A 269906-nucleotide genomic window follows, 5' to 3' on the forward strand; every position below is an offset into this window, starting at 1 on the left:
TGTTATTTGTATTGATTCATGATAAACTGTAATTGTTACTTCATAAACGTTTATATGAAAACTATGCCCAGTTTCCCTCTGATGAAAGCAGTTCACGTACTTACACGACGTCAAACCCTGCAGCAGGGCAGGTATAGATTTTCTGTAGCGTGTAAAAATTTTGGACAAAAATTGGCAATTTTTACAATGATAACAGCCTATGGCGTTAAACAAGGGACGTATTATGCAATAATTATCATTGCAATGGTAACCGCACTGCCCACCTTCCACTTGCAAGCTGAAAACTATAGCGTTCCGTCTAAAAACTTGCAATTTTTGAATCTAATTATTGACACAGGGGGCGCTCTTCTATAATTCAATCCCAGCATTCTTTGCGTATGGCCCCGTTCATATGCACGACAGTTTTCTCCGTTTATCTATATCAACGATACTTTGTATCAGCGACAAGGTGTATAATAACATTTACTGGCTAATAAAAGAGGTATATTTTATAAAAGGCATGTTATATCATAGTAATTTGTTTCGTATTTGTTTATTTACGAGTACTCAAAAAAAAAACATGGCGGCGCCCATCATGAGAAAGAAGGGTACACTTCCGGTTACTCGCATAGTATATTATGAATAAGCGCATGCGTAGTCAGTAAGCCGCTGGCGCGACTATTAATACTATCCAATTATTATTAATTCAAATATGTATAAAAATATGAAAAATTAAATTTTAATATTTACTGGTGTCATATTTCAAAATCATGGCTGCAAATATACAATTTTTATATTCTTTTGAGAAAATATTAACTAAGGGAGTTATCCTGAAAATTTGAACTAAATATCTTGATTCTAACACTTGAAACTTGACATTAACTCTGAGAAAAGAATTGGTGCAAAAATAGCCTTTCCAACCACCTTAAGGAGTTGAGCAAGTTATAATATGTATTTTCCTTGTTTGATTTTTTTCCCTCCAGGTTGTCTCTCAAGATTTTATGGGTGACACTCATTCAAGTATCTTCGATGCTGGTGCTGGCATTGCCCTAAACAATAACTTTGTCAAGTTGGTCACCTGGTAAGCGTCTTTGTAATACACTCACCATGCGTACTACCATAAAGAGAAGAAGAATATTGATCCGTTTTGGGATATATTCAAATACAACAAACTCAACTTTAGTACTTCAAGTGATATTTTGAATATTAATTCTCAAAAGACCTCATGATGAGCAGAAAATAATTTAACGTTGTTGGTTCAATGGACCACATGTACTAAACAGATTTGCATGCCCCAACTTGAACTTCTTAACCCTATCACCAGCATGGTTTGGCCCAAACCCAATGTTATCAATGTTGAATGTGGACCTGTTTACAGGGAATAGGGGTGAACAGGTTAAACTTTGTAAATCTTACATTGTTCCCTTCCTTGTTTTTTCAGGTATGACAATGAATATGGATACAGTCACCGTGTGGTTGATCTGATCAATCATATGTACTCCAAGGACAATTAAACTGTTCAAAAAATAATTCAGATCGGCTCATTATGACCATTTTACCACAAGGAGAATAAATTTTGCAGGGTTGTTTCGTAGTGTTCTATTGTAGATAGTGAACGGTGCATGTCACAAAAATGTTACTTGAAGACCGCTTCCCTAAAATTTGCAGTACAACGTTATCGGTGTTGATGAGCAGACAGCAAGCAACCAGCAGAAAAAAACTGGCAAAAATCTAAATTTCCGATGGAATGTAAGTGGTTCAGCTGATATTGAATAATGGATAATGGTTGGAGATAATGCAATTCTGACAAATGTATACCTAGCTAACATGCTTGTAGAGTTCTGTTTTATAATATTGGTAAGGTTATCAAGAATACTTCCAACATGATGGTATGTGTCACCTCTCTATCCAAGGTTAGCTTTTGTGACCTTTGACCTGAATGTACCTGGTATGAGTTGCTCACTTTCATGACAAACAAAATCTCAGCCAAGATGAAGCTTACTGTAAGTTCTAGGGATGCCAAAAATTCAATTTCACAACACCATTATCGAATCGAAAGATCAATATGTTGTAGAGTCTGCAAACTGAAATAAAGGTGAGACATTTTACATTTGTCCTTGAAATATAGCTTTGAAAGATTGTCAATCTTGTACAATATCCTAAAAACAGTGTATGTGATCAGCCAATAATGTATATTGACACACAAACTAAACCTGTGAATAAGTGTTTCAGTTATGAGTACATAAGCGTGAACGTATAATAAAACCTGTTTTGATTTAGAATGTGATATGTGTCTCTAATTTCTTGAAATGTACTCACACGCACACACTGCCATAGAGAGTGGCATAGAGCACAGATGGAAAGTTATTGGATATATGCTTTACACACATGTGAAAACTTTATAGATCTGGATAAAATGATAGCAAAAGGGCTTATCAATAATTGGAGGGCCAGTAGATGTAACGTTGTAAAAATTTTCACACTCTTTATTTTCTTTGTAGGGCTATTGCAAGTTCTTGTTTTACTCCCCAAAGCGTGCTGAAACACCAATCCATAGCTTGTAAACTTGGGGTACATATATTTAAAATGCACGGGATTAGGACAAGAAACTGTAGTTGAAAGGTACAGGCTGTCAGAGTTGCCACTGTGTGTTAGAATCCCACACAACCAATTGAATACTGTGACAATAGTAGCAACATTTCATTTCACAAAAGTTTATATTAGGTATGAAATGTCTTGAAAGGTGTTCGCCTAGGTTTACTTATTGCTTTGCAAAAGCCTACAAGTAACTCCACGTTTTTCAAAAATGATAGATTGACTCAAAATTTCCAGCGAGTTGCAAGAGTGGTTTTTCCACGTTTTTATCAAAAGAAGGTCAACTTTGCCATAGGTCTAAATGCACTGACATTGGTAGAAACTGCTCGTGACCTATAGTAAAGGTACTACACACCTCTGAAGTGAAAGACTCAAACTTTTGCTCAAACTTCCCACATGAAACTTAACCATTTCCCTACCAAATCAAAATCAAAATCAGGGGTCATCGTGTAAAATTTGGTAGTGGAGAAACAAATAACCCAGTATCTGAACGACACTTGAAATATACTAATATCATGGCCATCATTCTGTGTTAACTCTATGGACAAAAATTAATTTCCGATGTTAGCAAAAATAAGCCGGTGAAAACTATTTACTCTTTGAGCTTCAAAATGACCCCCCCCCCCCCAAAGTGGTGGATTAAAAATCTATAGAAGTGTGAAAGTCCAAATATCCATCCCTGAGGTTCATTCAGATCCCACGCAAGAAATAGGTCATAGGTGGTCAAAGCACCATTGTTTTTTGAAAATCTTATCTTCCATTGGCTGCACGTTTTTTTATCATCGACTGTTGCTCCGAGTAGCTTGAAAACAATTGTATCACTTGAAGGTTTTTAGGTTATCTTCTTCGTCAAACTTCGATATCTACCTTTATAAGAAAGAATGTACTGCGGTGCAAGGCCGTATCACCGTGTGATGGATGCCAACTTTGTGAAGTACATGTTTACTGGACCCAACGTTATTAACAATGACATTACGATTTAGGCAACTTCTTTTACATTTCTATGTAACGTGATCTATTTTTCTACACTCTATGCAATGCTCCCTACCTACTTCGTTTTTGCATTTTCAAAAATCAACAAGCATCTACAATATTTCTAATTTTGGTCACAAAGAGTCACAAAATATGACAGAAAAGTGGAAAGTGTTCCCGACAGCCCGACTGCTATCCCGTTTTTTTCTGAGCCGTCTTACAGAAACTCGCATATTTTGTTTTAATTATTTTGGCCTTGCCTCATAATTATGTATTCTTTGATTTCTTGTCGTTAAAAGATATGCTTCTTCATTATATCTTATGAAAAACAAGACTGAAACCGAGTGGATTTCGACGCATCTAGCGAGAGATTGGGGGATGAGGACAGTATCTGTCCAGTCGTACCGCGATGTTATGTGAACTTCAGCAGCACGACGAGAAGATGAGATTAAATTGGGACATGCATGTTCATTTCAGCACAATCCCATCAACATTACATGATATGTCTTCACACAAAAGATTGAGTTGATACATGAATGGGTTCTTGAGTTTTTGAAGTGGACGTACATACATACATCTATGCATCCGTCCATACATACATCCATCCATCCATACATACAGACAGACAGACAGACAGACAGACAGACTGTTTAATTACCTTGAAAGTGAAGGTCTGCCAATGTGCTGCCCTTTGTTAAAATCATATTCCATGTGGACGCGCCAGAAAGACCCACGTCCACTCATTTGCAAAATATTTGAAACATCACGTAAAGTAAGGCTGCGTTCACAAATAAAAGTGAGTGGGCTGGAGGAATTACGATTGAAATATTTTTTTCAGATTCCCCCCTCAATACCCTCAAAAAATTTCAAGTCCCCCGAATTCCCCTTGAATTCCTCCAACCCCACCCCACCCCCGGTTTTTGTGAACGCAGCCTAAGCAGCATAGACATCGGGCTCTACATGCAGATGCTGACCTCAAATGTAGATTTACTCGATTACAGATTGTATGAGATAATTAACAGGTATTTGTTTGAATTTGGGATGACCTTCAAGCTCATTGGATCCACACGGTCCTCAGTCTCGTCCGCCATAGCAGAGTCATCAATCTCGGTGAGTATGTTGTCCGCAAAGAACATACACATTTTACGAAAATTTGGTGTATGGCTATAGAATGGATGTTAAGTTTCCTTGGTAGTTTAAGCTTCTTTACTTGCTGTACTAACCGAAAAAAATGCATAATAAATCGATATAACAGAGCAATTTTAGGGCTTCTAATCAACGTAGGTATTTACCTCGCTACGGAATAGTCCTATGTCTCTGTTGAAATAGCTGCTTGACCAGTCGAGTAACAACTCTTTTTTAGATCTGCTGTTCAAACACCAATAGGAGCCCGTCCATATGTTTTCGACTACAACATATTTATCAAATCTCCTTTAAAAAGGTATGTATCGAATGTGATAAAACAACTAACAAAACTGACAAAACAGGGTGCCAAATATTCCAGCACAATGACAACTTTGAACTGAAGCATACAGATCCCAACATGTTTCATCACAGAATCGATCCAGAACGATTCAGCTCCGACAAAGCCCTCCTGCAATGAAAATGAACTTCTGAATACGGAACATTAAAGACTAAGTAGCTGAAACTTTTGGTGATTTTTTTACTACATATTTTTGTTTTTACTGTCACCATAGACCCTCGAGGGTCTGTACTGTCACCTACAATTTCTTATTCAACCCCAATGCATGCCGAGATACATAGTATTCGATTTATTTAATCCTGTGTAAAATATAGTGCATTGCCATTATTGACAACTGATTTCTGATCCGGACTAGAATATAAATATGAACAATAACATGTATTATCCACATATAGACGCTGTGTGACGAGCTAAGTTGTTGGTGTTTCATCTTACTTCCGGGAGAAGGACAAGAACTTTAGTTACAAAAGTTACAGATACTGGTCCTGTCAGTCTTTCGATCTTGGGTTGCCCACTCGCCCAAGGTCCAAAAGACTTTTGTCTTGTACCACATTTAGATCCATGAAACTAAGACCCTCTGCTTGGCCTGCTGATCACTGAAGGTAGTGTGGCCAATGAACCAGAAATATCTGCAAATAATGGATACATATCACGTTAAGGTAGTATGCACCTCGAAAGTGAAAGACTTAAACTTTTTCTCTAACTTTGCTTAATGAATCTTTCAATCATTAGGGGGTCACCGTGCAAATTTTGGTACTAGAGAAACAAATTACCCAAGATTTACCGATATTAGAAATTCAAAATGGCCGCCATCCCTGTGTTAACTCTATGGAGAAAAATAAAAAAATTTCGAATTTCGAAAAACTAAGCCAGTGAAAAGTTTTCTTTCACCAAGAGCTTTAAAATGAACCCCCACATGTGGTATATCAGAAGAGAATTGTAAAAGTTTGAGAGTCCGAATGTCTGTCCCCGAGGTGCGTTCTAAATTCCAGGAATTTCGTTTAAGTGCAGAATTGAACAAGCCTTGCCAAAAGGTCTGTGTGTTTTCAGGCCTTCTATGGCCTCCTATTATGGCGTGAGGCCGTATGATCCCGGAAACATCCAGATCTACATCTAGAGGCGAAGTCAGTTTTATAACAGTTGTTTTTTTTAAGAGTAAGCCGGATTTGCCATTTCGAGATTTGCATTCAACGACACACACTGAAGGCAAAATCATGATGCATTTTCAAATCTGGCATGTCAAAAAAGCGTTAGATTTAGAAAGTAATTTTATTGTTATTCCAGACTACAATTTGAAATTTTACCCTACTGGCACTGAATTATCCCTAGTTGCTGAATTTGTAACTCTGGTACCCAAAATGTTATCCATTTATATTATAAAACGTGAAATTTTGTGAATTTCTACGTTTATGTAAGATTTTAAAAAATCTGCTATGAGAAGTACACGCTCAATTGTTTAAGTGGGATGAGCGAATCTATCTACAGGAAAATAGGTTGAGAATGTATTAAAGTGGCTTTTATAAAACTTCTGTACTGTCTGTCACTCACTCTTGTCCTGGGCCTAATTGCAAGTTTGTACGCCAACGCTGTTTTTTCGCCTGTATTAGATTGATCCTTGACTGTTGTACCTGTCAAAGTCACACACGACATGTCTAACAAACCAAAGATTGGAATCAATGGGTAAGTGTCTTTTACAAAATGTCAGCAGCTTAAGCCCTGATTTGTCAGCCAGTGCTACTCTATTAAAGGTATACAGTCACCTGTAATCTAAATATACCCATATATGGTCAAAGGGGCGTTCCTTGGTATTCAAAATGCCCATGTGATGGCGCTGTTTTTAAAAAGCGGCCACCCGCTTAAAATCTGTGATCGGTTAGATTTTCTCTGCCATGGTAACTGTGGCAAAATTGGAACAGGTGACATTATACCTTTAATCTTGCTGTTTGACTTTTTTACGATGTACTGATCTTATCATTGGTGCAAGAATTTCAAGCTTTTGTGCGTCAAATGGAACTCCACATAAATATTCGTCTAGACAGTTAGCTCATTATAGTATTGTTACTTTTGGGTATGAAATATTATTTTACGGCTTTGTTAATAGCAGTGAATTTTGTGACGTCATCCCCCGATTATTACTGATAATGTATCCGATTATCCAGTATTGTGGTCCTCATCTACAAACTCCTTGGTATTGCCAAACTACAGTAAAAGCAATAGTGTACTCTATCCTGGCCCTGGCCTCAAGCTAACTTTGCACTCGGCTTCGCCTCGTACAGTATCAGTGATTATGTTGTGTAAAGTTTGCTTACGTCCATTATAGTCCAGGAGGTGGTACATTATTGCGTAACTGTGGCCGGGAACTGTCAGTGAATTAATTGGAGAAATATTGGTCAGAAAGGACAGTAATAACAGTTTAGAATATTACATTTGGTTGTTTCCCCTTTATTATACAATCAATGGCAATGCTAAGAGAATTAGTTTTCACAACGTTGGAAAAAACTTTGCCGTAAAATGTCATAACATGTTTCAATCAAATGGTGCATTCTTCCCTAAAATTAAGTTACCAAGCTGTCACTTATGTCTTACTTTACTGTTCTAGATTTGGTCATACTGGGACTCTGCAGCTACGTGCTGCACTGGAAAAGGGTGCGGTTGTAAAGGCAATCAATGATCCCGTCATGGACCTCGAACACATGGCAAGTTTGCTTTGTTTGTTTTGTGATATCCCCGTACATTGTAACTGCCCTGCACCGTGCGGCGTCGTATGGGCGCGGGAAAATATTTGCCAATTTATGAAGACATGGAGACAATTGTGTGACAGTGAAAGATAACTGACTACTGCAATATCGGCCATGAGTAAAATTCTATCCTGAACACGATTGGAACTAATTTGAGATAATTGGATGGTGAAGTAATGTCGATTTAATCTACAAATGTTATCTCATCTGCTTTTCTTTTTATTACACACTTGTTTTTATGAGTATTTTGCGTTATTGCAATATTCAGCTATATGGCACCTAACACTTTTGAGAAATGTGCAAAATATGAAAATCCAATTATCCCAAATTAGTTCCAATCGTGTTCTGTATCAGTGGGAATATGTGTTAGTGTCTCAATTGAATATAATTATATTTATTAGGATATATATATATATATATATATATATATATATATATATATATATATATATATATATATATATATATATATATATATATCCTAAAATTTGAATCACTATTTTGTTTTGGAATGTTTTTCATGAAAACGTTCAGGACAAAGAGAAAAATTACTGAAAATTCTTACTGATTGAGGTTTTTCATAATTCTTTATTTAGGTGTACATGTTCAAGTATGACTCAACCCATGGCAGGTTCAAGGGAGATGTCAAAGCCGAGAATGGAAAACTTGTGGTCAACGGACACATCATTGACGTATTCCACGAGTAAGTTAAGGTCCTGTGTTAAGATCAAGTGATATCATACCTAACTAAACTTTATTGGCACTCACAAATTTGTCGATTTTGGACCAATTCCGACGGGTCTAGTACAGTAACAGAGTACGCTAACCCGTTCCGGACACCAGGCACTACCACTTACTATAAGTGGTTCAGGATGGTCCAACTCGCAGACCAAGTAATGCTCTACCTAGCTTGAACAGACATCAGTATAGACCAGTTTTGATGTAATGTTACTTGCGTTTCCAATGCCCTTATAACTTCAGTTATTGCAGAAAAGATTGGTCGTGAACAGTGTGCTCACTTATCCTAAATTTTAAGATAAGTGAATATTTTGAGTCGATTTTCATTTGGAATTTCTTCAAATTTCCGTAATTACTTATTCTGATAGTTACCAACCATCATCGATAACACAGTCCCTTCTAAGATGATTGCATAATCATGAAAGAGCACAGTTTCGAGGGTTTAGCACGTTATCTATCCAAGAATCTATCTATCTATTTATCTATCTATTATCTATCTATTATCTATCTATCTATCTATCTATCTATCTATCTATCTATCTATCTATCTATCTATCTAACATCCATCTTCTATCTATCTATCTATATCTATCTATCTATCTGTCTATCTTTCTATCTATCTATATATCCATCTACCTACCTATCTATCTATCAAGCAAAGTATACAGATGCCCATGTGGGAAATTACAGTGCTCAGTGCTAAAAGCAGCGCGTTATAAATAATAACACAAATTACTTCAAGTACAAAGTAATTATATCTGTCATTTACGTTTCATGCATGTAGCAATCTTCAGACTAGTTTTCCCAGTTGAGGTACGATACTGTCAGGTTTCATATCAAACTGGGATCCACATTGAGGAATATCATTGTAGGATTGTTGCAGTACAAGAGAATAACAACATTTCTATGGTTCTTTGCTTTACGTTTGTTACCTATTCAACACGAACCTTTCACTATGGCTACAAATACGTTGTGTGATCTACGTACATGTTATATTTAAGTTAGAAGTATATAAAATGTAGAAGGGACAATTACCATTAAGGCAGGTTTTTCCGAGAAAACTCCTTCATGGTACTTTGAAAACGTAAACCGAGATAGAGCTCGTTCAGAAGACAACAGTTTCTGATGAAATGGTACATCTCTATAATAAATTAGTGAATATCTATCGTAGAACGAAACCAAGCAACATCAAGTGGGCAGAAAGCGGAGCTGAGTACGTTGTTGACTGCACGGTTGTATTCACAACAGTTGACGAAGTCAAGGGTCATCTCGAAGGTGGGGCCAAGAAGGTGATCATCTCAGCCCCCTCAGCTGATGCCCCGATGTTTGTGATGGGTGCCAATGAAGACAAATATGAACCTTCTATGAATATTGTCAGGTAAGGTTAACAGACTCAGTGAACTGAAAATATGAATAGTCTATCTTTCTTCAACTTTCCCGATACTCGAAATTCAAAATGGCCGCCATCCGTGTGTTAACTCTTCTATAAATTAATGCAAGGATCCAGTTATCAAACATTAGCCAAACTAATATCTACTTTTTGAGATTAGACAAGAACTTTGAATTCAAGCTGCCCAAGTCGCACAAATAATTGCGAAATAGGCACATTGTATATACATGATGACAATACCAGGAAAATATCGTCAACCAAAAATGGAACTCTCAGTTTATGAAATTATTTTTGTTTTACTGGCGATATCATAAGCTTATGGACAGCATCAAGTTTAAAATTCTTCAGGTAGTATGCGCCTCGAAAGTGAAAGACTGAAAATTGTGCTCAAACTTTCCTCAATGAAACTTTGAACCGTTTTCTTACCAAAGGAAGAACAAAAACCGTGCAAAATTTGGTACTAGAGAAGAAAATTACCAAAATTTCCCGATATTTGAAATTCAAAATGGCCGCCATCTGTGTGTTAACTCTATGGAGAAAAATAAAATTTTCGATTTTCGAAAAACTAGGATGGTGAAAACTTTTCTTTTACCAAGAGCTTTAAAATGAATCCCCACAAGTGGTAGATCAGAAGAGAATTGATAAAATTTGAAATCCTGAATTTCTGTCCCCGAGGCGCGTTCCACCTTAATCGTGAAATCGTTAGGCCTAAATGCAGACTATGCATTGTTTCGTGCGACTGTCTCTGCTTTATCTCAAAAGTAAGTCCTTGCACGGTATTTTCTTAAATAGTAAGTCGTTGTAAGAGTGGCAAAAAACATTATGTAACCCCCGCTAGAGGTGAAGTAATCTTATAAACTTTGATTTTGCTGAAATCTTCCATGATTATAGAACTGAGGAATATTTCGGTTACTTCGATTATAAACATCATCTAATGCTTTCTCTCCTGAACAAATGTGCTTGCATGTGCAAAGTATACTGACGAACATTACATGAAAATGCATACTGAGTAATTATGGACAACACACATGCGCCTTAAATCGTCCACCGTCTATTGATAAGAGCCCCCGAAAAAACAGAGATTATCAAGTTTAATATGAATTTTGGAGGAGAGGTAAAAATCTATGATGTGGAATTGGCGAAAAGGTCTTATGAAGTGAAAAGTCAAACAACCATTCATTGCTGGCTGTACATAATAATTCGAAAGATTATGATTATAATTACTATACATGATAATATCATTCGGTGATAGTGATATCATAATCTCTAAAAGATGAGTACATTTCGTTAAAATCGATTTAATCTCTCCTTTCAGCAATTCTTCCTGCACATCAAACTGCTTGGCACCCCTCGCAAAAGTGATCAACGACAACTTTGGAATTGAGGAGGGTCTGATGACCACTATACATGCATACACTAGAACCCAGAAAGTAGTGGACGGTCCCAGTGCCAAGGTATTCTTGTATACCTAACTTGAGTTGATACGACTACATCTCAAGTTGATCGGAAGGACAACTTATAAAATTTCTGATTTGTTTTTTTTTTTCAATTCTTTGAATAGAAGGTATAAGGAGAAGACCGGACTCCATTCAGAATACTTTTTAATTTCAAGTGCACACTGCCCCATTTAGAATCGCGTCTACTTTGTATTTGCTACAGGTAACATTGCCGTAATTTGCCACACTGTTTAGGTAGTACACGCCTCGGAACTGAAAGACTTTCACTTCTGATTTTTGACCCATGGAGTTGGGTGGTGGCCAGGTTGAATTTGTCTCTAGTTCCTAACTTTGCACGGCGACCCGTTATTTTCACTTGATTTTGTAAGAGTACGATTGAAAGTTTTAGAATAAATCTTGATTTACATGAAACTAAAACGATGAAACCTTTACTCACTGCAAGAGCTATAAAATGAGCCCTTACAAGCAATGGACTAGAAAAGTATAATAAAAAATTGAGTCTTAACCTTTTGAGCGCTGTAATTTCTCCCGCCCAAATTTTAGTCAAACGTTTTACCAATTTGTGAGTTTTTCTGAATTTTTTCATAATTTTGGACTGAATGGACATCACATTTTATTGGCTAGAGATTTTCTTCAAAAATTTAGCAAAATTAGAAAAAAAATACTGATGTATATATGATAAAGGCGACAAATTGACTTTGGCGCTAAAAGGGTTAATATCAGTCCACGAGGCATATTCTACTTTTTGCAGTTTCTGTAATCCAATCCAATGTAACTTTCCTTCCTGGTGTTCTACATCTCAAAAAGGAAATCAGAACAACACCGCGTAACTTCCTCCACTCCCTGAGTTTGTGAAAATTCTTTTTGCATCACAGGAGTGGCGCTATGGCCGTGGTGCAGCCCAGAACATCATCCCGACGTCAACAGGTGCTGCAAAGGTTATTTGCGAAGTTATTCCAGAACTTAAAGGGTGAGTTCATTCAAAAGTGACCTTTGTTTGTAACTGTAGCAAATTTGCATGCAAGTGACTTGAGTTATCAAAAGACGGGAATGCACTTCATGGGAAGATATTAGGACTTATAGAATCTTACGATTCTCCGTGACCTGTTTTTGGAAACGCAAAGTGTTCGTCGCCTTATGCTGAATTACAACTGTACATTTTATATATTTAGTAAACATACATAGTTTTCGTGACGATGATGACGGTTTTACGAAACATTTTGGTAAAATGAGACTAACAAAAGCTTATAATTTGGTGACTTTCCATAATTTTTCAGTTTGCAATTAGCATACCACATTGTCGAGTGCATTTAGCACGTCAATGTGTGCGTAGCATCTTCTTTTACACACAAAATCTGCACTTATCAACAAAATATTTTGTACTTTTATCTAACCATTTTGTGCACTTGTGTCATTATATGATTTAATCGCTATCGTTTTACCGTTCAATGGTATCTTACTCATCGTTATGTGCAATTATCACATAATGACAATCACGGATTACATATGCAGCCATGAAAATGTGTGCATTTATCACCTTGTAATTTGTATCGACAGCATCATTGTCTGCATTTGTTAAATCCCTGAGTGCATTAGTTTACTTAAAATATTCCATTACTTTCGACGCGAAAAAATATTTACAAGTGTATGAGACGTCAATGAATATCTGCAAGATTTTTCAACAATTAAATATGGTTATAAACGTTCAGTGACTCTTAACCTATTATAGAACATTGTTGCCAATGGGAACAATGGCATTATCAAATTCAATCGGCGCTATCAAATTCACTTCTCAGCAATAGCAATACGTATGACGCATGTATTGGCCATGTTGAAAGGCTTAGTATTGGTACTGAGAGGAGAAGAAAGTTGACTAGATGCTCTAGCCAAAAACACGTGAAAACTGTGATGGTGCCAAGCTGTACATTATAAAATTTTATCCTTAGTTTTTGTTCTTTATATCAGATACATTTATAGCTAATTAACGATAGCATGTTGAAAGCCTTCAGGTGAAATTTTAATTGTTGACACTGACACTGTACTTTACGCATATACCTACATGCGAACGGAATAATTTGTTAACTGACAAATGATTTGACAAATGTACACTCTGATAAATATTTTTTACCACGTAGAATACCTTTTTTAGAATTAGAGATGTCAACTCGAAATATAAGCTTAGAATGGGTGATTCTTATGAGTTATAAAGAGAGAGACAATTGTTATGTGTGCCAATTTAGTTACGCATTATAGTCCTGAACATGGCTAAAAATAAGAGTGTACTTCAATCTTGTACGTTGATACTAGTTATGTGTGTCAACAACAGTGCACTTATTTGATATGATTGGTGGAATTCACACAAGATTGTTAATTGTTTAGGATGTTGACATGTACGGTGGTGAGCGTGTCACTACGGCTTGATGATATGCCCTCGAATTCTCTGGTAAAATACAGGTGTCAAAAGTTTGGTGCATGTTACAAACTTTCAGTTATGCTGACAAGTTGAAAAATGAACATTTCAACATATTGAAGACATTGGAATAAACTATTACTAGTAGTTTGTACAAAGAACTTAAACAGGATAAAATGTCGAGACTACACTTACTCCCCATTAATAAATGTTTTTGTGAACAATCATTGCTCGATCGATGTTGCCTTGCGGTTCCTGGACCATGCATCATGAACACAGGCGCCATTATTTGGCTTCCACAAAAGTGCTAAATATAAGCAATATTTTGTCCAAAGGCCCCCATGGATTAGCATATTCACGTTTGTTCAACTTAGCATGACATTGATCAAACATTCCTGGACGAAACTTCGAAGCTTCCTTCTTTGAAGAGGCTTGTCTGAAAGCTTTGAAATCCGTCTCTATTCTAGGTCCGCAAGGATGACCCCATCCAAGTTCAAATGATGATGAAATTCAAACATTTTTGAAATAAAATTGCATGGGAAATTGAGACAAATGCAAGAGCGAGAGACAAAGGAATCGATACACGGATTCTCCACCACGTGGAAAAATAAAACAATACACGAGGAATCAGACTTATGTATCTATTTGGTGGAATTACTGTGCTACTAACTCACTTAGACACCAAGATAAAAGGTTCAACCTAACATTTTAATACTAAGGGTGAGCCATCAAGATAGGTCTATCTTACACTAACTACACTAAAATAGGCAACGGATTTTTGTCCGTTAGTTCACTCCAGCATAGAGCCCCAAGGAATGCCCCTTCACCTAATTTCTGACCCTTTTTAACCGTTTTCTGAGAGTATTGTCATGTGTTAGAAGTCTTTGATTGTCGTTCTGAAACAAATATCAGACACCAGTCTTTGGAATATGTTCATATGGTCTATATTATACCGTTACATCATTTAACATCATTGGTAGCAACATTTTTCTGAAACTACACGTCAAAGGTATACTGATAACACTATAAGCTAAAGACAAATGTATGGTCAAAATATGTTAGGTGAAGTCCAAGAAGTACCACGACAAGCAGTTGAATTTGAAAGTATGAACATAGACCCTCCAGTTTTCGAGGGTCCACGGTATGAAACACAACCATAGGCATGGACACTTAATGGGTTTTAAAAGTGACAATACTAGAGAAGCAATTAAAGGGAATTTGATGTACTTCGTAATTATAATCTTTGTCGTATGTTCAGAAAAGTAAAACAATTAAAGTGAACCTGGTATACTTTATAATTATCAAACTTTGATGTAAATTCAGAACTTTGAGGTAGATATATAGCAGCATTAATTTCCAAAAGTAAAGTAGACGAAGGCCTAATGAACTCATATTGACAGTTATGCCATCTACTCCGGTATGAGCACACTACAGTGTTTCTACCTACTCTCATTAGAGCATGTCATCGGAACCTAAACTATTCTGTTTTCGTCTGCTCCATGTAATTTCAACCAAGTTTTGGTGGTTCCATTTACAGTAAACTGACAGGAATTGCTTTCCGTGTCCCTGTACCTGACGTGTCTGTTGTTGACCTGACCTGTCGTCTCAAGAACGGAGCCAAATACGACGACATCAAAGCCGTTGTCAAGAAGGCTGCAGAGGGAAATCTCAAGGGCATTCTTGCTTACACTGACGATCAGGTTTGTAGTAGTAGTAGTAGTAGTAGTAGTAGTAGTAGTAGTAGTAGTAGTAGTAGTAGTAGTAGTAGTAGTAGTAGAAATATTAACTTGTTCTCCCGTAAAAGCAAATACACAAAAGGGAACAAAATCAGCACATATGAAACCTTGTTTATTTTTATTGGGTGCAGTACAAGTACCAAAAATGTCGTCATGTTAATTGTATTTAAAATCCAAGGAATACAGATGTCTGCAATGCGAATTTCATCAGCTTGCTTCTATCACAGCCCTATACCATGCATTATTTTCATAGCGAAACAAGGTCCCAAGCACTTTCGGTAATATCGTTACTGTCATTGTCTTCGATGAACAATCCTAGGAGTGACAAATAGAATCTCACACACCAAGGACCTCGGATTAGATTTCTCACACTCGTTTGGGGATATTTTGTCTCACATGAGCCGCAGGCGAGTGTGAGACAAAAAATCCCCAACGAGTATGAGAAATCTGATCCCAGGTCCTTGGTGTGTGAGATTATTTTTCTCACATGACCACAAAATGCGTTAAATTCACACTGGAAACAATGAATGTTAATAACTGTATCGATGACTATCCTACTTCGTGGCCATCTGTAGTAAGCGTAAGCTTATTCGGTGTCACTAACGCAACTCCCTGGTGAGTTCCACTGCCGATACTTCAACTTCTGTTACAGACGAGATGGCCAACTAAAAAAAAATCTATATGTTCCAAGTGTCCTATGTTCACCAGTTATTGGAAAATTCGGCCTATTTGTGAGTCTGTCACCAATGACGTATTACATGATCTAAAATCTTAACATGCTGTCGTCTGCCTGAGTACTCTGACCTGCTTACTTTGTAGTTCCGGTACGTGTATTACTTACCGTGCCATTGGATAATATTTTGCGCGTTGAACGAAAGGTTGTTTATCATCCAATTAGAGCTCGTGTAATATATACTGCAGAGTGTGGGACGGTTTCTGAAAGTGTGGGATCGATTTTTCCCACACTTGCCCAACGGCAAGGAATATGAGAAAATTTGTTGACACTTTAATGATGTATGATTTCCATTTTGGACTTCAAGAAAGCCAGACAAATTAACAGTTTTACGGGCACTTGGGTGCGGAGGGGTTACACTTCCCGGGATCCACATTTCACATTAATTAAATCCACTTGTTCTCTCGCCTACAATGCGTACACTATAAATTGCTGGAACGAGCAACTTCTCTTGAAATTATCAAATATGTATCACGTCTAATGGTGCCACAAAAGTATTTCACAAAATGATGTTATAAAAACTATTGAATTTATTTTTTTGTTGTTGACATTTTAGTAAAAGAGTAAATTTCTCTTTTACACTTTTAAAAATCGTTTGCGCTTTCCCGTTGAAGGCAATGTCATTGCATAATTTCCAACATGTTTTCACGTTGCAAATCTTCACGTCGTAAACAGGAGAGCCTGAATTATTCAAATGAAAATCGGCTCACAATAATTCCCCTGATCAGTCCAGGAAGACCTGAAATTAAACCGACTGATAAGAGTTTTATATTTGGTAAGCGGCGATGTGATCTACGTGACATTTTCACGCTAGGCGACTGATGCCGTATGTTGTGGGTTCGAACCCGATGAAAACTAGCCGTATTTTCACGTATAAAGAAACGGCCGATGGTGTTCGTTAGCGTCATTTCTGTAAACTTAGATCGACCTTAAAAACTGGAATTTTGAATCAGAAAATTTGACATCAACTTTTGCAGGGCGGTTACATACAGTGTGGCAATTCAAATTTTAGTGTGTTTTTACAAGAGTAGAGGATTGTAGCTCAAAATCCAAAATAAAAAAAAGCAATTATGGTCAAACTAGCACTATACAATGAGACTACAGGCACAAGACTTTCAACATCCATACCTTTCCACTTCTATATATTTAAAATAAGGCGCAATTTGCTTCCATAGTCAAGGAACAATTTTGAAAATCTGCCGAAATCAAACATGTTTGTGTATTGTGATTTTGTTTCAATGTAAAATGCAGCTTCATCCATTTATTTCTGATAAGCACGAACAGCTACAACATGACCATTTTCAGAGGTAAATTTAAGCCAAATTTTCACAGTGGCCCACATAAATTCGATTAATAATAATAATATTGGGTTCTTATATAGGGCACATATCCACAAGTACATGTGATCAAGGCGCTTTTACAATTATTATTACCCCAGGTCACTGGACCTAATATGATACCACTCAACTCCCTGGGGAGCAAACAACAGCTCACATGTGCAGCCAATAAGCGCAGCAGAGCTAAACGCACACATTACAACCACTGTCCTACCAGGTACCCATCACTCCTGGATGGGGAGAAGCAATGAGGAATAAAGTGCCTTGCTCAAGGACACAACACCACTGCCATGCCGGGGCTCGAACTCGCCATCCTTTGATCGTGAGTCCACTGCTCTAACCACTGGCCCATGATGCCTCCTCAATTGAAATGACGACACTTAAAGGAGCTTTTCCACCAAATCCCTCCTCACCCCAGGCCCCAGCCAATACCTATGGCGGAGAGTTTGGATGTTTGGCGGGTTGTAATATGAGTTCTGTAATTCCAATTATTATTTCTCTAGGTTGTATCTCAAGATTTTATAGGTGACACTCACACAAGTATCTTTGATGCTAGTGCTGGCCTCGTCCTGAACAATAACTTTGTCAAGTTGGTCGCCTGGTAAGTGTCTTTGTAACTGAGTTTCCATTGCCGTAATTAGGTAATCTCTGCGTAAAATGTCTCACTGACTCCTAGAATAGGTACTGTGCATATGTCAAACTTTGTCCATTGACGTATCATCAAGGGGCAACCTTTTCTGATTTCTTTCCCTACATGGCAATGAAAAGTGTCAAGAGTAGAATTCAATGCGGCTATGTATGTATGTATGTATGTATGTATGTATGTATGTATGTATGTATGTATGTATGTATGTATGTATGTATGTATGTATGTATGTATGTATGTATGTATGTATGTATGTATCTATCTATCTATCTATCTATCTACCTATCTATGTCTCTACCTATGTATCTATGTATCTATGTCCATTACAGAGACCAAAATATCACTGTATGTATTACATTGATATTTATTAATAGAATGCATTATGGGTTGAAGAGCATATAGTTTTCATATGCAAATTCTTAAGATAGGCAAGTGACCTTTAAAAGTGAAAAAAGTAAAAAAATGTAATATTGAAAAGTTGAAAAAATTTCGTAATTTTTCGTATATCAACGTTGACCGAGATTGAAATAGGAGCACATAGTGCCATTGTTACATTTTTGTTGTACGTTTTTATATCCGAGGATAATTATAATTATAACAACTTAATTTATTTCTTTCAGAATTGGTGCAAGACAATATATGGCATGCTTTGAAAATAGACATAAATAGAGCGTTCGCGGACTGTGCGAGATATAATAAGATTTGTTGTGATTTAGAGGACACTGTTCCAGGACAGACAGCAAACTTTGAGTCGGCCAGATATTGGATATTTTGGCTAATATTTGTCCAAACTGTACAATTGCCTTACTTTTTTGTAAAACGTCATAGGACGTTCCACCGACATAACCATTATATCAAATATTTCTTTCTTGTTATGATTTTAAAGCGGCACATTAACGATGATATATCTTTCCTAACCTTGACCGCATGGTGAATCAATGTACTCACCGAAGTTGTCAATCATTCAACTTCATTAATGTAACATCATTATTGCCTTCCTTGTTTTTTCAGGTATGACAATGAATATGGATACAGTCACCGTGTGGTTGATCTGATCAATCCTATGTACTCCAAGGACAAGTACACAACATACATTTAATTCACTTGGACGACTCACTATGGCCATTTTACCACTAGGAGAATAAATTTTGCAGGGTCGTTGTCACCGTGTTCTTTTATAGATAATAACTTTTCTTGTCATAAAAAGTTATCAGAATGATTTAAAATACGTTTTCCCAAAACTTTGCAGTACCGAGTAAGCTTAATTAGTTGTGGTAAGCCGGCAGCACTACACCAGACAAGGTGTAAAATAGTTTACGACTCATTCTCCACCACGGCATGATTAAAACAGTATATCTTCTACTGGTATGTCACGTGACTGTCATTAGCCAACATTTGCCAAACTGCGTGCAACTTTAAAATGGCAAAACATATACTCAGCATTGGATGACTTTTAGAACAGCGCCTAGGCGCTGCATTACTACCGTCTACTCTGGACATTTCAGCTCCCTTTCCCTGTAGCGTATAGACTGATGACTTCCAGAACTTTACCATCCCTTTCACTTACATGCACTTTGATCGACTTTTATATGTACTACGCGTAATTGGCTTAATGAATGCTACAAACACAAACAAATATATTTGATTTAGACATCAGTACAATTTACACATATGTGCGCATTAAAAGGACTGAAGCTGACGTCGTCAAGGTGACTGTGTACGATTACTGACGTATATTAAATCCGAGCATGGGATCTTTTCTGAAACCTCTCAGAACGTTCGTAGGTTAAAGATTTCAGATATTAATTAAGGAGCTTCATTATTGTAAAATAATCAGCCACAGTTGCATTTTGTATTTGACATAGCTTCTGCCTTTTCCTGGCTTTCCCTTTTTTCCCGTTAAATGCACCAATTACAGTGCGGTAAACGATACCATAAATGTTCTTAGTTTACGTCATTTTGTGCAAAATGAGTTACTGTTATTTCCGTTACTTTGTCTTCGAAGATTTGTCGTGATTATTTGAACTTTATGAAAATCCATTTCAAAAATTAGGACTTCACTATATATGCAGACTGTGTTGATAAGCTGAATACTGAATATTTCAACATGATAAAATGTACAAAAAAGAGATTGGAGTTGATACAGAAGACAAAACTAGTGAAAAAATATCAAAATTTTCTTTGTAAAGTAAATTGAAATTGTTGTCACACTTTTGAATAAAAAGTTCATACCCTAAAGAAATAGTGTCGAACGTCTGCGCGCAGAACTGCAAAGCACGTGGCACGTTGATTTATTCTGCACATCAACTTGAAAATTGTTGATATCGCAAATATATCCTAAAGTGCGAGATTGTTCCTCAATAATTTACGGTGATCTTCTAACTTATTTATGTGTGCTCTAATTTATATTTCAAGATCAAGCGTCCACTAAACGATGTCAAATTCTCCATTGCAGAATTAGAATATTTTCGTTTACGCGCGTAAAGGATGTGTTATATGACATGTTTATTCTTGCCAGGCCAATTTCGTTACCATGTCAACGGGCCGTGGCCCAAATGGGTGAGCGTAGATAGCTGAATTCTAAACTTACCGGATTGATAGCAAACAAACAGGCCTTTAAAAATAATTTGGGTTTTGAAGTGATCCTTGGGTCCGTAGAGCGATGTCATATGTTGCCACCTACGAGTTCCGGCTGCCCAGAATAAATCTGAAAACGTATATTTGTCGTTTTCGCGTTTTGATTTAACTACTACAATGATATTATCTTTCTTCGTTTAATCACGTTAATCAGACAAACCTATCACATCTTCTTAAAACGCTGAAATCGAAATATAACTTTGAAACATTCATAAAAAATGAAAAGGTGATGAAATTGTGAGTTATTTACATAAAATCTCACGGCAGAACATAGACCATTTATGTTCGTTTGATAGATACAATCATTACAAACAGAGAAATGTTCTTTAAAAAACAAAAATTAACATTTTTATCTGCTTTTCTACGAGCACCCATACATTAAATTTCGCTGTTCTTGCCTCAAGAATGATCGTCATTCGAACATAATTATTTATGCACGTCATTCAAACAACTCAACGATCACTGGTCGCACCATGGCAACGTTCCTCGACTTTTCAAGGCAAGAATTTCAACATATTTCCCCACAACAAATTGGTCAGACCGACCGATGCCACTGGCCCTTCTGCTAAGAATAAATCACTCACAATTTATAGCATACTTAAAACTTGGGAATCTTCTATTGTTGATCTCTTTATTAAACGACATATCTGTGACAGTCTGCCTGAACTGTGCTAGGTGTTCAATCTTAGCTATCTTACCTACCGAGCCATGAAGCGTCGTGAACATGATCAAAACTAATTTGAGAGAATCGGATCTTTTAATTGTCCAAATTTATCAAAAGTGTTAGGTGCCCCATAGCCGAAAGCTACAATATTACAAATTATCCATATAAAAGTGTATTGCAAAAAATAGAAAAGCAGATGAGCTTACATTTGCAGATCAAATAATATCTACTACACTATCAAATTATCCCAAATTAGTTCCAATCGTGTACCTGGTACGAAATTGCGTCATGAAATTTTATAGTAAATTATTCTTTGAAATGATAAAACTCAATGAACACTGCAGAGACACTTTCTACGTTACAGTTTTCCATCATTCACATAGCCGGTAATGTGGTTAGTTTTAACGTACACGCGCCCTCAGAGAAACTCGTCGTAAATCTCGACAAATGTATGATAGTCGGCAAATTCTTTCCTCTTGTCAAAACGGGTCCTTCCAAGTCGACCGCACACTATTCATGTGAATTTTCTTGTTAATATCGTAAATATATGTTAGAAATCTTCGGTGACAAACTCTTGGTGACTAAAAGCTTTTGTTGGGGGAGGGGGAGACAGACAGAGACAAAGTCGGGCAAACAAACAGACAACAGAGACGGGGTAGTGCGCTAAAACAATTGGCATCATTTTCTGGTGGTTTAACCTTGACGACACCTGAATTTGCCAGCTATGTTCTTGTCATCAGAATACCATTATCAAAGATTTTGAAGTTCTTATATATTGTATTCTTTTTTTTCTTTTCTTTTTTTTTTTTTTTGCATTTAAGTATTTCTGAGGTATAAACTCTGTCGTGGAGATGTGCCGACAGGCATGCTGGCTTTGCACCCCCCCCCCCCCCCGTTTTATAGATCACAATGGAACGGAAAATTGCTCGTGCGTGTCATTATTCTCTCCCCTTTCAGTTGCGCCTCCGTTGCCCCGAAGCGTGCATGACTTCAATTTCCAAGAAATTATCAAACCTGTATTGATTGATTGATTGATTGATTGATTGATGGTTGGATGGATTGATAGATTGATTCAGACAGACAGACAGACAGACAGACACAGACACACACACATACAGACTGGTGAAAAAGAAATCAGTGATATTGTATCGTGTTTTCCGCAAGTCAGTGACATGTAGTTAAAATGACTTAACTGTCTCCGGGGGAACAAGGCAATCCTCCGGCACACAGAGGGGGAAGATTCCACGATGCTTTCAGCACAATTAGAGTACAACCCCCGGACGAGCACACATCCTACGGATTTTCCCTGCATCTCGTATAAATTGGCAAAACAGCGGTTAACGAACCATTTCTGTTTTGCGTCGACGACGGATAGAGGAGCGGCTCCACTTTGTTCGACGCGATTTCGAATTCCAGATCGACTTACGGCGACAAGTCTTCAATTTTTCCCACGGCGGTATTCAGCAATAAGGTAAGGTCCGAAACAATATGCGAAATTTTTTCAAGGATATCGAAATATCAATATATATAAATAGCTGTCATACTCCTGTACGACTGGCACTCAGTTGAAGGAAATTTTCTTTCTTTCCAGTAAAACTAATTATTTGTAAGTACTCGGTTCTTGCTTGACTCGTTCGCCATAAACGATGCGACGTCGAGGTGAACCGTTTCTTTGAAGTCAGTACAACTTTTTGCGGATTCCCTATTGGTGATTTAGAGTGAACTAGTAGATATTCAGAAATACTCGACCTTTCAAACTCCTAAAAACACCCCCTTTGACTTTTCTGTGACGTCGCGATAAATATCTCGGCAAGACATCAAAAAGTTTGAATTGTGTTTGTGAAGGAAGATATGAAAATTGCAATAACACGCCGTTGCTGTGTTGTTTAACTGAAACACGATTGGAACTAATTTGGAATAATTTGATAGCGAATTAATGTCGGTTTAATCTACAAATGTAAACTTATCTGTTTTCCTCTTTAAGCAATGCACTTGCTTTTATGAGTAATTTGTAATATTTCAACGTTCAGCTATAGGGGACCTAACACTTTTGAGAAATTTGAATAAAATGAAGATCCAATTCTCCCAAATTAGTTCCAATCGTGTTCTGAACAGAACGCCACACCTTTAACTTCATTTGAAATTTAAGCCCGGCCTACCTTTGTGCTAATATTCCTGGTGACGAAGTCTCTCACGCTTGTCCTACTTTCATACCATTCCTATACTGATTTTTTCCCAATGATATGAATGCATTAATGTTTCCATGCTTCAATTTGCTTTGCTAAAACCGATAATATTTTCATTCATTCTTCACTTTATGAAATTTCACATGACACCAGACGATAACATTTTCCCGCCGTTTTCTCGGTACGATTCTATCAGTTAATTCCGCGCTGTCAAATCGTCTTTTCACTTGCCGTCAACTCCAGGAGGTTTTTTTGCGGTTTTTTTGCTTGTGTGTCTGTGTTGTTATCGTTGAGTTCTTCACTTCGTTTATGTTTTGTCATTTATCAGGGATAGGGTGTTCTTTCGTAGACTGAAAGACTCAGCAAGCCGCAGTCCCTCTTGTGTCGAAGGACCGTGAACTAATAAGAACCCATGGATCTACACTGATACCTTTACGCAATTGCTGATCAAGAGAAAACTGTAAAAACATATCATTATTTTTGAAACATTTTTTACAATGACTGCATGCTTTAAATATTGAATGGTTTAATTAAAATATAAGTTCGAGACAATCAGCCCAATGATTTAAAGTAAGTGAGCCCGTGACCAATCCCCCAAAGAAAAGAACAACAGATTTACAAACTTGGATAAATCAACGCTGCAGAAAGTATAAATAGTTTGATATCCGTGCATTCAATTGTGTTTTAAGCTGAGTTTAGAAAAAGTTACATTCGAATTATGAAAGGATGAAAGAAAAAATCAGTTAAATTAGCAATTACTTTCATACGCCACTGAAACGACCTTTATGCTAATTTACAGATTTAGCAAAACCTTTTCTGTCGAGCACCTTGATAGCTATTGAAACTTGCACATGTAGGACAGCGGAAAAAATGTTGTTGTTTTTGCGAACCATCGAAATATTATTGGTGGCTTGGGGTCTAGATTTCACAAAGTGTCCACAAAAATAGAGGCATTACATATACAGGCATTATTGACAGAACAAATTCTGACCGTTTTCACATGCTCCTAGAAGAAAACAAAGCATTGTAAAAAAGCATGCACAACAATAATGCTCTAAAAGTGAATCAATTGCAGTGTTGTCTGTTTAAAGTCCTTAATGCAGGGTCTAACAATTGCGCTTTTTCATTTTTCTTTGACCCAATGTTTTGGCCTCTTTACCACTGTCCCGACATTTGCAACGCGAAAGTATATTTGCCAAAACTTCAAAAAACCCCCCCCCAAAAAAAAAACAAAACAAAAAAAACACTCCAAATTTTCTAAAGTATAAGAAGCGGCAATGATTTGTTCTTTTTGGACTTAGTTGGTATAAACTTCGATTTTGGTGCGTGTGCAAATTGCTTGACCAAAGTTACAAGTAGGACATTCTCAAAGAATCTGAAACTCTTTCAAGAGTTGATTTGAACGACAAACTTTATACATCCTTTCTACACGTGGGCAATACTAGAGTGTCAAACTTCCTGTAATGGCCGAGGCTGACAGGGCAAATGAATATAAGTAAAAGACTGATAACAGCTAGTTTAAACTGAGCCTTCAAACTACATACAGCTAAGATATTCTTTAAAGAATATACGCATTCATTTTAACTTTTCCATCAATGGTTTCCCACGATTATTTATGAACATCTTTCAACCCACTTCCTGTACCAGCAAAATACCTCCAAAGCCGTACAAGTACAGGATGTGCTTCGCGGATGACGTCAACTTTTGCCTTACGAGTGGGTCTTCTTGCTCTTCGGTAGCAGTCGTGATGACGTCAACTTGATTATTCTGAGCCAAAAATTACAGTGCCAGGTTTTAAAGGGAAACGCTAAAATAGGAAATCTGCATCATTCAGCGTATTTGCTTCATTTTGAGCTTGTGACTATGAACAAATAGACTGCATCATGTTCAGTCTAATTTGTCGGAGTGGTGAAAACCTAAGATTTCGGAAGCACGCAGAATTAAAGGCAAAATCGTATGCTAGATATTGACATTTTTGCTAAAAATGACGAAACTATAAACGCTTTGTTCGCCTGATTTGCTAATGTAGAGAGACTGTTTTACTACAAAAATATTTCTATATGATGATGACAAGCTAACACGTTCATAATGGCCGACGGTTGGCCGTTATATATCAATTTACGCACATGCTCTGTTTGCCATTTCGAAACACCATTACTCGTGTTCGTTTATACTAATGCCCAGCGTGTTCGTGTTCTACAGACTTGCACCAAACCACTGATGACTGTCTTCTGTAAATTTACAACCGAATCGGCCGTAATCGCAACATTATAAGCGTGGTGCTAATGAGAATAAATTAAAATTATAGTGTATCAATTAAGGTAGAACACGCCTCGGGGACAGATATTCGGACTCTCAAATTTCTACAATTCTATTCTGATCTATCACTAGTGGGGCTCATTTTGAAACCCTTAGAGAAAGAAAAACTTTCACCGTCTTAGTTTTCCTAAAATCCAAAATTTTCCCCATAGAGTTAACACAGGGATGGCGGCCATTTTGAATTTTAAAATATCGCAAAATGTTTGGTAGTTTGTTTCGCTAGTTTCAAAACTTTGCACGACCCCAAATTCTTATTGTTCATTTGGTAAGAAAATGGTTGAAAGTTTCATTTAGGAGATTTTGAGCAAAAGTTTAAGTGTTTCACTTTCGAGGCGCATACTACCTTAAATACCCAATACATCGGAGTTTGTGGGCGTGGCATTCAATTCTTTGATAAGAAATGCAAACGAAATAGAAAATGAACATTCAACCCTGCCTTACTCCGACAGGACAATCCAACTAACAAGAAAACTATGGGACCATAGTTGAAACATGATTTTTCATTTGAATATACACGTTTCTCAAGTTTTGAAACCTTTTTACACGACGCTCTAATAATCGAAAGTTTGTACTGTACAAGAGTCAAGAATAAGTGATTGTACCAGAAGATGAACCCTGGTCTGAAGGAAAGAATTACTACCATTATACATTGTATTATAATCAAAAGCTTTTGAAAAAATCCACAAAGCGATGGTTGAAGTTCCCTTCTTCACGATACAATATGTTCGTATAATGGCTTGCAGAGCAAAACATATTCTCGACGTTGGAATGGTTCTCCAAGAATCCTTCTTTCAAGTTGACAACCCGCCCCAAGCTCGTTCATTAAACTAACGTTGTCAAGCCTGATATAACAGAGTAGCGGAAAATGCATTTGAAAGAGAAAATCTTTATAATATTATTCACATCATTTAACATGTAACCTTTTTAGGAATTACAGAATAATATATGTAGCGATCTTGTGACTGCAGATTTTCGAAGGACGATACTTTAATCTGGAGGAAAAATTCTCTGTGAAGCTTTCCCGGGGCTAGCGACGAGCAAGAAAATCCTTGCCTATTGTTGTCTTATGACTCATGAGTTATTTAACTCAAAGTATTAATATCCAACAATGTAAGGTGTTGATGCGCACAGCGATGGATACGGTCACATTATCATGTGTGTCAATTTATAGTTTTGCGTGTAATGGAGTTATCATTTGTATGTGGGCTGAGCGCTTGTTTCCCTCCTACATATAGTACACATCTAATGCATCTCTGCGTGCAAGTTTGTGACATACAGAAATGCCGTCTGCACCTCTCGCCTTCGTCAAGCCTACAGTATAGCCAATAGGAAGCCTTGGTAGCCTTTTCCTTTTGGAGCAAGAACGCATGCAGACAAACGTAAATTTCTCAGAACGGTTGTCACGATTTCACGACTATAGTAAGGAGTTCTAAGTTCAGCAGAAATACACTGTACGCCAGGAACAAAACACTGATGTGCATAGATGTTAATAGTTCAATGACTTGTATACTTGTATCAGGAAGTGACAACTCCTTCAGCGTGTTTCAGGGAAGCGGTGACTTTATGCCTTTCATGAGTCTATACATATACACCATCATTGACCATTTATAAAATCATGAAGGCTTTGATTCTTTCCTCAAAACGAGACATGTCGTGGACTCGTCTCATAATTGCAGATCGATGTGGGCACAGGTGTCCGGAGTTGCCGGTGTACATGCATAGAGAGAATGGGCCCATTCTCTCTATGCATGTACACCGGCAACTCCGGACACCTGTGGATGTGGGGAGGAGGGGGGTCTTGGGTATAGGATAGAGATAATCTACTGACGTTCAAACGTTACCACGTGTAGGTATCGTTTCCCTTCGAGGCGATATTCCTGCCCAGACGGTTTCTTTTATTTGCGTGTCACCTACATATCGCGAATGGAATTTCTCTAGGGGGGGCCTAAATTGAATCGTTTTGCGTCGGTATTCATGTATATCGGTCTTTTATGATGGTGCAATTTTTTCACCCCCGCTGACTGGACTCAAATGAGTCTCTTATCTAAATGAGGGCGCTCTGTTGTTAGAGCTTTCACTTATAATTATGAAGGGGGTGGGATCCTGGAGTGGGCCTGAGGAACAGCCGTTATTTTTACAAACCTGCCCTTGGTGAAAGTAACATTTCACATCTGTATAGTCACACACTTTCACACAAAGTAGTATAAATAAAGGATTTACGCACACAAATGAAGTTAGCCACCATGCATAGCTAATTTTAAATGTCTGACTAGAGTAGTTGATTGAAAGTACATGTGTGTATGTATACAAGAAATTCGGTTGTGGAATTACACCCATCAATCGCTATACATGGCTGTCTATGGAACAAACAATCTTTCCGAGACGAAACTAGCTAAATCTGTGCACTCATATATGTTTGACAACTCAGGCTGATATAAAGGTACTTTACTAGCGTAGGGTGATTAGAGATTAGAAGTGCATGCATGGAATTCTATAGAACAAAACTTTATCTTAAAAAACTCAATATAGAACAAACTATATGGGTTACATGAATTTACGGCCAATCGTCTGCTTTTCTAGTACACATATAACAGTCAACTCAGTGCTGCTGTCATTCCTCTGTATGCCCATTGAAAGTAAAGGTTAGTGTTCTCAAGCACAAACAGTGGTCACATTGCCACATTGATCAATATAAAGAAGACAGAATTATTGACAGAATGTGGACTTCGCAAGACGCGTAGTGATATATTCACAAGACAGCGCAGTTGATACAGGAGTAATTACAAAGATCAATCGCAGAGACTAACCTGCAACTTGACAATTTTTACGACCAAGTTCAAAAATGATGTCGCCGATGAAGCCGATGATTTTACATGTGCCGACCTCACAGTCAAGATTGCTAAATCCACCAAACAAGATGTCCGACGATGCATTGAGACAGGTGAAAAAAAAATGCGACAAAAAACGAAGAGATATGTACAGATACATACACGTATCTCCAGGCTAGTGCCAAAGTAGTTCCGACCACTGTTTGTTTGTTTGTTTGTTTGTTTGTTTGTTTGATTTTTCATTGAATATAAAATTCACAACCAATACGATATTAACTTCTTCACCACCAGAGTGATAAGATCCTGTTGTTTTCAATAGGGTGAGTGAACCTACATTAAGTAATTCAGGAGTGAAAAGCATAAAGTGATACAGACTTTAAAATGTTACTCCCATCGCTAATCACTCCACACGGGGACCCACAGGAAACTCCGCGCATGTGCCAACGCTGGAAGTGTAGGGATTTTAAATTTATCTTACTTTTCATTGGATTCAATCGAATTGCGTCGAATTTGTTGTTATATAAACCTTGAAAAGCACAATCTCAACATTAAAGTCCGCAAGTTCAAGAAAACCCTACTGGCGAAATAGATCTTCGTCTTCACCGGCAAAAGCCATTTCTTTCCCTCATGAAAATTGCAGAAACCCTCTGCAGGGTATACGTTATAGCCCTCGATCTATTGAGGCGATTTTGACAAACTGAGTGTGTTTCATTGATATCGATACTCGTCAATTTAAGCCCATATCACTGAGTACTTCGATAATCTCTTCTTACACTGACAAGTTACCAGAGTTAAATTTCAGGAACTTTCGGTATATATTCCAATCTTACTGATCAAAGCAAATTAGAACGATCGTCACGACTGTGCAGCTATCGTCATTAACTATTGGCGGCGTGATATGTTATATTATGTGAGTAGGTCTGTGTGCCGTTATAAATGAGAAGATGCCTTGCAGTGACGCAGATGCTACAGTCAGGGACTGGTCGGTTTCTTCATCGGCGGGGGGGGGGGGGGCAGTGAACATATGAGAAATATTTGGACGCTTGCAAATTGAAAGACTCTTTTAGCAAAGTAGGTCATCCTTGTAAACTCTACAATTTATATAAAAAACACGACAAAATCCTGATTGATTTTTTATATTTGGAATTCTCTATGAGAAAGCAACACGATCTAATACTTCATAATACATTGATACAGTCATACATATCACAAAGGACAAATAGCAAGACATGTTTCATTTTCATCGATGCACCAGGAAGGGAAAGTCTTCCTTCTCGTGTAACGTTTTCAAGTGTTATTGTGTACTTCCATGAGTAAAATGATTAGTAACCAAAGTTGGTTCTTGTAATAGCGGTATTTAATGCTCTCAACGGTGAAATTTGGCAAAAATGTATAAAACTAGCTACCCTATCTAGGCTTCCTGGAAAATGTAATAGGAATCAAGCTAAAAACAAATTCTTTGCTTCTGTCCATGATTTTGCTAAGGGCATAATTCCAAGTTCTTTATCGTAGTGATGGTTTCCTTTATACAGCTTCTGAAATCTGTCACTGAAAAGGTAACCGAGGAAACAAGATAGGAAAATACATGTACAATAACTTGGAATCTAGTACTAGGAAAAGTTCAAAAGTGTGAATAGCACATAGTCACTTAAAATAAAACTTTATCATGAAAAGATAGATAATTAAACAAGTCTTGTTTTAGTTCTCCTTTGCAGGCAGAGAAGCTGTAATTTATGATACTACAACTTCTTCGTTATTTTTGTTTCGTATTATCAACCACATTGTTTTGTACACTCTTAACCTTTTCACCCTCATTTTCCTCTTTTGAAGTCCAACATGACGTTGGAAGGGTTGCAGGTACGTTGCAATGCCCAGTGTGCAGTTTGTTGAAATAGCCTGGACATATAGGCAGCAATTGAATTTTCAGTGAAGACAAGAACAGAGTCCGTGTATTTGCAATAACATAACACTTTATACATATGTATACTATGCTGAAAAAACTAAAGTCTGGGTGTTTCTGTTATGAATATAAAGAATATAAAAACCGTCAAAAGATACGGCTGTTGTCTTTTGTTGTATTAATCTTTACGCACAATTGAGGAAAACAGACTTTCAGTGAGCAACGCCTAACACTCAACTTGACCGCTGGCAAGAGTGTAATTACCCACTTCACCACTCTAATTACCACTGCTGCTCGCTCTGCATGAGCCACCGTGACTGACATCAACCTTTGTACAGCACTTATGGACATATACTTATGTACAGAATGTGTGACGTACATGTACATGAACAGCTCATTCGAAATACTGTATTCACACTTTTGCCCGTATGAAATTCCAACACCAACAAATGGCATGGAAAAATATTTCATCAAAGAGTATGTTTGAAATTTAACTTTAAAATATACATTGACAAATCACAAAATCACGCCACTTTTTGCATCTTCCATATGCCTGTGGTTTTATTTCAATGAAATACCCGAATACTCAAATATTCTACCGACCTTTGGCTCGTGTTTTCAACCATGAGGGCGGTCAGTCATTTTTTGATGTCCGCAAAAAGTTATCCCCACCCTAGGCCGAAAAAACTGACCAGTCCCTTACATAGACGCTATCCTCGAGGATGGAACAAAACGCTTCAAATCACCATTCGACTATCCTCGCGCAGTCGAAATCACAAGTAAATGCAATTAACGAGCGACTCGTATTTCACTCAATTAAGTAGCCAATCAAACATCGAACGCAGCAAATTGACTTCCCACGTACAAGTCAATTACAAAGTAATTTGTACTCTGCTGAAATGGTTCTTTCGGATTTTATGTCAAATTAGTTTGAGGTCTGAAAGACAGGGTTGTGTCCGTCCCCTCGGGGGTTCGGGCGATGTGTAGGATATCAATCATGGTTTGTTGATTTGTATACATCACTTTACACATGTGTTGTATTTATTTCTTTAGTTACTTAATTAAGTCAATATTTTCAGATTCCAATGCATGAAAGCATAGTTAAAAACAACACCACAAGCCACACTGAGGGGAGAGTTTTTTCTTTAAATCAAAGTAGCTTGATCACGTGACACACTAGTAAACGCATCAATCAAAGTAACAGCAGAGCGCAGTCGCACAAATCGTTGAAGCGTTTTAAAGGTTGCATACAGGGTAGAATGCGCCTTGGGGACAGATACTCGGATTCTCTGACTTTTACAATACATTTTAATCTACTAGTTGTTAGTGTTGTTTTCGAAGCTCAGGGGTGAAATTTATTTTCACCGGCTTATTTTGTGAAAATTGAAAATTGTCAGTTTTGCTCCTAGATTTCCCCTTAGGCGGCCATTTTGTGACTTCAAGTGACGCTTATTATAGGGTAGGGTAATTTGTGCCAATTTTTGGTGACCCCTGATTTTTATTTCTGATTTCGAAAGGGAGTGGTTTAAAGTTTCGTTTCGGTAAGTTTATATATATATATATATATATATATATATATATATATATATATATATATATATATATATATATATATATATATATATATATATATATATATATATATATATATATATATATATATATGTGTGTGTGTGTGTGTGTGTGTGTGTGTGTGTGTGTGTGTGTGTGTGTGTGTGTGTATAAATATATATGTATATATGTATAGGATAAAGCCCGAGTACGAGGGCTCTTCTGGTATATAAAGTCCAACCCAACGATAAAATGTCGAGGCCGCAGGCCGAGACATTTTATCGTAGGGTTGGACTTTATATACCAGAAGAGCCCGAGTATCCGACTTAAAAACTATCGCCCCTAACTGATATATTTTCGTTTTCAATGTGTTTACGTCAACCGTCCCCTTTGTCAATGTAACATGTTTAGGATATGAATTAAAACTTTTATTTGTGAAATAGCCTTCCAATGTAATGGAACATCCTATAAATGCCCTAGGGCACATTATATAAATGCCCTAGGGCACATTATAGAAATGCCCTAGGGCACAGCAGGTTTTGTGTTGCAGTTTGTTTCCGCTGTGTTACCAAATTTGAATATTAAAACGTACCAGATGTCTACAGAATATGACATGTTCACTTTTGATTGGACAGTACTTTACTACGGCGCTGTCATTCGTTTCTGGAATTTGGTGACCAAGGCTTTACGAGTAAATAAAACACCCTGAATTGAGCACTCTGATTGGTCAATCAACAGTAGATAGTTTTTAAATATATATATATATATATATATATATATATATATATATATATATATATATATATATATATATAAAGACTACACGTTATGTGGTCAGAGGTACTATCTTATAGTTTTTTATGATATAGCGGGTTAGTGTTACATAATGGATAATGTATTGCCACATAGCGGAGTTAATTATAACATGCTAAGGTATCCAACAAACCACCATAAATAAATTGCCATGCCAGCAGACATTTATAATTGAAATATAACATAGCTCCGTTAGACACCCAGTGCAATGGATTCCTGGGTAACATCCTACTAATCGTTTGTGATATCTAATACACAGCAAGCTTAGAAGCGAGAAGTTTCGCTTCTACTGTCTGTACTAATATTCTTTTCCTGTTGCAGGAGCTGAAAACCCGATCATGGGGAGTAAAAACGGAGAGAGGACATAGGTCCCTCGAGTTTCCAATCGTTCTACAAAATAAAAAATAATGAAAATAATAATCTTAAAATCACATATTGCTCACTTCTGTCTGTCTGTCGTTACAGAAACAAGACTCGGCTTTCATTTTTTGAAACAAAAAAAAAATGAGCATAACGCCATGTGTCGCCTGTTCGATCGGGTTGATGTTGGGAATAATGGTGTCATCAACGCTGTCGTCCACATTCAGTGTTAAGGACAACCGTGTCAACACACAAACCAAGTCATTAATCGGTGAGGTTCTCCAGAAGAAAGGCCGTGAAAGGCAACGGAGAGAGGACATGGGTCTTTCGAGTTCTGAAGAGGGAAAAGACAGGTTATCAGAGCTGTATAAGGTGAGGCGTCATTTCTTGAGGCATATAACCATGTTCTGTGGATTGCCTGGAAATTTTTGGGAAGAACCAGCTAACAGACTAACAGCGACAGACTCAACGAGCCAGTAGCCGTAAATTTTGATGATTTTTCACTATTTTTGTTTTACTGTCAACTACAGTTTCTTGCCTTCTACTCCCCAAAACAGCATTCAGCTTGTCAACTCAGCGTGCACATGTGTAGACCAAATTGTTATTGTTGACAAGTGAATTTCAGTCCGGACTAGAACTCAAATGCAAACAATAAGAGTAGATTTTACACGTATAGAAGCTGTGTTAACAGGCTAAATTCTGGGCGTTTCAACATGCTTTAGGAGTAGAACAAGAGCTTCCAATTGACAAAACAAAAAATGGCGAAAACAATTCATTATAAGTTGAAGCTACTGGTCCTTAAACGGAGTGGGTCGTCGGACAGCTGGTCAAAGGTTGTACGGGAACCATACGACCAATGTGAACACTGTATGCAAGGTAAGTTGGCGATTCATGAAAGTTGAAACAAATTTGTCATAAATGACGTGATGCGTCTAGATATCGTGCATGCATTGTTCGTCACAAGGGCGCAGTTCCGACAATCTGCTCCCTTTACATGTAAATGGAAGAGCTATGTACATGAACTGTTGAAAGATATACCTAGCCAAGGAAGCAATTACAGCTGAAAATGAGAGATTTGAAATGAAAAGAAGAATGAGGCAACAGATATTACCTGATGCCTCAACTTTCAATTGTACCATGTGCGACATGAGCGAGATATTTATCAAGAATTGGACTCAACTGCCACAAAAGACACCGTTTAATAAATCATCTCTACATTACATATGGGAGTAATCAGTTTTATGTCCGGGTTGTCGGAAGAATTGCCTTGAGTAATCTATTCAGAAATTTTGAGCGCCCCCCCCCCCTCACGTGCCAGCTGTAAAGCAGTAGTAAAGACATTGAGGAGATCTAGAGGCGGTCTCTCCTCCTGACTCAGAAAATTGTGAAAATTTGCCTTGTAAAATAACGCCATTTTTTTCGATAATTACAAAAATTGTCACAGGTAAAAAGTTATGCGTAATCCCCTGTACTTTTATCATTTTTGAGTACCTCCTCTTACTGATCATTATTTTTGGAATATCTCACATTCTTCTGCCTCCCCCTTACGGGTTGTAAATAATGGCGGCTCCCAAAGTTCGTACAAGACTTGTCGGCAAAATCCTAAACTTCATCACTAAACATTTCGACACGATTTTGCGGTCAGAACACGAAACTTTATTTTACAAACACAGCATATATCGACAGCTACACCTAATAGGGCTTCAGTTTACAATTTGATTTGTTTTCTTTTGAAATTGTCGAAATATTCGATCTTTATTACACCTGAAGTGCACAAGTCATACGCCCCCTTAAAGCCTTATGTCCGCTGAAACACCGAAAAACACTTTTTCGGAGAGGGGGCGACCTCCTGACCTGCGGCTGAATGAAGTTTGCGTAGGCTTAGTGAACACTGAACGAATACAATGTTGGACGTTTAACAAAAAAAAAGCTCGACCGTCTCAAGTGTCTCATCAAAGTGGAAGTTCCGAGGAGCTCGCAATCAAAGAGAACTTACCATTTGCCTCCGACTTCACGCTCGAATTTGCACGCTCCCTTTTCAAGTATGGCGATACAACATACACAGAAAAGGAGAGACTAATGTACCGTACAGGAGCGTGGGTGGCGAGAACTTCAGTCTGGAGAAGCCTCTCGACACGACCGAGGGCAATTACAGTTGTTTACAGAATCGTTCGGTTTACAATACTCACCTAATTATCGAAATTAGAGAAGTGCACTTACGGCGGAGAATGCCGATGGGTTCTCATCGAAAGAGATAGCTTTTCCATCGCCTTTGATTTCTCTATTTTTCGAAAAGTTCAAACGAAACGGCGTAAACGCGATGACATTTTACACAGTAGCGACACGAGCTCTGAAAGGTGGGGACTGTAATTCTATCACACATAACTTTTCACAATAAGACTCAAAGGTCTGACGAGCGTCGTGTGCCTTTAATGAGTGGTCAGATATCAGCCAAAGTGACTCCGTGCAATGTGTATGGGGAGTTTTGCACCCACGTACTTCCAAACAAACATCATGATACCTGTAACACTCGGTAATGAAACACCTTGACGTACGCCCACCGCCTGGAAGATAACGGAAACAGCGAAAACACTCATACAAAACTAAAAAATTACGTCGATCCACGAGGGGAAGTAATGTGAGCATATTGATTTTTATTAATTAGCGGAAGGCCAATTAATAGAGGGGAGTTGAAAAGGGGAAGGCAGTGTCGTGAAATGAGTATTTCTAGATATATTTCACACAGACGTTGACTAAGAAAGATCAAGGAAACGCCATGGGACCGAAGAAATGTTAAAGTACAATTTTCATTGACTGTACGTTTTTCGTTTCCTTTGTACAACATCTGTTCTTTTATCAAAATCATATCGAAATACGCAGTCTTCAGCCTATCAGCGCAGCCTATATGTGTGTGTGTCATGCCGAATGTTGCTATTGACAACCGAGTTTCAGGGACTGGTCAGTTTATTCGGCTTGGGGGCGGTAGATTTGTGAGGTGTCACCCTGATTTTGATTTCAGTGATAAGGGGTCTCCGTGTTTCGGAAATGCTCAAGGGGGTGGGGTAAGTGTGTTTGTGATCGTAAGAAGCCGGCCCATAATCTCATAAAATGCATCATACTAGCCACGATTCAGTTGCGGTTTTCGGCGTCTTCGGGCGCCTTACGTTAACACATCAGAAATTTATATGAGATATCCAGATGTTTGAAAATTGGAAGTCTGTTTTGCAAAGTGTACTCACCATGGTGAAATCTGCAATATATATACAAAACATGAAAAAAACATGATCCTTGACTTTTTTCTATATCTGTGTATGAGAAACCTGTAAGCAACAGGAACTAATATTTCACAGTACATTGATACGGTCACATATATTACGAACAAGAAAAAGAAAGACTGTTCATATTTCATTGATGAACCTGAAAGGGGAAATTGTCTTTCTCCCTGAGTCAGCCTTCCAAGTGAAATGTGTTTTTTTTTCACGAGTAAAATGATGACTTACCAAAGGCGTTTCTTCTCATAGCTATGGTCTCAACGATGTAAGTAAGGCAGAGTTCTTTCAGTCATTTTGCACATCATATTCGGCTAAAACCCATGTAACACAAAATCCTTCACCGCTTTTTGCATCTTCCATCTGCCTATAATGCCATTTTAGTGAAATCCCCAAATATTCAATCTCATTGCAGTTGATCCAGTGTTTTTGTATCATCCATTGCAGATATTACCCACAGTAACATAACCTTGTATCAAATCTTACGAGGGTGAATTTGATGTTCTTGATTATTTTACATTTTTGCATGATTTTTTTGTGTGCTAAAACCTACATGATCCATATGACCTCATTTATCTACATGAGATAAATGTGTGTTTCATTTCTTTGTTACAACAGTGTGTGTATGTGTCTCTCTGTGTGTGTATATATATGTTTATTATATATACATATACATATACATATATATTACATATATATATATACATATACATACACACACACACACATATATATATATATATATATAGATATATATATATGTATGTATGTATGTATGTATGTATGTATGTATGTATGTATGTATGTATGTATGTATGTATGTATGTATGTATGTATGTATGTATGTATAACAACTTTTTTGTTGCCTTCTGCTCATTGGGGGTCACCCTATTTTCGAAAGCCGGTATAGGGACATTTTTTCCTTTGTTCGAACGGTCAGCAACGTTTTGTTTAGGAGAACTTATGCAGTGGTAAAGGAAGGGTTATATGTACTCAACGTCACTGGCTCACGTTGTTGAGCATGTATCTCTGGATTTACTGCTATATTGTACACTTTTTAACCTGTGTTGCCACCGTCAGATTAATCTAATAACTTGATTTTTTTTTTTGCCCGTACAGAGTTGTTTTATAAAAGAGCAGGGAAGGACATTTCTTTGTTTACTAAAGCTGCGGTATGGATGGGATCAGCATACTGTCAAGAGAGGACCAATCTCCCCGCTGGTGGATGACACCGTAGTTCCGTTCTTTCCATCCTACCAGGATAACGTTCTGTCTCACGCTGCTCATGAAAGATCGTCTTGCTCGGGTTCGAAACAACTGATCTACGACACGTTGTTCAATCCGCCCGAGAACACACCGCCGAGTTTGGACGCCATGCAGGATATCCCGTTCGGAATTCTGACTCCGCCGCCGTCTATCAACGGGCACATCTTCGGTGACGACATCATCGACGGCGAAGACCCCGGGATGGAACCAAGCAGATTACAGTCACCCGATGGTAAAGAGGGTCTCTTCCGTGACAAATTGTCAAAGTCCCATCCGTATCTTCCTCCAGGATTGCATCAGGATTTCAAACCGAGCGGACTTCTACCATTGGTAAGTGTTCTTTAGCTGTAGGGCATTTGTATGAGAGGTGAGACAGAACGATCTTGGAAGGTCTGCCATCACTTTTCCAATGGGGAGAATAACCGAATGGGGATATAGAATATATCTTTCCCAACTTCAAGAATCTGCGTACTTGTTTCGGAGAGCATGCGCACTTTCTTTCAAGACCTCCACGACTTGTTCATTTTCACTTTCTGCCTTTTGTATAGGTAACGACAAACTTTATTCCGCGTCCCACAGATCGCTCCATCTCCCCTTTTGACCATACCGTACAAAAGACGTTTTCGCGTTGCCTTTTTGACCGCTAAAATCAGAGAGTGATAGCATATTTCACAGTGATATTTGGCGGGACGATTCCGAACCGACAAGGCGCCCTTTTCCGATAAAAGTTACGCTCCTGGCCAATCAGCTCTAAGAAAGTATTAAAGTTAGAGAGCTTACGTCATACCCCTCAAAATTACGAGAGAGAGAGAGAGAGAGAGAGAGAGAGAGAGAGAGAGAGAGAGAGAGAGAGAGAGAGAGAGAGAGAGAGAGAGAGAGAGAATCAGACGGCACACAAATTGTTCAATGAGAGAAGCCTTTCATGGGTATGTACTGCTGATTAAATGACTTGTTTCTCACTCCTCCGTCCAGCAAACGGTCACGATAGAAGGCTACAACCCCAAAGAAACAAACCAACCTTTCTTCTTCGAAAGAATACACGTATCCCCCATGGTAGATGTCTACACAATCCTGACGGAAGCTAACTTCATCTGGATGGCGGAGCACGCCCCTGACTCTTTAGAGGAAATCAGGAGGGTTGTTGACAAAGAGAAAGATTGTGTCAAACTGGAAGAATTCGCCGGGATAAGCGCTGACGAAGATTTCGAGTGGAATATAGTGGTATTGGACCAGCATGGACGGGTGAGTTTCAAACTGGCTCGAAGCTCCATTCTATTATCATAGCTGTTGGTTGCAGTGAACCTCTGTCTATCTCTTGAACCGTGAATTGTGTGTGTGTCCATGACGACAGGCAATGACCTTGTCGTGAGTGTAATGTATACAAAGTGCATCTGCAGAAAGAAATTGTCTCAGTAATGAATAGGGCGTCGACGACGATGATGACGACACTGATGATGGTGGTGATAATAATCAAGTTCAAAAACAAAGAAAAGACAACTATTTGCCATTTATTGCGGTGATAACATATGATCGAAACTGCACTTAGCTGTGTTATTTTAGTTTCAAACGGAAAGTCTAGGTTCTATCCGTCATTTCGTATCCAAAAAAGATCATAATTTTTACAAGAAACGACAGATAGATCCTAGTAAGCTTCAAGTACCAAACTATCCTGGACGTGAACAGAATAAAACCTTGACTAAAACGAACATATATCACCATGTTTCATACTCTTTATACAATGCAAGATATATAAGAGGTACTTGAATATTCCATACTGGTTAAAAATCAGTAAAGCATAAAATTTGAATACCGAAAAAATGCTCATTAATGTAATTTGCATGTATGAATATTAATTCACCTCGCATGCATGTTGCTTAAGTTTACTAATACTAGTATGATCGGGGGACTTTACGTATAAACATATGTAAAGAATAAACAATCTGAGAATGTAAAAGCGACAAAATGACGTATTGCTCTTTTCTCGTCCACTAGGAGCTGCAGAACGATGCATGTTTACCACCTATTGGCGAACACGTGCTGCCTGGTTACACTATAAAAGTGATCTACCAACCCAAGTGATTACCAGACTTATCTGTCGGCTGAGGAGCCACGATAAAAAACAACAACACAACAACCCTTCTGTATTGATATTTGCTTTCATTGTATCGGTGAATGACTTCTTTTCTAACTTTCAGTCTTGTTTTCTTCACTCAAAAACGAAAAACTATCTCATCGAAAACTGTATGCAGTTGTTCAGTCGATGTGTACATTATTTTCGAAACACTTGGCATCGCTTCTTGCCTTGAACGTAAATGTATCTATCGTTTGGAGATTTGGTAAAGTTTTATGTCTTTACTTCCACTTGTCCGTTGTATGTTTGTAGACCAGAGATTACCCTAGCAAAGTCCGTCACTCTCTAGCTCTGCTTCATCTTATAAACGTTACCTGGCCAGTGAGGGCGAACTTCAGCTTGTCCGACATACACCTACATGGCGGTCAATACGCACATCTCATAGGGGTCTCCACGGATAAAAAGATGTCTACCTGAGCTTTCTGAAAGGCCAGTGGTGGTCTTGGGTGCATCCATTGGAAAGTGGTTTCAATCAAAGAAATGAGAACGTGTTACACCATGAAAATCGCAACTTACAGTTATTTAGTCCAAACTTGGAGATCGATAGATGTACATGTGATCGAAGACTTTATACCGCCCCCTCACAATGCTCGTACGTACTTAACAAACGACAGGTGATTTGTTCAACTTCACGGTTCGTTTCAGATTGATATGTGAGTCTTCAGCTCTCACAACTATTTGTACTCTGCTGTGTTTACTGCCAACATATCGTTTGACAAATTATTTGGTATATGCTTCAAAATGGGTTTGTTATGCGTTCACGATACTAGTAAGTTACTTCAGTGTTCGATCCCGCCAACTCCCATAAATACCTTCACTTTGGACGAAAATTGCCAACAAATTTCTCGGGCGAAAATACTGCCGAGTTAAACTTCCCTACATTTTGTTATGTCACTAAAAAGTAGTCAGGACAGATTCTGATTTCGTTGAGCTCAAAAGTTACTGATACATATACTCTCAATAGAAATCGCTTAGGGGGGATACTAGTTATAGCCTGTTCCGATGGGTGCACTCTCTGGGAAAATGGACACCCATGCGTGTTACCGAAATCACGGAAAAGGGGGAGTTTTTTGTTCATCATGTAGGACGTGTAAACACAAAAAGGGGTACATTTTGCAAAAGCTTAACCATTAAAGGATTAGAATACCACTTTAAAATCTGGTAAATGATTTCCTTAGATGTACAGCCATGTAAGCGCCGAACTGAAAATTAGATTTTTAACGATGACGTCATCAGGAACACTCTCTTCCAAAACGTTATCAGTTGCTCAAGACAGTAATGGAGGTAAGCTGGTACAGACAACAACAGTAGACTACATTGATGTATCAAGACAATCTCATTGCTCTATTCAACATCGACATGGTTGTAACTGTATCTGCAATTATCTTACCCACTCCTAGATTTCATAAATTAGGGGGTATTTTCTGGTTTATTTTTTCCTTTTGTTTAGTTTAGTACAAGAGAATAAATTTACCAATATTTGACATTGAAAATGGATGGCATATCTGTGTTAACTCAGTGGGGAAAAATGAAATTTTCCGATTTTCACAAAAAGAAGACGGTGAAGATTTCATTTACTTCAAGAGTTATTGTGCATATTTGAGAGTCCCATCCCACGATCCTACCATAAATGGGCATCCACACTATTTTTCTCGCATGAGAAATGTGCTCACAACAGAACGTCTCAGATCTGATTTAATTCCCTGAATTTGTAGTCACTGATCACTGCACAGACGTTTAACATTTGTATCAGTTTTAAAAACAAAACAAAACAGAAAGACTTAGAGGGGCAGGGTTTTAATAAGCTCCACCTCTAACAAAATTGATTAATGGGACTCAATTTCCAAAGAAGAACAAAGAACTGACATTACCTAACTAGTCGATGTCAACAAGCTTTATCGTGAGAGCAAAAGACCGGATTTTTCAGTTCATGTATATTTACTATGCTGATACAACCTGTACAACACACAAACAAATATAAAACGAAATGTAATAAAAGACAGACAAAAATAGTAATAGGTAGTTTTCAACTCATGAATTATCTGACCAAACCCAAAACAGCTAAAGTGCTAGTAGCTATGCCTTTTGATGATTTTATTTCGTTCTATTTAATTTCAACTACAGTTTCTTGTTCTATTTCCAAAGCATACTGAGGTGTACTGTACATGGTCATTGTTGATGAATTCTGGTTCAGACCAGAATTCAAATGTAAACAATAACAGTGCATTCACACAACATTATAGAAACTTCAACTCTGTTCAAAGTAACTGTAAACCACTGTCTTTCAAAATCAAAATAAAACCCACTGATCACCATGCAAATGTTTGTACCCAAGACAAGAATGACCTGAAATTTATTGATACTTCAAAATGGATGTTATTCCTATTTTAAGTCTATTTAGGGAAATTAAACTTTCAATTTTCACAGAGACACTCAAAGAAAACTTCACTTCACAAGCTTCAGAATTTCTCAGAAACATAAATACCAGCAAAAAATTGTAAAATATTTGAGAGGCCAAATATCTGTCCTACGGGAGCACCCTATGCCCTGAAAAGGCCAGTAGCTGTAATTTCTAATTTTTTCACAAATTTTGTTCTTCATGTCAACTGCAGTTCCTTGTTCTACTTCCCAAAGCATGTTGAGATACACGGTATTCAGCTTGTCAACTCAGCCTGTGAATGTGTAGACATCGTTATTGTTGATAAGTGAATTCTGGTCCGGACTGGAATTCAAATGTAAACAATAACGGTGCATTTTATACCCATAAACTGTGTTGACAAGCTAAATAGTCGGCGTTTCAATGTGCTCCGGGGAGTAGAAAAGGAAAACATACTTCAAAATAAAATAAAAATAGTGAAACATTCACCAAAAGTTTCAGTTTCTGGCCCTACAAAGTTAAACGGAAGTTCATGAAAATATCCGAGAATCCAACACTTCCTGTGTTTGAATTTTTGACTATAAACAATATTCATTTGTAATATTCCCTCTTGTGAGTTTATAATCAGTTGTTTTCACTCACAAACTGAAAATTTTTGTGGAAGCTGCACAGAATCAAATAAAAGACACCGTGAACATACGAAAAGATATATCTCTTCAGATTTCATCTTTAATATCAATGTTTTGTAAAATGAAATACCAAAGTATACACGTGATTGTATGAGACTCATGTCTTGTGCATGCTCAAATGATTTAAAGCACTTTATGTTCAAGCTGTAGCCAGCGAAGCTTTTCTATAGGACAGTTACATATACATACCACACGATGAGTTGTGTAACTCCAAGGTCCTGAAAATGACCTTCCTTCTCAGGATTCCGGGAGATGCTATTTCCTGTTGATTCCTGTGATTTCCTGTACCAGGAAATACAAATGCCCTTGTGTAGGTTACCATTCCAGACCTACGTTTCTAAGGAATATTTTCATCCATCTGGCGGGTGTTGCTATACTGCTGCGTGACTGGGCTTGGAATGCAAGGTAGAAGGACTAACACCACGTCAGCATCTATTACCAGCTGAAAGGGACTACTCCAGGCTTCGTTAAGCAAGTATAGAAACTTCATTTTCCATAAGTTGCGTTAAGTTGATCCATAAGTTTAGCGGTGAATATATAAGGAATGCCTTTGTGACATTCTGTCTGGAAAAACTAGGCGCCTTAAACAAAATTATTTATATGTCGTCTGCAGATGGGTAGGATTTCTCACAAAATGATGAATAAACAAACACTGTGTTTAAGGTATTACGAATCAAAAATAGCTATTTTCTTTACCCAAAAATTAGGGTGTATTTTCATTGTGCTTGATTTCTGTGTTTGTATTTTTACCTGGCAGGATGGCAGGTTGCATGAAAATTCAAGGACAGCAAACAAAAATTTTCATTAAAGGTGCCTTAGGGTGTTATCAATGCCCTACATTTGTATTGAGTGATATTGGTGGTGTATTATGAAAAGTTTGATTTTTGATGACCTTAAGTGAACTCTAAATGACCCCTATCTTCTGCTACACCAACAAATGACACACAAGTTTTTTTTTCTTTCTTTGGCATTATTTGTTGATGCATGTGGCAATTGGAACTCAAATAATGGCAAGCTCAATTCCTGGAACTATGAACTTTGCACATTATCAATCGCCGGTACATTTCTTGGATTACAAAACTAGTTCTCACATATAGAATCAGACAGACAGGACAAATTTGAAACAGAAATGTTTATTGAAAGATATGTTTGATTAAAATTGCAAAAAATAAATAAACAAGTAAAAATGCTTCCTCTCTTCTGATATCTCAGTGACTTGATGGCACAACTTTTGACCAATTTCAAAGTCATGTTCACAACACAACCTGTCTGTGTTGATATTACGGTAGTACGCACCTTGACTGAAAGATTTAAACTTTTGCTCAAACTTTCTGTAAAGAAACTTTAATTGCTTCCTTTTAAAATCGAGAATTATTTTGGAAGTAGAGAAACAAATTACGTTATCTTCAAAGACATTTGAAATTCAAAATGGCAGCCATCCTTGTGTTAACTCTATGGGGAACACTAAATTTTGGATTTTCACAAAAATAAGCTGGTGAAAACTTTATTTACTCTATTATCTTCAAAACGACCCCCATAACTGCTAGACAATGAAATCACTATAAAAGTTTAGAGTCAAAATGTCTGTCCTTGAGGTGCATTCTAAGCTGAAGAGGCATGATGAAAAAAACAATTTGTCTGTGTTGATACTGGACCAGAACAATCTTTTTCACCAATTTTCCCTGTACACATAATAAATAACTCTTTTGAAAGCAATGACACTTTACCAATAGTGGTAACTGGGTAGTTTTTAATTGTCAAACTTGTGCAAGACTTTGTACAATGGCTGGTCTGACAATGCAAATGATTTGATCAAGGCTACATCATTTCACATATAGAACAACTGAGTCTGGTATGAACTACTGACAGTGCTCCATCTAACCTTTGACCCAGTGAAACATTTTTTAGTTTGGTGCCTTCTTGCTTTAACAATTGAAGGGGAGGCTGTATACTGAGTGAAGGAATGATGGAACAGGTGAACTGGGCCCATGTGATAAATCTTTTTCCGACGGCATTTCCCCTAGCAAATATTCCATTTCACTTGGTATATCTAGAGGTACATCTTCGCCAACTACATCTGTTATACACAGAAAATCTCCATCAAATTCTTCTTAATTTCACTTGAAAACAAATATTCTTTTGCTGTGCTACTTTCATTAAACATGTGAACAATTTCTGTTCTCTTTTACTTGATGCTGTAATTACAGTAATCTTCTACAGGATATTCTTCTTATCCATTGATATTCGGTACCAAAGCTTGACGTTGTTTGCTCATGAATGTGATGTTATCATACATATCATAGCAAGCAGGGTAATTAGTTCAGTGTACAGGATACAGAACTGGTACAATTCCATGCATCTGTCAAGGACTGCGTGGTCAGGTACAAAGTCAATGTGCCGCGTTGCCATTCATACAACTGCTTGTGAAGGGGTGTACAGGTCTACATTAATGGACACTATGTGGGGTCCTGGTACCATGGCCAGACCCAATACTCTGGGGTCCTCTTTCTCTTCACTGTCTGTTGGAGGTGAAAGAGAAAACGGAAGTTAGGGGTTACGGAAAGCACTGGGAACACAGAAAAGTGTTACAGACAATGGTTCTGGAAAAAAAGGAGTTTCGGTATTAGGACAAAGTCTGATGTAACTTTGTTTAAAGCTTTGCCTTCCCATACCAAAGATGGATACTTCAAACAAGGGGATAACTTTTAAAGAAAACGTGGAATCACAACGCGTTCCAATTTTTTGTTTAATTTGAGGGAGTTACAGTTACAAAAGTGCTGCAAAATAAAATGTGAATAGCAAATTATGTAGGACATGGACAATGAAATGACTGCAACTGACAAATTATCAAAACTGCCTTTTTTGAACTGGTGACAATGTTAATTTTATTCTTGGACAACAATAAACATGTGGACGTTTCTTCCTCATGGTCAGAGATTATGGTGCATGAAACTTGCATCCCTTGAAGAGAGTCAGTCAACATTGATGGCCCTCAACAAAATCTAGGACATTAACCCCTGGATACTGACACACTAGTATCTCATCCTAAAATCCTAACAATGTTTTGTCAGGGTGGTAAGCAGGTAAATGTGACCAGGGTCCCGTAGTCATTTTACTAGGGTTTCCCTTGATACAGTAATGCAATCAGATATGGGGACAGCAAAAAAAATATTTACCGGGACACCCAAATCATTTATCAAAGTTCCCCAACCTTAGCAAAAACACTGTCTAACCCTAGGCTTCAATGATAGGTTGTAGATGTCTAGGGGTGACTGTCCTCATACCCCTAAATGCCACATAAACAGAACCATCTCTTTGGGACAGGTTAAACCATACACAGTAGAGGGAGGTTAAAAAGAAACTATGGGTTAACCTCACCTGGTGGGTTGACATATTCTTCACAAGATCCAAGAATGACATTTCTGTCTTTGTCCGTACAGAGGAAAGTTCCAATCAAGGTACGACCATCTGTCATGCAGATTTTCATCCTCTTATTCAACCAACCATGTAACTTCTTCCTGCCTTCAGAGTTCATACTGGTACTTTCTGTGTCGACAGATCCCTGTAGGGAGAGTAAAAATATTGTGATTTCCACTACTGTGATGTATATAATAGCTAATCATCATAATTAGAGGTTATGGACGGGAATTTCCTGGCAGATACAAAATTTCTATGGGGAATATTAGCATAATTTGAGGAAATAATCACTGAAACAGGAGTTGATCACCAACATGAATATTCTTACATGTGCTATCAAATACCACAACGGCATCTTTATCCCATTAAAACATGGCAAATTAAAATGGTTGGATGCAGGTGTTAGATCTCTTCCTACCTCCATGATCTAATGCAGTGTTGAGAGAGGGGATACAATACTATAGGCAAATTGAGGGGTACCATAGTTCTTCTGGAACATGTAATGGGAGACCATAACGCCGGGAACACACAGCATCGTACGCAGCACACTAGCCCTGCGTACTAGGTCTGTGTGTTCCCGGCGTTACGCGGCCTGTGGTGGAGGCCGTATAACGCCGGGAACACACAGACCTGTACGCAGGGCTAGAGTTACGAGTGGTTCGACAGCGGCCGCCGCGTAGTATGCATAGAGGAGCTTCAAAATTGTCTGGTAAAATAGTGACTTTTCGGGTTTGGTATTAAGGTTAAAACACAACAAACGGAGCAGCTCGACATTACTTACGAGATTGTCGTCAGCCATATTCTTGTATCACTTCCGTTTGATCGCTTGCTTGTATTTCCTCCACTGTGATATATTGCACTCGCTTATTTTCTTTCCAAGAGTAACAAAAGTCTCACCAATGTAAGAATTTAAGTATAACATTAATCAATTGAATTGTTTATGATTTAACTTGATTCAAAAGGAAAATAGGAAGAAAATAAACTCATGTAAAATTTTGATAAGGTTAAAGGTTCCACATCCGGGGCTTTCCTTGTGTGTTAGCAACAAGCGCTCAGTGACAGTGTGAGCTGAGAGACTGCCATTACTGTTGTATCGGTGAAGACAACACTAACTTATATTGGGAGATCGTCGTGAAGCACAAGATGCGGCCCAAGTATTACACGCCAAACGAAGTTGCTGTTCACAATACTCTCAAAGACTGCTGGGTTTCCTTCCTTGGCAAAGTTTATGATCTTACGCCGCTATGCGAGAAACATCAAGGTATGGACTGGACCCTCTGCCAACTGTAACTTGCAAACAACAAGCTCTCAGATGAAATCTTCTCTTTGGAGAATAAGTAGTGAAAGCGAACTGCTAAATATTGCAGCATTTTTGTCCGAAATTCTAGATTCATAAGCCCGTTTATTCACACAGTGCTGAGTAATTTACGTGAAAAGGCAATAATAGTTGGCGAACTAGCCAAATTATTGATTCTGGCCATTGTGCTACATGGTGCAATAATACAGGCAATGCCAAAGGCAGTTTAAATAATTGAATTTTGATTCAACATAGGGTCAATATTTTGTAAAAAGTGAGTTTACGATACCATTGCAACTTTACTGGGATGGATGTCAAGGCGTATCAATATGTAGTGTAACAGCAATAAACCAACATTGGTCCCTGATTGTCATTGAACTCTGCATCTTATAGAGCAGACTGCATCATACAATGTGTTCAAAATGGTCTACATTACTTTATAAGGGAAGCTGCAGCATTCAGTAGTGTCCATAATTTTCACAAAGAAAACATAGCACCAGTCATCACAGTGTGAGAAAACTGTTTGTCACATTACACCAGTTTGATTATGGTCATTTTAATAGCATTGTAAAATCCAATATATTGAGAGTGATTCATGCATTTTCTCTCAACAGGTGATGTTTTACTTAAACCCATCGTAGCATCAGCCGGCAAGGACATTTCACATTGGTTTGATCCAAAGATAAAAGATGTGAGTAGAGTTTTTTTTCAGACACTGACCCCCACAATCATGAAAACAATAGGATAGGATCTCTCTGCGTGGAGAAAACTCACTTTTCTTCTCTCCTACAATCATTAACTGTAAATGGATTAATTGGGAAAACATCTGAATTATTGTGCAGATTATCACTATTAATGTTGTGATAATACCTGTGAATTGATAACAGCCCAACTTTGTTGAAAGCAAGAAAAAGATTAATGGAAACAAAATTTATGTAAATTTTGATTGAATTTTAAAGAGATATTCACTGTTGTTCATGTGAGTGTACAAGATTTATAAAAGGTTTTGGAAAGAGGATGCACTTCAGGAGAGATGTTTCGGTTCATACATTGTACAATTTGGTCAAATCGGGTTTGACAGGACAGTGAGTTAGAAGATCTTATATGAAATTGTATTTCAAAGTTAGACTTGCCACTGACAATGCCATAGATTCTGGTTGTCCAATACAACAGATGCACTTTGATTTCAAGGAACTGACAGAGCAGCATTTCATGTATCTAGATTGTTTTCGTAGTCAAGCTACAGCATCCAGTATGAATTCTGTCATGTATTCATCATAGGCATAAAACAATAATATGATTTTAAACCTATGATACAGAAAGCATGATTCTAGTACCAAATACTTTACTTGTACAGACCTAAGACTCCATGCAATTGCTGGGCCTGGTGACAGCCTTCTATCCTAACAGATTCAATGTGCAAGATTGTACTGCATCACCAGATACAAGCCATAGATCTGCACACTCTCAATGGACGCAAACTAACTATACACATTAATACTGTAAGATAATCTTTGTGGAGGAGTGCTGCATATTTAGCCTGCCCTGCGGCAAGTAATACAGATTTTTTGTGCATATCAGTGACTGAAAATTACGCACACAGCTTTATGCCATATCTGTGCAATGGTATGGTCTTGCTCCTGAAGAAATCAGTTTTCTCTCATTAAAAGGCCAGTAACTGTAACTTTTGATGACTTTTCCACTATTTTTGTTTTGCATGTCAACTGCAAGGTCATGTTCTACTCCCAAAAGCATTTGAAACATCCACTATTTTTCAGCTTGTCAACACAGCGTGTATACTGTACAAAGTGCACTGGTATTGGTTATATGAATTCTCTTTCAGACTAAATTCACATGTCAACAATACAAAAATGCAGTTTACACATATACTGGCTTAGTTGACAACATGCTTTTGGGGACAGAACAAGAAACTTTGGCTGACATTTAAAACAAAAATAGTGAAAAAAGTTAGTTACTGGCCCTTTAAGAACTCAACGACTTTTCAGTCAAAATATGAACTGTTTGACTCTATCTTTCTTTCCAATATTCCACAGATTCGTACCCACATCGATCCAACGACAGGATGTAAGATAGCCTACACCCCACACAGCAGGTTCCTTCACATTCCGCCACCCTGCCCGAGGACAGACTGGGCTAATGACTTTGGCAGGCCATGGTGGAAAGACGAGGGTTACAATGTAGGGATCCTTTCAAAGAAGACAAGATTCATCAAAATAATCAACACACTGACGTCACAGGAACAAGTTATTGAGGTATTTTTGTATTTCAACCCTTTTACCACAATGGTTTGACCCAAATGTATTGTCTAAGAGGTGACTATGGATCTCTATACTAGGAAATGGGGATGAACAGCTTAAAACCAATACCAAATACCAAAGTATGATGTGGCCTTCATTTTTCTGCAGTAAATTTTGGCTTTTTAAATGACTCTACATAGCATTTACCCTGTTTGGCAAGACCGAAGAATACTCAGCCCACAACTAACGATTCTAGGGGGCCCTAAACTTAATAGTTATACGTGGCTTAAGGTAGATTGTGCCTGGAAAGTCAAAGACTTAAACTTTTGCTCAAATTTCCGGAATGAAACTTGTAACCACTCTCTTACCAAATCAGCGATAAAAATTGGGGGCCATCATGCAAACTGTGGAACTACCGAAACAAATTACCCAACATTTTGCAATATTTGAAATTCAGAATGGCCACCATTCCTGTGTTAACCCTATGGGGAAAAATTAAATTTTGGATTTTCGAAAAACTAAGCTATTGAGTTTTTCTTTCTCCAAGAGCTTTAAAATGAGCCCCCACAAGTGATAGATCAGAAAAGAATTTTAGAAATTTGAGAGTCTGAATATCTGTCCCCGAGGCGTGTTCTACCTTAAAATGGCGAACTTGCTCACACTTTCCTCAAGTTGTCTTCAAACCAATCTCTTTTGTTATTGAAAATAAAAAAAATCAGAGTGGATTTGCAAATTTTTGGATTAGAGAAACAAATCATCTAAAATTTTTTGACATATATAAATTCAAACTTGCCATCCAGCCCTATGTTTAACCCTTTGAGCGCCAAAGTCAATTTTAGCTGCACAGATTTTTACCAAAATTTTGATACGAAACTAGCCAATGGAATGTTATGGCCGTTTGGTCCAAAAATATCACAACATTAACAGAAAAATTCATAAAAATTGGTAAAATGTTGCACTAGAATTTTGGCGGAAAAAAACTACAGCAGGCAAAGGGTTAACCCTATAGGGATAACATTGGAATTTCAATTTTACACTAAAGGTTACGTAATGAGTGCACACAGGCAGAATGGTAGCAATGTATCATAAACATTTTAGAGTTTTGATATCTGTCACTGAATTGTATTCTGAAAATCAATTAAAGGGCATAAAAATTTAATACTGTAGAAAAGTAGATTTTGTGATGCAAGATTGATTCCTTAGAGAAAATTTCTGTGTTCTTGTAGGTTTGTTCAGAAGAAATAATGACAGAAATCCTGGACAGATATTTGAAATACAATGCACATGCTGACAGTTACACCTGGAAGTACGACGGCGTCAATCTGGACATGCAAAAGACCTTGGACGAGAATGGCGTCGGCGACGAAGATGAAGAATTCTACAAACTCAGCATGAATGATGATGAATTCTTGCCTGCCATTCATTTGTATTTCAATGATGACCTCACAGAGGCATGAAAACTGACCTCTGAACTTTCACCTTTTACAGAGACTATATACACATTGATGTTACTGTCTGTGGATATTGTCACACCGTACCACTTCTGTTGACCCCCCTTAAATATGTGACAAGTGCTGGAAAATCACACTAAGTACTTCACCCATTTTTATTATGGCGATGTCCTGTCTGTTGTAAATATCATTTCTCATGTGTCATAAACAGCATGTAGAAAGCTATTGCAGTTCTTAGCAGAAATATAACTTTTAGAACTTTATCCAAATCTTATTCAATCCAAACACAAAAGCATTTATGTGTTTTAGTGTAATTTTGTATGAAATAAAAATTCATGTACATGTACAGGTTTTCTTGTTCCCTGATTTTATTAAAGCAATAAACCACTGATATATATGTGTATTTGGATCCGGTATTTTCTCTGTTTTGAAAAACATAGCAGGCTTCTCTACGACGGGGGATTTTGAGGGGTGGTCTACCCCTGTTTTGCCAGCAATCTATTCGTATACCATACACAAGAATACAATTTCACAACAATAGGATATGAAAACTATAAATTGTTATGTATTTTGGGCACCCTGCTCATGTCTTTAAAAATAGGTATTTACAGGATGTTATCGTTAAACATAATGAAGGAAAAGGTAATGTCAAATATTGGGCTTGGAAAAAAAGACAATTCTATAACAACAAATTTAATATCAGCCTACACTGTAAAAGGAAAGGTTGTCTAGGAACTGGAGCAGTGTTTAAATTGTTACACTTTTTCTGTCTTCACACTGGTCAACTCCAGTCTGAGAAATGACTTTTCAGATTAGAACAAAATCAAAGGCAACTCAAGTTCTTATAAAATTGACTTTTATTAAATTTGTTTATACTGATGAAATTTTGACAAAATACAAAACAATTATTTTCTTACTTAGCTTTTGAATGGTAATTACATTTCTACCAGATTTGTGGGGGGAAAACAGAAAGATGGAAAAAATTGACATATTTCACAACAAGATTGGGAATTCAGTCACTGGTATATTCAAATGCTAATGGAGCTTGAGGTTATATTGAAAAGTATACACAAGGTATAATGATGCTCAACCCTTGTCAGTGAGGTTTCTTGCGGTCTGGTCTGGAGCAACTCTCATAGGAAGTCACGCAGGCAGACCAAGAAGAACAACATTATACATGTGACATGGGATAAATAAAAGCACTATGACAAAGTCAGTATGATTTTGTAACTTATTTTGATTCCAATATTTCTTGTACCAGTGAAATGTTGACACCTGTTTCACATGTGTGTGGGACTTTTTATGAAAATTGCATTCTGGGAGAGAAAGCATGGAGCTTGTGAGAGGGGACATGAAAGACTGATTAGTATTCTGAGTGCACTTTGTACCCTTATACAGTCAAATTCTCTGGTACACAGCCTTCTGTTTTCTATTGCAAAGTTGTGTCTTTCTGGAGAAAATGGGAAATAGCGGAGTACTACATACTAACAACTCTCATCAGTGTCACTACTGGCAGTACAAAATTTCTCTATATACAGACAGAAATTCAACCCCTAAATACACTGATGTGCACTACAAATGCCCTTTATCACAAAAATACCAATTCATCTTATTGACAATGGAGGACTTCACATGCCTTGGTACACCACAATAACACAAGCACATGGCTTAGTAGAACCACCCCGACAACTAGACTTGAAGATCCATCGCTCAGGGCGCTCCCTACGCTCCCACCTCTTACAAGCACCCTCAAGCGACGGATCTTCCAGTCTACCCGACTACATACCCACCAACCAATACACATGCGAGTTGATTGAAACAATTTATGCTTGGATATAACGGAAGGATATGACATTTTGAACTTACTGATCAATGGCATGTTTTTTGATGGAGAAGAAATCTTGGTGGTGAGATTGAGACTATCAAGCAACTGAATAAAAAAAGGTACTAGGTCCCGTGGCAACCTTCAATTTCATCAGAGTTGTCAGAATGGAAGCGAACACAGCTCTCACAAATGTATGTTTTAACAGAAGATATAGCTAGACCTTCCACATTTGTACAATGCCAACTTGCAAAAATTACATTTTCTTCAAGCTTGTAGGCAATGATAAGCTTTATACACAAAATAATGATTGCATGGTTTCGACGTTGGGGGCGCACTCTCAAATAGGACTGAAATGAGCAGTGTCAAAGGAGGGTGAAAAACCAGTTTCAATAGGGTTGAGTTTGCTGCCTACAGTATCAGTATTAAAGCTTTTGTTTTGGAAAGACCTGTGAGTTAATATTTACATCGAGCTCCTGTTGTTGAGGGGAGACATTCCATCAATATCTTGGGGCAGTGATCGAATGACTTTTCTCAATCTTGATGTAAATTTTAACTTTCCATGTCAATATCAAATATTCAAAATTATCCCACAATTGCTGTACAATTATTGAAGCAGCATATTTCTTTATGTGGCACACTTGTTGTTCAATACGTGTATGTATCTCATTCAAACTTTGCAAGTCCTTCTTTGCTTTTGAATTTTTTAACCCTTTCACAGCCATGGTTTGGCCCCAACTCATTGTTTCTGTGGTGATTGTGGACCTGTTGACATGGAAATGGGGGCAAACAGGTTGAAAACCAGTTGAAACAAATTGCTTTTTTGTAAATCTTGTCCGGACTTTGAGCGTCTTGTAGGAAGTGTACGCATCCTTTTATTGTGAGCAATCTGAAGAATGCCACTCCACCGAAATACATTGAAGATGAGATGCTTGTACCATGAGCTAAAATTGTCACACCTTGGATTTTCACATCCAATCAGTGCTCAGGAGACATGGGCATATCGAAGGTACAATGGGATTCTATGTAACAGATGGAATAATTGGAAGCTATACTGCTACTTTTCATACTCCCTAGCCTACCAAAAATCCATAATTTCTGTAACGGGGTAGGACTGCAGCAAAACACTTGCCCTGTGAACATTAAAGTCACTTGGAAATGTTGTAAGTACGGCCCTAATCACGGAATGACTTTGAACCTCTCACTAATAATAATAAAGTACAGGACATTATGAAGGTTTACAGAAATCTTAGAAAAGCTGGGAAATATCTAAGCATGCTGAAAACATAAAGAAATCCCCCAAATAAAAGTTTGTAATGGTTTAAACTTAGGACAACTTAGTGCATACTATTAGAAAATTCTGTTAACGAAAGGGAAACAGGTAAATCGACAGTGTGACTCTTATTTTGGCTGGTTTCAGCTTTTGTAAACTTTGTCTTTGACCTCTTCAACAATGTTAAAGCATTTACAGTCAAGAAGTGTGAAGTACTCAAAATATGGCAAAAAAAAAATAATACTATGCGAAAAAAAAAGCTCTCCTCTGAACAAAATATTTACTTGTCTTGAAATCAGCTACCTCTATCTACCTGCCCCCTCGCCCCCCTCTACCAGGGCCTCTACTGGGAGGTCCCATTCCTCTCATTCCTCTGCCCCCTCTCATCATTCCTCCTCTACCTCTACTTCTGTCACTTGGACCACCTCTTCCTCCTCCTCCTCCCCTTGCTCTGGGATCTCGACCCATATCACTCCTTCCACCTGGCACAAATACCCTCGCTGAGGGATTTGGGAAATCTGGATGGCCGTCTTCGTCCTCGTATCTTCCGTGTTTGGCTCCTCTTTGTGGCGGCGGAGGCAGTGACATACCCTCGCGATTCCGCAGGCGAGGATCACCGTGGTTTCCGTGGCCCTCACTCCCCGGGCCCTCCTCCCACGGCCGTTTCTGGTGCGGCGGGGGAGGAAGTCGGGGCAGATCTAGAAGCGAGGGTGGTTTGTTGCCAGAGTCCGTTTGCCTCATGTCGGGCTGTCCGTGAGAACGTTCATCATAATCATTATAAAAATCTTGAGGTGGTCCTCGTCTCTCGTCTTGATCTCTGGGCGATGGCATATGACCACCTCTACCTTGCCTACCAGGGTAGCCTCTCCCTCTATCATCAGGATTTGGCATTAGTGATTCTCCACCGGGGTTTCTTGGCTGCCGCCCACCTGAGAAATCTTCCCTTTCATCAAAATCCTGAGGGTATTTCTGTCCAAAGGAGTTTCCTTCCTCACCGTAAAACATGTCACCTGGGTACGACCTCCTCTCGTCAAGGTCTCGGGGAGCTGGTGCCCAGTGCTCATGAGGTTCAAATCTGCTGTCCCTAAGGTCTTCGTCCTGAGGAGGCATATTGTCATAGCCAATGTTCTGACGCAAGTCAACGTCTCTGGGTCCAAAGTCTGCATCATTGCCATAGTCATTTTGTCCATGTCTTTGTTGCCTTGGATCGTGTGAAAGCCGGGGATCTGATCGCTCCATTCCTGGAGGTTGTCTCATGTCTTTGTCCTGGTAATGTCTCGGATCTCGCCTGTCTGAGCTATCTTTGGGCGGCGGAGGAGGTGGTGGTGGGGGTTCATCCTCCTCCTGCATGTGGTGATCCGGCATCATCATTCCCGGCATGGGAGGTCTCATTCCTTGCACATATCCTCCTGCAGGGGGTGGCTCTCCGAGGATTCCTGGACCCATATTTGGATTCCTCATCCTCTGCTGCCCCATTCCTGGTGGTGGTCCTCCGGGAGGGTTCTGCTGTCCTGGTTGTCCTGGACCTGGCATCCGTGCCATGCTCTCCTGTATCTGTGCTTGGACGCTGGCATACATAGCTGAATGTGCTTGGACTTGAGGAGGTGGCATCCCCATGCCCTGGGGTGGTCCCTGGGGTGGTCCCTGGGATGTTCCCTGGGGTGGTCCCTGCGGTTGAGCCTGGGGTGGGCCTTGATGTTGGGTTTGTGGAAGTGGAGCAGCGCCACTCAGAAGCATCTGCATTGCAATTTGTTTTCCTGGAATCATCAAACAAAATTCAATGAACACACATTGAGGGCTAACTATCAGTAAAGTTGCAAACATTGTCACTCTTTCCTTTGTTCATTCTCATATTATGATGTGTAAGTTTTATTAAATCCATATCAAGGAAGGACGTGCCTCAGGGACAGATATTTGCACTCAAATTTCTACAATTTTTTTCTGATCTACCACTTGTGGGGGTTCATTTTAAAGCTTGTGGAAAAAGGAAAACTTTCACTGTCTTAATTTTTCAAAAATCCAAAATTTAATTTCCCCAGATAGAGTTAACACAGTGATGGCGGCCATTTTGAATTTCAAATATCGCAGCATGTTGGGTAATTTTTTTCGCTGGTTCCAAACTTTGCTCAATGATCCCCGATTTTTATTGTTGATTTGGTAAGAGAATGGTTGAAAGTTTCGCTTGGGAAAGTTTGAGCGAACGTTAAGTCTTTCACTTTCAAGGCACATAATACTTTAATGAAATAAACAAAAATGAATTTACTGGATAAATGAAAATCAACGCAGAGTCATAATTTTTTCATCCAAGACTGATATTTGACAGGCATACCTTGGAAATGTCTCTTTAGAAGCCTGCTAAGGGACAAAATCATCACTTTCATAATCATGCTTGTGTAAATTATGCCACAAAAAAACTTACCTTGTTCAAAAGTAGGTATGATAGGAGTTGCCATGAGTGGCATGGGCGCATTGGACTGGTCTTCTGATTGGTTCGTGTCCTTCTGTTCTCTTTCTCTCTCCATCTCCTTCTCTCTTTCCAGAAGCGGAGCATCTTTCTGTCTCTCCCACTGCTTCTTAAACTGAGCTGGGATTGGTTTGGCGTAGGGTACCTTCTTCTGTTTAATTTGCTGGTATTGTCTGGATGGGTCTCCTCCGATACCGAGACCCGGAATTGCTGCCTCCATGATGTTGTTCATTTCATCTGAGAAGTGATAATCAGTAAACAACTGCCATAAACCCTTTGAATGACCAGTTTTGGTATAAATCATAACCTCATACTTTGCTACAGGCAAGCAAAAAATAATAAACAAAAACCCCCAAAGACCTGGGTTTGAAAAGGTTCTTCAGGCGTTGGTTTGTGAACATAAATGTTTCACCTTTTTATGAATAGTAACATTTGCACTGAATGGTGAAGTATGCTAGCTCGACACACAACAACAGAAATGAGAAACTCATGTCTGATGGTAAATGTCACCGATTTCTAAATAGTACGACTATCAGGGAGCGACATTCCAACTCTACAATTTTCGCAATACTTGTTTGGTCTACCTCTGTGCGGAATCATTTTTTAGGCTGATAGAGTATATAACGTTTGAACCTGCTTATTTTGAGAAAGTCTTAAACTTAATTTATCCCAATAAACATAGGGACAGCAATCACTTTGAACTTTAAGTAATATTAGGTAATTTGTTTCTCCAGTACAAAATTTTGTAGGGTGATTCCTGATCTTTATTCCTGATTTCAAGATTTCCTTACAGAAAGTTTGAGCAAGAGTTTAAATCTTTCGATTTTGAGGCACATAGGGATCAGAAGAAGTAACTTGTCTTACTTTTTTGAATGAGTGGACCTGTACAGTATGTCAAGAAAAGTTGAATACATGTACCCATGTTACATGTTCAAAGACTTTGGAGTCACTCATCCAAATGTTCAAAACCTGTACAGTCAATCACAGGCAGTAATGTAGAACTACACTATTGGGATGTGACATGTTAGAATTTTGAAAGGCACTTTGCTCACCTTCATTGACTCTAAGGTGTTCTGGCAATCCATGTTCAAGACCCATGCCAGGTATCAACGGTGTGTTTACAGACTCATCATCTGTGAATAGAGTTAAGTTATAAGTTGTTATGCATCTGTCTTATATCGAATAAGAGAACCTCACAAAAGTAATTTTTAAAAACAAAACCACTAACTTGGATTTTTTGGTCACTACAAAAGAAAACCATTGCAATTCTTTTTCAGTCTTTGTAGAAATTGGATGGCAACCTGGAGCTTTGAATTCTCACAGAATTGGAGAAAATTAATATTTTTTTCTATCCATCTGCCATTTTGTTTTGTTTTTTCATTTTTCACATGAACCTAAAAGCTTTGAGAGCAGAACTTTCACGGTTGATCACAGTATGCAAGCTTCAAACTGGATTCAAAAATCTCAACATTCTGTCAGATGTTGTGGGTATCATACCCAGGTGACAGATTTTATCATTAGGAACATGCTGTGGGAATAGAACACTGTCATTGATATTAAACAGAAAAAATATCAAAGGTTACACCTACTAGCCCTTTAAATATCAGCATTATCTCTACAAAAAAACCCATGAATGCTTAAACTGTGGAAATTTTGAGTAATGAACATAGTTGGGAAAATAAGTGTGGCACTGTCGTCAAGACATGAAGAATTTCAGCTTTAACCCTTTCACCACCATGGTTTGGCCCAAAACCTATTGTTGTAAATGGTAATTGTGGACCCGTTTACAGGGTATTAGGGGTGAACAGGTTCAAACAGAGAATCATTTCATGTAACTCTGAACTACTAACCATACTCCAGGGCTTCTTCTGAGCTTCCTGCTGGCAGTAAATTTAAGTTGTACTTGTCTCTCATTTTGTCACCGGGTCTGTTACGAGTCCAGAATTTCCTGAAACACAAAAAAACAACATCAACACAATAAATCCCTTGTGAATACCTGGGCAAAATCTGGTCTACACACTTGGAGTCATTATGCAGACAAAAATTTGAAGACTGACAAGATATAGTGAGTAATTTCATTTTAGTAGGATGTACCAATGTATTTTAGAATATTTGTCATTGTATTTTGGCAATATGCCTTTAGCCTGAGGGTTATATATCTCTTTCTTCTCACTGGTTTGACAATTTATTTGATTTTGTAACTCGGTCTCTGTGTGTGTTATATATGTTGACCAACCTGAGTCTGTATCAGAAGGTTACTTACGTTGAATGGTCATTAGATCCTGAGCATAGGATATGTCCCAATGGATGCCAGGCAAGACTCCAAACCATTCCTTCATGGGCCTGCTCCATACCTCCTACCTCTTTGTCATTCCTTCAAAAACAAATGTTATAACAATAAACTGATACAAAAGTCGCCAATCTATGATGTCATTGCCCCTAAGCAAAGGCACATTAAACATACAATAATGGTGACTTTATATATTTTCACTACTTTTGTTGAAGAAATGTTTTCACCTCAACCTTTTTCTTATCAGTCTCCCTGAAATATGTTGACGTACAAATTATATAGCCTTGCTGATGCTATGCGTTATATAAAATATGCAATGTTATTGACAAATTGATGACAAATGAATTCTAGCAGAGATTAAAATTCGTTAGTAAATGATACGATTGGACATTTCAAACATACAAGCTGTATTGCGACTTGAACACTAAGTATTTTGACAGATTTTGGGATGAAAAAGGACACTTTCACATACAGAACAAAAATACTTAAAATACGCCAAACCTTACAGCTAATGTAATTTTATAAGGCCACTGAAAGGGTTTATGAGGTAATTAAATTCTTCATGTCAAAGAACAGCCTTCACTGCTGTGTGAGGGCAGTATTCTATAGATCGGGTGACAATATGCATGGAATAACATAAATGACTTTTGGTAAAAAAGACAGAGGGTTTGAGAGTGACCAAGGAAAAATCCTTCATCCTAACACTTACCCAACTTGCCAGAATAGAATGGCACCATCTGAACCGCCACTGCTGAATAAATTTTCATGGATAGGGTGCCAGGCAATTGCTGTAAGGGAAACACAACATTGCATATTTCAGTTCTCATATGAGTAGTTGGGGGCGCTGTTCAATAGACAGGGAGAGTTCAACGTTCAAAGTTCTTGACACACTTTCCTAATCATTGCTTTTATTTCAGGTTTCTCATACTCAGTCTCTGATGTAAATGATGGAGTGAAGTGGTTTATTGTATATCAGGGTTATTGAGCTCATGAGACCCAGCTTTATAAAGCGACCAAACAGGAATGTTTGAATACAACGGTAATTCTGGCATGCAGTACACAATAGTGAGTATACAGTTCAGAACTCAGCCTGGCTCCTGGCTGCAGTTTTCAGATCCACGACCGAATGTGTATGCGACAGTCTATATGGACGTGATCAAAAAATTACAGCCTGGCCTAATCTGCATAAATGCTCCCAATTATTTCATGGATCCCCCAGTTTATGCAAATGAGTCGTACATGTTGGTGCTATGACTGAGGTCATTGCCTCTTCTTGTGTTGACGCCCTGACCAATACTGAATAAATTCAATAAACTATATACCATGAGGAAAGTGCAAAATTTTGCTGAAGAATTCATTGCCAAGATGAAATGCTATTATGGCGTTTTTTAAGGCGTGGTCTTGCTGTCCTTGTCTTTCTGACATATTTAATATCAATAGAATTTGTACCCATTACTGTTGTGTGAAGATAAGAATGGACAGTGAAATTGATCTAAATGTTATCACACTTGTGTAATTGGTTTGTGAAGTTGTTTCAAAACTTGTTATAATTGCGATGAAAATCAGAGAGCTTTTATGGACCCCTAATAAACACACACCATGGGAGTACACTTTGCGGTGCACTTCACATATGCAGAATCATATTACATTCCTTACCGCCGCCCTGAGTGTCACAGCCAAGTCAGTGTCTAGTTGTCATTAGACTCTTGTTGTCTTAATTCGCACTGTACGAAGTTCTTTGTGCAAAAGAAATCATGATCCACGGGAAAAGAGGTGTACATACGCCAGAAGCAGTACGTGAGAAAGTTCTCGAAATGTACGTGGATGGAAAGTCGTTTCGACAGATATCAGCGGTGTCCGTCATTGGCAAGTCATCAGCGTAAGACATGCTGTGTAAGTCATCCTCAGAAATGAAGACGGGCACTATCCGTGTTTGGGAATAGTACGAGAACTCTACTTTGAACCACAGTCGCTCGAGAGTTATTCAGCTCTGGGACTAGTCGCCCATAGACGAGTATACAGAAGCGAGAAATACCTCGCTTCTGTATACTCGTCTATGGGGCGACTAGTCCCAGAGCTGAATAACTCTCGAGCGACTGTGCTTTGAACATATACTCGGCCATGGCCACTACTGAAATACAAGTGTGTGTACACTTGTAGGAAACATTTATCCCACACATAGACACTAATCAGTTCCTACCGGCGGACAGGTTTTATTGCTTTACTTCAGCAATTACAGCTGAAGCCTGCTGTGAAACAACACATCATCTCCGTCTGTTCTTTGCCTCAAGTTAATTACAAGTACTGATACTGCAGCAAGTTTTGGAACAACTTTACAAACCAATTACACAAGTGTGATAACATTTGGATCAATTTCACTGTCCATTCTTATCTTCACACGACCATTAAGACCAGTCTGGGGTATTTCATGCACAGCCAATGGGTTAAGCCCGGAATTTGAATGCATCATGGTACAAACTACACCATGTGCACAAATGCACATAAATGTGTATTTCCATGTACATTTGTAATGGTTTGTTTGTAGCACCATCAGATGATCTCTTTGGCGTACTGAGTCTGTAGATCACATTGTATCCTTTTTATTCCAGAGTAGGACCAATACACTCATACATAAAAGTAAATACCACAGCGTGGCCAGTCTATTCAGAACAGTATATTGAGTACACTCATTCCTTAATACAGTACTTACTTGTGGCTTCCTTCTTGTGTCCTCTAAATGTGAACATTTCCTTCATCATTCTGATATCAAATAACTTAATAAGATGATCCCTGGAAGCCGTCAGTAACCAGTTACCATTCTGGTTCCATTTCACACCCATTACAGTGTTTTTGTGTGCATGCAGCGTGGCCAAGCTAGTGCCCATTTTAGGGTCCCACAGTTTGACGGGCTGCTGGCTGTCTTTGCTTCCAGAGACCAGAAGTGACTTGATTGGGTGCCAGTCCACGCATCTGACGTCAGCACCGTGACCTGACAGCGAGGAGGTGAGAGGTTAAAGTTCGTTAACTTGGTATGATGATTTTGTCACCTAGGTATCAGAAGGAATTCAGCTAATCAACGTGATATATATAAAAAAATTTTGGTGGGTGCACAGTATTTGGGCCATTGTACCCACAAGACTGACATGCAGACTATTACAGGGTACATTCTTGTACTAGGTGGCCACATTGAGTTATATTCTGTAATAGATCAATGGAAGTGTATATACCAATATACCATAGTACGTGTCATTTTGCAATGCTTGCACACAGTGTCCAGAATTTAACACTTACAGAATCTCACAATGACAGTCCGGCAGCCATATTGGTTTGTATTGAAAAACAAATCACTATGCTTTCATAATGAGACCCTACCAAGTTGTTACAAAATTAGTTCTGGCCTATCTAAGTGACAGCTGTGAACATGTTACAATACTTGCCTACTGTTGGTCACATGGGACAAAATTGTGAAGCAAGTTCACATGCACATACATGTATGACACTGGGGATTGTTGGTTTGTGAAACATAGGGTGCGGTATAGAAAAACAAACTTGTTTCTGGATATGAAAAAATTCATGGTATAGCTGCCATATTGGATTGAATGGAGTAACAAAATGATTTGTATACAATAGTAATTTCTTTGGATACACTACCATGACTTAGTTCAGGAATATCACAGAGATATTGGTAGCTTAAATGGTGATAAACTTTGTAACTCCAGTGCTAGCTCACACAAACTGACATGCACAGGTATATTATGGTATACTGATCTCGTGTAAACTTTGAATAAATCTGTTCAGATATGATATAATGGTTTGGCACATGAAGATTTGTAAAGTTTGCCCTTGTGGTCATAATGATAAATAACCTTATGTTTTACACTTGATGGGAAATGTATGTTTAATGACTTTATTGAGCACTATTTTTATATGAATCCTGATATCAAAGTGTGCATTACCGAAACCTGATTACTAAGTGTGTATCACTGGGCACGGCAATATCTTTACTTAAAAAGGCATGTATTCTTGCTCATCTCATATGACTATCAGCAGACATTTTTATTGGAAACCACATGATTCTGAGGCCACCGCATCTTTATACAAGGGTGCTGAAGTTCAAACATGGTGGGTTATAATTTCAGTTTCTGCACCAGAGTTCAAAGTTCAGAAAGGGCAACGACCTACCTCTGAGGATTCTCTCTTCATGGCATCTCAGGAAATCCCAGATTCGGACAGTTCCATCGTCAGAGCAAGTGGCAAATTTATTGTCAGTTGGACAGAAACTGTTGAAGACAAACAAGCAGAGGAGATCTGTTGTAGAGCCGGCACATCGATACCCTCAGAGGCTCTTGATATTGCCTCTGTGGTGAAATTATAGAATGGGGATGGGGCAAAGAGGGTAACAGAACTGGCTTGGGGACAGTGCTACAAACTAGCTTGGTAACAAGTGGCAATAGAGCAAGTGTGAATGACTTTATTTCATCAGGACAGCATCCCTGTTTGGTTGGGTTTAGTGACAGCATGGATGGGAATCTCTTGCATTGTACTTCCTTGTTACAAACTTTAGTCTTATTATTCCCTGTCATTTCAGCTGCTTGTTTATGGTTACAGTGCTGGACAATGCTGGACAATAGGGCTATATGAAATCATGATGCCTGGGAAGTGAAACAAAAATGAACCAAAAAGCAATAATGTGTTTGTATCTAGCCAGGGTATTCACTTCAATGACATTATTGGACATGGGATCTTAATTTGCTGCCCTCGAAAGTGAAGTTGTAAAACCCCATTTTGTATGTAGTACTATCATGTTAGGGCTTCCCGCTAAAGGTTGTGCAGGTAAGTAATGATGCTGAAGCTATAATTGGCTTACACGGACAAAACTGCTATAGCTGAAATCAGCAACAGGTTGAGAGACCTATGTTGACACAGCTCAGCTCAATAGGACTTTTCGTTACTGTGTACTTTTAGGTAGATGCCATGTATGAAATCAACTGTGCCAGTGTGACGGATGGAAAGACACGGCACCAGCTAAAACAAAAGGCTTTCATTTGGAATTGGGCTTGCTTATGTATATTTATGTATATGGTAAGAAAAGTAATGTGCTGGTCTACCCTGTTGCCGTGGATGTGAGTGGGCCATAATTCCCAAAGGTCAATGTTACGTGATCATGTCTTGCTCACACTGTTACAATACCTGTTCAGATTTGCACAAAGCTTGGAATTTGATGGCAGAGCTGGCTGAGCACAACCTATGCAGTTTCATTCATAGCTTTTATGTTTTAATGCCAGGGGAATCAGAAAACTTGAAAATTTTGCCCTGTCACTTTGAGAGAAGGCACTGTATAGATTTACCCTTTTATGGTACTCTGATATGGTTTTAAAAACTCCAAAATAATGACACCACCCAGGCTGCTACGGTTATTGTCTATGACAGTTGGAAGATGGGCATGGTGCTGACATCAAAATATCGTGTACTGTGTGACATTTCTGAATATGACAAGAGTGAAGAATCCAGGTATGTTTAGCTTCAGAGATTTTCCTCGGCACACTTTGTCAATACCATCGATTATGGGACATGATTCATTTCCAGGGCCAAATGTTTATGGCATAGAGCAAGTTTTGGAGAGTTGTTTTCAGGATAACACCAGAAGGTTTTCTGAATCAAGAATGGCACTCTTGATGGGTGACTTTATGACAATCCAGAATTACAAACTTTGGTACTTGATGAATTGAACTTTATTCTCAACCCCTTTTTGTCCCACTTCCTTGTGTATGATGGTTCAAGTTCGCCTAAGAAAACAATGAGGTTGGGCTTAACTATTTTGTGTCAGTGGCACAAGGAGACTACAAAAAGCGAAATAGTGAATCCAATAGATTTGTTCTTTTCCCCTTTTGCAAGACCAGATGTCAAAATAGATGCAGTTTCCAGAAATTCTCAGATTTTGGCAACTTGAGGGTCTTCTCCACTTGCCCAACTTGCTAAGGCTATCACAGGGTCTCAGAATGGATGTAGAAATAATCAACTCACATACCTGGATTCTTCAATGACATGGAAGGATGGATGAAGTGTGTTCATAGTAACTTTGTCAGTCTGAGAGGGGCCAGAGTTATTGTCAGGAAAAACAGCACAAAACCAGTGCTCTTCAACAACTCAAAAGTTGTGATCTGATAGAAATAAAACTTCATTTTCCTAAGATATAGGTAAGGTCATATAGACATGGATTTAATATGAATACTCTAAATGGGCAGGGCAGGCTTTGAGGCACTGCCTATGGAAATACCCTTCATGCGAGGGCGCTACAGATGATTGGACACAACAATAAATTCATTTCAATATGTCGTAAACTTGAATTTTTTCTTGGATTTTCTTGAACTGTTTAGAATACACTCTGGGAACAGTTTTGATTTGGTTCAATTTCATTTCTCACTGTGTGGCTATAGAGCACCAAAAAATTGTATGTTTTGAACATATATATCTTTTAACACCATGGGCTAGGGGTTTTTATTACCCTAATCTGAATTCTGTGAGTGTTGTTTCATATGCCAGTTTCATCTTATTATCACCAACAACGACAAAAATGTTTGCTTTGATTGGATCTACAATGGGTCATTCTGGGGAATTTAAGAATCCTGACATGGTGACCAGCATTCATATGGACTTCACCTTTTTTGCTCAAGTACAGGTCATAATACAGATGGGCCCAGGGGGAACTGGTGGCATATCACTTTTTGTGAGATGGTGAATGTCAGAAAAATATTACCCACTGAACTAGGGAAAGGTTTCAATAGGAAAATATATGTATTCTTTATTTCGTAAGAAAAATGTTCGAAAACGTCAGTCATAAGAAATCTTTATTGCAAGTTTTTTTCAACTTTATTCAGAAGATATATATCTTTATTTGAAGATTTTTAAATACTTTATTGAGAACTTTATTTCAAATACTTTATTTCAAAGAACTTTGAAAAATCTTATTTAAAAAAATATACTATCTTTGGATCTTTATTTAAAAATATCGTGCACATGGGTTGTTGTCCAATCTTTATTGAGAAACCCCGAGGTAAAGAAAACTTTATTTAAAGGTAAGTCTCTTGCAGATACCATCAAAGTTTGTAAATGCTATCAGCCCTGCCGGTTTAATGATAAATCAAATATATCATAAGGACAAATATTACAAACACACTCTTTTACATTTTAGGTGATGGCCTGAGATCTGAAAGTACTCTGTGCCATGAAAGATTGCTAATTAGGTCAGAGTTTGTCTGATGACATCACCAAAGTTGTAACACATGGTTGATTACACTATTTCAGAGGGAATGCAGACATGAATTGGAGGGACAGTAAATCACTGTAGAACCTAAATTCTGCCATTGCTCCTTTGTCAGGTGCAATTTGTCGAAGAGCAATAATAATTCTCAATTAAGCTGTTACATTGCAATAAGTTAGAAGTCTCCAGTAAGCCATAGATGACAAGTTATCGCTCAATGCATGACAGTTATCAATTACTGGGCTAAAGAAACCTTTGATGGAATCTGCAAGAGTGCTTATCGCGAATATAAAGTAGCATAGTTTACGACAGAGATACACTTGGTCATGTGACTGACTCATGTATCGAGTTGTTACCATGACAGCCCACCTTGCCTCACGTATGGGTTCCTTATGAGCTTGGAACATCTTAACGTTATTCATGTTTGACTGCCAGTACTTGACGTAGCCCGCGTGATCCCCGGTCAGCATCCACATGTCGTTGTGACTCCAGGTCATCGTTCGGACTGGGTACTCGTGTGCCTGTGGGACAGGGAAGGAGAAATTCGGGTTGTGGTTTTGTTGATGTGATGACTGAGGTGTCAAGATTGATTTTGGTTCAAGAAAGTGTGTGCTATCTCAATGCCCAGTCCCATAAAACTTGATTTCTGTAAGGCTCAATATGTGGAAAGCTTATCATTTTTTTACTATAAATAGATTTCTGTGTAAATCACACAGTTATACTATACTGAGGTACTGGTGAACCTTTCCTCTGTGCAATGGTGGTATTATATACCCATCAAAACTAAAGAGTTGTGCCAAAGCAGTGGGGTTGTGCAAAGGTTTCAGGGTAAAAGGTTGAGAAACTGCAAGAATAAGGTTGAGATACTCTCATGTGTGACTTGAAAAATGTAATTACATGGCATCTACTCTACTATGTGACTTGCAAAATGTAATCTACTGTGTAAAGGCAGCCATGTTTAGAGCTTATCTAAGCAATAAACCACATCCAGCAATGGGGATACCATAAGATTTTGACCAGTTAATGGCACATATGCAGAAACTATCCCCTAGCGCATATACCGGTATGAAGTGAACTGGTCAAAACCGAGTGGTATACCAATTGCTGAGATGGTTTATTGCTATTATATCAGAACAGTGTCGTGAAGCGATACAAAAGGGATTTTCCCAAACTAAGAGCACACATCCGTTCCTGTTATGCTATTTCGCAAATATAGCATGGTTATTTTCATGTCTTGACCAATCAGATCACTGTATTTGCACCATCAATATACTGGTATGATTCGATACTTAATATCACCTGTCCTGTGTGACATCAACTTTGTAGTGACAAATGTGCTGTGTCAGATATTACACAAACTGTAGAGTGTCTACATCTGTCACAGAACAAAGAACATGACTAATAAGACACAAGGTAATGGTGATAGTGTGATACTCAGTAAAACCTGATCTATAACATACCCATGCCATGAAATACCAGAGTATGGTAATACCATAAATATGACGATAATCATGCACAAGGCTAATCTATAAACAATGTGACAGTTCCACAGAGGCAAACATCACACGCACAATTCCTTCACACTTCACTGAACATTGTGAGTAAAGAAAATGGGCCTAAAAGATAACACACAGAATGATCTGTTTATTTCTCCAATAAGGTATTTAAATTTTTTTGATAACAATATTGATCAAAACTCTGAGTTTTATCACAGCAAATCAAATCAGTGAGTGGAAGTCATTTTGTTTGTTTACAATGACAGTCTCCATGTCAACAGGTGTCCTGCACAGACTTCGCGCCATCACGCCACATGCCCACTGTCTCTTTGGACGTACACTCTGCTTTGATACACACCGACATAACATACAGTATCACTATTATGTCAAGTGAGTTGTAATCCCTATGGATAGGAAAGGAATTGATTTTGCATGGGATTACTCCATTGTTAGACAAATTGGAAGATCTTGACTGATTTCTTCAATGTGGTTTACAATTTACCTGCAGAATTGTTTCAAAGTTGAATGTCAAGCCATTCCACAGGGTGAACTCTCCGCTGGAAGCCCCTGTCACAAGACGCCTGCCCTCAGGAGTCCACTGAAATTGACAAAATAAGCACGAATGTGAAATTTGTACGTCTCATAACATTTGAAGTGTACAGAAATGGGCAGACATGAAGCTAGCAATATGGACGACAGATTAAATTTAGTACCTCATCAAACTGCCAAGTGCATTGAATTATTTCATGTTCACCAGACAAAGCAAAAATATCAAAGGCAAAGGAATTTTGTCAATTTTTAAAAATGTTATGAACCTGAACATAAACCTTTCCAAAACATAATGTACTGAAAAAATTTGAGAACTGTTCATTTTGTTCACAGAGTCCATACACTCAAAAGTCACTTAAAATTCAAGGACTTTTTCAGCAATTTTCAAAGGTCTAAAATACCATTTTCCAACCAGAATTTTAACAGTATATCATTGTTATAGTATGATTCAACATAATTTACAATATCACAACTGATCACCTCATTGTTTTTGATATTGTGAGTGGATTATCAATTGTCCACGACTTGCCAGGACTCAATTTCATTTTCACAGATTTTGCCAGGAAGTTTTAAAATTCCGGGACTTTCCCGGAGAATGTGGACACTATGTTCAATGTTATTGTTATCAAAAATATCTGATCACTCTCTCTCTGAAAAGAGGAGAGAAAGGGTAGGGGAGAGAGAGATGGGCATTTTCAAGGTTAGTTACACTGAATACACTGAAGCATTGTACTTTTCATCTGGGCATGGAAATTTGTGCATCAGAACGTTTACTGTTCAACACTGTGTTTTTGTGTTCTTTCAGATTATACAGATTGTCATCATGTGCACAAATTGAAGGCTGCCATCAAATGACAACATCAATCAAGTCGACCCAAAGGCAAAGATAATGCCTGTACCTTATAATATTTTAATTATTTTTGTTCCATAAAAACAGCACAGATGTCAAATTGGAATTCAAGAGCCATTACAATGCGTATGCACAACATGTATGGGTTCTACTTACCCTTACAACAAATATCGGGCATCTGACCTTGTTGGTTGAAGTTCTCACAAACTTTGTTGTAACACTGTTGATTGTGTTGTATGTCATTGCTGTTGGTAGTGGCAACTGAAGAAAGAAAACACATTCAAATAGATAATCCATACCAACTGGCTTATACTTATTGCAAACTCTACTGCTAGTTAAATGTATGCAGTATAAGACATCAAAAGGCTGGTAAGTATAACTTTGGATGATTTTTTTTCACTAATTTGTTTTTTATATGAACTACAATTTCTTGTTCTACTTTCCATGGCATGTTGATATACACAGTATTCAGCTTGTCAACTCAGCCTGTACATGTGTAGACTGCAGTGTTTTTGTAGATGAGTGAATTCTAGTCATGACTAGACTTCAAATGTATATGATAGTGCACTTTACATGTATGGGTGCTGTGTTGACAAGCTAAATAGTGGGTGTTTCAACATGCTTTGGGGAGTAGAACAAGAACTTGCAATCAGTATACTGAACAAAAACTGTGAAAAAAAATCACAAACCCTTTAACACCAGTCAAGGGCCAAAAGTAACTAGAGAGTATCCATGATATTGTGCCTTGACATTGATTTCATGGAGCTAGCCTTGCACAATGTCTGGGAATCAAAGTTAGCTTTTCTTAAGTGTGCATCAGGACGTTTACTGATCAACAATGTTGTGTTATTTCAGTGAAATATACTTTTTAATCATTTGCACACTTCTGACTGATGATTTGAGTCATGAATATCATGGCTTCCACTTTTTATGAATTCCATTTGAGTGCGAGGTATGGGGGAAAAACTCAACATGGTTGACTGACATTTTCCAATGCTAAAATCCATGTATGAAATTGGCCTCCACTGAAAAGGTTTGAGGTCGAGGAAGAATTTGATGCTAAATTCTTTATATCTGGTTGCTTGGCTAGCATATGTCTTCATAAAAGTTTGGAGAAGTATTCGCAAACTAATATGAACAGAGGGCACAGCAGTCAAGCCATCATCTTTTGAATATTTCGGTTGTCCTAGATTCATGTGAGAAGTTATTCACCATATTCAGTGATATGTAATCCTAACACCTTGGTATATCAATAATCAAAATAATGTCACAGATGTTGATCTTGTCAATTGAAGTTTGCCGTGGGTGGTAATGACTGATAAAGATATGCAAGATCTTATAACCATAGGACCACGGACATATTTTTGCCATGTAATGGTAACCTGCTCTGTTTGGTGCACCAACGTTACTCTTTGGTTTCCCTGTGGGAATTTGTCACCTATTTCAGTAAGCTTGATCACAGTCCCTCCATCACCCAACCAGTGGTGGAGGAACTGTGCCCGGATTATGTCACAATGCTGTATGGATGAATGGGGGAAGAAACCCTGAATAATTTGTAGGAAGAGGATTAACACAAGTATGACAAATGTCTTGTTACTTACATCTGTTCCATAGGAATTGTCTGGTTGAATAGCTCTCATGTCTCTGTAATCCCGTTGCCATAAGCGATTCTGTTTGTAGTGAGCAGAACATAAAATACAACTTCACAAAAAACACTCCGTGAAGAGTATGATCACTGCTATGTATCAAACACAGCATAACAGAGCCATAAAATTGATGCCACCTTGTTAAATGTTCTTACAATTACTACACAATCAGAGTGGAAATCCGTAAGTCATTTCCTCCACAGTTTCACCAAAGAAATGTTTGGGAAACACTGACAAAGACAGTAACATTCTTGGTAAATCATGTCGAAACTTGAGGTGTTGATGCTGAGAACCTGGTTTTCTTTCATTGTTTTGGTTAAGAGAGTACCTTGTAAATTTTACCAGGGTTCCCCATGGTATATCAATGCAATCATATTCAGGGACAACAATAATGGAAGATTCCTAAACCATTTGAATATGTTTCTTAACAGTGGGGATTGACATTATAAAGATCTTGGGAAGGGGTGGTCAAAAATTTCAAAACAATCAGCAGAGGAAACTTGCTAAGAAATTTGTTTTGCAGCCTCACTGATTTTTGAGAAAGAAAATATTCACATGAAGGTCACTAGAAATAGTATGTAATTTGTAAAAAAGATTATACCTGCTGTGCTTATCTGAAAACAAATGTCAAATTTTGGAACTTGAAAAAATTATTTGCATGTTAGCATCCTGACAATCCACTTCCAAGATCTAATGAAGCCACCCCTTGACAATGACACTGTCATTCTTTCCTTTATCATCTCTAACATAACCTCCCATATATAGTTCAATCCATGGTGATTGTTAACGAACTGTACTTACCTCTAAATATCTTATGCATGATGCATTGTAATCTATGGTACGTCTGTGGACAGCTTTCCTCATGCGTTTTCCATCAAACGCCATGCCTGGCTGGGCTTGTGCATGTCCATGGTGCCTGTAGAAATTCTGCTTCTGGTGTTGGGGCAGTCTTGGCATGTGGAAAAACCGCTGGGGTGGCGGTTGAGTTGCTACACCGCCATCCATGCTTGACTCCTCTTGAGTGGGAAACTATTGGCAGTAATGTGATTCTGTGTGAACAACAGTAATATGGTGAATTTTCAACCTATGAAGCACAACAGAGTTGAATACTCTCTGTAGTACATTTAAGCATCATTACTATCTTGAGAGAACTGGGGTTTCTCATATGATTTATGATTCCTTACTAAAGTTACAGAGCTCATATTCAAAGGTTCACCTACTCTGAACAAGTTACGTAAATTTGGCAAACATTTTCTTTCTTTTACCTAAATTGGGTGCCCTTGATAACGATACCTTAATCTTTGAAATATTGCCAAGGCTGCATATGTTTACTCACTGAGGTGGCAAAAAGGACTTAATTTGTGGCAATGGATGCACAATGCACTGTCATGTGTGGCACCCTTACCTAACTGAAAACACTCCAATACATTGATGAATTATCACAATGTTAAAACTGAGTTAAGGATGAGCATGACAACCTTTGGTGATGGAATATTCAAGACTGAAGTTTTTATATAATTTTATGAACTGTCATAACAACATGCACAATGCTGTAATTGCTTAACATATGTCCCCTTCATCACCCGGTGGTGGGTGGATCTCACAGAAGTTTCTTGGCTCTCATTTGTTTCACCATAGGGATTTTACATGAAATTGATAGACAGCTACAATAATAATAAATTATATATCAAAAGAAAGCTCTTTTCAAGACCAATTGATTGCATTTTGTTTGATGAAAATCGGTTCGGTACATGCAGAGATATGTCCTGTTGAATTTGAAAAAAACTTCTTCCTATTTAGAAATTATGCCATGGTAGACACCTGTAGTTATCATAACAACCAGGTGACCCCATTTTGAACATTGTTTGAGGAAACTAGAATTGCAATGTCTTGTGCTTTTTGCAATAACTCAAGCATTTCTTATTGAAAATTGATGAATTTTTTGTGGATATTGCTGACAAAATGTTCAATGATTTTTAATTTTTATAAAGGAAAAAGGTTATTTAGAATGCTGTTTACAAGGTAAACAAATAAACAATACCTGTAAAAATCAAATGATACCTGTGACATTGATCACTGTATGCATTATGTATTGTGAACATCAACAGAAATATGATAATCATATTGCATCATATTTACTTTGCATATATGAAAAAAGTTATTTAGATTTATATTTACAAGGTAAACAAATAAACAACAATACCTGTAAACAATCAAATGATACCTGTGACATTTTAGAACTTGATTTAAATTTAACAAAATATTTTTTTAGATTTTTTTTAATTTGAACTTCGAAATTTTTTTAAAATTTTTGTGTGATTACAACTTTTATTAAATGATTATGAAATATGTCTGATTAATGTAGATTTTAAGTTAAAACAATTACAAAGAACTTTTCCAAAACGTCAAAAAACTTCGTTCTCAACCCTTTGTCAATGCCGTAAAACAGCAACACGCATTTATAGAATGAACAACTGCATTAAACTGGATGCAAAGTTAAGCTGCCCCGGAAATAACATAGACCCTCGAACATGTCGAAGTCAGCGGTCCGAAATACAAACCAGTATAAATACAACTTTTCCAAAGTCCGGGACACCATCAATGAGGAAAGAACAGATTAATAATCTATGGCCTTGTTCTTCAGAGAGAACCAAAATAGTCCCCTTCTCGGGAACTAAAGATAGAAACTAAAATTTCAGTATAGTATAGTATCGGCAAAGTGTGGTGCACGTGCGTATGCCTACACTGCAGTGCAGTGCTGGCTTTGACAACTTCTCAGTGTTTATCGAAAAATATCACCCGGAAATCAAACTACTTCGAACAAGATAACGTTTGAAAGGGTAAAGTATAGAAATATATCTCTAGATCCTTGCGTTAGATAAGAAATCAGACAAATCTAGCTGCAAAATCGTGAACGTCGGAACTCAGCTTAGACCTCCTGACACGTACAGAACATGCGGCGAAGCGCCGATTACTTGTATGTGATTCCTGGTAGTGCCCGGATGTAAAGTTGGGGTGAAACCATACTCGCTAAAAAGGGCCCTAAGCATCATTTTTCGCATCGTCAGACTCGTAATTATTGCAGAATTACAATTAATATTTATCATAAAATTAATTTTGGGGCCGAACGTTTAAGGAAATCAAGATTTTCTTTCAAAAAAACACAAACGAAACACAAAGTTTGATCACAGATTGAGTTTTTCTCGGCCGATTTTAACGTTCGCCCCCTCAAAATGAAGCCCATGATCTCTACTTTCGTACCAAGCCTAAAAAATAGTGATGCGATCAGAATAAGTCATGCGGAGAGTCTATCAAAGAGGTATATGTTCGATCTCCTTCGCGGGACATTTGAGGTCACGGCACAACGCTCATAATGGACGCCAAAATCGCCGTTACGCGTGAGTTTGTAGTCGTGCTGCTTTGCCATTTATCGTAGTACAAAAGTGAAAATTTCCCAGAATGAAGTTAAAATAATAATCTTCAACACTACAGTTTCATTTTCTCTGATTAGTTGGTCTATTTAAAGGGTGAATTAACACGAAAGTTCGGACTAGACCTGCATCGAACGCGTACGTTCAACACAAATGTCACGTGACCTAAAATGCCTAGTTTCACCATAGAAAGCAACCCCCTTCACAAAAAATAGGCCTGGAAACAGTAGTGTTGAGGGTGGGCCGGTGTTTCTCCTTGGATTAGCCCCGGTGGCCTGGGGTCTATGTAGTTCCGGCTTGCACGGTCGGGGGGGGGGGGGGGCCGGGGGTATGAATGGTTGATAAGTTTGTTAGAATGTGAGACTTGCCGGCGCTTACAAACAGAATGACATTGCCACCCTACAATGTCAAGGTTCCGATGTTGCAGCTTCAATCCAGCAGAGCGATTGGAAACTTTCTACACACTGTGATCTCAAGGTACAATTCTTTCTTGCGTAAAAGCTACCCAACTTATGCTTAATAAACAAAATATATGCTGTTGAAATGATCTACTTTAACATATAATAATTAATGTTGCAGAGCAGTATCGTTTGCAGCATAACACAAGACTTCAGTCACTGAATCAGTCACACTCACATTATAAAATTACAATTCAAAGGTGACAAAGAGCAGTGCGGATGGTAAAATGAGCTTGTGTTTTGGAATCGTTTATATTTCTTTTCTTTGCATCGATAAATCGCGCCTGTGTACTATTACGTGGAATAAAAGGCTCGCCGCTGTATCATTTTCGCCTGTGTTGTAGGGCTTCCTTTGGGGAGACGGTAAGTCGTCCTGCCTCTCCGAGCCTCAGATGTGAACGAGACCGAAAATAGGTTGAAAAACTTGCAGGAAACACAATCATAGGACAAAAAGTACTCACCTTGAACGTTGTAAGGGGATTCTACCTGTACAAAAACGCTCATCAGACTAACTGTCTTCGTTTGACATGACTAACGGGCGAAAATTTTGGATTTTTTCATTAGAAAAACGCACGCGTCGGCGCCATATTGTCACTGCGGAAAAGATCGGCTGTTTTCGGGGAAATCCGGAATATGGCTTAAGCCACTTTATTTATTGGTAAGCGACGTCAAAATGATCAGTGGTAAACATTAGTGGTGTTTTTAGATTTGAGATTCAAGCCCCTTTCTTTATTTAAAATTTCAATTTTGTCAATAAATTGTTAATTTTTAGGGTGTAGATATCGCAAACAGATTACTGTTGCCTGAACCCAGGCAACAGTGGACCCGAACTGAACTGTTACTATTTGTAACCTACCTTTGATTGTAATTGAATATGCCAGCAACGGCCGCGCACGGAAATTCCCGAAAGTACGCGAAGTGTCAGGCTAATACGAGTCGCCATTTTTATTGTCCAGAGAAGTAATCTGTACTCGAAAACAATCGAAGTTCATCGCCGAACACCAATCTTCTAGCTGTCAAAACTGTCCGATAGAGAAGAGAAAACATATAAGGGGATAGATCGGCCGAAATTGGTCTGCTTTACAACTCTGCAAAATGCCCAGTTTCAAGGTTGCGGTGGTGTGTTCGAGTAACCAAAATCGCAGCATGGAAGCCCATGCTATTCTCCAGTAAGTTACAAGTAGTCGTATATGACATCGGGACCGAGGGGATGCCGTGTATCCCTGTAAATAATTGTAGTATTTATTTTAATTTAAGAGAAATATGTTGTAGCTAGTCACAGAAACTTTGTAAACATGAGAACCGGAAGTGGCCGATGCGACGGCTCTGTTTGTGTCCTTGAAATGAAGTTGACGCTCTGTCGTCACCAGTAAAGTGATAACTTTGTCATTGTGTTGTGAAATTTATAACAAAATTCATATCAAAACCGATGTAATGGCTAATGGCCATGTAATGTCAATTTCTGATTAGAAGAAAATGAGTGAAGCAGCGTCTACAGGAGGCAGCCACTTGCCCAAATTTGAAAAATTGAAACATGACGTCAGACCATAAGCGCTTTTATGGGCTTGGTAGTCTGCTCGACCAGTCGATTATATACACCGTATTCTACACACTGACTAAATGAATACTGTATAAAAATTAAAGCACTGAAGTAGCCTGTGTGATTACATGTAGTATAGTGTTTCTTTAGTGTATTTCAAGTTTCCAATTTTTGGTTTATAGAGTGTTAAATAAACTATCACACCAGTCAATATTTCACAGAAGTATGAAGATTTGATGAGCACAATAAATTGAATGTATTCATCTGCAGCTGAGCTTTACTTATTGGCCTCCTCTCTTTTAAATGAAATTGCAATTTTCCAATGATTCAGCACTTTTAAAAGAGTTTTCCCAAACGTACATTACATCATACATGTTATATTCACCCTTCCTCGCATGTCTGTTCATGTAGCAGCATAGTGACAACTGTATTTTGTAGAGGATGTCAGTCAGTTGTGAAGTCAAGTGTAATTTGTAGGTAAACTCAGTATACAGTGAGAAAAGGTGGAAGCTCTGTAAATGTCACGGGTTGTGTCATTTCGTTCATTGCCTGAAATAGTAGTAGTTGTGCCAGAGTGTATCACTTCCCCATCTGTTAAGTCAGTAAAAAGCGGTATTGAGCCAAACTAGATTCATTTTCACCCACTTGGCTTGGTATGTTATAGCAGCTTTAGTCTGATAAAATTCATGTTTACAGTATCTGTGTCTTCAGGGACCTTCAAATCTTCAAGTCTTTGTTAAAATGCACCATATGAGACTGTTTTGCTTCACTAACCAACTTGACCTAATGGTGAAATATGAACCTGGCAGGTAAAGGGTTAAACACTATTGACAATGCATCTGCTTGCCAATCTTGGTGAAAACATTGCCTTTAGTATTCTAATGTTGCACAAAAATTCCCCAGGAGGACTTTGTTGTTTTGTGAAGCTTCATAACTGATTGCTGGTCAAATTTTATTCGCTTGAAAGACGTATGAAGCAATAACTAGCCAAAACTGGTGTCCTCTAACCATGCTCCCAGCTTGAATATTTCAACTCTGCATTTCCACCCATGCTCCCAGCCTCAATATCCTGACGCAGCAGTCTTTTCTCAGACTTTCACACAAAGTTCTTTGCCTTTTCTCTCTTTTAGGAAAAAGGGATTCAATGTGAAGTCGTTTGGTACAGGCACTCATGTTAAACTACCAGGACCAGCCCTTGATAAACCCAACATCTATGATTTCAGTACTACTTACGACCAAATGTACAAAGATTTGGTCTCAAAGGATTTAACTTTGTATCCAGGTGTCGAAAAGGTTTTAATATTGTTGTATTCCCGTTGTGTGTCTTATGTCAAGTAGATGTCTGTAGGGAGTGTGTGTGTGAGAGGGAGAGCATGATAAAATTCTCATGGTTTCAAAATTACTGTCATTAGGATTTCAACAATTAAGATCCTGTCATATCTCAGAAAGAAATGCAAAGTATCCTATATGAGGTGCATTTCCATAAAATGGTAAGTTGTGATAGCATAATACGACAGGCAAAAATGAACTCTGTACTGGTTGAAAATGAAACCTGTAAGAGAGTGTTGAAAGCAAGTGAGTGCCTGATGATTGTCTACCTTACGTGTACATGGTATATAGATGTGTCTGTGGTGCTGTATAAATGCTGTCATAGAACTTGTCCATGAACTGCAAGTCCTTGTGCAAGAAGTATGAACGAGGGATGAGCATTAATAAAAGAATGGCTAAACTGATTTACATAAATTACCTGTTTATTCAAAGAGAAAAAGGCTGCTCTTTTCCATGTAACAGGTCAGTCTTTGGGTGAGATTATTTTCACATTGTGGTATGTGTACAAAAGATTTTGATTTCACCCTGTGGTATCTTGTGATTGAAAGTTTTTTTGCTATAACATTCTCTGTTTACAGGTGTTTATGAGTTACCTTGATTTCTTCTGATTAATGTGAACCCTCTGCAGAGCACCTTTTCTGTAAATATTTTAAAACGTTTTCTGTCTGTAACACTGAAGATCAGCCTGGCCTTTGACAATACATCATAAAAGCAGTTGATTTGAAATGAGGTGAACTTCAGCATGCTAACACTACACGACCGTAACAGCACTTGTCATTGCAATTCTTTCCTCTGCCTGTAGAGGGTGCACTTAATTGAGAATGTCTCAGATTGAGGACCCCTTACTAGTTGACCAACCAACTCCGTGTTGGGGTCGTAGTTCAGGGGTCACTCCAGGCCAATGTAGAGTCATTCTGTATACATTTTGAAGAGTGCAATAAAATAGTTCTTGATTAACAAACTGATTAGTGTTGTTTTGTTTCCATGTTCTGCATAAAAAGTCTGTACCATGAAATGAAAAATTTCTATGTCATGACTACACAAAATGTTTAGAAACTGGTAAAGATCAACGGAGAAAAACAAAGTTTCCACATTTGGTCTGTATTCACTCTGTACTAAATGTGAATACTGATATTATTCAAAAGAAAGAAAGTTTTCATATTTTGTTTGTATGGAACTATATAGAAGTGGTACTGGCTTATGCATCACTAGGAATTAGAAAAGTGATCAAGTTATCAGACATCTAGTACAATTTTGTTCATGATATACCCAAGTTGTTTGCCTGCAAAGTCAAGTGTGCCTCGTAATTGAAGGACTTATAACTTTTACTAAAATTTTCCAAAAGGAAAATTTAAACTGATCCCTTTTGTAGTGAAAACAAACAGAGGGGGTGGGGTGGGGTGGTGTCACTGTGCTATATTTGATACCAGAGAAACAAATTGCCAAATGTTCACAGACGTTTGAAATTGAAAATGGCTTCTATCCCTGTGATAACTCTCTGGGAAAAGAGATGAATTTGTGCGAGTCTATATTATCTTTTCTTTACTTCACAAGCTTAAAAGTGAACCCCCTTCAGTGGTAAGTTAAAAGATCTTTGCAAAAGTTCGAGGGTCTAAGTTATGTCCCCGAGGTGCATTCTGCTGTAGTAGAAAAGAACACTGGGAAAAAAAATGCCTTGGTCATTGATTGTAGAGATTCTGTATGTATAGCAGTGTACAGAATGGACTTTACCCATCCCTATCTGTGATAGCAAGTGTATGTACTAAATGATGTCCCCCAAAAAAGTTACCAAATACAGAACTGTAAACTTTTTTGCAGTTGTGCAGCTTTGACTAATTGATCAAAGTTTAGTTTTTGGCTCCGCTGTCAGCGACGCGGAGCTTATCAAATAGGTTGATTTCCGTCGTCGTCGTCGTCCGTCGTCCGTCGTCCGTCGTCGTCCGTCAACAATTGCCTTCTCCTCTGAAACCGCAAGTCCAATTGCTTTGAAATTTTACAAGCAGTTGACTTAAGGTGACCTCACTTCAGTTTGTTCAAATCGTGGTGAAATTTGCATATTTGTATTTTTGGGGCATTTTTTGGTGTTTTTGGTAAAAAAATCTTCTTCTCTGAAACCGCTTGTCCAATTGCTTTGAAATTTGATATGCAGTTTGCTTAGGGTGACTTCAGTCAGATTTGTTCAAATCGTGGCAAAATTTGCATATTTGTATTTTTAAGGCAATTTTTGTCATTTCTGGTAAAAAAATCTTTTAAAAATCTTCTTCTTCAAAACTGCCTGTCAGATAGCTTTGATATTTGGTACATAGGTCCCTAGGGATGATCTATTTCAGATTTGTTCAAATTGTGCAGAAATATGCAAATTTGCATTTTTAAGGCAATTTTTGCCATTTTGGTCAAAAATTTATTTCTCAAAAAGTACTGGTCTGATAGTTTTGAAATTTGGTATACAGCTCTCTATCGATGAACTAAGTAATATGTATTGAATTTCTGATGAAATCTGAAATTTTGTATTTTTGGGCAATTTTTGCCATTTTTGGTCAAAAATGTGTATTTCCAAAACTACTCATCCCATAGCTTTGAAATTTAGTGTACAGGTTCCTACAGATGAACTAAATGATAATTATTGAAATTATGATGAAATCTGCATTTTGTAATTTTGGGGCAATTTTTGCCATTTTTGGTCAAAACGTGTTTCTCAAAAAGTACTGGTCTGATAGCTCTGAAGTTTAGTATACAGGTTTCTACAGATGAGCTAAGTAATATATATTGAATATCTGATGAAATCTGCAATTTTGTATTTTGGGGCAATTTTTGCCATTTTGGTCAAAAAATGTGTATAATCAAAACTACTCATCTGATAGCTTTGAAATTTGGTATACAGGTTTCCATAGATGAACTAAATGATATTTATTGAAATTATGATGAAATCTGCAATTTTGAATTTTTGGGGCAATTTTCCTATTTTTGGTCAAAAAATGCGTTCTCAAAAGTACTTGTCTAACAGCTTTGAAATTTGGTATACAGGTTTCTATAGATGAACTAATTTGATCTTTTGAAATTATGATGAAATCTGCAATTTTTACTTTTGGGGGCAATTGTTGCCATTTTAGGTCAAAAAATTTATTCTCAAAACTACTCATCAGATAGCTTTGGTTGACATGTTCTTAGGGATGATCCTATGTGATACATTCAAAGTATGATTAAATCTTCAATTGCGTATTTTTGCAGCTTATTTTAGCCACTTTTTTCTGGCCACTGCATCGAGCTATCAAAGATTTCCACCCTTCTTCATCAACATGTGTCAAAAATAGTTATTCTCTACATAAACACAGCGGAGCTATATCGGCCGCTAGGGCGCTTGTTGGTTTCTGTTGATCTTGAAAGTAAATTTTTGCCAGGCCCAATCCCGAACTTTTGCCTGGCTGGTACTTTCATCAAATCAGATTTTATTTCAAGCATGAACTAAAGATTAGATCAAAGAAAGTAACAATTTGAGTCATTTTACAAGCGTTTTCTGAAAACCTTTGCAAGATACCTTTAGCTGTCACCACTTCAGTTCCATGTTTTAGAATTTGATTCACTGTAATTTCATGAAAAGCAGTTCCTTTTTGTTGAAAGAAAAATTTTCGAGGTGGTTTAATTCTGTCACAAAAGTGCTTACCTCAGTTATGGTAAGACTGTAGCCACACCACATGAAGAGCATTACAGTGTTTTAACAGGCTGTCTTGAAAATTGCTCTTTTGCAGCAACTGATACAAAACCAAGGCAAACGACATTTTTCATGGCCCGGTGTGGACAGTGCTGTGAAAAAGGGGGGATATACTGTTAGTTATAGCTATATCACTGAAAGACGTCCCTTGGGATGATTGTACTAAACATTCTATGAGATAATTCTATGTATGGAGATCAAAATGGTCTGAAATGGTCCAGAAGATGATTGAGATAACTTACAAATGCATGTCACAAGTTGTTACCTATCCCCAACTTGGGACTTCCCTTTTGTTAGGGATGGAGTAGACCGACGTCAAAGATAATGTGTGGTATGAAAGGCGGTTACCCAAATTTTTACAGATTTTAGCCCTTTCAAAGTTGTGTCTCCTGGAGGAAATTAACCAAATACTACATACAAAAGTTTTCAGAACAAGTTTGATCCATGTTTAAAAATGAAATCAGACAAAAGTTAATGCGAATTATGGAAAAATACACGTGGAATCCAGCATATATTGTGCGTCACTCAACTGTATTACACACAAAGTAAAGAGCAGATTTTGCAAACGGAAAGGGAGCAAGTCACTTCACTTGTTCACTTATGGAAATGCGGCAAAAATCCCACGCCCACCACCCTCTGTTCAAAGCAAACAGTAACAGGAAAGGAAGGTCCATGATATCTTTTGCAAATCAAAAGATGTCCAGAAGCTGTTACCATCCATGGAGAAAGTTGCGGCTGAATGCTACTATGTATGGTCCATGACTGGCTGTCCAGTTCTGAGTGGTCGTCTGGTATAAATTCTTCAGTACCGAGGAGCCGTCTGTATCAGGGAGAGAGCCAATATCAAGGTTGCTGCAACATGACAAGTTCACCTGCAGCTGCTTCTGAGACACTCCATGTGAAAACGTGAACTTTTCATGAGATCTGTTGATGGATACCTGCCACGTGCGATCTACTGTTAACTGCCTGTGTGTACTTGAAGCTGTGAAAAGGTTTGTATGTTTGCTGTCATCTTTGTAAATTAAATCCAAGAATGGAACCCCTTCCCTTATCACTTAACTATCCATTTCCAATGCTGTGTTCATTTTTGGTCTAGTGTAAAAGCACATGCATTTAAAAACATCTGTCACTCAAGATCTTGAGTTGTTGCTGATTTGGTTTTTGGTAGGTTACCTTGAAAGAATTTTCATTCATCTGATATGGCATGGATTCTGGAGGAATGTTGTACATCTAGTTCTCAAGCAGTCTGTGCGACTTCCGATGGCATTCATTTGGTCTCCGGGAAATTTCCCTCACCATACATAGTAACCCGTTTACCACTGATTCCCTGTAAAGCAGTTAACAGTCCTCATGGATCGACAACAAGGAGTTTGGGCAAAACCGTAGTGGTAAAAAGTTGCCCAGTAAGATTTTCACCATGGTTGTGTGTTGTCTTGCTGAAGTCACATAAAATGTAACATGTCTGCTTTGCTGTGATTATGGTAAAATGTAAGGGACAACGTAGGCGCAAGAGAAAGTTTACGCTTCAGCATGCAGTCAACTGATGGTCAGTGGGGAGAACTCCATGTGTAAAAATAATTCTGCAGTGTTAGAATGCAATACATGTTATTCTGCATATCTAACCATCAGTATCTCTTCAATGCATCACCAAGTTTGGTTCAGAAAAAAATTATAATATTGGCTCTTTATGAACAGATGATGTTACCCTATGGCTAAAAGTTTTGCTTGTGATCATGTCATTCCTGTGATCACTTGTTGGCTAAAACACCAAGGGTTTACACAAATCTGTTCTGTAGGTGGTTGGATAGGGTAGGACAAGTGTGTTCATCAGTACATTCAGTCTCTAGGATTTTAAGTTTCCACTCTACACCTATTATGTTTCATCCAGGATGGCATCAACCAGGGGGATCTGCCCTTTTACTGGAAAATTTAAGGGGGGTTTCACCGGTTCATGTGCTCTACTCGTATCTATAAGATGTGACCAGCACCGTTTCACTGGGGGCTGGTCCGGTCCCCCTTGACGAATTACTAGGCAGAATCCCCATTCCCCTGTCTAGATGAAACACTGCACCATATTACAGTTTAAAGGTGAATGTTTAGAATCATTTCCAGGGTTAATGAACAATAAAAAGTGTGCTGACCCTTGGACTAGTGTGTCTGGAATGAGATTTCATGTGGTGCTGAAATGTTTAGTGATCTGTTCAGGTCAGGTCTGGGTGGATTGAATTTTGACAAGTTACCATATTGTGAAGAGTGAGGATTTGTTTTTCCACAGGTCACACTGGTTTGTCAGCTTTGGATTGTCCAAGGGTTGTTCATCCATTGTTTAGTAGTTTTGAAGTTCTTAGAATCTATATAGCACAATTTCCTACTCATAAAATAGTTACATTATTGCTGCCTTGGTGGACAAAGGTCTTAGCCAACCAATGAGCTGTAAATAGCACTGAACAACAAGGATTGTTAATTTGAATTGCTGATGACACTAAGCCGATTCTCAGATTTGTCAAGTATACCTAAAAATCATAATTTTCATTCCATAGCAACTACGCTTGTTTGAAACAATATTTCGTTTCATCCTGTGGTAATGCTGGCATTTGAAGGGGGATTAAGGTGTTACTTGCCTCAAAATTTAAAGATGTGTACTTTTGCTCAAGCTTTTCGCAAGAAACTAAACCATTACTTTTCAAAATTGTAAAAGTCAAATAAACATTCTAATATTCAAACAAATTACCCAGTATTCAACAGAAGTTAAAATTTGGTGGGAAAAACTAAATTTTTAATTTTCTTAAGAATTAGCCGAGTAAAATTATATTATGAGCTTCAAAATGAGTGCCCATAGGTGGTGGACTACAAAAGTATTGTAAAAGTTTGAGAGTTTGAATATTTGTCACTGAGATCCTTTCCACCATAACGATCATATTTGATACACTGCTCTCACGTATTCCTGTAAGGTTTTAGGTTGTTGATCTTAAATGCTTTACACAGAGCCGTTAGTAGTCCACTGTGAGATTGTGGTAAGCATTGTAAAGGAGGATGGGGTGGAGTGGGGGCTGAGTCAGTAGAAACCAGTTTTAACTCCACTGTCAGAGACGTGGAGCTTATTAAATACATGGTTGTCCATAGTGATCTTATGTGTCGTCCATCAACTTTTTGCATGCCAAGGTTCTTCTGTGAAACCCCTGGTTCAATTTGCTTGAAATTTGGTGTGCTGGTAGCTAGAGTGACCTTGGTCAGTTTTGTCCACATTGTAGTGAAATTTGCATCATTTTATCTTTGGGGGGATGTTTCCTTCTTTTGGTCAAAAAATCACTGAAACTACTTGTCCTATTGCCTTGAAACTTTGTTTTGAAGTTCCTTAGATTGACTTCAGAGAGGTTTTATCCAAATCATGTTGGAATTGGCATATTTGTACTTTGGGGACAATTTTTCCCATTTTTGTGAAAAAATCTCTGAATCTGCCCATCACATTGTATTAAAATTTGATGTGAATGTCAGTCGTGATGATCTACATCAGTATTGGACAAATCATGACAAAATCTGCAAAAGGAAAAGAGCAACTTTAGCTATTTTATGGCAAAAATGCCAAAAATCATCGAAGTTTGTAAAATCTCCTTGTTCAGTTGCTTTTGTATGCAGGTTTGTTGAAATTATGATAAAAATTGCATACTTATATTTTTGGCAATTTGCTTGCTGGTTTTGGTCGAACTAAACGTTTGTCTTAACAGTTGAGCTAAATGTTAATACTCAGGCAAGGTGCACCAGGAGCCGATGATGATGTTTGCTAATGATGACAGGCTGGACTTGCCCATCCAAAAAATAACCTACAGAATATTGAGAAATTTGTTTAAGATATTCAAATATGTCCCATGTTCATGAGTATTGCCGTAATTGACAAACCAGCAACACTTATTATCTTAAATCTCACAGTGGAGCTATATCGCCCAATAGGTTTTGTGTTTCAGAAGTTGGTAGTGGTTACACCCACATAAAAAAATAACTGATCATTTCAGACATTTAATTACTCTAATTACACCTCAGTTTGTAGTTACAAAGTGAATTCTATGAAGTGGGCAGGAATTATCACATGACAAAGAGATAAATGACAACAAAACCTGTCAGTCATATAGCTTGAAATTGTACACGCAGAATCATCCTCAGCTGAAGGGTAATGGTTTTATATCTGACCCTGAGGTGACCTTTTTGGTTTTCTTTCACAAGAATCATCTGATCGCAGTCTCTGTTTACTGGTTTCAGGTAATTTTTAGGGGGGGGAGGAGGAAGGACTTGTCACTGGTGAAACTTTCAACCGTGAAATGTTCAGTGGTGTGCTGTGTTGGGACTGTGACTGGGCACATTTAGAAGCAGGTTCTAAATTGTGTGATGAGGAAGTAACAGTGCAGAGAGTGAGAACGACTCTCTCTCTAGTTTGACATGTAACAACGAACTTGCTTGAAAAGAGGCGCGAAAGTCACCTCAACATGTCAATCAACTATGACCTGAACAACTTGCAACATTTTGTCTCTATTTGAGTCCTGACAGGGACTTTGTATATGCTTTATGACTACATTATCAGATTCCCAATGCTGACACAGTGGTCATTGATAATATCATTAATACACTTTCCGTAAATACAACTTTGTATTAGACCCATTGATTCAATGGGTTAAATCTTTTATGATGATACACATACCCATGGGTCAGATCTTGATGGTTTACCTCATAATAGCATACTTACTAGGCTAGTTACTCATCGACAAGGGTCAGATTGTTTTTGTGCACACGAAAATTATCTTGAACTTAGCTGTTTTTGTATGATAACACTAAAGGTAATGTATAGTATCGTGCACTAGGTTTCTGTCAAAGCCACAATACTGCTCATTCGACTGTGAAGGACTCTTTTTAAAAAAAATAACTTGACTGGTGTTCCCACATGGCTAATTCAGGCAGAGCTATGTACACACAACTGGTATACTATTCAGGTGACTGAGCCGTTTGCCATAATTGGGCGTTGAATATAAAATTCAAGCTGCACAAAAATTATGTGAGGAATAGGGCAGTTGATAAAATGGAGACTTGCAGTTCATTTGAAGTGTCTGGAAAATCAACCTATCACTGTACAGCACCTGGTTCATTGTGTGTTTTATTGTAGAAATAATGGGTGACGCCCTGACCATTCACGTTTATTTATGGGTAAGGGTGAGAGGAAAGCCAAAACTTAATTGGAGAGGCTTGTCGAGCCCGTTAATTTTGGCTTTTCTCTCACCTGAGCCCACAAATAAACATTAAATGGTCAGGGCGGAGTTTGTTATTTCCATTATATTATCAACAGACCCAAGAAAACCATCGAAATTTACGAATATTTCCCATGGCCATAGACAATGAGCCTGTAAACTTGTGCTATACACAATGCACCATCACGGGTGCTATAAAAATTTGCAAATCTGGAGATTTTTTGGGAAAAGTGTCTAAACTTGGCCCACAAGTACTTCATTTTGTTTTGTGGTTGATCATGATCTTTGTTCAAATCACAATTTACGTTTTAGCTGTAAAGTTATGCTGTTAACATTATTATTCATATTCATGGGCATGTAAACAAACCATTATTTGTGGTCAGTCACAAGGTTCAGCTCAAACAATTAAAATGAGACAGACAGGGGATGGTAACATAATGTTCATTTGTGGTTTCTCTCATGAAATTATCATTGTCGAGGTGTGCTCTGATTCATCAAAGTTTGATAACCATCGGTCATTTGGTGCACTTGTATCTAAACGACCCTCATATTGTTATCGTTAACAGTGGAATCTGTGTAAAAGGGCAAGACCAGCGTTAGTTCATAATGAAGTAATACATTATTTAAGAGAAAGTTTTTTGTTATTTTGTTGTCGGTAGTGAATATCTGCTAGCTTATGCAAGGTTTGACCAAATTTCAGAAAATGATTGGTAAAAACCTGTTTGTGTGTTGGTGGACGAGATGTTTCAAATTTAAAGAACGATATTTTGTCCTTGTGCAAAGCTGGACTGTAAAGCTGGCATATCTGGTAAATATGATGATGTCATCACAGTGGCATGTGGCAACTGATAACAAAACACATTTGTCAAAATGGACAATCTTTGTATTTATTGCGGTGAAGTGTCACAGCCTCTGAGTGATCAGTTATGATATGGAAATCTAATTCTGGATTAACTCTCAAAGGCTAACTGGCTGTTTCAATGTACTGTGTGATTGGCCATTTGAATATAATTATCAACAAGGGTGTTTGAACTAGAGTTTGACAGTTCCCAGATCTGTTCAAAGTTTTCAACGGCAACTGTCATTTAGTTATTAGCTGTGACATTTAGGTCTATAGAAGAAACTTTCAGTTTCAGTTTTGTATTCCTGTGAGATGCATTAAGCTGTCTTTGGTAACACAGTGTGATATTAAAACCATAGAGTGGTGTTGAATCTAGTAAACATGTGGTTCTTGTTGTAGAGTATCATAGAGGGCTGCTTTCAATCTGTATACTGATAATTGATAGTCTCAGTCTGTGTGGACTATACAACCACACTGGCTGCAGTATTCAGTGATGGTTGATGTTTCTCAAGTTTCACAAGTGACAGGCAATTGTAGGGTAGCTGCACATGTTCACAGGATGAGGGTTTCTGTAAGAGCCTTCAAGTGGGATTCCAGTTTCTTTGCCAGTTTAACCCTGAGGTTGGCAGAATTTGTCGAGTTCATGTAAAGTGTGGCTGATATTTTAGTAGTTGGTTTGAAATGGTCCTGTAAAAAACAGGTACCAGACACTTCAAGCATGTTTGTCAATAATAATAAGTGGTGTTGTAGAGAAAAACTGTTCAGAGGTAAAAACCAACTGCCAGGTAGTCACTGACTTTTCCATGGCTGCATGAAGTTGGCACACAAGTAGTTTGTTAAAAACTTTCCATGATACCTTGACAGTGTTTTCCACAGCTTGGAAAGATAGAGGGATGGCCAGTTTACTAACAATTTATAATTTGCATATTATTTTGTTTTGAAAATGTTTTCTTTTGTATATTTATTAATATGACATGACATCATCCGTGGTAATTCCATTCTCTGCCACAGATATTCAATCTGAGGTGTAAAGCTAGCTTTGATGGAATAGATTCATGTAGGACATTGGAAAAAATCTGCTGGCAAGTGCACGATTCTGAGTCTCGTGAATTTTACACCCTCCATGCCATGGCATCTCCCGATTGCTTGTACAGAGTAGCCCTCCATGCTTTGTGATGTGCCTGATATTAGGTTGTACATGGTAGCCCTCCATTGTAAGGCTTCACTCCCAGTTCTTGTATAGAGCAACCCTCCATCCTATGGCTTCACTCATTGTTTGCACAGAGAAGCCCTCCATTCTATGGCTTCACCCAACATGTGCTTATACATGGTAGCCCTCTATCCTGTGGCTTCTCTCCCTGTTCTTGTACAGCCTCAGTACTGGTCCCCTGCTTGTGCAGAGGTCTCCCATCTCTGGCTTCACCCACGATTGCTTGTCCACAGTAGCCACTCCATCCTCTGGCTGCACACCTATTGTAACTTCTTGTACAGATTAGCCCCCTGGCTTCACTCCCAGTTCTTGTACAGAGTATGGTCCCCCACTGTCCTGTGGCTTCCCTCATTGCTTGCACAGAGAAACCCGCCATTCTAAGACTTCACTCATGTTTACTTGTCCAGAGTAGCCCTCCATACTATGGCTTCAGCCCTATCCCTCAATCCTATCACTTCATCCCCCACCCCTGCAGCTAGTATAGAGAATCCCTCCATTCTATGGCTTCACCCCAAAATTGCTTGTACGGACCAGCCCTTCATACTATGGTTTCACCCTATTGCTGGTATAGAGTTGCGCTCCATTCTGTGGCTTCACTGCCAGTTACAGTACAGAGATGCCAACCCACAGTAGGCCTATACCATTAACAATTGAGCTGTATCTTGGCCTGGTTTTCAAGAATTGCAGAATTTCAACATTGTTTTGATGTTTTTCACCACCATGGTTTGAACCAATCCCATCGTTTTCTATGACAAAGTTGGACCTCTGAAGAGGGAAATGAGGGGGGGGGGGTGTAAGGATTAAGGTAGAATAATTCTTATTTTTATCGGCCAACACAACAGTTGTCATGGCATAGATAGCACTTCTGGGGGTAGACTATGAAACCGCTAGGGGGGTGGTCAAGTTCACACAAGGAGTGTGGCAGCTCTTATAGTATACAAGGCCCGTGTAATATCTCCCCTTCCTCCACTTTCCGAGCCGGCGCAACGAAAGCCAGCACAGAAACAAATCATCCAACACCGTACCCCCATATAATTGTTGCAGCTACTCCCTCTCAGTCAGTATAAATTTACAGGCCGATCCCCCATCGCCATCCTATCGGTGTGACGTTTTTTGCGACTGGGGCGGGAGGTAACCAAGGAGGGTCGGTGCAGCAAGTTCGTGGATTGGTCGACACGCCTCTCTAAAACTTTACGGCGTGTTGTAGGATTCTGTTGTGCTGGACTGCCGGCCCTGATGGAGATCGCTGTGAACACAGACACTCGGCTAGACCATGGATGTAAAAAATAGCCATCCATGGCTAGACGTAGCAGTGTGCAACATCTACTGCTCTTGTGAGCAACATCAATCACACGACCGTACCCAGAGTGAGCCGACTGCCTATCCGACCACAGGCGCTCCTTAGCTGGGTAGTCTGCTAAATAGATCGATTTTCGGCTCGATCTATCGATCCCGCACCGTAGTCGATATGCCCGCCACTGACATCATCAGTGAGCATTTAGGTTGCAGTGGCGGGCATATCGACTACGGGATCGATAGACCGAGCCGAAAATCGATCTATGTAGCAGACTACCCAGCTAAGGAGCGCCTGTGTATCAGACTGTCCATGAGCGTCACGCCGCCGGGCTATCGTTTGAAGTTGATCCGTACCGGTGGGGTCATCCTGGGGTCACGATGGCTGCTGCGAACTTATTATAAAAATACTTTAGATGGGTACATATCACCATGAAATGCGAGAATATGAAGCCTTCCTGCGCTCTTGCCCGTGATCCCTACAGTATCCACGGTTTTTCTCACGAGATGTTAGGAAAGGCCGAAATCAAAAGTGTCGCTTGAAGGCGCCCTACAAGACCCCTCATGCCAGTAAATTTGTCTGCTGCGTAGGTTTAGGCACAGTCACTCGTGAGCTATTCAGCTCTTGGACTATTCGCCCCATAGACGAGTGTACATAAGCGAGAAAAACCCTCGCTTATGTACACTCGTCTATGGGTCGAATAGTGCCAGAGCTGAATAGCTCACGAGTGACTGCGGTTTAGGAGTCGCGTGAATGGGTCAAATTCGAATTCGAAATCACCAATTTACACCCTCATCGATACGGGTTGCTGCGAATCCGTAGCCTCTGCCACTCGGGTAGGTTGGTCATTGGAGTGAACACGTCAAGGAGTGGTAGGGCTCGTTTTCGCAGCAACGATACGGGGTATGGGATAAACAAACAAGCAAAAAAAGAAATAAATACAAGGAAAAAAATAGATTGAATAAGAATTGACTTAAACACATGAAACATTCTTGACGCAACGTCAGCACCACTACTCAGTTGGCGTTCAATGAATAGTGAAAATGTCCACATACTTTAGGAAAACCATAACATGCAATATGTTGAACTAAATTTAATATTCCACAAAAAACCAGAAAAGGAAAAATCCCTAACAACGGGTCATTTTTTTCGGAATATACACGGGCAGATGTTTTCAACTAAGGTGACGCACCCCTGTATGAAAAATATTTTGAGTCCACCATCCCAGAGTTTTCGCCTCTCATTGATGTATGTACCTCATCGGCCCGAAAGTACACTTGGACATGTCGTATTGGGAAAGAAGCTGAAGACTAGAAGAAGTAAATCATCGTATACACTTTGTTTTGCTGTTTCATTTCAACTGTAAGCGAATGGTTTTGGTTCGAAAGTGTGATTCAGTTTATGCCGTGTACACGATAGAGCGTAATTGGCGATGTGTATCTGTGATGTGTTTGTAGAAAACACGATTTGAACTAATTTGGGATAATTGGATTTTCATATTTTTCAAAAATGTTAGGTGCCCTATAGCTCAATGCTGTAATATTACAAATTACTCATAAAAACAAGTGTGTAACTTAAAAAGAAAAGCAGATAAGCTTACATTTGCAGATCAAATAGACATTACTTCACCACCCAATTATCCCGAATTAGTTCCAATCGTGTTAGAAGTTAATGTTCCGATGTCTTTCTAAATCTCTCGGGAAAATATTCCTTAACATGTAACATCAGATACACACAGAACGGAATACTTCACATGCTTGACAGGAACAAGAGAATCAAGTCTAAACCGGAGAGGTTTCAGGCGTCCAAGGAAAAGTTTGACATCGTAGTAACCTGTGAAGAAAGAGTCTATGACCAAATAATTGAAGGTATGGATGGTACAGAAAGAACGATGTTTTCGTATTGACGACACTGAGTGACAATCTTACTATTTTGTTTAATAATTTTACACCAGTTAATGGCATATGTTATATGTTTGTTTGTTTTGTTCTTTCAATAAGACTGCCACCGTTTCATGCGTGTCCCATAAAATTTGCTCTTCACCCTCTCTTACCCTCCTCACTTTAAAATGCACTGTTGTATGATTCTTACAGATTTCGAGACTCGAGAGCAGGAGACTGGCCAGTCAGTTCACATCATGAACGTCGATATACAGGATAACCACGAGGAAGCAGTGATAGGCAGTTTTCTAATCCTTAAACTTTGTACATTGGTAATTGTGTTTTTGTTGTTTGTTTTGATGTAGCGTTCAAATCGCAAAAATCGCTCTCCGCGTCTCTGTTGTTGCAACAAACTTGTCAGTAGACTTAAAGATTAAGTCGTGTATAAGTCTCCGCTAACTCTAATTTTGGTTAGTTGGCGGAGACCCATATATGACCACAGGCGCTTGTTGGCTTGGTACTCTGCTCGATCAATCGATCACCTGCTAGGTGGTCTGCCCCTGGCATTAGAGTGCAGTGCACTGAGCAGACGATCGATTGATTGAGCAGACTACCCAGCTCACGAACGCCTGTGTAGACTGCCGACTCTTTCTAACTTGTCTAGCAAGCGCTGTTGTTGTTTCTAAATTAATTTGCACAATCTGGAATGTCAAAAACGATTCACTGGATGCAGCAGCCGGTCGGCATGAAACTTTGATAGCATTTCCAAGTTCAGTACACATTTTGAGGAATAAACTGTCCTTGTCTTTTCACATATGAGAGAGAGAGAGAGAGAGAGAGAGAGAGAGAGAGAGAGAGAGAGAGAGAGAGAGAGAGAGAGAGAGACAGACAGACAGACAGACAGACAGACAGACAGACAGAGACAGAGAGGCTTGAAGTTTGTTAAAATCTGGTTTTCTTCTGTTTTGTTCACACAGCTAAAAGATTGCGCAGACTTGGACAACGAATTAGATGAATTGGTCCAGGATTTTGAACAAGACGAAAATAAAGACATTCTTCACACCGTGTGTTTTTATTGAAATTATACTTGATATGAAGACAGGGTATTTTAAAGACAGTTTAGACACAGGGAACCGTGCTTGCAATGATGAGAAGGCACAGGCGTTAGGCAGGCTTGACTTTCACCGAGTTATCAGTAGTTAATACTCGGTAATGATCTGGTCCCTGGATGTTATTTTGGTTCTCAGATGCTACCCTGACCCAGCTGTACCACCGTTTTGAAACCCTGCACGTGTTCGATCCCTGACGAAATCTCTTAATTTCTTTACATTCGTCGCACCCGCCTCTTGTAGCATCTGTTTTGTGTTCGGCAATTTTGATCTGTGAAACACAAGTCGATTTTGCTGCGTGATCTTCGAGAAAAGTTGTTCATGGAATGAAGTCAATGAGGGAGAAATTTGAAAATGATTTACCGTTTGGTTAGGGTTGTCTGATGAAAATCACGTGGTGTACGCTGACACAGTAGATGTCCTTTATGCTAATCTTCCCGCTTGCAAAATCTGCGGGGAGGAAAGAATAAGAGGTTGATTTGTGATGAACTGCTCATTGGAAAGTTTTGCTGATAATGGTGAGAGAGTGAAAGTCTTAACTTGTGTTTTCAATACCCTATATCGACATTTACATCGTAAATTTTCACATTTTATTTTAAATATCGTACGTTTATTCGGGGAAACTAGTTATATAGACAGCGTCCTACCTACTTTATATTTCAATGTTAGGATGGCGTCGAAACTAGGAAGTATCGTAGTATATTCTGTTGCGCATGCGACGTGTTCTTTAAAGCGCCCTCATCAGCGTATAAGTTTATGAAATATGGGTCTGGTGTATCACGTTGTACTTTCGATTTTTCGCCCTGACAGATGTGACAGGGACCCTCATAGGGAGCGCACTTTGATGATAGCAATATGGTGATAATGTATATTTGCTTTAATATTTGGTAAAGCTCGATAAGTTTTATTTTTAAATTAAACTGACAAATACAGAGACAAAAGGTATTGAAATATTCACGCTTTTTTCAATTCACTTTTTGGGAGGGTGATCTCTTACGGTAGTGAGGACCTTTTAAATAATAGAATATTCGCGAAAATGGCGAAAATGAAGGCAGCTTCTTTTATAGCATATGGACAATATTACTTGTACACGTTTCATGCAGTCATGTAGGTGAACGTAGTTCGTGATGTCGGGGATAAAAAGCAAATCGGCGTGACAGACTGCAGACCGTCTGTCTTTAGGAAAACGTTGATAGAGTGTGGACATACGGGCAAGGAAATGTTCGCAGGAAAAACAATTGGACTGTAGAAAGTTGAAAAATATGCCTGGCGGAGGGCACCACAGTGAAGGCACGTTTTTGAGTAAAGTAGGATAGGTCCACGGGGTCGGTCGTTGCTAGGTGTGCCGCTGCTGTTGCTACCACTACTACTGCTACATTCCTTACAATAAGTTACTGGGCATTCTGTTGAGCTAATGAAAGTGCATGGAGGTCATGCATGGTGAACTGAACAGCAATTCGCAATAAACGACAGCATCAGTTACACAAAATATTCGCACCAAGCGCTGCAGAAAATGTGTTCCCCATTCATTCACTCGTTAGGGTCTTTGATTTCTCCTACGTCATGTCAAGTCCGTGTCTCCATTTTGTCCCTATTCGACCAACAGATGTAGGAGTGTTACATCCAGAAGTTCATCTCGGTCTACTAGATTTCTTTCCTCTTTGGAATTTTTCATTCTGGACACGGTCCGTCTTTCTTTTTTTTCTTTGGCAGATGGAGTGTGTTCTGGGCAGTTTTGCCTCCCTCAACATCTGCACTTGAGATCTTGATTAGTAATTGTACTTTTTGCAGTCCGTTCGTTGAAGTTTTGATGACTGTATCTCGCTCTTGAAAAATTGTTTACGCACGACTTACGCGTATGCGTAATCAATAAACATAGTGCAACATACAGTGTCATACATCCGGGAAGTTGAAAAATTCAGCAGTTTTTCGCACACTCCGTGTTGAACTTGTACATAGAAGTATGCGCAACTGACAGACTGACCAATAATTTAGCTTGACTTTAACAACTCGTTTGGTAGTTTGAAAGTAGCAAAGTATCCTCATTGAGCATACATATAGGGTTGCCTGCTATTTTTTTCAAGCAAATCCACGCCAAGTGCATTTTTCTCAAACATTTGCCGGTGGTGAAGTATTTCTCAATACAGTATTACATGTGAGCTATTCTATATCTGTAAATTGAACTCTTGTCGTGACCCGACGTCGAGAAAGAGGCCATTCACCCCCATCCCCTCCACACGCGTACAAATTGCAGCTGGCAACAAAAACATAATTCCAGCGTTTGATTTGACCCTCCCAGAACTTATACGTTCACGTAGTTTATCCCACATAAATGTATGGACCTTGTCTCCGCTGATGGAATTCCACAAAGTGCGTTCAAACTTTTTTTCACCCAGTATTTTTTTGACCTTGTAAAAAACTGTATATACTTTATTGTTGTAGGTCGAAGCATGGAGCTTAAAAATGGAAATAAAGTTTGTAGTATATATAAAGCACGGTAAGGTTTCTTGTGTCATTTATATCCATGTATATTCATTGTGGTGATTGGTTACTAATACTAGATTCTTTAACTGGTCAGCCATCTGAAAGCAAACGCTTGCACTAAACTTTGCCTTCTGTCGAACAGTTTGATCGGAATCGAATTTTTCACAGTTACGAGTGTAGTGATACATAGCGGACGCCGCGTAGTATGCATAGAAAAAATAACTATGCATACTACGCGGCGGCCGCTATGTATCACTACACTCGTAACTGTGGAATTTTTAGTGAGTTTTTGGTCTTACACAGTTTCAGTATAAAAAGAAGTGGGATGGTTTGCTGACAAATGAAGTTTTGTGGGTCATGAAGTCAAAATCGACGGCTTTGATTTCCTTTGAGCTTTGGAATTTCTTGATTTGACTTCAAATTACGTTGATATTTGTGGGAGGGTTTGAGTGAAATTCTCTTGATTGATGCAAATAGGACAGGACAATGTGTGCAATGTCACAGTCCCTTGGTGGGCTATTCAGCTCTGGGACTATTCGCCCCATAGACGAGTGTACATAAGCGAGTACACTCGTCTATGGGGCGAATAGTCCCAGAGCTGAATAGCCCACCAAACGACTGTGGCAATGTGTAGTACTTGTAGCCTATTTTACCCGACAGCACAACAAGTTCCACACCTCCACCCCGGAACCACCTTTGTCTGTACCGGAACTGAGTCTGTCTGCTCACAGGGTACTCAGTAGTCATTAATGTCCATAGAGAAATATGAAAAATATTATTATTAATAAAGAAATATTAAAAATATGAAATTATTATTAATAAAAAAATGAAAATATGAAAAATTGTAATCATCGTCATCATCAACAACATCATCATTCAGCATCATTTGCAGTGTTGAATTCTCAACAAAGTTCGCCCGCCTCAACTAAAGTACTCTTCCCAAAGTTCGCCCGCCTCAACTAAAGTACTCTTCCTTTTTATTATAAGGAAGAGTACTTTAGTTGAGGCGGGCGAACTTTGGGAAGAGTACTTTAGTTGAGGCGGGCGAACTTTGTTGAGAATTCAACACTGCCAATGATGCTGAATGATGATGTTGTTGATGATGACGATGATTACAATTTTTCATATTTTCATTTTTTTATTAATAATAATTTCATATTTTTTAATATTTCTTTATTAATAATAATATTTTTCATATTTCTCTATGGACATTAATGACTACTGAGTACCCTGTGGTCTGCGGGGATAGATTTACGGATTCTACAGAGCTGACAAAGTCTCCGTAACCAAGGCAATATTGTTCAGACTGAACTGAAAACCTAAATGCACTTGGCATGTATTCCAATGAAGACTTGCTACTATAATGGGAGTTTCTGTTCTGTTTCACTACTTCAATTTTTGTAAAGTCGTAAACTCGGAAGTTCGTATGGAAAGCACTTCTACCAACGATTTTGTCACTTCAGTGTTATTGTATTTTTATGTCCAAATATGTTTCTGGTGAGGACAAAACTGTTCTTTTTCATGTGAATGAATGAAAGTTGTCAAATCATACGACAGGGAGAAGTGAGGGGGGGGGGAGGGAGAGTTCTAGTTCCATTGCTGCTGGTATGTTTTGTCATGCAGAAGATGAGATGATAGATGATTGACAATGCCGCCCTCTAGAGTTGTAATTATGCTGCGCTCCTATCTTAAAAGTGTACGCAAAAATCTAATGGAATGTTTGATTGGATTCTCAACGGCATAAATTCTATAATATCAGCAGATCAGCTTTCATTGATCCACATTTTCATCATGGGAGGGAATATTTTAATCATACTGACAGCAGTCATTCACCTGGGGCCAGGTTAGCTACAGAGACCTCTACCTTTGAACCTCAACATTTGAGTGATGTCAAAGGTCGCAGGGCATTGAAAGGTCACCTCTCAACAAACCATACACTCCGACAATGCCAGGAACTCGGGCAAATGTGCAGCAGCTTGGAAAGTTATAGCTTATTAGTAAATTGTAAATTATTCAAGGAGACATATGGAGTCTGAAACTAAAGCTGTTGTGTAGCTGATTGGCTGTTTTGAAACGATTCATGAATGTCAATATTCAACCATCCAATAAACTACAAGATTTCTTGATGCTGCACATTGCCAAAAGAATTTCAAAAGAAAAGAAAAGAAACTGGATGACATTTTAAAGCAAATTTTATTGAATCCACATCCACAATCTGATAATTTCACACAATGACAACTTGATGAGTCGTACATCATACAATGATCAAAATCGACAGATAAAACTTTCAAATATTCAAATCTCTATAGACAGATTGACTGACAGGCTCCTCCAAAACCAGGAAGAATTTTTTTCTTTTTTTTTTGAAATCTACAATTATAAAATTTTCATCTTTAGCAAAAATATCAATAGAATCTCTAACTCTATAAGAATCTGAAATAGGAGTTTCCAAAAATTTCACCTGGTGGCGCTGTCCCTAGGGTCAAAAGTGACTGATTCAAGTCTTGATCAGGTTTTCAACAGCCGATATGGCAAAGTGGTTGGATTTTTCACTGCAGGGTTGAGGTGAGGACAGCGCCCCCACGCGGCGAGCTTTTGAAACCGGTCTATTTTATCTAGAAGTACTGATTTTCAGGCTCAACATAAGGCACTCTCTCTGTTTTAGTTGACTACACTAAACAGTATCATAGCTACCTGCCCTACCCACAGAGAAAGCAAAGTCTGAGCTGTCTGCATTCAAAGATAACATCAGCCAAAATATATATATATAGAACAAGGCCAAGAATAACCGGAAAAGACGGACATATACCCACTTATGATAATTATATATTTTACCTTCGCACATTGAGTTGGTATATAAAATTATTTACTAGTGGACAGACAGTTTTAAAAATTTTGATTTTTTTTTCTGGTTTGTAATCGTACGCTATATCCGAAAAACATGTTTGACTTTTCTATCACAAATATCTGACATGAGTCGTGAGGTTGTAATGATTGTAATACATGGAGAGCACAAAAAAATGGCAGGAAATATCATTCTTTAAAGTTTAGAAAATCAAGTTTGCTCGAGTTGTGTATTTTTTGGTCTCATCAGCGAAAAAGAGGCTAGAAACAATGTAACAAAAGATTCCGGTCACATATTACAGTTCAAAGTTCACTGCCTCCTGGTCATCACCATGGTGATTTCTGTTGCCGCGTGAACATGCATGATACCATGGAATGCTGAAGTTCTTCCTACTCTGATCAAAAATCATAGACGTGAAAATATACTTGAAGACAGTACCTGTGAAATTGTCTGTGTAATAGTACGCATATAAATAGTCCTGGTAAGAATACATATAACATTCTACTTAAAGGGCAGCATTTTATCACATTTCATATAATATCACAAAAATATCTTCAATAATAATAATAATAATAATATTAGAAATTATTGCTATCATAAATCAAATCTTTGTCAAAATAAATTCACTTTCATCACTCGTAAAAATGGTAAAATCAGCATGCACTAGTTGTATCACTGTTGAAAGATGTCAACATTTAATTCGAGTACTGATCTACGAAGTTTATGAATCAAAGTTTGTTAGACGAGCACAAAACACAGTTGATTGTAAGTCTAAGTCCTGGCTCTGGACTGACGTTAGTTCCATGCCCCACAACATCAAAACGCCAGCCAATTTCACGTACTGCCACAGACAGCAACAGTCAATTAACCTCCTTTACATTGGCCGATCACCAGGTGTCATGAATTTGAATTCAAATAAGCTAGTTGCACTGGCCAATCAGAATGCAAGGTGAATCAACTGTGACCTGTGAGTTATTCTACACAACCTGCACAAAACACGAACATCAACGTTTTCATGATAATAGTTTTAATACACAGTAATTTGGTCCCTGGATAAAATGATTTGGTCACTTTCTTTAGGCTTGGCTGGTCGAAGCTGAACTGCTCTAATTTTTTAGGAAAACCTTGAATACATCTGACATCTTTCAAAGTGATACCAACTCAAGAAAATCAAACAATAAAAATCAAAAAAAGAAAGCATATTAAATCAACAGTTTCAGAGGGCGCCCTTTGCAGCAGGACCTCTGAAAGTAATCAGTAAAGGAATTCCATACATGTCTCTCAAAGTGTCTTGCATATAAACAAATGAAACAAACATTTCTTGCATCTTGTTTGCCCATTGGCATGGCAACAAATTCAACCTCATCTTGTCATAGGAAAAGGAGGGGACCACTTTTTAGATTCACTTTCACAGCATGACATCCATAAATGACAATCAAAGTAGAGCTCTGATGTACAGAATGTTACTCGCAGACCAAATAGAAATTCGGGGGGTGGGGGGTGGGGTAACTTCACGAAACTTTACAGTTACAGCTGGCAAGTTTTGTTTGATCAAAATGACCAGATCTCTTCATCATCCAGAATTTTCAAATTTGTCATTGTTGCAATCGGGAATTGATTAACTGGGCATGGACTTTTTTGCTTTTTTTTTTGTTTGTTTGTTCTCACTGGAAGAGTTCTGTCAACATTGCTTCATAATTGAATTAATCTCTAATCATGTAATTATTTCAAATTACAAATTTCTGATTGTTCTTTCTCCGAGGGCAAGAAGATGCAAAAACGAGACGATTCCACCTGTAAGTCTCCCTCTATCTCCAGAAAATAAAACCATATCCGTCTAACTACTGAACTAAACAGTTACAAAATAAAAGCACACTTATTGGTAAAAATTGTTCATAACAACACATGCTAATCGATAAAAAGTTTTTTGATAATTCTCAGGAAAAGTTCTGAAGTTCTCAGTCAAATTTGTTGGAAATAGAATTGTGAACAGGAAAAGGACAAAATAAATTGCCAAACATATCACATGCAAACCACTGTCAACAAATCCAAACTTCTTTTTGTTCAGCCAAAGACAGAATACAAATATAAAGATAAATACACAATGAAATAAAAAAATGAAAGATTTGGTGAAAGACCCAAACACTAATCAGTCAGCCTCCCCATTAACAAGTTACCATAGTAACATAAGGATAGATGCACACACACAAATAAAGCCATACACTGCAACCGAGTGACTTCCATTGAGTAATTTCAACACGTTTCTTCAGTTATTTTTCAATGAAATATAATTATTCAGTGGAGTGGATTTATTTGAGGATTAAACTCGGTAACAGGCACGGCTTTGTAAGCCTCAATGTACGCTAGTTGTACGTAATCTGTTCAGCCTCTTTGTCTCTGATAATTGTGTTGTAGCAGCATTAGTAATGTTTGAATTATTATAGACTCCCACTGAATGATGGGAAAAGTCCACAACTGAATGATGGGAATAACTCTACATGGTAAGATGAAATTGTACAGTGCAACAATGACACATTCTTGTTACATTGTACAATAACATTCTCACATTATGATTGCTCTCCTATCTGGCCCCAGAACCAGCATAAAAAATACTCTTTAATAAGCCTCCTTGGCCCCAAAACAAGCATACCTAAAACATGACCTAATGTGTATTGGAGTTGTTAAAAAAAAAACTTGAGAAAAAACGACTAAAATCAGCCTACGAGTGTCGAACACCTTGCAGCCTATCATATCATATTTTTAGAGTCTAAACACCATGGTTACAGACATGAAAGAGTTCATCGCCATGCTTATATATGAACATAGAGAGGACTTCATATTGCATTTGCATATGAATATATATATCACCATAGAAACAAGACGAATTGGGATCATTTGCATTTTGGCTAATTATTTACAGTAAAAGTTCACCCTCATGGTCACAAATCTCAACTACTGGTAAGTATTGCAATCCACTGCAGGATAAAGCTATTCCGGGGTGACAATCATTTTCTTGGTTTTTTTGTTGTTTTTTTTTGGTTTGATTCAATCTAATCAAGTTCATGCACACAGACATACAGTAAACTCCAGCATAAACATAACTTCTTTCCATAGAATCTTTGGTCATCTGTCAAAAATTTGAGATAAATTTTTAATTTAGAAACCACTCTGGAAATTTTTTCTGTAAAAAAAACAAACTGACGATTCAGTTCTTGACTGCTTAATGTATCCGTGGATGAATGTATTTGTTCAAATATTGCAGTTTTAAATTTAATTATGCAATACAATGACATAACGCTAACTCTGAACTATTTTTTACATCAAACATGTGTCCTCTGAGGAGAATTGCAGCCTTTTCACATATTGAGATTTCCTCAGTTGCAAATTTCATGTTAAAAAGAACAGTTGAAAAAGGACTGTTCACTTCAGCTCTCTTACAAGAATTGTCTTTTAAATTACAAGACACAAACAGACAAACACTGGATACGCCTGCAAGTGAGGTTTGACCTTTGCCCCCAAATAAATACTGTGTTTGGAAGAAAACACGTCAGCCTAGGGGGCCTGCTACAACTTGGCGGCCATTTCTTAAAAACAAAATCACTGCCCTCTGACCTGGACTAACACTTTACTAAAACTGTCTACTTCATGAACAGCCATCAGCCTTCGTAGCTTGTATGAACAAACTGAACAAACACTGGAAAATTCTACCATTCTACAAAACTAATTCCACCGTTGCTTTCCATTTCTGCATAGAATCATTGCCAAAAAAAGGAACCTCCACAGATTCTTCATGGACTCTGATGACAGTTTGTCAAACGACGTAAGTACTGCCACCATCATGGTTCTTTTTCAACCATTGAAATATTTGTTACACAACACCTTAAACAGTCTTTTTTCCCCCCCTTAACTTTTAACTTTGGAAGAGGCATTTACTTTCTGGTACGACAGTTGAAAAACATTTCACACAAAAACATCGATATGGGTTCGCAAAAAAATATATAAGAAAATTACAATTTCCTCAAAATCTTTAAAACTGTTACACAAACAAAATGCAGCATAGCAAGTTAGGTAGAGTTTGATTGCCTTGCATAATTTATACCTGATTTGAAAATGAACACAATACGGCGGCAAAACAGGGGATTCTTCAACACGTAAAACGGTCGACTTAATTGTCCTTTTTTTTTGGAAAGCTCACACATCTCAAAACTCACATTTACAGTGTCATATACAATAAACAATTGAACTTGAAGCCTCTAGAGTTGAGTGATTGCAGAAAACAGCCACAAATTGTTCCTAATTCATCACAGCAGAGCACACAATCATTTGAATTATATAGAACATATTCCTTTCTCTAAACTCAACAGGGCAAAATATTGTCTCTGAAAGGTGACAATGTCTTGCATGCCCAGTGCCAACAATGCTGATAAAATCTTGACGAGAACACAAGTTTTGCAAACGATTCTAACAATGGTCACTTTTAACACGTAAAGGAATGTAAAGTCAGCATGCCTGCAGCACAGTCCTGATTTTTAGTTTTCCAATTTTCTCGCCAGAAAACTTGTAAAAATTTGCATTTAAAAGAAGCATTATTGATTCATGAGTACTGCAGGCTGATTGAATTTCATTTTTGTGATCCCTCGAAATTTTTACGACAGACGGCTCCGATTTCTCACAGATGAAATTCAGTACAGAGTCTCTAATGTCGCTTGTTGTCCCTGGCGATGACCTCTTATTCATCGGACAGTGACATCATCAGTGAGTACGCCTGCACTTTTGATCGCCTCTTCAAATTAAGGTGCTGCGCATCGTTTTCACTGTCTGAAAAGTCATGCATGGACGCTGAACTCCGGTAGAAATCTTGCGGATGGATGTCAACATCTTGCATGCTCTTCTGTGGTCTCAAGAGAATGGGACTGTATTCCTTGTCTCTGTTTTCTTCGGGATATTTCAGACCAGCATTGCCATTTGTCAATTTCTTGTTGCTAGGAGACGGCATCTCTTCATCCTCGTCCTCATCTTCGTATTTCTCATCAGCCTCACTGTCGCTGTTTCCAGCATGTCCATTGAATTGTTGAATTTGAAAATCTTTATTTGTTTCCTCTTTGGGCAGTTTCCTCGGTGACTCCACTCCTTCCTCCATTTCTGTGTCTTCATCATTCGTTACCTCGGAAACGCCGATTCCATCCATCTTCACGTCAATCTCCTCTTCTTCCTCATCGTCGTCATTTTCGTCATCGTCTTCTTCCTTTTCCCTCTTGTGGCTCTTGCTGAGTTGATCAGTAATTGAGAAATTTGCGTCAAAACTTTCTGAGGGTTTCAGACTCGTAGAGTTGTTCTCTGACTTGTTGACCTCCCCAATAAAGTTGTGGATCTGCTCAAAGTACGACTCATCCTTGTTATTCAGATCCTGGGCGGCCAGCAGCTCCTGTTTCTCATTCTCGTGTTTTTTCAGGTGACGGTCAAGATTCGTCTGTTGCCCGAAGCATCGATCGCACATTGGACACTTGAAGGGCTTCTCCTTGTTGTGTATGTTGCGGACATGGCGCTGGAGGTTTGACGAGATGCTGAAGGAGCGGTCGCAGTACTTGCAACTGTAGGGCTGCTCACCTGTGTGTGTGCGCAGGTGACGCGTCAGATTGGCCGACCTTGGGAATATCTTGCCGCAGAACTTACATGTGTATCGGTCCTTGCCTTTGGATCTGTCGATGGTGTGCTCAAACATGAGGTTCTTCATATTCGGAGTCGGTGGGCTGCCCCCAAACTTTACAACGCCCGGTGCCATCTCCACCATCCTCTGATAGTGGTCAAATTTTCGGATGGGCGCAAACTGCGGGGGAGGAAGGTACGGATAGTCCATACACATGTACTTGGATGGAATTGGAAATTCTGGGTTGAACTTTCTCTTGTCGACTCTGTAGATCGGGTCCATTGGAGGGGCCACTGGTCTTGGATAGAAACCCATAAAACGGTCTGGTTTGGGACCCCAAGGCATCTTGGGAACGTGACCATATATGTGCGTTTTCTTTGCCGTGCCATTTTCAGTGCTCTCCTTTTTCTTTGTCGGGACGCTCAGGTCTAAGGGCTCTTCGGTGTTACGGCCCGGCGCCTCACTCGGCGAAACTGGCGACTGTTTGCGGGAAAGATCGAACGGACGTTCCTGTCGATCAGCCATATGTTCGGCCATCTTCTGATGGTAGTTGGCAAGGGCGTGCGGTTTCTCGCTTTTGATGGGAAAGGGATGGTGATAGTGGAACCTGTAGGCTTGGGGGTCCATTGGCATGATGGCGCTGGTGGTGATTGCTAGAGACCCAAAGTATTTTTCAGCAATAGAAGCCATGGCTTTGATACTGTTATCTGGTTCTTTTGGCGACGGAATTGAACCGTTCTCCGCTGTTTTTTCCTTGCTTTTCTTCTCCTCTTTCTCCTTGGTTACTTCTTTCTCCTTGTCCTCCTTCACCGTTTCATTCTTCTTCGGGCTGGAGTGTTTCTGCTTCTGTTTCACTTCCTTGTCGGCGTCACTTTCACTGTCAAGGTCACTGCCTGAAGTGCTTTCAAGATCACTCCCTGAGGGGGTGCTGACATTTGAGAGATCACTTCCCTCGGAATCTTCACTCTGCTCCCCGCTTTTGACAGCCTCTTTTATTTCACTTTCAACCTTTGATTTTTGATCGGCTTTTTCGGTCTCTTTTGTTTCATGGTTGCTAAGGGGAGAAGCGGGACTCCTCCTCGGTGGTTGGTCCTTGGTTGCCGTGTAGTGTTTCAGCCATTCTTCCGAGCTGTGTTTTTCAGAAGACGCAGACACAGAATCACTTCCGGGACTGTGCAGCAAGGAGTCCTCATCCGTGTGGTTTGGGCTGACAGGGAATGGACGTTTGCTGTTAGCCATGAGTTGATTGTGGAGCAGCGCTTGTTGATGAGTGGGCATCATTCTCATCAGTTGGGTGAAGTGGGCCGGTGAACCGGTATGGTTGGTGCGAGAGGTGACACGGGGCTGGGCAGGCCTTTCTCAAGGCCAGGAATGAGTCGGTTTGGACGTATGTGTGGTTGCAGCGGAATGGCCACCCCGAGTTGACCGTTCAGAAACTGATGGCCGTGGCAGAATCGGCGATGTTTGTTGAGTGAAGTCACCGTTGAGAAGACTTGGTTACAGCCCGAACACTTGATCTGCGTGCGACAGTCGGCGTGCATGCGCTTATGGCGGCAGAGATTGGAGAACTGGGTGTACGACTTGTAGCAAACTTCGCACGTGAACGGTTTCACACTACTGTGTATATGAGTGTGCTGTTTGAGACCACTGGATGTGGCGAAGGTTTTACCGCACTCAGGGCAGGCATGGCACCTCGCGCCGACGTGCTGAGTACGGATATGGCGCTGGAGATTGCTTGGGTCGGTGAAGACCTTGTCGCAGTTTTCGCAGCTGAATCGCTTGTCGGCGTCATGAGTGACTTGGTGGCGAGTCAGATTAGATTTCCAGTTGAATGACTTTGGACAGGTATCACACTTGTATTCCCGTTCTCCCGACATTCCCTCGGCTTCCTCGTCTTCATCTGTCGTACTTTTCATGTCACTAAACATGGCGACCTCGGCTTCTTTGGCTGATGCTGAGAGGAAAGAAGGAAAAGAAAATTATTCAAGCTGCATTAAAAGCAGAATGAGAAATCTAAAACAACTTGAAAACTGTGGCATTTTCACACTTTTGGAAATAAACTTGCAAGCGTGCTGAAGGTTGTTTCTAAGGTACATGCCCATCCACATTTTCACATATTTAGACGACAAATGGCTTTTTTGGAATATGTATACAATGCCCATCACACCAAACTTTTGTGAATGCTTGCTGACAGACACTATATGCTCAAGTGATCATTAAAAATTGGAACAATAACTTCTTTTTTCTGCAGGTAACAGTTTGGAAAGACGACTTCACCCATACACACAAACATTATTGACGCCAGGTGGGTAGACTGAAACATTTCTTCTATCATTTGTATTTTTGTTGGTGCTGCTTTAATGGTCATTGAAATATCCCATCTGTAACTTTCTAATGCCATGACTTTCAATTCTGAATCACCCCAGCTCTAACTGTTAAACAAAATCAGAAAATCTTGAATGTTATCTGTACCTCTATACCAGCACATTTGTGTACTCAAGGTATGATAATTCTAGAGGATGAATGTCATCACACGTTTTGTGCACTGTACAGTGAGGGCAGGATAGGTTTGAGTAAACCATTTGAAGATATAATCAGCAGCTTTTATCCAGATATCACTTCAGAAATGGGATTACTTTGCAAATGTAGCAAAATTTACATACCGACTAGTTTTATTTTCGTTTTGAATTTAAGTGTTTTAAGTGGGTTACGGCCCTGGCTTGTACAGTACAGTCATCTTAATGTTGTGATAATCGTAAAGAAATCAGTGCTTTTGGTAAGTGTGCTGATTAGGGTTTAAGTAGTGCAAATTCTGGCATTGTTTTACCATGGCTCACCCTGCTATACCAATGTCACAACATGAACACACAAGGGAAGGCATAGAATATTTCAAATCCACTTCCCCTCACCACTAAACCATGGCACAAGCACAGCAGATCATTCCATTTGACCCCAAAGGGGTGTGCTGATTACCAACCTTGTTTAAATTCTTCGTTGATTGTGCTAAATATGGCGTTACTGTTGTTGCATGCGTATTTTTGGTGTCTCCTCAAGGCGACCTTTGACCGGAAGAGCTCGTCGCATTCACCACATGAAAATCTCTTCTCTTCTGCAATAAAAAGAAATTTGAAACACATGTGATACAACTTCATTCAATATACTCAGCCAAAAATTGACTAGTTCATTTTCACCCACTCAAAAAATGATCCTCTGATGATGGCAAGAAGTTGCAAAAGACTCAAATTTTAGCAGAAGGTTCAAATATTTTCCTGAGAAAATTCTTACCTATCATTTGTAATGGCATAACATCCTGGTCTGGAAAAGCTGCATCTTTTATGACCATAAGTTCCTCGCCTGGCTGTATTGGCTTGATAACTTTGTAGTGAACCTATCATGAGATAAACAGAACAAAGTGAATGAGAGGGAGACCTCAAGTGGTGAGAATGTAAAATGCCTTTGTTTTTCGCAACCACAATTCCACATGCAAAGTCTATCAACCATGATTTTACGTGTGAATGCACACGCATCACACTGACCTCAAACCACTGGGTGGAAAGGTTACCTCATTACCTTGCCATCAAATGAGATATTTATCTATTCATTACTCTCTCTCATGTTTTTCCAATCTTAAATACTGAGTTTTTTAACAAAACAGGTGAGCGTTTTATCAGTTTGCTGGTGCTTTCACACAATTTGACACTTGAATGCACACGGCAAATAATTAGAGTTCTAAAATGACAAGACTATATCTTTCTTTACACTGTGCACCTTTTCAGAGATTGCATTCTGAGTGAGTTATTTGAACTCAGTACTGTGTCCCGAGACACCAGCTTTTCTGTCTCTTCTCTTTGTGGAGTCCTTTTTTGTCAGTCGATATTGTCTCGGTAAAATAACAAAGACCGTGAAAAGTAAGATGGGAATAAAAGCCCCTCAGAATACCAAGGCCACTATGCTTATTTTTCTTGTCTTTTCTTTCCCTCTCGTCAAATAGCAACTGCATCTCTCTTTACCCCTTATAAAGACACTTAAACATACACCTTCAGTTGTAACTGACACTTAATTGTTCTGATTTCTGTTCAGAAAACTTTTCAAAAGAAACAGGATCTCGTCCAAAGTATCTAGCTAACTGTTCATTTGGCTGGCGTGCTGTTCACAGATACAGGATTACAGACAAAATTTGTTTTTTTGCTTTGCCCACACTGAACAACTTCAGTGATCAACATAATCCCAGAGAATCCACTTGTTTCATAGAGCTATGGAGGACCGCTACGAAAACTCTTTGGCTTTCATAATGAAAATTGAGCTCAGTTTTCTTCAAGTGGGCCTTTTCTGGTTTCCAAAGCAAACATCGCCAATTCTTTGGTAGAAGAATTAGAAGGGAAAAATAATGCCAAAGCTACTACTCAAACAACCATGTAGACACCAAATTTGATACTTCAATGATAATGTATGTAGTAGCTTTCCCTATCTAAAACCTAACAGAAAATGGGCAGGCCACAAAGTCCCCATTATCCTCAAATTTAGACTTCACCTGTCGTATCCACTGACAATGATATGGTTCAATTATATCCATGGGTGTCAGGGTAAAAGGACCGTAAAATGGTGTATGTTTAACGAGATCCTTTAAAAACCCGATGTTACAAAAGTGATTACATATTGATAATACATTAAATTGGTCAATATCAGATTTTCATATCCCATCCAAATCTTGTTCATCCACATTGAATTGAATAACTGGCCTACACAAGGTGAGACTCGGGAATTATCCTGGTTTAATGTGGGATATTTGCTGGATATACTTGTGATCAAATAGTTCTATGCTGGGCAAAATCCTCCAATATAGCTTGCATTAACCAAAATTAAACCTAGAAAAGCTTTTGAGATCAAAAATTTTGAGAAGAAGAAAAAATGTGGTCGTTTTTTTCATTACCTGTTCATTAATCTGTACAGCTATCATATTTTGTTCCTCTAGTACCGGAGCGCTGCGCACATACTTCATCCAGTTTCCGGTTCCTGGCTCACTAGCATCGATCCAGCACTTCACTTTCCCGTACTCGTCCACTATCTGCCAATGTGAGGGGGGAAAAAACGTAAAACGGAATGTTACTCCTGAACGCTGTGCCAAAGTAACCAGCATGAGGACCACCCCCCTCTGAAATTGTGCAAACCAGAAACTGAAATAAATCTCTCTGCTAGTATCATGTTAAAGTTAAAAAACATCATTACATATTCTATAAGGCTGGCACCACCAAGCCGTACGATTGGATAATTACTATTCAATAATATCAAAAGGCCGTGCTTGTCTCCACATGAAAAAAAAATAGACGATGACAGAAAGCTGGGCTGCCCTCCAAAAATAAAAAAAAAGAAATCTCATTGACCTTACACGACCGGTGATGTGACAGCCTCTGGCTGACAATCCCATCTGAGAGGCTGATCAGACCAGCTCCTAGGGCAGAGAGGATCTGAAAAGCCAGAGCAACCTCGACAGAAGCCGGAGAAGTGGGAGATAAGTACGTGTTTGACACAATGTGAACCTTGTGTTGAATGATCAGAAGATGCCTTAGGAGATTCACACAGACTGATTTGAATAGCGAGGCCCTCAACGAAGAAAAGATGGCCCTGAATGTTTACTCTTTCTTGTTTGTTTGTAAACAAACACTATCAGCTCACTTAGGGGATGTTTTCACACTCGATTCTCTCTGTGTACACATTCTATTCTCTGCTCTTTCCATCCTCTTTTGTGCACAAAAACAAGGAGGAGAAAAAAGACCCGGGAATCCATGAATTTTTTTGACAACAATGGGTGACTGGTGCCGGGCAAAGCCACAATGAAAACCACGGCACTTCTAAATCAATATTGACCAAGCGTATGTATGTATGGAACTCACTTGTACCATGGTGGGTGTACACCAGACATGAAAAGACCGTAAAAAGTCTCACATACACAGGAAAAAAACCCAGAAAACTAAATCAGTCTGAAAATGGCTCTTTCGCTAGCTGCAATACTTTTGGTCCAAAATGATCTGGAATGATCCATCGACTACAAGTACTGGCAAAAAAAAGCCTGGTGCAGCTGGTTATGAAAGTAACAAAAGATTTCAAAAGGCAATATGTAGGCTGTGAGTGGAGTACAAATGACTGGAACATTGAACAGAATCTCCATGGAGAGCGAAAAGGCCCCAAAGGTACATATCGCAAATACGCAGTGGGATGACTCAACTGGTATTTTTTTTGACAGTCCTGAATTGGCTGTAACTAAAGTCTGAATGTATAATGGAACATGCGACATTGGCAGCTTTTATCTGCTGTGGCCATTAATCAGCTTGCAGAGCGATGGTAGGAAAAACTATAAGACCAGCTGACACCAATAGACTTTAATCAGGTATGATCTTGAGAGAGAAAAAAAACAAGATGTTCATAAAATTTTCGATCTCATCTCCAGATCACAGCTGAAGTCCAGGGGAAGATTTTTGAACAGGGCATGGAAACAGGGTTTCAACAGAATGGGGAAACGACTTATCCAAATAGTGATTCCACACTCCAACAGAAGATAAAAGAAGTGATTATAACTTTTTAAATCATGTCATATTCAAGATTCTTTGCTTATCCTCTCTGTCGCTCAAGTGTGTAAACTTTGTACGCATCTTTTAAATTGAGGGTGGTCCACCTTTAGAATTACCAGAAAGAGGCATTTAACCACATCAGGATAGGACAACAGTAAAACAAAGGACTCCCATTAGGTGTGTTTGCGGGGACGAAGACACTAAGATTGACTCAAAAATGACAAATAGCAGTTCATCTTATCACAAGCGGAAGCAAACACCGTGGCTTTAACTTGTTTTAAGTTCCACCTGTGGTATGCTAATGTGTTTTTTCTATAAGACAGATAGCTAACACCACCCTGTCTACTGAAGTACTTCACACATGAATAGAAAAGAGCCCATGATGATGTCATAGTGCTTGGCGCCCTCTAGAGGGCAACTGTTAGGAGACCTGTAGCTTGGAGTGTTACCAGTAAGTAATTTTGAATCTCTGAGTAGTCCCTCATTTCAACATTTCAAAAAACTTCATTCACAGTTTTTGCATATGTAGAAAAAAGGCTTAACTTTTTCTGAATATCTTTTCCACTGTGGGGTTGAATTCAGATGAAATCATTCATTTAAACTGAACCATTTGTTGCCAGGAATGGGCCAAATTATGACAAAATGTAAATTTGATGCATTGCTGGTTGGCACCACACAGGAAGTTATTTCTATAGCATTCAAAAATAAAATATGCGTGATTCTTCGAAGAAAAAATTCCTAGCCAATTTGCAAATCTCAAACAGGTAGAGGCTGCATTCATGACGACATCATGCACATGTTTCTCAAACACACAAAATTAAAGAGTACACGAAATTGCACAATACCGTAATGATGACCACCGTGAACTTTGAAAATTGCCAAAAAGTCGGGGAAAATTGACCAAAATGGAAAAAATCCAAATGTTTAGAATCTGGCAGGAAATTATCTAGCGGTGAGAACGCTTAATGAAGATTCGATGTGGAGTAATCGGCGGTTTCTCATTTTTTAATAGGAAGACAAGTTTATTGTAATTGTACACGGATGGTTGCAGGCTTTTTCCCCATTCCCTGATACTTGTCAACAAAAATTTGAAAATTCATGCTTTTTGTCTGGTGATTAGGCCACAGTGACAGTTTGCTAAAATGAAAATTTTCCGTTTTGCGACATTCTACAAAGTGCTCAGTGAAGTGTGTGGAAATAGAGCAGAATGGAAGAAAATTAACCAAAATTGGCTTTTTCATTTTATTTGATTTTAAAGGCACTCATCATACCATTAATTTGACACCAGTTTGTCATAGCAACCGTAAAACACTCTCTACTTAAATTTGCTCTGATATTACAAGGGAAAAATTAGCTGGGATTCCAGGCAGCAGGGTGGGGGAAAAAAAGTTGCATTACCAGGGGGTTGTGAGTCACAATAATGGAAGAGCCACCTGCTGGACGGGAGTGATGGCAATCAATGGAAGAGCAATTAAGTGCTGACATTGGAATATATCAAAATTGATGGTGATGAGTTGCTAGGGAAAAAAAGGCTAATGTTTTGCATCTGTAGTTATGAATATCCCTTTTAATACCAGCAATGATGATAAAGCGCACGCACAATGGAGGCATAGTGTCTCATCCCTATGGGCAATAAGTGGCGATATTAATACATGTTATACGATAGATATGAAATACCCCTTAAGTCAAAATAAAAAATTGATCTCACCAAGTGCTTTCAATACGACTGTGGCATCATATCTCAAAATCTGTCATATTGTGGTTTATTAAGCGAAAAATCTCAGAGCATAGGTGAGTCAGTTTTTTTTTTTGCCCGCAGCTGTTTTCAGAGGGGAGGATGTGCGCCAGCGGAATAATAAGCGACATCATAAATACCGAAATTGGGCCATCATAGTTGCTGACAACAGTCGTAATTCATCTCCACAAAAGTGTCATTATGGCAGAAATTATTGATGAAAAGATAGTCAAATTACCAAGCTCGGAGCGCCGTTTGTCATCGGCAGCCAGCAACACTGACTTCAGTGAATTAAGACGATCACGCTTTCTATTAAGATCTGTGATATTTCATGACGCGGACGCCTGCACCTCGCTGTAAATACAAGGCAGCGATCGTCAGGGGACCCGCAATTGAAGATTTAACGCTTTCTTTTTATCGCTCAATTTGGCTAAAATAAATTTTCTCCCCGTTGACATTTGACAACACTACTAAAATCTAATGAATCATAACGTAGAGAAGTCCTCTTTGTCTGCCTAAAAGCCGTAAAAAAGGAGAAGGGGAAAAAAAAAATTCAAAGGAGTTGTGCGTCAAGTGTTTGATCCATCCATATAACATCTCATTCCTAACAACACTAAATACATCATACTAATGTTATAAGATTACAGATAGTTTCTTATCCCTATTCTGTGTTTTTATTACACCCATTGATCATCGTGATTGAATTTTGCCACCTTTATTACGCCGATATTTTTAGGCGTCCTCAAATACGCTCAACAACCGCCTGTATCTGTTTTACCTGTCCATGCACTGTAGTCGTTGAAGGAGTGTGGGTTTTTTTTTATCTCCAATCAACACTGGTTAACTGTTTAGGAGGATGTTTTATGAGATCAAATGTTCACCCGCTGTATTCACTCCCTATCTCTGCTTTGATCTCTATTTGGAAAAGCTGGCGCAGCTAATCGCACCGCTTGTCAATAGTTATAGAACAGACACCAAGCAAGGGGTACATCATATCGGCCTTTTGATAGTGTAAACTTTTGATACACATTTGACAAAGCAGTGCACTTATTTCATTTATGATTTTGGAAAAAATTAAATCATCTCATTTTATCAAAAATTAAACTTTGAAACCTGAACTGGAAAAAGAGACAAAAATGTTGATATACTTACATGTCTAATGTGACACACCAGTCACAAAATCATAATAATTTTCTTTCTTTCAACTGTCATTTTTACATCTATTTATTTTCAACAAATGAGGAAGTATAGTTAAACTGTCAAAACTAGGTTTCACATAACACTTAATAATTGTCAAGATTTCAACTGAATAATTGACTTTTATGTCCTTTCCCGCCACTTTCAAAAGCCTGGTTTGATGTGAACCTCCATACATTTGATAATTCATTTATGCCAATTTTGAGTGACATGCATATTAATGCCCCGTGCATCCTTACTTGAAGACCGTGTACTGTTCATCAATAAAACTCAAATATGACCAACAATAAAAAAATCTTTGCACACTTCTTAAATTCTTTTTTGTGTTATTTTGTTATATCTTTTATCGCAATTAGACTGATTTTTACAAATTTGAAAGTTGTAGTCTGCAGACTTGTAACTTCAGTCTCTGCAAGAAATCAATGTAACTCAGTTGCAGCCTTACTTTTTATCATAGCCAGGCTGCAATGTTAAAAGAAGGAAATGAAAAAATTTGAGAATTGTTACATATTTGTTGTGATGCTTAAAAACAAATGACTCATAAATGTTGTCAATACAATGTCTGGTCACGAAAAGCAATCTCCTCTTCTGGGAATACATGAAAAAAAGTTGGGCTCCAGTTTTTTCAGTGAAACCTCAAGACAGGTGGCCAGACTCGCCTTTGGAATGACAAGAGTGACAAGACCGATCTCTGTCCCTGATAAAAAAAGAATCGATAGTCTCCCTTGGCAAACAACTGTCCAGCTTTTGCTATCTTTGATTCAACATTACGACAGCTTCAAGGAGTTTTTCATCACGATTTTTACTATCATAGTGACACCGGTTCAATCCATCACCCCAAATTTAAGACCTGGTGTTATCAACACATCAGTGGCATGTCCCGACAGGACACTGGTGGCCAAAGTCTTGCCAAACCAACAAAAACTCAATTTTTTTATTATCAATACAAAGTCTTATCCTCCTATTCGACTTCCACCATCAAAAATTCCTTCTTTCCATTTTCATTATTTAACAACTCTGAAACGTTTCAAAGTCTCCAACCGGTCTCACGTTTCCATGACAACTTTCATTGAAAAAATACCCCTGCGTTGACCACCGGTTGCTACGAGGGGGGACATCGATGCAAGAACCGGCCAAGAATGTTTGTTTCCCGTTTGTTTGTTTACTCAGTGAACAAGTTGCACTCATTCTTGAAGGGTGTCCTGTCTTTGGGGGCCAGCCATCTTGACATGTCGAAATTCTAAACAACCAGACGACACAAAGGAATACTAGTATTCCATTCAGCGCAACCTGTTCGGAACACGCAGGCCAACACCCAGGCCAGGGCAAAGTCTACCCCCATTGGCAAGCATCCTCTAATTAGGTCTTTTAAAGCCCAAACAAACAAAGGCTGTTAAGTTTATTTGGACACCACTGGCACACTGTTCCATATCTGCCTAACACGTTGCTATTTAAATGCATTGTATTTTTTTCTCCCAATTTTTCTTTGAAGAGCCTCTCCCTGGGTAAACATACATTTTATCACTGAATAGGATGGGTCTGAGAGAATGCTCAAAAGATCACCACACCACCCTTTTGTTCTGGTATAATTACTTTACAAGAAACAACTATAGTGTCCTCTGTTTAATACCGGGTCAAGTCACTAGGGCCGAAACAGGGGTGACAGCTTTGACTGGAGAGATGGTGCCTTGCCTTATATGTGTTCAGGAACAGGCATTTTAAAGCAACATTGTTACTTTTGAAAGATGATGAGCTGGTGTCGTGTGTTTTTGAAATGCCTGCTTTTTCCTCTTTCAAGTGTGTTTTCAATTACTGCTTTCATCCTGTCACCTGTTTTTGTACAAAGAGATCACAAACACATCAGCCAAAATTTGGCACCTTTGCCCCTGTCACAACCATGGTTTCACCGGAACCCATTGTGGTTGACAGTGAGTACCGACCTGTCACAGGGAATGGGGTGGACAGTATAAAAACGAATGATAGCAATACTTCTTGTAGGAATTTTAACTTCTTCTCACCCTCTTCACTGGTGTAACAGTCAATTTCTACTTTCAGAAGATTTGTTCAAAACATGTGCTCTAATATAATTCTCGTTTTGGTGAATTTGAGGAGGAAAGACAAAACACAATTTGCAAATCATTCCCCAGTGGTGAGAGAGGAGCCACGATCACTGTAATTTCCGACCAATGTGGTTCCCACAACACAGTACACAGTGCAGACTGCCACTCTACACTTTTTGAAGTTTCATCTCAAGCGTTATATGCCCTCATCGTGTCTTGTTATCGACGGCCCCCGCCGATACCGCCAATGTTTTTATTACGACAGATCTAATCAATAGGAGGGGGGTTTTCATTTTGCGGTGTTGATTATATAAAATCTATCTTGTTGAGGGAAATGTGATCTATTCTTTATTAGAGTGGTGGCTTTCATTTGACACTGCCAGCAATCAATTTAACTCGAATCGCTGCCTCTCCCGAAAAACCACCGAAGACAAAATCAATAAAATACTTCCAGACATGAAATCTGATATTTTAAATTATAATTTGGAATGGGGGTGTCCAGAGGACTAAATTAAATCAAACACGTTGATTAGATGTCAGTGGGTTCACATAATCTTGTTAGAAATTTCATGGTAACACGCATCCTATTTTAATATGATATTCTCAATTAGAGAGATGGCGGATAGCAAAGTGGAGGAGTAGGCTACGCAGGGATCTCTGCCGGCTAATTTACATTAGCACGCAATATGCACCTGCTGATGAACCACTGATATCGATTGACACACTTTGTGAATTTAAGCCCCCCCTCTTGTATGGGCTTTTGGAAACTTTTTAGCCTTTGACATTTGACCTTTGACACAAGACACCAATGTTGACTGTGCATGCACTTGCCCTACCTGCCTATGAAAAAATCATACATCTGAATATTTGAAAGATAAATAACAGCAATGATTAATATTTCAACAAAGATTTGACCATTCAATTTTTCTAAGTGAGCATGTGGTTAAGTCCACAATTGTTTTTCTAAAAAAATTTTCTGAATTTTATGGGAACAAAAATCTGGTATGTTTGCCAATAAGGATTTTCCTCCTTGTCATTATTTTATTTCAAGTCACTTTATTACAGGTCTTCCCACTTCATTCATCAAACATAATAAAACTTTAAACTGACTTTGAATAAAATTTTGTTGTGTCGGAAATTAGTAAATTGAAAAAAAGAGTCATAAAATAATTTACTTCCTGAGTTGATGAAACATCATCGTTGATGGAACAATTTTTTCAAATTATCGTATCACTACACTCTCTCCAAATGGCTAATTCATCTTCTCTGTATTTTTTTTCCTTTTTTTCCTCGTCCCCTTTTTAATTCTGAACATAGTGGTAAATTAACACGAGCCTAAATTGCCTGAATTTGACATAAATGTCATTAGTGGTACCATTCCAGAGGGCGGTGAAATGCAATCGGAAGAATCCCCGATGACGATGTCGTCATCTCTGTTCTCCGGGATAGCGAGCAGGTTGTAAATCTCTCCTGTATCTTCTTGGGAGAATATCACAGCGCCGATTTTAAGTGGTCCACGGAAAGGCAATTAAACTGCTAAGGTACAAGCCATAAGATACAAAGTGATGCTATTCCCACAATCAGTGTCACAAACGCATCTCATCAACCATTCTTCCCGGTTCTCTCCCATTCGACGGACTACAGCGACTTCGAAAACTGACCAATCCTGATCACTGTCACATCCAGTCCCATCCGCAGGCCATCCCAATGAGATTTTTAGTTTCTCACAAATAGAAAATGGACATTTTGTTTTTTTTGGGATTCAGTTCCCAGACACAGCAGCAGAAAAAAAATTGCGCAGGGTTTCTAGAATATGCAAATTGCTCCAAGCACTAGTAAGACAGTACCTATGATATTGATAGCATTGAAGCTCTAATTCAATTGCCATTTCCACTCCAAACACTAGCTTAAGTGCAGACAACCTGTACAAAAAAAAATCACGCTCCAGTACCTAACATACAGATAGCATAGAGGCTTTACTTTAATTTGATTTTTGCCGGAGGGTTTTCTGCATCTGAAGTTGACATAGCCACTTGATCCCATCAATCAATCAATCAATCAATTAATCAATCAGAGAGTACATCGGTCAGCCTCGCGCTCAGAAAAAAAAAAACTTGTACGCTGTATCTCTCTATCCATCATGATGACATTAAGAGGCAGAACGTTGAAACAAACACGGCTCACACGGTCGTTTGAAGATAGGTTACAGTTCTGTTCCACGTAGCCCATCCATTCATTAAATTGCTATTCTCCGACAATCCATCAATTTACTCTTTTTATCATTTTCATCTCTCACAATCAATTACCCCCTTTCACTCCACAAAAACCACTCACTCTCTGAACCAGCATTCTTTTGTGTCTCTCCCCCTTCCACCCCCCCACCCCCCCCCCCCAACACAGATATAGCACTGGCTCTGTCTATATTTTTCTATATTCCTATGATTTCCTTAAGTATGATGAGCTTTTTCTGGCGTGAAAAAAAATGCTGAACCGACACAACATTATCTGCTGGAGAGTTTATCAAGTATCTACAATCCACTTCAATTTCACACACTAGGCCAGTCATAAGAATATTCCACTTTTCCAAAGTTCTCCTTTCCAGACCCATTCCATTGTACCCTTCTTGCAACATTCCTCTTTCCCTGTTTCTATCTGACTCCTCTTTCTTTCTCACCATCCCTACTATTATCACCCCCCCTATCCTCTTTGAATCTTTTGTTAGTCCATGTTGCAATCACCCATCAGCTGTCAATCAATGTCCATTCTGACCAATCACAAACATTCTAAGGAGAAGACCGACTCCCTGACCAAATAACAACCAATGAGACATCATCTAACCGCAAAGAGACAGTCAGTTATGAACTGTAGCAACCATCAAGAAGAATATTGCATTCAGATGGATCAGTGCGAATAAAAACTGCACATGAGAAACTTTTCACAATGGAACGGCCGTGAACTTTACGCGACAAGCAAATGATAGTATACGTGAGTGGATGGAGAAAAAAAAAAGAAAAATTGCGACAGAAAGAGTTATGAATTCCCTGTAACAGCATTATACTCTGCTTTCAAACCTTAATTGTCAGAAAGCAATTTCGAGAAAAAATTTATTAGCCTATCTTCAGTCAGTATTTTACGAGTCATCGGGGAGATACGTTGTCTATACAGCCAATCTCCACTCTCAAAACATTGTTAACCTTTGACCTCCGATGTCACGGCTAATGGTCTTCCTTTTTCTGTCGAAAAGAAAAAGGGAGGGGGGGAGCCAGCAGAGAGAAAACTGAGGTTAGTAATGTTAACCATGGCCTGAAGAAGTCACTTGATGGGGTTGATCAGTCTCATTAATTTTGTTTTTCGTTTTGCTGCTCAATTTGTCTTCTGTCAGCGCCACGGCAGCTGTAGCTCTTTAACTGTCAGTATTTCCCATGCAAAGTACACCGCAGTTCTATTCAGTACGTTTCCTGACTGCAATTTTCTTATTTTTTCCTTTTTCTTAATCATTTTATTGCATTTTCTTTTCAATTCTTCCCATTTATCACATGCGTGCGGCCATACAATGAAGAAACCTGTACAATTTGTATTTCATCAGAACAGTTACTGAGGGACATACAGGCATCAAGTTTTAAACACAAATCACTCCATACAAAAAATGTACACCAGTCCATGCACTGTTTTTTATTCCTCAATATTTTGATGTCAATTGGTAAAACTCAATTTATTTGGTCTTTAATTCTCAAGCAAGAGATGTGCTATCATATAAATTTTGAAAATATATATTGCCGCAGTAACAGCTTTCAGATTTGTGTATTGCATGTGCTCTTTGCCTATCACCTTGTGACGCGATCCAACTCTATCATAGAAAACAATAGTGTGGAACCAATATGTGATGGTGAAAAGGTTATTTTTAAAATTTTCCTCAGGAGACAACGGCGATAGAAGCATGATATGCATAAAGTAAGAGAACGAGATTAATGAGATGTCAGACAAGTAATAGATGTTTTCATCTTTAGTTTTTTTGTACATTCACAAGTACCGACATAATCTTGCAACTTTGACCTAAAATTTCATTTAGAATAACAAAAAAAAATTTTTTTGCCACATCATACATCTGATGGATTAAAAACTTTTCAACTTTGGGTTTCATCAAAAAACTAATCAAAATAAATACTGAAAACTATTCCATATCATGGAGCAAAAAGTGAAAAAATGTTGCTTTCATTTTGGCGGGAAACGCTGTAACAAATTTATGCTTGTCTGCGGTGTCAGAGACCCTTCAGGTCATGAAACACGGTTATAAATTTTTATCAATTATTAATCGTCAGCATGAACAGAAGGCAAACACTTTCAAATTTTGACTATCAAATGTTGAAGCGTCGCTATGAAAGAGGTCTACGTGTGTGTCGTCAATTATTCACTCAAAAGATTAGACTTGTAACTTTCTCCATTACAGCGCTGAGTTGCAGTGACTACCAGGTCACGGCAACACTCATTAAACAATATACAGCTACCTCTGAATGTAACCAATCCCACACTTCCTGAGGGAAGCAGTTCACGTGAAATGGAGCAAATATTGAAATTTCTTCTGCCATTTCAAGCGAAATTTGCAAGGTCTGTTTTCAAGAAGCAACTCATATCATTTATATTCCAAAAGTTTTTTGGAATTTTCAATTTTCATATTTTTGAAAGCATCTGGAAAAAAGTGACAGGCAGCACAGTGTTCAATGAACAAGATGATAGATTTGGTCAGTGATAAATGATGACCTCTGACCCCTGCAATTTTATTAAACGACACCAATTATAACGTCCTCACTAGTCTCTCTATCACATCGATTCAATATAACTCTACGAAATGAACAACACATTACGACGACGAGGGCAGCTGAGACAATAACTCATGACGATGATGACCCATTTTGAAAAATTTTATGTTTCTCTCACACACAATCTGATAATTAAGTAATGTCAAAAAGCTTTCTCCGACTATAATTCATCCGGAGGTATTGAAGCCATTAAAACGTGAATTTCAGGTGATGGTAGAGGATGTTATGCAAACGTACGATGCATGATATAAATCAGGGAAAAAACATTGCAAAAACCGAATTATTTCAGAATGATGATACATTGTGAAGGTAAATCACTATTGTCATCTGATAAGTCTTTTGTAGTCGTGCGTGCCGACACTTCCACATGTGAGATGAGATCTCAACTTTTTTAATCATACGTTGACTGAAATTTTCTGACTCTTCTCCATAGGTATTTCTGTCACCTTTTTGTATAGCCTAGATGTTTTTTAAGAATTAAAAACAGTAAAAAGATTTGAATATTTAAAATAAAAATTTTGGCAGTATACTTGAGTAATTTTGCAACCCTGGCTGCTTGCAGGACATTGGTGCATTATTGAAAATTTGCATATTGACCACCTCCACACAAAGTGGTTCTACATTGTGGCACGATGGAAAGAACCAACACATTTTTGATATTTTTAGCAACTTCCAGGGAAGACTTTGCAACTTTTAATAACGACCCATATTTTAAAGCCAGAGTTTATGTTGACACAGCCAAGTCTTAATCCTGCGACCAAGACTCTCAACAAGTCAAAATATTGAAGTTGTCAATAGTGACAGTGCCGACAGATCAATATCAGAATATCTACGAGCCCTGTTCCTTGTCTTGCCTTTATACAACACAACCACACAACTAAATCTAATATACGTCTTCAAAAGAACTGTGCCTTTGGGTTTTTTTAGGTGGTTGTATACTCGTGAAACAAGACTTGTCACTGAATTTGTAACTACAGGAGTACACGATGCAGTAATCACATTATAAACGGGGCAAATTCGCCTTTTGCGAAGTCATTGTAGCTGTAATGGCAGACTGACTCATCGGGACTGTGATGTTTTGCGACCACATCCTGTGGCTTCAGCCACAAACCAAACTCATCACAGTTCAGCGGTAAACCAGATTACAAACAGAGTGACAGTTTTTCTGGGCCCACTGCAAATTGGTATAGACTGACCCTAAAACTCATTATTACCAGGGGATGACAATCAAACACCGTTCTGCAGCGCTCGTTCTCGCTCAGTTTTGCACATTTTCATTGTTTTTTTCTCCTCAAATGAAGCATTATCATTGTGTGACTGAGAAATGGAAGCATGAAAAAGTTACCTGAAACTTTTTTTTTAAGGCACACTTACCGTTCGATAGCAATACCAAGCCATTTCCTATGAGGAACTCACACACTTACACGTGATCTGTAAACTTTTTTGCACTGTTGTCAAATATTACTGATAAAAATGAACCCACATTATTTTTTTTTCACATTGAAACTTCCGGTTTTCAATAAATAGACACTCTGTTTGCACTTTGACAATAACAAACAAAACATGACAGCATCGTGTCCTTGTCACCTCAGACTTCTACACACAAACATGAAAAATGCCATGCACTTTTTTTTCAAAGCGGTACCAGATAAATATTTTGTATCATGTAAACAAAAAATTAATTAACAAACCTGTCTGCATTGTTTCTGCGGAGCTGATAACGCAGAAATTGTAACCTCAATTTTGGCCGGCGCCAGAGAGTCAGCACTCTGCTTAATTGTTTGAACAACCGATGCCTCAGTCAGAAATGACAGGGAGCAAAAAAGATCACCACTACCACCGAATTATGTTATCTGACACTTGATCGGAAAGTTTCATCTAATTGGTGTACGGGAAGGCTAAAACAGACAGGAGATATCCCATAATGTTGGGGGGTAAATGATGAGCTGGGTGATAAATTACACTCCTGGCGGTCGTAATCACTGAATCCCGCTGACATAAACATATGTTCTCATTTGGGAGAAAGAAGTACTTTCTGTCTTAGCAATTGACAGTATCTCCGATTCCATTTTGTCGTCTTGCAATTATAACAAATCAGCGTAACAAATGTTCCACTTTTCCTGGTTGGTATGCAAGGCCAGCGCACTAAAAATGACTTACAAACTCGTTCCAGATGGACACAACTGATGAGTTTCGAACCACGGCGGAGGAAACATTATTCACAATTTCTAAAAGTAGACAAAGACTCTTAAAGAAGAACGCTATTTCTTGGTCTAACGTTGCCTAGTGCGATTGATACTGAGGTAAAACATAGGCTGGATCAAATAATGAACAATTTGGTGAATCCTACGGTCAAATGTGGAAATAAATTTTCAAAACTCCTGATATGATCACCAGCTGTCTTCCCAAGGCCTTATTTACCGTCGATGCAGCATAAATAGGTAAACACAATTTGAGAACATTAACTCTTAATAATATCCTGTCCATTTGTGAGCTAATATTTCAACAGTAATACTAGACTCAATATTTGCAAAAGAAATTAACCTCTCATTAATAGGCATTCGCCAATAGCTTTTCCCGCCAAAATTTCAGCTCTAACATATTCGCAAATTTTTAGTAATTTTTTTCGCAAATTTACCTATGAAACCAAAATGCAATTATTGAATTTGCAAGATTTTTTGCATCTTTGCAGAATTTTGGAAAAAATTGAGTTTTTCTGTCAATAACTTCCAAAATTTAGTACTGTGCATTTATACATTAGACACCTCGCATCTGATGGAACCTATAAACATTCGCTAAATCACTTGTGATTAAGTATACGATAATTGCCAGTCCAAAATTGAAGTTGTAATATATCAGTCCACTGTTTGCTTATCGAGATACAGACAAATTTTTAATTCATTTGGAGATTCGTTTCAAATCACTTTTCTTCCGTTGATGTATCTAACTGCATCCTGTTGCCCCATATTTCCCTGTATTCCAGCCTTGCAATGGACAATCAAAGGATATTCACCAAACTTCAGCTTGGGAAAGGGACTTGTAATTTTGAAATTCCACTGGGCCAAAAAAAAAATTCTGGAATTTACAACATTTCTGTGATAAAATTAATCTTGCGTATTCTTAAGCTTTCCTTTTTCAAAAAAAACCTGTCTCAAAGTCCAAGTTGACTGTCGTTGAAGAAATCTCGTTGCTCTGTACCGGTATTGCTAAATTTGATGGCAGAGCTGAGGTAAAGTAAAATCTAGTGGCGCTATCTTCGGTGAGAATCACATCACAAGAGATGAAGATGTGTCAGGAATATACAATAATTTGCTGAACCAGACTAGCAAACCGAATCCCGATAGCTAATTTAGGAATCACTCCACATATGAACGTTACAGTCAATTACGGTGAAAACACATTGTTAGTGAAACCATACTATTTCCTTCAATTTCATTACCAACCCTTGAGTGGCTGTGATTGAGTCGATCTCGCCCGGTTAAGTGAACGAACTGACTCTACTATCTCTTTTTTATTTTCCTCTTACAATCTAAATAACTCAAACACTTAACACGGGGGAAAGATGGGCTGATAACGGGCAGACGCGGGCTTCAAATGGCTGTCAGGGGACCACCTAACCCTGGCTATTTATCTCCATTAATTATTAAACTCCAGGGAGTTAGGGAGTACAGGATGATTCAGTAGGAGATAATAGTATATCGCAATACAGGATAAGTGTTAATAGCCTCAGGTAAAGTCTGTGAAGACGACTTTGCTCACATTTACGTCTCTGTCATACACCACTTATCCGATGAAGTCAATCGGACTTTGCACACAAAAAATCAACAGTTTACATCTTGTCTATTGAAGCTTAGAATCTCTCTCATATTTCAAAAGAATTTGTTTCTCGATGTTTTTCTTTGATCGATGACAAAAATGGAACATTTTCTGAAGAATACAACACACATTTCAATGATGATTTCCATGGTATGCTGGTGTATGCAAATATTTTTGAAGTCTGACTGGGGGGGGGGGGAATTGTTGCAAGAAAGAAATAGTTGGGAGCTAGGGAACAATCATTTGAAAAATTTGCCACTTTTTTTGAGAATAGCTATTGAGTGTTTGCTCCGAAGTACGGAACAGCCCCTCAGTTGGCAAGAAGAGGTCCAACTTTTGAATGTTTTATACCGATTGATTTGAAACGGTTCAGGTGTTGGACCCAGCTGACGCGGCACTCAAGCCGCCTCGAGGGAACAATTTGTCTAAGGCATCTTCAGGTGTTTGAATTTATCACTCTCCTTTGTTCACCTGGTACCTGCTGTCCGTCCAACATCTGATTTATTGTTTTACTTTAACACCTTTACCTGTTCATTACCTTTTTTTTCCTTCTGTCGGCTGTGCCGTATCAACTCAAAAAAAAATTACACAAAGTGAAAGTTGGTAAAGTACTGCAGTCCTTAAAGCTTGTCAAGCAATATCTATGACATCATCATACTTTGTTGTCACATGATTACAATGTCATCATTATTTTAATGATATAGCAGCTTGCAGAATTTATCGCTAATTTACACAAAACAAACTTACATTATGGATAACTTTGGTGTTGTCTTTATGTCGTATATTAATTATAATGGACGATATGAAGTTGTAAAAAATGTGAAATCTTATCTTTATGTCAAAACTAGTTGCCATTAAAATATGGCTGGCCTGGAACTTCAATGGAGACAATCTGATTAAAAGCAACTGCACTGATGTAATTTAACATCCTTGGCAGTTCTCAAACTTTCACAAACATGTCAACAGCGCTGTCTGCTGAAGCGATAAATGATACCCCTCTTCCTCTCAGCGACAAAATGGGACTTGCACACATTAGACACATCTGCAACTATCTCCTAAACACTTGTTCCCACTCTTTTCAGTGGATTGACATTTATGCCACGGACTGTCACTACATTTATCATCTTGGCCCCCGCTCTCGGAACAAATTCCTTGAATGCTAGCCAGCACCTGGCAAGGGAGACTCCCTAAGGCTATCCACAAGTGATGCAGAGAATTAAAAAAATAAGCGCCAATGGCACTTGATCACAACTGGCACATTGTGAAACTACTCATAATTAATGAGGTACAATATGTGGCGTCATGCGGTGTCCCATCATACCATATATGAAGGGTGTAGCACTTGTGGTTACTGAGTTATGGACAAATATGTATATTTCAGGTAAATGTCACTGAGGTCATGTGACATTTGTCAAAAAAAATTGAATTGCTAAGTCATCCCATATACCAAAAATCAGACCTAGCTCTATTGGCTCGCTCAAAATTAGATATGCACATAATTAATGAGGTACAATATGTGGCGTCATAAGGTGTCCCATCATACCATATATGAAGGGTGTAGCACTTGTGGTTACTGAGTTATGGACAAATATGTATATTTGAGGTCAAAGGTCACCGAGGCCACGGGAGATTTGTCAAAATATTTTATATATCTGCGTGAACGGAGGGACATGACCCAATCTATAAGGCCCTGGACTTCATCCATGGGGACTAAAAACTGTGTCACTGAATCCTTTTTGCAATATGAATATGATGACAAACTAAATTTTTATTTTACTTGCCCTTATACATGGGATTCTATAGACAGCTGACTTATACATGGTAGTCTATGGTGGTGTAAACTAAAAAGTCCTCTAACATGGCCAAATCGACGTGCATCTGTATGGGGTAGGGTACTATCCTTGTGCAAAGTTTGAAAGAAATTGACCTGGGCATGTCTGAGATATCTGCGTGAACAGACGGACGGATGCACACACGGACGCAGGCACGCACACACGGACATGACCAAACCTATAAGTCCCCCCGGACGGTGTCCGTGGAGACTAATTAGACAGACCACGAAGTCAATGAGCAACATACAGCTGAAAGACTATTTTTCACATTGCGATTTTAAGCCCATTTTTATGAGAAAAGGAACATGTATATGTATATGGAGAAAACAGCAGAAGACATATTTGTAAATTGTTTGTTAAGTGACAATCATATATGCATCTCTTGAAATTTTGTGGTTATAAGGTATAACAGTAGTGTAAGAATAATGAGGTTAGAATAAGTTAGTAAAGCTAAGTTGACAGTAATTAAGATTACAAAATACTACAAAATTATACACTAAGCTGAGGAAATCTGAATGAAATAAATGTTGAAAAGTAGCAAAGTCATGGTAATCTTTGTCTAATACCTTGTGTAAGTTCATGAACTTTACATAAATCTTGCTATAGATTTGTTGCTAATGGGCAATAACTGTGTTTCAGATCATTTGAGAGCACTCCATCCATGACAGGTTTAAATTGTAATATACTTCTATTTAAAGGAGAGAAACATCTCAAATAATTTTTTCCCTGTAATTTCCTGTGAGAACACATGGACATGCGTAGGACTCTATGCTGGTGCTACCTTGCAACTTGTCATGGCATTGTATAACCTGTTCACCCCAATTTCCTGTAGACAGGTCCACACTCACTATTGATCACAATGGGTTTGGGCCATACCATGGTAGTAAAAGACTGTAACATGTGAGGTCATGGATACTTAATCTCTGGAATGTCAAAGTCTGTATATTGACTCAAGGATGTTACATAACAAATGCTTAGGGTCATCTCAAAAGTGAGAATCTAAACTATGAAATATGTTTTTTTTTATTGCTTTTGATACCCAAAAGAGCATAGAAATCTCTTATACTTTGAATCAGCCATCCTGCATATTTCTAACATTCATCAAAACCTCATTTCTGTTCCACAACTCATAAAACAGTCCACAATGCAGGATTGGTGTACATTCCAAAACTACATATATGAAAGACCCCTAAAATCAATTAGTTAAAAAGGGGGGTTAGAAATTTCCCAAAACTATATAACCTCCGCTCTGTTTGGCTCCATTTTTCCGAATTGGAACCTTGGAACCAGTCTATGTATCGGTACCAAATATCAACGCAGTCTGTTCAGCAGTTTTTGACTTTTTGTCGTTTACGGAAATGGACGACATCAAACACCGGTTGAAACCACCTCTATATCACAACTTCCAGTTGTGATAAAAACCCTGACAACGCTTCTCTTCGGATGGGATTTCATCTCCTCCATAAAAAACAACTCAGAGGGGTTCTCTTCAGAATGTGATCAAATTTCAAACAATTTAGACGCGAAAAATTACAGATTTTTTGATACTTTCATTTAATGTATCACATCACATGAGTTTGATCTTGGCCTGTTTCTTGTACTTGAAGGTAAAAAGTTGTATTCTGCAGACACAATGTTTTATCAAAAATTTGAACGGCACAATGAAAGAATTAGACAGTGTTGTTCTGTGGAAGGTCAGGACAAAAATTGTCGAAAAACACTTGGTCCCTTCTTTGCAAAACTTGAGTAAAACATTATGCACCTGAACAAAGCCGGGCCCAATTTTTATAATGAATACTATAAGGTTTTCTTAAGGGGCCTCTCAAGCTGTATAAAGCAACTTGACCCCCAGGATGATGGTAATTTACAAAATTGTCCAGCGTGGATCCAGTATCCTTCAGTCTGCCCACCATGAATATTAACTTTGAGATTGTTCTCAGTAATTCCATGGTGAGTTCTACCATTACTGTAATGATTTTGTAGTATGAAATAAAAGAGTACGTACATGTACATAAGTCTCTGAGTTGGCAGATTTGTCTTTTATTATACACTAGGATATACGAACAAGCACCATGCCTGGAAGCTGCCCAAAAGGGGATGCTTTTTACTTTGTGCATCAGACCGGCTACAGAACTCAATTCACAGAAACTTGTTTTGTCTTTTTTCCTTTCTTGTTTTCGTTTCATGATACTGTTTGTTTGCAGATGTTCAGTGCCACACAGACGTCTGGAAGCAAGAGGGGGGAACGGGTGTCATCAACTGCCACCCATTAATGGGCAACAGAACAATACAGCCAGCAGACTGCATCTGTCAAAGCCATTAAAGAAATCAAACAACACCCCCCCCCCACTCGTCATGTCCTTGTAAGGACACACCATAGTAATCATCTGCCCAAGCTGGACTTCCAACACATTCACTGCAGATCAGACCCCTCATTCATCCAACCAAAGAAAACTCCCAACCCGTTCTCCTGCCATTGTTCAGACGCTTTCGGTACAAACAATCTTAGGGCAACGTGAGAGGTTCTTTGTTGTCCCCCTTAAAAAAAAAACTTTGACAATAACACCAGGACAGAGAGAGGAGAGAGGGGGAAGCTAGACACAGATGGTAGATCTCTCTTATGTTTTTTCAAATACTGAAAAAAAAAGAAAGTCTTCGTTTTTGAGACAGTACTGACAAAAACGCTATTGTTGACTAATCTTTGCTTGAAAAGCATGACCCTAAGGATAGGCGTCTAGATTTATCTGTGAAAAGTAAAATGCCTAACTCATACATAAACGACCATCTGCCTGCTAGCATTCTAAACAGCACAGACATAGACTATAGCAGGAATGTGTCTGCAGGACAATGCCATAAAACTTTTCTAAAAGTTTTGGCAAGAAACAGAAATATTGCAAATGACAAGTACAGAGTTGGGGAAAAAATGGAAGATAACTGTTGTTTGGCATTGCGCCTTACTGTGATGGTTCATACAAATATCACTCGTCATACTTGGTTCTGCTTATCATAGTCCATTTTTACATTCTGTTTTGTTGAGGAATTTCGATAACATTTATGATGAAAGATACCGTTGTCCAACTTTGGCTGTTTACCATCTCATCACAACTTTTTTTCTTTCTTTCTCTCCCTCCTCAAATTTCTAGTCTCTCCTTTAGAAAGATCTCCCCACAGATGCAACAGTTTCAACCCCACAAACAAGAGAATGGAAAAGAAAAAAGAAAAAGGAAAAAGGATCGTAAGGAACATCTGCTTAATACCAGACCCCCTAATCTGTTAACGATAGTCTTCACTATTCATAGCCCTGCTATTGTATATGAACAAAAACTTTACAGCGGGACAAGCAGCTGCCGTTAACCGCATCGCTCCTCTCCTGGATCCCCCGACCTCTTTAATTATCTGATCACTACATCACTAAAATACAACAATAACTGAACTTAGCCAAAAACTTCACGTGTTGCAAGTTTACTGAAGTACACAAACTCGTATATCGACTCTCGGGGAGCATCTTTATCTGCCTGCCTTTGGCATTCCCTTTACATTTACCTGTCAGACTCTATCTTCCCCTCGTCAGTCACATCCGTGCAATATATGCAGCCTCTTTTTTGTTCCATTGTAATTATGCTTGATTAATGTGGATGGAGATGCTAAGTTATCTGCCGTGCTCTTTTTGCCGTGGAGATGACGCCCGTGTCATCACAGGGTTTTTCTCTACCTTAGTTACGACTGACTCACAAAACAGCATTTGATTGATGAATCTGACTAGCACTTTGATATTATCTCTCTCACTTTCAACAATGGCTCTTGAAAGAGATTTGGTGCAGATGGAGCTGAAATAATATGTGATTTATTGTGTGTGGCATATGATGTATTTATCACTGATTTTATCAATATTTTAGGAAAATCACTAATTTTGTCTATTACTTAGTCATTAATAATGAGAAATAACAGACATGCTAATGTAACAAAGACCCAAATATCATGAAATTTGTCTGCTGACAGAAACCAAGAATGTACTTGTTCAAATAGACCCCTTGGCATCAGAACTTACTTCAACACCATTTATTTGATTATTATACAGAAAAGGGCAAGTAAATACACAGTGACATCAAAAAAAGGTGACAACATGAATCTAATTTAATGTTGCAATTTTTGTAACAAATTTAGCAAACTGGCATCATTGTTGCAATTTTTGCAACATGTTGATTACACAACTGGCATCATTGTTGCAATTTTTGTAACAAATTTAGCAAACTGGCATCATTGTTGCAATTTTTGCAACATGTTGATTACACAACTGGCATCATTGTTGCAATTTCTGGTACATGTTGAGCAAAGTTACATTGTTGTAATTTCTGCAACATGTTGATTAAACAACTGGCATCATTGTTGCAATTTCTGGTACATATTGAGCAAAGTTACATTGTTGTAATTTCTGCAACATGTTGATTAAACAACTGGCATCATTGTTGCAATTTCTGGTACATGTTGAGCAAAGTGACATCATTGTTGCATTTTCTGCAGTATGTTGAGCACACTGGCATCATATTGTTGCCAAAATATTATCATCAATGTTCCAATTTCTCCAACATGTTGAGCAAAATAAAATTGAAGCAACAATCCAATCAACTTAGGCTGGAGTGAAATTAAACAAAAATTTAAATTTAGATGTTTTTTTAGTCAATTTGAATTATCAGCCTATGCTCTGTGTAAGGGTGCACAGTGCACTTGTGAAAAGCGATACTTTGATTGTCAGTCAGAACATGTCTTTCTTTTCTAATACGTAAATCGCATAGATTTTCTCCGTGACTGTCTTCGGGATTCTGTCTGTGAGGAAGAGGTTAAGAGTCAGCTAACATGTCATTCAAGTGTACATTTAATATCAACGCACAAACCAAAATTTGAAATACAGGAAATTGGTTTAAGATAGAAACTCTATTTCTAAGAGCGGGGGATTTTAGCAGCGCAAGTCGCGATGTGCACTCATGTGTTGTGGTGATGTTCATTTGTGCCGAATAACTTTGTCACAATGAAAGCAAACCAGTGCTGTTCTTTTTTGTGTCTTTATTGTGCCACCATTTTCACCAAGTTGAACTCTTCGTGGCTCTCAGCACCCCATACTGGGGCTCACTCTCACGGTACAAACGTTTGCACAAAGGAACGAAAATAAACCCAAATTTGGTGCTCCCCGAGTCCCTGTCGTACTCATACATTTTCATTATTTTTCTATTATTTTTGATTTCAAAAATCTTCGCATGCAAAATCCTATTCATATAATGCTCATTTGCAGGTAATAAATGAACAATAGGGACATTATTCATATTACTATCTGTTTGGAGTCGGAGTATTAGTAGAGATGACCCTTAACCCTCCTCAAAAGAATTATTTCAAAATCAGGGCTATGGAATTAATCTCATGTTTAGCAATGCCAATAATAGCCATAAAATAGGAGAAAAAAAATGTTCGTTTTCCTCTTTATTCATGACATTCTTCCCTAAAGTAAGAACACCTACATGCGATACATGCTGCAACTGACACAAATATTTGTTAAAAAAGTTGTCAATTCTTTAAATTTGGAGTAAATTTTCACAGTGACTGGAGTCATTGATGAAATGCTACAACATCCATCATTGGTGATTTGCCTGCCGGCAATAACAGTACCATGTCATTATGACTATAATTCAAAGATTTTGATCAATTCTCCTGTTTCACCCCTGTGCAATTTTCACTCATAATAGTCAATCCATTCTGCAGTTTACAACTAGTTGGTAGCCGTTTCAGTGAAATTTGTCAAAATTAAATTTCCATCTTACATGTAAACGGTAAATGTTGATCTGGTAGATTTTCAAGCAATAATTATTAAATTTCTACTTTCTGACACAAGTTTAGCTACAGTTTTTCTGATTTTAACAACTGTTTGCAGATTTCACGCTTTAAAGAGACCATTTCCAGACAAAATTCAATACTCCATTTTTTCCGCAATAGAAAGAACTCGAAGAATCAAAAGCTGCCCGTAACAAAACATCACATAAATCTCCTCCAAAACAATTCACTCAAACACTTGAACAAATCCAGATGCTCAGTGCACCTCTCATCCTTGTCTGTAAACTTCTGACTTGCAAATTAAAACATCTCAAAGATTAAGTCATCTCATGCTTTCTATTTCCTCTACACAGATACTTCCTTTTATCAAAGGCTTTTTGGAGAGTCAAATCTGTAGAGCAATCAGTCTTCCGATGTAGAATGGGGAGTCTTGAGAGATACTCGGCAGTCACCTGGGAAATCTCCCAGACTAGATTAATGCCCAATCATCAGCTCTCGTTTTGTATCGACTCAAAACACAACTCTTCAATGTAACCTCAAAAAAAAAATCTCAAAGTTCGGCTTTCCATCTTCTCGAAATCTTTCTCCAGGATGTAATATTTTTTGAAAAGCACGGTGAAACTTAGTAGGCCTGAAGTTGTTTGCCAATGTGCATGTTGTCTTCAAGCACTGTCTATACTGCATTTGTGCACTACCAATACAAAAGCGTAATTCAATGTTACGTTACAATCTATGTTATAAAAAAATGACCTTATAACCAAAACTTTCAGAATTTTCCAACAACAGACCCTTTTTTTCATTTTTTTATCTAAAATCTGCCATTAGGGAAGATAGTATGTATGATTCAAAAAACATCAAAGTTTTTGATTACATCGATTGACAACTATGGATTTTGTGATAGTTAAACATAGTATTATGCAAATAAATAAACTTAAAATTACAAAAAAAATTCTTAACTTTGATAAGCTCCTCATTTTCTATTGAAAGCTTTTGATTTCTATGTGATTTGCTATTTTTTTCACACCTTTACTTTAAATGAATGGCAAATACAATTAGAAGAGCAAACAACACACAAACAAACGAACAAGAGCAAGACCATTGCTGCTACGTTGTTCCTTCCTCTAACCTTATCGAAAGACCTTGTGAGTGAACTTGCTGCCACAAAAATATGCATTGCTGCATGAAAAAATTCAATCAACAGTTTTGGTTTGCAAGTGCACGAGTTGGTGATGGTCTCCACTGGTGGAACATTCATTTTAAAAATATAAAAAAGTGTTTATTAAGCTGACAACTTGATAACACATCAAAAACTAGGCGGGCATTTGTGCAGGAATGTCAGATAATGTGGTGTTCCTTTTTGCAGAGTTTGAAAAGAAATATGGGCGGGTATACTGGATCATAGACCCTCATGAAGGGTCTATGATTGGGGTAATGGTCTCTGGACATGGAAAGAACACTCCAACACATTGGTCGCTAGGCTGCTACATTGGATGATACACGTATGTAAATAAACAGACATGTCACACGTGGAAGAAATGGTGTCCGAATTATAACTTTGAATGAATGCATGCATCGATTGAGAAACAATATTCAGTCCAACAGGTTCTAATAAGCTCTTCAAAGGGACAACAAGATCTCATTGAACTTTACATCGCACAGACTGCTCTAACAGACAAATATTCACTCCACTGAAGTTCTGCACTGCTAACTCTTCCTCCACAGAACACGCCGCAACACATCAGTCACAGGCGGTCACCATGGTGACAAGAAATCAGACTACAATAGTTCATCCCCGGCACTATCTCCTGTTTTCCTTTTTCCCTTTTTGTGCACTCTTTATTTCAGCTGAATTGCTTCCTGCATGCCGCTCTGTCCCACTTCCCTGACATTCCATTTGAGTCCACAAGACAGCAAAAGTGGGCGTTTGGACAGATGTTTCCGCAGCGTCATTTCTTTTCACTTTCCTGTTATCTTGCTATTAGTTTTAATACACTCCCCCCATCCATTTTTAGTTAGTCATTTGGCCGTCTTTTTATGACTCTTAAACTGCTAAATAATGGAGACAGAAGAAGGATCATTAAAAATTGAGGGATTTTATTGATTACGATATCATATTTTAGCTTTTTAAAGTGGACACTGATGTTCTGAGAGGAAAAGCTGACGGGACACTGTGTCAGAATTGGAAGCTGTTCGTCTGGTTTTTTTTTATCATGACAATTAGACCCTGTAACTTATCAACAATGAAGCAAGGACCCTCTAACACCCTGGTATTGTATTTGTGTACAAGCTTGCACACCCATGCCAAAATATGCTGGTCTTGCTATCATAAGAAAATGATACATGTTGACTTCTCTGCCAAACGAAATTATAGTAAAGCTAAGCATGTGTACAGGAGGCCGGCATTCTTTCAGTCATGACAGAGTCCTCCATCCACTGGCCTGTTCAGAACACAATTCACAAGACTTGCAGAATTTTAAAAATACTAGCATAAAATTGGGAAATATCGTTTGTTGATATACTTCACTTTTGAGCTACAGAAGACTATGAGGGAAAAGTTCTGAAGTAAAAAAAATATTTCAAAAACATTTCAATAAAAATCATTTTTGGTGAAATTTTGCTGGACTTTCATCATCACACTAAGCTATGGTATAAATTGATCAATTGATGCAATTTGAGAACAAATAGAAAATTACTGGGGGAAAAATAACATGCAAAAAAGTTTTGGCTGAAAATCCTGACTAGCAGACGTACGCGATTACTGGACACTGCAAAAAATTGCACATTAGGCTCAAAACAAATGACTATGGATTCAAACTTGACACCTCAAGTAATTTCCCTAAAGGCTCAATCAATTCAAGGAGATTTACACAATTACATGAATTTTCAATTAAATGATGTTTGACTCTAATGATTGTGTTCATTTACAGGTCATAAATATTTCAAAATAACTACCGGCACTGTAGCTTATTTTCTTGTCTCATATTTTTTTCCAAGAAAATAATTTTCTTTGGATGTCCATTAAACATGTACGGGTTATTCTTAATAGCAATCGCTATTAATAAATAATCATGATTTAAACTCCATAAAAAGTAATCTATCTCACATTGCTTTTTAACAAAACTCAGAACACACTGAGGAAGACAATTGTGAAAAGAATGAAACGTCAATACTTCAAAGCAAACATCCAGTATTTTGCGACTTTGGTGATAGTTTATGACACTGAAGTAAAACTTTCATGAAAGTACATGCTCTGTCATCTTGAGACACAAAACCTTGTATCTTTTCACCATTTTCCATTTTCTTTGTATTTCACTCCTGACACGCTCATCCCCTCTCACGAGATTCTCGACTTGCGAAATCTATCCGCATTACTTCAACAGTAATCACAACACCACCATTACTATTTTTATCACCCACGGGGGGTTAACTGTTTCGTAAAATTAATTTTTCACTTTAATCCCATCTCGCGAGTTAGCATTACTGTTCACGGCGATGTTAAAGATAAGTGATAATAACAGCCGCGACATATACTGCCTCATAAACATGATAACTCTCTCTTGTAGGTAAGCATTTAAATTCCTTGATAACACTGAGAGACAAACCTTATTTTACGCGATTACGATTCCGGGCAAGTCAATGAAATGAAACTCGCTTCTCAGGGGCTTACAAATCTTTAAATAATGGGATTAGTCATTTTACCACGGAAGTTTAAGCCCTGAAAAAACAAGGGCTTCTATCAGAAACAGTGAAGCCATAAAATTACATCAAAATGTCCACAACCGGCCATGCGGATAAAATACAGCTATCAGAAGAATCAACGCAGTGTAACTACAGTGTAGCTTTTGTCATGAAACATCAAATTGCTCACACGATCCTTTCAGTGACAAAGATTATGAAATCCTGAGGAAAAGCAATATTTCCACAATAAGAATTAAAGCAACTATTAGAATTTAATTGTTAACTTACAAGAAATGCAAAACTTTAAGCTCTGCACAAACAAGGATAAAAAAAACAAGACAAAGCAAAAAAGTAAAAAGAGGAAAGGAATTAAAAAATTGTAAAGAACAAGACTTGAGCTGAAGGAATGTAGGAATTTTTTCATCCTTGTTTTTTGCCGCAATTTTTTAAATCCTAGGCTTCAGTCTTCCAACATACCATCGAGCAAACTCTCAAGATGAGTTTTACAAATTGCATCAATCTTCGACAAACTGGGCAGCAGTTGAATTTTCTACAGCAGCTTAGGGGTGCCCCAAACTCCTTTTTATGCACAACAGGTGTTGAGAGCGCAGCAAACAGATTGACCATTTGGGTGAACATATATCTTTGATGCTATAAAAATTGAGTTAAGTTCCATTAAAGTTGGCCCCGATGTGATTCTCTGACAATATATAAAAGTGATGTGAAAAGAATACTTTCTGTCAGATGTGACTTGGCGTTAATAACTACATCTTCACGGATTTCAAATGGCGTAGACAAAGGGGACCTGTACCGCGGCTTCACAGAGTGAAGCTCGAAGCAATGCTAGAGACTCATAGCACAAGGAAATAAAAGAGAACCGTACCACACATCAGATTTCTGAACCACTTGAATGAGTCCTCATATTTCAAGTTCACTGCCAAAGTAAAATATTATGTGAACAATTTTTAACGTTTTTTCCCAGTGTGCTTCATGAAACTTTACTTTTTCTGTATTTTTTGACAAAAACTTCCGTTTTATATATTATTTTCTTAAAAGTTTGGATGAAAATTTATTATTTAAATTAAATATTGATTTGAAAGTGCTGACTGTGTGCCATTATATTTTTGAAACAAAATTTGAATAAATGTACCCTTTTTCATCACTTTAAAAAGACATCATCATTTCTCTGTGTTCTTACTTCTCTGAATTGCCTGCTTCATCTGTGATCCCCTCATGGACTAGTCCACTTTGGATACAGGTGAATCATTTTACACTACACATTGAAAGACAGCTCACAGTCGTCAAATGAAACTGATGGGCAACAATGGAGATCATTAAAGTTCTATCCATTTCTTGATAGACGTGGCACTGACCATTGTACCCAAAAATCACGTATTCATGAATTTAATTCTTGAAATGCATTTGGCATGCTAAAGGGAACCTCAGTGTGATAAGAGAAAAAGCATTTAAGGCGCTTGTGAGCTATACAAAATGTAAAAAACTGGATATAATAGACAAGTTGATTTTGAAAAAAAAAACTTTAAAAGTGTTTCAAATATGAGCATTGGTACTCTTAAAAAGGATACACTGTTTCTGATTGGATTACTGATGGTAGTAATTGTTACTATATGTAACAAAGTGCAACAAATATGTTTCTTTTTTACATTCGCCCAATAGGCTTTTTTTTTGATGTCTTCAAGCTCATTAGGAGAGAAATGGGAGGAGACCGCTCGACTTTGCAAAGACGTTTGTCCTGGTGCCGAATAATAGCGTTCTCTTTAAGGTCGATCGGTCTTTGTGCGCGACTCAATTGCAACGTGTTGTTAAATACCCTTTAAAGGACAGGTGTACAACCACAAGAATGGCGATCATCTATGCGAATAGATTACATCTCGTTCAAATTATACAAAATCAGAAGATATAGCTGTTTCATCCCTTTCTTTTTTTTAATTTTTTTGGCTCAACTGAGAGAACCCTTCCTACGACTTGTTTTACACGACATCAAATAATGCAAAATATTTTAATTTCTGCTGCAGGCCACAATTGATCATAACAAAGTAGGGTATTTCAATCGTCTCCATGGCGATTGTCTCTTTTCTGTCGATAATTCCTTGACGCGTAAGGAGATACACACACACTTAGGGATAAAAACGTTTATTTAATTGAACTTAAATTCAGTTATTCGCAATGTGCCTGCAGGCTGTAACTCTAAAACTGTTGACAAAATCCTTTTCTTTAACTTTACACTTTCAGAGAGGACTATGGTGCCAGAAATTCTCCTCTCAAGAGCTTTGAAAGCAAGCTTAATTTTCACTTGTAACCCCAGCAGGACAATCAAAAGATACAACCGACTAGTCAGGCTGGATTCCCTATACAAGTCCTGATTCACGTCTCTTTAAAATTCTCTTGGAAATGCTGCTTTCGTATTCAAATAATTAGCTGTGACTTTCATTAAAAACCGTTCCATCGCCAGTTGCAGAATGACGTATTTTCTCCGTCTCCAAGGAACGATTTTGTGTCGTTAATCGAGAATTCCTGTACCACCTACTCTAAGCCGTGATGGGTCTCCAGTGACCGATAGTCTTTCATTTTGCTGTATTAGGAGCCTCGTGCTGCAGCTCCTAATGTTCAATAATGTCTTTTAATTTTACTAAAAGTTGCATTAATTCTTTCTTTGGTCTTCTGCTTTGGTCTTGTGGCCAAACTCTTACAACACAATAATTCCATTCCCTGGGAAGATGCCTACATATAGCCCACATAATCTTTTCTATTTTAGTGGGCTTCAATCTTGTGTGACAGATACTTGGCAAGCACCAGAATTAAATGCATTATTTCTGAAGCATGTGTCGAAATAAAATGTCTAAGCCGTTTGTATACTGACAGACAGATACCGTTCAGCACATAACACTCTTACACGTACTCTAACATTCATTTTTTTCATCAATTATTATAAAAACTTCGCTGTCATTGAAAATGTGATTCAGATTCTTAAAAAAAGTTCAGAAAAAGTCATGATCGAGATGTTCTGGTGGAACACTCTACATAAAACCTGTTGATTACTAGATCAGCAAGGAATGTCAAAATACATTTTATTTATGAGTTGTGGGGGAAGGGGGTGTCAAAATTACCATTTTATGATCTATTCACGAAACCTGTCAGTAGCTGATTGGTTAATGTGGTAATATGATGATGTAAGCTTCCTTTAGAAATCTTCTGTAATCCCTAATTCTTTATCAGAGCACAGATCCAACAGGTAGAAATCAAAATTTTGGTAAACAACAAAAATTGTTCAAACTTCTGCTCACTTTTTCCTGTTATAGTCCATGGGCCCATATGGTTCAAAGTAAAACTACTTTCAAGTGAATAAAAGACGGCTGAAAATTAAAAAAGTGTAAAAGAAAAATATTTTCTGTTTGTCAAAGTAACTATTATAAGCTATATTTCCCACTACTGATCAGTGATATTGCTGACCATGTCACAGAAGTAATTTTCAGTCATAATACTGTTGCACAGGGGAGTGTTAATTTTGCTGCTATATTTTGAGCAGGCCTGTCTACAGTAGTACACTGTGTTAATTTGTAATTGTTTTCCCAGAATGTTTTGTTAAAATTTCATGAAATGCTACAAGCAAGGTACAATAATTGACCCAAGTAGCGATCAACCTGACCTGGCGTGCACGTGATGGCAGTCACAACACCGCGTCTGAACTGTAACAATCACGCCATAAATCAAAGGGCGCCTGTCAACAATAAGTCATCTTGGCCAACGATAACAAAGTGAAGACGACCAAACAACTGGGGTAACCCAACAAAGTTAACCACCGCGCAGCAGATACAGGTGTAAACCACACTAAGATATGAATTATTGATGACAAAAAAATGAAGTTAGAAAGTCCCCCGGCTTTAAACATAATTTTGGACGTCACAGTTACAGGTTTTGAGTTGCTTACATGCGTGTCTTGTTGAAATTTTGGCACATTAATTTTTGGTTTCTAACCATATCAATGATCATCGTGGTCTGAGTCGAGATATACGTGCTTCGACTGCACAGCAATAGAAGTGCAGCTCATTGTCTGGCTTTACTATACAGTACGACCACCATAAAACTTATCTGATTACGGTTGAAAGGCATGACAATGGTGGTTGACGGGAGATTAACAGAATATGCTGTCTCATACTATTGGGTGACTCAAAACACTTAGGCAGTAATTCAACGATTCAGACACCACCCAGGACTGAATCGTTGTAGGTCTAAGGAATGCTGGCGAAAATTTCAACAAAGCGAAGACGCTCAGCAACAATGAAAATCTGAAAATAACAGAGAAAAAGTAACGACTCACTCTATATATCCTTCAAGTAAAATCCTTTGCCTTTGTGCAAACTCCACGGCTAGTCCATCGAGGTTGTTGTCATGGCCGTTTGTACTACTCCTCTGATGCACACACTACACACACATGCACGCAGAGTTTACACTATGAGGAAACGGCCGCCCAATTTACACACGTATGTGTAATGTTCTTTTATTAAGACCCAAAACTAAAGCAAACACACCGTTTCTTTTTAGCCTGCGATGAATAAATCATACCACTACATTTATACTGCGATCACCACAGAGTCCATGGCTACTCAAATACAACAACAATGATCGGTGTTTACGGACTGACAAGTGTGATGAATTTCGCAAATTATCAATAATTTAATCTGAAAAGTGGACAAACATGACAGACACAAGACAGACATTTGGAAGTTGAAGAAAATAAAAATTTTGTTGACTTAGAAATTAGTTCCCGCCTTCTTCAAGCAGGTGATGTATTTATTAACTTTTGAAGATAAATTTACCCACAAGTCAAATACCAGCATGTTGGTGGTGTCTCCCTGGGAAAACATCGAAATGTCAAAACTTAATCTATTTTCCAACTGTTTACAAAAAAGGCAACATATGCACTCATCAAAGTAGGATAAACGTTGTCATTTTTTTAAACATATAAAAACATATAAAAATAACTCTACGCTAAAAAAGAGAAAATTGAGAAGTAAAATCTTGCTGTTTTATATCTGCTAATGCATAATGTGTGATATGACCGTGAAGATAAGATCATCATATCTGTCAGCTACTTTTCAGTGAGAACAGAAATCTGATAATGCCAGTGTGAAAAGAAGACCCAATGACTGGAACAGAGAGAGAGAGAGACGGAGAAAGGGAGAGAAAAACTGGCAATACTAAGGTGATTTCATGCCTAAAATCAATAAAATTGTCAATTTTGCAAGGATAGCCTCTCTCCGTCATTTGCAAGGAGAGACAAAAACAAAAAAAAACCAAACGTGGTGGTATAGGTTGACGTTAACATCAAAATATTGGTAACATACTCAAAACATTACTGGAGCAGACTTGCCTGTCGGTTTTGTCAATACAGCAGGGTCATCATCTTACAAGGATGTTTCACAGCCTTGTTGTGGAGAAACCGGAAATGACAAAACTTTACTCAAATTCTTTGCAGTGGATGTCACTCTTCAGAAAGTGAAAATAAAATGCTTGGTAGTTGATAAAATATCTCAGATGTTTTCTCTCTAACCTATCATACTGTATTTTTTCTCTTACCTTGCCTTGGAAAGATAAAAAATTCTTACAAAACGTATTGTAAATCCATGCTCTGGCCTTCTCCATAGTGATAAACAGACGAGCCTTCTTCAGTCTTAACACTAATTAAACTCTTTCTAATCTTCTGACGTCAAACATTAAATTTCCATTAAAAGATGACAGGCACCATTATCAGGAGTTTGTTTTCAAGGTTATCCAAACTGATTGATTCATTAATTAATTAACTGTTCCATTAATTAAGTAATTAATTCACAGTGTGATTTACAAGCCTGATCAGTATCCGAGGGCCCGGGGCGCTTCAGAAAAAAAAAAAAAATTACGGAAGAAACAAGATTACATCCTGATTATGTCAATGAACATCACTGGAGAGTCCATCTACCTATCACTTGGTTTAACTAGTACATTAGCCTTTCTTCATTGTATCTGATAATCACGGCCAAGAGTCGGGGTATTTGGAAAGGGGTTACAAAACCCCTGACAGAATGCCCGGCGTTGTTCACTGAGATTCTAAACAGGGATTTCCACAAAAGCCTATTAGTGAATTACAACCAAAGCTTGTATTTTCCTCCTCTATCTTGGTCGCTAATGTCCTAAAAAAAAACACTTGCAAATCTTTCTTTTCAATCAACTGTTAACCAGATCAGCATGTAGCAGGATTTTCTAGGTGGATTTTTTTTTCCTTCTCTCATTTTTTCCTACTGAAGACTTCATTATTGGTGAATTAATGCAGTCAGACTGCAATGTTTTTATATTCTGAGATCATCTTCTCCGTGCTAATGCCGCTGTGGTACTGTAATTAACAAAATAAATCCCTTCTTTGCCACCTTGAAGTCATGCTTTGTAAAAAGATAGCATCTATTATGCCAAATGCAAGAACAAAGTCCCGTGTTCTGGCGTGGAGGAGACGGGAAGGAAGACACCACTATCAGCGACGCGAAACTTGACTCAAGATGCCCCGATGAGCGATCCCAACACCCTTTGGTAAAAAGCTACAAACTGGCAGATGATTTAAACACACAAAGTTCTACACAATGATATGCATCAGTGATTGCTGTGTGACAATTCCGTTTTACAAATGCATTCAGATTTTCAATTCACCACTCTGTAACCACACAAACCCCAACTAATGTTCATACTGACACCACAAATTGCACACTTCTGAACCAATTGGGGCCGGCACTCATGAGACACCGGCAAAAAAGACAAGCGAAATTTTCAACACTTTTCCACAAAATTTTGTAGAATTAATGTAAATAAACAGAGAAAAAATACAATTAAAGAATTTTGATTGCTATTTGCTACCAAATCTTGTAACTATTCTCATGTTTTGCACAGCTGATGGTAAAAGCAAATTTTTCGAGTACAAACTATGAAAAAAATCATGGGGAAAAAAAAACGAAAAAAGCCCACAGAAAAAAAGTTGGACAGTTTGAAAGGAAAGACATACCTTGAAGGTACAAAATAGCTCGGCTGTCTGTACACTAAAAGCGCGGACACAGTACTTGAATCAGATACAAGCTGGAGACATCTGGTTAGCAAAGTGTATAGACAGAGGATGGAGTTGTATATAATTCATGCCGAGTAGGATAGGAGAGAACTGCTGGCATGACCTTAGTTCGGGTCTCTTAACGTAACATCTGCCCCGTGACAATGCTACTCACTCCATGATCATTCTTATTCAAAACAAATGACTACGCTTGGCTCATCAGCCAACTCATTGAAATACGTTGTCAATTAAGTCCGCCAGCAGGCTTTAGTATAATGCTATCCCCAAGAAAGAGAGGGGGGGATACAGACTCGCACTCACACACACACAAAAAAAATACAAAAAAAAAGTGTATTGTCTGGCAGAATTGCCCCTTGAAGATTAACACGGCTGACGGGTTTCACTCCAGGTGACACGGCAACAACATCAATGATGTGAATCGTTATGACAATTACTAATCAATAAATAATCGGCCTATATCCCCAGACATGCACGAGGGGGCCATGACTTGCGAGGGTGTAAATCCCCCATCCGATTAACAAACCCTTCTACACCATACCAACTTATGCGGTGACATCAAAGAAACGCTGTGATTACAAAGATTACTGTTCTTAAGACTTCTACCCCAAATTTTACACTGTGGGTGCTTCCATTATTTCCAGAGGGGGGTATTAAATACCGGGGGATTGTAAACCTTTGAGATTTCTGGTTTTCTGCTCCCTTCACTCAAAGGTCTGAGTTGTTTACGCTCTGAGCTATGTTGTCATTGCTTGAGTCCTGGTTCTCCCATAGTACAAATCTATGTCGGCAAGGGACGCATTCCTTTGGGTGACAGATAGCCCCCCCTTGCAATACCGTGGTATGGCCTGAGGAGCTTTGGGCAGATCTGGAGACCAGCGAGTGTTTAACTAATTCAAGCAATGACACATAAAGTTTGGGCTCTTCCCAATGGTCCACTTCGAATCAAGGATTTCGACAAATTGTCGTTCAACCGTGAAAGCGTGTTTTAATTCCCCAGAACCATGGCAACATGTGAACAAGGCAAGCCATCAGGCTAAAAAAAAGCCTAAAACAACGCAAAGTCAGTCTAACTTCATACACAAACTAACTGACTGTAATTACATTTGAATGAGACTATGGGTCATGAAAAATACTTAAAAAGAAAGAAAGCCCTATAAACCTACCTCAATGTATCCACCCTCGGAAAGTGAAAAAGTTCAAATTCTCATTCTTGTAACATTTCCCCTACCTTTTAACCACAGGGTTAGGGGGCCCTATTTTATCTTTTGGTTCCAGATCAAATTAGACCCATCTCTTATATCTGCTACTTCTATATGGCCACTGGAGTGTGAAAACTTTTCCTCAAAAAAAAGAAAAGTTGACAAAAAATGCCTCTAATGGACCATTTCAAGACTGGAATTTCCACGTCTGACCACAAATAAAAGGAAACAAAGAATTCTCTGACGATGAAATCGGTTGAAAAAGGTGGAAGGGTCCCATTATAAATTAAGTGTGCAATTTTCCAAAGCAACTTGCGATGACGTTAAATTTTGACAAGTCAAATGGTTGAATCTTCCTGTCACCATTATGCGGTAACTGTCTACAGTCTTTTGGCTGGATATTATTACTCTTTCTAACTTCTCGTTCTGCTGTTTGTCAAAGGCTGAACAGGCAATGGAACTGACAGCACAGATAATGCTCTGCCGGGAGATTTTTTCGCCCGTCTCACGGCTGATGCCCGGAATGCGGAAACAATGGCCTGGTTGCTACGGTTGCATGGGCTTGCACCACACCCAGAATGCAATTGGTAACTGACCTGTAACTTCCGACGAAGTGTAAATAAGAAATCTTCCGGCAAGGATGGTAGCATAGCTTTGTCAGTGTTCAGTTTAAATTTGTCCCAAATATGCATTATAGACATGTTTCCTATAAAGTTGGGAAAACAAATTAAAATTCCCTCCCAAACTTTCTGGTTGGCTTCTCATTGACAGTGGCTAGTCATAATCCTCCACCAATAAAAACAAAATATCTAAATATGAAAATCACTGAAAGGAAAGTTTTACATGTTTGCTTATATTTTGTCAGGGGGAAACTGTGCATTCTTTTCTACTTCTCTAACAATCACAAATAAAAATCTCTTGTAACCACAACTTTTTTTCCACTATTGGCAGCCATTCTCTGCATTGACTCCTTGGTAGAAAGTTACATCTTTAATTTAGAAAAAAAATCAAGACGTTGAAAACTATATTCTTTACATCTTTCATTTCAAAATTAAACTTCTCAAACTGTTGATCAGTTCAAATGGGAGGATTTTGAGAATTGAGATATCTAAGCCATGAGGTGCATTCTGCCTAATGCGTGTAATATACTCAAATTTTACAGTGTTGATAATTATTGTATTTTTGAGCTTTACTACACATTCAGTTTTTTATCAATTATAATTATTTGTATAAAAACTGAAATCAATCATCAAGTCATTAATTGTAAATAGAAAACAGCATAAACATATTCAATAATTACTGCAATGGGGAATAATTTTCCCCATTTTTAAAAATCTTTTATCTTTACCGTCAAACAACTGCTTTGATTAAAAAAAAAATCATTTGTTTTTCAAGCAAAAATTTCTTTACAAAATGTTAATGGTCAACAGACAGAAAAGAAAGATACATTGTGTCTTTAATAATATGAAGTTTTACAACTTTTGTTGTCAAGGAACATGAAAACTTGGCCACAACCCAATCATTGTTTGATAAAGCTATCTTTAATGCTGAAGTGAACACATTTAATCTGTGAAAGTTGAAATATTTCAATCCTAGGTTATATTATTATCACTCCATAAAAATCACACTGATTCCATCGTTTTGTTTTGAATACGGCGGCCACTTTGTCAGCTTTTTGAGATGAATATTTATGGAGTTAATCAATCCACTGAATTCAGTTTTTTAAAATTTTTTAGTGTTTTGAACAACAGATGTTACAGTGCAAACAATCAGCTTAGGGATGACATTCCCTATAAATCAATCCCTAACAGTAACATTCCTTGCAATGCAGTAGTGTAGTCTCCCTGGTGTGTCTACTTTGAAAACAAAAATTACCTTGTAATTCAGTCAGGGAGAAAATCACAACATGCCCTGTAGTCGTAGTTAAAGGGCATGTGGAGATGAGAAACGACAAACATACCAATTCAAATTTTGGCATGTGGAGATAAGAAATAGTGAACACACAACATCTACTTTCAAGAGTTCTGATATATATACTTCAGATCATAGACCCTCCAAGAGGGTCTATGATCAATATACATGTATGAAATGTTATGACAATGACGAGCACACAAACACTCGATATAGAAAAAACTATTTAACCTGCTTTAATGATGATTTATGACTTCTAAAACAAATATGTTAAAAATAACCTGAAATACACCTACACACTGACAACATTTTCATAACATCATTTTCATAACGCTTTTTTTGGCTCCAATATCAACAATGTAGAGCTTACTAGAAATGGATTTGTTTGTTATTGGTCATTTGGCACCTAGTGTCTTCATCTCATACACTAATAAATCTTTTTACTTCACATTTTCGCAATACTAAATAATAAGTATATATTTTATATCATATCAGCATGTCAATCTTGCAAAATGCATCATTCTGATTGGACGAGAGTTCACGTTGGTCATGGTTAAAAAACTGTTTTACCATACATATTTTTTCTTTCGGTCGAAAACTCCGGTTTTGTGAATAAGGCAGGAAAACTTCCATACTTGATTTTTAGTTTGCCAGTATACTTCTGTATTTTGTTTGAGCTGTAATAAAACTATTCATATTGTACTTTTGAGATCAGAACAGCTCATCAGAACAGCTTTTTCGGTCATCCTTTCATTCAAAATCCTGTTTTGTAAAATAATCGATGAAAACTTCAATATTTGGTTTTTATATTCGCTAGTACTTCTGTATTTTGTTTGAGCTGTGATAAAACTATTCATTTTGTATTTTTGAAATCAGACCAGCTTTTCCAGTCATCCTTTCATTTAATTTTTGAACTCTACAGTAGAGCATGATTATTTTACAAAATTTTCTTTGAAAATACTAGCAATTTCATATTATACACACTCCACATTTTCTTTTATAAATTATTCTAATCAAAGTAGGACAAGTCAAGCTTTATTTGTCATGCCTTATCTGCAGTGTACAAACAAGGCTTCTGTACTGTGCATGGGAAGCTACATAATGTATTCACTCACATTACAGTTTCTGAACGAGATGCGCACGCTCGCCGTGGCATTACAACGGTAGTGACATTCAAAGTACGGCCCCTCACTTGGCATCAGTCGATAATGTCAGCTCCCAGGAGGATCTCTAGATAAAGTGATATTTGAAAACTAGCAGACAATACGTCCCCATCTCGGAATGTTTATTGATTGCGGCAATCATTCACTGGAGCCCTTCAAACTAATAAAACTTAACGGAATCACTCTCGGAGTCTGCATGCCCGATGACAATAGACAATAAAAAATAATTAAGTTAGTTTTGCTATGTCAGTGCCCCTGGAGATGAGAGGTCTTTCATCGCAGATTCGTTCTGGCGCTAATACGTTTGATTCTGCAGAACTGGGACCTTTCACTTTGTGAAGGTACATAAATCCTACTGGTGCCATACCTGGCTTGTTTTCTTACATCATGGTTTGTGATGAAAATAATACATGTGTATTGCTGTTTGGCTACTACTGAGTAATGTTTTATTTCCTTTTTGCCAAAGAATAAATTCAATCATAAAAGATGTTGAAAGTCACGATAATTATTACATTTATGCCCCAACCTTTGATTTTCTTGGTATTGGAGGAGGGTGGGACTGTAAGTGGAAACTGTAATTACACTGAAGAGAAACAGTTATACAAGTTAGTTTACTTTTCATATTAGAGCAGTTTATTTTTTGCTCTCTCTTCTCATCCTCTTCCTGTGGTCCCTTATAGATCACTGTGGTTCTACATTGTATCTATTTTGTGTCACAGACCATCACTTGTTTCTACATTGTATCAAATATGTCACACACCATCACTTATGTTTCTACATTGTATCTATTTTGTGTCACAGATCATCACCTGTTCCTACATTGTATCTATTTTGTGTAACAGAACATCCCTTGTCTTTCAACATTGTATCTATTTTGAGTCACAGACCATCACTTGTTTCTACATTGTATCCATTTTGTGTCACAGAGCATCACTTGTTCCTACATTGTATCTATTTTGTGTCACTGAGCATCATTTATGTTTCTACATTGTATCTATTTTGTGCCTCACCATCAGTTCTTTTTCTGCATTGTATCTATTTTGTGTCACAGGCCATCACTTTTTTCCACATTCTATTATTCTATACAATCAGCTGTGGCTCTGTATTGTAAAAGAAACCATGTAATGAAATGCTGTCTAAGGATGGATGAAGACATTTCACAAGGAAAGGGATTGTTAGGGAAAATTTTGGAGCAATATTTTGTGGAGAATACACTCTGAAAAAAATTGATCGAAGAGAATGAAATTGAATATTCAGTTCAAGATTTTTTAAGCCAAATATTGTCTCAAATCAATCTATCATCATTATACAGAGAACATCTGTAACTAGTGAGGAATTCTCAACCAGTTTCACTGTGAAGAGATTGATGCAAAAAGCCATCAAAAGTCAACACTATTTGCAGAGCAAAATGTTTGCACAGAAATTGTGGAAGGCTAAGTGAAATGTGTGATAAAAATGTTGAAGATACAAGACAATTAAAACTGGATGAAATGCCAAAGGTGATAAATGGTTACCATAGTACCATATTACTCATCTCTATAGCAACAATTTCATACCTTCCTCTGTCAAGATCCCTGTGATTTCAAAAATGAGAAGTACGCTTTCCTGCCAAAAATGACTGTCGTTTTGCTTGCCTGTTTTTGTGATTTTCTGAAAAACTGCTAATTCTTTGAACTGTTGTACGGAACATATAACTCCACAGGGCAAGTTCTGTATTTGAATCTTCTCACAAACTGATCTCTTTATTATCTAAAATGAACAACTTCCCAGCAATATCAAGCTACAAAATCGAAATGAAGGGGAGACCAGACATGTTCTTTTATGTAAACGCAAAGAAAAGTGATAGCGAAGCTTTGTATAGACGCTTTTGTTATTGGTTGAAATATAATTTGCATCTGTGACTGATCTGTTTATTTTTCACAATTTATGGAAATTAATAAAGTCACACAGAGAGGTGAGTAGCTTAGTGGCTTACTGTAGCCAACATGTTAAAACAAATGCCTTTTTTCCACTTGATTGAAAATATTGTACTTGTTGACAGTTTAGAGGCTGTCTCTCCCCCCTCCCCCACCAGTTTTTCAGATCCAGAGGAGTCAATTTGTAGACAATCGAAGCACAGCACCATTCTTTGATAGAAAATGCAATTCCCAGGGTTTCCTTTTCTTTTATCGTGAACCACAATAGAGTGTTGATTCAAAAAAAACCTAGTGGGGCAGAAAATTGGGGAAAGCTGTGAGGGTTGGAACTGTCTTTGTGCAAGACCTATGCCAAATGTGTTTAAAAGGCCAGTCATTCCGCACACTCATCCTAATGTAATACAAGTTACACAACAGAGATACAAAGTAACAAATCAATGATTCACCATGCTGACCATGGCACTCTCAATAGAATACTATCTCCTAGTATATACAAAACAAAGAAACAAGGTTTCATTTTTCCCTTTCACTAACATCAAAAGGACACTTTTTAGTTAAGTTTGTTGGTAGAATATTGCTTGGAATTCGTCAACTCTTTTAATATTTTGATTGGCATCTTCACGAACATGAATTAGTGTAGCCATGTTTAACACTGCTACACTTTCATTATATTTTGTTACAATGATACAAATTACAAACCCTAAATGTTGCAATGTTTGTACACAGTGTTACCATTTAGGCCAAACCAGTTAAACCTGAGTTGGTGAAGAAAATTTTCATAAATTATGAATATTTGCATTTCTGTTCCTCAAGTTGATTTTCTTTGTATGAAAATTGCTTACACAAGACAATAATCAATCACTTTCCAGAGGTACGTTTGGTTTTCTTTGCTCTGTTTTTGTTTTTGTCTTATTAATGGCTGCGTTGGAGTTAAACAAAGATTCCTTTCAGAGTGGCCTGTAGTAGCCATTTACTTTCAGTTACATCTCGTTCATTTTCGGAGGAATCAAGCTTCAGCGTTTTGTGAATATTACCACAATCTATTAAATCGTCGCCGGTGGCAGGGCAACGGATGATGAATACGTCTGTTGGTTTGCCATCGACAGCTGATCTCTTTCGTCCCCAAGAAGAGCTATTTTATAATGATATAAATCCACACTCATTTGTCTTATCTGCTGCTAATGCTACTCACCGCTGCCGGCTAAACTACTTGAAGATGATAATGTCCAATTCCATGCTTGGCTTCCCCGACAAGATTTATGGGTCTAATTCTTCTGATTTTGGTCAAAATTTTCAGGCGTGGACCTTCATAAATCTCATCCTCTACCTTGAAATGAACCCTTTGATTGGAAAATTGAACTGACTCAGAGTTCTTCTGACTTTTGGGGGAAATTTCAGTCGCCTCTTCATGTGATAGATATATTACTTGACTGTGTTGATGACTGTGAATGATCTAGTTTGTCAGCTGGAAGTCAAGACTTGGCCAAATTTCATCTCACAAGATCTCTAAAGTAACTGATATGCATAACTATTTTCTGCAAATATTTAGTAAGAACAAGATTTTATCAAAGCGGGTAATTAATCTAAACCCCATCTGACATCCATTTTCTCATAGATTAAAGGACATCAAAGCTAAACACATGAACCTTTACTGGACTTGCTAATATTGATTAAAAGAATGTACGTTTGCTGATCTTATACTTCAGAAGACAATGTGGGGCTCTCAAATTTTGGCCAATACAACTGCTGGAGGAGAGCAGACCCTTTAATTTGACAACACGTTTTATGATCTGATTGTATCGGTTTGAGGTCAGGATTTCTGGTGACAGGTTGATGCAGATTATCGATCTGTCATATGTCATAATCCTCATATCAGCAGCCACTCTTTAACAAACATCTGCTTTCTGACGACAACTCCCTTTACTTTTCCGTCAGCCTACATCAACAAAATCACATCTTTTTTGCAGAATCACAATTAAAAGTCTACAGGCCGCAGTTTTGGCGGGAAATCCCTGTTGTCGTATGACATGATGAAGAATGAAAGTAGTTCGTTTAGGGGCCACTTCACGAAGCAGCTCATCGAGATGGTATCCTGGGGCAAATATATTTTCACCCAGCACTCAGTGCTTGGATAATCATTATTTATTTCTGAAATGATGGCACAGCCTCAGGATGCACGAGACCTTTCACATTTCCAGAGCTTCTTAGGTGATGAACTTTTTATCTTGTCACAAATAATACTCTGGTTTGATTACATTTTGTAACAGGCATTTATGAAATTACATACTGCCACAAGGAAGTGATCTGATCCCATGAAACAGTGAACAGTTGAAGTGACTACAGCTGCAGATATATTTTCCTGTATTTTTCGTTGTTTAAGTATGATTTCTGGCGTCCTACAAGTCTCCAAAAACCACGACAAAATCCCTGATGTTCAATTTACCAACCCAGAGAGTGCAATACTCAATGTTATTGTCGACGACTGAATTTAATTGAGGACTAGTTAACTCAACGTTGTTGCTGGCACTGTTAATGCTTTAAATTTGAACAGACTTCCAGGACAAGAAGAAGCTTTAACACAATTGTTATCTTGAACAAAAATAATTAAAATATAATCAACAGTTGCAGCTATTGAGTCTCTAAAGTTAAAAAGTACCAATCTTTGTGTTTGTTGGTTCGTTATTTGATGGGTCAATTTATGATTAGTAAAGTGTTAGAATTGACAAACAAACAAACATATAAATAAAGAGAAACAAATAATCAAATATACATCTTAAATTGATATGATTGATATATTTGTTAATGCTTGCACAAATATGTATGTGTTGCTTACTTGTTGCCATGCAACATTTTAGTGATCCAAATTAACATAAAATCTGTATCTTTACGGAACAAATTCTGTTTCAAGATTATACATCTATTAAGCTGTTCTCCTCAATGAGAGACACCCAATACTTTCCATGGTAGCATCATACAAGTATTAGGTTTTCCAAACTACAAACAGAAGCGTTCTACAGCACCAAAAGTCTCACAGACACCAAAAAGAAATCAGAAATCACCATGAAAAAAATTTCAATATCCCAAAGTATAATTTCATAACACAGATATCATGGCAGACTACACCTAAGTTTCAGTACGTGTGTACACATTGGTCCATAATACACAGCAACTACATTAATCAAACCCTCTGACAAAATCCCTAACATCTATACCATAAGTTAATTATTTGCACTGTCATTAAATCAGAGAGATTCACTTTTCTTTAGAAATATCTTTTTTCAGTCAATCTACTCATGTATTGCTGTAATGTTTTTGGTTGCTTTTCCGCCTTCTGCAGCTATACAGCTCTGTTCTCTACCTTATGTGAAAAAATTTACAAGTTAACTGGAGATTATCTGCAGATTAGTAAGACCAATACAGTATAGTTTTTCACAATATGTGAAGTAATTTTGAGGGGAAAATGGCGCTATTCAGTGATAACTTCTGTTTTGGAGTACAAGAAGATCCTTAACTGTTGTTATTGTATTTAAATTCTGTTAAAATCTTTTAGTTCCTTATGATTTTGATACACTCAACTAAGAGCTAGTCACAATTATTATGAAGATTTTCAAATTACCAATTATTTTGGGCAAAGCTAGAAATGTTTAATACCTGTTTATTGTTTTTGCTTTTTGTCAAAGACAGGGCCTTGTTTGTTTGGCAAAGATGGTGGACTGAGGCGGCATGTTAAATTGAGGCCCTATAAGATCAGCTGTCTCTTTGATATATGTTTTGGCAATGTTGACATGAATTTAGATGGTTTAGAAGGGGACATAAATCTGCCTTAAATTGCCCAAGATGTAAGTGAAAATAGGGACCACTGAATGACTCCGCAAACATTCCAGTTAATATTTAGCCAGAAACTGTCCATGTTCGTGTCTGCAATGTTTACACTATCAAATATGCAGAAGCCGTTCGGGGCCACCTGAGCATGTAAAAACAGTGACATCATCATAAATTCCCTGTCTGTTGCTACCATCATAAATACCATAGAAAATTGTCGGCCATTTTGAAAATTAAGGCCGACTTCCCTTTGTTTTTGTCCGCCGTCTGCCGATGAGGACACTCAGGAAGACACAGTGTCAGCAAATGAGATGATATTTGCGACATATGGTAGATCATCTTTTTTGGCATCTTTTTTTCACAGTTTCTTGCGACTGGGTAGACTTGAATGCCATGGTTGTCATCGAATCCAGGACATGACAAAAACTCCAATATAAAACCCTGACTTAATTAAATCTTACCACGGGCAGGTAAGAGTCATGGCTTCGCAAAATCTAGCAGCTGGGCCGGAGATACAGTGAGAAGGATGGTGACAGATCACACCCTCTGCTTTTACGATTTTTTTTCTGAAATTTAGCATTTGTCATTATGTTAGCCTCCTACATCTGCAAACTTATCAAGATAGCTCACTTGAAAGATAGTGCTGTTCACTATACCAACACAGGGTTATTTACACGCATGCTTACAGTTGCTATTTTTAATAAAAAAATCCCATAAATCTATTACTTTATGATGCCAACGCCGAGGGTCTTCTCAGTGAAAAGAAAAAGTCAACATATGCGCTGCTTTTCAGTTATGCCATAACTCATTCCTGGACAGCAAAATACACTTTCCACAGTGTAGGAAGAGTTGGCGTTGTGCAGCGTTTTCGTGGAGTCAAGTGGACACATCGCTGATTGATGGGTCGGCGGTCTCTCGCTTTTGCCTTCTGAAGGATTCTCACTACCTGCCGATGTAACTCAGACAATTCCATTTCAAAGCTCTCAAACAGAAAAGTTAATCATTATCAATTCAAGGACGGGTGTCAGTGAGAACACTGTCTACCTGTCCGAACAGAATATTGCACTCTCATAACTCATGTCAGTTTCATCTTGATTAGTGGGTTGCAGGGTCAACTTCGCACAAAAAGAAAATAATCAAAAAATAATGAACTGTTTAATCAAATTCCTGCAAAATTTTTGGTGTGAAAAGTGAAAGTTGTTCATGAATTTCAGCCTTGGACTGATAATTTTCGTGGCATTGGACAAAATTTTGCAGACGACAACTTGTTGACAAGTGGAATCTGCCATGGGGACAGTAGCTCACATGATCCGCCTATAGTAACTGTCTGCAAATTTCATCAGGTCATACACCACACCTAGGCTATGTAAACTTCAGACATTCTTTGTAGGCCTTGTTATTCATCATACTGTCGTCTGCTGAAAGCAACTCTTATTTATTAGATCAATAAATTCAATGATAAATACCATCTTAAAATCACACACCTCATCTATCTTGTTTTATGAAGAATGCAGCTGATTTTCACACAGGCACATCTGACAAGCTTTACAGCCCCAGCACCTTGTCTCAAAAATCCACACACTGTGGGCACAGTTATTCACTCCCAACCCAAAAGCCGGAAACTATAACCGATCAAAGAAAAACTATAGTTTGCATGCAATCTGCACTGCAATTTAATAAGGAACTGATAAGCAATTTCTACCACCTCTCACACAGTAAAAATATTTGCTTTTTTGTGAAAATGATTTAACAATGAACATAATGTGTATCAGTTTAGAAAATGAGAGTGCTAGAAATGTTGATATTTCTTTACTAAAATTTTAGCTATTTTAACCACTAGAATGTGGTTGTACCACCAGAATGTGGTTGTACCACCAGAATTTGGCCTTCCTCTGAGTGGGACTTGCTGTTTACGAGGAATGAAATGGTTTGATAGAAGATCCACACTGCCTGTACACCATGCAAATAGAATATTGCTCCACAAATCTTCAAGCCGAATCACTCTAAAGATCTGAAATGATTGCTCTCGTTGTAAAATTGTCTACTTGCTGGGAGGGCAGCTCAAACTTTCCGCAAAATACCATCATCTCAACAAACCTTTTCATTTGATCAATTTTCACAGCAAGGAGCCCTATCATCAGAGAGGCAGTTTAAACTGCAGATATTATCTCCTCCAATTTTTTTCCCCTCTTAAATCTGTTATCGTTTTGCTGGAGACCCCTAGTGACTTGTTAACCGTGTACCACTGAGCTATCTATCGCCATTGCAATCTCAGTAGTGTCGACGTCTGTCGGCAGGCTTTTCGCAGCAATCTTCTCTATCCTATTTAATTCTCACTCCAATACAGGCCCTTTGCTTCCCCATCAGTGATAAGATCACAACCCCGGCCGCTATCGATGAATTCTTAAGTTCGGTTTAACTCCGCAATCCGACCAAATTACACCGCTTCCTGACATCGGCAGTTTGCTACTACAATTGTCAGGATAGATACAACCTTAATTCATCACAACTATGGCACTTTCCACCGTTGTGTAAGACCCGCTCTCTCGGGAAAACCCTTCAAGCTCTCCAGGAAAAAAAACCAGCCAAGTCTGAGGCGCAGCTACACAGCAGGATTGAGGCAGCAGGCCCACTGGAGAAAGGTTTTGCTCCTTTGATCGTATCTGTAACTACATTAACACGTGAGCTATCTCACTGTATCAATCTTTATCTACGCTTCAAATACTTTCCACTACAAACGTTTTTGAGTGATTCACTTTCTACTTTATTGCTTCGCCGGTGTCTCGGGGCACCGTGCTAGAGTGGCGCGCACAAAGCAACATCCATGAAAGCAGCAACTATTCAGCTGTTCCCATCTCATCTCTCTTTCTGCAGTCACAAATGCATTTCTGATTTTTTTTTTTTGGAAACTGCCCGTTTTTTATTTTCAGTAGAGGACTCCTGCTGAAAGCGGAGAACTCGGAACACAATGCCCCGATAAGAAAGCGCTTTTTAAAGTGGAAATAATACCATTATCTCCACAACAGCACTTGTAGATGAACGATGATGAAACGCTAACGGGATGTCATGAGATAAGCCCGTGTCACGACACCTTTTACTCGATAGCAATACACCATCACAAACACCAGTCCTCTCAGATAGATTGCTTTAATAGAATCTTCAATATTTATTGCCACATTCGGAGCCCATTATTCATTCTGGGATGTCAGAACACACTGACTCAGTCAAATAAAAATGTATACTGTAATTAAATACAGACAATCTGACCAAAAATGATTTTGTCGAGCACTGTACCCTATGAAATAAAAGTAAAAAACTGAAATTGATTACACTTACTCTGCTGTCAGTAAAGAAATTAATTATGAATTTTTTTTTAAAACCAAAAACATCAAAATATACAAAAGTGTTTCTGTTTTACTCCTAGATTGAATTGACACTTTCCCAGAATTGGTTTTGATTCCATTTGCTGTTTTTCTACTTTTTGTAGCTATGACAGGTGAAAAAAAAAAATTATTCGTGACTCTTCCGCACTTGCTTCATTTTATTTTTTTCTTTGGAACGGATTCAATTTTCTGTCAATCAAAGATAATGGATGGCTGCAATTTTTACTCAGCTGAATTAGTACATGGTTTGTCTGAGAGTGAATTTGGATATACATGTCTGTAACGGCATAGTTCCGAACTCTCTGTATTTTTATTTTAAACCTTCCATTACCTTCCAAATTGCTTTTTTCCATTCATTCATTGCCATGGAGCAAGAAAAAAATTTCAGTCAATTTGCAATTAAAAAAATTATGAGAAACATAATATATGATTTGCACAGAATTCCATACAAATTACCCCCCGTGTGGAAGTATTTTCAGAACGGACAGGATCATGTCACGGCGTGAATTTACTCCAAATGGAAAAATTATCAGCCGGAGAGAAAACAAAATTAATTGTCATGCTAATTTATCACAATTAAATCTGATTACCTGCTGCTTGATCATATTACCCACAGTGCACCGTTTGTTAAGCGTACATGGCAGTTGCATTATGGGAAGTCTGCATCCAGACAACTTCATATTTGGAGAATGGACTCACCATGGTAATGCGCCGTTGAGTGGAATTAAACTTACTTTTAATTTAAACATTTTGATGAGTATCAAGCGCTCTGGTATCAAGTCAGAACGTGTGATTACACTGGAATACTGATTTGTGTTTAACACTGTGAGCCATTCTCCGTTTGCTCCGACAGACAGTTGTGGTTTCAACAAAAAAACCAAAATTGCTGGGGTTTTTTTTGACCAGCCTTTTTTCCCCTCAGCCTCTTCCATTGACAAGAGCCAATTATAACCAATGAATACAGGCTAATGTTGAAATTGAAGGAAATACACCCTGACAGTACGAAATGAAATTACGAAGCCTCCCCTCTCTGTCATCACTAGAGTGTCATAACGTAATGAAATTTTGGTTCACAGACCTGCAAAATCTAATCAAGGCTTCTCCAATTGCTTTCATTGTCAGATAAGACTACTCCACAACGTGTCTGTCATGCTAATTTACCCTGGCGACGCACAAATGAAAATGAATTTTCGGCAGATCATTCTTGATTAGTGGTGTGCGGCCTGCGCAGCCCTAGAACAATTAACGATCCCCAGCTCCGCACGCAGACTTGCGTCCGCCAAAAAGCAACCTAAATGAAAAACCAAACTTAAAAGCATCAGTACGGATCACCCTCGTATTGTTGTCTCAAAGAGAAAGGCTTTTCCCCGTGTAATTCAGCAAGCATGAACTGCAATATTAATCATACTCAGATATATGATTAAGAGTCGTTTATACACAGCCCGGTACAAAACAGACGATATCCATTTCCTGCACTGCTGAAAAACCCATTCTGCATTTTTTTCCCCTCCCCTTTATTTCTTTTTTGGAATTTTTACAAGAATACCAGCCTTGGGTAATGAATGCACATGGGGGGGATCTGGTCACACGGTGACTGTTGATTGTTTATGTTAAGTGAATTTCTGTCGATAAAGCTCTTTGAAAATTAAGAATATTCAAATACCAGGAGAGGAGCAGAATCTAAAGAAAAGAGAGTGCAGTTTTTTTTTCCCCTTTATTCTGCAAAACCACTGAGAGTCCTTGCCTGAAAACATTGCCCCAATACACAAGCAGTGTAGATATAGTCTTCAGACGGGAAACGCAACAATAGAAAGCCCTTCACGGATTCTGCACGACAAAAGGAAAATTTTCATTCTGGGTAGATGACCATTGATTTTTCCCGGAGATAAAGGTAGAGCCGCAAAGCTTGGGGGAGACGATGGTTTATTTGGATGTAAGGCTTTTTTTTTCTCTCAATGCAAGAAGCATATTGATCATCGTCCCTCTTGTCAAAGCACACGGAAGAACTGATCAATGCCCGCAGAAGGGACAACTATGAAACGTTTTCAACGCCTCCACAGCGCTTCGCTTTGTTCCCCGTCCCGGAAACACACACACAGCCACTGTGTTTTCGCAGAGAGCTCGCTTTAATAAACTTTATTGAATACTTTTCAAACAAAAATTGAGACATGGAGTGGGTAAAATTGATCCATGCCAATCCTTCAATATTTAGACAATGATAGCACTTTGACTGCTCATATTTCCTTTCTTCCAAGTCCCAGTTATCTGAATCCATGAATGGAAGTCATACACTTCCCTCACTTTTTACTCTGAAGTGCGTAAGGAACATTCGTAACTCAAACATCAAAATCTTCCTTTTCGTAAACAAGTTTCCTTAGAATTCATGCTTTTGCTTCATAAATAACTTTTTTGATGCCATTGCATGTATTATTTTTGATGTCTTGGCAGGGAAGGGTTGTGTTTTTAAGTTATCCAGAAAGCCACGCTCCTACAGATTTTCCTGACAGAAATTTTTGATACATTTTCAGATTTCTCATTCAACTTCTTGAAATGTCTTACCAGGTACAAATTTTAACAACCTTAATTTCTGAAGTGCAATTTCTGAAAAAGTTTGAAGTTTGCAAACACAAGACAGGGAGTTCGGATATGGTGAAAATATATCTATTTCTCTACATAAATGAGTCAAAACTAGGTGTATGGTAAGAAGACAACATCGAACACTGCTTATCAAAAAAATCCTCCGAACTGTATTGCACATTCAGAACTACTGTATTGGCAATGCAAATTACTTTAGCAATGGCTTTAATCATAAAACAAACCTTGTTCTAAAATTTTTTTCTCCTTAACAATTTGTTTCATTTTCACAAAGATAAAAGCAAACACTCAATTTGAAACTCAAATATCACTCCGACAAATTTGATGTACTTCCATTCATGCAACATTATATATTTAAGCTATAACAGATATGCAGATATATGCAAAAGGATTTTTGCTCTTGCTGAGAGCTTGTGCGTGTGACAACCGTGCTATATCGCCAATATACCATGATGTTTTCGCATCACAACCAATTAGATTGCTGTATTTGCGCCATCAACATACTGGTATGATATAATTTTATTTATATTCATCTCTTACTGTACGCTGAAATGGATGTATTAGGTAATATAGGATACGGCTACGGATCCGTTCTAACCTTACAACTGCTGCCAAATTTAGCATAATTGTTACCAGCAACACCTGTGGAGTTAGTGGAAAGCCAGTGTACGATCACAAACCACAGACAGCTAATTCAAGACACATATGGAAATTTTTCTACATAGTAGAAAGCTAACTTCTGCAAAACGTGAATTCTAACTTTTGTTAACTTGACTTTAGGCTAGAAAGGGGTAGAGTGGGGTTTTTTTGCAGTGAATTTTGTACTTGCTTTGTGGCACTTAAACTTCTGCACAACTTTAGGGGTGGAGCGAAGGGGAAGGATTTGTACCAGAATTACGTGAGTGCTTATTAATTTTTGTGGTTTTTCTTACTGCAGCATTATACAAATGCTTTCCCACAATTCCTATGGGTTGAACATAAGGCTGAGTTGACTGGGTTACTGGTGTGAAAGCTCCTGTAAAAACTGCCCCCAATGGTAAATGGTGTGATCCTAGACTATTTGTGAAATTTCCACACATGATTGAACTCTTGGGGGAATAAATGCTAGTTTATTGGTACATTAAAATAATTTTTGGGTGTATTTAGTGACTTTTTTGTACAAGCACAAAAAATAGTCAACTTTTTCACTGCTGTAGTGTACATGGCAGAATTCTAGCAAATGTACGGTACTCTATGCTGGGTGATCAGGGGGTGTCACTCTCAACTTGTAGGCAGCGGTTATTGTCTACTGTAGAGGTAAAACAATGTGCTTTGAATATGAGTTTCCTCAAAAAGTTCTGGATGTGGCTGCATCTGGTACAGCAACTTTTGTCGTGACAACTTTCCCACCTCATGACAGCTGTATTGCACACGCGAGCGTACGTTTTACAAGTCAGGGTGTCACACCCCTCCTCAAAAACATGCAAATATCTCCTCCTCCATCACACATCTGAAAAATTCGCAAACTTAAAATCAATTAACACGTTCACAGCAATATAAAGCTGGCTGAATCTTGCAAAGAAATGAAAGGTGATACCCACTCGGCAAATATTTAAAACACTGTCAGATTATAGCGGTCAGGTATCAATTCTTTGATGGAGGACAACTGATCATACAAACTATTAATATTTGCGCACGTACATAGCCGAGGAAAAAAAAACAGAAAGCAAATTCCCAGTTTAGGGACCAATTATGATGTCATTGGTTGATCGTAAAATGATAACCCACTTTTCTTTACTCAGCAAATCCATACAGTTCATGCACTTGTCAGTAGTGAGAGTTGATTCAGCATTGTCACCGAGAAAAAAGAGAAATTTCTTGTGTTTGATGGGCTTTTCTGAACATTTATGATTAGTACGGCAAATATTTGCTCAGATGCCAGACAGCATAAATGAAATTTTTATTTGTTGTCCGCGAAGAACTCAAACGCTGAAACTAGTATTAACTGCTCTGTGAACAAACATTGTAAAAAGTCCCTTTGTGAATTCCAAGAAATTGTGTTTTGGAAGAAATATTTCAAGTATGAGGAAATCAGGTTCTGTCAGTTTTTACAACTCTATCATCTACAATTGAAAGGCGTCTCTGCTGAACTGGATAGTGTGTGATTAACATCAGCAGCAACTAGCAAATTATGACACTAAACAGTTTTAGCATCAAAACCATTTTTATATTCTCCCAAATACACCTTCCCTCCCCCAAACCCTCAAAATAGATGTTCCGAACCATTATCAGTCATTTAGCTTTTAAGGTCCCCTGCTGTTAAAACTCTGGGGGCTGGAGTCGGTTCAAGCGTCGTAGCATTGCCTCATTTCAGAGGTTTGCTTACAAATTTCATTGAAACGATCAGCGAAATAATGAAATGAAAATTTGATAACTATTGGAAAACCTGCTAACGCTAACTCAATTCAGATTAAACTGGATCAAAAACATCGACAGCAAATTGAATCATCATCGCTTATGACAGACTATCGGGTTTTTATCATTTCTTTTATCCGAACGTTCCCCTCAGGGCACTGTGGTCAAATTACATTCACGACAAGTGTCTCAATATTTTCATAGATGCTTCTACATAGGTGAATAAAGGTTGGTTTTTTTTTATTGAACTCCACTGCAGGCCTTGAACTAGACTTTAAAACTCCTACAGGCATGTAATCAAGAACGATTGGCACCCTTTTTTATGGAAATGGCATCATTTCAAAGCAGGTAGCTACTTAAGTTAGTGTGCGCCTCAAAAGTGAAAGACTTAAATTTTTGTTCAAACTTTCCTTAAGGAATCTTTCAACCATTCTCTTTCAAAGTCAAGGATAAAAATCAGGCGTTACTATGCAAATTTTAGTACTAGAGAAACAAATTACCCAAGATTTACTTATATTTGAAATTCAAAATGGACGCCATCTTCATAATAACTCAGTGGAGAAAAAATAAAATTTTCGATTTTCGAAAAACGAAGCCGATGAAAGTTTTTCTTTGTACAAGAGTTTTAAAATGAGCCCCCACAAGTGGTAGATCAGAAAAGAATTGTAAAAGTTTGAGAGTCGGAATATCTATCTTTGTGGTGCGATCTACCTTAATGGGATTTGATACAAGACATAAAATGACATTAAACTTCAAAACCTTGAAATTGAGAAAGTTTACAATCATTGCTAAATGAACTTCGACAAATGTTTTTGAATATTAAAAAATTAGGAAAATTATACTGAAAGAAATCATACATTGGAAAATTTGATTGTTTTAGTATTTTTCAAGACTGATTTGCATATCTCTTCTGTACATGTTGATCACAAAATCTCATCATGAATTGCTAAAATTTTATAAGCACCAAACTGGGAACTGGAGTTTGTGTTAATATAATGCCATTCCGTCCTGCAATGAACAAATCTGAAAATAATGTGAGAATATTCTGGCAAAAATTTGATAAAAATTTCAGAGATTATTGCACAATATTGGATTTGATGTGGGGCTACTTTGCAAAAGGGTTGTGTGGTGTCAAAGTGCAATGGCAAACATAATTTACAAAAAGCAATTTATGAAAAATCAAAATTTAGAAACATTGTCGTCGTCCATTAATACGTGTCCCTCTGGATTGTAAGGCTGAGCATGAAAAATATCTCAATAGTCGCTGCGAGAGCACGCTATTGTCGAAACATGGATGCTAAACTTTAAAGTTTTAATACAACAGAAAAGCACCCAATTACACAAGGGGTTAAACATTTTACGAAACAAGATGCTGTGGGCTGTTGGGTAGCTTGATAGAGTTGCTTCACTACAGAAACACAGCCACCTAATCCCAACATGCCACAGACTCGTTACGCAGTATTGATCGAGGAAAAAAAAACGCACAGCTACAATCAGTGGCTCCTGAAAGCGTAATAAATACTTGCAAATTAAGTCATTAGCGCCTAACAAAAGATACCACTTAAATTGCACATGAATAAGACAGAGTCGCCCTTTTCTCTTTTTCCCTCCGTTTTCTCTCATTCACGACTGCTGACACAAAATGGATAGTCAAGTTACGACTTGAGGTGAACTTTAGCATTGATCCCGTAATTGCTACAGAATACCGCTATTATTTGCTGTTTCGTTTTTTTTTTTTAAATGCTAAAATGATCATGTGCTGGTAGGCGAGGATAAAGCTTGTCTTTGTCACCTCATGAGAGCAATATTCACACAACATCCATTGTAATCGGTATAGTGCTTTTCGAAATCGGTTTCATCAAATTTATGAAAATGTTTTGAAGGTTGTGAAAATTTCACAATGGAACGTAGAAAATCAGCAGTGAGGTTTTCTGGATTGACTAATTTCATCATCCAAGTGAACCATACAAGAGAACATAACTCTGCATAAAACAGAAAACTTAGACCCTGGCGTTTACACATATGACTTGAATTATGAAAAAACAGCTGGCCACCCCTAAATGCTGATAGGAAATGGACTAATCCTTTGTACAAAACAAAGGGGATAAACTAAACAGTATTAAGAAGTTTGGTGTGTGCAGGATGTTGAAGCAAAGTCGATAGGGGAAGAAAATTTTGAGCCCAGTAGCATATGGAGAAATATACTAAGTTTCCAGGAAGAGTGGTAGCTTGTCCCTGTATTTCCGGGAAATCCTCTCCCCTTTTCCCAAAATACACATCAAATCTTTTGAACTCTATTGACCATGAAACATGTGTTGCGACTTGTTTTCTCATAAAGCAATCCAATTAAAATCTTCGTAAAATTGCCAAACATCTCTCAATTACTGACCCATCTGATATGACAACAGCGTAAAAGGCCTCTTTTTATGGCTTTTTAATTTTAGTGTATCACCACTCACAGATCATGATGAAAGGATTTTTACTTCAATTTATGACATAGTTTTCATTTAATGTCCGTGGTGCTGCAATTTCAACACTCAAGTTTAATGCCCACCACGAACTTTCTATAAATTGTAGCAAATCACTTGACTTCAGTTTCCCCTTGTGCCATATGGTGGCTATTTTCACCACAGAAACAATTTTTCTCTTTAAAATTTTCTGCTTTATGACTTCTCGGAGAACAAATTGGTGATCAAAACATGAACTGGAATAAAATGAACCAAAATTCGAGGCAAAATTCCAAATTTCTGCTGCAAAACATACAAATTCAGACACACAGTAAATATTAATGTATTCAGCAGATCTTGTTAAAATCTCAACATTTGAGATTCACACTAAGAGAAATTACTCACAATCAGGGAAATTCATAGCTATGCACTTTGTTTTGAATTGTCACATGCAAAAACTGATTTACTCTACAACTGTACCTCCCTTTAGGCAAATAAAATTTGGTTCAACCCTACTGTCTGTAAGGCAAAGTTGGATCTCTGTATATAAACAGGGGAGACAGCTTTAAAACCTGTGTACTATGCTTAAATAGCGGCATACAAACTGAACATTGGAATTTTGCAAAACAAATCTGACTGTTTTCCAGCACAGAAAGCTTCTTTTATTTTTCACCCAAATAACATTGATTTACCTGTGATCGGGTAGAAATGAGAGATTTACCCAAAACTGAATGCTTTTTTCCTTGATCTGATTATGGCAGATTAGGAAAGCTCATGATGGCGTTTGCAGACAACAGGACGTAGTCTGAGCCATAATGAGAAATTGGCTCAATCCTCAAATCATACAGTAAAAGGGGAAAAAACAGACAAACACAGGAAACGGGGCAGAATTTCACCGTAACGTGGATGAGTCACCCTCCTTTTTTTACGTTTTCCTCAACGATTGCTTTCCTGAGGAATGTTGCTTCCGTTGACAGATCGAATCAAATCAAACCCAATTTTTTTTTTTGAAAAAAAAAATTGTGACTTCAGGCAAGTCCACCCTAACTGCTGCAGAGTAAAAATTACGCTTTCCCTGTCTTGGCGTCATTTCAACCCCAGGCGATTTTATCTCCAAATCCACAGTAACCTACGCATAGAATCTGATTTCCAGCCTATAACGTCGACGCTCTGCCTGAATTTGACCAGAAGCTTTAGTTTTATTAAGTTCTAGCCGCTGTAATTAGATCTGACACTTTTACTAGTATCATCAGACCTGGGATTGGATAAACTCTCCCGTGACATGACACAGAAACTATTATTAACACAACTGACAATCCCCGTTACATTAAATAATGACAGCAAGTCACTGGAAAAAAAGTTGGAGGCAAAAAACAGCCCTTTAATCTATTCTCAAGTCACTCTGAGCCACGCATGTCTTTGCATATACCCATCACATTTCCAAATCTCAAATTGGCTAACAGAAAAAACTCTGATTTTTCTTCCATTACACTCAATACACCAAGCATCTCACACAAAAGCTAAATAACTGTTTCATTTTGAAAACAGGCATATTTTTCTTATAATTTTTTACTTCTTCCATTGTTGTTTGGTATTACATTTTTTTCAGTTGTTCAATTTCATGCTTAAATCACACTTGCTCAACACAAACAATGACTCGGATGATGTTCTTAATTTGCATTTTTGTAAAATTTATTTCATTTAAACATTTCTGTGAATTGTTTTGTTTTCTTCATTTGAATGCCTATGATAACAGTGGGACATTTATGAAAATGGCAAAATCCTTTTCAACTCTCCCAAAATACAAGTTAATTTTTTCCCACTTTCTTTGAAATGACTAGAAATCAGTCACTACTGTATTGTGGGAGGTCAGAAATATCAACGATGGAAAAATACCTCAAAATATTAAAAGTGTAAATATCATATTGAGTTTTACTCCATTATGACATATTAATCATCACAACCCTTACATCCCCCTTTCCTAGTGTAGCGATCCAACTTTACCACAGAAAACAATATGGATTGGGCCAAACCATGGCGGTGATAGGGTTGGAATTTCAGTGCACGCAAAAAATTGGACATGATGCGTAGTGCATTTTATGAAACAGAAATGTGTGTTATACATACAATACAGGAAGAAGTATTGACTTTTATAGACGTGGGCGTTTACGATACAAAACTGGAGTGATGGTCAGTATGCTATGTGCACAATGACAGTTTCTCTTTGATGTCAAAAAAAATTTTGGACTGCGATTCAAATCAATCATACACATGACAAAACGCGTCCATAACATAAATATAAATGCAGATGGGCTCACTTCTTTGCCCTGTAAAACTTTGATAGCTATCTGTGCTGAACTGTATGGCTTCTTGCCAAATGCAATGGAAGTGATCCACCACACCTGATACGCATAACAGTCTCGACTTGCTTTAATACTGACATTAGCATTTCACACCACATCTTTTCTAAACAACCAGATAACTTTACCGAATAAATTGGAAATCCAGCGAGGCTTTCAGCTAAAGCCTGATCATAGCTGCAGCAAAGTTTTGCTCATTTATCAGGACGGTGGTGGGTTAAGTTGGGGCGATACCTTTCTCTTTCAAAAAAAATCAGTGATCCTTCATTCATATACAGCTGTGCTGTTCAAGAGGAATACATTTCCACAGACAAAAACCAATGTTTTATCAAATATCAAGTACACGTAATTAACACGATGTAATTAACAGTTTCGTGTTTCCTTAAGTGATTTAATTCATGAGTAGTCACGGTGGTCTCCATGGCGATGAAGCAGAGTCATTTCTGGCCCCACTTTGCAGTCCTGACCTTTCTGTCAGTACGGCCAATCAAGGGGCTGAACCTTAGATGGCGAAACCATTCAATTTCTCAAGTAACTTTCTGCAATTCATATTTCATAAATCTTGAGTGGGAAGGTGTCGGTCCACGAGCTGTCCAAACTTCTTTGCTTAGGGAGCCCACAGATACCCTGCTGGTCCAAAGGCAAATCTTCACCAAGCTAGGGGGTGTGGGGAGATAAGGACTGGTCTCCAGGGTTCCTCTCAAGGCAGGAATAACACCAAAGGTCACCGAAGGTCAAGAAGGAGACAGTAGCTTCCCTTCCTAAAAGCCTTTCCGCCCTGAAGGTTTATTTATGTAGTTTACTCTTTTCAAGCCTGAATCCTTTCAAAACGACCGTTTTCTCCCAACGAAAAAAAACTTTTGATCTGCATATTTTCATTTTCAGTTTAAAAGTTTTGGAGAGCTTCCCTACATGCTTTACACTTTGGACCAAGAAAACCTTACAAGTCCACTACAAAAAGAGTCAACCGTGGTGATAGCCAACAGAAACTGTGAAACCGTAATGATTCTTTCCATAAAATCCATAAAATTTATGTAAAATTCTCCATTGGAGCAGAATGGGATCTCTCAACTGTCTCAAGATTATCAAATGGTTAACTATGAAAACTTAGTCAATATGAAATTCCCTTGTAAAAATTTATTCACAGTCTTGTTGTTGTTCAAATTCTAGTAAATTTTATGATTTTTTACATAAAGAAGCTGACAACACATTATATATTGAGCAAACTTCAAACTTATGCGTAGAGCGGCAACAATCCAACTTGATGACAGTAATATCTACAGTCATTTCACCATTTGTCTTTTGAATGTCAACCATAATTTCTTATCCTACTCCCCAAGGCATGCTGATGTACACAGTATTCAGCTTGTCAACTCAGCCTGTACATGTGTAAACTGTATTGTTATTGTTGACAACTGAATTCTGATCCGGACTGGAATTAAAATATCAACAATAACAGTGCATTTTACACATATAGACGCTATGTTGACAAGCTAAATAGTGGGTGTTTTAACGTTCTTTTGGGAGAAGAATTAAGAATTTGCAATTGACATACAAAATAAAAATAATGAAAAAATCTTCAAAAGTTAGCATTACTGGCCCTTTAACTTGGTGAGGAGTGAAAGAAACAGCATCTTGTTATGGTGTTTAAAAAAAAAGATACCATTGACAATGGCCATGACAGGAATTAAACCTCTACTTTCATCCTTCAGAAATTCTAAAGACCACACATTGATCCCTGCCAAGACAAACTCATACCCATTTCCTAACCCAGACAACTGCCCTACACTGTGACCTTCAGGATCCTTGTCAAGTTGCAATTCACGCCTAATTTAATTATCTGCCGAGTAATACTTTTTCTCTTCATGAACGTTCCAATTTCAGTTGAAGCAGTGAATTCTTCCAACAAGCCTGACAATCTAGTGTCAACGTCCTGCTGTCAAACCAACCATGTAAAAGAATTTTGTAATCTTCAGAACATTCGGAGGGTGAGACAGTTTGCCAGGGTAAGACAAAGCACAATGCCTATATCATAAACAAACAGTAATGATCAGTTTGAAGGCTAGAGCTGTTCACATTGAAGTTGTCTGTTTACACGCTATCTTATCCCTGATGTTGTTGGTTGGGTAGCTCCAACAAAGGCACAATCTAAATCTACAAGATACTGGTTAAGTATTGGCAAACACAATGAATGATCCATCTGGATTGAAGGTGCTTGATACCTGATGCATTTCACAGATTGCCAATGTCAAGCGTTCACCTGGCAAAATATTGTTATTGGGTTCTTCAAAGTTTGGGGTTTGAGTGCATTCTGAGGGCTAAAATTCAATAAAATCCATCCCCCTCCCCACATCCCATCTGCTGGTCCGAAATCCCTCCCTCCCCCTCTCCCTGTCTGTGTCTCTGTTGGTTTGCCTAAATCTTTCTGCTGTCAGTGTCTCTTGCCTGAATGTCTCTGACTCCCTCAATTTGTTTCTGCTTTTCTGTCTCTCTCTCTCTGTCTCTCTCTGTGTCTCTCTCTCTTGTTTGTGTGTCTGTCTGTCCTTCTGTCACTGAAAATCAGTTTTCAGTCACACAGTCTGGAATCTGCTGATCTCAGTATTTCCTGATGTCAAATTTCAAGCCTGGGGGGAGTTTCAGTGACTTATCCGATGAACTTGAATGGAGCTGTAATCAAAACACTCTCTAATGGCACACACCACTCCAGAGACGAGCCCAAACCCAGAACTTAAACGAACAGACGCTTCTAAACCGGAAATATTGGATACCTGCCTCAAGACTTGGCTGTAATGCCAGACGATACCTCGGTAAGTATGACAAATGACGTGATAAGCAGAGTTTAAATAAAATTGATGACATTGTGAAGATGTGCCAATCCACTCTAAATGCAGGAATCGTGTTTGGATGTTGTAGCCATTTAGTTTTGTATCAGATGTCTCAGACATGCAACTCCTGCCATCCATCATGTCTTCTGTCGTGTCATCAGAGATGCGAATATTCCGTGTGGTCAGAAATCACTCAGAATTCACTCAGTCCAGATTTTCTTGGATATTAGAAGTCAAATGTTTCTGTCTGGAGAGATTTTGAGTGCATATTAACACAACAGTCAATGATATATCGATATCAAAGTTTCTCATTAGACTAGACAAAGTTATATGGCTATTCGAAAAAATCTGCAAATTTCAACACAGCAAAACTGTAAAATAATTTTTCAGTATTATTAATTTCAGATGCGATATTTGCTATGCAGTGACAAATTTTGAAGAATTTTCTGTGATTAATACTGCCACAACATTTTTGACTTCAATAAAAACGCAAAAAGGGGGAAAAAATTCTCAGGGTCTGATTATGCTTTACAGGTTTACCAAGTGAGACAAATTAGAGCAATTTCATTAAAAAAATCCACCACAGCGAGTGCCCAGCAAACTTCCTTTAAAAAATAAAGCGTTATTTCAGCGTAGCTATTTACTCGATTCAGAGAAGAATTAACAAGATACAAAGGCACTTCCTCCGTAATATTTTCTCTCACGTCAAATTTGCCCAGTCTTAATATTAAAAAATCACTCAATTTGATGCATCCATACAATGGAGACAATGTCCATCAATTTTCCAGTGAAGGGAATTCCATGTGTTTATCGGCCGATGTCATAATGTGATGCGTCGGGGGAGCCGATCTTAATGGCTGAATAAATCATAGTTTGATAAACTAATACCGCTCATGCGTTATCTCAACACGAGTTACGGCTTGACACATCAAAATTTGATCAATTATGATCCAGATCAAATTAATCAGCAGCATGATTAATTCAATCTAGCCGCTGGCGTGCGTCAGATTTTTATCTACCGATACGCCGTTGTCATTCCAGCCCCTCGAACAATGACGAATATCTTTTCATTACGGCTTTTACGTTTTCACCTTGTGCCGTTGCTTTTGATATTCAGATTTTTAAGATATGTATCCACTTTGCTTTTGTTCTCAAATCCAAACCATTCTTGCGTTTCTCTTTCTTTCTTCGGTGATTGAAGTCTTCTTAAAAGAACTGATTGTTATTTATTGGGCTTTAGTAATTTTCTCTTCAAGGACCAGGCACTTACAGTTGTCGATGATTTTCGTTCCCCCAGGGGGTAGAAAACGCGCTGATCACATACAAGGTTAACAATGTTGATAAATGTTTTGGCATGGACCGTACATCAAGCAAATGCATCCTTCAGACGGTATGCACCTAAAATGTATGCTTTTTTTTTGTGCCCCGGAAAGAATGGGTGGGAGAGGGGATTTCAGAACCCAGATACGACTGCTTGAAATATTCGGTAATTTTCAAAGATTTTACTCAAATTTGATCTTGAAAGAAAATTCAATTCACCATCACGCTGTGCTTCTCTGTTGAAAGGCTAATGGTAATCATCAAAAGGCGTACTCATTTGATCGACAGAAACTTTTGTTTTTAATGAACATCAGATTTTTGCTCTGATTCACGCTAATATAAATTAAGTAGAAATTCTAGGTTATCAGGTGAAACACATGTTGGTGATGAATAACCCACGCAGTGTAGTAGTTCACTAAACTCGACAGAATTGAAAAACTTTCCTTTCAAACAAACCAGTAACATTTTCCCCCAAAACAATAATTTTGATCAAAACCAAATTAACTTTTGCAACTAGCTACTTAAAATTTCACGTTTTCTGATGAAAATACCAAAAATATCGACAATGGTGACAATTTGAAGGGTTTTTCCAAGCAAGAAAATTCTGTCGCTGGCCATAAGTCTGATGTTAATCAAGGCAGCTGTTGTAGCAACTGCTGTATCTCCTTGACTTTACCTACAACAACTTCCTGCCTCTTTGTTTTGAAATCCGACACCTTATGCAACATTATGTAAAGCATCATTGCCTCAAATTAGTGTCTGTCTTGCTTTTATTGACTGACCTTTGACCTTATGAGGACACTGAATTCCAGCGATAATTGCCCCACCACATGGTTTCTGGATGTCTTGTTACCATCAAACCCCTATCTCCCTTGGACATCTGGTATGCATAATCTTTCTTCGCTTCACTGACTAAAACAATCCCCGTAGCAAAAAAAAAAGGAGAAATACAACGTATATATGTACACACACACACACACACACACACACATACACCAAAAACTTCACGGAAACTGTCCCCACAAACTTCCGGTGTAATCCATTTCTGAAACAATAAAAATGCCCGCGCAAGTGGCCGGTCTGCATCATAATTGGATTTAATGGTGACACTCTTTGCAGAGGATGACTTTCATCCCAGTTTCCTGTTCACTGATGCTTTTGTCTAGTTTCGATGAAAGTTAGCCCTTTTATCAATTCAAGTCTGCTGGTAAAAAAGGAAGTCTCCAGCCGCCACCCTCCCTCAAAGAATCTCCCCTCTCAAAGCCTCTGCGGTATCCTTTTTTTTTGTTTCCATTTGTTTCTTTGAGGACGGCCAGACAGGCTTTTTTTTTGTCTCTTTCTCTCGTTTTCTGCGACATTGAAGAAAGAGGACACTATCGGGGACATAAAGACAGCCAGCTGCTTCTTGGCTTCAGACAAACACCAGGCTATTCATTAAAAACAGAGCACAATTCAGCCCCCAGGGGAAGATCCTTGAAGACAGAATTCGTACTTAAATCTCTGCCATACTCACAACACAGTAATTATCCCCTCTTTTACATCAGCCCGGCCAATCCTCTTCATATGTATGTTTTCCCCAAGTTTGCAAGTTTACGTGTTTGTGAAATTTTTTTCAAACCATATCATTCTAAAATATCACAAACTCCAATATACTTGTCACAGATACCTGTATTAATTCATACACGTACATTTGCTCGTTTCACATTGAAAAGTGACATTGCCGAAAAAAACGCCTGAAAATACGACAATAGCAACGACAGGGTTAAACTCTGCTACTAGCTACCGCAATGGTCTGGGGTTTTATTTGTTCCGATTAATATTCGCCATGGGGTGAAACACAGCGTTCGCAGAGAAACTTTATCTATGTGAGTGGAGAGACACCCATTGAGAGCTCTCACAGTTCCATCTCATGGAATACTCAGATCAGTATAGCATCCCTGCCTTTAATGACTTCCATATTAAATTATTTCAACGCCATTTCCCACGTACGGTATCAACACTTAATATTTTTGGAAGAGTTTCAAAACCTGTCTTCCATCACAAATTATTCGGGGCAGCGTTGGATGACAGATTTTGAAACTTTCGAATGTCTCTCGATTGTCTTCTCTCTCTCTTTTTTTTTTTCCTGCGGCATTGGAGAGCGACGCGACGCCACCACTTCAAATCTATGAACTCCAGTGAACCCTGAGAGTGTCCGCGTCAGTTTCATCTTGCGGTTTAACATCTGCACAGCCCTGACCCGCTAGTATGGGAAAGCAAAGCAAGAGTGGGGGATCATCTTTTATCACCGAGCTAATTAGTGAATTTATCGGCCGCGCTGACCAATTGGAAATAAAAGAGATGAACCCCGAGTTTATTACCATGGCAATCCGTCGTCAAGTGATAACGGAAATGCTCTCAACTCAAGCAGTAAAAACCTCCATTCTGTCAGATTTTATTCACCTCCATGTGTCTGTTCAATGATCGTCTTTCTTTCCCCTCAGTAACAACAGCAGTATCTTTCAATTACTTCACAAAGGAGCTGCCGTCCGTTTACGAGGACAGTTAACTGTCTGCCTGGGCTGCTAACTTTGCAGACTTCAAACCGCTTGACGGTTTGCAAACCTAAACCATAATTTCACTGTTACCCCAACTTCCAGTTGCTCCAAGGGTTACGTAATTAAACAAGCAAATCAATTAATTCCTTCAGCCGAGCGAACCTAATTCCACAATGATCTTCTTTGCTTAAAACAACCGCCGAGATTACTTTTGGAATTCCCTAGCTTAGGAACTTGACAGTAAGATTCCAAAATCGGCTATGAAGTTTCAATCAACGGAACACAACAAATTCCATCATTTTTTGATAATCAGCCCGGGGTTTTTTTGCCGAGCCACGTTACAGCAGTGACATCATGACTTTTGTATGTATCACAACGCTCTCAACAGAGATATGCAGACAGCAAACACACACCTACCCTGTGAACTTCAAAATGTACCATTTCCAGTATTATTTGCTGAAACTTGCATCTCTCCTCAACATTTTTTTTCTTCAATGCAACTAGACTGCACCACCTATCATTTCCAAAACAACCCACTTTGGGCATTTCACCCAGAACAGTTCTACTTTTGAGTGTGACTGTTATTTGAACTCTGAATTTTCTGCACTGAAATAATTTAAAACATGTCTTTTTAGCCAGCATCCCTTTTTATCCCATTTAGCTAAGTCTATCAATTCCCTAATTTAAGATGCCACTAATTTAATATTTTCCCTACATCCTATGGTTAGGATGTCTCTTAGCTGAATTAAAAACCTACTGACTCCGACGAAAATCTTAAAAACGTTTACAAAGCATGTAGCTAATTCAAAAGTTTCTTATAGCAAACTGAATTGAGTCCAATTTCATGTTGTTTACCTTGAGGTTTGGACAATTGAAATAGTAAAGTTCATGCAGGCTTATTTATTAAGCCTGAATTACACGAGACAATTGCAATTTTGATCATGGAGTGAAGATAAAAGATAAATGTGATGGAAATAGTTTTATTACTTGAAAAAATATCAGAAGGACTGAGCGCCTTGCCAGTTTATTATAGTTTGCGGTATGTGACCTTTGACCTTAACAAAATTTGCAATTACTTGTAATAGTAATATACTGAGGAAATTCTACAGTGTTTCAACAAAAGTGCCGAAGAGTCATTTATTAGTACTAACCGACATATTTTGCTCATTTTCAAATTGTGTTTTTTGTTGGATACGAAAACACTGTAGCCCCAAAGGTTACTCTTGTATAAGTCGGCGAAGTACTCTTTCTGTGGGAAAGACAAAATTGAAGACGACGATGACGATAGCTCTTACATACAAATAAAGAAAGCCTCATGTACTGCGAGTGAGTTTATGTCTGGTAACACGATGACAGCCATCCACAGCTGTTTCCTCGAATGGGGTAACCCACTTTTTTTTTGCTTTTTTCTATTTTGAAGCTATTGTTATGCCGACACATCTTTTCCCACAACGGCTGTATAACGACCAACATCAATGACCACAGCGCACTCAACACTATTGTTGTCAGGGCACCACTACAAAAGACTTTCTTTGCGGAGAGCGGGTCTTCACGGCTGATTTACCAAGCTCCAAGCCACTGCGAGGACACAGCCGTGGAAAAAAAAAATTACGATTATAAGGTAGAAGCCAGAAAAACCGTAACACGAGCAACAACCACTAGGCTAGGCAAAACGACTTAAATTGTCTTTTCACTGTTCACATTATAAAGTAATACAGACCACAATACCGCGACAAAGTCATATAAATGGACTATGCCGCAGATGAGGCAGGCCGCATATGCCCACACTGAGCGTGCTCCTTTTGTCTGTCGTCACACGCCTCCCCAATACAAGGCATACACACTTAATTACTCACAAGACGTGAATATTTAACGGCTTCACATTTCTTTGGGTCTCTGCCTTTTCTCTGACTAATAACCCCCTTTTACTACCACGTATTCATACGCCGTGCACAAAGAAAAGTGTCCATTCTAAACCACAATCCCACATCATGAATAGTAATTAAATTTAAAACTCGACAATCTTTTTTTTTTTCACCAATACTCATTATTACTGATGGCTCATTTCAGCAGTCAACGGCACTAAATTTATGACTTTTGCAAACCGCCTTTTTGGCTGTGAAATGAGTGGGCTACTTCAGACAACAAAATTTCAGCCAAAACAAGTTTCACCTCATTATTTTACCTTGTTTTTGTGAGGAACATTTTTCGAAGTAATGCTTTTCAGCTTGATGTGATCAATTCTTTCTTTTGCTATTACTGCTTGTAACTTTATATCTCAGCAAAGGCAACAAGTTGCTGCTTGCAAAATAGTTTTACTCGACCAAGCTGTTACGTGCACATCTTCTCATGGCAACATAACGCAAAGATTTTCAGCTTAAAGCTTAATGCGAAGTAATTTCTCACAAAAATTGGAAAATTTAGATTGTTTTAGTATTTTTGGAAAATTTAGATCAAAGATCCAAAATGGCCGCCCTGCCAAAAGCTGTCAAGATTCGCCTTCACCGAGCCCTGAGTGCAAGTTGGCCCTCGCTTTTCCTCTGGCTTTGCTGGTGTCTCTGCAATCACCTTCATTTGTTTACTCCTTGCTTGACTGACTCTATCTTCCATTACAAGTGAGACCGCTGCTCACTTATGATAGCTAACGAAAAATGTCTCAGTTATGGGATCGTATGACGTGGGAAGGGCAATTTCTATGAGCTAGAGTTCCGCGATGTATAATTAAAAGAAATTCTTTCCATGGCTGAATTGTTGCGATAAGAAGATTTCTTTCACTTATTTTTTTTTTCTGCCTCATTTTTTTCGGGCCTGACTGTCCGATTCTAGTTGTATTTTCTTTTGTCTGTTCTGTAGAGCAATTTGTTTTCGAATTTAGAAGACAAACACCTGGAAGACCAAGTCTCTTGTGAAATGTCTCCTAGAGGGGGTGTGGGGTCACAATCTTTTGTGGACTTCCCACCATTTGAGACATCTCCGGCTTTGGGAATTTGTAATTTAATCTCTCCAATGATGGTTTACAATAGACAATGATAGTATTCAATCCATATTTCAGGCAAGCCAGTCATCAGCTCATTCCATTTTCAGACAGAGGTTTCCCGACGGGTCGTGAAATTTTTCCTGCCGGCCAAAATTTCCGGCAAAGCTTCCAAACCAAAACAGCGTCGGTACAAGTTGTGTTTTGTGTGAAAATAATAACTGGAAGTCGCTCAAACGTGGGTTTTTTTTTCTAGTTCTTTGTGGGTCCTGTGATGAAAATTCCTCCCCAGGGCGAGAATTTGATATCCCACAGGTGAATCGTATGTCCTAGCTTAGTCTACTAACACAACACACAAAGTATACATAAGCTTTCATGGTATTCAGAAATTGCAGCCTAGGATGACATTTATCGGGGTTCTAGAAAACCTTTCCATTTCCCGCACAGAGAAGACTCTTTCAGAGCTAGCCTGTCATAAGATCACCCGGTGAAGTACGCAGAGACAGAGAAAAAATCTAGCAGTTAACACACTAAACGGTAGGACTGAGATGTCCTCAAAAGGCCCTGGGGCTGACATCAAATTTAAACAAATAAGCTACCAGGGTGGGTGAGTGTGCAAGTTGGCGATCTCCCGAATAAACAGACAGCTAAAAACGCTGTATTTAATTTACCTTTTGTGAGGGACAATACAGAGAAATCAACCTGCTTTAACACAGTTGTTTTCACAGCTGTCTCTGTCAGCCGGTGAAAAATCCAACTGTTCTAAAAAGGAAAAAAAAAACCGCAAGAATTGCTATTCTGTGTTCACTGTTCAACCTTACATTAAGACGGAGATGCCTGTGAAAAGAGTTGTCAGTTTATTGTGCCAATTTTAATTTCATTTCTCCACCAGCACTGATCTTTAGACCTTGTCGTTTAGCGGATTTTTATTGCCCACCAAGGACACTCCATGCTCTCCCTGAAATTAAACACAGTATTGGATTCTTCTCACCATAAGACACACAATCAGTGACAGGCTGACTACGATTTATCTGACGCCCCATTAAGCACCATCTTTATGTTTGAATTAAAGCTTGGTTGAGTTTCCGCCGGATTAGCCATTTTTACCTTTCTATTGCAACAATCGGGTCAAAGACGTCACATATCTATTTTTCTGACTCGGCAACATTGATTAGTTTTCTTTCGTCTTCCCTTCCTCTTTTTTATTATAATTCTTTCAATCCTGGTTATCTGATAGTGGAATTGACGATAAACGTTCCTCCAGGCATGTTCGCCATCTCAATTCACTCTCCCTGCCACCTACACATCATGTCTGCAACAACTTCTCCCATCACGCAGTCGTTTCTCTACGCTTCTCTATTTTTGTTTTGTTATGTTTTTGAAACCTACTCAGTGTCATCATTAAAGGAAGTGATACACTGCTATTTATCAGCCTCTTAACTGTCATTTCCATACAAGGATTTTCTTTGGTAATGAACGTCAATAGCAGTCATACTTCAGGGACAGTAGGGTTTCAAAGCCATGGCTCTCAGTACAAATTTCCTTTCCAGAGGACACAGATAGCTATAGCTACTGTTCAGATCTTAGATACATATTTTTATTGGTTTTTTTTCTGTAGTTATCCATATTGCATCTTTTTACTTTGTCTTTCAACCAAATCAACCAAAGCTACTCTTTCCACCTGTTCATCCCTGAATTTTGGTATGGCCCTATAGTTTTCAATGGTAAAGTTGGTCCTCCATTACTCCAAACTGGGGATGTACAGGTTAGGTGTTGCTGTATCTTTAATGCTATGAAGTGCATAACTTCAGTGGCTTGTAGGAGTCACCCCTCCCCCTCCAGGTACTGTAGTCACATGTCCTAACCCCCACCCCCTAATTCTAGACTCAATGGGTCAGTGGGAAACATCCAAAGAGGAACCAGTCCTGGTTGCCTATACAGTTTGTCTCAAACCAGAAGTGGAGTTCCTTGCCTGAATATCTTTCCATCTTTGATCAGTGCAGCGAAAACACCTGTTTACCAAACACACTGCTTGTCTAACAAAATATCTAACCGACTTTCCACTTCTTATCTCGTCTCTCATATAGATTTAGATACCTGATAAACAAATGCAGATAAGATATTACAACCCACTTTCTCTATAATTCCTTTCACCTGAACCGCGTGTTATCTATTTCCCACTCACCTTTAGTGCGGTGAAAGGGCACATTTGGTTATGTATTGCACCTGTTGCAATACATGTGTAAATCAATTGAATTCACATGTCTGCACGATACTATTTTCTGAATTTTACGGTACAATGCGTCTCGGAGACTAATATTCAGACTTTCAAACTTTTACATTATTTTCTAGGGTTCATTTTCAAGCTGATTGAGTAAAGAAAGTTTTCACCATCTTAGTTTAGCTTAGTTTGGTGAAAATCAGGAATTTTATTTTTCGTCAATAGAGATAACACAGGGATAGCAGCCATTTTGAATTTCAAATATTGGTATAAAGTCTTGGGTAATTTGTTGCTCTGGAGCCAAAATTTCCACTGTAATCCCCGATTTTTAATCGAGATTTTAGAAGAGAACAGTTGAAAGGACGTGAGGACAGTTTGAGCAAAAGTTTAAGTCTTTCATTATCGCGACACAAACTGCCTTACATCCATGGAAACAATTTACAATTTGTCTTTCATCACGTGACTGAAAAATGCTTTGTCGTCCATAGTCACACCTCCTCTACTTTTGATGATCAGCGATTACACGGAAATGATGCAATAACATTACTGTTTGATCATTATTAATATGCAGAAATAAAGATTTGTTTGAAATATTTTACAAGGCTTCGGGATGAGAAATGCAAAGATACTTTGTTTTTCCAGTGTTCTGATGGAAACTGTATCTCAGAGAGTCCAACCACCAGTTGTAGCAGTATACTCAAGCACAAAATTTGACTGAAATTCTGTTTTTACCTGCCATCTGGTAGAAAATATTAGCTTGTGAGATCATGCATTTGCCAGTATTTGAGAGAGAGAGAGAGAGAGAGAGAGAGAGAGAGAGAGAGAGAGAGAGAGAGACAGACAGACAGACAGATGGGAAGAAACATGTGAGTGGGAAAGCCATAACAGCTTATCATTTGAATCACACCACAAAAAAAATAGCAATATTTCTATTTTGGTGTTCTAAGTTCATAACAGCCCAACACAAAGCCATTTCAAACTGAAAAAAAAATTAAGGGACAATTTGGAATTTTTTTCCACGGACATGTGAGTGGGGTCAATTGACGATACTTATGTTGGCAAATCATGATGAAACATGAATTCATCTTACTCACTTCATCATTCATATAGCCTTATAATCTCACATCCATTTTCCATGCTTGATTTGTTTGTTTTCCAACTCGGAGCCTACTGTGGTGCAATCAAACCCTTTTAGCAATTACAAACTGCCTCAAAAGAGGGATAAAATGGTAATTTTTATAGCAATATTGTCCAAAAGTCTGCCCGGTTCAGAATCCTTTTTTCTCTTCTCTGGGAATTATGAGAAAGTGTCTACACGTGACAATATACAGTCATCCACGGGAGCAGGACGCAACATGCTCCGAATCTGCTTTGAGCACACGGTAAATGGATTAATTAATTTGTCATTATTGCGACTGTCAGCCTTACTATTAAAACGTGTGATAGTTCACATCATCTGAAAAAAGACCAGAATGGGTGAAAAATGCACCTTTTTCACAGTCTAGACTTAAAACGTCTACGTGCCTCTCACAAAAGCCCTACATAAAAAGAACACACGCCCCCTACAAAACTCCCACACCCCCCTTGTAAATGAGATAGAGAAAGACACCCTGCCCGTCAAAAATCTAAAACCCAGCAGGTACAAACACCCCTCTGCAAAGTAAATGGAAGCTCCCTAGCCAGGCCATGCAACTTATTTTTAGGAAGGGATCTAGCAAATCTACCAAAAGTTGGATTCAACCAATAGAAAACTGGGTGAAACCGATTGACGATTGAATGTGTCTGAACAAGCAGACTCTTGCTGTATGTTTTTATGAGCATTGTAGGTACAATTTAGCAATTTTAAGCTTGCACAACATTATTAAAGTAAATTATCTCCATCAACTATGATTATATTACAGATCAATATTAGGAGTACATTAATGGCACAGAGAAGAACTGCACTGAGTTTAAACTGAAGCTATATTTCAGTGTTTTTTGTCAAAAAGTGTGCCCTCAAACACAACCGTTTTGTATCATTTTGGCACATCATCCTCTGAGTTTGTGTTTTCGTGTCTGTGATGCTGGAGACCAATTTGCCGCTTCACAGTGTGTCATGTCTTTCCGTTCTTTTCTATTTGCTCGGGTAACCCAGCACTGCTTTCTCGCAATCCTTCCCACCGATACAAAAACATACAACTGGCGTTGGGGCCTCCAAACAGTACCATGCACACTACAGTATCACTTTCCCCCTAGGGCCCGGAGCAAGCCACAGTCATCGGAGTACCTGTCACATTCCATGGGTAATCATAACACAGCTCCAGCCTAACAAAGTAGTCCCCAGTAAACACACCAGAGCTTCCTGTGAAAAATTTTGTAATGAGCCTAAGCTGATTTTTTTTACGTATTTGTTGAAAAGTTTATCACGTCTGGGACAAGAATACCATTATTTAACCCTTTCACCACCATGGTTTGTCCCAACTCCATTGTTTTCTATGGTAAAGTTGGACCTGTATACAGTGAACTGGGGGTGAAAGGGTTAAAAGACTAGTACTAGTAGCATAACTTTTGATGATTTTCTAGCCATTTTTATATCGCATATTAATTGCAAGTTCTTACTCCAAACATGTTGGAACACCCACTATTTAGCTTGTCAACACTGCACCTGTAGTGTAATATGCACTGTTGTTGTTTACATTTGAATTCTAGTCCGGACCAGAAATTCACATGTCAACAATAACGATGCAGTCTACACATGCACTGCGTTGACGAGCTCGAAACTGTATATCTCAACATATTACAGCTACAAGCCCCTTAAAATTCACGGATGATGATCCTTTACTGAGGGAGTACATAACACAAGACAGATGTCCTGACATTGACTGACAAAGTCTAAAACCAAATCAAGCATATGGCACACTTTACCAATGTCAGCCACACACTGGACATATTGACTGGTTTAATATTAAAATATTGTCCGGCTAGTTCCTCACACAAGTTCTCATCTACAGTGAGGGTTACACTCTCCGTGTACTCTCCCCTTCCCGGCAGCCTACTGGCAGCAACTTGCTAAAAATCTAGAAAAAATTTGTCCATCTCCCCAGGCTTGCCGTGAGTAATGTTTTGAAGTTGCAGGAGATGGCAAAGATGCTACCCAGAATACACTGTGTACACAAGTGGCCAAAACCCAAACATTCATTTGCATAACAGTATGCAAAGATTATATCGAAAGAAATGGTCTTTTCATGTTTATTTTTTGTCAATTTCATGTTACCTGAGAAAGTCAGCTACCTTGATCAGAGCCTTGAAAAGTTGAAACAAGGTGACGGCATGGTTAATAGAAAATCAACATTCTGAACAGAGAACAAAGAAACTACGACATCATCTGGTATCACACTCAGATATCATTATGTTAATGAGTACACTGATGCTCTGGTAAAATCACATACAATATCTCATAATAAAATATTTGACAGAATTTTTTTATTTGATTAGTCATCATTGCTATTTGAATTTGTGACTGATGGTGACTAGGTAAACTGCATGTCTGCTGTGTTACCATAAATGCACTGATCTGTGGAACACATCCGTCATGTCTACTGGGATGGCACTGTGTTCCTTGCTGATGGAGTCGAGGGGCAAGACTGAAACAAACTTTGCCCACACTGACCAAAATCACAAACCAACACAATACTAGGGGGTCCAGTTGCCCAACCGAGCTATGAGAGGGCCCTTTAGAATACCTTACCAAGAGAAAGTTTGATTCGGTGTTCTTCACGTGAGCCAAACTGATGCAACTGTGATCATCTAAATTCACATGAAAAAGTTCCAAGTTAGTACAAGATGAGCTTGAATTTGGCTAGAGCAAGTTACCTTCAACCTGGTTGAACAATAATATCACACCAATTAATTCACCACATCGCATCAAGCAACAGTGACTTGGTCCAAATGGACCCGTAGATCTCCTCTCCTCCAATCACTATGGCAACAAATTTTTAGCAGGGGTATCACATCACACCCACACACATGCTTTAATTGTTGAACATGATCTAATTCTTTCATAATTTATCTTGTATGTGCTGTTTTGAATTGACAGATGCCGGACCAAAAGTATACGCTATGATCTCCGATTGGAGCCAATTTCCTTGAAGCCAACTCCGACGTGCAGACAGGAACAGATAAAACTCTAATAAACAGACTAAACAGAGCACAGCGACAGATGGTGTACATTCCTGAAGATGGAGGGATGAGGTAAAAATAGAAGAGCTTGCACTGATATGTGTGTTGATTGGGATACAAAACTGGTGCCCTTTTTTTAAATGGATGCTCATTCAGGACAGGAATTGTCCTGGGGGAAAAATTGATAAGATCAGCGTTATGAGAAAACACACCAAAAGTTCACAGTATAATGGATAAGTCTGAAGACATGAGACTAAATTAAGGCTGATACACTCTTTGACTTCTCAACAGCTGACCCTTCTATGTGTCTCTCCACCTGATGAAATAAACCTGTTCTGATTCCAATCCTTCTATCACTTGCATTTTCTGAATGTATTCCTTCATTTCTCTTCCATGCATTTAACCAAGATTTATATCTCTCCCTTCTCCTTTCCTTATTCCCTATCATCATGTTTTGTCCCACTTCTTCCCATCACATCCACTCCTTCCCCCTCCCTTCCCCATACAACACACACCAGACACAGATACAGACAGAGACACAGACATATATATATATATATATATATATATATATATATATATATATATATATATATATATATATATATATATATATGTACACATATATGTGTGTATACACTCACATAGTGACATACACACACAAACACACACACACACTTTTTCCCCTGCTTTCTCTCTCCCTGCCTCTCACTCAAGCAAGTTGATATCCCTGTTATTAATGTGTACCAGACTGTTTGCCTGCATTTCCCAATTTCTTTGTACTAGCTATATTGTCTTTCTGCCTTACACCATAAGTATCATCTTCCATCCACTCCCTGATATCATCATCTGCCACTCCAAAGCATCATCAACATTGTCATCATCTCGTCACACCAAACTTGTCTCCCAATTTTATGCTTCACATCCAGGAAACACAACTTCAGAATACCTACGATTTCCTTACAGTCAAAATCCCCCATTCCCTCATACCCGGCAAAGATTCGATATGATGACAGCTAAACGCTTCATAATTAGACAAAATCGTCAACCGGCCGATTTCCACAGAAACCATCAGTTGCCACGGCGACGGTCTTCCTCCCGGACGAGAGAGCGTGTCACATCTCACATAGGGTTACTTTTTATCTGTGCGTCTGGTATCAATTTATCCCTCATGGTGGGAGGAAACGGGGACACCTGTGTGCTCGCAACACTCATAAATAGAGACATCAGGTCACCAGAGAATCGGCAAATCACCACTGTTCTCATTAAAGTCCATTACAGCCGTAATATCATCCCCCTATCATAGAAAATAAAATCTTCCCCACGCAGAGATGAGGCACCAGCATCAAAATGACTCTGGCAGGGAAAAAAAATTCTTTACTCTATTATTCTATATTGAATTCCTCAATAAAACTTTGCAATTGCATACGGACCCTGCTAACAGAAGTTTGGAGTACAACACAACAAATCATTTGTGGCTCGCAAAATCTTTCAAAATCCATCAGGGAAAAACTTTCATATTTACTTCAATTGATTGGTTTCTTTTCTTCGGGTTACTTAGGTTTTGTATAATGGTTTACCCTGAAATGAAGGCCTATAAAGTGTAGGTATTCTCAGAGGAACCCACAACACCAACATGGTGATTACACATCGCTAATTATTTCATAACTACCTGTTTCAGGGCACCTCATCCAAACTGTAAGTAGGCGACACACACACAATATCTTTCAATTTTTTGACCCTATTCTTTAGCTTTTTGGAACAAAGTGGGAAGTGGAATTCTATTTTACCTATTTTACCTGCCAAAGAGTTCAACTATGAAGTACAAGAGTGTGAACCTAGAATTTTTTGCCACTAAGGAACAACAAACAAGATGGCAGACCCTGTAGTCTGCCACTGTCTTGATTCCAAAAGTTGCAGACATGTTGATGCAGGAAGGGGAGAGACATCCGAGAAAGGGAGGCACTCTAACATGTCTAATGAAAGGTGCTACAGATTGTTATTTTAGACAATGAACCTTGACCTCTCAGAGGATAAACTATATTGTGTTTGCGGAATGTGTTATTTGAGAATGCACGATTTGTTGTCCTTCTGTTATTTCCAGTCACCGACACATCTCTCATTCTGTTTTCTCTCTCTCTCTCTTTCCCACCTTGAAACGCAATCTCTGAATCTGCCGAAGAATGTTTGCTTTGAAATGGAGGTGTTCTTCAAAAGACACGACGAAATTCATTTCCGCTGGAAAATTAACATTTTTTATAAAAGTGGTAATGCAATCCCTGCCTGTGAAAAGTTTGGGGTTTTTTCTCTCTTTATTTTTTTTGACTGGCAGAGCTGATGACCCCACGTCACTATCCGATTACATCGACACGAAACTCTTCAAGGTGGGTTTTCACAACGCTGGCACTCTGAAATCACTTCTTCTGCCGCACTGCAACGGCGTCACTGAAGTTTAAGCCACAAACTTTACAGAAAAGGAATACAAACCTATTATTCCACTGCAAACTGTATTTAATTATAAATTCATCCTACAGCAAAATTTGTCAATTTTTGACAATGTTGACTTGCAATATCCAATCTTTTTGTTCATGACCACCACTTTCATCTCTCTCTCACAATAAAAAGTTCAAATTTGTTTGCTGAAACACTTCAACTTATCTACCAAGATGACTGAATATTGTGAAAAAAAACTTTCCAAACAAAAACTGAACTAACAGAAATATAGCTGATAGGAACTTTCTAAGCTGGCTAAGCCTGGATTGTAAGCTTTTAGGCTTTCAAGAAACTGCTCAAACTTTGCAAAAATAAAACTTAAAATATTTTTCAAGTCCAAAATATACTTCATTATACCCCTCTGACAGAAAATTTATGACTTCTGGCAAAAATTGACCAATTTTTCAATGTGCAAATTTTGTGCTGCACTGATAATCAACACATCTTTCTCTATTTCACTACAAAAATGGTCCCAACTTTTGTTTGCTCAGATACTGGGACTGTTTCGCGGCAATAAATGAAATTCCATCAAATTTATGAAAAAAAGAATGGAAAGAAATAGCTCGGATGGTAAATTCTCAGCTGGCTACGCAGGGGTGGTAAACTTATCTGGCTTTCAAGAACAATCAACAATCTAACGAGATGTGTGCATGTTTCTACCGTTGATGCATACTTGTAATTCATAGCTAAGGTAGTGAGTGTCTGTATTTATGTTAGCTACGCCAAGAATTATAAAGTGAAATGACCCATAGATAACAGAGATAAATACAATCTGGAATAAAGCCCCACGTACAATGATGTATACTAGCACTTTTCAGCTCAGATTACAAGCAACGGTCGGTGCGCTACCACGAAGACAGAACGATCAAAGCTTTCCGAGTAAAGCCTGCAGGATGGGGGAAACCGTCTAAACTCTTTCCCGCTATGCAGACAGTAATCTCATACACTGTGCAGACAGAGATGGAAAAAAAAGGCGGCTGACAAGTTTTTTTTATTTTGAAGTCATTTGAAAAATGATCATTGGCCGAGCCGGGGCATGAGGATGAATAAATTAAGCAGTACGGCGAACGTTTCACTGTGTATGAACACCTGGTGTGCAATCACTTTTGAGAATTTTCAGGGAGCACAACAGGTCATCGTCGTGCCCCGAAAAATCTGGTCGAATTTCTGATGACTATTTGATCAAGAGAAATATCCACACGACCGGTAAATAATATTCACTTAGAGCCGCACTTGCTGTTTGGATAATGAATTTGATCACGACGTCATTTGCTCCCGTAATCACTTTACTCAAAATGTATCCAATTTTCAGCATTTGTCCACGCTTTTCATATCAGGTCATGAGAGAAGACTTCCGGATGAAAAAAAAAAGGCGGCCTTGATATTGTGTTTTGGAGGAACATCCTGCAAATTGAACTTTGCAACAACTTTGCAAGAAAACACCCCACACAAAAGACAGCTCCCCATAGATTCACGTCACTCTTCGCACAATATACCCTGACAATACAACTTGTTAAAAGCAAGCACAATTTTTAAACATTTGTTTTCACACATACAGAAAAACTAAAGGCCCACAAAATTACTTTTTTACCTTGAACTTCATCACAAAATTTTCCAAACATGCCCAGAAAAAACCTTTGAAGAAAACAGAATCGTTGAAAGATGTTGATACAAGACAGTGGCTATCTCCACCACTTTTTCTTTATCAGTTGAAGTTGTACAGAAACCGAAATGTTTGTTTAGGCCTATACCCATAAGGCACTGACTATTTGAACTTGACTGGATAAACAGACCTTGGCAATATAAAACCGATAGTAACCTCTGTAGGATGTTGACATCTGCAAGATTGATGAAGTTCATGACTAGACCTGTCTTCATGTGTTTGTATTCTTCTCCCTATCCCCCTCCCCCCCTCTCTCTCTCTCTCTCTCTCTCTCTCTCTCTCTCTCTCTCTCTCTCTCTCTCTCTCTCTCTCTCTCTCTCTCTCTCTCCCCCCATCCCATGTTGCTTCCTATCTCTCTCTTACTTGCTACCTGTTGCTCAATTTCTCAATTCTCTGTCAACAAGTTTCACCAACTCACAACATTATTGCATCTTTGTCAACCCCCATTTCTCTGTACATAGATTCCCCCATCCTTACAGAAAACAATAGGAGTGTACCACAGTATCGCTGGGAACAGGTTGAAGGTATTCACGGAATTAAGAAACGCGTAAAGGAGTAGCATAATCAAATATACGCCATCCAAACACTGCATGTATTAAATTTTACACAACAATCAGGTAGAGTTACAGGCTCCCTCTTTCTTGGGATAGGAAACTTGTCAACAGTTGAAACACATGTCGACAACAGAAAACCATACTATCGCTCGGCCAGTTGTACCGAGAATGAACCTTGTCATTGCTGACAGGAATTTCGTTATTTTTGGAGTCCAGTTTCATGATAATATGAACCGTCTTTTCCTATCTGTACTGTACTGCGTTACATAATTGTCATTTTGGGATGACTTTTTATGACAGCATATTATATCGAATGCACTTTTATTACCACTGCCTTATCAAGAGGTCATGTTGTGTCAACAGACAAGACGCCATCTTGGAATGGATCTCGCTATGGAGGAAAAAAAATACCGCAAATATTACGGACTGACACCAAAATGAATTTTATACTTTCTGCAAATCACACCAAAATGGAGAACAGTTGAATTTGCAACAATGTCTTCTAGAATTAAAAAAAACTCAGAACAGCAGTTTGTATGGTACAGGATAGTTTGTATCTCAGCCAAAGATATGAAAATATTAAGAACTTCCGTGTATGTAGTAAAATTTGTGATCTCAATTACAGCTTCATATCGGAGTATATCATTAAATAATATCAATATTACATTGATAGGAGATTTTGTCAAGGCTGGTCACCTGTTGAACTAAAATTTTCCAAGGAGACCAACTGAGATCTTGTAACTGTACACAGTAAGTGGATTTTGTAAAAGGTCAAGATGGCAAGAAATAATGGTGTACTGCCATAGATTATCATATGGGTGACAACATCATGAAAATTGATCCGATGGACATAAAAATGCATAAGAAACAGTGACGATAATTCTTGAAGGGGTTTAAGGCATGGCTTCAAACCTAGGAAGGGCTTTTGGACGGCGTGGAGGTCAAATTGACCTGCTTTCGACAGCAAGGTGACAAAGTGTGTAGAGTTTTTATGATATATGAGCCCCTGCTGACTGATTAGAGTAAAAAAAATTCTGAATTTCTGGACTCGAGACAGCCATACGGACACGCTCAGTTGTGCCACACTATCCTGTTGGAAACACAGAAGCCGGTAGCACAGACTGGATAATATGGCTCGGAGACAACCCAAGACGTCTGAACACCCCCTTGCCACCGCCAAGCAGATGTCCAGCCACTACAGAAGCTGACAGACAGGCCGCAACAAAACGATCTATGGTCATTCAAATTTGGAGCAGTGGATATCTGATCCAAGTTAAAGCAAGGAAAAACGACCCACACAAGTCATTATCAGTTCCTCATTATATCCTATTACCAGTGATTAAGCCCATGACAAATTGTCCCTTTTGACCGTTCTGACAGCCTTGTTTATAAATTCACTTTATTCCGGTCAGCCACAACACATACAAGGGGCCTAATAAAACGAAATCAGGAGTATATCAAGGGTCCTGCGGTAGACCCAGCTTCATTCTTGCTGCATGCATTGCTCGGGAAGGTTTGACTAGAGCTGTGCGGCTCATTCGTCGGCTTTTTGTAAAAACTTCGGAGTCTGATTATGACTTGTTTCCTCATTCTAGAGATCGATACACTTCTGCAAATTCAAAGATAAACTTCGCAATGAGAGGGCAGCATCGATCAAGCCCTGTCACCAATCACGGAAATGTGATCAAAAATTATTTCTTGAGGAAGGCTACTTTGGTTATGATGTGGATTGAAACCTGTTCGCTGTGAAATCTGTGAAAACATATTGTACATTCGACCAGTTATACTGCAGTGTTTTCATCAGGAAGATTACAAACAGTCTTGGATAAGATATTGCCAATTGCAATTAAACCACAACTGGTTGCTTGTATCACATCAAAACACTGACACATCACCGTCTACCAGGGCAAAATTTGGTGGGAAACACATTTGTGATCTTTCACTAGTCATCCCAGCCAGTATGACCGAAGACGTGTTTACCAAGGACGACAGCAGATCTCCTCACGAGATGAGAATCCCATCAATAACACTTGCCCTGTCCCCGAGTTAATTGAAAGAAAATTAACCGACAAAAGTCCTTGCCCGGACTAATCAATTGCTCAGGCGAAAGTGTGAATGGCTATTTGCACACTGTCAAAAGGGCTAGGTTCACAGAAATGATCGCAAGTAATTAAAACTCACACACACACACAAAACAACAAAGTGTGAAATCAAATTCCAGTCCAAAAGTAAACAAGAATGTCCAAAGTGGTGGTGGGCTGTCCTTTTAAACAAACAATCCGGGTGTTACTAATTGTTCATTCCCTGGGGCATGCCATCATCTTGCCAGCTTATCTCTTTCCCATTCACCTTATTTTCAAGAAATATGACCTCGCGCTCAAGAGGTCACTGGGCTCCATCGCCTGCTCGGTGTGTGATAAAGAAAACCTTCCTGTGGCATCACACTATCCTTGTGTGTTTTGTTTTCAGAAAGTAGGTTCCAAATTCCTTTGCTCCAACTTACAAGCGATAATGGGCATCCGAGAAGAAACCTGTTTTGGATGCAGCGTTTGGTGATTTTGTTCTATGTGACAAGTTGATCATCTTGAAAAAACATTTTGATTGTTTCAGCACCACATCCCTAAACTAAACGTTGTATTTGATATGAAACCACTTTTTATCTTGTGGTATAACTATGTTGAAGTCTGTGACCTGCCAACTTACCTCCCACGCGTACTGCGTGTCTTTCACCGTCGTTCTCTCAACGCCGGCAAACGGACCGAACTTCTCCTTCATCATCAGTGGCACCTTGGTGAAAATGCCCAGCCCCGCGCCGGGGATGCGCGACTCCCTGAGTTCAAACTGTTCGGGGAGCACCACGTCCTCGGGGATGTAGACTGGTGGCTGTTCCATGTGATGCGTGTCTTGCTGTGAATGCGTATTGTGAGTCATCGCCTCGTCGTGGTTAAGCGCCGACTCGCCAGCCTCGTACATTTCTTCGTCTTCTATCTCTTCATCTGCTATATACATCAACAAAAAATGGGAAGAATATTAAACTGTGTGCTACACCGGAGTACCTTTCCAACATCAGCTGCCGGTTAATTTCCATAAAAACATCATGTTGAACAAATTTTGTGAAAAATTATGTTAACCTTTTCTTTGGTGCAGTTACATCTACGACATATTAAAACCTTTACATTCTTATCTTAACCTTTCATATTTATCCCTTTCCTATAAAAAGGATTTGCACATTTTTGAAACTGGAAAAAATTCTCGTACAGGATTAAAAAGTTTTTTACCATATGCTTCAATTCCTAAAATATGTAAGTGTCCAATAGGCATTAGCTTCTGAAATATAAATTTTTCCGGACTTTTGTAAAAAGTCTGGATCAGATCCTAAAATTTTCCTTTGAATGGGTTGGCTGTGAAATAGCTGGCCATCTATCCCATCATGCAACTCCAAATCCCATCATGCAGCAGCACACGATCAAAATTTTTTACACACAAAATACTGACTGTATTCATTAATATGCTACATTTGTAACCAGACACCAAGAGCTGCCGTAATTAAATGATCGCTGCTCAAATTGAAAACAACTTTACTCAGAAGATAATTTCAAAAACAATACACTGTATTGTCAATGTGGTTGGTCAAACTACTGGCATTCATTTGGCCACACATTCTGTGAAGTTGAAAGAAAATGAAGTGAAAAAAAAAAAAAGAAATGCTTTTTTAAAACAGACTGTGAGGTCAAGATCTGAAATGCAAATTGCAATATAAAATTCCCTTGCGATACGTTGAAAACATGGCCATCCATTTCACACACTCTACCAAAGTTCTAATTACAACTTAAACATATATATTATGCATACATTGTGAAGGAAACGCGTCACAAGTTCTCAGCTCTGTGAAAATAAGGTTATGGAAAAGGGCTTTCCATTTTAGTGCGGGTGTGTTAATGATTAAAAGCTCCATATCAATCCCTGTCATACACGGAAAAAAACCACCATCAGAGTGTTGGTATTGTAATGCATGATTCAGCTGTATTTGCCAGGGAATAATAATTTACAAGTGCGAATTATATATTAACCCATTAACCCTTTCAATTTTGACATCGCTTGCGTTGTTTTGTGTCATGTCGTTTTGGGATACATTTATATCTCGTGGCGGAGAAAAAGCGGTGTGCAGATACTGTTGTTGACCCGCCATTCAATGTCCAAGTGTCGACGCTAATGGCAGTCGCTGGTCATTATTGTCTGAAGAAGTCGTCCACTTTTGGTCCAATTGAGGAACTAAAATGTTCTATTTGTGGTTACAGCATAGATCATAAGGAAGCCTAGTTTATGATCTTATGAAACCATGTCTACGCAAATGTCAAAGAAATTCTCTCCCAGACACACCTGTAATTTTATCACTTGTAATCTTAAACGTCCACGATGAAAAAATCCCCACGGACAATGACGATGGCTGAGCTTCAAAGATGTCTGTCGGACGATCGTAAGACAAGAAAGTTTAAATATTCAAAGAAAAATTTGTTTGTCTCATCCTGCTGTGTGTGTCAGTCTCACATAGGTTAAAGGTCAACGCATGATCTATCTGCCGCAGAACAAAATCAACAGACAGACATCATAAAAAACTGACACCGTGACAATCAAGTGGGTAGATTTATGTAGATTATACGCTTTGCAAAAAATGGACTCATAAACGTCTATTTACACTTACACTGTTGCCAAGGTTTCATTGCGATTTATACATCCCACACTGAACCAGTGAGTAGACACCGACGGACAGTAAATACTTAGGTCGCTAGAATAAATACTATCATCTTTTTTGCGGCAGCTGAAAAAACTGATTTCCCCTAATTATTATCTGACCTTGGGGTTTTTTTTATTATTTACGGGCCACTTCTCAGGACAACTGGGTGATGAGTTAGGGGCTATTTTTGAAGACAGGAAATTGTGCTGTCCCATGTCCTTCAGTGCAAAAGGCCAGTCACTTTGTCAACAGAAGGAAACGCTGAAAAGCCGACAGGTTTTTCAGTCACCTTTGAGGTGTCAAGTTTCAGGTGTGAAAAATTGTGGAACATTGTAACCGTGTTTCCCTGTATGCTTTTTTTTGCTTTCAAAGGGTGCAGATGATTGGCCGACAATGACATCATCATCCTGAATTTATTGTGGGATCCACCAACCTTTGTTTGTTCAATATAAGGTTCACCAGTGATTTCTGAAGGGACAGCTTTAATTTGGCACAATGGCAAACTTTGGCGGATGCTTTTATCGACAAGGCAGTAACAGAGTCCAAACACAGGAACTCTATGTAGACAATTACGACAAATGGCCGCCCTCTGATTTGTTTGTTTGGTTTTTTTTACACTCTGGCCTCCAGGAACTATTTTCGGTGTTTGGTTCTTTGTCCTTCCAGAATACACTTGAACTTTGTTGGATATGAAGGTGCATTGCTAGGTTCTTACATCATAACTAGAGAGTGAAGAACACACATACAGCTGCAAAGGCTTTTCGAAAAGATGCCCAGCTCAATTTCATTTGTGAACAATTTTCCTTGCGTGATATCTCGCTTTCTACGGCAGTACAGCAATTGTATACACCCTATGCACTGTTTAGACACCCACTGCAACTGATTCAAAATATTGTCCATTCACTCTCCTTGGGTCACCCTTTTCAGCTTACAAACATACCCTATTAACTTCCATTTCGGAAAAAATTTGTCTGTCGTCCACTTTGAGGACCATAAATATCATGGTTGTCTTAACAGCAACCATATGTTACAGCCATCCAGAGGTTTGTATCCTCATAGCACAGTAAAAACATTTGTATCAGATAAAAAGTAATTAGGACATTTTCAAGCATCAATATATCTTCTTTCTTTTTTTTTACAAAAAACTTCAGGAATTGTCATGCTGAAAAATTATTGTAATTTGTACAAATCCTTGGCTGGCCAGTTTCAAAGGAAAATAAGATGTAGGATGAAAATTAGATGTTAGATGTGAGAAGGCCTGCTTTATGTCTGTCTGCAAACTAGCACTGCAGAGCAAAAATCTCCCCCCCCCCTCCTTTTTTTGATTTTTTTAACCACTTAACTAACCCTTTCACTACCAGAACATGGTATGATCAAATTGTTTTCAGTCCGATGGGTTGACCCTCATACAGATAATTGGGAGGGGAGGAGGGTTTGAAAAGGTTAGTTGATGAAATTTATGAAAGGGATGGTTAAAATATCCATATTTTATTGGAGAGCATAGACTCAGCCACCGGGACTAAATCACAGGTTACAACATATTGTGACCAATTATCAGCATTTGGCAGATGCACTACAGTTGGAGAGTGGAGACATATGGAAAATATCATACTAAAACTGTTACAACACCACTTTCATGAAGTGATGGCAATAAATTGTATTCTGAAATGCAAATGAGCAAGGGGATCACAGCAACGGGCAATTAGATCACTTACCCGGCAAAAAGTAAACGACTTTGTCTGACGTTTAATGGGACACTAGCTGTTACTTTTGATAACAATGTCATTATTTTTGTTCAATAAAACCTTTGCTTTTTGCTTACTCTCCTCCCAAAAGTATGAAGAAATAAAAAATGTTAACCTGGCAAACACAACGGATTGCCTACAATGTGGATTTTTTTTAGAAAAATTAATTCTAATATGGGTGAAAATTCAGCTGTCAAAATTTTCATTGGAATATTTGCATATACATAGGTGAGTTGAACATTGGGCATTTTGGCAAAATTTTGAAAGTGAAACTTGAAATCATTTCACTAACAACAACACAAACAATAGAAAATGCATAAAAATTAGAGTTTTTGGAAATTTAAAAAGCTGCGGAAATTGTCCAGAAGACATTAAATGTGCTACCAAGGCAACAGTACGTACTTTAGTGTTACAAAGTACTTCATTGGTAGAATTCAGAGTTCTTCAAAATTCACAAACACTTGTACCCTCAGATGCACTGACACCTACAGGCAGAACCAAGCAAGCCGGCTTTTGATTGGCTTTACCGCAAGACACCAATCCTTCCTTGTACCCTGCCAGCCAATGACTATCAACGTCTTGTACATGCAGCTTAGCCTTGTCCGATGAAAGCTAATCCACTCCTGTTTCAAAATTAATCTGTCTTATTCACAAAACAACATTAGTATGGAATGTTTAGGGTGGAGTAGATGTGACAGGGGTTAACCAGCTGTCAGGCGGCCAACAGAGTTAAATTCTGGCAGGGACATGTTCATCTAGTCCTAATTCATGTCTATCCATGTATACAGCCAGCTTACAGCCCTTCTGCATTTCCTGCGCTTTTTTTTGTTTGCTTGTACACTGCACTGCCTGGGGTTTCTCCGTCGTCCTCAGCGCTGACGTACGGCTGCCAGCCTGGCTGCTGATCTGCCAACTTCATTTCCACGTTCACTAAGAACTATAGCAATTAGTCCCATGGCACAATTCCCACACTCTTTTTAGCATTGAGCACTGCAATTTCCCACGAGGATGTCTGTATACTTTTATATATTTATTATATATATATATATATATATATATATATTATATATATATATATATAGTCGAAACTATTAATGAGAAAAATCACACAACTACATCTGAGTGTCTCTACACTGCAAATTTTTGGGGCTTGAAAAAATGATCCATGTATGTGTGTGTGTGTGTGTGTGTGTGTGTGTGTGTGTGTGTGTGTGTGTGTAAAAAGTGATCTACAAATTCTGACCACCCTTAAACATCAGGTTTTGTCATTATTTCTGTACAATGAATGAAATACTGTATCTTGAGAAGTAGTATGAAGGCCCAGGAGTGACTTGTTTCCTATCTTGTCCAAGTTGAAGGGGCCAAGACAGCAAGAAGAATTTAAAAGGAGGCTGGCATTATTGCACAGACGGATTCATGAAATCTGAAAAGAAATGGTCGTGAAATATAATGCATGCATGCCTTAGGATTATTTGCTAAATTCTTCCCCTCTCAGTCTGCTGCAGTTACACCAATAGCATTGAACTTGATGGTTGAAGCCCGATTCAGGTAGGGCATGATATGATACAGAGAGTAGAAATTGCTGACAATGTCATACATAGTAAACCGAGATGAACTTTTCGAGACATGTATGGAAGCTGACAATGTCATACACAGTAAATCAATGAAGTTTTCTCATAGACTTCTACGAAAGCTCGGAGGCAATTAAGGGAATGGCGGTTGCCGATGTGATACTTGGAACTGGTTGTGTATTATATTTTTGTTTGATAGACAGGGTAAACATGAGCACCCACATCAGCGGTTGTTATGTTATTGCTTTGTTGGGGACACAACTACCACTTTTACCGGTGCAAAATTACAATAAGCAGCATATCACGCTACGTCTAGGGCAGACTGGCTAATTGCAAATGAAATGGAATTTCCACGGCCCTCAGAGCCGCTTTGATGGACAACAAGTTTACAAGTTTTCTGATGGATAGCAAGGGTTACCTGACGCAAAGAAAATTAGGGGTCAAAGGTCGTAATGGGTTTTGCTTGCATGGGGAAACCATGGAGTGTTGTATTCCCTTTCCATTAACAACTCTCCCTTTCCACTGTTTTTTTCCACTCTTTCCCGGTTTATGGAACTGACATTCGGGTGCAGAAATATGGAAAAGTGACATTGTAGCAGTCTCCGTATGGAATTTTGTAAATGATCCACTGAAACAAAGTTTGAGATAATTTTTGTTAGAAAATGTACTCTATGCCAAAATGATGATCCATATGGTTTCACAAACTACAAAATTTCCACTGGTGGGTCAAAAAGTTTGTCATTTTCAAACAAGTTGTTCTCTACACTTTGCAGCAAAATGCTCCGGACAAAACCGCTCTACTATCTCACAATACCCAAGTCATAATTCCTCTACAGAAACAACTATCCTATAATTCAACGATAAAAAAATTCCCTCGTATTTACTTGAACGTAATTGAGGTGTCAAGTTAATTCTGTTTTGAAAACAGGTCACCCCATGGCGAGAACCTGCGTGGAAACACCCTACTCATTTTGCGATGCTCTTTCTTTTTTTTTTCACCACTTTGCCGCGGTGTCATCACGTTCTTGTACAAGGGGAAACCCACACACACTTCCCCTTTGTTCGTTTTCTAAACCGTCTCCCTCCCATCAATAATACTCATCACACACTATCAATTAGCCGCTACTACTTTCTACAAGCTCCTGCCGAACACAAAAGGAGCGCAAAACGAACATGTGTTTAATGATTTTTATGATGACGCTTTTTGCTTTATCAGAATATAGATTTTTTTTTCATAATACAGAAAAAAGCACATAAAAAATCAATTTTCTATGAAAGCAAAAAACGCTTCAAAATACATGGTGCCTCTGAGGTATGTATCAATTTTGGATTCTCGAAGAAAACTTCCAGATTAAATATTTTGAAAATCAGCCTTAGGTATTACTCATCTTGGGTCGAGAAATCAGTGTCGACAGGATTCAAGTGGTAAATTTTGCACAGGGAGTGTGTCATCCGCTTGGATTTTTTGGTTTGTGCTAGTAACAGCGACATATTAAAGATACCCCCAAAATGAGCAAGAAGACATTTGAAATTTTCCTTTTGGATCGATAAAAACTACTGGCAAACTCAATGATGCAACTCATCTTGTTTGGCAAAGAATAAAATGCTGGCTTGCGGTTAAAATCACAGAGGACGTGAAAAGTGTAGTCAAAAGTCATATTTGTGGATATTTTACTTTTTGGAAGGATTTGATTTATGACAGCTTCTCTACTTCAGTGTCACAAATCAACACTTTCAAACCCCCCTCCTCCCCCCCCCCCCAAATCACCTCCCTTCCCTGTCCTTATTCTAAACAACCTGGATTAAAATCAGTAGGTTCAATCAAAGTCTCACAAATTTTAGGTAAACTTACTTTTCCTACTTAAAGAACATTCTGTTTGGTCTAAAGACCCAATTTAGGTCTATGAATTCAATGAAAACTCTCGTTAAAATTTACAAAACTGTTGACAGCGTGCACATAAATTTGTTTGCAAATTCAAAAAACAGAGACAACGGCCATACAGAATGCCACACGTAAATCTATATATCTGTATGCCATAAATACAAACAGACACCCTCACAAATTTCACAATTTATTTCACAGCTACCGGTCCCAGTGATATAGTGATACATTAAAACCAAATGTAACACAGTGTCACAGCGGTAGGACCAGCTGCCCCACTACATTTGTTTTTGCAGCCAGCTGTGGACCAAGGTCAGAGGTCAGAGCTGTCACAGAAGTTCAAGTAACAGAGAGTGAATCAGACACTGTCCTTCCATGTAAGTCTTTTGTCACACTTGAAATTTCCAGAAGACAGGAAGGTTACATATTGACTTTTGTATTCAAAAGAAAATGTTGATGCACTACTAAAAGTGTCAAGGAACTCAAATATCAACATGATATGCACACTTTCCATCACTTATTTTTCGATAAATCTTTTTTCATATCTTTCAAAAGAGAAATGTATTATCGTCACATATAAAAAAACACTTGTAATAATAAATATGGTGTTTTTTCAATTCGATTATTTGTTTTTGCATGATTGCAGAGCTCTGATTGCTCTAATTTACTTTTCAATATTTGAAAGGTATTTTGATTACAGATCCAGAAAAATCTATCCCTCACTTATCGTAATAAACTTATACTAAATCAAGTTACGCCACACAAGGAAGCCCCTTCATTTTGTTTTTATCTAAGAATTAGTTTCAGAGAAGAAACCACAGTAACAAATGTCCACGTGCAATGACAGTGATATACAGGGCACACTTCATTTTTCTCTCTTAAGTTTCTGTATACCTGACAATTCAGCGAACGTTTCACTGTCTTTGGATAATGAGGGCAAAACTCATTCAAGAGTTGTCCACCTATAGATAGGACAAGATAAACCATCAAGAATCTCTCAGTGGAAGAAAGTATCAGGCCTGACTATCTGAAACCACGTCTTGAAACAATGGGAGTTTCCTCTGTCGTATGACTGGTAGCTTGTATGCCCACATGACTACAATCAGAAACAACCGCAGATCACTGTGTTAATTCAAAAGTTGTCAATAACTCGGGCACTGACAAATCCTATCATTAATAGGGTTCATTCGGCAGAGCACCGAAAAACGTGAACTTTCTCCCACGAGACCCGCCATGTCCTCATGTAACCTCTGACCCAACCAGTCCATGTTGTCTTAACTCACCAGCCTCTTGGTCCAGCAGGACCACCTACGGATCAAGCATGTCCGCACCTAACACAGGTATGACATATTTTGTCAGGAATTCGATAGTCTGGTCCCACTGGAGACATCTCCTGTTTTGTTGAGAGCCGTAACCCCATCCTGAATTCATTCAAAGAAAACCACCGGCAATCACTATCAGGTGATATCTGTAACAATCATGGCGAACTGTCACCACCTCTTGTTCTGGACGCCAAGGTACAAAAACATGTTTTCACAGAACACAACAACTTTTGTCGTTTCTTCTCTTCAAATCTACTCTCAAACTCACCATGCCGCAGAAGTGATCTCCTATCTCCTCCTTCCCAGGTATTAAACAGACAAAAACAGGAAAATAAATAATGACCTACCAACCTGTCCCGGCACAGAGTTCATCCGAAAGAAAAATGGCAGGAAGGAGATTATCCTACACTCAACAAAATCTGCGCAAAAAGTGAGCTTTTGTTTACTACGCCTCCACTTCTTTTGACCTTCAAGTCACTTTTCTTCACTCCGAGCTTTCTTCCCAGAATATCAAGTTTCGGATCTTCTGTGCAGTCGAAAATCCTCAGGCTAAGGTGACAGAGGTTGTGGCTGGAATTCCACGAACAGATAACAGTATCTTGCAGAGTTAAGATCTCATTACCTCTGAGACACTTTTCCCGCCAAAAAAAATTCTGATCAAATTTCATCGGATTTCAAAAACATATTGAATAATTTATTCTCCATTTTGGGCCAAGCGTCGCTTTGAGGTGCTTCGCATTTCGGCCGGTGCGTAGATACTGCGTGGTTTCCATGGAAATTGGGCCGAAATCGCTTCAAAGCAGAGCAAAAGCGTGTCCTCAGATGGTCAGAGCTGTCAACTGCCGTATGGGTGATAAAGACAAGATGTTCTCTGACTGTCTTTAACTAGCACCACATTTGCTTAATTGACAAGATACTTAAAGCCGGATCAGATCTTGGAGACCATCTCTCAACATGGTTCTGGAATGTTGAGGGTCTGGCCTGGTCACTTAGGACAGAGAGGGGGATTTTTCCGTGCTCAATTCCCTAAAAAAAATAAAAATTTACCTCAAAACACAGGAACTGGAAAAAAGAAAGCTTGAATCTTACAGCTGGCATAGCTTTAATTCCACAGTCCACTCTTCAAAACTTTTTCCCCTACACCCTCCCTAACACAGGTTCAGTGATCCCTCCCGGTAACGTCTGGCGACCGATTTTAACAGCCGGAAATACTCATCCAGCAGATTCCCCAAAGAGCAGAATTCCGATTGTACAAAGTAAAGATAAATATCCACCAAGGAAGACATGCCAAACAGCATATTTGATCTCATACACATGCCTATTTTAGTCGCTTTTCCTCTCAGCTAAAAATACACCAACTTATACATCTTTATCTCTTCGGAATGCCACCATACTTCTTCCGTTATCTGTGCCTTACTCATCCCAAAACTTTTACTCTGGACAGCAAGTACCATTGTGCGTCACTCTTCCTTAAGCCGACTACTTCAGCTTCTAAGCTGTTGACCTTGGCAATCTAACTTCGTGTGCACAAACAAGGTTACTTCAATCAAAATCAAGACTAAATAAATGAAAGGGGAGCTTATCCAAGGTTCAAAAGTTTCCATCCAAATAATGATAAGTCACAGAACGCTAGTCCCTCTTCCCTTCAATTACCAGGTTTTCAAAAACAAATTACTTTCTCTAATAATTTAACTGTATTTTTTGTTTTACTGACTGCGACCACATTAAGAGTAATTTATTTGGGAACGCTTCATACAATAGCCTCCTTTCATAAATTGATACAATGACTGGTATCCAGAAAATGTATCAAAACATTCCACTGTGATCAACTGAATTACCAACACAAACCATTAAATAGCTGGATATTACAGGGGTGGCAATCATTCAGCCATGTCTCTTCCTGTCTGTCTCTTTGTTTTGCTTTTACTCGTCTTTCTTTCTTTCTCTCCCCTTATATATATATATATATATATATATATATATATATATATATATATATATATATATATATATATATATATATATATATATATATATATATATATATATATATATATATATATATATGTGTGTGTGTGTATGTGTGTGTGTGTGTATGTGTGCCCCTCTATATGTATAGATCACTCACACACATATATCATATGTATACATGATATATATGATATATGTGAGTGTGATCTATCCATATAGAGGGGACAAGGGAATATATATATATATATATATATATATATATATATATATATATATATATATATATATATATATATATATATATATATATATATATCGCATGTACACAAGGAAATACCCCAACCCCAAAGATTCTATCTCTATTCACATATCTGCTGGGTCTGCTCTGTACATCTGCCTGTTTCAACAATATTCGTCTGCCTTTTTCTACCTGTCACCTTTCTCTAAAGAGAGTCTATCAGTCAAATACCATCCTCCAAACCATTTTTACCTCCATGTATCAGTACACAGCAGATTAAAATTCCTACTTTCAGTAACAACACTCTCCCTCTCAAACATGAAAAACCACAAATTGAATCCAGCAGTTGCTACATCCCCGTACATCGAATGATGACATCAGTCACGGCTCTGGTTTTTTTTATTTCTGCTTAATTTCCACGTCCCAAATACCTTTAACCTGAAACACACAGTCGCTAAAACAGAATTGTCACTCAGTAAAAGAGAGTGCTTTCAATTTTTTTTCCCCACTTTAACTCTACATCGGCTATCACAGACACGAAAAGTCGCAAATTGAATTCGCTCGTTGCTGGCAGAACACTTTTCACGGACAAAAAACGATCTGACTGATTCCATTGACGATCTTGATACAGGTGATTCCGGAGATGGCCCCGAGCTAGAATTTAGAACTTTACTTTCATGTATTCCATCATCGTGTTTTAACATGAAGCAAAAATGGCATGGCCCCGAGTAGCAATATATAGATAATTAGATATTGGGATCCTGAACATTCTTAGCTTCAGGGACTGCGAAAAAAAATCTCTAGAAGCCAGTCAAAAATGCTCATGTACGTATTATCTGGCAATTGCAGATATTCTAAAACCATATCCATTATCGAATCAAAAACCAGAATTTAATCATCGGATATTTATTATTTTTCCACCTGGGCCTTGAATAATGTTTTTCCAATCAGCGTTACGACTCTCATTACAGCAGATGTTCTTTTCTCTCTGTCTTTTTTTTTTTTTTTCCGCCTTGCCTAGACACAAAGATATCATCTACCTGGTAATAAACCACATTTTCAGCTTAATTCGTCGTAAAATGATGGCCTCGGGATGAATCAGTTGACTACAAGCTGAGCTGATGTGGACATGTCAACAGCCAGTCTGAGGCAATGGCAAAGCCTTTACCACTTTTGTGATAACGCAATAATAGCTGTCCCTGAGTCGATGCCGTTTGACTCTAAACCTGAAGCCTGCACCGTTTAAAAGGCTTCAAAATTCATTAACATTTTCACAGACACCTCCTGAGAATTAACTTCTTAAAAGGATGAGTATGTTGTGCTATTTTGATTTAACTTTCTTCAACTGGCATTAAAAATGTCATCCACTGCTTGGCTTTCTTCTCTGAGAAAAATTAACAAGAGAAATTCTAGACTGTGCTCAAGACGTTATATAACGCAAAATGACAGAGAGCAAACTACGTCTGCAAGACCCTTAAAACTGTGGCCACAGTCAGAATTATCTTGTTCACATTGGCAACCCAACTGAAATTTGGGCCGACGCAAAATAATTGTCCTTTTGGAATTAAATTTGGTCCGTGTCCACACTTACCGGTACCAGAATTAGGGCCGACGTAACTTTACCTTCCTTTGTGACCTCTGACCTGTCAAAGTTCAAAATGGCGCATTTGAATATGGCACGTTGTTTCTACTGTTCATGATTTTCCTGTGTTTTTACGCACAAGAAGGGCAAATATGACTACCACTCACCCTTTTAATCATCGGAGAGATCTTCACCATTTATTGGATGAGCATATGGTATATATAAGACCGCGGTGGAGAAATAACCAGTGCGCGGCATTTTTGACATGCCTCTCTAGTCTATTACGTGCACTGTGGAATCGAATGACATGGTCTCGTTTGCGGAACAAAGGTTGGTGGGAAGTTCAGCGTACATGGGATGATATTAAAATGTAAAGACTGGATTGAAAACTTTCGATAGGTGTAAACTTTAGTTTCAAACGTCGTTTGTTTTGTGCGAATAGTGTGACTAGTTCAACTTCGATCCATAGCGGAGGCCTGGTCAACTGGGACCAGGGCCGACGTAACGTGTCCACACTGGCGATTTGCGTCGGACCAAATTTTGCGTCGGCCCTGAGTCGGCCCTGAACCCCCCCTTCTAACCGGGACCAAACTGAGTCGGCCCAGGGCCGACTCAGCGTGTCCACATTGGTTTTTTACGTCGGCCCCGGCCCTGGTCGGGACCTGGGCCGACGCAAAGTCGTCAGTCTGAACGTACCACTCATCTATATTGGTATTGTTGCATTTTCACAATGAATATAGTTACATTGTTAATACTTCTCTCACTTTGCCACACTGGAAAAAAATAAATCATGAGGTGTGTTTATAGCTCCCTCAATCTTTCTTTTTAGTGTGTGAACATTATTTTAATTGTTATACATATTCATTACATGGCCATTATATCAACATTATTTCGTGTCATTTATTCATCATATGGGCATCATTTTGGCATGTTAATATAAACCCATTATTTCATGACCTCTGGGGGTTGATACATGTTTGCGACGGTGGACACTCCATTTAAAGTGTTTCCCACTATTTCTATTCATACGTTTTAAATAATTAAGTATAACTGAATTTAGTGGAATGTTTATGGTCCTTTTTTTAGAGTTTTATGTCATGTCAGAAAGAACATAGTTTATTGGTCAATTCAGGTAGTAATCTGATCTGAACTTTCATTTTCAACCTTGTGAAGATTTCATCTGACCAGGAAAGTACCATGAAGCCCTTGTATTTGTATGTCGATCATTACCTTTTTTGTTTTCATATTGATGCAATTCTTTTTCAATGGCTTAAATATCTGTACGAGTTATCAGATATCCCTTGATACTGCAGTTGGGTAAAATCTGGGGAATAGTTGCAACTGTGGACACCAAGTTCGACTCTGAACTTGAAGCAAGAGCCCATCATATATCAACAAACTCAATGTCTTTGGACACAATGACAAGTCTGCAATATCAATACTTGATGTTTTCAAATTAAATATCTACAGACTATGGATACATAAAATGGAAAAAAGTAAATGATATTCCTTGTCCAGTTTTAGCAACCACTGGGACCCAATAGAATTCCCTCTTTCATAAAACATGTGATTTATGTACCATGATCACTGATTGGTTGTCACTCTCGACAGTTGTTTTTCACACAAATTAAGGTAACCTTTTTCAAATAATACAGTAATATTAAATATCTACAGACTATGGATACATAAAATGGAAAAAAGTAAATGATATTCCTTGTCCAGTTTTAGCAACCACTGGGACCCAATAAAATTCCCTCTTTCATAAAACAACATGTGATTTATGTACCACGATCACTGATTGGTTGTCACTCTCCACACAGTTGTTTTTCACACAAATCATGGTAACCTTTTCAAAATAATACAGTAATATTATTCAAGGGCTATTTGTCATCTTCCACAACTTAGTTAATGTTCTCTCTCAAAAAGAGTGATAATCATAAATTGCCCAGGTGAATTCAGTATAATTCCAACACTCTCTTGCTGGGCAAACTGAGTCAAAGAAGAATCATTTTATATGATTTCATATGTCATCCATTCAATTCCAGTCAGTAGGTCTAATATTGATGTCACATTTTTTTCTAAATATCCACTTAAATTAATATCAAAACAGTTGTATTCTGGTTAAATTTGGGTAGTTTTCTTAGTGTGTTTCTGTTTGGCTGAAAAACTGATGTCCACAATGTCCAATTTAACCCTTTGAGGGCTGGAATTTTTCCCACCAATATTTTAGTGCAACATTTTACAAAAATTTTAAGAATTTTTAGTATTTTTTTGATGATTTTGGACCGAATGGGCATCACATTTCCTAGGCTACAATTTTTTTAGCAAAATTTGGCATATTTTATGAAGGCAACAAAAATTGACTGTGGCACTCAAAGGGTTAAGAGAAACTGTTTCAAGTCATGTTCACAAACATAACATAAAACTTGTAAAAAAAAAAGACGATAAAAAAAAGAACAGGGATGGGCGATCAGAAATTAAGAACAGGAAAGTTCTTGACTGAGAAAGACAAAAACTGACAGGTTCTTAAACCTCAGTAGTAAAATGTTTTATGTGGCCTGTTGTCTGACTTAAGAGCTTAGTCAGAGAGAGACAGCAGTTTGGATTCCCACAGGACCAAGGAGAAAGCGATCTTCAATGGTGACTCTTCACTATTCATATTGAACGGTTATACAAACCGTTTCTCTGCTCAACAGACTTTCCGATCAATGAGCCCATAATTAGACCAGAAGCGACTGGGCTATGCAAACTTTTACCTACAGTCACAATGAAAATTTGTCGATATATGCCTTGGATTTTGAAATTATCTAGAGAACTGTAGTATCAGAAGAGTTGACTTTTCCCTTCAGGGAGGTGGGGGAATGTTTTGTAAATTTGTGTGTATATTTCTTGGATTTTGAAATTCTCTAGAGAGCCACCTTCAGATAAAGAGTTCCTTAAGCCGTTATAAAGAGGGGAACATTTTGTAACCCAAATTATTTTCCTAACGTGGGGTACATTTATGTTTATACAACAAAGCTCAGTGTTTATAGTCTTATGCTTATATGGTCAACTTTACTTTCAAATCAAAACTCACCACAACCAAAAAGTGCTTTGGAAATTTTGAAGTTGGCAATTCGCAAAACAAAATTGATGAAAAAACAAGGAAAGTTACCAGTTTTTTTTATTTCATCAAGCAAAGTTGAATACCTTCAAGGAAAATACAATATCATAATGCACAAAATGAGACCAAATAATTTATGGGAATTTTTATTTTGTCACAACTTTCATTATTTGGTTAGTAGTTTACACATAAAATTTATGGACGTAGATGTAAATGTACACAATTTGAATTCTGACCTTTTTAAATTTACACAGATGATTAAAAAGCATACGGCATATTCAAAAATTATGTTTTCACTGGAAAATTGACAAACATTATAAAAATACACTCGCAAATTACATCTTTGTTTTCTCTCGGTCCGGCCAATAATTCCAGACGGAACTGAAAACATGAAAAGGCAAAAATGGTATACAGCTGCTGTTATTTCGAAGAAAAGAACACTTTGAAATAGTCACAGAAACTACAGGAGAGTATGACGATGTGACCGCAGCAAGAAACAAAAAATTTGGTGGACAAATTTGAAAGATAAACCGCACATGTTCTTCTTAAGCGGTACGGTTTTGTGGGGAATGATCTGTTTGTAAAGTAATCCCCTCCGACTAGAACCCTTAATTTTTTTTAATCTCTGCCTTGGTGTCTAAAGTAATGAACTTTTCGTGAATCAAATTGGCCTGTCAATTCTAATAAAACCGCTAATTCGATACGAGCGAAACGTCTAATTTAACCTGTTGTTTAGCGTATGATATTCAGGATAATCATATTCTTTAGAATTTTGGACGATTAAACAAACAGCACACAGGCATCATCTAAATTTCATCAATTGCAACCAGAAGACGTCAGATTAACGCACTGATATCGACATGATTTGACATGTCTCCTGACAGCCTGTATAAAATTATATCGCACGGTCCGGTCAGTAGAGTTATGAAATTACCAACAACTGACAAATCCATTGTTATTGACTGCCACGGCTCAAAACCCTTCCCTACCCACCTGTCAATTTGCACCAATTTACACCGTTAAACTTCTTAATACTCCAACCCTCTCCATTCTACCACTAACCGCATTGTATACACACCATTTTTTCGTATTCAAAAACACAAATTATCATGAATAGAGAACATAAAAATTAAACTTGACATTTTTTAGAGTTCCTTGGGGCAAAAAATGGCCTGCTTTCTTTGACATCTTGATGAAAATTACAACCTACAAGGCTCCACCGATGGAGGAAATTTTCACAAAATTGGCAGCAACAATATTGATAGAAATTTGAACATTTTTAAGCGGAGACCATACAACAAGGTCAAGTGCACTCCTTCATCCTTGTACAAGATGTTAAAATTTATTGTAATTTTATTGAAGAAATGTGACATAAATATATATATATATATATATATATAATATATATATATATATATATATATATATATATATATATATATATATATATATATATATATAAATATATATATACATACATACACACACACACTCATACATAAATACATATATAATTCACTGACACATTTCTTATTTAAGAAATTTTGCAATATTTGAACAAGAATTGACACTGTGTGCATGTATTTGGATATTCAATATTTATGCACTCTCTACCAGTGCAAAGTGAATATTTTTTGCTTCGCTAACATCTTAGTCAACAATCTAACACTCATATCCATCACATGAATTCAATCAACACACATTAGCATAATGAACTTCTGTCTCTTTCCCAGGAATCCAAAACCAACAGCTAAAGTGAGTCAAAAAAAAAGCAGGTTGTTTTCTCGACATTCAATATCCACGTCCCTGACTGTCTGTCTCTGTCTCTCTCTCGCTTCAAGATAGCAAGTCCCACCGTAGCAACATCCACTAACGTTCCACAAATGCTATTGTCATAGGTATTTTGTAACAACTTTCCACCACTATGACACCATCTCACCCCCTCCTGACACCCTCTAACCCTCTCACACTCCTCTCATCTCTCACCTTCCCCCCCCCACCGAAACTCTGTATAGACTAACCTAACTTTGAGTGCTCTAATTTTTCCCACCAAAATTTTTGTGCAACATTTTACGAATTTTTATGAATTTGTCCGCAATTTTTTGATAATTTTGGACCCAATGGACATTACATATTATTGCTTATAGTTTTTAATCAAAATTCTGGCAAAAGTCTGAAAAAATGACAGGGTTAAGTATTTTATTAAGGTCACAAAAATTGACTTTGGCGTCCAAAGGGTTAATGACATCAGTGGGGTTCTCTAAATATTGATACCAAAGGGCTGAATTTAATTTTTGGAACAACTAACACCAATTCACAACTTCAAAAGTCTTATTTACAAACACTTATAAAACTTTCATATATTTTTTTATTTTCAGAAGGCGAGGAAATGACCTTGCGTGTTGGACAATGCTGTGAAGTATTTGCATACAGCGAAGTTTACACGACACAAACAAGGGCATCTCTTGACCTGGTCGGCAGCCAAGCACAACAATTCGCTATCTCTGTATGCTATTGACAATGTTTTCAAAATGTAAATAGATCCCTGAGGAGAGTGTCTATTTTCATTCTGATAAATTATCTCTTTGAACACACGCTACCTCCCCAAAAACTGTGGAGCCGCGGGTCCTGGAAGCGGTGAAAACGACCAAATTTCTTTTATATCAGTACACGAACTAAGATGATAATCATATTGATAGAGCGTGTGAATGGAAGACACAGAGGGGGAAAGTGGAGTTTACTGATGGGACACTCTATCAGAAGTGAGAGATGTCTGTATGCGGCGATGTGATATTCAAAATTGTCAATATTTACAATTGAAATGAAACGGTCCTCTGTTCTCCATTACAAGTACAGCACACACAGATAGATTTGTATCTAATGTGCCGCACCCTGAAAAAAGGAACTGGTATGTCACTCAAAGCAATTCATTTTACCAGTTTTTGCAAAAGGCATTCTGGACGCAGCAGTCTTTATTAGATCAGTTCTGGGTCCCCTACAGCAAAAATATCCATCATCTACAGCATTTCGATTATGAAAAAATCATAATGACTATGATGCACTTACATCAAGACTGCAAATATGAACGGAAATATGATCTAAGGGGTTGAAACTTTATCTAATAATTTACTCAAAATATGCACTCAAACCTCCCGAATATTATCAAATTATGAACCCTTGTTGTGTCTATGTTAACACAAAAAATTAGGAGATTCTCAAATTTTTTGATTGATTTGGTAAATTTCATGCATAATTTACCATAGTTGCAGCTGACATGACGCTCAGATATGTTGAAACAGGTCCTCTGTTTTGTTAAACGAATATTAATGGCCGCCAGTACATTATGCAAAGTGGATTGCAATAATCAGAGCTGACATCCCATTTTGTTTGTTCTTTTTTTATTTTCTCAAACGTTTCTGATTTTCATGCAAAGTTTGTTGTTTCTACCCAAGTGGCAATATAGCCTTCTTATACTGTGTAGCATAACAACAATTCTGTTAGTTTTCCATACTGAATGAGTTCAAATTTTCAAAATCAATTTTTGTATTGCAACACTTCCTTTTTTCAGAAAATTCAGCAAAACCATAAAAGTTATGAATTATTGGGAAGCCAATAACTATATTGTAAATGCATGAATATAGAAATTATTTGCTACACACAATTTTTAATCGTTTCGTCTTTAGCTTGCATAAAACAGAAGTTGAATAATTCAGTCACCAATTTTGTTGCCCCTTGTTGGCAAAAATTGACATAAAATTGCCATACAAAATACGTAAAAAAAAACCATACTATATTATCCCAGAAGTATTACTAAGTGACATAAACGCCACAATTTACGAGCACAAAACTATAGGAAATAGCAGGAAGCTAATAGCATGTAACTTTAGGCATAATTTTCCTATTACAGATGTCAAAATGTCTTATCATGCCTCGCTCACTGTTCCAAATTTGTTCAACTGGAATTCAGAAGTGTTTAGTAAATTATTTTGAATTAGTCTGGAATTTGAGACAGCTTTAAGGGTGACAACTACACATGTATTCGTATCTTGAATTATTTTTTTCAGTACATTATTATTATCGTTATTATTATTACACAAGTTTTGTGTTTTTTGTTTTTTCATTCATGACACATCAAGCGCTCTTGAACTCTGGGACAATGGGAATCTAGGATCTAAACTTGTCTAAATAAAGATCTGAAGTGAACTTGCTGAAGCACTTGAACTTTTCATTTTAAACAGAAAAGTCTTCCCAGGGGGAAAAAAATAGAAAATGAGAGATATGAGAAAGACTGGATTAGGTTGGTGGTTGAGATACACACACACAGAACACCCAAGCAGACATGTACAGCCCATAAAGTTGGACAATGAGCTAAAACAAACAGTATCAATGTTTGGCAAACACAAGACATAAATGATGTCAGATTGTGGACTGAAAGACCTCAAAACTGATAGCAGCCACTATTTTAAAGAGATGAGTTCATTGGTTGGTTTTGGTTCGATCATAACTCACCACTGTCATTCGCAGGGGCCTTGGACCAGCAGGCAAACAAACGGTTTCTCGCACGGTCATTACAACTAGCCGCAAACTGCTATACCTGTTGAGTATACGACCCCCCCCTGACCTCTGCTAAATTATATTTTAAAGGGCAAATTTACTCAAAACGCCGCTGTTACAATTTATAATTTCTCAAAGACCTCTGCTGACCTTTGACCTCAAACAATCATAAAATACCCTGTGACCTTAATCCTATACAATTTTATTTCGAAAAAAAATTGTGCAAATGGTGACTTAATGTTAAAAATAAAAATTTTACTGGTTCTGTTATCTTTCAAATAAACTTTGTTGTGGTGGATTGTATTCTATTAAGCTTATCTGATTGGTGTTTCCCTCTTTGTAGTTGCAAAGTTTTATTCAAAACGGCATGATTTTGAAAAATGGCTGATGACTACCAGCTAATCCAAACTCCTGAGATGTCTTTGCCCTACCAAGTATATATACTTGATGAACACGTTACACTGCCGAAGGCCACAACTTCTTTTATCAACCTTCCCCTTTTAAAATCGCACCGAGGGATTGAAAAGAATTTTTTTTAAAAGAAGAAAGAAAGAGAATTAAACGCTATGGACCGAGCCGAGAGAGAAGTGAAATAGATGACAGTGGGATGCCCGGGGAGAGATAGATACCTATGTAGTGGGATTAGCACTCTAAGCCGTGGCCTTATTGTTCATTCAATTCTAGACATCTGCTCCTTTGTAAAGTCTTGCCTATAGGGGCATTGTGATGGTTTTGTCGGGATCATCCTTACATACTGTCGACGCAGGGAACAAAAAGTCAGCCTTCGCCAGCAAACATCTGGCCATGTATTTTTCTCTTTTCTGTTCTTTTTTTTCTCCCCCGCTCTCTAATATGTTATATCTGATATTTGCAGAAAAGATAAATTCGGGCTGGAATTAATCTGCTGTCATTGAGGATTTGGGGATGAAATGTGAAAATCAAACAGGCAGCCATATTTTCGATGAGTTTGGGCACTGAGATATAATGCATCCAATGTGTGATGGCAAGTCAATAATGCGGCTTGAAGACGATCAATCGTTCAGATATGTCAGCTGGTCTGATCTCATACAAAGAGAAACTGACAAAACAGATAAGACGACAAAATTTAAATACATTTTGCAAAAAATCAGATGCAAACTACCATTAGCAGAAACACGTTGAAAAGAATTCAAAATGAGCAACTTGAAGTCTTGCCTCCAAAAGCCTAGCCAAGTCACAGTCCCTCCGCGGAGGAACTATGACCCCGTGAAAAAATTACTCCACTGAGAAAATCCTGTCAAATATGTGACTGGGAGCTCCATCCGGTGTCTAATTTTTTTGTCTTTTACTCCCTAATCCTTTTTCAAAACAGAAGCCAGTGGACTTACAGCTTGACTCTAAATCCCACAGTTGACATTAAAATCCCAAAAAAATGTACATGAGCAAGTTCTCTCAGCATGCTCACTCGTTGTCAACAGGTATTTTCTCAGACTTGACTGAAAAAAAAAATTCCATTCCCACAATGCCACTTGAGCAGAAAATACCATCCACGTACTCAAATATCGGTGATGGACTCTTCTTAAATTTATGCCAATCAATGGATGCTTTGTGGCAAGGGAAGGTAAAAGAACCACGGAAAGCATTATGGAGAAGTGAAAAATTCCGCAATATGAACTCGTTTTAAATTCTCTACGTATCACTGGTCGCCAGTGAACTTTTCCTGCTCTGCCCCGTACTGGCAGACAACACATAGGGGCTATTAGTATCTGACCATTTTATCTCTGTGATTAGCTTCCTGTTGACTTGTTCGACACATCTTACATAGGAAGAAGATGTGAAGTACCAACCCACTTTATCCTCTTATCAGCAGGCCCATCTGATGTCGAACACACCCAGGTTAACCAGCAGATAACTATTTAATGCATCTGGATGAAGTTTTTCTAATCTATTCACACTGGCTCCTTGAACACGTCTGACTCTGTCTTCCTGTGTATTCTTGTGTCTAATTCGCCACCGTTTCAGCGTTGGCATGCTGTGACTCCGATTTAAGTATCAAAATTTAACATCTCCACGGCAACGTGGGCCGAACAAAACCTGGGAGAGTGGACTAAATAGAAACGTCCCTTCCCGGGCAAAGTGACGCTTTCACGGAAGATAATGTTCTAAAAGCATCCCTCTGTCCCCGATAAAGCTTTCTCTGGTCGCTTGATTGCCGTAACAAGCACTTAAATTGAATCAGAAGAAGTCCTTTAAGCTATGATTGATAGGCGAGTACGTCCCTGTGGCAGACCAGCGCTAAATAGAAGACCATTCAATAGCTTGATGAGGAGGCACTATTACTCCAATATCATCTACACATTCATTTTAATAAAACCTGACCAAGACATATGCGATAGAGTAATTCAATCAATTATATACATAATACTCGGTTTACTTTGGAATACGCGGAGAGTTTCCAATCTGCCCAATGCTCTTGTCAGGGAGTGATATTTTTTCATTAGCCTGACATGCATCCCATCAACATGGAGAGGATTCTTGGCGCACACACATGCACCCTCTGTTGTCATGGCGTATTTGCATGCGCAAACAAACTGTTATCACCTTACGATATATTTGGTGTAATTAATGAAGTCTTCCCTCATTCAGATGCGCTGATTGTCTCGGTTAAACAATCAACAGGGAGATAACAGACTTGGGGGCCAACCCCCCCCCCCACCTTTGGAGAAATCACTAATGCAAATAGTCCCCCCTTTTCAGAGATCCTTTCACAGAAAAATATGTTTGGTGCTTCTCCCATTTTGTGGTTGGTTTGTTTTTTCGGCTATTTAAACAGCTGAACTGTCCTGCCAAACAAAAAAGAAAAGGGATCTTTTGTCTGCGCCACTTCTCCTTGCAAAAAAACGGCTCCTCTGTCAGCAAACAGCAGTGGGCATCTATGCATGTAGTTCGTGCTACGTTAGATTTCTAAGGTGCTCGTCATTGAGAGCGATAAATGAAAAAATCCTTCGCATTCTTGTCGCCAATAGCCGGTCAACAAACATGATAGCCAGGCTCCGACTCAGATGCACTGAACTGCACATCTCCGCCTGCGTGTGATAGTTTTACTGATCAAACATTACAACGAACTGGGAAAAAAAAAACAGTCGAGGACAGAAATCTCTGTTCTGTTTTACTTGTGACCTCTCCTGGTTATTACTCTATTTTGTAGGAATCTCCCCTCTGTCTTGTCCAAGGCAAAACTGCAAGTCTATCTCCTTCTTGTTCAAATTGAAATGCAAATGAGGGGACAAGCCACTCAGGATACTAAAGACATTGTGTCAATGTTTGAAGAAGGCAATCAAATAGAAAGAAGTAAATTCTCTGATCAAGTCTTGCGATCTTTGTCTTTTGTATTGACAAGGCCTATACACCTGTTCTTGGGCTTTTTAATTAGCATTAGGGAAAAGTCATCGGTAATTACAATGAAATACAATCCGGCATTCATTTTATCCATACCTGAAATGTAAACATTTACACTTCTGTTCATGAACTCTGTTTGACACCAAATATGAGAGTCCAAGCAAAAACTGTTTTGTCAACTTTACAAGGTCAAGATTCTTAACCCCCCCCCACCCCCCCTTAATTTTTTTCCAAAAAGAATTTGGCTCCTTGCAAATTTACGAAGGTTCAAAACGTTATCACACAACAACATACAAGCTTCTGATACTTTACTAATGTAGCACCAGGAATTAAAAATAATCCACTGCCAGTTTGTGCTGGGGGACAGTTTAGTCCAGTGTATACTATATTGAACAAACCACCGCTTGATTTGCATAGGTAGAAAACAACCAGCGATGACATTGGAGGTTTTTAAATAGACAAAAGTGAATTGTCAGTCGAAATGATGGTCTGTTTGCGCATTCCTCGATCACTGACTAGCAACCGCATTCATCATTGAAAGATGAAACAGCAATCGATGACACGTCGCGTCATGGAGATGATTTGTGTTTTTTAAGTCCAAGACACATTTTTCTTTTTTTCTTTTTATAATGCGCCTAGCAATGTGAACATTTTAGTCACACTCGTATAGTTTTAAAACCGGGTTTAATCAAAGCTTGAGAAGTGGGGGAACTCCTGGGAGACAATCCGTGATTAAATTGATGTTACTTTTACTTAAGGCTTTTGAGTGATAATTCTCGGCGGAGTTCAACTGAATACGGCACGTAGGGACTAATTCAACCGGCACTCTCTGATGCGCCCCGGTCCATCCATTGTCTGCCTATGACTTCATAGAGCTGGTCGTCTTTTACGTTAAGTGTCTGAAACCTTTCATCGGAGTGATTGATCCAAATATGGTCAGTCTGAAAATGCGATGTCTTTTGTGTGCGACGATTTAAAAACCGTTCTCTCGACAAACAGAGACACACGAACGCTAGACTTCTTTTTTTCCCCAATATTCTCTCTAGGCTTCCTATTTTACACTTATTCTTTCATTTTTCAACGCCCATTAAAAGCCTTAAGATATCAGTGACGTATATCACAACTGACAAGCCTTTGAATGTATGGCTAACACATAATTACATCATTCTTTGTAGCATAATAATATGTCCAACCAGAGCATAATTATATATGTCTATATCTTGCTTCAAGGAACGTTTTATATTCATTTTTTTTTTTCAGTGGGCTGACAATCTACTCCCAAAACTCTTCGAAATCACTTCATTTTCACAGATTAAAGTAAATAGTATTATGATGAGAAAATTTTGGATCAGAAATGAAAAGTTTCAGCAACTGGTGGTTTGAACACTCAGGCATGGCTGACTGCACTCTCTTTCCGTACAAATAACCGATTCAAAAAAAATCTCATTGGTTCTGCTTTATCACATGACAAAAGCTTACAACTATACAATTTAACAATTAAAACTGGTCAATCTTTCTTCAAATATTCAGCCCGCAGGAGAAATTGTACCAACATACTTGGGTGGAAAATCCACAGTAAAGAGCTACAGGCAAAAGTTAGTTTCTCAGCGTTCTTACAATTGTATTTTTTTACAGCCTTGAACTCAACTTTGATAATTTATCAAAAGTATATCTAGAAAAAAATACAATATTAACGTAATTGTTCTGTCACTAGCACTTTGATTTGGCATCATTTTGAATGTATACATTATAGCACTATATGATGACAATTATCATTTCATGCCTTGTTACCTGTACATGAACTCAACCCTTATTGAATACAATGGGGTTATACCAAAATCTGGTAGTGATAGGGGTGACAGTAATGATGATGAAATCTGTCATTTGTCAGAAATTTATGCCAGTGTAAAAATTCGCTTGAAATGATGGAAAAGTATTCATAGGATTGCAGCTACAAGATCAAAAAGACCACTTCTGATTGGCTGAATCTGGCACAGAAGGGTAACGATTAGCCAATCAGTAGACAGTACACAATTCTCCACAAAGACACCCTTTCCTGTGACCAAAATTACCCAAATACAGAAAACGCTCCCATATGCGAATACAATACCCAAATCTTCAGATGCTAATTTTCTGCATCATTAGACATTTGCCACTTTAGACACACTGGCACCCCTAAAAAAAGTCAATGGGTGGAGCTTTGTTTATGTAATTGAAGTGCTTCAAATATAGCTTTCAGCTCCCAAAAATCAAATTTCCAGAGAGCCACCTGGTAACAGTATCCAAATTTGAATCAAAACTTTTGACAGCCATTATGCAAATCCAACAATTCATCTATTTGTTAACAATCAAAAGCTCAAGTACCTATATGAGTGACACCCTACAAGAGAACTTTTTAAAGTTATTTCGATTCAGCTGGTCAACCCTCACATCACCAAAGTGTGGAATAACCCTATTGTTGTCTATAGTAAAGCTGGACATCTACACTTGGAAATAAGCGTGACAGGGATTAAGATTTAATTTTTTTTCCCAATGTTCATCAGAACCATTGTTGAAATTAAAATAAATTTATGAAGTAAATAGTTTACGAGGGATTTACTTAGGAAACAATTCACAACAAAGTTTAGTGTCCTAGTTTATCATGACTCAATTTTATGTAAAACTATGAAGTTAATTGCAAAATACACTCTAACATAACTGTCTAAAGAGCTACGTGACACAAACGAAACTGAAATATATCAAAACTCACAAACAATAGCGGCCATAAATTAATTATGGAACATCAAACCTGTTGCATGTGCTAATCTCCTGCATTTTACAATACTGAGACAAAAGCGAGCCCCTGCTTCATGAGGAGTGTTTTGCGTGAAATATGGCTGATAATATTGTGATGTCAAATCCAAGAATAAGCTGATTAATTGCTGGAAACAATTCACCTACACAACATCAATAAAGTAAGCAAACCGAGGGCAAAACAACTTCCCATTAGCTGATGTATCCCGGGCAGACTTTTTTGAGGACGTTGGCAATCAACCGATCTCAACGAGACTCTCTCACGAGCCTAGTCTCCCACGTCAAGAGGCAAAACGAAAAATACTTTACCTTCTCTTTATGCCTGATAGCAAAGAGGGGGAAAAAAACGATGAAGTTGAACTGGAAACCTATTTGGATGCCTGGCCTGCGGACACTGGCCCTCCACAGTGACGACTGTTTATAAACCCAGATGTCGCGGGTGAGCATTCACCCAGGGCATGTAATCTACGGCTCCGCTTAATAGATCTAGCATGTCTGTTAGCTAGACAATGCCCCTGCTTGCAGAGATAACTTTCCAAAATAGCAAGCGTCCTGACTCTGAGGAGGGAAAGGGGGGGGAGACAGCGAGAAGGAATATCTGCCTGCAGTGCTAGATTACACAGTACTAACTGGTTTGTCCTGATAAGGGCGTATCCAAGGTCATACAACAGATACTAGGCTACAGGACACCAGTTCTGCAACCCATCCATTTTGTCAGTTGATCTTCGGATGTTACCAAAATAAAAGCACTTTTTTTATGCTTCCTGCTCCAACTGCCTTGGAAATCTGCATGAGGGCTTTGTTGTCATGGTGACCCCTGCTGTGGGGGGGGGGGGGGGGGAAAGCGACTCCCTGCTTATTATACCATCACTTTGCAATGCTACTTAGGGAGATTATTCTGCTATTTATTCATCTCAAGTAAAACTGAATATATATTTGACAATTTCCTTTCTTTATCTGTGGATGATGGCATTCCACAGATACTCAAAAGTTTATCTCTCTCTGACTCAACTTACTAGCACCACAAAAAGCATTTTGATTGGTATACAGTCTCATTTAACCGACTCCCGTGTGTTTATTTGTCCATCTTCAAGGGGCAGAAACTGATAGTTTTCATTCTGTTGCCAGGATTTGAGCTTCACCAAAAGTCTCTGCAATGACTCGAATTACAATCTCCGATGTACACATATCGCCAGTGGAAACTATAACGGCCATTCAAATGGGACTTGTACCGGCGTCTATGTATGGGGTACTCAAAAAGCAGTCCAGCGTTTCCGAACCACTGGCGCGTGAAGTAGTTTCTCAACATAACAGAGGCGCACAAAACCTTCTTTTTGAATGGTAATCATCAGGTACAACTTTCAACATTGAGAAGCCGTGGTCTCATAGTCGTGAGGGAGGTTCTCCACCACAAAGGAGTCGATGATCTCTGATGTTCCTTTAATTCAGAATGAAATGTTGGGCCGTCTTTGTGACGAGTCTGGCCCACCATGCGTTTTTTTTTTATGTACAGCGATACTGAGGTACGAGCACCGCTTGGACTTTGAGCTCAGCAACGACGAGAGTGGTCTCAAACAACCTACATTTCGCTATGCATATGACGATACTCCATTACATATAAAAAAAATCTCCATTATTAAATATGCTTCAGTGAAGCCAAAACATAGACTTGGTTTACTGTTGCTGTAAAACGGACTACAAAACAGGAAGCTATGTCAGTTTAGTTTTCAGGGCAAGATACCTTTGTCCACACAATGGACGCGACAAGAAAATGTGATATCGCGTCCCGTGCATATAAGGTTGTGTTTAGATTGTTCGACACGAAACAGCGTAAGTGTCTTCAAAACTTTTATTAGCCATCGGTCGTCCATGCTGGTTGGTCATAAAACCAGCCGACACGTCCGCCGAAATAGCACAGTCTTTGGTTTCCTTTATAGATAGGGCCATCGAAATACACACAATCGGGAGAGAAGGTATTTTGAAAAGACGACTCGCTAGAAAAGTATCGAATTGCAGAAGTGTTGAGTGAGCTCACCTCAAAGAAACGGTCATTTTCACTGGGCGACACCGAGCTCAGCGGGGGCGGCCATCACCGATTTTCACAATATCATATAAAAACATCCAAAATTATCTCCAACGTCCTCGGTGGTTGGGAATCCCCTCGCACAAAGAAACCCCACTCTCAAAACACTCAATTAGCACTGATATAATAACCCCTTTCGATAGAGGAATTGTTCGGCTTTTCAAATGGTAATGAATGTTGGACGTGAAGCCGATGAACAAAGTCACCGGTTCAGGGTGTCTAGGGTTTTTTGAAGAACCCATAGAAGTTGACCTCACCAACGAACTTCCGAAAGTCGATAAAAAAAGTGCCTGCCGCCCGCGCCAGTTGAATTTTGATGAGGGAATTGTTAGCGCTTGATAAGCTGCAGCTGACGTGAAGCAGGAAGTAGACAAAGCGATACGTAAGGGTAGAAAAATTTAGCGGCCACCGCGGTGACTTCGGCACACATGAATACATAAATGATTTCTCTAAAATGATACGTACGGCGCACCGTGGACGAGCCGCGGTCTTCCGAAATGGGAATCCCGATCGTCCGATTCACACGGAATTCGCCCATCACCGAGGTGAGAGCGTTTGGATGAAGCAGAATCGAACCTTAACCTGCTGGAATGAGAAATCGGACTTACTTTTGGGGAGTTTCCGTGCTTTCCCTTTGGACCGCATTGTAACCGCACAGCACTTCACTTGCAACAACGCACACTTGTCTTGTCAACATGGCAAAAGCTACCTGCACGCATGCGCACCTTGACTATTTGATTTCATTTTTGGGGTGGAGATGACACAGTCAAGTCGGCCCGAGCTCACTTCTCCTCGGGCGAACGTCAAAGTCACCTAATTACTGGTTTATTAATTGTGTTATCTAATATGGGTGGAAATTGACAATTCAATCAACTATGATGGTACCCAATATGATATTTCCCACGACCATCTCAAGTTTCATCACCCAGATCCCAGTCGGAAGTCTGCGCGCCAAAACTATCACTGGCTCCAAAACACGACTCGCCCAAAACCGATGAACAACAGCGTGAAAACTGCAAGCGCAATGTAAACTAAAGCGGTAGGTTGCAAGTGATAATACTTTGTAGCTAAATAACCAGAGATCGCTGCGCTGTTTGAATTTGACAGTGCCATAAACCAGTAATAAATTTATCTGCCGAGGACGGCGCATAATAAAATGAAATTTATTGGCAAGAAGTCTTTGTAATTGCAAAGTGGTCGGTGTATTTCATCCATTTCTGCGATAGGTAAACAGAGATGGTCCATGACGAGCTGCGCGTGCGTGGTGATACCGCACCAAGAAAGAAAACCGACAGGTGTTTTCCGGCGAACCATTCATCACTCCAACTAGTTGTGTACTTTCTTTGTTGCCGACAGACCGAGCAACGCAACGCTAGATGGCGAGCTCAATTTCGCATTATTTTTAAACCCAGAGAATCTTCGGAAAATTAGTTTCCATGGTTACAACACGGTCGCCAGTGCTACAGGATGTCCGGCAGTATCTACAAAAATGGCAGGCCGTCAATTTAACTCTCACGACGAGAGAAGCCGCTCTTCGTGGCTTGGCTGTAGAAAGCAGTAACGTATATTTTTCCATTATAAATGGGAGCTTATGTTTTCGCATCGCGACCTGCAGTTTTTCGCATTATGAAGGGTAGGCCCAACTGATGCCGAAGATGAGCCAATCATCTGACTCTGATAGAACTGTGTTGCTACCGCTGTCTTTTTGATATGATACACGGACCTCGCGGATTGAGTAATTTACGTGGTTTATCAAAATGCTGATGCCCGCTTCTGTGAACGACGGCCTTTAATTCGATATGTACGTAATGAATAGCCCCACACGGCGAGAGTTGAAAGAGGCCATCGATGTTTGAATGCCTACTTGAAGCACACCGTTATGTCCCTCTGTGTGCGCCAAGTTCGACCGTCGCCACTTGAATTCCGTGGAAATTTCATAAATATAATATGCAGCGGTTTCTGCATAGTTCGGAATTCCAATACATTTGCTGCAAACATTCTTCTCTGGGGACATAAGTGATGCAATAAGCTCATTTAAACTAACAAAATGTATCTTTTTTTCAAAAAATCACATAAAAATGTAATCAAGAGATTTAGAAGGTAACCGGTCATAAATATTTTAATAAATGCTATCTCATATCTGTGACTAAATTCTCCCATGATTCAACCCCAACACGTGTAATTATCCCGCGCAAATAGACACCTGTTACATTTGCCTTTTCTGCGGGACTACAAAACCGCCACATATTATCGCGGCGCCTTAAAAAAGTGTCTTGATTAGGACAGATCCCAATTAATTTCCAGCGTCAAACGGTAACGTCATTTGATGATTTTTCTTGTCACGTGTTCAGAAAGTGGGATTACCGGGCAAAACGCACTGCCTACTATGCAAATCTGTATGCCACACGAGATTCCATTTATCACGGAGCTAATAATAAAGCTGCTTATTCAGTAATGTATAGGGAAAAATGAGTTTATTCTATGTTGCGAAAGTACAACGTGTAAATTGTACTTTAGAAATGCCGCGCAGGATTTTTGTAGATATCTTAAACCCTTCAACGATCAAAATGGTACGTGTGTTTTGTGTGTATGTATGTATGCAGGTATGTATGTCTCTCTCTCTCTCTCTTTCTCTCTCTCTCTCTCTCTCTCTCTCTCTCTCTCTATATATATATATATATATATATATACTATTGTTCTTGTCATCTGATCGTGACACTGAACTTCGTCAACACCCTATTGTCTTTTTTTTCACACCTGTATTTTTCCGTTGGTTAAATTTTACCCCTGGATTCTGTTCATCAATTGGACCTGACGATGCTTTGTCAACAAGGCGAACAAGCTTGTCACTGTAAAAACTATGTTGTGTTTTGTTGAGACCACCCAAACTCTAAGATTTTGTTATGTTATTATATATATATATATAATATATATATATATATATATATATATATATATATATATGCGTCACCTAATCACTAAATGGACAACAATGTCTCAAACAAGGCGACACAACTTGGAGGTAAAAGCGAGTTTTCACCTCTACCTCGATCCATGGATACAGCAACATGATCCAAGTAAAATATCGTTGAAGCGACCCATTTAAGAGACACTTGCGCCAAGGCTGAGAACCTCCCAGAATCATCCGTCGCATTCCCTCAGGTCACACTAAAATTTGCGTATGTTTTCTTTCACTCTTCTTGAAAAAACACCGCCAGATTATCGGTTCACGGGTGACCCGCATGGGGTGAAGGCGAGACAAACGATCGCTTTATCTGCACGACATCTCTCCATTGTTCAGTGTCTCTTCCCATATCCTGCGATGGATCCGGTCTTTTGCGCCGTCCCTCTAATCCTCTATAAACCCGATGAAAGGGCCTGTCGCTTCTCTATGGGCCATCCGACCATGCGATGAACCGTCTCGCATTGAATTTGGTGCTGATAGGACCAAGATAACACGGGCGGCGGCATCTTTCACTGTCGCCGTATCCAGGGGAGAGACACGGCGCATTCGCGCTGTTTGTCCCGCTCTAAAAAGGCCATTTGTTCAGATCTATTCCGCCGACCGCTCTTCATTTGTGAGAGCTTTTCACTTCACAGAACCGTTCTGAGATAGCAAATTAAAGGCAATTTGTATCGGTAGAGAAGTGAAACAAATTGGCGCGAGAAAAACATCTGACGAAAGGAATGTGCTTGTGTTAACCGCTGAAAAACGGCCCCCTACTATAATGAAAGAAAACAGATCTAGACGTTGTCATTTCTTTACATGTAAGCTTAAATTTGAGATTGTTTATACCCATACTAGACCAATACCCATACTAGACTATGGAAGTAGTCCCTCGACTGCCCTGTGCTCTAACAATGGAGGTAAAATCACCTCCATGTTCTAGCCACAGAGGAGTAACAATTACCATGGCACTGCCGTGTGTATTATTAAGGACCCTCTCCATTATGGGGAGTTTGTTGTCCAAGGTGTGAAGTGCGGCATATTTCTAAAAACGACAACTAAAGGCACAGACTGTGCTTGCGCGGGTTCACAAAGAATTTCAGTGAAAAAAAAACAAAGGATGCGGAGAAATTCCTTGTAGTCAGAAAATCTTAAATTCACATGGGATGTGCAAAATGAAGAACTTGAGATTTGAAGTAAGCCAATCACTGTAGGTAAGTCATTGTGTTGCATGGAGATAAACACGTGATTAAAGTGGCGTCGAAAGCGAGGCGTTGGGCTGATGAGTTCGATTAGCGTTTATACCTGATCCTGGGCATCTCAAATGTCAGACGATTGATTATGATTAAAGATAAAAGGCTGACAAATAAATAAATAAACGCACGGAAGAGGCTGGGGCCGATGCTCACCTCATAATTGAGGACGGCAGTCTAAAACACAGAAATGGGCGGGAATCGACAGTAGCAATTAGGGACCATCCCTGACGCGTAAGCCAGCTGCACCAACAAACTACAACGCATTTCTTTTGTTGTTCTGGACCTGGGGCAGGAAAAGGGCGGGTCAATGTATTGTTCTATTGTCTTTGAGGACAGGAAACTCCCAAGCTGCCTTAGCTTCGAGGGCACTCCCGATCCCGCAAAGTGTGGAGACGCGACAAGGTAACTATCTCTAATTTATCAAACAACACAAACCAGCCAATAGCAGGAACGCAACGATCATAATAAGTCTACGTAAATCGAATTGCGCTTTTTTTTAAAATATGTTTTTTCAAACTGTGTGACAATTTGAATAAGATGCAACGGCATTTGGGGAGGGGAGATAGGAAGATCGATTTATATTTCATATATGTCTTTTGATCGAAGAAAACAGTGACATTGTTTCAAAGGTGCGAAAATAGAACAATACAAGTGCGAACCTTTACACAGTTGCAAGGTAAACATTGTACATTTCATCACAAAGTTTCGCGTAAGAAATCATGACTTGGCCGTTGAAACTGCCAGCCAATACTCTAAAAAAGAACCAAAATTTAAAACTGGCTGAATTAACTATTGCTCAGGCTTCAATCTGCCAATAGATATAGAAGCTATTACTACCGCATCGTGACCACCATCATCATCATCATCACAAAAAAAAATCAACAGAAAAGGCACTGTGTAAGGGACTGGTCAGTTTCTTCAGCCTGGGGGGGGGGCGGTGGATTCATGGGGGGGTCACCCTGTTTTTGACTTTGGTGATAGGGGGGGTCACCATGTTTTTGAAATGCCCAATAGGGGGGTCAGTGTGTTTTGAATTTTGACACAGGCTCATCATTGCCTAAAATGCTAGTGTCAGCCACAAAATTCATAATTCAGTTGTATTTTTCGGCGCGCCCTTTGGGCGCATAACTTTAATAATCAGTCATATTTTTCAGCACGCCCAACTTTAACACATCAAGCATACATACATCAGAGATATCTGTATGTTCAATATTTTTCAGCGTGCTCTTCAAGCTCATTACTTTAATATATCATACATCTTTCAGCATGCCCTTCAGGTGCATGACTTTAATATACAAGGCATATATATCAGAGATATCAGGATGTTTCATATTTTTTGGCGCGCCCTTCGGGCGCCATACTTTCAGAGATATCTTGATGTTTGCTAAGTGAAAGTGCACCATTATGAAATCTGCATTTCATATGAAAAGGATGACAAATTCCTGATACTTTTCTGTTCTCTCTGTGAGAATTCAGTATGAGAAAGCAACATGCACAAATATTTCACAATATATATTTGATACAGTGACTTATTTTAGAGATAGAAAAATGACAAGATATCTTTCCTTCTCATTGATGCAATTATTTTCCTTTGTTTCATAGGTTTTCTGTAGAAAGATGCTTTTTTATGAACAAAATAACAGTTAAAAAAGGCAGTTTTTGTCATTATTAGCTGTGCTTTTATAGTTTCAATGTTACACAAGAAAAGGTCCTCTCAGACACTGTACACATCAGATTTGGCTAAAAAAGCTCTCTATGGCTCCTCAGTAGATTTAATTGGATGGTTGGCAAGTCTTAACACCCATCAAAGTTTTTGATTCACTGCTTTTTCCTCTTTGATATTAATGATTGACATCCATTTCTGTACAACAGTTCAGGACTTTGGTTAAGCAGAGAAAGTGTGAAATACATTCACAGCTCATTCAAAATACAGCTCATTCAAAATGTACTGTATTTAAACTTTAAGATTGACACTTTGAAATTCCTATCTTACAACTGACATGTCAACAATTTCACTAAACATAGAATGACTATTTAAAATATAAATATATGTAAAATTAAAATATATATATATATATATATATATATATATATATATATATATATGTCCATCTTTTTGTTTTACTTTGTCGCGCCCGGGGGGGGGTCACCCTGTTTTCGAATTCGGATAGGGGGGGTCACCCTGTTTCAAAATTTGGAATAGGGGGGGCACCCTTTTTGGTCAAAATTTGGAATAGGGGGGGTCAGCCACTTTTTGACGTCGGCAAAAAATAATCCACCGCCCCCCCCCCCCCCAGCCGAAGAAACTGTCCAGTCCCTAAACGCAGTCTCTGTCAGGCAACTGTACCGCCACATGACATTTTTGCCGTCTTAAAATACGGTACTTTAAGGACTCTTGCTACCTTGTCGTGTGTATGACAAGATTACAAGCTACATCAGACATATCCATACATGCAAAACCAACACCTTGAATGTTCACTTTTGGGAGTAAAACGGACACCTCCCAAAAATCAGCAGAACTATAGCTTTGGTTATTAAAACCTGCACATCATAATCATTTATAAACAACGTCATGAATATTTGAGAGCTCAAGCCTATGTAGCGACCATTACTTGATAATTTTGATCTGCGGGTGGAACTGGGGGTGTGAGCATAGCAACAGACCAGGTCCCTCTGCAAAGGACCCTGAACAGACCGATGATCTGCTATCAATTTCATCAAAAGAAGTGCCGTGGTTATACCTGGCCGCTGAGATGAGTTTTGCGGGTGCAATGTCGGAGACAGGTGGCTATCTTTCGTCGCGTTTGCGCATTTTTCAAATCATGGCTAGGAACCAAAACAGAAAACTCGACAATGAATCGATGGTGACACTGACATTGAAGATGAATTTTATATCAGAACGAAGGCCGTGAAGCAGAAAGTAAGACTTGAAGAGACACTCGAAAAGGGATAGGTTTGGATATTTGAGGAAAAGGAAGAAAGCATTTCATCGATCGTGTGATAAGATGCGTGAAAAAAATCAAGATGAGGCAAGAGAGAACGCGCGGTGTCTGATCGAGTGAAAAAACAAGTGGAACAGTTCAACGCAGTTACCTACTAGTATTTCAGACAACTTTGAGGTCACATGACGTCACATTTACTATTATAGCATTACGTCACCATTACCAACAATTTACAAGTGCGCTATTGGAGTGTTTTCCTATACTGGTGCGTGATTTTCTCCTAGTCTTCTGACATGTAACGGTCTAAATCGAAACATTCGCTGAACAACATCTTATTAAACGTTAATAATTTTAATTAAATTTGTCGTGTTTTTTTTATTTACCGCTTACCGAAAAAATCAGGTATTGCAAAATAGAAATCGCAAACTTTGATTGTTTATGTCGTAACATCCTTTGGTAAGAATTACAATAAAATTATGATGACATCATCTCGAAGCCCAATTGAGAGCTCAATGATGTAATGCACAGGTCGGTCACAAGGCATAATTAGTCATAACAAAAGTTTAATACAATAACACAAGAATAGCCCCTATCTCTCAGGGTCTGTGAAACAACGGAGAGAATTTGACATGAATTCTGAACATCATTCAGAATTCCAGTGCAGTTGGTTGGTTGGGAACTTGATATTTACAATGATTAAAGTTTTATTAACAATGTTCATATTTACAAATTTACAAATAACAAACAATTTTAAAACTTTTAGTGTGGCTAATTATACCCTTTGACCCCGTGATAGACTGAAAGATTTTTCTATCTGCTCCACGTATCATCTCATCTGTGCCAGTCGGCCCTAGGAATTATTCGTTTCGGATAACTACATGTATTCATGTGTCGTCAGGACGTTTCGTCCTCATGACAAAAACTCGACGACTTATTACCGTACAAAAGTCCATTTTGGAGGATAGATCATATAGGGCAAGAAAATCCTAAACAATGAACGTTATTCGTAACAATCATTACCACTGCTTTCGGCTTTAATTTTTACCGCAGTGAACAATTTACGATATCCATGGTGCACCACTTTCACTCATCTTGACAAAGGGGCTGTTGAAATTCTAAGATCCATTTTCTATTGCGAATCGCGTGGATCAATCTCCTGTTTAGCGTTTCCCAACGCGATCCCCTCAATTAAAACGCCTTCATTGTCTTCTAGAAATAGCGCGTCCCCCTTGGATACATGTCACCAGAAAAAGATAAATTTTCTGAATTTATTATTTATGTGTGTATATTTCTTTCATTATCCGAAAGTGGTATCGCGTACAGCTGTCTCATCCCCAGCCGGTGTGGTTTGACATGCACAAACACAAGATACATGGCGCAGTGCCTGTGGACCAATCAGTCGGCTGTCTGACATTGTCTCGGCTTTTACCGTGACTATTAATGATTCTAATGAGATTTCAAGTGTTCGACAATGATGTTTCTTTCACATTTTGATATATTTCATAGGATCCAAAGTTCCTATCTTTGCCGTATTTTTGGTATTCTATCAATTAGGGTTGGAAGATAGAGCCATGATTCTGAGGTATTCCCTCTGTGCAGAAACTATATTGTAAGCATTAGCACATCACCAAAACGTACGTACCGAATTAATCTTTATATAAATCTCAAGTCAGCAAATATTTATCCCTGTTCATCACTATATTGCTGTATTCTCATATTTTATCATACGATTAGAAAATGCTATTTAAACTTCTGTGTTGTTGAAGACATTCTCAAAGTCACATTTTGGCACGGGATTCGGCGTCTTTCATTTTTATGCAAATGAGATAAACAAGTAAAGCGGGGAGGAAGGTAGACAGGCCGACAGATAGGCAGACAGAAAAGAGGGGAGTCCTTTGGATGGACAGATCACCGTGTGGGTGGAGGGACGGTGGACAGATGAACAGTTAGGCAGATCGTTCAGAGGACATGCGCAGACAGGGACAGATTTGAGATACAAACAGGTGAGCACATCCGTGAATACAGGTCGGTCTTGTATATATATATGAGATTGGATAGAGTTGTTATACAGGCCCGCGAAGAAGGGACCGGCCAGGAATACAGATCTATAAAATGCTGGGAGTTACAAAATGGGACAGGCAGTAACACAAGGTATCGGGTAGAGGCTAATAAGCGCCTTGAAAATAAAAAAAGCGAATTAAAACTTTGGCTAATTCTCTTGAAAAAGTGAAAGTTACTTCAACTACAACTTTTGATGCAATTTTTTGTTGTTGTTCTGCTTCCGAAAGGATTTCGAAGCAACCTTTCTAAAACTTATATATATATATATATATATATATATATATATATATATATATATATATATATATATATATATATATATACTATACTATACACACACACACACATAACAAAAGTGACAGCCATTTTCCCCCTGGTAAGCCGTTCTCCTTTAAAAAGGACCATCATAAGTCAATTACTTCAAAATTTTCGATCCGAACAGCAATATTAATTCAAATCTACTTTCATATGAAATTCGATTGGCAGTCAATCACTTAATAATTGATCAATGACAAAAACAATGAATTTTTGCGATTTATTTTCACCGAAAAAGGGAATTTAGAATCCCAATTTTCTGTCCAACTTTTCAAAACAGGTCCGCGCGCAAGCTGTAGGAGAGAATATTATGAGGTATTGAGGGATTGAAGTGCACTCTGCTTTGAAAATACAAACGAGGGGATAAGGATTGGAGAGCTACGGTGAGGTAATACTTTTAACTATACGATCAAATGATACAGAGCTATATAATTAGACTTGTTAACCTCAGCAGAAAGTCTCTATGATGCTCGCTTTCCCCCTCAAAAAGATAAACAGACAAATCCCCAAAATAGCTTATCATAGCGCATGTTTATAGGCAATAAAAATAATTGAAAATGAAAGTGTGTATCATACGGTACACATATGATTGAGAACACCGGAGCTGTAATTTTCCCCTTCCATAAATTTAAAAAACAGGTTGATACATGCCTAGTCAGTTTGTGAGTGTCGTCTCCGGGCGAGTTTAACGTTCAATTGTAACGAAACCTGTCGCTCCGAGCACCGTGCCGAATGAAAGATGTATTCACGGGATTCTTAAAACCCTTTGGTATGCAGGCCTCTTCACTTATGGCACAACACGCTTCTACGTTGAAGACTCCAATGGCAATTGAATGAGTCACAGGATTATGAAAATTGAACTTTAAAATCCGATGTTTTGTTGCACTGTTCGAGTTGTAACTTGTGTTTCAACTATACTTGGTATACTCCCTTTAAATAATTATATTGATTCGAACAGTAGCCACACTGCAATTGTTATTTTTTTTGCACCGTTGGGCGATACTTTAGTTTTACGAGCGTGCGACTTTCTCCGGCGCGCACACGTCCAAAGTTGCCACCCTCGAACAAGGAATGCATATCATTGACCAAAATTAAATCAAAAATCTGGGTTTCTAAGGTCTGAATCTCAATTTATTGCGTATTCGATCACGGATGCAATGACTATAAGCAAATTCTTCTGACTCAAAAATCGTTACATCGTGAGCAATGCGTCTTGCAATGTCTAATGTACTGCACTGAGAAAGCATGGTTTGGGACGGTCTGAATATTACGCGAGCGGAACACACATGCCAGATTATTTTGATGATAGATGTGGGTTTTATTGTATTATTGGGTTTCATAATTTGATTGGAATGTATCATGGCTTTTAATCAAAATCTACTTAATATTTCCATGTCCTTTCAATAGACAAAGACACGCGGCATTCGATATTATCGTTTGATTTTCCAAAACCACTATCGCGGCAGACTTTGCGGTTTTCCCATTCGCTGCCTCTTAACGCACGCAGGGTGCAACGTCTTTCGTCCTCAACTTGCATGTTACACGAACAATATTTTTGTCATTCCTTACTGGGCCACGACACCTGATCGAAAATGCAAGAACCTCGCTTTGCTTGACAGATTGAAAATGCATTTTGATATTTCAGAATCTGTCTGAGGAAGGCCAGAATCGAGAAAGGAGAACGCAGCGCCAATGAGACGCGCTGACTGCTCGGAAGAAGAGCAGAGAAAATCACTTGCAGTAGATCGCCACCTACCTTATCGAATGATAACTCTATTGTCTGTGGCGTTGCTAAGAAGTGTTGAACCAACCGCTGTCAGACGAGCAACATCCTTGTACGAGCTGCCATCCTACTACATGAGTCGACGCCCTCACTCGATAGCATATGACCAATCTCGGCGCAGTGCACTGTCGTGATTTTGCCCGTCAACCCTCTCTCCCTTTATTTTTTTTTGCCATTACTTGTTCAGCATGTAATTTACGCAGTTAACGTGGTCTGAGGCAATTGCTTTTGACAATTCAATCTGTGAGAAACCCGATTTCAACGCCGGCCGCTCGTGAAATACATAACTGACAAATACAGCACGGCGTCGACGTGTACGCAGAGTCCATCGCGCAAAAATTGACATCCACGGCTGGATCCCCGATTTCTCGTTTCATATCGGCGCAAATGAAAACAGAATAAGGGAATCTTCACTTTAAAGCTCGAAATACTTTGAAATGTTTTGCCAACATTAGAAGACCTGAGGTATTTTAAGGTAGTTCGAAATGAATAAAATGTTGATAACTTTCAACTTTTTCTCCGTCAACATCCCAGTGACAACCAAATTAGCTCGTCAGACGTCTGTGAACATTTTCATTCACAGTTGAAGCCACATCGAATCTCTGTCTATCAGCAGTGTGCCTGTCTGTCTGTCTCTCTGCCTACCTGCCCGCATGCATACATGCATTCCTGCATGTATGTATGTATGTATGTATGTATGTATGTATGTATGTATGTATGTATGTATGTATGTATGTATGTATGTATGTATGTATGTATGTATGTATGTATCTATCTATCTATCTATCTATCTGTGTGTATGTATGTATGTATGTATGTATGTATGTATGTATGTATGTATGTATGTATCTATCTATCTATCTATCTATCTGTCTATGTATTTACGTATCTATGTATCTATCTGTATCTATGTACGTATATGTGCATGTTCGTTGATATGACTTACGCTTACAAACATGTTTTACAGACAGCTATAGTTATCAATAAAGGAACTAGCGTTATAAATTTGAGAAAGATCGCGATCTCAAGGGTAGGGCAGTATATAGTGATACGTATAAAAGACGGTAGGCTTCGTGTGGTGGGGGTAGGCTTTGTGTGGTGGGAGTAATAGGGCATGTTGAATCGAAAGTAATATTGGGTGGATAAAGTTGTCGGAGAGAAAAGTGTACTCAGAAGGAAATAAACGCAGGGACTTCAGTATCGGAAAGTATGGCTGTCACTGGACATTAAACAGATATACATGTTAAGTAGACCAAGTGCATAAATGATGCATGGAATAAAAGGATTGATCGATCGATCGATCGATCGACTCGAGATTATGAGTTGAAAGGGGCAGAAAATAGATGTGCCTGTGATCTGTCAGGACTCGAACACCAGTATTCAGAGTGCACGAGAGGACACACAGACTGAGTCGTGCGGATTGTAAGGGACATAGTCTGAGCGTGTGGGTTGATGGCTATTTGGGACACGAACCAGTCAATATAAATGGTTGGAAAACTGCAAATGAAATGATTAATTGTGACTTGCAGAGACTTTTGAATCAATGAATCGATGCTCTGATTCTGTTTTTCATGTCTTGAATTGGGAAAGACAGATTGCTGAAATTTGTAAAAAGGATGGGGAGGCGTCACAATTTTGCATGCAGGGACAAGTCAGCAAGTCATTGTGAACAGACCTGAAGTCTGAACGTAACCACATTCAAGCGATTTAGAACCACCGCTCTTGTGTCTTGTGGGAAACTCGCGCGAACTCGTGTCGCACGCAGGAAAAGAAGTGACTGGTGATGGATTGAGACGGTTATGCCGTGACAAAATTCACCGACGCACTGCTCACACTTTTCAACTGAAACTAGGTGAGACACGCTTCATGAGTGGAACGAAAAAATACGACACTGTGATACTGTTTCCTTATCGAATCCATCCCCTAGACACGATACCGATCACGCAACCAGCACGACTGTCTCTTTTTTATTGAAATTAAGCGAGTCTTTCATGATGGGAAACCAGTCTTTCATTTTCTTGTAACGAGAAGAGGGGCATATTGCTAAGCAATATTGTCAATGGGAATCTCTGAAGTACTCGGAAAAGCAATAGAGATCAGATCAAATGGATTAATTAAGAATGCCAGAAGAGAGGCTAGGTATAATATCGCTGAACTGTTTCGTGAATGAAAAAGTCCATAGGAACTGAAAGAATATGAACTGAACGGACACCGTGGATGTCAACATCTGATGAATATCTGTAATTTTTTCGATCTTTTGATCATATTTATCTTTTTCTACTCTGTTTTATCCATAACGATGTTGTTCGAAACGACGAAGATAACAACAACAACAACAAGCGACCTAGCGGCCGATATAGCTCCGCTGTGTTTATGTAGAGAATAACTATTTTGACACATGTTGATGAAGAAGGTGGAAATCTTTGATAGCTCAATGCAGTGGCCAGAAAAAAGTGGCTAAAATAGCTGAAAAAATACACAATAGAACATTTCATTGTACTTTGAATATATCACATTGGATCATCCCCAAGAACATGTCAACCAAAGCTATCCGATGAGTAGTTTTTTGGAGAATAAAATTTTCTGACCAAAAATGGCAACAATCGCCCCAAAAAAATAAAATTTGCAGATTTCATCATAATTTCAAAAGATCAAATTTAGTTCATCTATAGAAACCTGTATACCAAATTTGAAAGCTGTTGAACAGTACTTTTTGAGAAACACATTTTTTAACCAAAAATGGAAAAAATTGACCCAAAAATTCAAATTGCAGATTTCATCATAATTTTCAATAAATATTATTTAGTTCATCTATAGAAACCTCTATACCAAATTTCAAAGCTATCAGATGAGTAGTTTTGGAAATACACATTTTTTGACCAAAATTGGCAAAAATTGCCCCAAAAATACAAAATTACAGATTTCATCAGAAATTCAATAAATATTACTAAGCTCATCTGTAGAAACCTGTATACCAAATTTCAAAGCCATCAGACCAGTACTTTTTGAGAAAGACATTTTTTGACCAAAAATGGCAAAAATTGCCCCAAAATTACAAAATTGCAGATTTCATCATAATTTCAATAAATATCATTAAGGTGATCTGTAGAAACCTGTATACCAAATTACAAAGCTATCAGATGAGTAGTTTTGGAAATACACATTTTTTGACCAAAAGTGGCAAAAAATGCCCCAAAAATACAAAATTGCAGATTTCATCATAATTTCAATAAATATCATTTAGTTCATCTGTAGGAACCTGTATACCAAGTTTCAAAGCTATCAGATGAGTACTTTTGGAAATACACATTTTTTGACCAAAATGGCAAAAATTGCCCCAAAAATACAAAATTACAGATTTCATCAGAAATTCAATATATATTACTTAGTTCATCTATAGAAACCTGTATGCCAAATTTCAAAACTATCAGACCAGTACTTTTTGAGAAATACATTTTTTGACCAAAAATGGCAAAAATTGCCTTAAAAATGCAAATTTGCATATTTCTGCACAATTTGAACAAATCTGAATTAGATCATCCCTAGGGACATATGTACCAAATATCAAAGCTATCTGACTGGTAGTTTTGAAGGAGAAGATTTTTAAAGGTTTTTTTACCAAAAATGAAAAAAATTGCCTTAAAAATACAAATATGCAAATTTCACCACAATTTAAACAAATCTGTCTGAAGTCACCCTAAGTAAACTGCATATCAAATTTCAAAGCAATCAGACAAGCAGTTTCAGAGAAGAAGATTTTTTTACCAAAAACACCAAAAAATGCCCAAAAATACAAATATGCAAATTTCACTACGATTTGAACAAACTTAAGTGAGGTCACTCCAAGTGAGCTGAATATAAAATTTCAAAGCATTTGGACTTGCGGTTTCAGAGGAGAAGGCAATTGTTGACGGACGACGACGGACGACGACGACGGACGACGACGACGACGACGGACGACGACGGACGACGACGGAAAATCAACCTATTTGATAAGCTCCGCGTCGCTGACAGCGGAGCTAACAATAACCATCATCATCATCATCATCATCATCATCATCATCATCATCATCATCATCGAAACTTCTTTCTACAATCCAATTCTCTGAACAGAACTAATCCGCACAATATTTGTTGGAAATTTTCCATATCTCAACGGTCACCGTTGACATCTATGATAGCCATCAAAAAAGTTATCGATAGAAAAAGCATGATAATTCTGTCACACTCACAGGTAGACTTTTTGCCTTGTTGAAACACAACTTTATTTGAGTATTTTATTGCTTCCGTGTTTAATATTTGACGTCAAATCGTCACAAACCCGGGACTGACACAAGATCAGACTAGACTGGGTTAGACCGAATGCGACCTAGTGTCCTGTAGAACAAATTCACTAAACTCTTATATCTCTCTGAATTACATATATAGATTAGGCCTATTCGATCGATGATGACCTCCTGTTGCTCTTGCATCCCCGAATTCGTCATGTTATAACGCCGCGTCCGTTAAACTTTCTATGATCAAAAAGTTCCAAGACAAATATGGGTCGTTTCAATGGTCCCTACGTGACCTTGAATGCTCATCTTTTTTGGTTGTCTGAAGTACCAGAGGTCAAAAATGTAGTGCTAGAAACTGTACCGTAGTAAGTCAATACGTGAATCAAGGAATGGCATATGCAGGGTGTTCAATCAAACTAGTGGGTCCAAAATTAAAAGCAACAACGAACAAACAAACAAACAGGAAGTCCGAAAGTATCACGGTGTAGGGTATACTGTAAGTCTCAAAATTGACTACTTTGACCGCATCGGCTTATGCAACGTGAAATCACAGAATCAATCTTTTTTTTCGAAATATGATTATAATTTATGATAAAAGTATGAAAGCTGAGATTTCAATATTTCAGCTGACGCATTGGAAAATAATAAATCTTGCGGTGTCGGAACGAGAAACCTGAAACGTCTAAAATTGTGATTACACATTCCACTAAAATGATCGCACAGGAAAATCTAATTACCGTGGTGGAATGTGGATATCTGTTGCCATGGTAACGTTTCTACAGGGAGTCTCACATTATCTGGCGATCGATACAAATGGTGGCGTGGCTACATTAACGAGGTTTGGATAACAACAGTGCGCATTAAAACAAAAGAATCGATGAAGGATAATTACAGAATATTAAGAGGGAATACGACGAGATTTATTAAATGTATGTTACAAGTCTTCGATGGCGTTAGTTAAGAAACGTTTTGGTGATTTGGTTTTGTGAACGTTATGTCTCTTAATTGCTAAAGCATGTTCGAATCATTCAGCGAAGTCAGCATATACTGTGGATTTCAGCAAAAATATTGTGAATGTTGCCGTGACTTCATGTGACTTCATTAATTGCCATCACGTCTCAGCTGGAAACGAATTCTTAGCCAATGCTTCATTGTAGTACGTTGTACTTTTAAAGATCACATGCAATTACTCCAATATGTGATAATTACTGGTTTAATTATGGGTTTTTTCTTCTTTTTGTCCGAAACACTAAGAATCTTGTTGAAGATTGTGTTTTTCTCCTATCTTTCGGTAAAATCAGCGAAAATTTCCATTGCATATCCATATTTACCTCCCTACAATGTCTTTTAGCTCGCGGAATTGAATAGAGGTTAGATTATCTCATGAATAAACTGGTTGCTGGAAGTTTGTACCAATGTGAACTATTTAACCATATATCTGCAAGTAATTGATGTGCCTCTTGCAACGTTTAGTGAAGAGTCGGTCGGCGTAAGAGTTGGGGGGGGGGGGTTTGTGTGATTCCGAATGACGTCACAATTTAACTATCGATATGCAAATTAAACAAATGCCTGTCAAAAACTTTGACAAGATTTTCTGGGATTGCGTGCAGACACTGTACGACTGTATATGTTTTGAGCTTCGACCAAACGCCACACATTAAGACAAGACACAGATGCAACAGAGCAAAATATGAGTCAACATCATGCCCTGTCTCAAGGCCGGAAGGGAAAAATCGCGGCTAGTGAACATGTATGCGGGCAACGCTTTAGAGGGGATGGATATTTTCAAATAAGTATGTGCAAACATTTGTTTTGCTCCCGGGTGCCAACACCACCGGTAAGAACACACACACATGAATGCGTATATGCCGATCCGCACGTATCTTCCAACATAGACACAAGCAGACACACATCATGCACGTACGTACATACCTACATAGGAATGCACCCATCTCGCTCAGTCTCTAGTATCTATTTATGTCTCATTTGTTCACAGAGGCACTGTTGATGTGATGGTGCAGTGACGACTTAGCCTGCCCCCAAAAAGTGGCCATGACTTAGATTAGAAGGATTTGAAGCTCGTCACTAAATTGTCAAATCTCTGATTCTTTCGAGAAGGAAAATTCTCAATCTCTTTATCAGTTCATTTCTGCTGGGTGCAATCCACCCTCGGCTCTTGTGCCTTCACTTCATCATTAATTTCCTCTCTTCGTCCCGATGTTCATCCTAAAAGCCTGCATAAGATCTGTCAAGTAAACTTTAAGTCATGGGTTTCTAAGAGTTGTCATGACAACGATTATTCTATAATTGTAAATTTGAAATACAATATCTCAGCAATCGACAGAGAATATCTTATTTGACAAGAGGTGTTTTTTTTTCTAAGTCGCTACTCAAAACCTAGTATACCAAAGTTTATTCCTAATGGCATCACAGATCTATCTTTAATATGTACAAATATATATTTGTCCGATGGTTTTACAGTCAAGACTGTCAGGAATATTAAAGACCGGTAGGGTTAACGAAAACATATGTACTTTCTCCCTTCAAATGTTATGATGAAAACTATAAAACCAAATGCACGTCAAGGGCTTGGATCACAAAAACTATAACCGAGAAAAACTGGTAGAATTCGTCCGAATTCCGTCAACAAGAGACCGTTAGTGTCATTCCGAACCACCCACGTGTGCTATTAATTATCGATATGCAAATGTCAATTTGTGTCAGAAAGTTTTGTAAAGACTTTTGGAAATGGTGCACTGCGCCATTGTTGAAGATGGTAATTTGTTACAGTTGATGTTGAAATAGAGATCACAGACATAACGATTGAGAGGACCCCGTTCACAACAATTCACAATTATAACGAACAGACAAAAGTAACCGAATTTGCCACCAGCAAATATCGTTACCCAACAAACCTACGTAATAGAGACGAGCGCTAATTACAAATACCGATACCTCCGATGACCGACACATTGCGACTCGTATGGATGGAGCCACCGTGCGGGAAAGTTGAATTCTTCAAGCAATCCGAAGAACAACAGCATCAACTGATGTTGGACAGTAAAGAAATACTTCTATCTCACGGCCTCGGGAGGGGATCTTGAAACGTCATGATTTCTACTTCGGCAGCTTTTTCGAAGGCCTTGATTCCTCATGCACCGATTCCGTGAACAACTTACAGAAGCAGTCGCAGTTTAAGTCGCTAGAGGGCGTCATTCTGAAAATGCGACTTATTCGCACACGGTAAATTATGGTACTGGGCCTCGCATGCGCCTTTCTTATCTTATGCACCTATCGATGTTTTCCGAGGGGTGGGCCTAACAGAGGAATCTGACATTTTTCCAAGCCATGTAAAATTCCCCACCCACAGGCTACAAAAATGTCAAATACCTGAGGGAGGGGGAAAACAGAGGCTACATTCATGTCCAGAGGCTACATTATGACTAGGTATCAGTCAAAATTATAGATACACTACAGAGCTTATCATAGCCATCGAAGTCCCCTGTCCTGGGATACAATTTGCGGTAAATTTACCCTGTTGCCCCACACTCCTCCCCCATGGAACACATTGGTAGATTGCATATTATTTCACTGTAATTTGTGCCAATAGTTTATTACACTTTCATTTGGTGCCAAAATAATGTAGGCTATACGAAAAAGTTAGAAATTTTTATATCCTTCACTGAATAAACACGTGTCGTGATCATTAGACTGATGTTGAATTTAAACCATATGCATACTTCTGAAATACATCACACTGAAATGAGATTTATAAACTTCCGCTCATACCACGTTAACAGAAAACTTGGAAAATTGACATGTTAAAATCTTGTGAAGAAAACCGGTCATATTTTTTATAAAACAACCTTGTTATGAACTTCTTGGTGAAAAAAATTAAAGATTGATTCTCACTGCAAAAGAGTGAGAAGCAAAGTTTTCCGTTTTGTCTATAACTGTGACTGGCTTTAATGGCAAAAATAAAAAAAAAATCGTTAGAACCTCTATTTTTACGTTAAATGTATATCAAGGTGTCAAAGTGAATGTTCACTCCTTTACCATCCCTAATCAAGGCGAAAACAAGGTCCTATATTGCAAAATATTGTTAAGCAAGGTTGTTGGAAATGTCAAATATTTAAGATTAAACATATTTCAAACATTATCTACTATGAAAGCTTTGATCTGGAGAACTCAAAACTTTCACTGGAGTAATTCAAGTGTGAAAAAAGGTCAAAATCTTCAAGCCTTTCCTGGGGATAGATGATGGTCAAGGTTTCTTCTGGGCGCACTCCACTGGTAAACTGCTTATATGGGCGTCGGCTATAGAGGGCGCCACACAAAGACAAGGCAATCACAGTCCACGCCTACTTTCAGTTACACAGATATGACACTTCATGTTGATTGAGGATTATGCTTTCAAACTGTTATATTTGTGAATTAAATCACCTTAAATAAACAAAACTTTCTCCAGAATCTGAGCAAACATAGCATATTTAATTAACATAATTAAGAAAAATACACACTGCACAACTCTGAGCTCTTTGTGAGGGGAATAAGATGTACTACTGTACATGGAAAATGCTGCAGAAAGTTACAAAGGACTCATTCTGAATTGTCCACTGTCAAAAGATTTGTTTATGCCTTCTACATGTCAACAGTGAGTTAATATATGGAAAACTATTCAGATGGAAAATTGGTGGACTTGGCCCACACGTCTACTGATGATGTAACAAACTTTTTTAAGACAAAAAAAATTAAAAAACAGCGCCCTCTGCTGACAGGCCAATGTACAAACAGGATAACAGTGCCTTGCAGTCCATCTGTAACAGCAAAGAATTCTACCAGGTCAATATAAATGGGAATAAATTTCAATGATGCTTTTGAGACAGTTCCTGTAAACAATTTAAAGGCATGATGGTTGCAGTAACTATGGCAGTATTTCCTGTCTCAGTGAACTTACAAATCATCATTCACAGTGCTGGAAATTTTGATCTAAAATAGAGATGCTTACTTCTACAACCTTCAAGGATGGGTAATGTGAAATGATTTTCAGTAAAAAGACTCTAACATCAAAGTTCCAGTCTCATCCCTACTACAAACAATGGGTCGGTCCTATGCTATTGTTGTCAACAGGTTGGCCTGACAACTCTACTGAGAAACAGGGATGGGCATTGGTAAGTGGAGATGAAACGTTACGGTTACTGATCATGACATGGTCTGCCTCGGCAAAACAGTCAATCCCATTTTCAATCCGTGGCATAACGACAAACATAACCCTGGTGTATCAGGTCACGGTCAGTCTGTCCTCAGAAGGAAATACAGATTCAAGCAGGCAACCTGACTGAGTCTATCAGTTATCATGGTGTATCACTGCAGAGGGGAAGGTAAAACTTAAATATTGTCTCTTATTTGGTGGGGGGCACTTCATTCCTGTAACAGAGTCACTTTCTCCTTTGAAGTCACTCTTTGACTTGTTTGATCATAGTCCATATTTCTCAGTCACTTTTGAAAACACTCCTTCCACTTTTTGCTGCGGTGCCAATGCTGCTAACAGACCCTCTTGCTGTCTACTCCTGGCCACTTCCACTAGACTCTGAAAAAATTCATAATACAAGCGGAGAGAAATGATGTCAGTCAAACATTCATTACTTTCAAATCATGACAGTGTGGTTGCTTACAATACAAGTTTACATGGGTCAGGGAATTGAAATCATGTTTTCTTGTTACCAGATACAATTTAGAATTCAACAGATACCAAAACTTTCATGTAATATTTATTGCTTTAGTTCGTTATCTGTTTGATAATGTCACCCTTCACCTTTAACCTTTGCACTCCCCTACAAACCCACGGATACCATTGCAAGGACAAGCAGTATACAAAGTAGTAAAATTTGTTATCAATTTTCCACCAATTTCTTCTTCTTTAACATTCAAAGTCTGGTTCATCTGCTTCTGCACAAAAGGTATTCAGTGTGTTTGCCAAGGTTGGGGAACATTCGTATATAATTTGGGAACCCCGGTAATATTGCTGCTGTCCCCTAATACGATGGCATTGACACACCAAGGGTAACCCTGGTAACATTTATCTGCTTACCGCCCTTAGCAAAAACACTGGTATTTCCAGACAAAAAAGTCAAGCAGCGAACTGCAAATTACTGGTTCCATAATCTTTTTTGTCAAAGAGATGTTCAAAAAAGCAAATCTTACCTTGAATGTCTTTGGCTCATATACTGCTAAATGTGATAGAACTTTTCTGTCCAGCTGAATGTTACACTGTCGTGTAAAGAGAAAAACATGATTTTGATTTCAGATCCCGATGAATCAGTCGTAGGAAAGTTGTACACATCATTGCTTAATACAAGCACAATCGGGTTTTCTAAGGGGGCCTGCCTGGCTTCATGAAGCATCTCGACCCCCCAGGATTATGATGATTTGTAAAATTAATGGGGGGGGGGGGTGGGGGGGGGGTTAAGTATCTCCGTCAGTATTGCTAAAGTTGAATCCTCGATACAAACACAATTGGGTTTTCCTAGGGGGCCTTCTAGGCCTCCTGATGCAGCTTGACTCACTAGGATTATGATTTCTATCATTGTTTACAACTAGTCCAGGAATATGTCTACACATGTTATGCATGTACTGCTACGGTGGGGATGTCGAGGCATCGTGGCGGCCTGGACGGCGGTACAGGACTCCTAGTACTGTGCATCAGGCAGGCAACGTGCTACCGGGCACCCACTACAGGCCCATGACAGTACCCCCCAAATTATGGCTAAACCGCGGACATGCATGGCTGCAGTGCGGCAGCAGTACAGCCCCCACCCCCACCCCCACCCCCTGGTGACCATGCACCACTGGGAGATGTCTAATAGTATATGTTCATTGTGGGACATGGTAGACTTCAAGGGGATTCTTATGCTACAAATCATGAGTTGTGGGAAATCTCTAGTACTGTGCCACTGTCTATTGACATAAAATTTACATCAAGTATATACTATTCACTGCATCATTGTCTTACCTTTGTTAGATTTTGCATGAAATGATGATATTTCATTCCATGTTCTCTAGTTGCTGCAGACAACCTCATTATCCAAAGCTTGGTCACAAAAAAAGAAAGAAAATAATGTGAAATTTAGCAAATTTACGAGGCAGCTCAACGGGATTATACAGTGGGTGCATAATGTGTGATGTAACTAATAGTGGAGAAAAAAGACTGCATTTTAACAGTTTGATTCATGTGCAAATTATTATAATTTTTTCTTTTTCTTTTAAATATTTAACCTGTTCACCCCAATTCCCCGTAAACAGGTCCACATCTACCATTGATAACAATGGGTTTGGGTGAAACCATGATGGTGAAGGGGTTAAGAAATATGAATCATTTTGTACATGGTTATACAGATCTTGTGTTTCCCTGGGTTCTCCATACCTGCATTTGAGGGGTAGACCACCCCTTTGTTTTTTCAGCAATCCACACCAAAGAATATCCTTTTGAAAATCAAATAATATGCAAATTACATATTGTTATGTAAATCGGTAAACCCTCTGTTTTTTCCAGATTGTGGAGAACCATAGTCCCTCAACAAAGAAGGCACCATGGTAGAACACTGGCCTATGAGTTTCAATACATATTTCCTCTTCACATTTTCGAAAGTTAATATCCGAGGCTGAGGAAACCCAGTTGATCTTGCTACATCAAAATTCATCTCCTGTCCAATCATGACATTTATACCATTCACTTTATGGCAACTCATCACACAACCTCTCTTTCAGCCAATAACATCACTCGTACTATAGAAAAAAACTGTAAATGCAGATACACTTACAGTTCTCATATGTCTCTTCTTTTTAATTCTTGCCAGTGTGGAGTACTGCAATGCTTTGTGTACAGTCCTTACAGCAAGGGAGTAACAGTTCCTCCTCCGATAACCAAAATACTGTAGCAGAGAGATGAAATAATTCATTATCATTTAAGGGGAAATATGCCTCGAGGACAGATATTTGGAGTTGAAAATTTTTCCCAATGTTTTGTGGGTCTGCCTCTCGTGTGGGCTAATTTTGAAGCCTGCGGTCTGCTTTGAACTTTCTGAGTCTTAGTTTCCTGAGAATCAAAACACCAATGTGATATTTCCCAATGGAGTTAACATAGGGACGGCAGCCAGTTTTCATTTCAAATACTGGTAAACTTTTTGGTAAATTGTTTCTCAACTACCAAAGTTTGCACAGTGACCCCTGAATTTTATTCTTAATTTTGAAAGGAAATGGTTTCAAGTTTCCTTGACGAACGTTTGACCAAAAGCTTAAATCTCTCAGTTTCTTGGCACATACTCCAAACATTGCATCCAAATCCCTGCTTAACTACATGCATATCATTTCAGGTTTCCTTAAGGCTGAAACAACCAGTACACCTAGCAGCTAGTGTCACTTAGTCTTACTTTACATTTGACATTTTTAAACAGAATCTAACTTAGTTTGTATATTTCTATGCAATGGTAACACTTGGATCGGGTATTGACGGTAATGCTCCAGAAACAAGTTCTGGACAAGCCTTTCCTTACACTCTCAACTGTGACCATGGTTAGGTCCAATCAGATTGAAAGTGATAGGCTGGCATCCTATCGTTGGAAATGGTGAATTTGGACTTCTTACAAGCGAAATGAAAGCGAGAAGGTAAGGTACCCTTCAAATTGTATAATTTGGGGATCCAGGGGAATACAGATGGGAGTCAAATCAAAATCATACAACGATGTTCCTATTATAAGAGTAAACGGTTCGATTTTTATACCTACGTTGAAAATTCATGAGATCATTGCCTCACAGATGCACTACAGGTACAGGTGTTGACCATGGCAAACGATTTTGGTAAATGACGTCAGCCAATCATTCTGATAACTCCGTCAGCCTGAGAGGCGCTGCAGTTTTAGGCTGCAGGTTCGTTTCTAGCTCCATGGATGCAGCTAGTACTACAGCAGTACTCAGGCTAACTCATAACACGTGTGTACACCAAGAATGCAAGATAAAGCATCATCAATACTGTACCTTGGACAGCGCGAATATTTTTTGCTTTCGCGCCCATCTGTCCGGTGGCGGACACCTCGCCATTAAGTAGTGGGTCAAAAACATTGAGATGAGTTTGTTAAAGTCGACGAGTGTTTTACAATTCCACTTTCGGTAGTATACCACTGAGCTGACGATTTCAACGTGCATACGATTTTGCAATACTCCCTAGCATGACCATTTTTATTAGTTTTCTTCAATGAGCGCTGTTTTGTTCACCGTGACGATTTTTGTCTTTATATCACGAAATATATATGTGTTGATAGAGTTCAATAATTGAGATAATCTATAAGCATTGATCTATAAGTATCGTCTTATTTATCAGGCAGCAGCCACAACAAACAAGTTGCTTTAGCTCAAAACAGCTCAAGCTAGGGGATACTCTTAGTAGAGAAATACCGAACAGTCTCACATGTTGATTTCACAACGTGCAACATTCGTAGAAGTTGAACCGCAGGACGCAATTTCCACCGATACCATTGAACTCGATGTGGAATTAAAATGGGGAGACGAAAGAAAAAGACGAGTGGACTTGGCAGAAGTATAATAAATGACAGATTCCAAGACAAAAAGACGATATCCGGCAAGAAGTCGGACAGCTGGGTAAGCTAAATTGACCCACTTCCGGGGTTCCTCTCTGGACCGTGAGTTGCAATTTCTCCGACCAGGCCATTCATTATACATAGCCAGCACGTCAGTTTGACCGTAAGATGCCAACTGGACATCAGAGAGACTTCAACGATCCTTAGTCAGACACACTGTCAAACACAACACAACTTAAGGAGCTGACAGTTCTACGGAGTGCAGCATCTGAAATATTAGACCATGTCAGTGTTGTTAGAATCACTGCATGATAAACACAATGATTTCCTGTCAAACTATGTGCAATCACTGATTCCACACTAAAACATTCTTTTTCAGTAAAGGCTTGTCTTTCCGTGATGGGGACAAATAGTTTCGACCAAACATATTTATTTTCTGGGGTTTTTTATTTACATTTCCCCCCATATCAGAACAAACAACATTTTCCCACTATCATAAGTTGTTTTTTCGGTGAAAAAGTTTGTAAACTGCCCTAAATCATAGCATTTCTACCTGTCTTTTCCTCTTAATGTCTATTATTGAATAAAAAATTAGTAAACTTTCATGTAATTGCTAGTTGTTTTTAGTATCATTTAGATTCTTACAAGGCTGGGTTTTGTTATCAGGAATTTAGGCCGGTCCCTGTTCTCTAGATGTACGTTTTCTGACTTTACGTGTTGTCTTCAAATTGACCGTCAGATACGTGGACATTTGTGATACTGATCTGGAAAAATATATAAACACATTTTTTTCATGGTAATCACGCAAAGTTACTTTGACTATATCATATATCTTCAAAATTGAATCACCGTCAATGTATCTGAAATACCTTGCAAGATGACCTTAGTCAATCACGTTGAATACGCATTCGTCAATTTTGCTTGCATCAGATACGTTAACTTTCTAATCGCTGTATTTAAATCATCAGACTATACAAACAAGTATTTTATTGATCATCGTGTTACATGAATCTCACTTATTCACATCGACTGTGAAATCTTAAAATATACATAACAATTAGTATTGAACGTTAAATAAGACTTTTGGGTGTCAGATACGTTTGCATCAGATACGTGACCTCGATTACTATAGCCCCGAAAAATCAATATATTGACGCACTCAAACAATGACGCTGCTTTTTGCACTCTGACCTTTGAACAATCTATCTATTGATATGCTAATAGACTGATTGCCAGGCGTCGTTTGAGTCGAGGGGCGCTCTCTGTCATCATATTCCAGGATAATTGCGTCGAATTCGGAAGTAAGTACAATCTTGTTGCATTGCACAAATTTATAAGAGTGCAATGAGAGATATAACATCAAGTTTCTTTGAAAAGAGTGATACTTTATGTATTTTGCGGTCACTCTTCAATATGCAGAGCAAAATATCACGTACGCAATATTTAACGTATCTGACAGAAACCTGCAGATATCACGCGTTATTGTCTTATTTCCCTTCTGTACTACGTGCATTTAACAGACATATTTGTGAAATCAAATCGTAATTTTTGACGTAATTTCTATTAAATGTTTGATTTATTGACGTAATTTCAAAAAAGCAACTTACAAAAGATGTATATTGCTCAACATTTGACGGACAATTTAGTTAACGTATCTGACATGTTTTTGTATAGATCTGACTTCTCCTTAAATTAGCCTTTAGCTTGAAAATTAAACATGCGTGACAGTGACGTGTAAATATTAGGCGACCATTTAGAGTACTTCTTCATCTTTATTTTTGTAGAGATGGGTAAAACACGAGCAGATTACCAGCGAGAGTATAGAGAGAGAAAGAAAAAAAACGACCCTGAATACTTGGCTAGAGAAAGGGAACGTTCAAAACGTTATCGGATACCAATAAAAGATCTGTCCAAAAAGAAACAAGCCAGTATTAGAGAACGAAATAAACAATATAGTAAAAAGTATAGAGATATAAACAAAAAAATCCTACTGAGGCTAAGAGAAAAACAGAGAGAAGTAACAATTTCTGAACCAGTACCTCTGCCGAGCATTTCCAGTAACACATTGGAGTCTTGTAGTCCACTGAGTTCCCGCAGTTCGCGAAGTAATCCATCACCGCTTCTAATAAAAATGTCCTTTCCACAAAAGAAGAGAAACGCAAAAGCAGCCAGTGCACTACAAAAAGCCAGGAAAGAAGCACAATACCTGAAGAAAAGGATAGAGATTCTGACAAGAGAGAAAAGAAAGTTGGCGAAGAGATGCCAGCGGTTTAAAAGTAAGCAAAAACAAACAGTCACTGCTGCTAGTACGTGCATCTTGGATCAAGGCAGAGTGAAACGGCACAAACACCCAGAAAGAGAACAAGACAAGAATTACGTCAAGCAGGAGTGAGTCCTGGAAAGATGCCTAGGTCTGTTGTAAAGAAACTCACCATGGCAAATGCAATTCTTGATGAAATTAAAGAGTCAAAGAAACACAACAAATCGCAGAAAGTTCGAAATGTAATTCACCGCGTTGTTAGTGGGAAAATAGTAAAACGCTCTCGTTGCATTTCCCTTCTACACCAGAGCACCGGTATTCCGAAATCAAGTATTATGAATACTAATACAAAAACAATACAGTTACAGAAAAGAGCACGACTAACTCTTGCTAGGGCGTGTTTAAAAAATCGGGTCGTCGATTTCATGAAACGAGATGATGTAAGTATTTCCATGCCTGGAAAAAATGATGTTAAATCGTACGAAGGAGAAAAACACCAAACCCGCATTCTCAATGATTATCTCTCCAATGTGTACGAGAAATTCAAAGCTGAACACCCTGAAATAAAGATATCGCTGTCATTATTCTGCTCATTTAGGCCAAGATACGTGCTGCTGACATCCTGTATTTCGCGAAATACATGTCTCTGTATCAAACACCAAAATATGGCAATGATGCTTAAATGTCTACGCTCCATGGGTATCAACGTGTCAAATAATCCAGAAGTGGTATGTAGACAGGTGACAAATGATGGGATGGAAACTCTACTAGGTAATATAAGGAATGATGAAGTTGAATTTGACACATGGAAAAGAGTGGAATCCGATGGAAAGAAACGAATGAAAATTGTACGTGAGAAGAAAAGTAGGGATGACTTCATAGCTTTGATGAAGAGCGCCTATGCAGAGTTTTTGAAGCACGTAGACCGAGTTAAGACACAATATGCTGCTTTGAGACGCCTGAAAGACACCCTTCCCAAAGGTCACATCATTCTGCAAATGGATTTTGCTGAGAACTTTACTTGTGGAAGCATGGATGAAGTGCAGAGTGCTTACTGGAATGCGACAAATGTCACACTTCACCCTGTTGTGGCCTACTACCGCACCGCTGACGACAATCTTGAGCATAAGAATTACATCTTTGTATCTGATGTAAACCATCATAATTCAATCGCCGTTGTCACAATCATCAAAATGCTCACGAAAGAATTGCGAGAAACATTTCCTGAAGCAAAGGTAATCCATTACTGGACAGACAGCCCTTCATCCCAATATCGCAACCGGTTCGTGATCGACACAGTTGTTCATCACTACGAGAGGCATGGGTTCCATGCTCGTTGGAATTACTTTGAAAGTGGACACGGGAAAGGTCCATGTGATGGACTTGGTGGCTCTGCCAAGCGACAAGCAGCTGATGCTATTAAACAAGGAAAAACGACAATCCAGGATGCCAGCGATTTCTTTGCGTGGGCTTCAAGAAATGAAAAATCGATACATTATCGATTTTATTCAGAGCCCGAATACCAAGCAACATCCGAAGAGCTAGAGATGTGTACTTTTAAAACTATACCCGGTACCATGAAAATACACGCGGTTTATCCATCCAAAGGTCAACTTTACACCAAGACGTTTCTTGTTACTGTCAAAGATGTCTCGTTGGTGATTTGTGTGAAGGATGGACCAGGAGTAACAAGAAAAACGCTGCATCGCCCACAGAAAACCACTCATCATCTGCTACAGTTACATGTACAAGCCGCAGCCGTGAGGATGTCAATGTCATTGCCGCGGAAGGCGATTATGTTGCAGCCCTGTATGATTGTCAGTGGTACGTTGGTCAAGTAATTGAGTATGACGAGAATGACGACGATTATAACATAACATTCATGGAGCCAACGCATGGAAAAATAAACACCCGACATACAAATGGCCAGCAAGAGCCGATGCCTTGTGGATTAAACCAAATGATATAATCTGCACCATAGATGAGCCCAAACCAACAGGGAAAAGCAGGCGTCAATTTGTCCTTGCAGAAGAAGACTACGAAAAATAATGGCTTTTGTTGCTGTTCGTGGCTCGGAATAAATCATGATACTAACTTAGACTGCATGACGCTGTGCATTTCTTAGATGTGTGTCCTTAGATACCACAGAATATATATATCTGAGCCAATGAAAAAAGCATTCTGACATAGTGTGTAGTCTGCATCAGATACGTTAAGTACATGTTTCCTGAAAATATTTACGATTTCGACACTTTTTCTAACATGAAATTGAATTGACGTTTAACTCAAGTTGCGTTATTAAAATACAATTAAAAGTCGGTGTTTATAGGAGTTAAAAATGTGATTCCCACATCTACAGCAGAAATTCGAGCATGTGATGCGGAAGAACAATGATTTTTCGTTTTCGTGTTATGTTTGAGCTTCACATTTTAAAACCGTTTTCAAGGTTTAGAGGTTCTAGAGCGTATTAAGTGTTTGAAATCAGTTTGTTCGTGTTAAACTCGTATAGACTCAGTATAAAAGAACAGTGACATCGACTGGAAACGATAGTGCATCAGATACGTTAACAAACGGCTACAATTAAATTATACGTTATTCTGCTTTTATCTGGCAGTTTTGATCTATGTTAAATATAAACCTATTTTGTACCTATGATAGAGATTGCATAAAGTAATGCTGCCACCTTCTTCTCGATGTCTTGATTTTACTATGATAATTGGAACACATTCGTTCTTTTCTGTGTGAAAAAATTACCCTGTCCGTCGGATTTCGTCGCAACACTTTCCCATTTTCGACTTGACCTACATCGTTATACGATTGAAGTGAATCCCTCTAGATGTTGCCTTTTTGTAACAAATGTATTCATTTATTTAATGTTCATTGCTTTTTAGGAGGTTAATCATCAAAGACTGTTAACGTATCTGATGCATATTTTTCTTCCTAGTATGAAACACGTTGTTCACGTAAAATTGGAAATGTGTTTGGGTCCCCTGAGACTATTTTTCATGACTGTAATTGATAAATGATACTTTAAAGCCAATAAAACGTTTTCAAAACAACTTCAATTTTTAGGAATTTTATTTTACAATTATACTGTTTAGCGTGGAATCAGTGGCACTGCGTGTGTACATAGCCGTACACAATATATATATATATATATATATATATATATATATATATATATATATATATATATATATATATATATATATATATATATAGCTAGAAACATGATATAAATATAATTATATGTGTGTGTGTTTGTGTGTGTGTGTGTGAGAGAGAGAGGGGAGAGAGAGAGAGAGAAATGTAGTGTATAAACAGTAGACTTTGAAATCCTCCTGGAAGAGTCCTTGAAAATGAAATTGGGTCTGGGAAAGTCATGGAAAATTGATATTTCATCCACAGTTTTCAAAATGACAAAATGATCAGTTGTTATATCATAGAAATCAAATGATATGTAAAATGATATCAGTAATGTATAAAAAGGATACATTTTAAAAACTCATATCTGGACAATGATATTTTCAAAATCAAATTATCCTCTAAAGTCCTTGAAGTTAAAGTGGCTTTTTATATGGACACTGTATATACAGCAGGGACCTTGCCAAGGAGTGTATGTTTTCCCACCTGTATCAACCCACGTTGTAACGTCAAGTTGCTTAAAATCATTCACTGTTTCACAATCCTTTTTTTATGTGACGATGTCTCAGCAACAAGAGATGAACCGTCAGTTTCTCCAGGCATTTGATTTGTAGCTTATTTTTCATGCTAAATGTTCATGCTGAATCATTTCCAAAGATCAACATTTTCTCTCTTCATAATTCCAGCTTCACACCAGTGAACTGAATGATGGGTACGAATGGGGAAGATTAAACCTGCAGTCTGTCACTGAAGAGAGTAACCTCAGTGAATTCTTGGCAATTGCTGATCTGGCTGGTACTGAATTCACAGCAGGTGAGTTAGGGAGTCTGTTTCCTTGCAACAAGGTAGCATTACCATTTTTCAACTGGCATACTTGTATATGTTGTCACTACTCAGTGAGTTAGGGTGTCTCCCATGTTATTAAAGTGAGGTAGGGTGTTTCTTTCAACCAGGCATATAAGATAAATGTTTGTTTCATCCAGGCATGTAAGATAATAGTTGTATTCTTATCGGCTAATAATGTCTTTTGTTCATCATCGTCATCATCCAGGGGTTTCATTAGAGCCGGAAGCCGGCGAAATTAACCGGTTACTCTCACGATTTTGCCGGCTACTTTTTTGGAAAATTGAACTCTTTCATAGCTAAAATATTTTTTACCTTCTGAAATGATACGGACAAGTTTCACAAACTCTGTAGTCAAACTTTTCAACGGCTTTTATGTGAAACAAAATTTAGAAGACGAGCGACTACTACGATCGCCTTGTACTACGATGCAGCACGGTCTTGCGTATACTGCCTCAATAAAAATCGGAATTGCAATTCACGATTCTATTGGCTACCTGAATTGCTGATTCCTATTTGGCAACCTTTATATACGCTAATGAAAACGTCAATACTACACCTGTCGGCCGTCGTTAGCTCAACTCAAAATGGTCGATGAACAAATGAAGACGGAAGCGATTGCAAGGTCAAGCTTTGCTGTACGATCCTCGGTATTGAAGTGGACCAAGAAACAGGAGAAGGATAATTACGTGGATTTAAACTGTTTTTCGAAGGCAATGACCTGATTTTTTTCTCATGAAAAACATTTCGATTACAATTGGAATTTTAGTAAGTGGTCCCCTTTACAAATTAATTGGGGGTGCCAACATTTCAACAGAGGGGGAATCCCCTATCCCCCTGTCTAGATGTAACACTGTATAATATCATCTACATATCAAATTTATATCATTAATAATTGTGAATTATTATAGTTTACCTCCTAAAAGCATAGAGGCTCTAAAGACTTGCTTTCTTTGTTCAAAATATCGTCAACATTACCACATTTTATCATTTTTAATTATGAATTATCATATTTAGGCCTAATCTCCCAGGAAAATGGCTTTTATGATATGAACACAAATTGCCCTGGAACACTGCTGACAATTCTCCTGAAAATACTAGAAATTCAAGTGACTGTAAAGCTGTAACAAGTAAGTTTTAGCTCATTTTTCAGGGTTTCTGGCCTTCGGCCGGGAGGGGGAACACCCCCAACCGGACCCTCCCCCGACGACGACCGCTTTGTGGTCATGGCAGCTTTAAGCCGCCTACTTTTCCATTCTAGCCCCCTACTTCAAAACTTAATGAACCCCTGTCATCATCATCATCATCATCATCATCATCATCATCATCATTTTATTGCCATTTCTTAAAATCTTGAAATTTTTACCACACATTAAGTACAATTTGTATGCTGTAAACTTGCAAATAAACTCATAAATTAGTAACAGTGATGTTTGAACCATCCATCCAAAATAATGACATAAAACATTGATTTTCTGATGGTGTAAATAAGTGTTGTCAATTCCGTATTCAATCCAATTTTCTTGCCAGGTGTCATCACTTACCTTTAGCCAATAGGATGTAATTAAATGCTCAAAAGTGTCAGTGATGATGTTCCTTGAAAAATATTCAACCATCGTTGACCATCCTGTGACTTTTGTCATTTATTTCTGATAGAAAAGCTGAATGTAAGAGTGATTGATCCAGCCCAGCACACTGGTCTTCCATCAGCATCAGAAGCCAAAGCCATTGAACAAGCACAGCAAGAAAACAAACAATTTATAGAAATACCACGAAGGTTGGTATAGCAAAGATTTTGACAGATTTTATACATGTCTATATTATGTTCTTATTTATATCAAAAGTGGCAATGTTAATCCAAGCTATCAATGTCAAAGATGTTCACACACAGTTATTTCTTGATTTACCCACAAACAGACCCAAATGGGACTCTTCCACGACACCAGAGGAGCTTTTACAGTTGGAAAGAGACAGCTTCCTTCAATGGAGGAGACTTTTGGCAAGGTATGTATATCTCTTTGAAATCTTTTGTGTATGGAAAAACTCTGTCTATCAAAGGTAAGGACAGACACCTTCGTGAATGGCAAAAGTGTCCTCTGTTCAGAGGTGTCCAGATTGGAAAGGTATTCTAGTGTACCGGTGACATTTGGTTAACCCTTTCACCACCATGGTTTGTCCCAAATCCATTGTTTTCTATGGTAAAGTTGGACCTGTATACAGGCAACTGGGGGTGAAAGGGTTAAAGGGGCAGGTTGTTTATCAGCTTTATCTCTGAGCAAATTGACTAACTGAACACAACTTTCAAAAGAAAACAAAGGACTGAAATCACATAAACAGTCAATGTGAACAACCACTACTGCGAGAACCAGGGATTGAGAAATGCCCCTTTAAATAATCTGGCCCAGACCTGTTCACCCCAATACCCTATAAAGAGATCCACAATCTGATCACCGTTGATAACGAGTGGTTTGGGCCAAACCAGGATGGTGAAAAGTTTAAGAACTACCCTGATGAGAGAGACTGAGAGGCATATGAGAAAACAAGGAACATCATAGATGAGCAAATACCCCAGCTACAAAATCAAAATATATTCATCATTTTACATATTCACAAATTATATTTATCAAAATCGAATTAATCCACCAAAAGTCCAAACCAAGATGTACATGTATACTTATAATTTGCCTTCAAGGCAAGGCAACATTGCAACACAAACATTACAAATTTTACCATAAAGTTTTTTTTTGCAGAGTAAATATAATAAAGCATGATAAACAGTTTTAATAAGATATTTTTTTAAGGCAGTAGGTCTTCAAATATACTAAATATACTTTTTATCATCAGTACTTCATAAGTTCATGTCCCTGATAGAGCCATTTCAGAGCTTGCAGATAATGCTTTGAGGAGACATTTTGCTGTGCAGTATTAACCCTTTGAGTTCCAAAGTCAGCTTTTGTTGCCTTTATGAAATACATCCGGTCAATTTTTTTCAGATTTTTGCCAAAAATTTGATATGAAACTCTAGCCTATGAAATTTGATGTCCATTTGGTCCAAAATTATCAAAAAAAGTACTGAAAATTTCATAAAAATTTGCAAAACGTTGCACTAAAATTTTGTTTGGAAAAGTTATCACACTGAAAGGGTTAAAAAATACACCTACCTTCTAAAATATTTCTTCATCCAAGGACTGGCAGGTTAAAGTAAAAAAAAAATTGGAAGCCATTCTTCAACGTATTGTTTTTTGTGTGATGGTGTATCTATGGAGACTTAATGTACTACAAAATACTGATATGGCTGGAAATATTGAATTATCACCAAAATACTACATATGTATCACAGAAAATATTGAGCATTAATTCCAATACTCATAGATTTCACAATACTTTGTATTTTATGCCCCATTTGAATGCAAAATACTGGAATGTTCTTTATTCAGTGTTCAAGAGAAGCAACATGTTCTACTGACTCCGTTTGAGAGGAATTTGGATTTCTGGCGACAGCTGTGGAGAGTGATTGAAAGAAGTGACGTGGTTGTCCAGATTGTGGACGGCAGAAATCCCCTGTTGTTCAGATGTGAAGACCTGGTGAGTTTGTTTGTTATGAAACCATCCTCTTTCCTCCTTCATGAGGGTTGTGTCCCTAGGTAGATATTGATATGCAGAGGTGTTACATTGTTTGATTCTGTAACATTCAGGAAAGTGGTGCTGCCATGTATCACAGTTTCATTTTCTTCTGTGAACCCTTTCACAAATTTCAAGCTAGGAACGATTTCTCATTTTGATGTTGCTGTGATGCAGTTGGCAACAACAAAATCAAAATGCAAATTTACACTAAAAATGTGCGTAAAAGTTGTACTTACGTTTGCGATGAGAAGAAATTTGCATTGAAATCATTTGATATGTTTGAGATTGTGTTTGTTGAAAGTGTGGCGTAAGATGGTATTGCACTTAACAACACACTTTTTTCAAAGCAATATTTCTGAACAAAGATGACATGAAAACCCTCTCATACTACACATTTTCAAAAAGCAGAGAATGGAAAGCTTAGTGCGGTAACAATAGTTTACTCAAAAGATGAAAGAGATACATATTTTGGGCAAGAAAACCTCATATTTGGTATAAATGATAAAAATAATTGAAGTCAAAAACTTGATCTTCATGAAATTTAATATCTCATTTGAAACTAAAGTATATATGTAGAAAAACATGACACTTGTTTACATTATATACACTTCTTTCTCACCCAACCTACCACTGCTTGTCATGCTAAAAGGTAATGTAGGGTTTATAAATCGAAGAAAATTGAATGAATCTTTGCAAAAATGTGATTTTTAGCAAAACACGCAGTATGATGTGCAAAAACGCTGTGAAACAGGATTTCCTAAGTATTTGTTAGAGGTTGAAAGACTACACTGAAGTTTGCCAAATATGTAAGAACTAAGATGAGTTCTCTTTTTTTTAAGGAAAAATATGTGAAAGAAGTTGACGAAAACAAAGAAAATCTGATTTTGGTCAACAAAGCTGACTTACTAAGTGAAAAGCAAAGAAGAGCTTGGGCTGGTTATTTCACAGGAATCGGTGTGAAGGTTGTATTCTGGTCCGCCATATTGGAAACAGAGAGAGCCAAACACCAGGTAACATATCAGTCTGTGGAACTTTCAACTTGTAAGTTCTTATCCCCCACTCACCTCAATGGGCCAATCCTGTTGCTGCAAACAATGAGGTTAAACTAAAGCTAGTTTTTACAGGGGTGAATAAGTTAGAAAAGTTGACAAATGTCTGCTTTCAAATGTATGACAACTACAACACAGTTGCTCGTGTGAATGAAATGGTAATAGTGTTGAAACTTGTAGGGTTAGGGATTTCCACTGATTTGGACAATTTCAACTTTTTTGCAGGAGGAATCTCAGCAGAAAGAAGATGACTTGTCTGATGATTACGATGATGATGAGGAGGAGGAGGAGGAGGAGGAGGAGGAGGAAGAGGAGGAAGAAGATGGAGATTATGGTGATGATGGCGGTTGCCAAGGCGTGGAGAAAGAGGAAGAAACAGTAGAGGAGAATGAAACACAGAAAACGGATAACAGGGAAAATGAAAATGTGGATAGGCAAGAGGAAGGCGCAAGCGGGGCAACAGGGCATGACACTGCTACAGAAAATGATGAACAAAGCCATGGAGAGTCAAAATCATCGAAATGCGCAGACGATAATGCTGAACTCAAAAATGAATTTGAAAGCAAACTGTCAGACATTACAGAGACTGACGATGAGAATGTCAATAAGGATAAACCATCCCGAGCCAATTGTTCAGAGGGTAACCCATCAGAACCTGCAACTCTAAGTGAACACTCTCATGCTGGAATTCCTAGTCATCAAGGCGGTGATGGACTTCCTAGGACTAGAGATTCAGAAATTCAGATTTCACAGGAGGTCTTAGAAGGAGAACATCGAGTTCACTTTAAAGAGGGTCATGGGAATTTTTCCGAGGGTGCCGCAGGTAGACAGGAGGAGGAAGGAGAGGGGATTGGGGCAACTGCTGACACACAAACTCAGAACAGTGGTAGTAAGTTAATTGACAATGATCCTAAATTACTCTGTGGAGAGGAGCTTCTTGAGGTTTTGAAGTGCTTCCACAAAGGAAAGAAAGTCAACGAGGGAGTAACAACAATTGGGCTGGTGAGTTGAAACACTGTCATCGTGTGCAAATTCTGGTGAAACTATTTTGAAACCCATCCTACAAATATTATAAGTGTGACTTACTGTTCTTCCCAAAGAGTGCTTTGTGTTAGAAAAAATGTAAGAAAGTCAAAAGAGAAAAATTTGTTTTCAGCACCAATTCAGTTTGGTCGGGTAATGATGTGATGCCTCAATTAGGTGTCAGAATGTATGTTGTGACTGGAACCAGTGGAAGATCTGTTGTTCAAGGCAGTCCCTTCTTTAACCAGTCCACCCCGGTTCCCTGTAAATGGGTCCACAGTCACAGTTGATAACAATAGGTCTTGGGCCAAACCATCCTGGTATAAGAGTTTACAGCGAGGGCACGACTTATGGGAACACCAAATTAGGTAATTACCCAGCAACTTAGCTGAGCACTTTGCAATTTGACCTGGCATTTACCTAAACAAGAGTCTGTTTTATTGTCTGAAGACTGATAAGATATCCACCAAACTCAGCAGGCAGCTCCCACTGAGTAAACTGATATGCCTACACAGGAACAACCCATTTTCAACTGGCATCTAGTTCATGGGAAAATTGTGAAAAGGGAGAATAAATATAATGATGTAACACAATCTATTGTACTAATTTTGTGTCCTGGGCCTGAACCTGACAGGTTTTGCCTCTGTATGTTATTTGGAATTGAAAAATCGCAGCATCCCTTGTAAATCTAGAGTTACAAAACTTGTCAAATTTACCACCTTCCATGAGCCCACCACTGACGTTGATGGAACAGTCCATTTTTATCATATGATTGGATGGTTGCTCTGACAGTCAGTCTTTCTTCAGTGTATGTAATTGTGATTAAAAAAGTGGTAATAACATGCATATATACAAAAACAGGACACAAAATGACAGCGGCAAATCATGTTTTACACTTTACAACATTTTATTCCGGCCCTTCAAAACTCTCCTTCAACTACATGCAGCTGCCGGTCAAAAATGTTTTTTCCAGTGTAGGCATATCAGTTTACTCAGTGGAGGAGCTGCCTGCTGAGTTTGGTGGATATCTTATCAGTCTTCAGACCATAAAACAGACTCTTGTTTAGGTAAATGTCAGGTCCAATAGCAAAGTACTCAGCCAAGTTGCTGGGTAATTACCTAATTTGGTGTTCCGATAACTCGTGCGCCAAGTGTAAGACTAAATTGATGTTTGTATCAGGTGCCGCCAACTGTGCTGTTCGTGCAAAAAGGTGTTCGTGCGAAGTTTTTCAGCGGGCGGGCAAATTTCAAAACTAATCAGCGGGCAGGGAGAAAATATCGATATTTACTGTGGGCGGGAAGAAATTTCACTATTTTCGGTGGGCGGGGAGAAAATTTCTGACAGTGGGCACCGGAAGATACGTAGAGGGAGGGGAAAGCAGCGTGGTTGATAGAATTTGAGGGGAAATTAAGCGCCTAACTTGGAGGGGTACAATGTTCCAAGGTATACTGCCAGCTGCCCGCACGGTTTGCATTGATCGGGGTTGCCTAGTAGGCATCTAGTTGGCAATGGGAAATTTCAGTTGTGGGGAGAGGGCAGAGGGGAGCTTGAAATGTTGTGGGGAGTGGGGAGCAGGCAGACTATAGGTACTGGAGGGCAATGGGCATCAAAATTCAATGGGAGGGCACAATTTCCGTGTATGCCAGTGGGAGGGCAGTTACGAACAGCTCTACTTTCCCCTCCAAATTTTAGGTCAAGGCCAAAAATAAGAAAAATCGGCATATCAGCCTTCAAAACATGTTTTGTGACGATTTTGCGAAATTCATGAAATTTACCAGTTGGTGGCACCTGTTGTATGCCCCTAATACACCTACCACAGTTATCATCTACATGTCTGACATAAACATGTCTCTTCTGTAGCGCCCTCACTGGTCAGTCTTTATATCATTACTGTGTATTTGTTTTTGTTCTAATTGAGGAATATACAGTACCCATATATGTTGACAAGAAAGACAGGTTACAATCTTTATTATATTTTTTGCAATATGTCACTTACTGTGTCTATCAGTTTCTTGGCTGATGAAAGAAACTGATTGAACATGTTCTGAAAACAGAAAAATATTTCAAGTTCCTTATTTCAGTTCATAAGTTGAGTTGTCCATGGGTCTGACCTTGTTTTAGCCATTCAATCAAAGTAGAAAGGTGGATGTTTTGACCTCTTATAGAAAATTTGAAAATTTGCCAAGGAATTGCTTAATGATTCTGTTGATAAAAGTTGAAGTGAAGCACAGACTACGTGTATCTGCCTTGAATTGCAGTGGAAAGAATTGAGTAACACTCACAACAGTCACAAAACTGCCCTCTTAAGTTGTGAGAGGACAGGTCTTTTTTGAACACAGCAACTTCAGGCAACTAACCAAGACATGCCAAAATTGTTACATATTCCAGAGTAACATAATTAAATTGCGATAAAGTGTCATTAATGGTGGTTGACAGCTGTTATTTAACCATTTGAGTGCCGTAATTTTTTCCCACCAAAGTTTTAGTGCAACATTTTACAACATTTTATGATTTTTTTTTCTGGACATCACTTTTCATCAGCTACAGTTTTTGATCAAAATTTTGTAAAAAATCTGAAAAAAATTAACTGGGTTGTATTTTATAATGGTGAAAAAAGTTGACTTTTGCACTCAGAGGGTAAATTAATATGAAATTCGGTAGTAAGGGAATGTAATACAATTCCCTGCGTCTAAAGGAATTATACAATAGTGATCCGTGTAATCCTCACAATTTGTGCAAACCATGGGACAGAATCACGCAAAATATGCAAACATTGTCCCGACGACTTCTCTACATTTTTTCTATGTTCAACAAAGTAAATTTTGTCTGCCTTTTGGATGTATGTAAAAATCCTCTGTGCCATGCTGTGTTCTGGTGGGCCATGCTTGATCTGATGGATAATGTAAGTGCTGACAAAAAGGTCAGAACATAGACAACATGTGTATCTGCTACTTACTTTGAAGTGCAACTGACAATTTCAGCCCAGACATAGATCTACGTAACAGGGTTGTATGCAGACTGTAAACACACAACCCTGCTGTGCAGACCTCGAATACTCTCAAGTTAAAGCTCGCTGTATAATATCAATATCCTAATGGCCTGACTTTTGCGTATTTTCCATGATTGCGTTCCTTGGAGTACTGTTAGCCTACATTATCTAAAGCGCACCCAGACTGAATACTCCTGTGAGTGTACTTTATGTATTGGTCGATATGCAAATCTACGCCACTTCCGTGGCAAATTTTTGAACAAGTTCTTAAGCCAATTACATGAGTGAGGTAACATTTAGAGCGATTTCATTGGTCATTCTTGAATGAAATTGAGCGTAAATAGCTGTAAGTCTCTATATGTTTGGACCATTAGTAGGGTTTCTGTAGCTAAGTCAGAGGAGCAGTTTATTTCCATGTATTCCCAAACAGGAGCTCACAACTGTATGTTGCATCTTGCTTAGGTTGGTTATCCCAATGTTGGTAAAAGTTCAACCATCAATGCCCTGCTGCATGCCAAAAAAGTGCCCGTCTCTGCCACTCCAGGAAGGACTAAACATTTTCAGGTGAGTCGCAGCAAAGGGTCACATCGAGGTTGTTGTGAAGGTGACATTGGAACTCATGAATATTCATGTTGTATCCCTCGTGAGTCCAAAGAGTTCATACGGAGTGAGCCATCATACAGTTCACAGAACGGTCATATGTGCAGCCAACAGTCACACCCAGGTTGTTGCTGAAGGTGACATTGTTACTCATGAATATTCATGTTGTATCCCCCGGTGAGTCCAAAAGGTTCAGATAAAATCTCCAGCTATCAGAATGATTGCACAGATGTCATCAATTTGTTAGAATGCGTTCTTTACAACCACATCATTTGTGCAGTTTTTGAGTTTTTGTAGTCTTTGAACAGTGTCACCTAAACGAATTAAACAAAACAGTAAAAGTACCCCCAGTTGAACCTCGTCTCCTAATCCAGGGACAGAAGCTGTAACTTTTTGTGAATTTTGCAGTATTTTGGTTACAAGTATCAAGTACATTTTCTCATTCTACTGAAAGCATGATCACAGATCCATTTATTCGTGAATGTCAGCATAGCCTTTGTCTGTGTGATGATCTTTGTTGACAAATGTATCAAAAGCCGGATTGAATTCAGATTTCTCCAATAACAGTGCTGACTCTACTTACAGGCACTAAATAAACTTAATAGGTGGTATTTCATTACACTCCAGTTAGGTGTGGACTTGGGATGTGATTTAATATCTGCAGTTGACACACGGAACAAAAATACTTAAAGATAGCAAAAGAATACATCAATTGAAACTTAAACATTTAGATAAAGACACAAATTAATATCACTCAAGCTCATCTTGAGGCTGTGATTTGGGTAGATTTCACAGCTATTTTGTGTTTCCACATTAATGTAATGAGAAAATATCTTGCAGAATACGTAATGTCTGTCAGCAGTTTTACTGCATTATTCCGTGCTGCTAATATTTATTCGCAAGACCTTTCTGTGTAAGCTCATTTATCGTATCACTCACCTGACTGCTGGTACAGCCGATCCAGAAATGAAGGCCATCTTACAAAAATGCCACTTCCTGACTCTGCCGTACAATAGGGTCTCTTACAACATACCTCCGTTTCAGACCTTGTTTGTAGACCCACAGATGTGCCTGTGTGACTGCCCCGGTCTTGTCATGCCTTCAATGGTGTCAACCAAAGCCTCAATGGTGATCAACGGAATCCTTCCCATCGACCAGATGAGAGACCACATACCACCTGTGTCATTGATATCCTCACATTGAAGATGATGATTATAAGGGTGATAAATGGTGATAATGATTATGATAATGATGCTTATGGTTGTAGCGATGAGAATGGTGATGATTAGATTGGTAATGATGATGATGATGATAATGGTGATTATGGTTGTAGCAATGAGAATGGTGATGATTAGATTGGTAATGATGATGATAATGGTGATTATGGTTGTAGCAATGAGAATGGCGATGATTAGATTGGTAATGATGATAATGGTGATTATGGTTGTAGCAATGAGAATGGTGATGATTAGATTGGTAATGATGATGATAATGGTGATTATGGTTGTAGCAATGAGAATGGTGATGATTAGATTGGTAATGATGATGATGATAATAATGATGATAGTTATAATGATGATAATGGTGATAATGATGATGATAATGGTGATGATGATGATGATAATGATGGTGATGTTATAATAATGAATGGTTTTAATAATATTATAATGATGAGGATGATAGTAATGATGATGATGATAATGATGGTGATATTATAATAATGAATGGTTTTAATAATAATTATAATGATGAGGATGATAATAATGATGATGATGATTATTATGATAGTAATTGTTATGTTGTTGACGGTGTCAGTGAGATGAATGTCAATCAGATAAATTGACAAGTTTTAAATGCCTTCACATGATGTATTTTCTGTACATGTGTTTTGTTACTGTGTCAGTCACCAAATTACAAGATATGATTTTGACAAGGCCAGGTCAATCTGATCGTTAGGGGTACATTACATGGCACAACTTTATTTTATCCCTTAACTGGTCAGCACATTTGTCAGCATATTCCGCGAGATGTTCTGGAGTCAACCTATGGAATCAATATCGTCAAACCCAGAGAGGGGGAGGACCCGGATAGACCACCAACAGCGCATGAACTTTTGATGGCATACGGATGTAAGTATGAAAACTGCCTCATGGAATTTCAGTCATTTTTCATGCTGTTTGTATTCTACAATGAGCCAAAGATAGACAATTTTTTTTTATTGTTAGAATTTCCAGGTTAGAAATGGGAAGTTCTAGAAAAGGGGGTTTTCAACTTTTCTGTGTACATTACAAGAACTATAGATAAACCTAATGCTTCCATTTCATTTCATATCTTTTCAACTTTCACTCATGTCACAAATTTATTTTATTACCCATGGCCAATCACACAGTTAAGAGACTGAGGGTTAAATCAAATTCTTTGTTTGCTGTCTGCGTGCTGGTAGGTTTTCAGAGAAAATTAAGAAAACAAACACTATTACAATATGTTAACACTATTACAAACATTTTAACACTATTACAAATAAAAAACATTATTTTTCCAAACAAAACAAAATAAAAAATGAGCTTATCTTAATACACTTGTGTTTTTTTTGTGCGTGTTTTTTTGCCTGGCTGGCTGGTAGGTTTTCAAAAATCCGAGGACGGCGAACAAAGAATTTTCTTTAAATGGTCTAACAAAAAAAAACTGGAAGCTCTTATTTATACAGTGGAAAAACCCACTCTCCAAAAACCCCCAAACTTTTATCCAAAGTATTTGGTATTGTTGAAATGGACAATGAAGTATTCTGCAAAGAATTAAGCAAACTTGTTTCTCATTCTTTTGATTTCTTTGTTAAATTGTTCCACTTTTAAATGTGACAAGCGTTCTTTTGTTGACAAAACACCCTGCCTTATGACAATGATGGTATTTTAATGTCATGTTATTTTCAACAGACGTACGTGGATTCATGACACAGCGAGGAGTGCCGGATGCTCCCAGGTCGGCCAGGTACATCTTGAAAGACTATGTTAAGGTCAGTTGTGGCTTGAGTCTCACAAGAGATATTGTTACCAACTAGCAGTTATCTACAGTGAAAAGTAGTGTCCTTATTGGTTCACAGTGTTTTGATCCAGTTTAACAAAAAATGTCAACTGATGAGCCGTTAAAGCCCCAATAGCTGTGAATGTGTAATAAATAGATCTCAAAATACCACCCCTTTTCCAAGAGTTTTCTTTGAATATTGCCTATGAAAGACTGAAAAGTGTATAACACTATCGTAAGTGATGAAAGTAGCATGTAAATTCAAACGTTTCAACACCATTTTAGATTTCCTGCCATTCTCAAAAAATAATCATGTGACAGAGAAAATAAAGATTAAAACGACAAAATGTCAGCCATCGTATACTGTGCATTCAACTAAATGGCATCATGCTTGTTTTTTTTATGATCACAATGTATATGTGCAGGAAATAATGCATTTTTTGTACTTTTCTGTGGGGACGCCATTTGTGTTTGCCACCCGTTTATTATTTAACCTGTTAAAACGCGTAGGCATGGTCCAAATCAGTGAGCAGTGATACTTCTATACATGTCCTTCAGTTAGCACATTTACACAAACCAACTTTGGTTTGAAAATAAAATCATGAAAATAATGCATAAAATTTGCAGCTATTGGGGCTTTAATACAACTGAACTAGTCCCCTTGTCACATTGCTGCATTGCTTTCATTAAAAAAAACCCTAATGGATGAGTTGGTTTTACCTTTACAGGGCAAATTACTCTACTGTCATGCTCCGCCAGGAACTGACGAAAGTACTTTCCAGGAATTTGTCAATTCTTTGGAGAAAAATCAGGAATCTGGAATCAAGAAGGCTCATCTGAAGAAAGTTCACAATCCAACAGTCATTACAGCAGACGGCATCAGGGTAGGTGTAGAATTCATGCTGACCCCATATTGACATTGCACAGCGCTATAAATACCAACAAATCTACTTGATTTGTACCAATAGATACAAGTTATCCAATACATCAGAAATTTATATTTTAATATTTTTTATCATGAAACTTTTCATGAAAAAATATTCTCTAAATACCTGTCATTATGCAACATTATTATTTTCAAAATTCAAAAATAAATTCTTAAAATTCATTAATCAAGAGAGTTGTGTGTACCACAAATAATATCTACTTAACCTTGTGAAAAGCAACTATTCGCGGTTGTATGTTTGTCACCTAGCTGCATAGGTGCAACTTGAGCACTGCTGATAGAAATTCAGACATAATTTTGGAAAATGTTATCTTACTTTGCAGACAAATATTTATTTTTGCATATAAAGGTTGGAACAATGATGTCATTTGCAAACAGCCCTATCGTACCTTTTATCATGTTCAGTTAACCCTTTGAATGCTGTAATTTTCCCCATCAAAATTTTAGTGCAACGTTTTACTAATTATTATGAATTTTTCTGTAATTGTTTGATAATTTTGGACCAAAGAGACATAGTGTTTTGTTGGCTACAGTTTTTTATCAAAATTTTGGCAAAAATCTGAAATAAATTGACTGGAGTATATTTTATAAAGGCGACAAAATTTGACTTTGGCCTTCAGAGGGTTAAAATAGACGAAAAAATGTACCATGATTAAAAATTCAATATTCAATACTAGTACATGGTGTTATTTTTCATGAACTATAAAGTATCAAAGAATTGTCAGAATTTTTAGATGTTGAAAATTTTTTTGAAAGTGTGTTCACAATGAATATTTTTTTGAAAGTCTGTTCACAAAGCTATTGCCTTAATTTTAGGTCATTTGTATGACACATTATTCATCACATGAGGTGCAGTAGTTTTTGCCCAACGTTTACCATCTGTTGTAAGAAAGATGGAAATGAAGTATTGTCAATTTGTATTTAGCACTATCATACTAGTGGTCACCAAGTAAAATAAGTATTTCATTTCTTGTGGCTCTTTTCAGCGAAAACAGCTAAGTTCAGCAGGCGATATGGACAAAGCATTCTTCAGTCAACAAAACATCCTAGCTTGCAGCAAGGGAGTCCAGGGTGTTGCGGGATACGCCAGAAGAGTTGATATGGGACGCCACGTCAGTTTTGAAACGCAAAGTCGTGATGGGCAGAGCGGTAGTGTGGCCAGCAGTCTCACATCTGTTGCCGAGAAACCATGGAAGAAACACAACAACAGAAACAAGAAGGAAAAACTAAGGAAAGTCCATAAACACTTGGATGAATGCTAGATGGAACGGCCACACCTCTTTAGGTGAAAGCTTCAGTGCAGAAGAATTTTACTCTTTTCTAAGTGTGTTTACTGGCCATTTACAAATGAGGTCAATAAAATGTTGTATTCCCTAGCCATTCACTAGCTATTTACAAACGAGGTCAATAAAATGTTGTATCCACTGGCTATTCACATATGAAGTCAATAAAATATTGTATTCACTGGCCATCCACAAAATGAGGTCAATAAAATATTGTATCCACTGGCCATTCACAAAATGAGGTCAATAAAATATTGTATCCACTGGCCATTCACAAATGAGGTCAATAAAATGTTGTATTCACTGGCCATTCACAAATGAGGTCAATAAAATTTTGGATTCACCGGCCATTCAAGATTGAGGTGCATGAAATTTGTTCAATGTCCATTGACAATTGGGGTCTATAAATGTTGAATTCATTTGCACATGTCCGTAATATCAATGCAAATATTTTAATGTAAAACATGTAGTCATTTATAATGAGCCAGTCCCCGCCAACAGAGCTGACTGATATGACATCATAGTTCCACCATTAAAGGGATACAGTTGTATCAAAGGTGGTATGGGACTCATACAACCAATGTAAACACTATTGAAGGTATGATGGCGATTAATGAAAGTTAAAACATGTCTGTCATAATCTACATGGTATAATTTTAATGTTGCAGCTATGATGATGCGGTGCACCAAGATATTGTGCATGAAATACATTGTTTGTAAACAAGAAATTCACACAGGCACAGTTCCAACGACAGTTTCCTTTTAACGTATTCCTTGTAAATTATGAAGAGATTTCTGAAATTACTCATTCAAGAATATTGCATCATTAGTATCTTGTTACTGTCAATGGTGGGCTTGAATCTTGTATATCAAAATCACCCATCAAAGGATCCAGATATGTACATACTAAACAAGTGTGAACATAGAAAAAATGCATTGGTGTTCTATTTGCAGCAAGGGTATTCTTTGCTTGATGCTGTATTTAGTAACAAACGTAGGGTAGCGCCAAGCTGTTGCCGCAAAAGGGTGCGTAGTTTACGACGATGGTACACACAGCTAAATTAAACAAACCTGCGACCTTGAGCAGCCTCATTTGTAGGTAGAGATTTCAGCAGCCCGTTGTTTATGAGACCGATTACATCACAGTGAAATCACCTCAAGCTTTTGTTTGGTAAACAGAGCAGTTCTCAGTACTAGTATTACAAATTCGTACTTCATTTGAAAAAAAACAAGTCATCGTTGATGACACAGTCCCCACTTGTTAATGGGTGCTTTGATTACAGGTCCTCAGAGAGGATAGAGTCCTCTTCATTAGGTCTGTGATAAAAATACTTTTGAATAAATTCGCTTGATACATGTCTGAGTTGTAGTTCAGGACATGAAAAAATCGTAATAAAATGGCCACATGGTGGCCATAATGGATCGAATCACAAAACCACAAAACAAATCAATGTGCATATGTATGACATACGGGAGGTCAATGTCCTTGTACCAACTTTGATTAAATTTGGTTGAAATATGCCTGAGTTATGGCTTTGTACATGGAAAAATTATAACAAAATGGCCGCACAGCAGCCATATTGGATCGTATCACAAAACAAATTTACATGCATATGTATGATATTGGTCAATCTCCTTGTACCAACTTTGAATAAATTTGCTTGATACATGTCTGAGTTATGGTTCTGGACATGAAAAAACGTAATAAAATGGCCACACGGCGGCCATATTGGATCGTATCACAAAACAACTCAATGTGCATGTGTATGACATAGGTTGATGTCTTTGTACCAACTTTGAATAAAATTGGTTGAGATATGCCTGAGTTATGGCTCTGTACATGAAAAAATCGTAACAAAATGGCCGCACGGCGGCCATATTGGATCGTATCACAAAAAAAATTGATGTGCATAGCTATGACATTGGTCAATGTCCTTGTACCAACTTTGAATAAAATCTGTAGAAACGTGCCTGAGTTATGGCTCTGTACATGAAAAAATCGTAATAAAATGGCCGCCTGGCGGCCATATTGGATCGTATCACAAAACAAATTAATGTGCATATGTATGACATAGGTCAATGTCCTTGTACCAAGTTTGAATATAATCAGTTGAGATATGCCTGAGTTATGGCTCTGTACATGAAAAAATCGTAACAAAATGGCCGCATGGCGGCCATATTGGATCGTATCACAAAAAGAATTGACGTGCATATCTATGACATTGGTCAATGTCCTTGTACCAACTTTGAATAAAATCAATAGAAACATGCCTGAATTATGGCTCTGTACATGAAAAAATCGTAATAAAATGGCCGCCTGGCAGCCATATTGGATCGTATCACAAAACAAATCGACGTGCATCTGTATGACATATGAAGTAATCCTTGTACCAAGTTTGAATGAAATCGCTTAGGGCATCTCTGAGATATCTGCGTGAACGGACGGACGCACGCACGGACGCACGCACGCACGCACACACGCACGGACACGACCAAACCTATAAGTCCCCCGGACGGTGTCCGTGGGGACTAAAAAGGAGCACAGCCTCGTGTAGGGTTGCAAGGAGTGGGTGACGGTACATGTTTTCCAGTATTTTTGAGACCTCTTGTAGCCCTCACTTTGGCAAACATTAGGAATGTGCAACTGTAGCATGTGACACCCCCACCCCCACCCAGCCGTGCAGTACAGGTAGACTGAAGAATCATGTGACGACACAGTGCCGTTTTTGTAAATCACCGTTCTCTTTCGGCTGACGATTCAAAGCATGTTAAGCAGATTACAGTCATAAAGAACTGAACCTGCCATTATTCACTGCACCTAGGGACAGTAGAACAATTTCAAAATATCAAGTTGCTGTTCGATTGAAAAGACTGAAATTCTTGTTCAAAAGTAAATGGACCTAGCTGTTGTACGCCGGGCATGAAACAAGATCTATGCCCGTGATTAATACTTTAAGCACAGGCACATGTTTTCAGAATTCTCTTATGGGGGCTCATAATTAAGATTTAAGGTAGAATGTGCGTCGAAAACTTAATAAAAATTGACAATCGTGATCTGATCTACCACTTGTGGGGGCCGGAGTAAGAAATAATTTTCGAAAATCGAAAATCGAAAATTTCTCCATAAGTTTACTCAGAGATGGCGACCGTTTTGAATTTCAAATATCGGCAAATGTTTAATTGTTCTTTTCCAAACTTTGCACGGTGACCGCTGATTTTTGTTCTTGACTTGGTAAGAGAATGGTTCAAAGTTTCATTTAGAAAAAGTTTGAGCAAAAGTTCGAGTCTTTCACTTTCGAGTCCTGTACTAACTTACCCCCACTATTCAGTGCTTCTCAAATCTCACATCTGCAGGCCCTTCTCGCGTATCTCTTCATTTAGTTTTGCTGAAATACTCAGCAAATTTGTGTATTAGATTGAAATCATGAACATGTCATATTCCGGTCACAATCTTGAAGTGTGACTTATTTAATCTTGGTAAATGTACAAGAAAAGGGTCCTTTCTTTCAAATACAAATTCAAATGTAGGTCTACTACATTAGAGAGGCAATCGCTTTCTGATGAGCCTATAGATTGTTCAAGGTAAGCCCCCGGGATACATTGGTTATGTCTGTTAAGGGGGGGGGGGCCCATTCATGCACGAACTCATTCGGTTTGTCTTTGGCTAGTCTAGCCATGAGTCCAGTCATACCGTACGTACTAGCAGCATTTATAAAATCTGCTATCCCGCTACGCAGTCATGTTATCCCACCGGTTGGAAACGTCTGCTGTTTTAACGAGTGAAGTAACGATTTAGGAATTGTATGCACATTATGGTTTGGCATCCGTAGTTCATACCCATTTTTGTTTCGGTTTTCTTTCGAACATTTGTTACCAACATTGTTACCAAGAACCACTGATATTTAATCTAATATGTGAATGTTAATCTTGGTAAATGTACAAGAAAAGGGTCCTTTCTTTCAAATACAAATTCAAGTGTAGGTCTACTACATTAGAGAGGCAATCGCTTTCTGATGAGCCTATAGATTGTTCAAGGTGAGCCCCCAGGATACATTGGTTATGTCTGTTAAGGGGGAGGCAGCCCATGTGGCCACGAAGATGTTCGATTTGTCTCTGGCTAGTCTAGCCATGAGTCATACCATACTAGCAGCATTTATAAAATCTGTTATCCAAACGGTTGGAAACGTTTATTGTTTTAACGTGTGAAGTACCGATTTAGGAATTAATTGTATGCGTATTATGGTTTAGCATCCGTAATTCATACCCATTTTTGTTGCGTTTTTCTTTCGAACATTTGTTACCAAGAACCACTGATATTTTCTCTAATATGTGAAGTCTGTGTCAACTATTTCAAAAAATGAACAATCCATTAGGTTTTTGAGAGATCGGTCATTTGGTTTTGTTGTTTTGATTTTGGTAGAACAAAATGGCGGTTACGGTATGCAGGCGTGATCCACGCCTTAATTGTACCTGATAATAAACTTTTACGACAGGTATCACATGAAATGTGTTATTTTAGTGTGGAGTGGATTGTATTCAAACCGAAATGAAGCCCTACAACTACAAACACAGACATCATAACAATAGGGACCCAGGCGTTTCCCAACCGGTGTGTGGAGGGACTGTGGTTATCCAGAAGTTCCAGCTACACCATTGGCAAACCAAGACACCTCCTTTAGGTTGAAATGTTCTGAAGGAAAAACAGCAACGTTCCACCTGGGATGTTGATGATAAGGTTGGCTTAGTCATACATGCACAAATGAGTTTCCTTATTGCTTGCTTTATGTCTTTGGTCATCTTCGCTTGCAGGTTTCTTGTCCGGGCAGCTTGATGGTGGTGAGTGGGGAACAGTTGAACTAACCACTACCCATGCAAGCAGACAATGTAGTCTAATGGTCTGTGATGACCTTGTCCAAGGCCGCTCTCAAAGCAAGGGGTGGCTAGATTTGCCCTTCCAATCTGTCCTAACCTATGACAGGCGCTTGCACATGGACAGACCAGATTGACAAGTTCAGAACTACTTACTGCGAGATAATATCTAGTGTATAACAAGAAAGTATTCCACAAACGGAACAATAATGGAATACACACCAACCGGGGAGGGGAGGGATAAAGCGTGGAATTAATTTTCACAAAATGTGAAAAGTAGATAAACAATGCCATAACCAGCTCTAGATTCGCCTGGGAATTTATCCAAGTCCAACGTGATTTTTCAGAATATTTGTTACTCGCATAGTCTAGCCCTCTAGTAGGCAGAAGAGGTACCACGGGACCGATTGCGGTAGGTGATGTCAATTAAATAAGTCAGCGGCTTTGAAATCTGACTTTTATCAGCACACAACAAAGGAAAGATGTGTACGTGCAATTATACACGGTGATGTGAAATCTATTATTTACAAAAACCCGATTATAACATCAACTTCGATATCTTCTTCCCAGAGAGATTTTTCATCATGTGTATACAATCGATATTTGCGTAATCCACATTTACTCTACCGTGGGGTAGAGTAACCGTGCTACATGCGAGTACACTGTTGAGCAATGCTATGCACTCTCTCGTACTTTAGAAATTGAAAGAGACAACTTTGTATATATGTGATGATGAAAAAGGCCAAATGGATAAAGGCCAATATAATAAAGTGAATACCAACATTTCGAAAAGATGTGAAGCTGAAGGAACAGAAGAGACTTCAGGTAGTTATCGCCACGAAACTGAAAGATTTAAACTTTGATTCAAACTTTTCTAGGACAAACTTTCAACCATTCTCTAGGTCAAAAAAATCAAAATCGGGGGTCACCCTGCTGATTTTGAGAAACAAATTATCCAATATTTAACGATATTTGAAATTCAAAATGGCCACCATCCTTGTGTTATCGTTATGGGGAAAACAATTCCTGATTTTCACAAAACTTAGCCAGTGAAAATGACATATACCCCCAATGGCTTCAAAATGACCCCTCCAATAAGTGGTAGAACAAAAATATTGTAAAAATTTGAGGGTCCGACTCCATCTGTCCACGAGACGTTCTTCAGTCTGACTGTAGAGTTTTGCATAATAAGCGGAAAAAGTAAGCTACATTGCAAACAAGATATTAACGCTATGTAATTAATAGTAAGGGAAACAGTCCTGAACATACACAGCAA

At 38.3% G+C, this 269906-nt stretch overlaps 10 protein-coding genes across 12 annotated transcripts in view; 6 read left to right on the forward strand and 4 right to left on the reverse strand.

The window, feature by feature from the left end:
• Positions 1-2261, forward strand: part of LOC139136890 (glyceraldehyde-3-phosphate dehydrogenase-like) — a 20142-nt gene extending 17881 nt beyond the window's left edge. The window contains exons 9-10 of one of the 2 annotated variants that reach the window (XR_011553269.1): positions 910-1060; positions 1421-2261. Coding sequence is in view for 1 of the 2 variants with exons in the window: in XM_070704735.1 (XP_070560836.1) it covers positions 963-1060; positions 1421-1493 (171 nt within the window). In the remaining variant the exon portion in view is untranslated. The remainder of the gene's footprint in view (positions 1-909; positions 1061-1420) is intronic. The other variant, XM_070704735.1, reaches the window with a different exon arrangement.
• A 2293-nt stretch (positions 2262-4554) lies between these two features.
• LOC139136892 (glyceraldehyde-3-phosphate dehydrogenase-like) lies at positions 4555-20431 on the forward strand. The gene is made up of 10 exons (XM_070704736.1): positions 4555-4656; positions 6637-6709; positions 7629-7725; positions 8364-8470; positions 9677-9883; positions 11211-11349; positions 12228-12322; positions 15300-15462; positions 18072-18169; positions 19226-20431. Exons 2-10 carry the CDS (start codon positions 6678-6680, stop codon positions 19311-19313), a joined length of 1026 nt encoding a protein of 341 aa, XP_070560837.1. The 5' UTR covers positions 4555-4656; positions 6637-6677; the 3' UTR covers positions 19314-20431.
• A 2420-nt stretch (positions 20432-22851) lies between these two features.
• On the forward strand, positions 22852-40227 carry LOC139136893 (uncharacterized). The gene is made up of 5 exons (XM_070704737.1): positions 22852-22986; positions 33578-33844; positions 37861-38337; positions 38980-39249; positions 40000-40227. The coding sequence occupies exons 2-5, from the start codon at positions 33617-33619 to the stop codon at positions 40084-40086; spliced, it is 1062 nt and encodes a 353-aa protein (XP_070560838.1). The 5' UTR covers positions 22852-22986; positions 33578-33616; the 3' UTR covers positions 40087-40227.
• A 4096-nt stretch (positions 40228-44323) lies between these two features.
• Positions 44324-47496, reverse strand: LOC139136897 (N-alpha-acetyltransferase 38-B, NatC auxiliary subunit-like). 2 transcript variants are annotated; one of them, XM_070704742.1, is made up of 3 exons: positions 47403-47496; positions 46583-46766; positions 44324-45723 (listed from the first exon to the last, which is right to left on the reverse strand). In XM_070704742.1, the coding sequence occupies exons 1-3, from the start codon at positions 47418-47420 to the stop codon at positions 45614-45616; spliced, it is 312 nt and encodes a 103-aa protein (XP_070560843.1). In that variant the 5' UTR covers positions 47421-47496; the 3' UTR covers positions 44324-45613. The 2 variants fall into 2 exon arrangements, with proteins under 2 accessions (XP_070560843.1, XP_070560844.1); XM_070704743.1 differs by lacking the exon at positions 47403-47496 and adding an exon at positions 47040-47060.
• A 156-nt stretch (positions 47497-47652) lies between these two features.
• On the forward strand, positions 47653-52028 carry LOC139136895 (cytochrome b5 domain-containing protein 1-like). Its single transcript, XM_070704740.1, has 4 exons — positions 47653-47882; positions 48533-48609; positions 49973-50191; positions 51403-52028. Exons 1-4 carry the CDS (start codon positions 47765-47767, stop codon positions 51631-51633), a joined length of 645 nt encoding a protein of 214 aa, XP_070560841.1. The 5' UTR covers positions 47653-47764; the 3' UTR covers positions 51634-52028.
• A 438-nt stretch (positions 52029-52466) lies between these two features.
• LOC139136894 (pre-mRNA 3' end processing protein WDR33-like) lies at positions 52467-75779 on the reverse strand. The gene is made up of 14 exons (XM_070704739.1): positions 75629-75779; positions 72080-72327; positions 71234-71302; positions 69789-69893; positions 68736-68831; positions 67107-67258; positions 63659-63756; positions 62187-62465; positions 60186-60264; positions 59450-59560; positions 59037-59134; positions 58239-58319; positions 57142-57423; positions 52467-56479 (listed from the first exon to the last, which is right to left on the reverse strand). Exons 2-14 carry the CDS (start codon positions 72281-72283, stop codon positions 55032-55034), a joined length of 3102 nt encoding a protein of 1033 aa, XP_070560840.1. The 5' UTR covers positions 72284-72327; positions 75629-75779; the 3' UTR covers positions 52467-55031.
• A 284-nt stretch (positions 75780-76063) lies between these two features.
• LOC139136896 (RNA polymerase II subunit A C-terminal domain phosphatase SSU72-like) lies at positions 76064-95805 on the forward strand. Its single transcript, XM_070704741.1, has 5 exons — positions 76064-76336; positions 77838-77981; positions 92050-92189; positions 92415-92533; positions 93179-95805. Exons 1-5 carry the CDS (start codon positions 76263-76265, stop codon positions 93278-93280), a joined length of 579 nt encoding a protein of 192 aa, XP_070560842.1. The 5' UTR covers positions 76064-76262; the 3' UTR covers positions 93281-95805.
• Positions 95806-97968: 2163 nt separating this feature from the next.
• On the reverse strand, positions 97969-218547 carry LOC139136898 (histone-lysine N-methyltransferase MECOM-like). The gene is given in 7 exon segments (XM_070704744.1): positions 97969-105573; positions 105576-106240; positions 107264-107395; positions 107572-107674; positions 109217-109351; positions 189551-189846; positions 218413-218547. Coding segments are annotated over 7 exon segments (3573 nt in total). The 5' UTR covers positions 218450-218547; the 3' UTR covers positions 97969-103368.
• A 19308-nt stretch (positions 218548-237855) lies between these two features.
• LOC139136900 (large ribosomal subunit protein bL20m-like) lies at positions 237856-242615 on the reverse strand. The gene is made up of 5 exons (XM_070704747.1): positions 242419-242615; positions 241206-241316; positions 240398-240475; positions 239590-239655; positions 237856-238975 (listed from the first exon to the last, which is right to left on the reverse strand). The coding sequence occupies exons 1-5, from the start codon at positions 242584-242586 to the stop codon at positions 238862-238864; spliced, it is 537 nt and encodes a 178-aa protein (XP_070560848.1). The 5' UTR covers positions 242587-242615; the 3' UTR covers positions 237856-238861.
• Positions 242616-242841: 226 nt separating this feature from the next.
• LOC139136899 (large subunit GTPase 1 homolog) lies at positions 242842-264116 on the forward strand. The gene is made up of 13 exons (XM_070704745.1): positions 242842-243039; positions 249069-249195; positions 250882-251002; positions 251143-251229; positions 252663-252810; positions 253689-253859; positions 254124-254900; positions 258374-258475; positions 259556-259699; positions 260517-260640; positions 261445-261524; positions 262261-262416; positions 263465-264116. Exons 1-13 carry the CDS (start codon positions 242938-242940, stop codon positions 263738-263740), a joined length of 2415 nt encoding a protein of 804 aa, XP_070560846.1. The 5' UTR covers positions 242842-242937; the 3' UTR covers positions 263741-264116.
• The last annotated feature ends 5790 nt before the right edge of the window (positions 264117-269906 follow it).

Source organism: Ptychodera flava, chromosome 7, assembly GCF_041260155.1.
Source record: "Ptychodera flava strain L36383 chromosome 7, AS_Pfla_20210202, whole genome shotgun sequence".
Classification (NCBI taxonomy): Eukaryota; Metazoa; Hemichordata; class Enteropneusta; family Ptychoderidae; genus Ptychodera; species Ptychodera flava.

Bases quoted from the DNA above. Each gene is read 5' to 3' on its own strand.
- LOC139136892 (XM_070704736.1), top strand. From the start codon at position 6,678: ATGTCTAACAAACCAAAGATTGGAATCAATGG. The intron at 9,884-11,210 runs GTAAGGTTAACA...CTCTCCTTTCAG, and splicing joins CCTTCTATGAATATTGTCAG to CAATTCTTCCTGCACATCAA. The intron at 18,170-19,225 runs GTAAGTGTCTTT...TTGTTTTTTCAG, and splicing joins TTTGTCAAGTTGGTCGCCTG to GTATGACAATGAATATGGAT.
- LOC139136893 (XM_070704737.1), top strand. From the start codon at position 33,617: ATGAGCATAACGCCATGTGTCGCCTGTTCGATCGGGTTGATGTTGGGA. The intron at 33,845-37,860 runs GTGAGGCGTCAT...TTGCCCGTACAG, and splicing joins GGTTATCAGAGCTGTATAAG to AGTTGTTTTATAAAAGAGCA. The intron at 38,338-38,979 runs GTAAGTGTTCTT...TCCTCCGTCCAG, and splicing joins CGAGCGGACTTCTACCATTG to CAAACGGTCACGATAGAAGG.
- LOC139136897 (XM_070704742.1), bottom strand. The intron at 45,724-46,582 runs GTGAGGTTAACC...CACCTCCAACAG, and splicing joins AGAATATGTCAACCCACCAG to ACAGTGAAGAGAAAGAGGAC.
- LOC139136895 (XM_070704740.1), top strand. From the start codon at position 47,765: ATGCGGCCCAAGTATTACACGCCAAACGAAGTTGCTGTTCACAATACT. The intron at 48,610-49,972 runs GTGAGTAGAGTT...AATATTCCACAG, and splicing joins TTGATCCAAAGATAAAAGAT to ATTCGTACCCACATCGATCC. The intron at 50,192-51,402 runs GTATTTTTGTAT...GTGTTCTTGTAG, and splicing joins CACAGGAACAAGTTATTGAG to GTTTGTTCAGAAGAAATAAT.
- LOC139136894 (XM_070704739.1), bottom strand. From the start codon at position 72,283: ATGGATGGCGGTGTAGCAACTCAACCGCCACCCCAGCGGTTTTTCCAC. The intron at 71,303-72,079 runs GTAAGTACAGTT...CACTACAAACAG, and splicing joins CATGCATAAGATATTTAGAG to AATCGCTTATGGCAACGGGA. The intron at 59,135-59,449 runs GTAAGTAACCTT...TTTGTGTTTCAG, and splicing joins GGATCTAATGACCATTCAAC to GAAATTCTGGACTCGTAACA.
- LOC139136896 (XM_070704741.1), top strand. From the start codon at position 76,263: ATGCCCAGTTTCAAGGTTGCGGTGGTGTGTTCGAGTAACCAAAATCGC. The intron at 92,190-92,414 runs GTATGGATGGTA...TGATTCTTACAG, and splicing joins CTATGACCAAATAATTGAAG to ATTTCGAGACTCGAGAGCAG. The intron at 92,534-93,178 runs GTAATTGTGTTT...TTGTTCACACAG, and splicing joins TCCTTAAACTTTGTACATTG to CTAAAAGATTGCGCAGACTT.
- LOC139136900 (XM_070704747.1), bottom strand. From the start codon at position 242,586: ATGCACGTTGAAATCGTCAGCTCAGTGGTATACTACCGAAAGTGGAAT. The intron at 241,317-242,418 runs GTACAGTATTGA...TCTCTGCTACAG, and splicing joins AAATATTCGCGCTGTCCAAG to TATTTTGGTTATCGGAGGAG. The intron at 239,656-240,397 runs GTAAGACAATGA...TTTACACGACAG, and splicing joins TCATGCAAAATCTAACAAAG to TGTAACATTCAGCTGGACAG.
- LOC139136899 (XM_070704745.1), top strand. From the start codon at position 242,938: ATGGGGAGACGAAAGAAAAAGACGAGTGGACTTGGCAGAAGTATAATA. The intron at 253,860-254,123 runs GTAACATATCAG...ACTTTTTTGCAG, and splicing joins CAGAGAGAGCCAAACACCAG to GAGGAATCTCAGCAGAAAGA. The intron at 261,525-262,260 runs GTCAGTTGTGGC...TTACCTTTACAG, and splicing joins TCTTGAAAGACTATGTTAAG to GGCAAATTACTCTACTGTCA.